Genomic DNA, 288,358 nt, shown 5'->3' on the forward strand with positions numbered 1-288,358 from the left:
ACGAGCAGGGGCTGTGCAGCTCCTCCCTGCCCCACCTGGCAGCCTCTCACACCTCCTCACCCTGAAATTTCAGATGTGCTTTGCAGCAGTGCAAGATTTGGGAATGTGGTGGGGCACGAAGGTGGTGTTGGGCCAGTGAAAGGCCTTTTCACACTGACTGAAACACACACTTTAGGACACATGCAAATACATAATCTGAGTAAGTATGGTGCATCTGACAACAAAACTTGATGCTCTTATATGCAGACAGGTAAGCTTATTACTATGTATTTTACCGTGTAGTTTTCATTCCACTTTTGCTTTCCTCTCCTTTCCCCACCTGGCAGTTTGCCTCTCCTTCTTTAGGTGTTATTTGGCTCAATTCTTGTTGCAGTTACAGAAGTCTGCTTTCATTTTTCCCTTTAAACACATGGGGTATTGAAAAAGCCACATAAAAATATACGAATACCTGATGGTAGGGAGCCAGGCTCTTTTCAATGGTGTGCAGTGACAGGACAAGCACACACTGAAATAGAGGAAATTCAGCTTAAACATAAGAAAACCTATTTTTTACTGTAGAGGCAATCTAATGCTGGAATAGGTTGCTGAAACAATCTGTGGTGTCTCCACCCATGGAAATACTAAAACCACAAATGCATGTGGTCCTGGGCAGCTGGCTCTAGCTGAGACTGCTTGAGCAGGGGAGCTGGATGGGATGGCATCTGCAGGTGCCTCCCATCCTCAGCTATCCTGAGAGCATGTGGATACATCTGGTTTCTGTAACACACACAAATATATATTAAAAATGAAGGCTGCATTATGTGAATTTATCTCTGTCAGTCCATGCTGCTGCTCAGAAGAGTTTGGCTAACCTGTGTTGGGGGGTGTTTCAGCTCTCCAGTGCTTCCTCTCTGGCACAGCCACAGTCACAGAAGGGACTGAAAACATCCTGAGACAAGAGGAAGGAGGAAAAGGATGTGTTTCAACTCCAAGTTGCTGGAATTGAAGACCTTCCAGGCCCTCTTGGCAGAGCTGCTGCTCAGGGATGGCAAGTACCCTCATGCTCTGTGCTGAGGGGCACACACAACAGGAAAGGAGAGCAGGAAAAGAAAGGCATTGCCATGCGCATCATGCCAGTCATGCTGTCGACTTCAGGGTCCCATTCTGCCAGAGCTCCCCTCCGCTCTGTAGCCAGGAGCACAGAACAGACCTGGGAAAGGGACAGCAGCTGAAAAAGCTGTAGGTGGTGGCCCTGGCACTAGCTTCCACCTAAAGTAAAAATAAACACATACAAACCCTCCACAAATAAATGAAGAGGAAGGCTAAGTGAAGAACATCAAGCTGCTTTGACAGTCTCAGTACAGCTGATGACTGATTAGAGATGTATCTTCACTGAGGCCCAATTACAACTGAGTGTTTAATTGCTTCTGGCCAGCATCAGCCCCCTGGGCAGGAGGCAGCTGGTTGCCTGCAGCCCTCATTCCCCAGAGGAGTAGGGGAAAAAACTTTTCTGGCTATGTGGATTGTTTGTCTTTGGCACAATTTGGAAGCAAATCAGTTATCATTTTTATTGCTGTAAAAATTACACTATTATTTTTCCTTTAAGTGAGGTAACCTTTAATTAGCTGCATGAGTGATAGCACGCAATCTCTCTTAAATTACTTAAATTTAGTCTCATAAGGTTTCTGGTTTTTTTTTTTTTTTTTTTTTTTTGTGTGGGAAGGTAGCAGATTTTTTAACACCATCTATTCCTACCCTCCTCATTTACGAGCCTGCTGCTGCAAGTCCTCCAACCCCTGATGTTGCTTCCTCCCATGACTGTGCCTTTCATACTTCATTTCTGAAGGACAGGTGAGGTCTCAGACTCCTGGACACCTTGCTGTGCCTCATCCCAGCAGCGGTGCTTCTTCTGGAGAAGGGAGGTCCCTCCTCACATCCACCACAGCCAGGATGCAGTGTACTGGGGTAGCTTTGCAAGCCCCCACTGCTGTGAACAAGATACAAGCTACTGTACCAAAACCTGAAAATTAGCAGTTAATTTGGCACATAATCCCAAGAGGAGTCTTCTTTTTAATAGGCATAAAATATATTTAATATAACTTTAATATATCTTATATATCATATGTGCAAACCAAATTTATATCTATATTTTCTAGATATAATATATGGCACAATTTTTGAGCCATATATTATATCTAGAAAACATAGATATAAATGTGGTTTGTATATATGATATGCAAAAATATAGATATAAATAATGTGGTTTGCACGTATGATATATTTTCTATATATCATATATGCAAACCACATTATTTATATCTATATTTTTCATATATATGAATTAGTATAGTTGGTGTTTTATGATCAATTTGCCACAGGAGGGTTTCTGAAAGCAGAAGTTCCTTGATGCTGGAGACATCCCATTTGCCTGCCTGTGCCTTGGCAGCAGGATATCCTGTGAGCATCCAGGCAGTGCCAAGGGGCAAGGCAGGGGCAAGTGGGGCTGGTGTAAAGTGGGTGGCACAGCTCATGCCCAGCCTGTAGCTGCAGGTGGAAACACACCTCACCAGAGACAGCATTGGGGAACTCTGTGAACCCCTCCCTGGTGACCCGTGGCCCTCGCTCCCTGGGGCAGCAGCCTGCTTTCCTTCCTCCTCTCACACCAGCAGCTCCTCTTCTTATTCTTCCATGCTCTGGGAAAGTTCAGCCTTGTTCCTGGCTCTTTTTATTGAAACAGGAACATCCGTGTGCCTGCCGTGTTTGTAAATTCTTCACAAAAGAGAATTCTTTTCCATTCAACCCCCTTTCCTTTGATTCTCTGTTTCTGCCACCACTCTCCAGGCTTATGGAGCTGTGCCTTTCCTCAAACCTGCCAGTTATGCTGGGCAATGCAGAGGAGAATGTATGAGATGGTGACCTGGAACCTTGTGACTGCCCTTGTCCCTGCTGCTGGTTTGCAGGTAGCCTGGGACAAAATGGCTTCAGTCCTCGCTTTGCCTGCTCTTAAAATGTGTTATCCAGCCTATTCTCCTGCATCAAAGCAGTCCCAGTAGGGCAGGCAGCATGATAAGAGGGAAAGGAGAGAGGATTTAAAGGATTTAAAAAGGAGCAGCCTGAATCACACCCTTGTTGAAATACATGAGGGTTCCCCTGTGCTCTCCAAATCAGGTTGAATGATCTGTGGGAGCAGGCAGATTTCTGGGCTGGAGGGGAGCAAAGACCACTTTTCTGCAACCACCACAGATGACTGGGAGCACCCTTTGCAGAGGCTGATGCTTGTAAGCTGTGCCCCTTCCTGCAACTCTCACAGCACCCGTGTTTTGCAGTGCCAGCCACAGAAATGGCAGTGACTCTGAGGTGTTCCCCTTCTCACGTGGTGAAAGTCCCACAGACATGCCAAATCCACGTAAAGAACTGCCTCGATGATCTGAACGCTCTTAATTTACATAAGTAAAGCAATAGGGAAAGATCACATGCATCTTTATATAGGTCAGGGGAGTTTGTCCTTTCTCTTATATAACATAGTCACAGAATCCACAGAGGGAAAATTAGTTTTTATTGCTTTTAGACCAGTTCTAATGTAATGTCCTTTCCAGCATTAGAGCTAGTAGTTCAAACTTCAGGTAAATTTTTTCATTCAAAAATTAAAACGAACGAAAGAACTAGTATTGAGTTGCATTTGTTATACTAAACGGCATATGCATTTAAAAGCAAATACTCTGGACACTATTTAGTTTTCTGTCAGTCAGCCTAATGCATTTCATATTCTGTGTATCAAGTGAGATCTTGTATCAGCTCTAATTGTGGATGAGACCAGACCATCTAAACAATCTCTATGTTGAGCTGGTTACACTGGGAGATTGAACCAAAGCTGCAGCCTGTGCTGCTCAAGAGTCCTGTACTTCAGAAAGTCCCTTCCTGAAAATCAGATTTCCCTCCACTGACTAATATTTGGTATTACTTATATCATTAAGTGTGTTTGTCTGCACAGGATTTTAAACTCTAAATGCGGGTGTACTACAGTTAGGAGATATTTAAACACATCAGTTAGGCTAAAGGAGAGCTATTTGAATGTAGATGTGAATTATTTAAATCTTTAATAACTGGGCACTCTGAGTAAAGTGTTTAGGACAGTAAGTGGGATGCATTTCTACTCAGAAAATGTTTATATAACTGTAGTGCATTGATGTGGGCTTAATTACCTGCTGATCTCAAACATGAAATCTCAGTTAAATGCCTTTTAATCCTATTAGTACAACAGAGCCAATACAGCAGAGGATGAACAAAACAGTGTTACAGGCTGCATCAGGCAAGCCCTTTTCCTTTGTCCTCTGTGTTTCCAACACATCCATGAGTACAGCTTCTAGGTGCCATGCAGAATAACCAATTATGTCCACACAATTAATGGGACAGGAAGGAGAGTGGAAGCAGGTCCTGAGTCTGCAATTTGCCCTCACAGGCACGGCATGGCCTTATGCCTGTTCAGCTCTGTCAGGTAACTCCTTTAGATTTACTGCCTTGAAGGGCAGTGGTTCTCATGGAGTATCAATGGCTGTCTGGCCTCGGTTAGTTTGGAAGAAGCTCAGTACCATTCTTAATGCGGTTGGCAATGTGGTCTCTTCAGGAGAGGCCCTGTGGCCCTGCCCAGAAAATCTGTCATTCTGTCCCAGTTTTAAAACAGGGAGTTCACTGGGGGAAATTGTGTTTCAGGTCAAGACTTTCTTTGGGTCAGTAACTGTGTTGCCAGCAGTAATGCATTCCAACTCTTCCAGAGTGCGCATCTGGATCCAAATGCTGCTCTCTGGACAACCTGACAAATTCAGTAGTTCACCAAAGTTCACATTTCTGCACCAACAGTAAATGTCAGTTCTTAGCTCACCTGCTGTTTGGATTATCCTGGGCTTATAAACATGAGCTAAACTCTCTGGATTCTGTTCCGAAAGTTTTCCTCCATATGTCAATTACCTGCAGAACAGAAATTCTCCAGGGACCTTTCTTGGGACCAGAGACAAATACATCACCATGTACACTGCATCTTGCCACTGTCCCAGACTCTGCTTGAGGAACAAAGGACCAAGGAACAAGATAGTAAAATTGAGTAACTGGAGTGGGGAGGCAGCAGTAAGGATCAGTGCACTGGCTGTGTGCTTTCCAAAGGGGAAGTCTGGTTAACTCGGGGAGGTTTGCTGGCTGAGGTTGGCAGGGACAACCAGTGCTGCTCCTGTCACCTATGAATAACACTTTGCTTAAATTCAGGGCAACTGTTTCTGAAATACTTGCTTGCACTTTCTCCAAACTAGGCAAAAGGAGTCCTAGGACATAAATCATATCCCCAGCCCTGTTCAGAAATTTTATTTAATCTGTTGCAAAACAACTGCTTGTAAAATGTCCTGCAAGAAATGGGGTGTTTTTGCTTTGAGCCATGCTGGAGCTTTGGCCCTGTGTGTCTGGCTCTGCTGCCTTGTATGCAGTGCTGTAGTGCTTCTGCACTCAGGCCAGTATGCTTTTGTAACTAGACATAGTTCTGGGCAGAAGAGCTTGGGTCTGAGTGCCCAGACTGCAGCTGGGAGGATGACAGACACAGTAGCAGCACTGCATGGGCTCATGTATTGTCTAGCTAAGGACTTGAGCATATCGAGGTCTTGAGAATAGCTATGGATGGGGCAAAGTCAACATCAACATTCCTGCGGTCTTTATCATGTACAGGAAGTGCATCTAATGCTACATCCCTGTTAGCATCTATGAGAGTAGGACAGCTAATGAAAGGGCTTGCAGCCAGGCCAGCTCAGTTACCTCCTGTTTGGATAAACAGCTGAGCTGTCCTGGTTAGGAACTTTGCACTTCTGGGGACACGCTCCTTGCATATAGGGAAGAGCAAAGTGCTTGTCTCAGATGGGTGGATTATTAGCCTTTAATTAAGGAAGATTGGACATATGTCCAGATCTCTGAATAGTTTTGGATAGCTTTGCAGGCAGTTGATACCTGCTTTAACCCTATAAGTTTATGTCGTGTACTGTAGGCTCCACAGAGATAAGAAAATACACTGGGTCAGCCATGAGGACTATCTGAAACTTGGCTCTGGGCATTTTCAGTCATTGTTTTTTTTTTTATTGTGAAACCACAGTGCTACAGATTAAAAGACTTGGTTTCTATCAACATTTTGCTTTTCTGTTTAGAGAAGAGATTTGACTATCAAAGAGGAAAATGTCCTTCAGATTGTGGGTTGCTGTGGTACAGGCCTATCCTATTCTTGTGCTACCATCAAAAGGTAAAATTGGCCAGCAATACTATACACCACACCAAGAAAAGGAAAAAAAAAAAAAAAGAGGGTCAGGAGAAACACACACTAGCACACACAAGTCCTTGAACTTCCACAAAGAGATATCATGTTACATTTTGCAGTGTTTCCTAGGAAACCATTACAGTGTAAAACGAACTCTTTGTCTCCTGCTCTTTGTAAAATTGTTTGAACCACCACATCTCGTAAAAGGTTGCTTCACAGACAATTTATGCAGCCTTTAATAAAAGCTTAATCTGCAGTTTGCTGCACCATCAGAAGCAATATTTCTATCACCAGTCTGAATATTTTAGATTCAGAAAATGGATAAGATTATGTAATAATTTCCAGAACTCAGAGAAACAAAATATTCTAGCTGGCTTTTTCTTTTTCTTTTTTTTTTTTTTCCTGACGTGGAATGACTTTCTCTAGCAGCAAGGCTGTATAGATATATAGAAAAAAATGCAAAGAAAATCCCCCAAAAGGCAGAAATTGCTTTACGAAGCCCTTATAAGCACCTTTTTACTGGCACGTTCCCTGAAGTGGTTTGGTTTCTTTTCCTGTGAACATGGAAGAGGTTTGAACAGGGTTTCCACGATCTCTTACTTGCTGTGGAGGCTGTGGCACGGCAGTGCCCAGCGCTGGTGTGGGCCCCCTGCCAGCCCAGATCCAGCGGGTGGAAAAAAGGCTCATCTGTCCTGAGCTCCCTGTGCCCGGGCCTGCCCCAGGCTGTGCAAGGCGCTCCCCAACACAGGGCAGTGCCCGGCGGGTGCTGGGGCCTTGCTCTGCGTGAGGGCGGCCTGCTTGCTCTGAGGGCGCGACCATCGCAGCCCCGCTCTGCAGAGACGGTGAGGGCCTTGAGTGCTAGGGCAGGGCATGCAGGCCAGAGGAAGGGAGGAGCTTCCACTGAGGGCTTTGCCAGTCATGTTCCATTATTTATCATCTTCCTTTAAATCCAGCACTCGACGTCTGCTATTTCATTTTAAGGAGGATAAATGTGAGGGCTCACAGGGCCTCCATGGCTGCCAGCAGGCTGACCTGTGCTTCCCAAGCACTTTGCTTAAAGAGCTGACCTAATGAGTTTTTTTCCCCCTCCTGTAGTCCCTGTCATTTACAGTTTCTATAATTTCCTGTCATAGCTACTTTCTTCCTCCCCCACCTCCTTGTGATATTGCAGGATTCATCTATAAGCCTGATGTGCTCTGACTGCAGCATGCTAGATTTGTCTTCGTCTTAATATATTATTTATGATGCTATTATTCCTTGCAGCGGACTGCCTGCCATGCTCTGCATACAGTTGCTGGTCTTCCAAATGCATCATGGCCAGCAAAGGAAAACACTGATCTAATTGAATTAACAGTGGTTCTGTTAGCCTTAATAGAGTTTGTCATGAAACACTAAGCAGACATGACAATGATCTTGGTTAGTCATATTTTTATCCCTACTTCTAGACATGGTTACTGTTAGCCAGATCAGTGGGGAGGGTAATTCTCCTTTGCTGATCAGTAATTGTGCTTACCCAGACATGTAGCAATCACTTTGGACTGATGGCTGAAATAAGCCAGGGACTTGAATAGCAGAAAGTTTTATATTCTGACAATAAACTTGGCTAATTAAAACAAGATGCAGATGGTACTGCCACCTAGCAATTTTCACCTCACTTACTCTGACTCCAATTATAGCTTTTCCCTACTGACTTGCACTGTTTAAATTACAGTCAGGGGATATATGACTGTTTACCTGTTTCTATTCATACGAATATGTCTAACACATCATTGTTCTGCACAAGGCATGTGAAGATGGACTTAGTACTTATTCTGAAAAGTATCTCCACTTTTTAAAAGAAAGGGAAAAGAGTAATAAAAAGACTACTTAGAGACTCATTAGCAGACACATGCATCAGCGGGAAGCATATGAATATTACACACACAATGTGTCTCTCTAACACTTGTTCATTGGAGCAGGTGCCATACTTCTGGGAAATTAACTTTAATTGGATAAATAGAAAACTGGCCTTAACTAAGGCAGTCCAATTCCCTTTCTTAGTTTATTATTTTCTTTAGACACTCTGAAATGCTTGATATTGATCCCTTGGGTGACTTTCACTGCTCAGAGTAAAATATGTTTACAAGGAAAGGGTAAGACAATCAGTCATCAAGAATGGGTTAGGTTTGCTTGATCCTGCCTCAGTGCAGTGGGGTGGATAACACTATCACTTGAGGTCCTCCACATTGCTTTAAACAAGCTATAAAAACAAGCTTTAGAGAGCAATAATCCATGCCTAATCCAGGGTGAGAACAGCCTGCTAATTCTGTGGCAGAAGAATTATCAGAACTGCATCCCTGAAATTTGTCTGGCCATCATGTGGATCATATGTTACTGTTAGTGCTGATGCATCACTGTTATGGCACTTTATTCTGGCAACCCTTTCCATGCAAACCAGCTGTGTGCATGGCCATCCTACTGGCAGCAAAGTGCCCTGAACTGCACATGCTTGATCCAATTGCCTCATCTTCTTTTCACATGGAGAACTTTCAGGTAAAAAGTATTCCCTGATGGGTTTCCCTGATTCCCTGTTACAATGGGGCAGGACTTGAAGTTGTCTTTGAAACTACACTCTGGTGCAGTTTGAAATGTATGTCTGTTGGAGGCAGAGGGGAAGGACTGGGCACTGGACCAGGATTTATTTGCAGAGACCTATTGTTTTGAGTAATTCAGCTGAGTTCCATTTTGTGTAAAAAATATGTATGCAAATTAATGCTGATTGGAAGGGAACTTCCACGCATCCTCGATGACACGCTAAATGAGGTCCACGTGAGTACCATTAATACGATGAATAAGATGACACTAACTTGAGTGAAGTGCTCAAAGCATCCTCGCTTTCTCTTGGCTTTCTTGTTTGTCCTGTTCAGCCCCAGGGAGCCTCTGCAGAGTGGCACCAGCAGCCCCTGTAGGGGACAGATCTCATGATTCAAATAGACAGTGAGTAGCTCAGTGGTCTCCTCCCCTGTCAGAAGTCACCACAGTGTCACTGCCTCTTCTGGGTGGCAAGCTGTGTGCTCTCAGTGGAGGAGCCATGCCTTGGCAGGGTGCTGCTGTGGGTGCCTGCCCTCTGCTTGGCTGGCCAAGACCCCACTGGGCCAGTGTATTTCCTTCAGGTCCTCTCCGATCCTTCCTGCCCAGGAGAAGGTAAGGCTGGTCTCTGTCAGAGGACCTGTATTTGCCATCTAGAAGTGCATCTCTGGGGGAGTGTTCCAAGAGAAGAGTGCTTTAAGGGGCTAAGTACAAACCTTCCCTTTGGCAGCAGGTTTTGGACGCATGAACAGAGCAGTTACAGACCCCAAACAGTTTGCTCATCAGGGCACTTTCTTGCCCTCCCTCCTCCATGCCTATGTTTTAAATGGACTTTCCTTTCACTGGCAAGAGATGGAGAAGCTGTGCAAAATGAGACATCCAGCACTGTTGGGCTTTTTTCTCCAGGCTTGTCACTGCTTATGGAGGAGCATTTATATTAATTTAAAAGAAAGAGATATATTAATCTTTGAATTGCTTCTGTAGGTGCTGCTTATACAAAGCATTTCAAACAGAAGAATAGACAAAGGAATTTCACAAAGGATTGTCTGTAGGACTGAAAGAAACACAGATCCCTAAGCACCTGGAGAGCTTTTGCTTTCCCATCTGCTGCAGCTCTGGCAGCATGCAGGTCAAATGCAGCAGAGTGTGGAGCACTGTGTTAACTGTGCACTGCCCTCAGTCCCCAGGCTGGAGAGTCCCTCAGCATTCCTTGGGGCATGTCCCACGCCTGGCAGACATTCTCCCTGTGTGCACACCACACATCTGCATGCCAGTGTGCCCAGCTTGAAGGGAGCCCACGCTGAGAGAAAACCAGGCTAGTATGTGGGCAAGGCATTGGAAAATGGTGCGTGCAATGCTCTGCATTTGCGTGTCACGTATGTGGCATGTATCACAAAGGCAATAGGTCCTGAACAGAATGTACTGGCAGGGCAGAAAAGCCCCAATATGATCTGAGCAAGGATAAATTACTGGATTAGATCCCTTTTATCTATGGGGTCACATTTCACAATGCCTACTCCTCTCACAAAACAAGTCCATTAAGCCTAGTAATGGACATAACCAATGTTTATTTGTACCGTAGTTAATGGCTTTGCATAAGTGATCCCATTTACACAAAATCAAGGCAAAGAACCCAGGTATGTTCCAGTGACTCTCAGGACTAGGGAGTCATTACTTTTACACTCCCTGTTATTATCTGTTCACTACTATTTTCTTGCAGAGTAAGTCTCAGACAACATCCTCTAAATTACGCCTGTGAAGCACAACAGATTTATGCCTGTTGGAAGAAAATAGTACAGGGTACTCTGCTATTAATACATAAAATCTGGAGATGAAGTCACATCTGTATGATGATCTCTTTTGGTGGACCACATGTTCCTAAATCCCAGCCTTGCTCTTTTAAACTATCAAGTCTGTCATAAATATTTGATGATGAACAAGCTTATAAAAGCTAAATGCAAAACATGAATAGAGGAAGAGCAAATGTGTGATTTAACTTTTAATTAATTACCAGCACCTTACAGTAAAGCCCATCTCCTGTAAGAGGCAAAAAAGTAATAAATTTCTTCCTCACTGTAACCTGATCTAAATTATCAGCATTGCATTTATTTGTATTTTTTAAAGGAAAAGGATAAATTCTCTAGAAACAAGAGAACCAGGAAACAAGAAACAAGGTAGAACAGTCTGGTTTTATTACCATATGTAATCAAAAGCTTTTATTTCCTATCTCTCCTCCTTTTTCTTTTCCTTTCCTGCCTTTTTTTTTCTTTTACAACCGACATTAAGTGTGAATCACATGTTAGGGGAATGTGGAAATGAAGGGAAACTGGTGACATCACAATACTTTACAACTTTACAACAAATGAGAATCTGAATTTGTTGCATCTACGAGTGTATAGCAAGGGTGGAAAGCAAAGGCACACATAGGTTCATGAATCCCTCAAAGCAGAGGGTGGAAGAGAACTGGGGTTGGGAAAGGATGAAAACAGAAGACCCACCGAATACAAAATGAACATTTCAAGGTCAACCCAGTAAACTGTGTGTACTTTGTGAAGGCAGATCGCTGCACAAGCTGTTGCCATGATTATCCATCTCTGTGTTTTGGGAGGATGTTTTGAGGGATAATATCAAGGGAACCCTGCTTCAGGGGTTGGAGCTTGGTGAAAAGGTGTTGAGTTGGCTATTTTTTTTAAAAAATTACCTTGCTACCTACTGTTTTCAAAGGGTTTTCAGTTTGTTTTTATTAAAACAACAACATTGCTTTGGATACAGATCTATCTACTCCAGTCTGCATAGTTCACTACGGGTGAACAAAACTGTTTCATAAAAGAAGCCATGATGAAATGAAAGAACATGCAAGCACCCTTGTTACACACTTTGGTGTAGACCATCCCGATCTTGTATATACCATCTATAAGCTAGTGGACTTAAAATCTGTCTTTTCAATCATTCTGAAACAAAACCAAAACCCTGAAAAACAAATGGAAGTATAAAATTTTAAAAAACAAATTGAAACAGAAACAACCACCTTACTCAAACATACTGTTCAGTAGAGATATATATATATATATATATATAAAAAGCTTAGAAGCGATCCCCATCATTTTTCTACAGTATGTTGACACAGTTATTGTAACAGATTAAAAACACAGCTACGTTTTGCATAAACTGAAAGACTGGAAAGGAACTTACACACCTGCGTGCGCACACACACGCACACACCTGTGCGCACGCACACTCCCACACTAGCTACATGCACAGTCACACAAAAGAAACAAAGGAAAAAAAAACAAACCCCCGTTTTTCCCCAAAGAAGTATATGCAGCATCCTTCTGGAGCAGCAGGTAGCTACAGCAGGAGCCTGCCTGCCTGTCCTAGCTCCATGTGCCCTGCATGCTGCAGGATGTGCGGCTGGGCTTTCTGCAGGGCTTGGCCCCTCTCACCCGCGCTGTCCCCAGCCAGGGGATGTACCAGCTCCGTGGACAAGGGTGTTAGTCATTTTCCTGCTGCCAGTGAGAACCATCTCCACGCTGACATGCTGTAAAGGGGGAGCGGGAGGTGGGGGAAGGCAGAACCCCCAGCATGGTGCCTTGTGAGCATCACCACCAGTGGGTGGTTTTGAGAGAGGACTTGGCACAGCTAGAAAGTCAAATTTGGAGGGTATGGTGCTAGCCTGATTTCTTTAGGGATGTGGGGTTATGAAAATAACCACCACATTCTTCTTTCAATGCCTTTACTCCAGTTTTTGAAGGGGCTTGGAGGAGGAAGGATCAATAAATATTTGCATTACTCAAAGGGGAAAAAGAAAAAGGTTTTACATACTACAGCTCACAAATATACACAACTGAGGGTGTAAGGCACAAATTTACATGTGGAAGAAAACAGGCTATTCACAGATATATTCCCACGAAAAACCCGTGTGATAAGACCATAATTTATGCATGGTAACAGCCGGCATATTAGCTAGTTCACACTGTTTGAGGATTTTGTTTGCCGTCTCACATGCAAGGTGAAATGAGATGGCACATCACAAGCTGGTGCCTTCACAGAAAGTATTAGCTACTGACAAAGCCATGTTGATAGCAATGGTGCACAGATGTGCAGCTTTTAAGTTTCTCTTGCAGCTGCTTTAGAAGTTATGAACTTGCGGTATTTGTTCCTGTCTTAGGTCAGAGGCCCAGCCAGCTAATTAGCTGAGAGACTTAAATAGATATCCCCTTTTTAGTTCAGCTAACCAGGCAGTCCAGGCACGAAGTTCAGAAATCCAGCTCCAACTTATCTAACTCAGTGAATTTCTTGGAAAAATAAAAGAGTTCTAGTTACTCCAGTTAATGGGTTTCACGTTAAATAGGTATAACTTTCAAGGTACTTCTCTGAAAAGCTGCTCACAGGATGATAATGTAGGTCAGTTCCTTAAGAAAAACAAAAGTTGAACAATAAATAAGAGGAGTTACTTGTGTTAACAGTCACATGTTATTTGTTAAAAGAGAAGGGTAGCAGAAATCTATGACATAGTTTGCCCAAGCTGGCATTTAACTGCTATGACCAAATGACTGTAACACTGAAGGGCATCATTTCACAGTACCTGCTAGTGGTAAACCTCTGCCATTGTTAAGTCAGAGTTAGCTTTATCAATTGATTTTTTTCTTCCTTTTTTAAAAGTTTTTTCTTTTTTTTTTCTTTTTTTTTCCTTTTTTTTTACATTTGTATGGTTTTTTACATTTGTTTTACTTTTCAGAGCGCTGTTTCCCAGTTCAGGAATGCACTGTGCAGTTAGGGGCAGGGGGTGAAATGTCACAGTCATTTTCACCTGTGTGCTTTTGGCTCAATGTTTTTGATGGAGGGTTAGTCTTTTGAGCAAAGAACTGGCAGGCTGTGGGGGTGAATCCTGCAGTTGCAAACCTTCAACCATGGGTCATATGGCTCGGGTTTAAAAAAATATTCCACTTTTCCCAGAGAGCAGAAATCCAACACATCTTCAGCTTGCAACAACCGTGATCTCAGAGGAGCGAGTGATAACAGTTGCAGAACACTGGCTTTCAAGGGCAACTTCTGCTTAATTGCCATCCTCCTCCCACTCCCCCTCCCCCTCTGATTATGTACACGCATCGTTGGGCTTCATGGACGTGGAGAGCGGAGCAAAGGAAGGTTTGGGAGGTACGTCTGGCTTTAGCGAGGGCGTGCGTTTCAAGCCTGACCTCGTCAGGGAGTTGTAGGCAGTGAGGCTCGGCTGCCGGGATACAGTCACAGCCTGTGCCTGCGCAGCGTGGACCTGTATGGAGTCCACTCGCTGCGGGGCCGGCGGCGGGTTGTCACCCCGGCCGAAGCTCTGATTGCGGGACAGGTGGGACGAGTTGGAGGAGTTAGTGTTGTTTCTTTTGAGGGTTGATGCCTGATGACTTCTCGTGAGTGAGTTTGTGGGGTAGCTTCTCTTGTAGTCCACGTTGTAAGCAGAGGAGTGCATCTCCAGCCGCTTGCTCAGCCCGCTCTGCGACAGCGAGGTGCCCGGGGGCCCCAGGGAAGCCTCCCGCTGGGGGACTTTTGGAGGCATGCTGTCGAGATTTTCCACTAGGTTAACTCCATGGCTGGGGCTTTTGCTACTGAGGTGGTCCTTGATAGTTTTGTACTCAAGGGTGGCATTCTGGTCCTCCACAGACATCTGAGCACCATCGCTCATTTTTGGCTGGTCAACATACTCATGCTGGTAGCCTTGCTGGGCTATGGGCAGGACCACAACACTGGGGATGTGGCTGGGAGAAGCCCTGAGTGGCAGGTCAGTTGGTATCACTGGTGAGGCCATCGAGGGGATATCTTTTGTGCAGGCATTGATGAGGTTCTGGTTTCTCTCCCATTCCCGACTGCCTCGGCTGGGCTTTCTCTTCTGCTGCAGGGTTGGGGTGGACTCCGGGGTTGGCAGGGCAGCCAGGTCCAGATGGTGCTGGTCAGCTTTGATCAGCATCTTGGCAGTGCTGCCTGGGGTAGCCAGCTTGCCATTGTGCATCAGAGGCGTGAGGATAGCTTCAGGCTTTGGCTCCTTGGACTGAGCATCCCCAAAGAGGCCACTGAGCTTGGAAACACTGCTCATGGAGCCGCGGCGGGAGTGGGTGAGCTCCTTCTCCTTCCTCTGCACGGCAGCCATGTCTCTGCGGCGGTGGTCGCAGATGCAGTACACTACGATTCCCGAAAACACGGCCCCCATGACAAAAGCAAGAATCACAGCAATGGCCAACAGGGTGACTGGCACCAGCTGATCATGACCTTTCAGGTAACTCTCCCGAATCACTCCTGCAATAGACAGCATACAGAGGTTAAACAAACTAAAGACAAAGGAGGAGCGGGGATGGGGGGAAGGCTACTTATCATTAACTACTTTATTCAAAGGTGTGCCCCTGCGAGGTTGCTTTGTGTTTTGCCAGGGGGATTTTGTTTATCAGCTTGTTCAAATTTGGAGACATACTCTACCTGCCAGCTACATCATCCATGTACAGCCTTCAGCTTTCAGGACAGCTTTCAGATCTGCAGCTGAAGACTACAAAGTTCAGGAGTAGAAAGGTAATTTACTTGTAGCACAAGTATAATTGTTTTGAAATCCTGGTCCTGGCCAATTCACACTGACTTCAGCAGATCTTTTAGCTCTCCTCTGACATACTACTCATTCCTCACCTTCCTCTTTCTGATCTCTCCTAGGCTAATACCATCTTATTTTTACTATGGTAAGTTATTGGTATTCAAAAGCCTTTAATGGAGGAGAGGAGATAAAGTCTTGGTGAATACCAAAGAAGTGCATCCCATATTGTTTAAGGCTTCTTTCTCTGTTCTTTATTCTGTTATCTTTGTCATGTGTTTTATAAGTCAGTGTCACATGCCTGGGTTTCAGAAAGAGGCTTGAGTAACTATGAAAGATAGAGCACAATGTTGAAATTTACTGAGCCTGTTGGGTGACTGTCCTTGCTATTTTAATTTTAAAAGCTCTCTCTTTTCTGAACACATGAATAGGTTGACCTCTGTGCTGAAGCCTATGCTTTCTGTTCTAAAAGACCTGACCTGATGCCTCATCCTGTGGTCAGAGGTCACTGTCAAATCCTACTTGGCCATCCAAGCACCCACTGTCTGAGGAGACATCTCCTCCACTTGAAGTCCCTAGTGCAGCATTAATGAATACCCTAAATTTCCAAAGTAAGCTTTTTTCCTGATAAGGGCACCAAGCCAGCAGCACTAATGAAACACAAGCAAAAAGCCTGTAATTTTTTTATTGTAGTTTCTTGTTTGACTTTTTTTTTTTTTTAATTTCTGGTTTTCTTCTCACTGTTTGCAAAGAGCAGCCACAGTTTGACAAGGAACTGAAGGAATATCTCTCCAACCTCTTCTTCCAGAAAAGGCCCAAGTGCCAAGGGATTAAAAGCTCCACATGCTCAAAGGAAATGTAATAGTTGTCCTTATTTTGGGAGAGATAGCAAGGCAGAAAATACAACTCCAAGGCTCTCCTGAGACTTTATGAAGATACAAAACTTTCATCTTGTTAAGCAACTCCTAAAATAAAGTTTTTTCATGTTTTTGGCACAGAAGGTAATTACAATCCAGAATCAGAACCAAACTATGTTAAAAGAATATTAAAAAGTTACCACTATTTCACAGAAGCCTTTGATAAGTATTCTGGCCAGATACAGTATTGTTCCCATTTTTCTGTCCCAAGTTGATTGCAACATTTAGGTGGACAAGAGATATTTGCATACAAGAGATGAACTTTATATTTAAAAGCAAAACAGCTCTTGAAATCATAAGCACCTGCACGTGACATCGCAGCTGGGTGCCGCAGAAATTATTGTGCTGTGACAATACAAAGGATTATGATTTCACAAGGAGAATAAACAGCAAGAGCAGATGATCACTTAAGAAAATATGATCCGGCATTCACATAAATGTCCTAATAGTAAACTGTAAGGGCAGGAAAGTAAAACTCAGAAAACAATATATAATTAGAAACAATCTTCAAATTTAGTGTTTCTAAGACAACTCTCTTTTAAAGCCCAGAAGCTTCTTCAGAGGCAGACTCTTCTATTCTTTGTGATCAGCTTCTTTGTCAGCAAGAAGCAGTAAAACCTTATTCTGTAATTTAAATGCACGTACAAAATTGCTGTATGTAGAAGAACAGTCTAGTGCTTACAGCACAGTCAGCAGGAACTATATTTCACTGCAAAGGTGTTGGTCTCCTGTGATCCTTCACCTGCTGATATTTGCATCCTAGACTCTGCAGCATTTTGTGGCCAAATTTATTTACGCTTGTAAAACTGTTTGCAGAGATTAACCAGAGAATCAGAGAGAGAGTCTTAAATGGATGGGAAGAATGAAGTTAGGAAAAGCTTCACCTTAAAAAGTCTATGTGCACAAACTTCTCAGGCATGGCCCTTTGAGAACTTATCCAATGTGTTTTGCATGGAAAAAACTCAAAATCTCTGCTCAGTGCCTACCTAAGGGTGTAAGTACCTACAGTCAAAGCCCAAAAGCATGGATTCATGACAGGAAAGTCATATCTTACTAACTTAATATTCTTCACTGAAAGGATGGTCAGTCATTGAAACAAGCTGTCTATGGAAGTGGTAGGATCATCATCCCTGAAAGTGTTCAAAAAGCATGTCAATGAGCTACCTGGGGACGTGGTTTAGAAGAGATCACGGTGGTGCTGGGTTAAAGGTCGAACTTGATGATCCCAGAGGTCTTTTCCAACATAAATTGTTCTGTGATACTATAATTCTAATATTTTTTTATATATAGATTGGGAGCAACAGGCTGGAGTGCAGCTGTGCGAAGGGAAATGGCGTTTTTGGTTGATGGTAAGCTCAATATGACTCAGCCATAATGGTGGGAAAAAGGGGCATGGGAAAAGGACCCTTTTCCATGGTGGGAAAATGGCTGACCATATAAAAATATTGGAATGAACATTCCAACACACAAAAATGATGGAAAGACTACAGGGCATCAGTGATGAAGTGTGGCTTAAAATAATTGGTTTGTTCAGCTTAGAGGAGACTTCATTGCTACCTAAAACTTCCTCATGACTGGGAGTTCAGGGGGAAAATGCTGTCACCTCTCTCAGGCATCTGGTGTCAGGATGCAAAAACTCATGTCCAAGCCTGAAATTTCTGCTGGCTGAGGGGAACTTCAAGCTCTGCACTCTCAGTCTTCTCCTTGAGGCTAAGTCCTACTCTATGAGTGCTAACCTTAAGCACAAACCTGCATCACTGCATGAAAAAGCAATGTAAAATCTTCAGCTTTAGGTTACCAGGAGATATCAAAACATTAGTAGTCACATGACAAAATTCCCGCACAGTCCAGACTGCATGACCCTTTGTGTTCATGAAAGGGGTAGCTGAAATGATGTTGTGCACACTGCTGGTGTTTTACATGCAGAAATTTATGAGTCTCTTAAAATATCCTAATTCCAGCTCTTTCCTCTTGAACTCAAACCTTCCTGATGTTTATTATGTTTCCTACACTAAAGGATATTTAACATTAGTGCCTTTTCTCTAGGCAGACACATTTTCTCTGGAAACAAAGTCAGTTTAATGATATAGTTTATTTCTTACCAGAGAATTCTTCCATGTGTCATTAGTCATACAAACAATCCCACTAACTTCAATGTAAATAAATAAAAAAAAAAAAGGGCAAGATTTGACCCTTCATCAGTGTCCCTGGAATAGATTAAAAAATAAGTAATAAAAAAGTAGGAGAAATGCTCAGCATCCTACTGTCATGACCACAGGATGGGTGGGGGCAGTCTGGAATTTAACATGATATATCAGCCTATAGGCTGATAATTGCAGTTGTTGTCCATCAACATGTAAAACCTTAACATCAGCAGTAACTGCCTGCACAGAGAGATGACTAAGGAAGTGTGTGATCCCCACCATGTCAAGTGTGAGGCAAACTGTTCATGTCACTTCACAGACTGTATTCTGTGTGCTTTTACCTAGGCCTGCAATTCTTAAAGAACATCACAGCCCACATGGCAAGTCCAGCATCCTTCATTTGCACTTGTTGTTCAAGGAATTTAAATGAAGAAGAAAATAATCAGAAAAATGTAGGGTTTACATTTTTGAAAGGCAAGTAAAATATTCTGACTCCCAGGCTTGAGGAAACACCTCTTACATTTATTTATTATGTGACATACTTTTAAGACATCATGTACTGGAAAACTGAATGGGCTGGCTGCATAGAGCCAGTAAAATATAAGTGTCCCCATATTAAAACATCTTATTTAATAATAAAATTATTATTCTATATTAAATACATTTAAAATATTATGTCTAGCACTTTCCTGTTTGTAATATATCATTTGCAAAAGTGAAAAGACACTACTTATTTAATTTTATGTGGTCTGAATCCACACCCCAGACTATTTTCTCTAGTGCATTGAGACCTATCATCTTGGATAACAACAAACTATTATTTTGAAAGGGATCATTTTGACAGAATTATCTGTATCAACATTGTACTCTGAAGTTGAGTGGTGGTAAAAAGAAAAGTAACCCTGAAAATGCTACAAAGAAATAGATGACATCAAATATTTGCATCTTCAGGGATGAAATCTTACATGTTGTGTCACTAATGCCCCAAACATTCTGACATTTACTGACCTCCCTGGACGCTTCTTTTTAAGCTCTCTCCTTTACAAATCACAGTGGGGCTTACAAGTTCAGGGTCCCCCTACATGTGATGTAATATTATTTCTGGCTACTAAAAGAGACAGTCTAGTCACCTGATATTCTCCCTTTTCCATGGCTATTTTGATTCTCATAGACAACCTGATCCTTCCTCCTCCATTAACTTTCTGTAATTTCATCCCATGTCCTTTTGTCTGCATCTCCTAACATTGCCATTCACTTTCTCGGTCAGTATACCCTGCACTGTAACAGTCTGGAACAGGCAAAATCACCTCTTCTCACTCATCTAATGAGAGAGAAGACCTGATCTGGTATTGTGTTGTACTGCTATGCATAATTGATTCCTTCTTCCAGCAGAGCCTCTAGCTAAGGTACACAGTTTGGGCTGGCTGGTTGGTTAAGAGGACACTTAGAAAAATGCTTCCAGACCTTCAAGTGATTCAACTCTGAAATGAGCTAGGATATGTACAAATCCCATGAGTACAGCATTGATCTAGCTAAAGGTAGTTGTTACTAATGAGCAAGGAGATATTACATTTTATGTCAATAATATATATACTATTATTAAAGTTACAGGAGATGGGAAAGGCAGACTTGTGATATGTCTCTGGGTAAGAATAATACAGAAAAGACCAGAGGTTATACAAAGATATAGATCTCCTGTATGCTAGACTATCATAAGCAGGAAAGTGAGGCTCCCTCTTTTCACCAATTAACAAAATCATTCAGTACCTATGCTAAAACAAAACAAGTTAAAAAGCAAGATGTGTATGAAAATACTGATGAAACTATTCCGGAGATGCTCTGCTCTTTCTAATTGTAATAGAAAAGAAATTCCAAGGGTAGCAATGTAATTAAAATTAAAAAATCACAAAGGGATTAAGTTCATTCTAAGGAATATATTGCATGAGCATAACTGAATAAGAATAATGAATATCAACACAAAAAACTTCATCAAAGGAGGACAGAGAAGGGATGACATGGAGACTGAACTAGTTACTCCTTTTCCCCCTGCTACTTAAAAAAACCAAATCCTCACTCTGATCTGTAATCAGAAATGTAACAAAGTTAGGGAGTAAGTGTGGACCATGATAGAAAAAAGAAGTAAACCTACTTAGATACCAGACATTTTAAAATTAAATTGTCTTAAGGAATTTTTCCCCCATGGCTCAAGGAGCTAGCCAGAGCAATTTTTAGACATTGTATGCTATCTTGGACAACACTGGGGGAAGTACAAGCATAAAGAGCTCTGGAAGAGGACAAGTGTATTACGTGCCTTTGAGATTAACCAAATGGAGGACAAAACACAGACCTACCAGTAAAATCTTTCAAATGGAGGTGGCTCTAGAACAAGTAATAAAGCAATCAATTTAATGAGCACCCAAAGAATAAAGTAATTAAAAAGAGGGGAAAAAAAAAAGGCAAAGCAAATTTTCCAAAAGTAAATTACGTTAAACAAGACAAGCTTCCTCTCTTGGCAGGATAAACAGCTCACTTTTTGTATGGAAGGAGTAAGTATGACAGCCCTTGACTTCTCTAAAGCCTTTGACTTATCTTCTCAGAAGTAAGTGAAAGCAAGCTAAAACCTGCTAAAAAGCTGCAGTTGAAAAGTGCTGATCAAAGGTCTCCCTGGAAAGAGATCTGAAGTAAGGTGTTTGTCTCAGGAGAACAGCAATTAAAACAGGCATCTGCAGAAAGGAGACCTGGACTCCAGAGGCCCAGAAAAAGCTCTGTATCCTTTTAGCATGTACAGCATAAAAAGAAACATCTCATGATGAAGCCTAAATTTCCTTGTCTCACCTGTGATCCCTGTGTGACATGAATGGCAGGACATCAAGAAAAGCCCCACAGCCACATTCCTTTCAGTCTAAGTTCTGGTGTATGCTTTGCAGTGAGTACAAGCTGAAATTGCAGCTTATAGCCCTCACAACTCATTAATAATAAAAACAAGCAGCAAATCATTCCCCAATTTGAATAAAGCTTGATGACTTTTAGTGATACAAGAGTTTGGATGCTGCCCTCTTCCACAAGGAGGCTGAAGCTGGTAAGGATAACTCTGGGGACAGTCAGCGATACCTGGCTTGCCACTGCAAGCTCCTGTGTATGAATAACAGCTGCCTGTCCTGAAAAGTAACACCTTTCAGTCTGAGCACTGCAGTTTGCTGCAGTGTGGAGACAAAGAAATGACTTATGGCTGGCACAGGTGTGTCCTGGGAAATGGGAAGACTGCATGCCACAAGCACCACAATCGCTCTGTGATCAGATCCACAGGGAGCTGTCATTGTCTGTCTTTCCAAAGGTAAAGTAATAACCCAAAATGGTGACACACATGGAACTTGAAACACCAAAGTGGGAAATGAAGAATGATATTTTGGAAAGGAAATGAGGGAATGACTATCAGGAAATAAGGTAATATTTATCTCCAGACCACACACTAAGAGCAGTTAAGGCATGAGTGTCATCGTGGTGTTAAGTGTCACCTCTCTAGCTAAATGCCCACGTCCATCTCCAATAGCTACAAAATCACTTGAGACTTTTCACTGAAACAGCCATTGTTCCAGAAAAGCACAATGATTTCTTTACCATTCTTATCTAAGGGGAAAACTCAGCAGTTAATTTCATTCTTCAGTGCAAGCTTCTCTGTAGGATGTACATTTCCCTCACCTTACGCTTGCAAGAAACATTGGTGAAAAACCTCATTATGAATGGAGGTTTTTATGGGCTTCAGAATATCTTTTTAAAATACCACTGAAAAGGTTTTCAACATGTGTCTCCAGGTGTTAGGAATGTATTTACAGGTAGTCTCATGCTGCTAAAAGACTATTTCAGACTGGAAAATCCCTGCAGGTATTAACAAGCTTTCTTCCTCTTTTTTAACTAGCAATCATAATTTTAAAAAACCAACAACCTCCAGAAAACAACCAAACAACAAAAATCTCCAGACAAATTTAGACTGAACTCTGGGCTTTCAGTGTCAGAAAAACAGAGGAATGATCAAAGTCTACCATGCACTTCTGAGATCTTATGTTTTCCTGAAGGAATAATTTGAAGATTTTATATAAACCAACCACTCTATTATCCCAATGACTTGGTGTTTGCCACTTTAATGGAATTGCTGTGTTGAAAACAGTGAGAACACCTTATCTTCATCTTTTTTCTGGCTGCCAGGACTCATTGTGCTGGCTCAGTGCAACACTAACCAGTACCCATTTTTCTGAACTCCTGGTGTCACCAGCTAGGAAAAAGCCCAGCCCAAACATTCGTACTTAAAGCTGCTGGAAAATGCTTTCCCCTGCCTTCCCTCTCAGTAAAGCTGTATAGTTGACTTGTAAAGGTCTAAAACTCTAAAGTTTTGCATGACTGTGTTGAGAAAAGCAATCCATCTTTCATACTCCACCCTAGGGCTCTCAAAGCCAGCTGCCTGAGCTAGTAGTCTGAGGTATCCAGCAAGGAAAAAGTGGGAGCATGAAGTTGGAAAGAGAATGAATTTGTAAAGAAAAAACCTGCAGTTACAAAAAGCCTGGGAGATATTGGAGATATGAGAAGAAATCATACTTCAGAACTATGAAAAAAAATCAATAAATAATGTGACTGAAGTAATCTGCAACAAAGCTTTGAAAACTACCTAAGCAATCTGATCAGCTCTAGTGGCCTCTGTTAGGGTTTTCTGTTCCCCTATCAGATCTATTTCAGAAACAATCCCTCCAGGACAAGTTTATCAACTGATCTTTAACAGTGGTTTAATTTCTTCTTTCAGCTGGTTCATCATTTTATCATTTCTCTCCACTCTCCATGAATCATTGCCAACATGACTCTCTATAGAAAAAAGATGGTCGTAATTTACAAAAGGAAGGGAGATCAACACATCTATATGATATAGCTTGTGACTCTTGAAGCAACATTTTAAGAATGGATTTAAATTATCTGGTTTTAGTTTGATTATGAGCCCACAATCCAATTTTTCTGCATGCTACAGTGGCCATACAAAATTCACACCATGGCCTTGTGAATTGACACTTGTGAATTTTGAAACAGGGGATTATTATAGATGGAAATCACAAAACCTGAACCAGAAAATTCATGCTCGGGCAATTTCCACCCTCAGCAGAGTGAAGGAGAGACAAGACTGAAAAAGACTGGAATAGGAAGGTCTTAAAGCTTTTTAATTGTGTTACTTCTGAGCAGTACTTCTGTAAATGACCCAGTTTGTTAAGTTTGCAGTTATGGGAGAAAGCTTGCCTGACACAAACTCCTGCATGTATGATATAATGAAAGCTCTTACAGTCCTGAAGCCAGCCCCATTTTGTTTGTCCCAGTGGCTAAGCTCAGGGCCAGCACTAGAAAGCATTTGACAACCTTTCTCCCACTGGCAGGTGGAGATAATTTTGAACTTTCCTGATTTCAGTACTTTCCTTCACCTCTCACCCTTTCCTGGTGAGTAATGATAATTTTAGATGCCTCTGTATGATGGAGAATAAGCAGACATATCAGGTTGCTTTAAAAAAACCCCAAAACCATAAAACAGAGGCATTCACAGTAGTTAAAAACAAGATTATAAAATCCAAATGTCAAGGAAAATTTATTCTTTTGTAGCTTGTCTCGGCAGACACAAACTTTATGCTGCTTTGCATCTTAAAACACAAATTTCCTTTAAAGTCTGCAGCATTTCCTCTAATGACATACAAGAAGCTCAATGCACATTCTGGGACCTTTCTAGTATGCCTGGGATAAGCTTAAACATATACAGCTGCTCTTTATTAGCTTACTTCAGGGGATCTTTCACAGCTGGGTTAAAATAGATTTACATATGTTTGGCTGAATATGCATAATTTCTGGGCTCCAGAGAAGTTGTTGTAGCTTGCAAAGTGAATCTCTCATCTTCACAGTTCCCATTTCACTGCAAGGAGCTCCTCTGATGGCACAGAACAAGTGTTGGGTGTTTCTTTTTTTTTTTCAGTTTTTTTTTTTTTCCTGATGCGGGCATTATGTATTCTGAGCAGCGCAGTGCCTTTCTGGAAGAAGTTTTATGAATAGTGTCAAGGAAAAAGAAGCTGTCACTGAGAAATTCTGTGGCTTTTCCTCTCCTTTTATACAGCCTGTTTTGAACTATGGCCTTTCTGTACAACAGGGAAAAGAGAAGTTTGCAGAATGTCAACATAAGCAGCTCTGCTTAGCAGGCTGAAGCTCAAAGCAGCCTTATGGTAGAATTTGGGTTAAATTTTGAACACTGCACATAATCTAAAAGTAAAAATTGTTTCCTCATCAACTCTGATCTTGCTTAAAGACACAAAAATGCAAATGCTAATTTTGAGCTAATAGGGCAACCAAATGCATCACAGCTGAACTAACAAAGGAGTCATCTATTAAACATTCAAAGACAAATAGTAAGACAGTACCCCATATCTCCTGCTCTCCAAGGCTCTTGGAAATTATAACTAAATTGTTGAACAACTATGTGACCAAGCCAACAGTGTTTATTCATGCACACAGACTGTATTTCTTAGAAACAGTCCTTTTCCCCACAGCTGGGCTGGGCTGGTGAATGCTTGGAACACGGCTGGACCCCTTGTTAGCTCTGCCTTTACACAGAGGAACGATGAAACCTCTTCTGTGATTAAAATGCCATCACTGTATATTGCATGACGGGAAACAAACACTGTAGATTAGCTCTTCATTTCTGCTACACTCACGAGTGCAGCAGGTGTAGTCAAAAGGCCTGGACTTAAGAATTAGAACATGCCCCTACCAGGGATACTGAGGAAGACTGCTTCTTCCAGAAAGATTTGCAGAGCTGCTAAAAAAACAGATTATGTATGTCTGATATTAGGTTACCATTTCCCTTTGTATTGCAGTACCATTGCCTCACCTGCCTTTGAATACTTTAAGTGGGATTGTGATGAGTTTGAAACACAGGTTGTAACAGTCAGCACGACTAATTTTACTGCTAGTTCTTCAATATCTCACAACTCTTCAAGTACAACTAAAAGAACCTTTCTTTCCTCTGTTACATTAATTCACATCCATAGTATGTCCAGTAAAGCAAACGTAGTTACTCCAGCCAGGTCCTGAGGTAAAAGACAGCATTTCCCTTATGGACTTGGTGCTCAGACATTGCTATGGTCTCAATTTTCTATCTCCAGTGGTACCTTCTTTCATCCATTTTTCTGTCTTATATATAGTTCTTTGCTTTTTTTACACCTAATTCTTTTTTTTTAGTACCTCCCTACCGTGCAGACGCTGGTATAATGTGTGCACATTTATAGTTTATTGCCATAACTTCGTTGAATGTTTGTTTCCTGTGTACATTTTGTAACATGCTTAGTAATTACTATGGCCAGTCTCTTCCCTGGATGAGGTGAACCTGTAGCTTCGTCTCAGAGGACAACATTAGCAAGGAGGTTCCTGCCCCAGCTCCAGTAAAGCTGCCCTGAGTCCAGCAGTAACCAGTAACACCCAGAGCAGTGTGGGCAAACCAGTGTCCTCTCCAACATACAACCAAATCCCATGCAGACACCCTCTCAATTGTCCAGCAGCAGGCTAGGCAGACATACCTGTCTGCTTTACCAAACATCTCACAAACAGCAGCGTTACTGCTGCAAATAACAACTCCCCCAGGCTTGCAATCAGTTCTGCTACTGGGTCAAATTTTACTTTTCTGGATTTACTGCAGTCATTTGTCCAGTTCCCGCTCATGCTCTTTAACCCAGTACTTTCCAGTGCTGCAGGAAAGCAGGGAGCTTATGCAGCTAGTTAGTCAACATGAAGGTAGCTCCTGCAACAAGGAACATGACTGGGTTTTTCACATTTGTAGATTAGCTCTCAAGACATATACTGATCTACAGATATACAAACTCCCATGTAAGAGGTTAAAGCCTAATCTATTTTCCTAGCATGGGAACCCTATGAATTTTTATCATGATATCTTTTCACTTGGGGACATATAACATGGTGTAGGTGAGATCAAACCTTTCAGAGAAGCACTGCTGATGGTATCAAGTTGTCTTGCAAGTAGAGATAAACTGTATTGTTTTTCCAGGTCTTGATGCTGGGTATATGAAAGTAGCTACTGATTTGATATTAGTTCAATGAGTGTGAACTGCACACTGAGATATAAAAAAACCCCTGTGTACACAAAATTAATTGATCTTACTGGATGACTGCCTCAGGACATTGGCTGTTGCTGGTCAGATTTAAACACAAAACATGTAAAGTCCAGCAAAACTGTAAGAATTCTTTAAGACACTGAATAGAGACTCCTGTTTTGTAGAGATAAAGCTGCATGGTGTCTGCGAGAAAAGAGCAGTGCTCTTTATGTTCTTTGTTATGAGCCATGATTGCACAAACCTCTGCAGAGGCTGTCGTGAGTGCAGGAGGTTCAGTGTGTACAGCAGGCAGAAGAAAGGACAGAGGGAACTCCTGCACTGTGCCCTCCTTTGAGAGGCTCTGACTGGGACTCATTCAGCAATGAATGCACGTGGAGAATTGCTGAGCTCCTTGATGGGAGCCATGAGGTGGTAGCAGAAATAAATTTCTCCAGTGCTGGCCATGGCCTCAAAGTCACATTGATGGCCTTTCCTGCACCACTTGGTAATACCACTTCTGTGAGGATCCTCAAAAACCAGTGGTACTCAGTGTCCACCCAGCACCATGGCTTCTGTTGCACTCAACCTGCTTGCTTGCAAACAGACACTTGGTATTTATTTAAGAATAAGAATTTACTGATTTAAAAAATAAGAAAACATCAAAAACATATGTGCTTCTCAAAAGACTTTTGGAATTATTTTAGTGAAGGCTTTGGTCAGGTGTTTCTGCACATGCTTAAATTCTCTGTATGTGTAGTACTGTTTGTGTTCAGCAACTGCAGATCTTTCAGGCTTTCCAAAAATACCCCTCTGTTTCTCTCTACAAGGACATGATAGCGGATAGCAGTAGCTTTGTAGGGCTTCAAAAATGTGCCTGCTTTCCCCCAACTGCCTTTTCTTTTTATATAACAGCTGCTCTTTTATTTTCTATCACAATTGTGGGTAAGATGGGATGGAACATGAACAAGATGGCATATTATTGACAGCATGCAGCTGGTGTTATTTTCCAATTAAAAAAATCCTTGATGGGCATATGAAAGAACTGTCTAGTTGATGCCCAGTTGTGACAATGCTATCAGGCTGCCCCCTCAGCTGAGATTTTATTTCACAGAGATAAGCAATCTTTGTTGATAGCAATCTTTGGTTGCTAGTAGAACAACAGTTTAATATCCTGGCCAACACAAAATTGGTGATGAATATGCTGTTAGCCATTTCCAAATGTTTGTGATATTATATACCTGTGCCAGAAGTTCTTCTTAATGCTTCCTGAGCAACTACTCTATAAACTGCTCTAAGCCCTTCTAATGCCAATGGAACTGTTAAAATCCACTTGAGCAGGGACCCTGACTTATCCTGCTCCGCTGGGGCAGGGAGAGTTATCAGACTATCAGCTGGTGGTTTAAAAACACCAATGCTCAGTGTACACAGAGTTGTTTGTGCATTTAGTTGCCTAAATGTGACAAGTCCCTTCTGAGGACATGAAGGACTGAGATTTAAAAAAAAAAACTTACACCTTTGCCAGCAAACCTCCTTTTCTTTTCCCTCACAGGGGTGTTAGGATGTGCATTTTTGATACACTATCTGCTTCAAAACTTCTCAATAAAGAGCCCTTAAGACACATTTTTGTAACAGGAGAATAAGGACATATCTTTTCCCTATCCTCTCTCTCAGCCACTGGCACAATCTTAGAGCACATGATTAAAGTCCAGCAAAAATTGCAATGATAACCAGACAGCAGAGAGTACACTGCCTCACTAAATGGCTATCAAAGAATTCAAAGGGATGCCTCCCTAAACACCTGACTAAATTAAAGACATTCAGAGGAACAACTGCTTCCCAAACACAATGAAATTTGTTATCTGTATTTAATGTTCAATAAAACTGAGATTGCAAAACCTCAATTATGCCCTCTCCAGGTTTTTAATTTTTTAATTAACTACATGCTGTTGATCAGTAAGCACCAGCCCATGCTGACACAAGGAATTAAATGTGCCTAATTTTACAGTCAAAGAAAACTAAGAAAAATGTAAAAGTTATTTGGGATCCTTCCTATATAATTAACGAGATATTGATAACTATTAACTAAAAGTTAATGAATATGAGAAAAATGTAGGTGGTGTTTTATACAGGGCAGGTAATTAGAGAGTTGACAGTTTACAGACCATATTAACAGTGCTCTGAACCAGAACTGTCAATGTTTAGGTCATTGCAAAATTACCACATCACATCTGAACTATTAATTAATACGGTAATTGAAACTTGGCCCATCCTATATGAGAAAAATGAATTATTCAAATATCTCAACAGCATATTGACATTTTAATCGTACACTGGCATTAAGAAAACTAAAAGGTGCTTTAAATATCTTTCAGCTATTAGATTTTCTGCTATTAAATCCCTTTGAATGTTAAACCAGTGTCAGAAATCTCTCATTTAAAGTGCCAGACTCTCCTCAATTCAGCATCTTTATTTAGCACGACATCTCCTTATAATCAACATAAACATCACAAGAAAAAAAACGTGGGTAACCTGTCCACCAGCTATGCCTTGCTATTTCTAGATAGAATAGTGTCTCTGTGGAGCAAGCACACCCTAGAGCGAATTCCCAGCTCTTGATAAATATGTCAGTGCTACAAAGGTCAAACAAGAGCACGAGGCAGTCTGTGCTCCTCCACTGAGCCATCCTCACCGGGTGACAGCGGATGAATGCAGCTGGGGATCTGCTCCACCACACAATAGCTCTGGTGCCCTGAACTCTGAGCAGCTGCCTTGACAAATTAGATGTGGCCTCTGTTATTGAAAAAGCACATCAGGGTCCTGGGGCAATGACAGTTTTTTCCCTCTTTTAGTAAGAGAAACCTCTACAGCTCATTGCAGCCTGGAAATGGATAGCCTGACTTGAAATCTATGCAGGTGGACAATTACGGGTCAAGTATACCTGCTGTTTCCAGAAGCCACATTTGATAACACCTGTTTTAAACTTTATCATTCTTTTATTTGTAGGATCTAATGTAGGAGCACAGAAGCTCTGTTTTCATAACCAGATCAATACAACCTCTCTTGTTACCAATGATGTATTTTTTTTTTCTCTAATAAACAGCAAATGGCTCTTGGTTCTAATCTTGCCACTCAATGCTTCCACTTCTGCTAGTTAAATCTCAAATTTGTACTGTTAGTGAAATGCAGAAATGTTTTGAATTCTGAAAATGTTAAGTGCTAAAGTATAGGCATTTCTTTAAGTGTGGCATAGGCAGTTGGTGTGTGCTGGAATACACCCCACCATTATCTTGATTTCCTCATCCTTGCCTGTCTTTTGCAGTTAAATCTGTTCCTTTTCTTACACTTTCAGATGGCCACTATAGAAAATCTGTGACTAAATGAGCTGGCGCTTTCTTTACATAAAGTCTGAAATGCAGGCTTAGTCACACAGAAGGCACAGTAAATCACTGCCCAATACTCTATTATAACCCTGTGTTTGACTAAAATTGGCTTAAAGATGTGGCGCTGCTCAGGGATTTAGCCCCTGACATCTTTTCTGAATGCTATGTCTCTGCTCTGTCTCCTCACTCTTGTTCTCAGAGAAACTTACTAAAATATCATTAAAAAAAGTCTGAAGAAAGTCTCTCAGAAAAATCCTTCCAGCATTCTTTTTTCATGAATTTTATATACAATTTCCATTTTATTAATTAGCATCTACTTTACTACTGTCACTGATTGAACTTGAGGATGTAATCTGAGATGATTAGCTGTCTCTAGCCGTGGGAGCAGACAGCTCATACATGCAAGACAGAACAGAAGAAGGATCAGTGTCATTTCTCTGGACAAGTCTGTTGTGTTCCCTTAATCCTGACTGCAGAGCCCTCCTGGTGCATGTCACAGGACACCAGCCATTCCAGTGTGGTGAGATCATAAATCTTCTGGCATGTTTGCGAGTTATTTGCCTTGCCTAGTGACTCAGGTATCTGGCCACTAAAAACTGTACTGGGAAATTTGGTCCTATGCAAATGCTAACAATGGCTTTCAGGTGTTTATCTGATATGGTGCTGGAACAGTGCTCCACAGCAGGTATGCTGGGATTAGTTTATGGGATATCCAGTTCCTGGACAAGTTGCTCATTAGAGGCATTTTAGGCAAATATAGGGTTGGTTGTTCGTTCTAAAAAAAATATTTTTTTAAAAAATTTCAACCAAGCAACCAATATACAAATAAGGCCTCCCTCTGGAAACAGGGATGTTTACAGTAAGCTGATGCTAATTTACTTAAGAATATTTCAGAACACAATCTACAGTTCTTTGTTTAGTACATTCAACCAACCTCTGTTTTCATCCTAATGTGAAGTCAGTACATTTTAATCTAGATGTAGCTATATATAAAAGTTTAAATGAACTAAATCCTATGTCTCACTGTCTAGGTAAAATCACTTTGTGAACCACTACAGCTCTGAGTAGCCATACTTCTCACCCCAAATCTCAGCCACATGCTACAGAATCACAGACAGAATCAGAGCAAATTCTCTACTCCCTTTCTCACAACTTACTAGACTCTGGGCAGAAAATGTAAAAGTATAAGGAAGGATAATGTGATAGTAAAGAAAGGATCTGGTCTGATTCAATTTTCATTGTTTCCTCAGCACTTGGAATGTACTGATCTGCAAAGTGCTCGTAACTGTTTCATATTCATGCACACAATGGTTTGAGACATAGGAAAGAATAGCAGTGTTTGCATTGTTTCCCCCAGATGCACATGGTTTGGGTGAATACATCTCTTCCCAGTCCCATCCAGGCAGAACTGCCTATGGTGCAACTCCTCCCACTGGACTCACACTCGTTTTAGGATCAGTCAGTTCCTTCTGACAGGGTCAGGATGATGGCACTGATGAAATACTGAGTATTTGCTCCACCTCCACACATTGAAACTCCAAGCCCTTCCCCTCAGACCTGCAAACACTGATTCAAAACCTAAGTTTTGACAATTTTTGTGCCACTTCAAGTCCTCATTTCCTCATCTGATTTATTACATAATGCCAACAACATAATAATATTCCTCTGTTTTCTCTGATATAGAAACTGCTTTGAATCTTTTAGATCCTTGTACATATTAGTGTATAACAATATTTTTGTGTAAAAACACACTCTGCAAATGTAATTCTTGGTGCAAAACTCAGCTCTCCTGTGATGAATATTAATTGTTTAATTTATGCAAAAAAAAAGTCTGAAGCTTTGTTTTGCCGCAGATGTTTTTCCCCACTCATTTCATGTCTACTTGTAAAGTATCTTGTTATATCAGCACTTTACATTCTTTATCATAACTGTACCTGAAGTTTCTTATAATTTTGTCTCACTGCAGCAGAATCTGCCTGAACATTTGCAGACTCTCCAGAGACAAGCATTGTCAGCACTTGGCAAGTCTTTCAAGTAGTGATAATCACAGTAAAATTTAGTAACACTGCCACTTGTGTACAATATGAAATATCTTCTGGAGGCAGGTTTTTAAAGGAGTGGCTCTTGGGCTCCCCAAGGGCACAGCCCTCTCCAAATAAAGGAGTTGACTATTAATGATGTACCAGAGGAAAAGCTGCAGTTATTGATAATAATAATATAGATTATACAATCTGTAAAATAATAGGTGCTACCAGATTCTGTATCTAAAGGAGCCCTCTTGATATCCAAATAAACCAGCAACTCTTAACTCTGTAAACTGTGTTAATCACATCTCACATCTAATCAGCTTTTTACCTTAGTTACAGGGATATCAACAAAGGGCTTGCTAAGGAAAGGTGATACCACTTACAATCTTCAGCTAAGGAGTGCTGAGCCAAGTAAGAATAGAAACATTAAAGACTGCTAACCACTACACTTTTGTTGTTCAGTGTCCGGCTCAGTCACTTCCACCTGACTGCTGTGAAGAAGAAGCTTTTTGTAGCAGAGCCACAAAATCATAACCCGAATTTTCAACCAATTTATCAAAACAGTGATTAACAGGCACAGATTTCAGGCAGATAGGGAATGTGTGAGAAAACAGAGCTGTTGGCTACATGTGCACTAAGGAAGCCAGTACTAGAAAAGCATGAGTTCAGCATTTCCGAATGGAGGCAGGAAGGACAGGAGGCAGCAGAGAAGGGCAGCAGGGCAGTGAGGGACAGGACCAGCTACTCTTGAAGAAAATCAGTTTGCCTTCTTCACGGAGGCCCTGTGGAAGAGCTGTACATCTCTATCCCCCCTCGTTAGTAGGGCCACTACAGGGGCACGCAGCACTAGTGGGTGTGGAGGGTAAAGCCTTGGAGCGCTCCCCAGGAGGAGCTGCATGACTCCCACTGCGGAGGAGGAACACCAGGTACAATGGCAGCAGGGGGAAGGTTAGGCAGCAAGGTTAGGGAAACTGTTTCAACAAAGGTGAGAAACACAATTCAAATTAACACTAAAACACAGCAAGAAAGAAAACAAAACATAAATATACTCTAGAACATGTGCTGCTCTTTTGTGGTTTTTTTCAGTTTTGTTTAATTTAGTTTTCTGGGGAGATGGGGGGAGAATAGAAACGAGGGTTGCTATTTAATTTGTCCAGTCACAGGGGCTTTTTTTTTTTTTTTTGTTTGTTTGTTTTTTGTTTGTTTGTTTTTTTTGTTTTTTGGTTTTTTTTTTTGTTTTGTTTTTTGTTTTTGTGGGGGTTTTTTTGGTTGGTTTTTTTGGGGTTTTTTTTTTGTTTGTTTGTTTGTTTTCCTGCAATATAAAGCGCATATTCCTTAATGGCCAAAATGAAAATGCCAATGCGATGGCAATGCACAATTCCCACTCTATGGGTTGGACTACACATTTTCATCTTGGCAAGAAATGTGATGTAGCTCAGAAACAACAGTTCCAGAGTATATTTAGCTACTAAAGCTGTGGCACACAAATGTCACATTCCCATGAGTCAACCCTTTTAAAGAACCCCGTCTTCACACCCCCACAGATATTCCCCAAGATGCCTGCACTGAATTAGGAGTGAAGCATATGGATGGATGTGACATCATCAAAGCAACCGTGTTACAGTAAAGAAAACAGCAAGTGGATTCTTATACAATTAGTACAATCAGTAAGGAGACATTTGTGAGCACAGAAAAAGAAAGAAAACACTGCTCAAAGGAATAGACACAACCAATGAAGAAAAACACAAAGCACCTTGCAAAACAAGGAAAAATTATTTTAAAAAAATTCTTTGTGAATGTGTGAAAGCAAAAGAAATCACAGCAAAAGTGGTAACAAAATCTTGATAAAAGGATTGTAAGTGTAACAATTACTGATTTAATTTTGTGTGAGAACTCTTTCCTTTGCCCTTTTGAAACAACAACTCGATAGAATTTTGGAGCCAAGTGGCTGTGGCTGGGCAAGGCAAGGAGTAAGAGCACACAGGTGGATGGTCATGGTGGAAAACCATGCGGGCACCGCTGCCGCCATTGTTCCGAGGGGTGTAGACTGCTTCCAGCCTTGCCAAAAGCCATGGTTAGGCATCAAAGAATGCATCATATTTAAATGACCCTGTCAAGTACTTATAAGGTTCTTTGGTAACCACCACTCCCTGCGGAAGGAAATATTGAATGTAAGCCACTTCATCAGTCAGTGAATTGAAGCAAAAATTATTAGAATTCATCAGTTATACATTTAGTAATATTTTCACTGCATGCTCTTCTGAAAGCTGCTAGTGGCATACAAGATGCTTTTAAGAGCTAGTTTTCCATCTATTAAGCATTGCTTTTCAGAAGACTTGTGAAGCAGGGACCCACACACAACAAACAGTGCTATGCTGCCTTGTCTGGCAGCAGCAGAGGCATTGTATTCAAGACTCCATCCCTCTACCTCTATGCTTTTCCTTTTTTCCTTTTTTCCTTTATTCCTTTTCCCCTTCCTTTTCCTTCCTTCCTTCCTTCCTTCCTTCCTTCCTTCCTTCCTTCCTTCCTTCCTTCCTTCCTTCCTTCCTTCCTTCCTTCCTTCCTTCCTTCCTTCCTTCCTTCCTTCCTTCCTTCCTTCCTTCCTTCCTTCCTTCCTTCCTTCCTTCCTTCCTTCCTTCCTTCCGACACTTCCTTCCTTCCTTCCTTCCGACACTTCCTTCCTTCCTTCCTTCCTTCCTTCCTTCCTTCCTTCCTTCCTTCCTTCCTTCCTTCCTTCCTTCCTTCCTTCCTTCCTTCCTTCCTTCCTTCCTTCCTTCCTTCCTTCCTTCCTTCCTTCCTTCCTTCCTTCCTTCCTTCCTTCCTTCCTTCCTTCCTTCCTTCCTTCCTTCCTTCCTTCCTTCCTTCCTTCCTTCCTTCCTTCCTTCCTTCCTTCCTTCCTTCCTTCCTTCCTTCCTTCCTTCCTTCCTTCCTTCCTTCTCTCCCTCCCTCCCTCCCTCTCAGGGTGGACAAGAGAATGATACTGCTTATTTTCAGAAGTGGAAACTGGATTTTCTAAGAAATGCCCTCTTGCCTGAGGTATTTTGTATAACAGATGTTACCAACAGATTGGACAAAGAAAGAAAAGATCCTCATTTTTTGGCTGTCAGCATTATTATCATTGATATTGCTGGGAGGAAAGTGGAATGCTAGGTAAATCACAAGCCATCTTAAGGAAGGCATGAAGGTTTATCTGCCTTCCCTCCACTGCGTAAGTGATAACCCTTCTTCTTAATTGCATTTCTACAATTGAAGACCAAGGGACAAGGAATTAAAAAAAGAAGATATCTCAAACTGAGCTTAAACTGGAATTAGAGTGAGAGGTTTCATCTTCAGTACTGTCACTCCCTTGCATCTGAAGTTAAGGTTTTGAGTTTGAGTATTGCAGCCACCTGAAATTATTCCTCTGCCAAAGCTCAGCAGGCCCCCAGCCTGCAGGGTGCAAAGAGGCTCTGTGCTTAACACACAGGGAACACTGATCAGGTTCTAGAAATTCACTTTTCTGGTATAGATTTTGCAGTTATTTTCCCAGAATGTCCCAGAATCTACAGGATGAAACTCTTTAAAGATATTGTTCAAACAGGGGTAATTTTTCCTTTTTTTTTCTATAGGAAGAGCTAATTAGCTGGGAGGTGGGGGACAAGTTTACATCCTCTGCCTGTGGGAGTTTAAGTCTTCGTCTTCAATTTCCTGCCAATAAGCCTAAAAGCCAAGGCTGCTAGATTAATATTTTCCATGTTATCTCCTGCCTAATTTGACCAACCTCCTCAACTGGCAAAGTGCTTCAGGCCTTGTCTCTGCTGGGCCAGCCAGGTGGTGCCCATTGCCTCTGTGGTAAGGGACTGTGAAGGCTCTTAGAGGTCAGTGCTGGGGAGTTCAGTGGGAAGCCCTGGATGTCCCTGGACCATGGGAGGCATCGTGTATCTGGGCTGTAAGGAATGACAGGCACTGAGGTCAGTCAGGGCCCAGACCACCAGCAGCTGCTCATGTAATTCTGCTGAAGACTGTTCTGTGATGTTAATGCGCTCATCACTCCTCGCTGAAAGCCTCCACAAGAAATGCAAAGAATTCAAGATTCAGTGGGTCAGATGGAGGGGGAAGAAGAGGGGAAACTAGTAACCTACTAGTTTGGGCAGACAATGCAAAGCATCAGGTCTGGCATGCAGTAGCTTCTCTAGAAACAGCTGATGCTTTTGTCTAATGAGTTTTTAATATAAAATGTATGAACAATGGAGACTGGAATCCACATTTCAATTAATATTTTAAGTGTTTTATATCAAGTATTCATAGCAGAAAGAACTGAACTTGTGTGTTCCTGCCCCTCGTGAGTGCCCCTAACCACTCAGCAAGTGAGTTTTGCTCATACTCATCTTCCTTCTGACACACTGAGTACTTAATTAGTCCACACAGAGAAAAACATCTTCAACAGAGATTGAAAGAAGAGATCTAAGAACACCCCAGAGAAGAATAACAAGAATTCAGATCTCTCTAGGCAATGGAGCTATTTGAACCTAACTCCCCTGTTTAAAAGGAACCATATTAAAATCTGAGATACAGATTAAAAGGAACTGAAAGAAGGATGAGGGTCAAGATGCAATGAGGGGCACCACCACCTCTACATAGGAGAAAAGGTTCTTCTCTATGTTCAAGCAGCAAATTTTGGCAATTCTTTGCCTAATTCTCTGTATGTATGGCAGAGGAAGAATGGAGGACAAAGGACCAGAATTCTACTAGACTCTGAGCTTCAGCAGTGGTCTGAACACTGGGAAATGACACCCAAATCCCAACATTTTAATATGTGTAAAACAAAACACAGAACCTCTCAATGAGTAGATATTTATGCACCATTTAATGTACACTAATGAACACACTAAAAGGAATTTTTTGCTCAGGTCTCACTGAAGACAGTGGGACTGAGGACCAGTGACTAGGACTACTCCCAGTTTGCTCAATGGTTAAATAGAGCAGGCTTTCCTTGTCTGCACGGGAACACTGGACCTGATTGGTGATGTCACAAGTGGCAGGAGCCTGGGCTGCAGTGATCATGCACTGGTGGAGTTCACAGTCCTCAGGCACATGGGTCAGGCAAAAAGTAAAGCCAGGACCCAGCATCTTAGAAGAGCAAACTTCAGCTCTTCAAGAAGGGCAGTAGGACGCCCTGGGAAACTGCCCTCAAGAACAAGGGAGCAGAACACAGCTGACAGATCTTTAAGGATATCTCCCTTGGGAGATCTCCTGAAGATTTCTGAATCTCCTGAAGATTTCTGAATCTCTGAAGATTTCACTGAAACCCAGGTGAAAGAAATTGGATGGGAAGACAAGAAACTGAATGGCTGTATTGGGACCTGCTAGCTGAACTAAAGGGCAAAAATGAAATGCACAGGTGGTGGAAGAAGGGACAGGTATCATGGAAAAAGTATAGGAACACAGTCTGGTTGTGTATGGATAGAGTCAGGAAGGTCAAGGTGTAGCTGGAGCTGAACTAGGCAAGGGATGCCAAGAATAACAAGAAGGACTTCTACAGGTATGTCAGCCAGAAAAGGAAGGTTGAAGAAGATGTACTCCACCTGGCAAGCAATGAGGAGAGGGCTGAGGCATTTAACAACAATTTTCCCTCAGTCTTCTCCTGCAACCTCTGTTCCCGTGCCTCTTGAGTGTTTGGTCCACAAGACAGGGCCTGGGGGAGCAAAGTCCCTCCCACTGTAAGAAAAAATCAGGCTTGGGACTACTTGCAGAACCCAAAGATACCAAAGTCTATACAACATTGTGATATCTATCCCAGAGTCCCAGGAATTGGCCTGATTTAATTACCAAGCCACTGTCTATGATATTAGAAAAGTGTGGCAGTCAGGTGACTGGAAAAAGGAAAATTTTGTACCCATCTTAAAAAAGGGTAGAAAGAAGGGCCCTGGGAACTATCAGCTTGTCAGTCCCATTATCTCTGTGACCGGATCACGGAACATATCTTCCTAGAAACTCTGTTAAGGCACATGGAGGGCAGGGAGGTGCTCAAGACAGCCAGCACAGCTTCACCAAGGGCAAATATTGCCTGACTAACTTGGTGAAGGGAGTCCATCAATGGACGAGGAAAGAGCTACATATGTCACTTATCTGGACTTTTGTAAGGCCTTTGACATGGTCCCCCACAACATCCTTCTCTCTAAATTGGAGAGAGATGGACTCGATGGGTGGACAATTTAATGGATAAGGAATTCACCGGACAGCCTTATTCAGAGAATAGTGGTCAATGGCTTGAGGTCTGAATGGAGATCAGTGACAAGTGGTGCCCTTCAGGGGTCAATTTTGGGACCAACATCTTCATCAATGACATAGTGAGTGACATCAATGACAGAGTGATCCTTCAGGAAGTTTGCAGATGACATCAAGCTGTGTGGTGTGACTGATGCATCTGAAGGACAGGATGCCATCCAGGGGGACTCAGAGAAAATTGAGAAGTAGACCCATGGGAACCCTGAGGTTTAACAAGGCCAAGTGCAAAGCACCTGAGCAGGGCAACTCACAGCCCAGAAAGCCAAATGTATATGGGGCTGCATCCAGAGCAGTGTGGCCAGCAGGGCGAGGAAGAGGATTTAGCCCCTCTGCTCTGCTCATGTGAGACCCCACCCGGAGTGCTGTGTCCAGAGCACAGGAAAGACATGGGCCACAAAGATGATCAGAGGGCTGAGAGAGCTGGGGTTGCTCAGACTGAGGAAGAGAAGGTTCTGGGAAGATGTTATAGCAGCCTTCCAGTACCTAGAGGGGAATATATAAGAGCTGAAGAGGGACTTTTTACAAGGGCATGCAGTGATAGGACAAGGCAAATGGCTTCAAACTGAATGGAGGCAGGTTTAAATTAGATATGAGAAAGAAATTCTATACTCTGAGTAATTCTTTACTCTGGGTGGTGAAGCATTGAAACAGGCTGCCCAGAGAAGTTGTTGATGGCCCATTCCCGAAACTGTTTAAGGCCAGGTTGAATGGGGTTCGGAACAACTTGGTCAAGTGGAAAGTCTGTCTGGTCATGGCAGGGGGGGTTTAGAATAAGATGATCTTTATGGTCCCATCCAAATCAAAGCACTTCATGATTCTATGATTCTATGGCTATTGAGAGATGGAAATAATGTGAAATTAGCTGAGAACTGTTGTGCTGCCTTGAGAATTCAGAGAAAGGCAATATAAAAATGCATCCTTTAGAACAATAGGAAGCCATGGATCTTGCTTTGTCAGACAACAGGAGAGATCAAATTTAGAGAGCTAAATCCTCTGCTTCCCCCCTTCCCATACACATGCACAAAACTCTCTATAAAGGCATACACTTCTGTTTGTTTTGTGTGGATTCCTCAGGCAGTGAATTATCTAGGACTGACTCTAAGATTGGCTGTTTAGTTTCAGACTTTACGATAAGCTTTTAATTATAGCATGGGAGTTTCATTACATGTTACTCTGAGCCAGCTGGAAGCAGTTACACTTTAGTCCTCCTCCCCCTCCCTCCTCACCACAGGATGTCATTTCCAAGGCCTTACCCTTCTTGTCTTGATGATTATGGGATGAAACTGCCACATATGGATCTGTATTTTCAGATGAACCAAGCGGATCCTTCCAATCCAGCATGCGTCCCCTAGCATCATAACCCTGTCGAGCGCGAGAGTCAGAAGTGGTGGTGCTTGGGACTAGGGAACTGGAGTGTCCTGTTCACATTATAAATACAGGTAGGGAAGACAAGTCTCATTAGTCACTTACCACCCCATGCTACCTCCCCATGCTCAGGGATGTACAGACTGCTTTGCTTCTGTGACAGGTGAACATCTTGTCTTAGGCTGAGTAATACTTCAAAAGTCCTTCAAAATGTGACTCCGAAGGAAGAGGGGATTTGAACCTCCCAGATCCGGGTGCTAAAAGGTGCTGCCACTGAGCTGGCAGTTCTGTGCTTCTCCACAGAGTTAAATGCATAAGAAAGAGGGTAAGCACACTTTATCTGAGTCAAGCATCCTTTGGCTGGATTCAGCACACATGCCTGACTGAAACTGAAGCGTCACCCCATGCTGTCTGATACTGGCTCAGTCAAAAAGCAGATAAAAAAAAATCAATGTAGAGCAGAACAAAGTCCAAAATGGCTGGAACTGATTGGGAATGCCAGAAGAACTACAAAAGGGTGACATCATGAGGCACTCCACCTCATGTCCCCAGGGAGTGAGGGACTGCCCAACACCAGTGTGCTCTCGCTAAGGCCCTCCTCTCCAGACGGGAAACACCCCGGGCCAGCTGCTCACACCCGCCTGCACCATCACTGTTGGTCCTGTCTGAGCCGGTGGCCCAAAACGGCTCTGAAATAAGCACAAGCCTGAGCACCATTTCTACTCAGAGCAACAGTGCAGACAGTGCCTCACCACGGGATCTGCCCAAGAACCCCTGACTCCAGCAGCAGCTGAGGCTGAGGTCTCACATGCCTTTTTTCCATTACAAATGCTCTAGACATTGTTACTGCTGCCCTGAACAAGACTGAGCTGCTTCTTGCATATCATACACACCCCAACAAAGAGCACACTCACAGAACTTGCCCCACTGGAAACACAGCACAATTTGAAATGTGCTTTGGATGGGACAACAGCATGTTTGCAAACTCATACACTCTTTGCAGCTGGACTTGAAAATCACATCAGCGCCTAAATGCTTGAGGTGCTTGGAGTCTACTGTCACTGGAAGACAGCTCCCACATGGACTTTCCAGTGGCTCAGCTGCTTTGGGGAGAGGGCACCAAAAGCCATCCACACCGCAACATTTTGACCTCAAAACCATTCTGAAATTTTTCTTTTGGTACATGTGAAAAAGTGAGTTATTTTCATCAGGATTCAAGGAGTTCTGCGCCTCCTTAATTTGTAGAGTAACTATATCCCCTTACCTACTTTTCTTAAGGAGCCCATTAAAAAAACGGGGTTTTTGACACATGCTCAAACTAACAGAATTGGATTATTCACAGACAGGATGGCATATAACATTTTTCGTCAGATAACTCTAGACAGACTGACAGCAGCCCTCCTTTCTCCTGTCTCCTTTTGAACAGCCCAGCAAATTAATTTTCCTTCCTCAGATGAATCTCACTTGGAGAGGAGTCCAATCACCAGGCTACAGGCTGCCCTAGCAGGGACCCTCTCTCTGCTCCTTTCCTTGATCTTGCTTCACTGCTCAGAAAAATAATTTGAGACTCACTGGGGCAGAGACAGATCAACACAAGGAGCTGAAATTTAAGCCTCACACAGAAGGCACAGAGCTGGGCAGGTAGAGCCTGTGCTTCTGTAGTTTATTTTAAACAGCTCCTGGATAACCACAAAGCTTTTGAAAACAGCATCTCAAAAATGCTGTTTTAAATGGCTTCTAAAGCCATACAGCCCCAGCTCTCAGAAGTCTAGAGAGAGATGATGAACCTAGATCCTCAATTCCACTCCAACTATCAAAAATCTAAATGTTGGCCACCAATGTCCCCAAGCTTTTAGATGCACCCACACGATTCTTTTTATCCAGCCCTTTCACCAGCTTCATGGTGTTGAGCTACTGATGAAGTCAGCAAATTCCTGCAATTATTATTAAGATGATATGATTTAAAGAAACCCTGTTGAATATGAATGACTTTAGAGTAAAAAAATGCCTGTGCTCCTCCATAAGTTTTTGAGGAGCCATTTTGATTTACTGAATTGAATTATATATGGGAGCATTTTGGACTATGTTTTGTACAGGACATGGTCACAATGAACTCCTTTAACTTGTATGCTTAGAAAGGAAAACTGGTTAAATTTACAGTGCTCTCACCATGAAGCCACCCTTCAACTCCAACTAATTGTTAACACAATTTAGCTCTGGATGTCATTCTGAAGGTTTTATACTGACAAGGGCAGTGGATTATATTTTACCCTCTCATGGTAGAAAGTGTGTTTTCTCCCACCCATCTTTCTTTAAAGCAGCAAATTAAATGCTGTGTTTTGTTAAGACAGAGTTTTAAATGCTGTGTTCTGTTAAGACAGAATGTCATCCAAATAGAAAAGAGAAGCCAAATGTGATCCTTTCTTAAAAGGTTTCCGTAAGTCCTGTCCTGGCTGGGGACATTGGTAGCACACAGATAGAGGACTCCATTTGAACTCTAATCCAAATGTTCTGCCTGCTTCACAGCAGTCCTGCAGCAGGACTGTTTGTGTCCAAAGGGACTGGTAGAGGTCCAGCGACTGAAAACACACCCCCTTCTTGAAGCAAGAATATGCTGGCTCCTGAAAGCATACACTCCAACACTATTTTACGCTTGTCAACTCCCGTGCTCATTCTCCAGGAACAAGACAAATAACAAGGCAGAGAACAGACTAGAAAATAGAAATTATGGAATTTTCATGTTTTCTTTTCCCTAAGGATTAAACCACAGTGCAAAAAGTCATGGGGTTCCAGTCGTCAAGATTATACCCCATTCAGCAACAACAATAATGTGTACAGTATTTGGTCAGCTTACACATAGTGGTGCACTCACCATAAGACTGCAATTAGTCATTGCTTGATAAGGAGGTAAAAGAGAAGAAAATCTTGCCAAGTAGCAATCATATTTTAGGCCTGTGTTTGACATGCATTTTTACACCTGTATCTCTTTCCAGACACTCGCACTTTTAAATATGCCTAAAGGAAGAGTTCTGGGGAAAAGCTATAAGCTTAGTTAAAGAAAAACATTTCATAATACAGAAATCTAGAAGAAGTATATGCTTAAGGGACACATTTTTCAGGGGGGAAGAAAACATTCTTGAACCATATGTTGCCAATACACAGAGAACTTCCTGGTAATGGAAAGCTAAGGCTTTGTGAAGCTATTAATGTGTACCAGATGGTCACTAGGTAGAGAGGGGTTCCACACAAATACAAGGAATCAGTATATTTATTCTCTCTGTTACTAATGTATTAGACTAGTACACACTAAGAAGCAAGCTTACACAGTTGATTGAGACAAACTTTCTTCCACTGGATTTTGAGGAAGCAGATTAAAGCTTAATAGCCCGTCCCAGTTGTGTTAGAGCTGTATTTGCAAACACTTACTATGAGGCAGTGATACTGCTCCTGTAAGCACTATCACAGTGTCCTGTAAGTGCCTGAATAGCCAGTCCCACTGGGTGAATTTCACCTCTGAGCAGAGCAGCACCACAAATGTATGACCTATTTAAGTTTCTCTCATAAACAGAGGAAAGACTGAAGTGGCAGGCAAGCCAGTCCTGGCCCTCTCACACACAACCATTATCAAGCCTTTACAATGCACTATATAGTTCTCAACATGTAGTGGGCCTTTTTTTCCCATTACACCATTTTTCACCACTCTAACTTGCAAATAAGATTTGTTGAAATGTATTGAGGCTTTGGCACATCTGAGATGTGGCCAGAACCTCTGTGTTAATAATGGTTAATACAAAAACATCTGAAAAACTAATTCTGCCTTTGTTTTAAAACAAAGCATCTGAATAACTGTACACATAGTGCTTTTCAAATGTCTTTGTTTAAAGAAAACATGTAAAAATCAAATAGACACACTCTAAAAAAATCTGGATTAGGTGCTTCCATTATTTGGAAAAACTTTTCATTTGGAGTGCTGTAATCAAGTAACAGAGGCAGAGTAAAAGCACTTAGTGAGCACAGATAATGATTCAGAAAGGTGCACTTCTGAAACTATAGCTTGTTCTGAAGTGCACTTGTAAAATGCAAAGAGGTTTTTTTTTCAGGTTTAAAACAAAGACAGAGATTCAATACTATCAGTATTTGATAGTTGGTCTAATATGCACAAGTCATTAGAATCTCAGAGGTTAAGATATCTGCACGCTATCCTATTAACAGCTAAAGGAATCTAATTAGACAATTAGAGGAAAAGTTAAATCAATACTGTAGAGGGAGAAAGGACTATGGCTAGGAGGTAATATAAGGGCCCAATTCACTAAGAATTGATGTTTCCAAAGGTAATTGAAGCTGCTTAGACTTTTGCAGAGTGATCTAGCTTAATCTCCTTGTTTAAATATGTGTCTCCTGCATAATTTCTCTCTGACTTTCTGCATCCAGACCTTCCGTCTGCTATCCTCTCCTTGGGTGTCAATGGAGTCACCTGCATGAACTTTGCACGTTGCTTGTTTAAAACTGATCATGTGAGGCTGCCTTAGGAAGAGAGCCCATGTGCCAAAATCAGGAGGAGGCTGGTGCCAGGAATGCAAAGATTAAGGGCTTGGTTCTCCTCTCATTCACACTGCTACAGATTGGCAGTAAGTCTGTTGAAGGAGGATGATTTGTAGTGGCATAAGTGAAGAGAATCAGGCCTTATGACTTCTTTTGGAGCTTCAGATGACTTTGGGTATATTTAGCCCACTGAGCATTCACTCAGTTGGCATTCTGGTACTGGTGTTCTGAGGCTTAATCTATTGTGACATACCATTTACCTTTGCATTAAACTGTACTCAGTACCATCAAAAGAGATAATTCATAAATTTTTTGGTTTTTTCAAGATGCAAAATTACTCAGACCAGTCTCTACAGCTGGCAAACAGGAACATGTTTACCAAGACTGGCTTACTACCTCATCCTAGTGGAAGATCAATAGAAGGTCACTAATGGAAGGTGAAAAGAAAGCCCAACTGCAAAAATATCAGACTAGGTAATACTAAACCAGTTTTACTAAACCAGTAAAAGGCGAGCTGACTTGCACAGAGAGCATGTTATCAGGATGTACCTGAGAGGAGTCAGTGAAATAAACCATAAAAGGCAGGACATGAACGGGAACCCACACTAATGCTGGGTCAGCGTTTCTCCATTGCACCTGTCTGTAAGATCCTACTTTAAAAGCTGGGTTCATTTATGGAGTCTCTTTTTGGCCTTGACATGCCTGTACAAATGTACTCTCTTTTGTTACCTGTACTCTCTTGGACTACAGCTTTTTTCCTTCTGTTGCTCACTTGAAGCACTTTTCTGCTTTCTTAGTCAGATTAAAATATAATTTTTACCAAAGTACCTACTAATACTCTAGCTGGCAGGATCCAGAACCACAGTTCCACAGTGATAACTCTGCAGACTATGGAATTCACATACAAGCAGGAAATCTAGAACATTTCTGGCACTTCAGCACTATACCCAAAGCCACTCTCTTTATCTTCATATTCAGAGTACAAATTTTTATTATTACTCTTCTTTAATTACTGCTTTGTGCATTAGAAATACAGCAATTTCAGAATGAAAGAAAGTATTAACTGGCTATGCGGATGAAACTGTGAGTCTTCCATATATCAGAAAGTCTCAGCTTGCCTTTGATTTTGCACATTCCCTTCACTGGTTTTCATTACCATACGTTCAAATAAGTTTCACCTGCACATTTTTCATTTCCTGGTAATAAACAGTAGGGTGAATTTGATTTTATTTTTACAAATGTTGAACAGCATTACTGTGCCTCCAGTTATTTATATTCTGCTGTACTGAGCTGTCATTGGTTCAGTTTCATACCTACATACTCTGCAGGCACAAGACGAAAGGATCAATTAAAAGTTCATCACAACTTCACATTAACCAAATGCATGGTGAATTTGATCTAGCCCTAATGAACTGCTAGTCTTACAGCCTGAAAGGAACTTCACAAGGAAGCTCCCACCTCTCGTGGAATTTTGCCATTGACTTCACTGGCAGCTCTTAGCTTGTGAGTACTTGTCTTTGTTCAGGATGTCTGTAAGAAAAGCTACTGCAATATATGTCTAGGTTTGAATTTAAAGTGATTATTTATTCTGCAGTGACTCCTCATGAAAACATTTATTCTTCACTCCAAGAAACAGCATAATCTAATTCAAAATATGCAGAACAAAGTGGTAGAAAGCACTGTGAGCACAGATTAACAGCTGCCTTATGGGAACCTGCTACTCTAGGCTTGCAGGAAAGATCCTCTTTAGTTCAGGTCATTTAATTTGCTATGTAAATTTGAATGGACAACATAAATGACTCACCCTAGAAACGACAAGAACCTTCAGGAATTGAGGCATAATCCAGTCTCAAACCACATGGGTAAAAGGTTAATTTTCCTTATGAGAGAGAGATCTTTCTGTAACCCAGGGATAGTTCTACTTTCCCCAAGGTATCTCTGACTGGCTGATGTAACAGTAACGACACCAGCCTGGACAGCTTGTAAGTGGGATGTGAGCTAATCTCTTGTTTGTCCTGGTGAACAGATAAGATGCATCACTGTACCCAAGTGTTTCTTTGAGTGTCAGATGAAGCATGCTCTTAATCATGTCCGCTGGCATGCCATTAAAATAGGCCTTATCTGACTGTAGTTCAATCGAGACAGTTTTGAGGAAAGACAAGAAAAGAGGGATTGAAAACCAAGAGATATGACTTCATCCTAGTTGTGATTAGTGAATCGGGCCCTCAAAACCAAGACAAAAGAAGTAAAATTAGATAACAACTATTTGAGTACAGATACTACTAGCTAACACAAGGATTTGGGGAGAATTTTTAAAAACACTCATAAACTGACCATACACTGTGTAGTAAGACATTTTTTGATCAGGTGGAGCAGTTGAAATGTCTATGAACAAAATAAATTGGGAAGAAACATTAAATATAACAAAAGCATGAAAATATTTTTAAGTTTAGTAAAAAGTGATTCCTCCGAAATGGATTTGCTGTCAATAAATATTGAAACTAAGAACTTCCTTACCATTCAGGGCTACGAAGGAATCTGAAAGACAAATAACAGGGGAAAAATCATTATTTGTATCTTGTTCTTTCTTTTAAGTAGTTTGCTGCTAATAAGCGTTAATGTTTCAGCTGATATTTACAAGCATGTGATTTGTACCCTAAGAACCCGGGCAAAACTAATGGTTAGACATACCCGAAAACAATGTCTGTCTTTGAAAGTGCTCACGACCAGCTCTGTGCAGGACCTACTGAAGGAGAGAGGGCCAGCATGCCCCCTGCTTTCCTTGTAAATCCTAGTCTAAGGCAAGGCACTGCAGGGGATGCAGCCAGCAATGTGAGTCAATGAGGACAAAACTCAGGTGACCCAAGATCACATGAAGTAATAAAATCTGCTGTGTTAGCAGGGAATGAAATCTACCCCTGTGCAGTGTCAAGGTTCAATGCACCATTCAGGGCTAAAGAGGGATTTAAGCAGGGCATGGGCTTTGTTGCTCTCTGCACAGAAGCAGATCTCTCTCCATGAGCACAATGTGCTCTTCCTGAATAATTTCCTACCCTCCTTTTTTATGTAACTGATATCAGGTACACTCCACTCCTGCCTAACCTATTTGCCCGAGGAGAGCAGAACTGGCTGAAAAGAGCAAAGATACACCAGCTGGGAGCTGGCCTGATTTTGGTGCTAACCCATTTTACAGGGGAACAGAGGGGAGCCTATCTGTACCCCTCCTTCAAAAATCTTTGCAATGGTCTGTATTACCCGATCTTAGGGCAGAGGCTGAAACCCTTGTACTCCTCCAAGCACAGTGATGACAGTAATTAATGCCTCTTGAATAAGGATGCACAAGGCATGAGAAGGCTCAGGCTTTCTACAGAACGTCTGGCCCACACCATGTCCCATGGCACAGTCTAGCCCTCTGCTATTTTCCTCTGTGTTGCAGAAGTAATGACTCTCTCACTGTACATTGATTCCTCAGCTTCATCAGTTTTATTGCATCAGTGCAAATTAAACTGAAAAGAATGAGAGTCTTGATTTCATGAGGTTTTAAAATAATATTTGGAGCTCAGAATCAAACCAGTCTTGGTGAGAACATTTGGAAGAGGAGCTGTCCTGAACACAGATGTTGGTATTCCTGAAGGCTCAGAAATCAGCAAGGTTTCCTTGCATGCAGTGCAAGCTATGCACTTTTAAGCATTTCAGTACAAAGCCGTAAATGTTTAAAGACTGTGTTTAATCTTCCAGCTCACGCTGTCAGTATTTAAGGTTTACCATTAAAATTTCTTAGGCAATGCAATAGTACCTGACCCTGAATACCATGAGGTTGTCCAGACTGTATGTAAAATTCCCTAAAATTCACAAACTAAGCAGCTGTCATTTCTTGATCCGGATCTAAAGCTGAAGATATATTTCTCTGTCTCACTGTGCTGCATGGGAATGTAGTCCAAGTCACAGACTACACCAAGAAACCAAGCCACTTCTGTACATTTACATAAACAACCCAACCACCAGGGCTAATAAAGACAATGACCCCAATTCATTATGCCATTGCTGTAATCAATATCCTCTAGAGCTGAGCTTTTCTTGTTATGCAACCACTCTGAAGTCCAGTGTTTGTATAAATCACATGAACTGGGCTATTTTCCTCAAATGCATTTAAACAACAGTTCTTCTTGTGAACCTGCACCATTAGCTACATTGCTGTCCCTGTCATGGCTTATGTTGCTACAAAAGAATGCCTGACAGGTAATGGTGATTTGAGGCATTCAGAAGGATACTGTGACACATGGTAAATAGAAGTAAAAGCTTTGCTTACTTTGGCAGTCACCCAGGCCATCTGTATTGCCACGTTCTATGTCCTGTTCAAATGACAGTCTAAATAAGAGAAGGAAACAAAACAGTATGAATAACAACAGTCATAGGCATAACCAGAAAGAAATTATCACATGTTCAATTGAAATAAATCCCTGCTGTGAAACCAGCTATTTCTTTGGAAATTCCACACAAAGGCTGAAAAACTGCAACATACACATTTGAGCTATTCATCATTGCTTAATGATTTCTTGGCTTCTGATGATACTTTTCCTTTATATTACTACATTTTAAAAATCCACAGCATGCCTCGTTACTGAGGGAAGAAAAGACTTGCACTTTTTAAACTGTTAAATACAGGATGTTACCAGAAGCACCTGTAACCCTACACACCTGATCTTCCTGTGCACAGAGTAGATCAGGCACACTGGCACTTTGGAGAGGGGAGGGAGCCAACCCACTGGGCAGGTACTGTGCTTGAGGAAGAAGCCTGAATTTCAGCAGTCACTTGGGTACGGCACCAGATGAGGCTCAAGGCATAGTGTCCATCCCACAAGAAGTATTCCTTTTAACTCAGGGGCTCTACTGACAAACACTCACGTGCTTTTCTAGCTGATGTGCTAAGCTCTCTCTGTGATTTTGGATAACTATGGAAGCTGTTCTTCCAACTTCCTGTGTGGTCAAAGGTGAATGACAAGAACCTTGGAAAACTTCCAAATACAAGCCCTTGCCTATATTAGGATCCTGCCCTTGAGGCATAATTACCCTTGCAGACAACTCATTCTAGCTCTGTGCTCTTAAAGCACCTGCTCTACTGTCATCTACTCCTGGAGGATGACTAACATCTCTGCCTCCTGTTGGCCAGCATAGAACTTCACCAGATACCTTCACAGCTGATCTGGACCCCCTTCCTAAGCACTGGACAGAACATGGGCTGCCTTGATCTCTTTTGGACTTCATCACTGCAGGCTGCATAGCCTCTTTCTCGATGGATCTATTGAGGAAAGTGGGAGCTGCTCTAAAAAGTGAGGTATGGAAGTCTCCTACAACTTGCCATGGAAGTTGAAGAAGCCTCGAGCACTTTTTGGAGTTATGAAAAACCTAATATGAACACAGGTACATTTTAACATTACCCTACCAAAAGTCAAATCAGAAACAGCCCACACTTTAGAAGTCAGACATATACAGACACATACTGCTACAGCACCCCCAGCAGATGGTGGAAATCAGCAAATTAAGAACAAGAGAGAAGCACAGTATGCTTGTCCATTATATAGTGAGGACTTGTAGAGAAGCAGGGTTAAGTGGTGTCAGATGTAGGGCTGTCAAGGCTCTGTGATGTCTGTGCTACACTTCCACTACTACCATGAGGGAGTACAGCTGATAGCTCAGAGTGGGCAGTCATGTGGTGCGGCAGAAGTGGCCATGAAATGTGAGCTCTGAAGTGGGTTTGCTCCCTGTAACCTTCCCAGACTTTCATTATCATAAAATAATTAAATTCTACTGTTAAGCAAGGGGAGATCCAGCACTTCTCTAAATCTGTTTAAAGCCCTTACTGTGCTCTGTTATTCCTCTTAGTAATGCACAGTAAATTAGAAGGACTGGTTTTGTTTTCAGTGGACAAATTACTTCAGTAATTTAATTTGGATTTTATTGCCTCTTTAATCAGCTGTGATGGCTCCAGTGTAGGCTGGTTCAGACATATCCATCCAATTCACTCCTTTCAATAATACACGGACCTTAATACAGCTCTTTCATTTTCTTCTTCCTCCTCTTTCAGCAGTTACCAATCAGCTGACGGTTCACATCAAAAAAAAATTTGCGAGACATTTCGGAGGTGAATGCAAATAAGATAGAAACAAACACTTCCCACATTTTTCCCTCTCTAGAAGCCGCGTGTTCCAAATAGCTTTGCCCAAGACTGCCTGGCACCACCGCCAGAGCTTCCGAGCCCTTCCAGCCAGAGCCCTTACTCACTTGGAGCCAAGGACCAGCTGCGCGCACACCCCGCTCTCCTTCACCCATCCGCAGTACGGGTCCCTGGACGCTATGCAGGCCCTTGGGAGAGAAGAGCACAAGGTGGCACTCAGGGGCGCGGCAGCCTGCCCGGTGCCCAGGCCCCTGACAGCCACCACCAAACACGTACTTTTTGCACTTGCCGTGGCGCTCGCAGCGCCCCAGGGGCACCTTGATGACGCAGGTGGAGAAGGCGACGTACAGGCCGCTGCTGGGCCTGTCGAGCTGCAGGCCCATGATCCGCCTGTCCTCCATGCCGTCGTAGCTGCACCTGATTTGGATAAAAGCGGGATGTGGGTGTAACCGGGCTCTGCTGGGGGAAACCCTAACTGTCCCCCAGGCTGAAAAAATAAGATCGCAAAAAGCTTCTGCCAAAAAGATCCATAAGGAAGGTAGAACTGAACGAGTCAAGGGGAAAAGAACACACAATAGCCACTAAAAATACTGACAGACATATAAGAAGTATTAAAAATGCATGGGATAGTTAAGAATTTGGGAGCAACAGCACACCAGAAAAGCTTCTGACGGCCCTTTGTTTTTGTGTTTATTCTTCTCCAGCACTCAAAGTAGCTGAAATTTCTGCATGATTATGGCTCACTTCAAAGCCCCCTTAGGCATATTTGAGGAAGACTGAAATGTGGAAAATTTCCCTTGGAGAGTAGCTTGCTGCTTGCTGAGTTATTTGGAGAGGAATCAGGGTTTTTTATAGGATTAGAAAATTAATCTTCCTTTCCAGAACTTCACTTTTAATTATCCATCAGCTGCTGCATAGGATGGGCTATTTTCTACACAGACTGAATAAAAAAATCTTATTGCAATGTAGAGACTGATAAGCAGACATCCCCTCCCTAAACAATTTAAAATTACCCAAAAAACTTGGCTTCTCTAACCACTTCCGTTTCCATGGGACAAGTTATTCTCTGGGAAATCAGAAGTTCAAAGTCACCCATACATGAGTACAAAGAATCAGATACACACTTTTCAGGGTTGTAAACATTGATCTCCTCCAGGAAAAGGCTGTCATTTAGGAAACCAGTGTTTCCTGTCCGTGCCAAGAACTTCAGGATGATTCCCTTCTCTGACCCCAAGAAAACCACGGTATAGTTCTGATATGGCCCAGCAGCAGAGTCAACAGCAATTTTGGTCAGGCGATATCTAAAACAATAGAGCATTTTCACAGATAAATCACAAGAGATAATCACAAAATTTTCATTTATTTGATCACTTTCTTCATGTCAGATAAGTGTATGGTAGATTTCTAGCAACCATAAAACACATTTAAGCACTTTTCCTACCTCTCTATAAATCAGCACAGACTATACCAATTTGGCTCCCCAGATGTTGGGGATTTTTCAAATGTTTGCATACCCACACATCCAGTAGCCACCAGAAGTGTACAGAATTTCAGAAGTGTCTAGACGTTCAGAAAGCTGAAGGGCAGCTAGGAGCCTGAGGCCATTTAGGAATTATCCTTCCAAAAACCTGGTGATTTCTTCAGACAGGGATAGAGAATCAGTACAGTGAATTGTTTTAAAAATTTCAAGCTCTGTCACATTAAAAGCAGCTGAGCTAGGTTCAACTTGTTTTGTCAGGAAAAGCTGTGCCACTTCAAGAGTAAGATGCTAAACACCACTTTACCTCACTAAAAATAATCACACGACCACCACTGAGCAAGATCAGCACTGAGGTGAAATCAAATCTTGGGGTGACACAATTTATTGAAAACAAGTATACTGGTGGTTTGGTACCAGCTGGATGGTACTGCCTATCAAAGGGAAGCACTCTGTGGAGCTTGTTACTCTCATCTTTGGTTGGAGGCACAGAACCTGACAGAAAACCTGACATAAGATACATTACTGTAACGAAGTCAGACCCTTCCACAGAACTAAGTGCCCAAAACAATATTCTACCTTTGCTCAGGGGAAGAGTGGAAAATACTGCAAAAGTTAGTCACATTATTCTGTTCACTGCTGCAGGGTAGATAAGTAGTATAATGACCACAGCAGGAGTGGGAATGTATTTTGATAGGAAGGGGATAGCGTATTTAACACTTGCTGATTTAGGAGTCTTTGTTTGATCCGTTATTATTTTTTTTCTTGTTGCCATAGAAAGGATGCAGATTAGGCAATTACTTCTGCCCTACACACTTGTGCAAACATTAAAGCTTACCAGCACATAACCTGACAGACATCTACATATCCTGTGAACATATCCTGGCAGACGTGTTTGCATCCTGTGTACATATTCCTGAGTTGTCTGCTGATCCTTGCCTCAAGTTTTTACTGAGCCATCTCAAACACTGACCCGTAAGCCAAAAGGTGATTAAGCCTTCCCCGCACAGCAGTTCCTACAACATCCGGCTTCAGCACAGCACGGTTGGAAAAGACTGAGGTCTTTCCTATCTTGAAAGCTCCTCAGGGAGTTCCGCAGCATCTGCTCAGCTCTGCCACCATTCCTAGCTGGATTCATGCCCAGGACACCAGGACATGTGCAGAGTTGGAGGGTATTGGAAGCAAGGCTGTTGGCACAACTTGGCAGCTACAGTGCAGACAGAGCTCACTCGGTGCACGTACCTGACCATTGTCCTCAGGAACCAGGGTCGGTTGACAATGGAGGGTACAGCCTCATCCATCAGTGGATGTGTTTTGATGAAGTTCAGCGTATCATCTGGGAACTCATTAGATGTTACATATTTTTCTAATGATGTAGAGCCAGCACAGCAACCAGGCCTACATAAAACAAGACAGTAAAGCCAGAAAACTTATTTGACAGAGGGCAAGCTTCGTTTTGTGATGAAGCTCAAACTGCAATATGATGTGCTTTGCAGGAGTTTAACTTGGCAGAGGATCGATAAGTGTGGTGGACTTGTTCAGCACCTCAGGGGAAGCCTAAAATCCCACTCTGTCCTCCATTCAAAAGGACTTCATGTGTCACTTATGACTACAAAGAAATTTTTTCAACAGGAGCACTACACACACAGTTTTGTAATTTATCCATTCATAGGGAATGTAATCACAGCATGTGTGCATTTGGCTTGATGCTTCCCAATTGCATAGGTGTTTTCTGATCTGTAACTCGCCTAATTGACTGCTCTCTCCTGGAATAAAAGAAGTCCCTATAATACAGTAGGAAGTTAATTTTTTTTAACAGGTATGAAAAAATGCTACTTTTAGTCACATCTGATAGAAAACAGACTATTGAAGAAGACAAACTGAAGGGCATCCATGCAAAAATCCATTGTTTTTACCCTTTGTTCAATTTGGATGAGATGATTTAAGAATTGAGGTAGCTCATTGAGAACTTTCATGGAAAATTTATCTGCCATTCTTTATCAACTTAAATGCAAATCTGCTCATGCTATTTCTAAAATCTACCTGCTCCTAAGATGTAGGGCAATCTTCTTGCCTGGACAGGCCATCTCTCAAAGAATTAGCAAAGTGTTTTGTTTGTTAATATTGTATAGGTCATTTTCTTTAATAAAAGGCTCATTTGATCCCATTTTCCAGAGCACTGTGATTCTTCAGACCTTTGGGCCAGTGTGAGATGGGAAGGTGAAAGATGGACCACTCACTCCGAAACACAATTTTCATCTACTCTGTTGTGGGTAAAGGCATTGACATCAAGAGTAATGTCAACTTGAACAAAATACAGGACTGATCCTATCATCTGTGTTGCTCAGATTTAGATAAATATTCAAATATTAGGTAAATAAATCTTGTGTGGGAAGGGAACATAGGACTCGAAGGAACTAGCTGTGTCAACAAGTCTGGTCCCTCAAGAGCTGAGCAAGGACATTACATGCAGACAGTGTGTACTCTTGCCTCCTCATACCCAAAATACTTTAGCTATCTTGCAATTGCATGTAGAACTAGCAACAGATGGAGAGAAGGACAAATCAAGGGCATGATTGTTTTCCTAGGTCCTTGCAAGGGCATTGACCCATGAGACAGCATTCCCAGAGAAGTCGAGGGAACAGCCTGGCACCTTCTGGCACCGTGGTGTCTATGGTTTCTGTGTACCTAATCTGGAGGCCTATTTACTCCTAAATCCTAATAGCATGATTGGATTAATCCTGTTTTAATCTCAAAACTGGTTTAGTCGAGTCAACATAAATCCCAGCAAACCTGCTGTCTGGCCAAACAGGGAAGTGACACCTCGGAAGGGCTCTGGTAGTTTTCTGAGTAATATATCATGAGGGGCAGTAATGTTTCTGCATCATCCTGAGAAAGCCAGATAAAAATGCCCTTATTTCAAAGGTGCCTGTAATATACTTCAGCATGAGCTAGAAGTAATGATTATTTCTATTAAGCAGATTGATTGCTAAATATTATATGAAACACTGTTCACTTCAGATTATGTCCTTCAGGCTTAGAAAGAGCAATATTATCTCATCTCCATCATAAAAATTAGCCTGCTATCGGCTCATCCCAAACTTGTAATGCAACTTTCTGTTCTTCTTTCCTACTTTCCTCTTCTTCTTTTCCCCTTCCCTGACAATATATCTCAGTAAGGTCCAAACAAATAACCTTGGAGTCACCATGCAGCCTTGCACCCCCAAGGCAGACTATTGTAGTCAGCAACTTGTTTGAAACACTGCAAAACGAAGAAGAAAAATCCTGCAACACTGCTAGAAGCTGCATTACTAAGGCTCAGACTGAAAACAGACACAGGATTTACCAATTTTCCAGTCACCTTCAAGCTCTTCTCTTGAATGACAACTTCAGAATACAGACAGCACAGTAATACTACACTTGGCAAATCCAAAACATGATGGACTTGGCAGAAGCTCAGTGTCCACTGTGGAGCTTCATAAACTCATAGAATATTGTGAGCTGGAACCAACCCAGAAAGATCACTGCAGTCCAGCTCCTGGCCCCACAGAGGACACACCAAGAATCACACCATGTGCCATGAGAGTGCCATGAGTGTATTTCCTGAGCTCTGTCAGACTGGTGCTGTGACCACTTCCCTGGAGCCCAAGTTCCAGTGCCCTGGGTGAAGAACCTTTTCCTAATGTCCAACCTAAACCTTCCCTGTGTGACACAACTTCAGGCCATTCCCATGTATCCTGTCAGTGGTAGCCACAGAGAAGATATCAGTGTCCACCCCTCCCCTTTCCCTCATGAGGAAGATGTAGATTGGATGAGGTCTTCCTCAGTCTCCTTTTTTTCAAGCAAGCCAAGCAGCCTCAGCCACTCCTCACATGGTTTTCCCTCTAAGCCCTTCAACATCTTTGTAGCCCTCCTTTGGATACTTCTAACAGCTTTATATTCTTCTTATATTGCGGTGTTCAACACTGCACGGAATACTTTGGATGCTTTTTTCTTTTAAAATTATTTAAGCTATCACAAGCAATGTGAAACATGCAATAGAGGGGCAAAGCTTAAGTGAGATAAATGAATTTGATTTATCTATATGCATCTCAATATCTCAGAACAAAATGCCATTGGTGTCAATGAGTTAACAAGTGCCTGTCAACAGCAACTTGTTTAAAATGGTACTTGTAAGAAATATGAAGAATGTAGTAGAGGAGATGGATGCAAACATGTGGAAGTGGGGAAAACAACTCATAGGAGGAATGAAGTAAAATGAATCTCTAGTTTGGTGGAATGCTCTTTTTTGCTCTCCATAAATCATCCACTGTGGCACTTAATCTGCATGTTAATCATAGAACAGCAAACTGCAGAACTGGTGCAGGCTTTGTAATGAGATATATCTGTTACCGAACCAATTTACAATAACTGTGTAAATCACACCATTCTTAAGTGATTATTCTGACCAAGTGGATCTGATGCTGGCCTGATATATGTTACACAAATGTCATTTAAGTGGAAAAATCTCTATTGCATAGTTTAGATCCAAATTCAACTCAACTTTTACTTTATTGTTTCAACATGTATAATTGTATCTGCACCTTACAAGGCTGTTCAAAACACCAAAAAGCCTCTGTAGCCTGTATGAAGGAACTGAACAATATCACTACACATGAAACATACCTGGGCTTGGGCACTCGTTCATCAGGAACTGGTGTCCATGTGGAGTCTGGAGACTTTTGTTCTTTGAATCTCCCAGTAAATACATTGGCAATGTCAAGCATGTCATAGGCACAGACTGCAGAGCCAGGGATGCTGAAAAGTGACATTTCCCAGAAGTTGTTACTCATTCTGCAGTTATACATAAAAACTTGAGCAAAAAATATGCTCTATAGAAGCCTTCCTTCACTCAATACTGAACCTTAAATCCGGTATTAACAGGAAAACCCAGCCCATGGAAAAGCCTGAATACCAGTCAGCAGGCAGCTACCGACAAGAGAATTTTATTCAAAGTTTCACAGAAAGAAGTAATTGCAATAATCTTGAAGAAGGGAAAGAATCAGTCAACCTTTGTCTATCACTGGCAACACATGAGGAGAAACCGCCAGTCTCATTCAGAACCCACTACTTGGACATTTAAGGTCTTCTAAGTCTTAACATCTCTCAGTACCATCTCTTGTATTCCCTGCCATGCCTCAAAAAGCACATTGCAGATAATTCAGAAATTGGTTCTAATCAAACTGGAAGCGTGCTGCAATGTGCCATTTACCTGGCTTTTACATGTAATTCATTCATGCTCCCACAGCCTGATATCCACAAAGTGTTCCCAATGAAAAGGAGTTGACTATGCTCAGGAGTTTGGTCTACTCAATGAAATGAAAGAGCTTATAGAAACAAATTTGATATTATTTTAAGATCATAACATTGCAAATTTCAGTTTTTTGGATACTTGAATGGAACCGCACAACAGCATTGTTCAGACATAGTTAATTTCTCACCTACATACTTTTTGAAAGGCATGTGGGTTTAGCATGATCAGTCACTTGGAAGCATGAAATATTAATTTCTTGCCTATTTTTTACTAATTTTGTACATGAGCTACTGTATTTGTGTCTGACTCCCACCACTTGATTTTATTGGGTAAATAGCATGAACCCAGCTGGCTCAGGCTTTCAATCCTGCTCTTAGCTAGTAGGTTATTATACATCAAAGAAAAAATGTAGGAACTATAATACTGTTACAGATGATTAAGCTAAATTCCTAAAGGTATATAAATTGATAGAAAAACAATCATTTGAATAGTAAACAATTTCAAAATGTTTTACTGAAGAAAAACAAGTTGAGAGACAGTACAGTAGTTCTATTTTTATCTTCACAGATTTATCTTTTTATAGAGAAGGAAACTTCAAAGCTCAATATTAATGTGATTCTGCACAGCAGGAGTTTTAAATTTTAAAATTTATATTTTTAAATATAAAGCCATATATATGTGGATGTAAGAGATGGTCAAGGGTACATTTGGCCACACAGAGGACCTCATCCTAAAAGACAGCTCAAAACCCACTCCAGCTAGAATATTTTGCACATTGGTAATTAAGTCCTTAAGACAAAAAACCAACCATAAGCTCTTGAGGTGTGTCACACACTACTACAAGTGCTCAACACACAACTACACACGGATGGAAGCATTGCTGTGCTCAAAGGACTGCAACATCTTTTACTCGTGAGGGTGACAGATTACAGGTCTGTAGTGTGATGCAGTGGGAAGGATGGAGCACTGTGAGTCACAGCCAAGGAGGTCCATCCCCCTGTGAACTACTGGATGACAACTCAACACTAGTTTCTACTTGAGTGACCTCTGATTAGACTGAGGAATCTCTTCCACTTCAGTCTAGAAGGAAACTTTGTTCTAGAGACCAAAGGTGTTTCAACATTTCTTTAGTGGAGGAGGAATAAGAGATGCATTTATGTCAGAAGTAGGTTTCATAGAACTACAGAATCACAGAATATCCTGAACTGGAAGTGACTCACAAGCATCACTGAAGTCCAATCCTCCTGCAGAGGACATCCCAAGAATCACACCATGTGCCTGAGAGCATTGTCCAGATGGTCCCTTATGTCTGCCCAGGCTTGGTAACTTCCCCAGGAAGCCTGCTCCAGCACCCAACCACCCTCAGGGTGAAGAACCTATTTTTTCTAATATCCAACCTAATCCTCTATGACTCAGCTTCCTTGAGTCCTCTTACAGGCCACCAGAGAGCAGAGACTGGTGCTTGCCCCTCCTCTTCACCTCATAAGGAAGCTCTGAACTGCTGTGAGGGCTAAACAAGCCAAGGGCCTTGTTCACTCCTCATATAGCTTCCCCTAAAGTCCTGCACCGCCTTCATTGCTCTCCTTTGGACGGTCTCTGATATCTTTAGATCCTTCTAATATTGTGGTACCCAAAACTGGCCCCAGCACTCGAGGTGAGGCTGCCCCAGAGCAGAGCAGAGTGGGACAATCCCCTCCCTTGCTTGGCTGGAGATGTTGCGCCTGATCCTCTCCAGAACATGCTTGGCCCTCCAGGTTGCCAGGTCTGCTAAAAAGCTCTGTCCAAGAATAAATATATGCTTTTCTGCCATCTTCCATGTCTGGCAAAACCTGCAGCCTATAAAACAGTATTTTGCCTTTTACACCAAGTACTTAGATTCTAAAATGCAATACTTAAGGAAAAGAATTATTCATGAAACACCACAGGAAATACTAGCAGAGTGGGAGTACAATCTCAATTTTGAGATAATTGCAAGATACAATCTATTTTCTGATGTTGAATCTCTATTTGTTCACCTGTTTTTATTAAGCCAGATTGCATGAAAAGAGATCAACTTAATTTAAGCTTGCATTCCCTATTGGTGGCATAATTACTCCATTGCAGTTTCCATTGTTTTGATGTCAAAAGTGGTGATTTTACATTACAGATCCAGACTCTCATTTGAAGCAAGTTCTGTGAATGACCTTACTGAGGTCAGGCTTTGACAAGGGGTGGCAAGGGTACAGCAAAACTAAATGAATTTCAACAATAAAATTCCTCTTTTAGCTCAAATGTTACTGTGTGAAACTGCGATATACTTTTTAATCAGAAAGCGACTATTTTTTTAACTTCTTCAGGAGTTCTCAATAATTAGACACAGTTACTCCTCTTATAACTTGCAGAGAAACACGCCAAAATGTGTAACAGTAATAAAATCTCCACAGATTAATCGATGCTTTTGGATAACCACACAAACAATGAAATAGGTGTTCTGGGGACCCTCTGTCCCAGCCAGCAAGACCTTGGCTCTCCCAGGAGAGTCAGGGGGCAGCAGGGTCAATGCACGGTCAAAGATCAATGCAAGAGTCACCAGGGATGCATAAAACAAAAAGAAGGAGATAATATGGTTCTTGGAGGTTTAGCTGCAGACAAGACAGACACAGTCCTTTCTTTGTGAGCAAAAAAATACTGTATTTTCTCTTTGGAATAATATTCTGCAAGTTACACACTGAAACACTTCTTGGTGGCTGGTGCAAACTATTCCCTTGTAAAGAAAAGTACATCTGAGGAATGTGTCCAGATAGTAAATGGCTGAAAGCCACCCTAAGTTACCAGGTAGAAAGTAAGAAATAGCAGAATGCCTTAAAATTGAACACAAGCTATTGCTAAGTGCAGGGTACAAAATAATTATGTTGTACGAGCGATCTCTTCTTGTGCTTGCATAAAGTAAAAAGAAAAAGCAAAACATAGAGGAAATAGAAGGTAAAATGTTATTGTGGCTATTACCTATTATATGGAGTGGAGAATGTTGCTAAAACAACATCCCGGCCATTGAAATGGATAACATCTGTGACCGACTGCAGTATGTTGAAGTAGAAGTGTGAGTCGCCAGGAACTGAGCAGTTCAGCCGAGCCTTGAGAAAGGAAGTCCACTGTTTTTCCAGCACTCTCTGAGATCCTCCCATGTCATTTTTGCAAACCTGGGCCACCCTTGGGAAAACTACCTGGAAGGAATAGAGCAAAAATAATGGAGAAAATTAAACGTTTGCTTGACCTAAAGTCTTCGTTGGAATACTGCTTTTAAAACATTTGGAATAACACAGCAAGGTGCTTAATTTAATACCACTTTTCTATAATCTGTGACAAATAAGAAACAGAGAAAAATTAAGCTTTGGAACAGTGTGCTATGAAAGATAAGACTGTGGCATTTACTACACAGCCATAAATCCTTCAGGAGATCTGTTCTCAACCCATATAAAATTCATTTCCATACAGACTGCTTAGTTTTCTATTTCCCCAAACAAAAGCACATTTCATATTCACAATCCTTGCAACCCACACTGCTGCTCCGATTCTTGTGTTTTCAGCGCTTAAAAACTATGCAAATCTTGCTGGGCTTTTATTCCTGCTCTCCACCTTTGTGACCTTGGTCAGCTTTTCTGACTGCTTAGTCAGAAAGCTATTGTGAAATTAGCAAAAATGCAGAAAGTGTTTAATTATTCTTTGCAGAATGGCAGAGCACAAAATTCCTACCCTTGTTTACTCAGCACCCTAATTCATATTTCTTACAGAAAAATTTCTTCCTGCTTTGGAATCTGTTTTTAACAATTATCTACTGTGTTGAACTAACCAGATTAGCCTTGTGCTTTCTATAATTTCAGAAAAGAAACTCTAGCATACACCATCACTGTAAGAAACTACACATTTTCCTTTCAAGACAGTGAGTGCAATGTTTTACTCCAACCAACCTTTTGGCTTGAGCAATAGGAATCTTCTCAAAATGCTGACCTTGTCATCATGATTTATGGTTCTCATTTCAAGGTCACTCGTAACAGCATTGGTCCAAGAATAGCATAAATTTTCCTCCTCCTCAATCTGACAAAGTCATTCAAGGCAGTGTTTTTGCCCTTACCTTTCCCATGCTGTTGTACTCCACTGCTATTTCCCGGAAGAAGAAGTATATGTAATTGCCATAGTCAACTGCCTGGACAAAGTACGGCTCTAGGAAAAAAAACAGCAACGCAAGACACCTGATTTAGGCACCACATACAGGATACAGACTGCAAAGAGAGGCCAAACACATTCACATCTAACATCCAGAGGTGAAATAGCTGTTCTTGACAAACTTGATCAGTTTTCAGAACAAACAAATCACTGCTGCAGAAGAATCGCTGTCTGGGGACAGGAGAGCTGGGAACAAGTCTGTACAACATCACTGCAGGGTAGTTAAGTCTTTGCCACTAATATGTCTGCCCTGCATGGAGTAAGAGGAAAGGTAAACAGGCATTTATAACTGTATGCCTGAGGGGTCCAAGCAGTGCTCTTTATGGCATGCAGTCTGTGAGCTGAGGAAATAACAAACCACGTAACTGTTTCTGCCCACACGTGTCTGTAGCAGCAAGCAAAGTGGGACAGCTAAAGTTGACACCTGGCAAAACATTTCTGCATGCAGAAAAAGACTTGAAACTATGGCTTTGCTCTCTGTTAAAATCACTCCAAATGCTAACAATTCTCAACACCTACATGAAGCTAAACAGCACAATCCTTAACAAAGAGGGCATTTAGAGCACAAAAATTGCCTAATTCAATGGCAGCAGTACAATCCTTAAGAACTGTAACAGAAAGGCTTTGTGCAATATTCACACAATTTTAGTTTCATTAATGAATCTTAGCATTACAGGACAAACCTTCTATACTTCATAAAGCCTTGATTGTTACCTAACAGTGCTGTGGCAGGAATATTTGCAAACACAGCACAAGCACACAGAGCCCTGCAAGCTCCAGCTTTTCCATCCAACAGATGTAAACTGGTGGATTTAATCTTGGAAAGCTCACTGGAATATATATTCTGATCTACCCAGCTTCTGTCAAATCCAGTATCTTTGGGTCAGGAGAGGAGTGAAAGAGATAAACAGATCAGAGTAAGCAAGCGATGTAATCTGCTTCCTTCTTTCTGCCAGAAAGCATTGGTGAAATGAAATGACAAAGAGGTCTGTCAGAAATCCAGGACTCTCATCAGAGATGCTGCTTTTTTTGTCTTGTTTGTTTATCTACCTTTCAACCACTTGGAGTCATGTTTAACTGTCCGCAGGGTTGGGCTGTCTCCCAGGCTCCGGTATATGACCGCGTCTATCGCGAGGAAGTCGGTCACTGTGGCGGAATACAGCTTTCCCTCTGGGGTGGAAGGAAAGAAGAAACCGGGGGGGGGAGGAGCATTAGAAATTGTAAAATTGCTTCTTCTTTCACCAGTCAGATGAGAAGGGGAAACAAAACCATCACATTCTCCTTAGGAACACTGAAGGAAGGAAAAAAATCCAGCCAGGTGAATGGAACTGAGTAACGAACAAGCAACTCACTCTTCTGCAGAATGGTAATTTCAGAGGGATGCTGCGGAAGAAAATAACCTTATGGAATAATTCTTCTTCAGTTTAGGTATGTCATACTGAACTACCCTTTCCAGTCACATGTCACTAGTTCAACACTCAGAAATTCTGCTTAGGTATGTCAGCAAAACAAACATAACAGAACTGCTAGTTTCAATGGGAGTGCAAACCAGACAGGGCTTGGAGACTGTCAGCTAATTGATGCTTATGAAAATTTCTCCCCTTGAGAGCACTTCTGCTCTGCCAAAGATCACTAAGAAAAAATTAACTAACATGTTGGGAGCCCTGCTGAAACAGCGAGGGAAAGAGATGGAGGAGGATTGCCCATCAATATTTCTTTTCTAGCATGCATTTTAGGCATTTCCCCTATGAATTATCCATTCCTCTCTCTTAAAGAATGGAGGACAAGTGATAAGAAAGGGCCTACAAAATGGCACTCCAAGGACAACCAAAATGTACAAAACTGTAAGGACATAAAAGCACAAGTTTCAGCAATATTTTAAAATTTTATTTGTTGTCTACTTTGTTTGCAGGTCATGGTAACTGTACAGGATTGTTTTCATGTGTGAAATAGAACTTAGAACATGCTGTCTGCTGGAAGCACAAGTGGTGCAGCATGAGCACACAAAATTATTTCTCTGTTGTGTCTGCATAAAAACCAGAATTGTCTACATCTTGTTTGACAGAGATTATGTTGGTGCCTTGAAGGCACCAGCACTGAGAACATTCCCAGGATAAAGCAGAGAGGTCTCTATTGGTCAAGTTCTCCTCATTATACTTTCAGACTTAGACTGAGAGGGAATTGATGCACACAGCTATCGCAAAGGCAGATGCCAAGAGGAGGTTGCTGGACTCTTTTCATTGGTGTCCTGCGACAGGATGAGGAGCAATGGCCATAAAGTAAAGCTCAAGAGCTTTCCTCAACATGAGAGGAATTTCTTTACATTGAGGGTGGCAGAGCACTGTAGCAGCCTTTCTCTGGAGGTTGTGGGGTCTCCCTCTCTGGAGGCATTCAAGCCCCACTTGGACACATTCCTGTGTCACTTGCTGTAGATGACCCTGCCTTGGCAGGGCGGGTTGGGCTGGATGATTTCCAGAGCTCCCTTCCAACCCTAGAAACTCTGTCAGTCTGTTAATTTCAGCTCCAGAATTAAAATTCAGACTGTTTTTTATTAGCAGTACTGTATGCTTTGCTCTGACTCATGCAATTCTTGTCCTTATTTGGCCACTTAAGAATGATCATTTTTTCTTAGCAAAACAGAAAAAAATAATTACTACATGTGTCCCCTTCCCTGATTTAAAATAGAATAAAAAGCTCAATTTTTTAGATATGGATGTCTGAACCCATGTTTATACAACTACACTCTTATTTTCTTTCCTGCCAACTTCCTGTGACCAACTACAATTCGCACATATCAGCTGCAATAGCTACAGGCTGCAAGAAGAGCCATACTCAAGTAAGCGCATCCAACAAACTCAGATAACTTGGATTAGTGCCCTAAACTGTTCTGTAACTGCTTTTCAATGCACTCTAAAAAGTTAGCATGGGTATCAACATGTAAGACACATATAGCAGTGATTTTTTGAAGCTAGCAGATTTACAAGGAATATCCTACAAATATTTATTTGAACGGTATCAAATTTATTCTGAATCACCATGAATATTTCTATAAATATTCTCTTTATTTTCAAATAATTCAAGGATTTCTTCAGTGACGAATTTGGAGTAATCTTTCAGAACTTCAGCTGCATTCAAAGTGAATGTTTACAATAGGCTGGTCATAAACTCTTTCTTGGGCAATACACTGAGAAAGACCCTTCTGAAAGGTCATTCAGGCTGCATGAAGGATAGGGAGTGTGAGACACATGGGAAAAATATTCCTTTGAAGGAGTTTCTCTATTGCCATATTTTATTAATTACTTGCTACCGTTAGAGAATTTCTACTGTGTATTCCTGCCTGTGACTGTAATCAAGAAATCACATTCTACCACTATCATCATCACTATTATTGGAACAAAAGGACCATTTATTTGCATTATTAAAAAAATAAAATTTGAAACAGGTTACAAAATCTCTCCTTTGTGAGGCAGATGATGATTCCTCAAACATGGTAGTGCTTAATAGAGCCCTTTGGCTATAGACTTGTTTGAGAATGGCTTAAATCTTAAATCTTCAGAGGAATAGCTTAGTTATTTCCATGTGAGCACCCAGATTGTTTTATAGTATCACACCTGTTGAAGAAGGCTCACATTATCATGGAGGATGTTTTTATTATTTGCACCACTTATCTATCAGCCAGATCTAAGAAAAGATCAGCAGGGTTCACACTAGGAGAAGTTCAATAAAGAGATAATTTAATCAGAAATTTCTGACAACATATAAAAAATTACTGTACAATCAACAGCCAAAATTAACTCAATTTATAAGATTTCACTTTTTCTAACTATCGTAGTAGAATTAACACTGTTATGCTGCATGCAGCATAAATCACCACCAGCCAATACACTTCTCTCCTTTTGTCTATGGCAGCTGATAAGATCATAGTAAGATGTTTTCAGCTTAAAAAAAAAAAATCACCTCCCCTTTTCCTTCTAGATCTAGAAAAGGGCATGCCACAGCATTTTCCGTAACTTCCTTTTATTATGAATGTTAGCTTAGGCTTAGAGTTGTTAATGAGCATATCCTGCTTAATCCTAATTAAAGCTTACATAAGCCTTGACTTCCTTTGACGTTCACAGAAGCTGAATGCAGCCAAAAATGGTGCCACACACAGGCCATATTATCAAAAATACAGGAAATACTGAAATATTGATCCATGAAACTGAGGCTTTATGCAATGTTGATGACAGTGAAGTTAATTCCAAAGAGGGGAAGGCTGTTTTTGCTAGGAATTTCCTTATGTCCCCTCTTTTCAGTCAGTGTTTACTCTGTTTGACACCATCTAGATTTAGGCATTCTGGGCTCAAGCAAGAGGCACAGTGTTACACCAAGCCTGGGCTGCAGGACAGAAAGCAAAAAGTTTATTGCTGTCATTTTACCTGCAAACAACGCAACGTTGGCATGCTTTGCATCATAGGGGCACCTGGCCATTCCACTGAATTCCTCTTCCAGATAGTCCAGGGTATCCATCTGAAAAATCAAACGGAGCTCCTCAGGTAAAGAAACAAAGAAACAAAATTTCTTACCGAGAATGATGCTTTATGACAGTGTTTCTTCTTTTCTGGGCCCAGGAGAAGGCCCTTACTCTAACTCTACTCCTGACTGTGAAGGAAAAACTTGACAAAAAAAATCATGGAATTAAATAAAAAAAGCCTGAAAAATTATGTCCAGTAAGTCAGGCATTCTTTTGGAGCTAATAATTCTCACCCTGACACATTTTACCGAAGTCTTCAGTCTATATTTTATCTGCACACAAGTTTTGTTTTGAACTGTAGCAGGCCATGTGGTCTGTGGTTCCGGCAAGGATCCAAAATTTATCCTCACCAGTGACCCAACAGAAGCACTCTTATACACAGTAAAGACTGCAAACCACAGCATTCAGAAGAAACAACACTAGGACAATTATCTCTGTGTGCATTTTTCTTCCCCAAGTCCAGAGGTCCTTCTGCTCTAGTCTCAATAGTGGTGCTCTCTTCCTTGATTTGCATATTCAGAAAGATGCTCTTCACGTTTTTCTATACCAGCTGACTCCATGTCACAGAGAATCCTCTTACCATCAAACAAGAATTAATCTGTGCAGGAATTGTAAATTCTGAGGCTTATGTGTAACTCCTGGGAAATAAATTCACCCGGGGCACTGATAATGACACAAATATACAGATTGACTTTACATGAAGTTCAAGAAGGTTTGGTGAGCTAAGAGAGACTTGTACACCTGTTACGCCTTTAAGATGCTTATACTACAGTATTTTGAGAATAAGAACCTATGTAGCATATTCAGGCAACTTGTCCATCTCATACTCTATAGATTACACACAGTAAAGATTCACAGAGCATGACAAATAACCCACACAGCACCATCCACTTAAATAAACTTTTAATTTGTGTGCTCTAGCTTCCAAGTCCTTCAGTGGATGATTTGTGATCATTTGTTTTCTGTCATGTATCCTTTCTGTCAAAGTCCACTCTGAGGGCAGTCAGTTGTGTTTACTCAAAGGCTGAAAAGCATTTCACATGATAGTAAGAGGAAACGAGTTAGAGTCCTGAGTAACTCTTCCTGCACAAGCTCCACAGGCTGGGCTCACCCTCACAACCACTGGCACACCTGAGGGACAGCCCTGCTTTCTGTTTGGCACACATTCAGTTCTCTCTCTGGATAATGAAGGAATACATGGAGGAAAAGCCAGGGCAGCTGTTGCAGAGGCCTTCTCTAGACTGCCAGGGGAATCACTATCCAGCCCTGCACCACAGGGGATGAAAACTCTGGAGTAAGGGGGAGGAGGCCATTTATACGCCTCACACCAAGATGTCAATGAAATCTAAAATTGTATCTAAAAGACAACTTCCACACAAGGAGACTGGCTGAGATTTGTTAGCCTTATTAATGGAATTCAGAGATTAAAAATTAAAAATTGCAAACTGTAGTAGAAGAATAAATACAGCCCAGTGATCAAGAAGCTTCATTGCATACTAGGAGCAGGCAAGGAAAGAAAGAATAAAAGAAACAGCTGTTAGAGTAGCTAACTGTACCTCAGAGTTACCATGACACAGGCTTGTATTCTTACTCAATTTGGTTATTCCTCCACAGACTGGAAGAAAAAACTACCCTGCACTTCTCTCCCATGTTTTCTAAACTGCAGCCATTATAGTGGCTAAATGAGGCAAAGCATCATTGCACAAAAATCAAGGAAGACCACCAGTCACAGTGAATACCATTAGGGAAGTAGTTTTCCTGGCTCTTAACATCTTTATTCCACTTTTTTTCCAATAACTCTGAACCTAAAACCTAAATGGCAGTTGCAATTTTGTCAGGAGCAGCATTACTAAAACTGAATTTTATTTTTCCAGAAAAAAAGATGAGAAATTACCTGTGGGACATAACAGAGCCTAGAAAAGCAGAGTCTGGATGTCAAATGCCTAAATAAATTAATTTCAAAGCTACTCTGGAGACATCCACTGTTGGGAGTTATATCAGAATATAATGGTAAAAACCTAAGGAAATGGGAAATATTTCAATAAGTGGGTCCTACTGGAATGAAGACTCCTGAGATACACTATGCCAAAGGAATAAATTGGCTCCAGGGCATTAATGTCAAGTATGCAGGGACCAGCAGGGTTTCTACACTGCTCCAGATAATGTTTTGGCTTTGCAGATCCCCAGCAAGTGAGGAATACTTCTCTGTCCTGCTGTACTGCTCCTTGCGGAGATTAGCTGTTCCATCACTCCCACAGCACACAATGCCATAGGATCTCCCCAGCATTCCTTTCTTGGGGGCTCACAAGAAACTCAGGTTTTGCTAGCTATGTCCCCAGGCTCCTTCAGAACTGGTTTTGTGGTTGAGAGCAGTAGAACAGAAATTTTAGAACATGCTAGTCAGCAGTAACCCCCAATATTAGTCAATGACTTGATGTGAGTGTCAGTGACAAGCTGAGGAACTTTCTGAGGTGGGACTACAGCCCCAAGCAGGGATCTGAAGGACTCTGTAGCTACGGGGGGCAGTGCAAAGTGGAAATTCTCTTGATGTGCAGGAGTTGCAAAGAGCTAGGTACTCAGTCTGGGATTTTCTCAGAAATCCAATCAACATTGAACTCGGTAGCGCTGAAACAAGTCAGGACAAATGTTTCAGAGTTGAATGGTGCATGGGTGAAGGATAATCTCACGCTGCTGCCAACATAGTCACAATAAATCCAACCAAAATACAAGGCATAAGTGAAATTCTGCAAACTACATACCTTGTAGTTCCTGCAAGAAGGGTTGAATGCATTTGTTCCGCAGATAAACAGTGTATCCTCGTTTCTTTTTAGGAGAACCTTAATAAAATTATGACATTCATCCTGAAGAAAAATAATAAAAACTATTTCAACTACTGCATTTTGAGTATCTGTTTTCATTTTTAAGCAGTGATATTTCACAGGTTGAAAATTAAATTGGCTGGTACCTACTGTGATACTCTGGCCTTATTTTGACTATGTTTAACTAACAATGAGCAATTTGTAATTAATTTATATTCTAGTGGCTTAAAAATTACAAAGAGCTGAAGATAAAGCATTCATATTGTAGCTCCTAGTTTGCTGTTGTTGACAAAGGTGAATTTTGTTTGAAAACTGTTGCTTTCCTGAAGAGTGAAAAATCTGATTTTGTCACCTGTGCCACTGTCAGACAGTGACATCACCACTACAATGTGCTGGCATAAAGCTTCTTTAACTAGAAGAGGAAGTAGATGAAAAGAATCAGAGTCTGTGTCTAATTATGATACTACTTATGCCAGCCATAGGTTCCAGGAGGGTGAAAGTGGTGTGAGAAACAGTCCTTCTACAGCCCCACACTCATCTTTTCTGATGCTTTACCTGAACTCCTCAGTAAATTCCCACAGGGGGATGGACAGCAGCACTTGGCTTTTGAAGCAACGGTAAGCAAAACTGCTACACTAAGCATTGTGACCTGCTCCATGCCTTAAATATTTCAGGATATTGCTGTGGCTTCTGTCCTAATATTTTATCACATTTGAAGTGAACTGTTTTTGCAAATTAAAGCCTTCAGTAAGTTGATGGAAAAAGCAATTACTGCTAAGAAGTGAATGGCAAGATCCATTCCACATTACAGACAGCAGCCTGAGATAATAGTGATGCAACTAAACTGAAGTGGCAGTTGCAGAAGAAATGAAAATTGCCTACCTTATGTTTTCCCTTCATTCTGCATGTGTCTACATCAGCTTGTCTAGATTTCCATGTCAATTTCTGCAAGAATAAAGAAAGAAATCAATTAGAACTCAGAGGTTTTTCACATTTGATTTCAGAAGTAGAAGTCCCGTAGGGGAGACTAGCTTTTGAACATACATTTATTGAAAGTTTTCTACACTCTTTATCCATGATTAATCCACCACAATGAAACAATGGAAATTCAGTGATGCGGATCGTTCATTTAACTTTGTTTTGCCTCCAATTCATGATACTAGAAATCCATCCCTCTTACTTTAAAGCCTAAATGAACAGAATTCAGCAATAGGTGAACTTTGAAAAATGTGTATTTTTCTTAAAAGTAGTAGATGTTCTCTTCTTTTAACTGATATTGCTCTACAAATCAGAACAATATCAGATTTTTTTTCAAATCAGAATTATAATTTATGGACTATGAACCTTCACTGGATCTAAATGAAATATATATTCCCAAAGACAACATTTTAGATCTGGAAAGAAATAAAATTCAGGTACTCCTTAGCACTTCAATTCAGCTAACAAGCTCCAAGAGTTTTTCTCCTGCCAAGACACTGCTGACTTTATCTGCTAACACTGTTTCTCCAGAAGATTTACAGCTAAATCCCAGCCAGTTTTTTTTTTTTGTTTTTTGAGATGAGTTTCAAAAACGGTCAAAAGTGGAAACCTTATTAATTATAACAAAGCTTTGTTAGTTCTGACAGTGTTCCTGATGAGTAAACTGAGACACTGTGCATTCATGGAGGGGTCCAAGCTGAAAGAGTAACCATGAATGTTCCTTTCCATTGTAAGGGTGTGCCCTCACTCGTTGATGAGTTAGAAAGCTCACTTTCACCATCATTCACAGTTATAATGAAGCCCTGTCCCCTCCTCCGGTGGAATTCATACAGTGCCCAAATTTTTATGATCTTCCGTCAGACCAAGGCTGTGCTCAACATATGTTACACAACATGAATGAAGTGCAAAGGAGCTGAAGGGAGATTATTTTCAGTATGTTTGTGTTAATATACAATGCAGTGATGCAGACAAAGCTTTTCTTTGTTTGAATGTAACTTCCCATAGAGACAATGTGAATACATCTACAAAGTGATGTTATAGTAAGATTTTATTTAGTCAGTTCTAGCACAAGTGAAAAAAATTTGTGCAAATGAAAATATGTAACTTGCTTCTTATGACAAGTTTCAGTAGACTTAATTGGGATAGTATAACTGTTATAGAAAACTGCTGCATATAAATGAATAGATGTTTGACAGATGTTCCATTGGGGACCTCACCATACTTCAGTAGATTGCTTATCAGCCCAGCTAAACCACTTATCAGAAATTCGCAGAGGACACGATTGCTATTCTAGCTCTCCACAAATACGATTAGCAATGCCATGTTACTTGCTTATTACAGTTTTACAGCAGTGTTGGCAAGTTTGTTAAAACAATGTTATCATCCTATTTATTTGAAGCTTGTTCTAGTGTCCTTGGTTTCTGGGTAATGATAAAGGTTACTTACTTTGCTAAAATAAATTTCTTCTGTATGTGATGTGTCCATATCAACAGTATAAATATGGTCCCTGTAAACAAAAGCAAAGAATACAACGTCAAATGGAATAGTCAGACAGTTAATTTTCTATCTATCACAAGATAATCCATAATCCATTTTAAAAAAATCTGAGGTCTTACCAGAAGACATTACTGGCAGCATCCCCTGCTTCTCCCACAAAAGCATTTTCACATATAAACTGTTTGTCTTCCCATTAAGAGGAAAAAAAGGAAAGTGCTACAAAACTTCAAAGTAAGATGCTTTCCCAAAAGCAATTATTTGAACAAATGAGATTGGGAAAGTAGATAAATCTCACGAGATTTCTGCTCTTTCAGTCCTACACCAGGATGCCACAATGTAGCATGCAGATGTGTTCCTGTATCCTGAAATCAGCCACAATAGCTTTTAGGCACCCTTTGCCAGATTCCTGGGCTAGATGTCACTGTGGCATATAGAGCCATTTAAGGTTAAAAAGAAGTCTCCCTTCCCTTCCCTTCCCTTCCCTTCCCTTCCCTTCCCTTCCCTTCCCTTCCCTTCCCTTCCCTTCCCTTCCCTTCCCTTCCCTTCCCTTCCCTTCCCTTCCCTTCCCTTCCCTTCCCTTCCCTTCCCTTCCCTTCCCTTCCCTTCCCTTCCCTTCCCTTCCCTTCCCTTCCCTTCCCTTCCCTTCCCTTCCCTTCCCTTCCCTTCCCTTCCCTTCCCTTCCCTTCCCTTCCCTTCCCTTCCCTTCCCTTCCCTTCCCTTCCCTTCCCTTCCCTTCCCTTCCCTTCCCTTCCCTTCCCTTCCCTTCCCTTCCCTTCCCTTCCCTTCCCTTCCCTTCCCTTCCCTTCCCTTCCCTTCCCTTCCCTTCCCTTCCCTTCCCTTCCCTTCCCTTCCCTTCCCTTCCCTTCCCTTCCCTTCCCTTCCCTTCCCTTCCCTTCCCTTCCCTTCCCTTCCCTTCCCTTCCCTTCCCTTCCCTTCCCTTCCCTGTTACAATTTGATTGACAATATGGTAGAAAAAAGGCACAAAACTATTCCCAGAAATTATTCTTTTCTTCACAAGCTGCGGGCCAAACTAAATTGTAAAATATTTCTCTGAAAAAAGTTCTCACTTCTTTCCTTACAATTACTTTCCTATTTTCCCAAGAACCTGTCCCTCTCTACAATTAGCTGCCAATCTGTTCTTAGAAAGAGGAAACAGACACAGCTAATCAGGTAAAGAGATGCTTTTAGACATTCTTTTCTGTGTAAACAGAGAAAAAGGATAGGTCTGTATAGAACCCAAATAGAAAACAAACACCAATCCACAAAGTTGTAGTAACCAGCACATTGAATTGGGACTGAGATCTCATTTTTCCTTGAAATAAAATTGAATATTTTCAAGATGGAGAAAGCTGTGCAGCTGAAGTTTGACCCACAGCATTGGAGGGTCTGCTGAATGCAGAACACAGGCTCTTTCCATTTTAGAAATCGCTGTTCTCAAGGTTAGCTTCATATTTATTGGGTTTTGGGAAACAGCACTAGTCTTGCCTTTGACTAAGGCAAACACGGAATACTGCTACATGAGAAATAAACACTTCTCTCAGGTGAAGAAAAGACGCAGTGTTGTGGTAGGGAACCAGCTTTGAAAATTTTTCTCCTATGGAGCTTGAGGCTGTTTTCTTTGTAAGATGCCAAACTGAGGAGCTGATGGGTTTTCTTCTCCTCCAGACTCTAAAACCAGAGCTGTCATTTACTTACAAGATTGGTTTAATACTTCGATTTATTATTTGCCTGACTTCAGTGACAGAGCAGTGGTCAGGGTTGGTTCTGGAATAAAATTACCTATTAGCACAATATCAGCTTCATAGATTACGTCATGGTTCCCTTTATATGTGCATTACTCTTTATTGCTGTCACTCCTGCTATATAAAAGTGGGGGAAAAAAATCTCTCGAATTGCAAATGAGGTGCGGGTGGACCTCTAAAACCCTTCTTCCAGCACAGCTCTTGATTTTATTCATTAGCCTCACTTTCCAGAGGTTACAATTTTTTTTCATTTTGAGCAAGACAATTAGAAAATACAGCAGTGGTACTCAGAAAGAGCTGAGTTGTTTAGTTCCACCTCAATAAAACTGTCCTTTAGAGGACTTACTATCTGATTCAAGGAACGGTTCAAACGAAACTCTGATGCTAAGTTATGAGATTGTTGGAAAGAAGGTTAGCGTCAGGAAAATTACATATCATTTTATCAAGCCACAAATGAAGCACAGTTGCTGACAGTGTCAGTAGACAGCAAAAGGGCTGTCAAATTTGGGGGAGGGCTCCCTAATCACAGAAAACGTGGGATTGTCCTCATTCTCCTTTTCCCACTGCTGCCCAACTCCTACTTTCTACTAGCCGTGGCATGTGTACAGTTTACTGCTAATTAAGTTATTCTAACACAAATTTACTTAATCCTAGAGCTTCCGTTTTTCCCACCTCCAGTCAGCAGAACTGAGTTCTGTTGCCATGGCATAATCTTGTCGAGGAAGGGAATTTAAATAACGCCACTGGCTGTGCATGACCCTTGGAACTCGGAGCATGGTTTGGAAACACGTAACTGCGAAGGAGGAGGGAGCCATCCCGTAGCCTGCTCCGTGCCTGCTTGGTTCACACACACACAGGAGGAGTGGCACATAACGGGAACAAAAGCTGCCACCGCACCAGACAATGGGAGGAGGAGACACAGCAAACTCAGAAAAGGATGTGTGTGCCTGGGTGTGGGCCAGCGAGAGAGAGATGAGGAGCGAGTACCCTTCCCACGAGAAAAAGGATGACAGAGCCAGTCCTTAGCAAGCCTGTTCAGCGAGTAAAGCTTCATGGCCTTTGACTGAGTTGTTCTAATTTATGTTGGCTGTGTATTTCTGTCTGATAACATGAAATAATGCCTTTGTGAAGTGAACACCAAACTTTATTTGGTAATAGCTAATACGGGAGCTGGGTATCCCATAAGACAAAAAAAGCAGTGTGACTGACAGAAATTTTGCTCTATGCCAGTTGATCATTAATAAAATGTAAGCAGTTCTCAGATCTGAGTTAGCCTTTCTGGTGGGCTGAAACTGTCTGCAAAAGTCAACATTGGATTTTTCCAAAACAAGCAAACAAAAAAACTCCCCAACCTAAACACAACAGTGCTAAAATAAAAATGCTCACTATTTAACCATTTGTTTTGATTGTTTTTCAGATAATTGGATAAAATATAAACTTGGGATTGCTGAATTTCAATGCATAAAAAAAGCATGAAAGCAATATCTCATATAATAGTCCAAAGATTTATTTAGCTACAGTTTTCAATGAATCTTGTTATAAAACTCTTTGGCAAACACATTTGCTTGTGTACAAATTTGCTTCCAATCTCTAGATTTACTACCGCCTTTGAAGGAAATGCAGTATTTGAATTACAAACTTTCATCCATAGGAGATACTGAAGGATGACTCATTTCTGAAGTTTGTTACTTAAAGATAAAAATTATCTCTGAATTTCAACTTGTATCACATAGGCTTGTCAGCCCAGGAAGGACTTCATTCGGTAACATGGAGGGGCGGGAAGAATATGTCAAAGAGCTTTTGAGTTACCAAAGGAAAAACAGCGTAAGAAGATTTTTTTCATGCCCGTGTAAGTACAAAACAGATCAGGTCTTTATTCTTTTTTGTAGGTCACAAGATCCTAGGACTATATAAGCACTCATTGTAGCAAGTTGTTTTATACAAATGAGGAAGAATGCCTATTCACATACTAGGACATGTTGTCCCCCAAATATTAGCATTCTTCATATAATTTGTGCACACATCCCAAAACTGTTCTCCGGGTTTTCCTGCTCTAAAGCCAGTTACTTGGGCACTGAGACAGTCTAACTGCGTCAATCTCAGTCTGGGAACCAACTATGAAAACAGCACAGCAAAATCTGCAAAGAGGATTTACCACCACCTCACTGCAAATAATTTCCTAATTTAAAGGAAAACAAATGAGGAAAGCAAAGGGAGCTCAGTCATGAAAAGGAGGAAATCCTGCCACCACCTTTCAAACCTATTCAAGCCTCAGTCCTGCCCCACTCTTTATCCCACTAAAAACGGCAAAAATACCAATCTCAGAACTCAGACAAAGCACAGAGCTGATGTCTCCCTGTGCCCTGTGACCAGCACCACGGCAGCTCCTGCGGAAGGATGCTTGCTCTCTGCCTGGACTCCACGCAAGGTGAGAGCCCTGAGCTCTGCCACCCCATGCAGCAAGGGGCATGCAGGGAGCCTGGGAAGCTGCAATTAGCCAGAGCAGCTGCTACAGCGGGGTAATGGAACAGGTGTGCTCTTCCAGCAGCCAGGGACATGGCTCTGAAAGTGTCACTCAGTGACCGTGCTGGTGTAATGCAATTACCAGTTTTGTGGCGCTGCACAGAGATGGACAGGCAGCTTTCCCCACAGGACACATCCGACCACCCAGGAGATGGGGAGTGGCTGCTTGAGAAGAAAGGCAGGCAGCTCCCAGAGGCTGCCAAGGGCTTTGCAGACGGTGCTGGTGGTGAGAGGCTGCCTGTTCAGCAGCTGTTCCCCTTCACTCTTGGCCATCCCACCCACCACTTCTCCCATCTGCAGCAACAGCCTGGTTTTATGTGACACATGCAGAAAGGTGTGTGTTTTTCCAATGGAGGACCAGAAAACAAGCAGAAAACAAGCTACTACTTGAGAGGCAGCTTGCAGGGAGGTCCCAAACAGCATGTGGGTCCAAGAGCTCCTAAACTGGACTGCCCACCCTTGCAAATCTGGACCACCCAGCCTGGCTAATCTGGACCCATCTTGCAGTCATTCTGCATCTCTCATGTAATTCCCACTCTAAGATCGTCAACCTTCTTTGCTAAAAACAGGTAAGGATGTGAAGTGTTAATATTGGATCTCTGCAAGTTTGGCAGCTGTCTAATGGGTGTAGGCCCACTGAGGTTGACAGTGCAAGCTGAGCTAGGCAAACTAAATGGGTGGCTCATGTGCAATTTTTATGAAACGACATGCTCATGTCTGCACAGTATAGCTCTCCAAAAAAAGTCAAGACACTAAATTCAATTAACCTTGAGGGAGCATGTTCAGTTCTTTTTCTTTGTCTTAAGATACCATAAAACATGCCAAGATCAGCAAAATTTCATTCTAATAACTCTTATCAAAAAACACATCTGTCACAGAAGAAATATTCTCTAAAATTTGTTATTATTGGTGGGCACTAGTGGAATAAAATGATGAGGATGGCATTGCTTCTCCATGGAACTAAATTATATTTCTGGCAACTTCCCTCTTGCATGTCTCAGAGGAGGGCAGAGGCATGTAGCCCTAAAACACAGGTGTAACACATTGCAAAACTTTAGTTGATCATCTAGCGTTGTTTCTAATATGTCTTACTAACAGGCTGCAAAGTTCTCTCTGTGTGCAAGACAATCCTAAAAATAATGTGTCCGTCAGAGAAGAGCTCAGAATATTCCTTGTGTTCTCCTTGCTCCTCTGAAAGCAGTCAGAGAGGAGTGCTGAAGCAGGAGGCTACTGACCTAGCAGCAACGTAGAGGGTCCTGTTCATGACCATGACAAGCTGGATGTCCAGCCGGTGCCTCTGCGTGGTGTTCCGCCCTGGTTTGTGACCCACAAACACCGGATACTGTCTTGTGTCTGTGGAAAGGAAAAAGATCAACAGGGTCAGAAGAGAATAACAAACTGAAATGGTGCTAATGTGAATCACCATGGGGCCCAGTTATAGCCAAAACCCGTGGTTTCTGTTCTGCCCTGGAAGCACAGACTGGGGCTGGAAGGCATGAGCACAGAGAGCTGGGGAGTTCTTCAAGGTTACAGTGTCTGCAACTGCAAAGGAGAAAGTCACCACCTTTATAGAAGACAAAAACTGTGAATTTTTTTAAGCATAAAGCTGTTCTGGAGCTCTTGGTGCACAGGTACATGGCACTTTCTTGCAGTTTTTCCTTCACTGTTTGCAGAGCTTAAATGCTTGCTCCTGGCTGCTAAAGCATGTCTATCAGGATGAAGCTGTTCCACAGCGGCCAATCAATCACTACAATGACTGGATTGGTAGTGGCTAAAGCAAAAGGCTTGGCTCTTGTTGGCTCAAACTGCCAGTTCCCTGGGTTTTCTACAGGACTCCACTGCTGTCACAGAACGGCTGCAGGGTTTTCTGAGAAATGGTGGGAAATCACCGCTTGAACTTTATGAAGTGAAAGTCACTGCACATTATTTTGGCAACCAGTCTGATATTCCAATCCTTCTGGCAAATGGGCAGCAACACTAATTGGAATCCCCATGCTGAGCTTCTGCTATCAACAAGTCAGCTTCCCCCCCTCCAGTTCTACGAGTCAGCAAGAGTATTTATTGCCTATTCCCTTTTGGGTTTTTTTGGGTGAGAACTCAGCACACACAGGGTATTCCACTGCTCCTCGGATGGGTGTACAACCTAACAACAGTGAACACTTCTGATCAAGGGCCACTTCACATTCAGTGATTAGCACTATCATGGCAGACCTGCTGCGAGTGAATGTTATACTGAGCTGACTAGCATCTAGCTATGGTTTTTCCCCATTACTATGCCTTCCCAGAAAACTGCAGCTCCTTGTGGGAGTCTATTTCTGCAGAAACTCATCTGCTGCTTTAGTATCTTCAGCTATTGTCTTGTAAAAGCATTGTACCTGTTAAGCTTGGTCAAAGTATTGGTTCACAGCATGGCTTCAGCAAAGGACCTCATAGTGTCACGTGACACAAAGTCTGGTGATAAAACTGGATAAAAAAAGGAACTTCTCACCAAACCAGGTGCTGAGAACTCTTTAAGAAATAAATTAAGACACCAGGCAGGATTTAATCCTTCTGATCATGTCCTACATGCAAAATGCCCAGTTTTATTGTCAGTCTCTCTTCTATGCAGTAGTGTTTCCTCTGTAGCTCATGTATCTAGAACAAACTAAGGACATTCATGTCCACTTCAGCATGCCATGCTGCAGAGGAAAAATCCTCCCGTGTTCTATTTCTCTAAAAACATCAAGTATGGCAAATTTTTCTAGGAATGATTAGCACTGCCTTTCTGGAGGGTGAAAATGTTGGTGGCTGAAGTGGCCACACTAGCTATGTTTCACCTGTGGTTGCTTCAGAGCAGTTCTTCCTGTTGTTGTACCCCAGAAATCTATTAGCATTTGCAGCACATCAGGTGTGCCCTGGAGCCTTGTCTTTCAGAATAATGTCACACAGGACAGACAAGTTTTTGGGTACCAGGACCTTGCAAAGCACAGTGAACATGGACAATTTAAAAACCAAATTCCTGAACAAAAAAAGAATTGAACACAAGCCTGCTCTTGCCTGACTTGCTACTCCCTGGCATACTTTTAGGGGCCCAGATGCTAAAGACTTCCTTATAAACATCTGAAACTTTGGGACTTTGAAGAATTTTCATTGCCATTATCACAATTGAGATGAGGCAAATGTGAAAGAATCATATAAGTCAAGCCTGATGTCCACTGTAAGATACACAGAAAGCTCTCCACCTGTTTAGCCAGCAGATCTCAGTATGCAGCTGCTGGTGTTACACTAGATTTTGGAGAGTTTGCCAATCTCTACTGGTAAGAAAGGAGAGACCTTCTGTCATACAAGATTCTTTGTCTTGATTTAGTTTTTAGCTTCTTCAATTCCATCTTAGGAAAAAAATGCCTAATGCTCAAACAGAATCCATCTGAGCTTAAAGAAGACCAGTTATTTGTATTAGATTAACAAATAATTGGACCATGTGAAAAAGTCATGCTCCTATGTCAGTACCTGACAATGTACATTGACTGACATGGGAGAAATCAAGAAAAAACAACTTTATCCGCTGCAACTGTATTTAAGTAGTGTTGATTTGAAGTCCCCTGATCAGCACTGCATGTGCTCCTCGGGCCCCTCATACTTACAGTTGCCATGCGAAATACTGATAGGCTCAGAATCTTCCGGGAAACCAGCCCCAGCAAAGTGTAGCAGTGTGAAATATAGCAGCAAGGCTTCTGACCTCATAGTAGTTCAGCTGTGAGGCTTCACTTCTTCACTTCACCCTGTGGAAGACAAACAAGAGTTTCAACACCTGCAGGTGGAGCAGAGCTTTAAAGAGTCTGGGAAAGTGGAGGAACCCTTTCTCCTCAGGCCTCTCACTCCACCTGAGGAGGCATGCTGTGTTTCTAAGCAGAAACTGCCCTGCAAAGCCAGTTATTCTTCAGCTTATGCCCTAGCAGGGCCACATCTTGCTTGAGGATAGAATTATGGACCTGTGTGATACAAAAATTTTTCTGCTTCTGATGCTTATGTGTAATAAAGATGCTTCATCTCCTGCACTGATTGATGGCTGACAAGAGCTTTCCAAGAAATATTTTATTTTCCCCTTCTTTGGTTTACATAGGTAGATGTTGACATGATGACACACACCATAAATAAAAAAAACCCCTCACACTCCATTATTCTGGTTGAGAAGAGATTAAGAGTTACACTACAGGACTGATTCATACCCTGTAGAGTTGTGAATCAAGTGAAGAAACTGAGAGAGCTTGATGGAGCATTCAGAACATGTCATTAGGCTTTACCATAAAAATATGTACCCATAAATTTAGGCATCGTAAAACCAATACTCCAACTTGTGATAAAATAGGGAAGAAAAGAACTGTCTAAATCCAGCAAATTTTTTTCCCTGTGTTCCACTGATGCATTCATTCATTCATTCATTCATTCAGATTTCATGTACAAAAATATCCCTAAATCTTTAAGATAAAAGGAACCACTGGGGCCTTTGGATACAGTGAAAAAAACCAGCACATAATACAGTAAATACTTCATAATTCCCAGGCAAATTTCACAGAGACATTGATCTGTAGGGGAAATCAGTGCAAAAGTGGGGTTTTCTTTTCATCCCTTCCAGAGTTTCAAACCTTTGATGCTGTCTGCCAAAGATTCCCTTTGAACAAAGCTATTTTACAGTGGTCTGTCAGTCATTCAAGATTTATGGGCAGAAAGTCAAACTTCATAACCTACATAGTCTTTGAAACTTAATTTGGCAAACAAAGTGCTAACTTGCCCTTCTGCAGCACTATTTAATATTAGATACCTGTGTCTCCTTTCTTGATGCCAAAAAAAGCATTAGCAAGTCTTAAATGTTGGATTCCTCATTTTTTAACCAATAGAAAAGTGTCATAATAATTAATTTGCCTCATCAGATATTTGCTTTCAAATAAAATTTCAGTTGCTATAAATGGTTTGGAGTGGGGGATCTGTTGCAGGGTGATACAGTCCATAAGGACTGCTGATTTATTACACTCTCTGTGTTAGTCTATTTTTATTTCAACACAAAAATTGGAATTTTGGCAGATTCTCTATTTCTATTAACAAAACAACTGAGAGACCAAGTTAGAGACCAAGAATAGGAAAAAAAAAAATTATGTAAGGCTGTGACTGACAACTGAACAAAGTTTCAGATAGATGGTGAAGGATAAAAATAGCAAGAATAAAGGCAATACAATGCAGACACTGTAGGTCTATTATAAATTATAAGAGAATACATACTCAAAGATGGTACATACAAGCCCCAATAGAAGTATTTCCATCTAGCACTGGTTAAACCAATAGCTCTGTATGGTTCCTGACACAGCTATATCTGCTTGCAGACACTTTTTTATGCATTTCCTCCATTTGTCTTTCTAGTCACCTCTTACACTTTCTCTTAACAGTTAGCTCTTTCGGGTAGAACCTGTTTCTTTCTATTTGTTGTCATTTGGGGCCCTTTGGAACGCAGAAAGAGGAAAAAGCAGCAGAAGTAAATAGCAGGCTTGGAAAAACAGTTTCCCTCTAAAGGTTATAATTAAAAGCAATACATACACATTAAAGGGGCTAATTCCTTTATCTCTATGCAATTTTTCAACATGTCACTTTGCTGAGTTAAGAAGTTTGCCCTTGTAAGTACACAGCAAAATAGCAAAATGAAATTCCTTACTGCACAAATTGAATGAAATTATTTTCTCTTTGAAATTGCTACAATCCAATGTACAAATCTTTTCTGAAATGTACATGGGGAAAAACAGTTTAATGGGAAGAACTTAGGAAGCAGCCCAATTCTTCCACTTACACTGTATTAATCTACAGTATCAGTCTGCAGGGTAACAATCCAAACCCACTTGGCTCACAGTGAGACTCTGGAGCAAAAGAATAGCTGCATTCTGTTACTCCCTACCATCACAAAATCCTCTATCCAACAACGCGTGTGCTGTGAGGGAAGCGCCCCAGCACTGCAGACACACAGCTCTGCCACTCCCCTTTGGGGCCCGAAGAACTTGTCCCATGGCAGATCCTGCCCCATCAGCCCCTAATTCTCATTCAGACGTGTGTACTGCTCCATGTACATCTGCGTGGGAGACAGCTTCCAGGAAAATGAACAAGGCCCAGCATGCGCACTTTGTGATTTCATGCACATGCTATTGGGCCAGATCTGCTTTCTTTTACCTGGGAAAAAAACCAAACTGACAAACGAACTGACATAGATTGGTAGGTTTATATGAAATTCTCCCTCCTTCTTAAGAGGATTTTCTGGAGAAGAAAAGAGGGAGGAAGAGAGGAAAAAAAGCTTAATTCTCTCTATGTTGCTCTGATGCCAACATAGTCGTTCAAATTCACAAAATGTGCACACAAAATATCTGCTTTGACATGTCAATAATTCAAGTGTACTACACATGTATCGGTGTCTGGGCCAATAAATTAGCACTGAGGAGGACTAAATTGCATCCAAAGGCAGTTTTTTTCCAGAGGTAATTATTCAAACATATTGTCACTTTAGCAGTTCTTACAATAGCAGAAAAGCCATAGTGTTTCAGTGGAATTTTAGAAAACTGCTGATTCAAGAAGGTCACACTTATTTTTAGGACAATTTTCACTGTAGTTGGGCCCCTGGGATTGATGCAAATGTTCTCACTTGCAACTGTGCTGAAACTAGTTTTGTTCAAAAGTGCTTGTGAACACAGTGTCTGATGAAGATGAGTAGCTAGACAGTGATGCCAAGTGAGTCCAGCACTGTTTCAAAATAAAAGTTTTGGAAACATCAATGAAGAGCTCTCCACCTTTCATGCAGAGATCTAAACTGCAATTCAGTCTGGCCTGCATTAAGCCATAGTGGTTGAGAGAGAACTGGGTCTGAGAACTCCAGTTCTAGTTCAAAACACTGCAACTCTTGTTGAAGGGAGCTACTGGTGACAAGAGTGAACCTTGGAGGCCTTTTCTTATCAAGCAGGCTGTTAAAATACAGCCCTACAAATATTTAAGGGAATGTTTTATAGCCTATGTCTAATCCAGTGACTTGCAGCCATTGAATTGGCAAGTAGATTAGATTTCTTTCAAGCTTCTAAAAAACCCACAAATAATTTGCTTTGTGCTTTCCTAAACCAAAGAATATATGAATGTTTTGGAAGATACATTGGTGCTCTGATTATTCTTTCTGAAGCTGATGTTTCAAATAAGACATCTTGCTGTGGCCACTTATGTGTTCCCTCCTTTTTATTGTAGTATAATTATGTATAAACAAACCACATGATCTTTTAATAGAAATAGAAATCAAAGTTTTGCCTTCTGAAGTGGAATAGGTTTTTCTGTTTGTACATTTCAGCCCAGAGATGAATCACTTCTAAGTAGGATGTTTGAATACTAGTACAAGATAGTTGCTATTACTATTACATTTACTTAGTCAAAGCCTATGCATACACATATATGTGCATACACACATGTACATATACGTGTACATATACATGTACATATACAAAATCACCCACATATACAAGCTTGACAGACAATCATTTACTTTTGTAAAATTCATGCTGTTGGCATGAAGGGTTTTCTGAAGCCAAGAAACTTTTTGCTGTCTGGTATTTTTAGCATTTACAACAGTTTGTGTGGAAATGCATACAGAATATCTGCTTGGCCAAGGAAAGAATTACGTGGCTCCTGCCACAATATCCTAGTAGGCAGGTTATTTTATCTACAGCTTGTTTGTTCCAGAAGGGTTACACAATCCAATGAAAAATCTGAACGGAAAAGAGAACTTCCTGGTAAGCTCCATAAAAGTGCGAGAGCAGATTTGACCCTGAGAACATATTCAACAGCAACAGCACTGACTGCAAAGGCACATCTCTAATGAAAGGGGTGCTCCTCCATGTTAGAAAACCTCCCATCTTGTTGCTTCAACCTCGCTATTCATTCAGCTAATCCCGGCGTAACTTCAAGAAAAAGCAAAGTATGCAACCATGTCAGAATTTTCCCATGGCACAGTAAGACTGCTCTATAATGAATAGACCTTGTTATATTCCTTTATTACAAAACTTCTTTCTACCATGATGGGTTGTGTTCATACACAACAGCTGCACTTCGATCCACAAATTATTAAGATTAATGTGAGAATCACCAGACAAAATTCAAGGTCTGTGTCATGCATGAAGCAAGGCCAGAAAACCTACTGGCCCTAAAAACCCGTGACTGTCTTCAACAAACTCTTTCATTTCTACAAATATGTAGAAATAATTTATTATTCAAAAAGATAGCAAGAAGAAACAGCATTTAACCAAACACTGAGGAAATTAAAAAGTAAAGCCAGATGAATTTGAATTACTGCATAAGGAAAAATGCACAACAGGGAAAGCAGCAGCCTACATGAACTGGTCCTGGAAGTACACAGCAAATAGCCCTTAGAATCATAACCAGCAAAAGCAAAAGTACCATTAAAAAGCAGGGAAGAAACTGATTTGAGTTTCATAGCAGAGGTTAAAAGAGTGGAGATTCTTCTGTGGTAAGAGCTGTAGAGGCACACAGGTGATTTAGGAGCCCTACTCCCGTGTCTCATTAGGAGAGACTCACAGAGCTAGCTCTGCCCTTCCATGTAGGGCATGTATCAATCCACACAGCCATGCCTTGCCATGCTGGAGGCAGAGCACAGAAACCAGCTGGCCAACCTGCCTGCTCTTCTCTGCTATGGTACAGGTTTGCCATGAGATATTGGCAAACATCCTTCAAGACCCTTGGCTAAATTTAAATTCGGCTAATTCTCCTTTGGAAATCTCTGAGTAGAAAACACTGCCACTGCTATTTACTCTTTTAAATTCACAGTTTCTAGAAAGTGAGAGACAAGAGTTCCGTGCAAGTCAGAGGAAGGAATTAGGAATAATGCAACAATAAAAACAAAAAAAAGACAGGAATACAACCTGAAGGCTGCAGCTCCCAGAGAATGAGGAAAGTTAGGCTGGCACCAGCAGAGCCGTTCAGGAGAGCATCTTTTGTCTATGCCTGCCTGTGTGGTGTGTTAGCTGCTGCTCAGACACCTCGCATGGCTGCACCAGGCAGCAGAAGGGCTCATGCAAAATGCCTGGTCTGAGTGGTGCCAAGGGGATCAGACAGATGTGAGTGAACAGAAGCTCAGCGGGTGCTTGGGAAGCCCAGGAGAGATGAGACACAAGTGGCTATCAGCAAGACACAGCATGGAGTCCCAGACACTGCAACTGACTTGGCAATGGCAGGGTAGTGCCTGGGATGGAGAGCCTTTGCAGCACGCTGTCCTTTCTCTACCAATTGCTGCTCAGTCACCTGAATGTGGTGCAGGTGGCTGCAGAGACTCAATGCCAGCTCCATGCCCATCATCACTACCAACTTCCAACATCTTTTTGTGACTGATGGTGCAGCCACCATTCATCTTTCCTCTCCTGTTCTGCTCCTGTTGTCTCTACAGCTGGCCACACATTTCACGTGGCCAAAAAAGCACTCTTGCACTCCAGGTAGCTGGCACTTATGCCAGAGAGACTGGAGCGTGAAGCCATTGGGGTAATCACCTGTACTCCTTCAGACCTCATGGTAACAAGGGGTTGCTCCTGAACACTGGTGAGGGGAGAGAGGCAGTGCCCAAGGGACGCCCACACCTGTCTGGTAACGCTGTGGAACAACCCTAAATTACATGTATGAAGCAGCACTCTCTCTCATTTGTGTGTATCAAAAAGTTCTCCCTGCCTATAAGAGGACTGCATGGGTGCCCTCTGTTATACACGCTTTACTAGCATTTTAATTGGATTCAGTACTGCTTACTCACTGCCCAGCTGCTGTTGGCTGCGTGCCAGGCATGATGATCAGGCCCAAGGGAAAGACACCAATAAGAGCAATTTTGCCTCATATAGTAAGCAACAGTACCCACCTTCATTAAAAAGAATAATACGAACTTCATTGCTAGTTTAATGAAACACAGATACATGAGCCATGATGATTTTATCACAAAGACTTGTAAAAATGCATCTAAAACAAAATTTCTGCCCAAATACTATGTATTTTCATGCAAGTTTCAGTGGTAATTGCTTTTTTTTGTTCAGGTTTATGCAAACCTGAGTCTATACCAACATTTCTCTGCCCTCATATGCACCTTTAAAAGGCCATACCTCACACAATAATGTCACCAATGTTACGTGGCATCACTACCTCCTGCCTCAGTAAGCGATAAACTGAAAAGATCTGGACAACCCCCGGGCAGCAGTGATGAGCCTCAGCCTGTCAAATGGGAGTAGCAGGTGTCAAGTCAGTAGGCAAAACTCAGCATGCTTACTGCTGGCAACCTGTCCTGTCCAGATCCACATTGCTGCTCGCCCCAGTGCAGCCCAAAGAGAAAACGCAAAGAACAAATGGAGGCCTCACCAGAAGAAACCCTCCTCTGCCCTGAGTGAGACATCTCTGATGACTGCAGTGTTAATAGGATGCTGCTGTTCCGAGGGGAAACACTCAGAAGGAAGATGAACTTCTCCCAGATGGAATTAGAAGCGTCTCAGGCCTATCGATTTTGGTTGTAACCTTTACTGTAAACAGTCCACAGGGGCCTCATCGGCCACCTGTTCAGTGATATTTGCATTGAAATATAGAGCCAATGCAAATGGGAAAATGGCCACAGCTCCTTGCTAAAGCATCTGCTCTAGCAAGATGCATCTATCTGTGCATCACAGGTACAGGTTTTAGAGGAAGGGGCAATGCAGTGGCATTAGCTCTCTCACACAGCTCTGAAATAACAAATGCTCCATTTGTCATGATGTTGATGGTGGTGGTAGTGGTATTATATCATGCAATATTTCACTTTCTAATAATTGCTCAGTTTTATACTGAAATCAGGCTTGCCAAAACTGGGAGGAAAGCCATCTGTGCCTGGAGGATGACTGCCAGAAATATTTGCAATTTTATTTTGGGGTTATAAACCTGCAGAATGGAACAAAGGCAATGCCTAAATAACTTCTTTCACTCAACACCCCTAATCATATAGAGCAATAGACCTAACTCTGGAACAGCTTGGTCAGTCATTACAAAGATGTCTTTCTTATTTTTAAAAGTCTCACTCATTTAAGAGATAAAAATAGTTCTATTGATTATTTGCAGGACTTCAGCAAAACTCTGTCAAGATTCCGAATTGATTTGAGAGCTAAATGTAGCAATCACTGCCTTTTGAAAGGAGAGAACACCATCTCTAATATATACTTTGCTGTTTCATCTCGGCATGCTTAATAGAAAACAGCTACACTACCAGCAACACCATTACTCTCTCCAACACTCATTTTGCCTGGGAAATATCAGTGCCAGTCAACTGACCTTCTATTCCCTCATCTGATAAATGGAATAAAAATTTTCTAGCTGCAGGTGACCCGAAGACATAATGGGAGAAAAATGTGTCCTTCCTTTGTTTTCTTCTCCTTTTGGACAGCAAAGGTAAAACACCAAGTTTGGTATGTTTTCACAACAACATTTACAAATGTCACTGATCAGAAGTTAGACATGGCCCAGCAGGCATTGTCCCAGCTGCCACATGAACATGGCAGGGGAACGCAGAGATAGGACAAGGGGAAATAGCTTCAGACTGGGAGGGTGCTGAGGCACTGGAATAAGTTGCCCAAAGAAATTGTGGAGGCTTCATTGCTGGAACTGCTCAGTGTCAGGCTGGAGGGTCCTTTGAGCAGCCCAGTGTAGCAGAAGGTGTCCTTGCAAGGGTGTTGAAAGTAGACAATCTTTAACGCTCCTCCCAACTTAAACTTTCATGATATCCCATGTTTAAAGCTCAGTGTAATCACAAATACTCTCCTTTGTTTTTTGTTAATGCAAGAAGCATCAAGCACTTAAATATGAGCCCCAGCCATATTCTTCAGGACATTTGTCCAATTCACTTGAAATTGAAGTGTCCATGTTTTAATGTGATGAAACAGTAGAAAATGCAGATCATCACATTTAAGTCAGCTGTTAACCAGAGCACATTGCTTAGCTGTTGTGCAACTTGGCCAGTTCTGCCCCTAAATCCATTTACACAAAAATCAACTCATTAACCTGCCTTGGAGAGAAATAGCAAATCTTGTCAGCTTGATTTTTCAAATGGCAACCAATCAGCTTTGTCATGAAGTGGTTTGACACCACACTAAACTACATACCTACCCTAAAACTTGAATGAAATCTATTGTAGCACTTCAAATACTTCAAAAACATTACCATTTATAATAACTCCAGCGGTGGACAACACACTGCCTGAAAGTGACAGCCACCACTGCAGGCTCCACACTGCAACAGTTCAGCCATGGCAGGAGAGGCCAGGCCAAACCTCAGCATCACATTCTGGGAAGGGATGTTCAGCCCAAGGGCACAGTGTGGACAAGGAATTTGAGTTATGGCAGGCAGAAAAAAGGGAAAGGTTTTTCCTCTGGAAACATGGTAAAGTCTTCAAGAAAAATTATTTTTGAGCCTTGTAGATTAAAAAAAAAAAAAATTCAGATAAGAAAAGAATTTTCTATATGTATTTATAATTTTAGCCCCTAATTTGTTTATGAATTAGTTATGTCAAGTTTCTCTATACCTTACAGAAAAGTATGAGAGAAAAAGCATGAAATGGACTAGCACAAAAATGCAAAATGTCCAAAAATTAAGGATGTCCACAAAACAAATGTAGTCCCTAAGGGAAAATATTAAAAGAGTTGTGTATAGACAGAGGTAGAAGGAAAAACCAGAAGACTGAGTACCAAGAAAACAAAAAAATTAACTGAGAACATTCCCTCTCAGCACCACCTCTGAAATGTCTCTCCTTCAGACAACCATCCACTTCTGTGTGTCCATACAGTGACAGATATTCACCCAATGTTCAAAAGTTCACATCACAGAAAAGGTTTTCCTGTTAAAACTTTAGACCTGTTTCATAGATCTCTATCTTTCATGATTACTTTTCATTGCCAATGTTTTTTCGCTGGTATTTTCAGAAGCTTTAAAAGAATAAAATAAATCTGAGACAGAAAATCTATGTAGTTTGCTTTTCCTCTGAGATGAGCACAATGTTTACAACAATCGTACACTGTAGCACCTGCAGCTTGCTAATAATTGCTAGTTGCAAGAGGAGGACTCTGAGCTTTGTTCTGTCTAGATTCATGCCCAGTAAATTCCCAAATTTTAAATCACATAAAATCCAAGCATCTTTATGGAAAAGTTAATACTAGAAAGTACCCTATCCTCAAAAATGCCCTTTGAGTAAAGAGATCACTTCAATATGCCAACATGATATGTTTTCCACTTTCCTCTTCATTCTACCACTTCACAGTTAAGATAGAAGGCATAGCAAGAAGTCAACAGATCCTAAGAAATATACTATTGCAAGGATAGTGCTGAGACAAATGGTACTGTATGTTAACCTGGGCATAAGGTTAATTACTGTAATTCAGTGTATTTTAAGGGAAAATTCTAAATGCAGATATAATCAATAAACCTCTGAATATAAAAATCACAATTCCTGTAACTAATAGAATAGTTCAAGATAATTTTAATTACTGAGGGTCTATTATTCAGAGGAAACATCAAATATCTGATGTGATTGCATGGGCAAACTTGAAATTGAGGTGGCGTGTGTCAGGAAAAGCAAGAAAAGGGATTATAGTTAGAGTAAGCTGAGTCCCTGCACCACAGAAATACACTACTGACACACATTCTCCCACATACTGAAGAATACAAGCATCCTTACACATTTGTTCACACCTGCTTCTTAGCGCAGTGTGAGGGAATTAGAGCAGCATAGAAAAGGAAGTCAAAGCAGCATTGACAAATGCCTGTAGTACAAGTCACAAAAGCAGTAGCACTGTTATTATTTGCTTTGCTTCTTTGGACAAGCTATGGAGAAAAAGGTTCAGTGTAGCAAGTGAGAACAAGCCCACTGAGTATGACTGCCTGAATAGGGCATGATGGATGAGCTTCCTTGCAGATAGGAAAAGCCTCTAATCCATTCTTCGGCTCACTGCTAGAGCGAGGCAAAGTCATTCTCTTCTTCTGCGGGAAATAACCTCTGCCTTTTGGGTACCACGTGCAGGGTTTGCAAAGGACAATCCAGACTGTCACACAGATGAGACTGCAGGCTGTTTCCAGGTCCCACACTAGGGCAGGCTCAGCTATGCAGCCCAAAGCCCCGAAGCAAGACAAAGATGTTTCTATATTGCATGCGCTTCCTATGGCTATTTTGGGAATGATTGCATGCATTCAGGTTCCAACAACGAATAGTGGGAGACACAGGAAGAGAAGTCATTTTCACCGCACCAGCGCTCAGCTAATGACTGAAACTGAAACACTTCTAATACTCCAGATAATTTTCTGGAGCTGAAAAAACCTACTGTGTGTGTAACAGACAGCTTTCTAGCATCACCCCAGCAATGAAATAACATCCATCAGCATCAGGATGGGAAGACCTTTGCTCTGGCATTGACTGATGAAAGTTGGACTCTAACCAAAATACCAAGGCTTTCTCAGACAGCCAAGGACCTGTTCCCAAATCTCCTCCTCCCCCACACCCTGCACCTTCAGCCTGTAATGGTGGGTGACACAGGAAAAGCAATGATTCATTAGCTGACTGCATCTAAGTGAATTTAGAAAAACTGCTTCATGAGTAGTAACACACAGTTAAGGGTTTTTAACAAGTCTGCCAGGTGGCTTTTTAACCCAAAGGAATCCTTCCTGGCTTGATCAACAGAACTGAAATTCCCGTGCAGAAACAAGGAGGATGACTGCATAGCTGAGGAACCATTGCTGTTATTTCTTACTCTGCAGTTCTGCTGCGTATGTGATTTATATCAAATGCTGCAGAGAGAGTTTCCACTAACTGTAGGTTGGCCTCCATACTGTGGACATTGAACTGATCAGCTGCCAGGAGCTGATCTACAGCCAAGACCCAAATTCCTGCCAGCATTTAGAAGGAAAAAATGCACAAAAAACATTACCCCAGAGAATCCAATTACCTTTGAACGAGACTTAAGGCTGTATGCTGTGCTGAAGTCACTAGAAAAGTCTGAGGAGATCCAGGTAGGCACTGAGGTGCAATGTTCTCAGCTGGACTCCCAGTTATCCTCTCCCCCATGCCCACAAGCGTGACCTGTGGCTTTCAGGCTGTGCTGCCCTGCACGGCCACAGAGCAGTGGCTCTCCAGCTCGCAGCACAGGCACACAGCACTCACAACCAAAGGGCATTGCCTTGCTTTCGTCTATGCCAGTGAAAGTGCTGACACTGACATCTGCTAGATTGTGGAGCCCTGACTCCCACTGGACTTCAGAAAGACCTGTAGCTGCTTCACAGCTTGCACCATCTGCATCAGCTCACGCACGAGGCTGCTTTACCTATTTATAAGCCTTCCAGTTATAGAGAATTACATATATTTAACACTTTTGCTTTCACATAAAGATACACATACTTGCATGAGACTCAGTTAAATTCTGCTAACTTTACATGGGTTTTGGGCAAAGTCTCCCATCTAATGTTAGGAAATAGAAATAACCACATCCAAATTCCCTGTGGAACTTGAGGTTATATTTAATCTTTTCAAAGAAGAAATTTTTATTTTGTTTTGCATTCTTGCTCTCTTAAAGAAAGCAAAGGAGATAGTGTTGGTCATATTCCACTGTATTTCTTTTTGTTAACATTTTCCTGTGAGTAATCCAAAATATAATTATTTTTCTGTGATGAGCATCACTACACCAGCTTGAAGTATAAGAGATTCTTTGCACAAGCGCAAAGAATCTATTCAACATACACATATGAAAATGTCAATTTTGCAGTGTCTATGATCATACATATTCATAACTTCTCGTATCCTGAACATCACCAATAATACCAAAAAGGTGTACTATGATGGCTCAATAATAATAGATTTTTGGGAAGTCTCTCTCAGCGACTTGCTGCAACAAAGAGATCTGAAGAATACATTTTCAGGCACTTCCCTTCTTCTGATGGAAAAATGTATCTTTGAAAAAAAGCACTTAACCTACAAAATCTTTTCTGGAAGCTCTGAAGGACCCTGTTACCTGACACCTCAGATTTGTAAGCACCAGCTTTTCCAAGGCATCAGCCATAGAGGTACCTTGATGTGTCAGACCAGAGCTTCTAAATGCTTTGACAAAACTTTGAGAAAGGAGAAAGACCTTTACGTAATTCACTTACCAGCAACTATACTTTCTGCATGTGAAGTCAGAAAAAGTCCAGCCACAGAACAAACTCTGAGAACATGCCAAAGAAAAGACATTTTAAAGACCCCAACACATGAATATTGAGTGTGTTCTCACATGTTTAAAGCACAGAGGAAAAAAGATGTGAATGTATTGATAATTTACCTCATTATATATGCAAATGCCTACCATAACATCATGCCCCCTGTACAGCAAGAAAACAAATTTTTTCTGTCAGAAAACTACCATGCCTTTTTTTCCCTGGGATCCTAAAAGCATTACTTACAGTCCCAGGCAGGCAGAAACAAGCTGCATAGATCTGCTTGGAGGAGCACATGGACAGAAGGGGCAACACAAACCTCTGACTGGCAACAAACTGCCAATGCTCCACAATAAAGCACTTTTACAATGACTGGGACTGGTTTGTGAGACCGAAAACTCTGATGCCTCCACGATAAAGTCTGTGAAGAATGCTTGTATGCTCCTTTCTGAATCTCAAGGAGCTCCCAACAATCCCCTCCCTTCCCAGCACTGACATGTGGGGTGTCTCTCTTTCCCGTAGAAGCACTTGGCTTTCCTCACGCAAGAGCAGATTTGGCTTTCCTAATACCGGAACAGATTACTCTCCTTCTTCACACACACCCTTACATTCCCCAAAAGCTGAGAACATTATTTCTGCTGCAGGCTCATGGGGACAGATTGTATCTTCCCTCCTTTTTTGGACAGCTTAAAGTAGATTGCTTGTGCTTCCCATAAATAAAAAGCTAGCACTTTATGTTCAAAGGATGACTAAATTTGGAATATACCTTTTAATATACATTTTAATTAAGCTGACTCGTGACTTAGTTTCTCCTAGCTGAATATTGGTAAGCACTGAAGGCAGGTATTATATATAAAAAAAAATACAAAACAGGATAGAGAGATGTGGTTGCTTTCTCACAGGTGCCAGACAATGAAGAAGATGGAGAGCAAACTCCTTTGTCCTGGAATCCGTCAGGCACATTCTTTCTTTTTCTTTCATGGAGGCAGATCAACTCCCATGCTCTTTCTCAGTCAGCAGAGCTGGGCACCCTCCTTTCCCTCCTGCCAAAGATAACTGTTCTACTCAACCTGGAACAAAGTGCCTTGCCCTGTTGTGTGTTCCCCAGGGGCAGGACACTGTCATCCAGAAGAATTCTGCCTGACTGGAAATGAAAATGAGGACAGAAATCTTTTCAGCACAACTTACACTTCAATCTCTTCTCTTGCTCTGCAGGCACAGAAATACACAGGGTCAAACATATTAGGACAAAAATTCTAAGCCATGCACCCTTGTAGGGTCCTCCTGCCCAGTTCTCAAGTAGGATTAATTAGACTGCGTGAACCCACACACACAAACTGAAAAAAACCTGTCATTTCCAATATGCTGCTTTCAAGGTATTTATAATGCAAACACAGACAAAAGGTATGCTGTCTTTTATGACAAGCCTGAAATAAAGCAGCTCTAATTAGCAAAACCAGATACGGCATCTGAGGTAGCACAGTTTGCAATGCAAGGATTAGAAAACTCTCCTTTGGGCTGTTTCAGCAGCAAGCCGACTTATGCCTTTCCTTCTTAGAATTTTTGTTTCTTTTTGACTCTGCAAATAGATCTATCTATACAATAGATGGATGAATTGATAATTTCCTACAATACCAATTTGATTATTGATTGCTACTTTGTCATTAACCCATCACACATCTACACCACGCAATGTCCTGCATCAGCTGAACAAAACTGTGCACTTGATAGCCCTGTCAATGTTGTCATTTCTATTGCTATAAACTATAGGACTTTAAATAGTCTTATAAACTATAGGACTTTAAATTACTTTCTATCTGACCTTGCTGAAAAACTAAAGTTTTGGCTTCAACTCATACAGCAAAATACTGCTTGGGACTAAAACAGTGCTACCAACAGAAAGAAAAAAGGAACACCATCAGCAGATATTACTGTACTGGAGCTCCTTTGTTACTCTTTCCTCAATTTGTGTTTTATTTAAAGAATGCTAGGTGCTGTGCAATTTTTGTTAAAAATGGCCTTGTCTTGAGAAGTTGTTCATATAGACAACACACATGTGTGTGGATAAAGGAGATTTAAAAAAATTGCAGGTATCAGAAAAGCTGTTCCCAACTGCAATTCTCCTGATTCAAATTTCTTTGGCCCCATTTTTTCTCTAAGCAAACAATTACTAAACTGTAAAAATACTGACAGCGTTTCTACAGCATTACAGCATCCATAACTAACTTCCAACACCCCAAACTTCTCATATCAACATTTTGGGCTCAAATGAACGCATTCAAGTGCTGACCTCCAGCCCAGTGCCAAGCCCTTATAAACCAAATCATGCACACATGCCCACAGACGGGATGCATTCCCCAAGACAGAGGAGCTGTTGCTTGCGGTTTTGGCGAGGACACAGCTCTGGAACACAGTAGTGCACTTGAAGGAGCACAAACATGGTGATTCATCTCACTGAAAATATTCAACTCAAAATCATGAATTTTTTTTTAGTTTTTCCGTCATTACCAACTCGTCTGTCGAAGAGACGTTTATTTCTAGTTATGTCTACAAAAGTCACACAAATAACAAAAGAGTTGTTGCTGAATCTTTTTCCTAATCAGCAGATTTTAGAAATACTGATTGGGAAACCTTGTGCAGGATCTGGTAACAGACTATGGAATTAATCCCTCAGTCCTGCTTCAATACCAAAAAGAATGATGCCCGACATATTTAAATTCTCTTATGAAAGACTTCCATCATTCTGTCTAATCAATCAAGTTAAATTATGTTTGATTTCTAGACTCAAACATCTGGGTTTAAACAGAATAATCTAATCATCACAACAAATTCACATTTAGGAGGAAACTTCAATCACAACCTCTTGGAGAAATGGAAGGCTTACTGTCCAGTTACCAGATTATACAACTAAAAGAATACAGTTTCACTCAACAGTAATTAAGTTTAAATTCCACTGTAATGAGAAGGATGATAGGAAACATTACTTCTCAAAAAGAAAGGGAGAAAGAGAGAGAAGAGACAGAGAGTGAGAAGAGAGAGAGAGTGAGAAAGAAGAAAGAGAAAGGGAGAAAGGGAGAAAGAAAGAGAGAAAGAGGAGAAAGAGAGAAAGAGAGAGAGAAAGAAAGAGAGAGAGAAAGAGAGAGAGAGAAAGAAAGAAAGAAAGAAAGAAAGAAAGAAAGAAAGAAAGAAAGAAAGAAAGAAAGAAAGAAAGAAAGAAAGAAAGAAAGAAAGAAAGAAAGAAAGAAAGAAAGAAAAAGAAAGAAAGAAAGAAAGAAAGAAAGAAAGAAAGAAAGAAAGAAAGAAAGAAAGAAAGAAAGAGAGAAAGAGAGAAAGAGAGAAAGAGAGAAAGAGAGAAAGAGAGAAAGAGAGAAAGAAAGAAAGAAAGAAAGAAAGAAAGAAAGAAAGAAAGAAAGAAAGAAAGAAAGAAAGAAAGAAAGAAAGAAAGAAAGAAAGAAAGAAAGAAAGAAAGAAAGAAAGAAAGAAAGAAAGAAAGAAAGAAAGAAAGAAAGAAAAGAAAGAAAGAAAGAAAGAAAGAAAGAAAGAAAGAAAGAAAAAATCAGTACTGAAGGAAGAGAGTGTAATGAGCACCAGGGACAAAGCAGAAGAACAAGAACAGCCATCTCAGCACATTACAGCTTTCTGCTAAAGCCACAGCCAGATCTGGCACAATATAAATGGCAGCAGCAAATCCCTTGGGACTGCAGTGTTGTGTGAAGCTTCATGCAAAACACTTCACTGATGTCTCTTGGGGACCAGAGAAGGCTAAAGGTCCTTTTTTAGCTAACTACTCTCATCACCTCCTCCCAAACCAACACTTACCTTACTTCTTCTTCAAAAACAGCGGCAGATAAAAGCCTAACTGTGCACTGCTTCAAGGATCTCGCACTTGGTAAAGCTCTGGAAGTTTCATTTCTAGGTAGGAGTTACTAAAATTAAACTTTATAAAGCCTACTAGTCTGTATTTTTGGTATCTGAAAGCAATGAAGGCTCCTGAGAGACTAGCAGGTATCTCTGAAAAAAGGAAGAAACACGACCACACCTCAGTCTTGCATTGCTTGTTGCTTACTCCTCTCCCTCCCCTTATTTTGCTGACAGCAAGATGGACAATACATGAAAATTTGATTCTCGGTAAGCCGAGTAATGCAAATTAGCTTAATGAAATAGATGACTTTGTGTATGTCCCTTTGATACTGATTAAGCTCAAGTATCCACTCAGCTAATGACTAAAGCAATACCATGAGAGCTCTTGTGGAGGTGTCATAGCTATGCTTCTTTTTTTTCAGTAGCTCTTTACTCAGCATTTATTTCCACCTCAGATCCCCCTGTCCAGACCAGCCCCCAAAGTGCAGGCAGAAGCAGTAACAGCTTAAGACATGAGTGATGCAACATAAAAATCTGCAGTTACTTTACACAGCTTGGGCCTCAACATAAAAAGGAGATATGCCTTTGTGACTCCAGTTTTCAAGGCAGATTACCAGTGTGCTGCAAGGGGCTGCTTTGACTCTGTAATTATAGGCATCTTAATAATGATCTGTTCAATGGCTGCCTACTGCTGGTGCCCAGACAGTTTAATCACTACGCATTCAGCTCTAGAGAACTAGCTATCCTTCCTGTCATTTGAAACATGGGACATGTTGTGTGAAGGCGGTGTAAATGAGCTCCCCCTGAACTAGCTGGCTAATATACTTTCACCATTTAAAGCCTAAATTATAAAATACACCAGTAAAAGGGAGCGTTTTGTAGCATTGCCTCTTGCTACAAAAAGATGCTTTACCTCTGCTGCACTAGATGAACAGTCACTCCTATCAAGCCCATACATATATTATTCATTGAGCACCAGCTGTGTGCTTGGCACTGTACAGACGCAGAGAGATGTGCTCCTTACTCCTGGGAAGCTTTTACAGTCTAAAGTAGTGGAGCTTGGCATTCATTCTGCCTGTAGAAATCCCATTGACTTCACTATGGGGAGCAGTTGCAGAAGCAGGTATTACCGCATTTGTAAGAGCCAGTGTAGTATCAACTGATAGGTACAGTGAGAGATAACATTCAAGCTGTGCTCCTACAGGAGCTGTGTTTTAGGCCCTGAGGAAACTGACTGTGAAGACTGACACAGAGGGCTTGGAATGTACTCGAACACATTATGTAAATGCAAAAAGATGATGCAGTGGCCCAAAACTCCTCGTGCTGATGCTGGCTGTGTCTCCTCACACCCCGCTGCTGTGTGGTTGCTGCCTTAGTATTTTCTCACATTATAATGCCTTCAAGGCAATCCTGATCCAGTAACATCCAAGGGTGGAAGAAACAATACCCTATATCTCCAGTGCCAGGGATTTGTAAGGACTCCTAGCCAAACATTAGAAGCAGGCCCAGTGTGAGTGAGAATGAGGCATGAATCACTACAACAACATCCAAAACATCTTTTACACTTGAGATGAAATCCTACTCTCAGTTTTGTACAAAGATTCCCCACACTGAAGAATGGAAGTGGCTGAAAGTACAGTTCTGTTTACACGTGGTGGATAGAAGAACACAAAAAAGGAAAGGAGAAGAGCAAGAGCAAAGTGGGGGGAAAAGGAAGCAGATCTGAGCACAGGCACTGAGAAGAAAAGAACAAAGACTGAGAGAATTAGAATCAGGAAGTTCAGGAAGGTGAAGCAGGTTAAGGAGGAAGAGCTGTTATGGCATCTGGGCATGGAGGGAGATAAATGATTAGCAAGTGGAAGAAAGCAAAAAAATATGAAGATGAGAAGCATCTTTCAAAATTAATACAGCTATAAAAAGATTGTGAGGTAAAAGGACCTCACGCATGTCCCTGTAAAGGGATCTCTAGAAATGAAGGCATGCAATTATTGGCAAAGGGAGAAAAAAAGGAGAAGATTCAAAGTATTCCTAAGCAAATGGAAATAAGAAAAGGATAACAGCTGGATGGAAAGAATAAAAGAAGTAAGAAAACACATTGTTAAGGCTGTTGCTGCATTTCACACTCCTTTTTCATTTGCAGTCTGTTCTTGGAAATTTGGTCTCTAAGGTGTGTAATGTTTTTGTTTCTTTATTAACACAACTTTTAAACTCATAAAAGTATTCAGAGAGAGACAAGGACAGAAGGAAGTCTCCTCTGTATGGACTGATGCTGTGTGGCACAGGAGGGAATGACACTGCCCTCCCAGCAGTTGGCTCACAGGAAGGACGCAGGTATGGATACGGTGGCTGCATCAAAACACAGGTTCATGGTTTGCAGTTTGTGTCTCACTACAGGAAAAAAGACAACTCCTCACTGCTTCTGTCGGCATCTCACTGAACACAAGCCATCTAAATACATTTAAACACATTAAAAACTTTCTTAAATGCGCTCTTGAGTCCAGCTTATCTGACATTCAGGGTCAGTAATCACTGTATTTGTCTCAGAGATGCAATTTAATTGCAAAGGAAAGGGAAAGTAGTATTTAGATCATGAGAAGACATCATTCACCAAACAACAATATCAGTCTTGTGAGATCTGCACTGGAAAACCTGGAGACTTACTGAGCCAAGGGAATTTTGCCTATGCATAAGAACTGTCCTTATGCTTCAGAGATGAAGGATTTGGTGTCTGGGCCCAGCTCCCTGCGCATATCCATGTGTGCCTTGATTTATATAGTAATCCTGTCTGTTGCCTGTAGCACTGGCACTTGCTATAAAAACACAGGAAAACATACTCCTCTAGAGCAATTTCATATTCCTCAGTCAGCAGCTTCCTTGGAGTGGACTGACAAATGGCCCACAAGGAGAAGAAAAGAATTCTCAAGGTACAATAAGCCTCAAGGTCCAATAGAAGAAAAACAAAATGTGAAGAGCAGAAGTGGGGGAGAAGGACAGGCAGAGTGAAGGGAACTCACAAGAAATAAGAGAGACTGGATTCATATAGAGAGCCCAACACAATATGTACCTAACCTGCCTCATGAGAATGGGATAGATGGATCTAACTGGAAGTTAGCTCTATTTTCATACAGCTGCAAAGAAGCATGCTTCCCATGAAACCATTATAAAACCCTCATCTTCAGGGTTGATTTAAAAATTGTAACTCAGCTGTTGCAATTTGTATCGGATTTGAATTTGGCAATCTCAGACATTAAATCAGTTCCAACTGAGAAGGGAACTTACAATGCTCCATTTTACAGCCTGAAATTGTACTTTCAAGGGTTTAAAATATTTTCTACACTGCTACAGACTGATAAAAATATGAAGTTAATTTTTAAAACGAGAGTTCAGTTTAGTTGTCAATAGAGTCCCTAGAAAGATTAAAAATATCCATCTGGAAATACAGAAAATTCAAAATTTTTATTCTCAAAAACAAAATAACTCCCTGACTCCCGCAAAAAACCCAAACCAACAAACAAAGGACAGATATTTAAGCAACAACATTTTTATCTTTTGATAGTGGTATGTCACTTAACAACCAGCCATGCTGTTATCAAACTCATTGCTTGCTTCCATGCAGTCATTCATTAATTTCCATGCATTTTTTAAAAATTGTGTCATATTCTAATGGACTTGCATCTCTAACACAAGGCACAAAAGTTAGTATCCCACATGGCAAAGATCAGGAGCTGTGCATCCTTACACCTTCAAACTGTTAAAAATACCTAAACTGTGGATCTGGATCCTGAAAACCATAGGCAGACAAAATTGCCATTTAATTTAATAGAGTCCAATGGGAGTGTAACGAGGAAGTCAAACCTTATGAAATGAATATTCTGCACTAGCTACGCTGTGAGTTTATTTTATAAAATGTGTTGGGCAGTGAGAAATGCAACATACCAAATTCAGCCTCACACAACCCTAGAGGGGGAACGTTCTGTTTATTTATATGGAAATGTTACTGCTAAACAAGCACTGGAAACACTGAAGTCTGGCTGTTAAGAATTTGAGTCCTGATCCTTATGTCTTTAAAAGGCCAGTTAGCCACACGCCCTTGGACTCACTGAAACCACTCCTTCACCTGCCTGCGTGATTTCAGGAGAGGCCTTGGAAAATTACTATCTTGCAGGCTGAGCTAAGTCAACCCAAAATTCACAAGTTACTGGGAGATGATAACCACCTATACACAGACAATGTGATCACACAAGCCTTGTTTCTCCAGGGTGTCAGGCTAAAAATACACCCTTTTGCATTAATTACTAAAAAGAGTTTTAGCTCTGAACTACAGTGGGAATTGTACCCTTAGCTGCACAGAGACAAATTTAGGGATGAAGGATGAATGAGGCTGAGCTTATCTCCGACCCCATCTCTTGTGGATTTCAGATAGTTCCTCGACCCTGTCTTGACACAGTTCCTTGTGCTTAATTTGAAACAGTTGAATTTCCTGTAACTCATAAGCAAACAGAGCATCCTCTCCACTAGCATGTGGATCCCAGCTTGGCTGCCTTCAAACAGATGAGGCTGACCAGATACGGGCCACCAGCTCAGCAAAGAAAGAGCCATTGTGTGAGAGAGCCCCACACCCTGCCAGTGAGCCAGAGAGTGCACTGCCCATCACTGCCTCACTGCCAGCTTTGGAGGACAAGAAACATGCACCTTCATCGTGTTGGGAAAAGAGTCATAATGCAAGAATCACAGAACAGATGCTGGTGAGTAGACAAAAATTTGTTATGTATTTACGTGTATTGTAATGGGAAAGGTACAGGCAGAGAAAATGCCTCAGCTCTCCACCCAGGGATCTGGCAGATCCCCAAGCCCAGCTCCTCCTGAAAAGCTCAATGTGTCAGTGTTTCCTGCAGGTACTACTTCAGTGTCGACAGCAAGATGTTCTCAGCAGCACAATAACAGCTGCACAATAGGAGCAGCAACTGAATGGTTGAACAGCTCTTTTTACAGGCATGGTGTGATAAAAACCTGGTGTTCTTTTGTGCTTCACAAAGCCCCTACTTTGCTGACTCCAAGTTCAAATCTCACGGGCTATTAGGAGAAGGAAGAAGGACAATGCATTAACATGCATGGTGGAAAAGAATGTGCTCTATTCTGGAAGCCAAGCCTGCAGTAGAAGCTGTGTTGTGTCCTAAATACCGAGGCAGAAGCTGCTTTCATGTCAATTAAAAGGTATGTATTTTGGCATGCAAGATCTAGTCGCAGTGTAACTCAAGCCTGATTTTCATAATGGGGTGCTAAGTGGTGTGTTTTCCCCTTACCAGTGCTCCCCAACAGGACAGGCAAAGCTGTCACCAACTGGTGGTCTTGCAGCTTATTTATTAAAAGCTGGGAAATGTGTGATTTATATCTGTTCCAAATTTTTTCTCCCCAAAGAATAAATCATAGCCAAATAACTGATAGGTGAAATTCCCTTAAAATTGCTGAACTGAACACTGTGTTAGCAGACAGACAAGCCACTGCTGACTAATTAGAACTGCCACTGAGGAACAAGAAGCAGAACAAAATAAAGTATCAGAAGAAAAAAGCAGAACAGGAACTGGAGAGGCTCTTCAAAGTGGAAAGTTAGCACGAAAAAGAGACACCAAATCTCCAAAGTTTCAAAAGTTTTTGTGGGGTTTATTTTGTTGCTTGTTTTTTGATTTTTTTTTTTTGTTGTTTTTGGTTGTTTGTTTTGGGGTTTTTTTGGGGTTTTTTTGGGTTTTTTTTTTTTTTGTTTTATTTGTTTTGTTCTGTTGTGTTTTGTGGGGTATTTTTTTGGCTGGTGGGAAGGAAGTGTTTTAACATTCTCCTCTTAACATTCAAAGCCAACTGAGATTCACTGGTAGCCACCAGCCCACCAGGACATTAGCTCATCTTTGGCTCTCCCTTCCCAATCTCACTTAATAACATTTAAAACTTCACTGAGAATTCCAGGATTGCACAAGACCTCTGTTTATATATTTGCAAATCAGCGTTGCAATGTAGTACCTGCTTCACAAGGAAGTTATGAGCTCCATTAATTCCAGTAATGTACTTCAAGATAATCAAATAAAGGATGGTAGGCAAGGGTATGATAATGTTATTGTGCCTTGGGAATCCTCCCTTTTCCTAGTTGGCACAATTCTACATTTTGCCTGCTTAATTTTAATCTCTCTTAGCCCTTGGGCTACAGTTTAGTACTTTCCTCTAAGTTGAGGCCAAAAACCACTTTACAAATATATTCCTACTAGCAAAGTTGAGTCAGTGTCAAAGTTTTGAGTGTAAACTACAGGAATTGAAATATGCCATACTGACAGTAACATAAAAAATCGGTTCCCTCATCTCTGCTGCAAAAACTCTTTACAGCACTCTCTAAAAGATGACAAAGTGCTTGAAGGTCAAGAATTGCTTTTGTGCCATATGGACTGAAGGCTGAACATCCCTGTGAACACTTGCAGAGATCTGGGGGTGGGGGCAGCTGCAGGTGGAGGCTGCAGTGAGAAAAATCCCAGCAGTAAAGGAAAGCTTGAATTACATGCCAGCCCTGGTGAAGCAAACTACTAATAACTGAAATTAGCTGAGTTTAACAATCAGGAACTTGTTGGAAGTGAAACCAAACAATGTAGTTATTTTGTCTATCAGTCTTACAAAAGGAGGTGTCCATTTTGAGAAGAAAAAGAACAATTGTAGAGAGATTTAATTTGAATGTTAAAATTATCTGCATAGTCATTTGTATGATCATATATAGTATGTTCACTTAAATCATGCAACACATATACTATACAAATATATATACTAAAAATATAGTTTAAGTAACTGCCAGAAAACAGATTGCCATGGACACAGGAAAGGGTTAATTATTATAGACTGAAAATGATAATCCACCCACATAACTTTAGTCTTCCAGCACTTAACAAATTATTGTTGTTACAAGTTCAAACTCTAGTAATTCTAGCACATTTGCTGCCATCTTACAGGTGCTGGATATCTAGGACAGGAAAAGCTCTAAATTCTGTAAGCCTAAAGAAGATTGAATTATTGACAGGGGAATTCTCCTGTGTAGCTGTGTCACACCCTTGTTTACATGGTGGTTTTTTTGTTTTGGGGGGATTTTGTTGGGTTTTTCTTGTTTGCTCGTTTGGCTGGCATTCTTTTTGGTTTTGTTTGGTTTTTTTTTTTCTTTTTGTGACCTCTATTACAAAATTAGTGCTCTCTTATTTCAGGAGTTATTTCACTTTTCCAGGTTTCATAAAATCCCTGCAGTCTCAAAGAGAGCATTTAAAAACATGTAACAAACCCTACTCTGGTAGAATGCAGAAAAATGCCACCTGCTTTTGGTGGCCCAGAGACTCAAAGGACAATCTCAGCCCTCACTGACATTTATTCACTGACACGGTGCTCCTTTCTGAAAAAAAGGACTTTAAGCTTCAGTTTACCAAAAACAGAGCAGCCTACAAGTCCCAGCGAAGGATACCATGCCAGCAATAGTGAAATAGTGAAAACTGTGTAGGAATTCTCTCTGTTTAATTTTGCTCCTCTGCAGCAAAATTCCGCATCAGCTTCTTCCCACTGAAGTAAAAGACTCTTTTCTGACTGCCACCAGGTTGATTCGTACTAAACAATGGTATTGGCTTCAGTGGTATAATTCCTGACTTCCTCTGCTGTGAGAATGAAACAAGTAACATGCCTTTTACTAGAATTCAATGGATAGCTCAGCTCCATGGTTCCCATTAGAAACCATATATTTTTAGCCTTTTCAGTGCTTAACAACATGGTGTTTTGCTAAGCCAGCTGTGGCCTTTACCCCTGAAATAATAAATAATATATTTAATGCATATTGTCTATTGCCTGCACATTCCAATTTATTTATGCTTTTTCTCTTTGCCTAATGAATTGAAATGCCTGATTTAAAAATGGCTAAGGAGAACATGTAAGCTCAAGTATGAAGAATTCTTTTTATTTTTTCAAGAGTCACATTCATGAAGGTTTTGACATTTCCCATATCAAAAAACTCAGAATACCTTAATTTCACTGGTTTTTTTTTTTGTTTGACAGGATTTGTGCTTCATTCTTTGCTTCTTAAAAAGCTCAGTTGTCCAGTTAAAAGCTCCCTTCTCAAGACTTTCTGCACTCACATTTGTTGACTCAACTTGTGATGAATAATCAACATGTTAAAACAAGCTGATAAATCTGAGTTTCCATAGATCCCAGCACCGTGACTAGAGACTTGTTCAAGCCAATGTGGCACTTCTATTTATTTAAAGATTATAAAAAGTTGTGCAGTTGAAATAAGGGGAAAAGCATATGCCTTCACCTTTTAGCAAAAAGTTCTTTTGAAGGCAACGAAGGTGATGACAGGTTTGAAAGAGTGCCAGCTGTGACTGGCACAACTTTAGAGTACGAGAGGGTCTGCTTGTTATTTTTTTCTGGCCAGACCTGAGCAACTGTATCTTGGAAACACTCCTTGTTAATGTACTGAAACAACCCCTGTCACTAGGGATTCCAGCTGGACTGTTTCTGGGATCCACTTGCAAGCTGAACCTGAGACATCAAAGGTCATCAGACTCTTCCAGTTTTTCTCGTCCTCCATTTCTCCTTCTCTTTTGAGAATTTTATTTCCATCAAAGGGTTACCTCCATCTCTGATTTCACCTTTGTCCATCATTAAAATCAACAGAAGAAACTGCAGGCTATATACATACCAGAGTTAATACAGAAATGTTTAAACTACTACAGGCTTTCCAAAGCAGGAAATAGTACATACTGCTCTTAGCTACACACAACTGATGTGAGCACTGGCACTTCTGAACTCCAGCTTTCAGAGCAGGGGAGAAGGCAGCCTTGATCCAGATGTGAGCAAGAAGGGATGGATCTGCATCAGAGGCAGCTCTGTCTGCTGCCAGTTGAGAGGTCTGAGAGCACAGACAGGGCACCCCTGCTGTTTCACCCCCAGATAAATCTACACAGAACAGAACAGTCTGCCAAGAACCTGGAACAAAATCACAGTTAGTGAGAGTTTTTCCACTGACCTCACAAGAACAAGTGTTGGTGTCTTGCTGTGAGGCTCACACTCACACTGACGCCAACAGGAAAGCACCCATTTTTCGTTAAGATGGAGAACAGTAAAGCACCCATTCTTTTGAGATGAGGATATGCTGGTGGATATTTCTGCCTATTTTGTACATTGAGTTCATAACCTAAACAAGATGCAAGTTTTGCAGCCAATCATGCAGTCAGATCTACAGATGACTTGTTCCTCTGACACTCATTTCCAAGCACACACCATAGCTAACATTTCTGTTGCTGCAAGAATAGGCGTTATTAAAAACCATTTAACTACCAAACCAGCTCTGCTAGTGATGATTATTTTCATATTAGCAGGTTAATTATAATATTATTTTCAATGATACAGAAAAATGAACACAAGTCGTTTCCTTCAATGTGACAGTAAATTCTTGGTTTAGTGGTAGTTGCTGGTGTCGGGAAAAATTAAGAACAAGCTGCAACTGGAACTCCAGCTGAAATCCAGAACCCCATCTACATACTATTCATATTTGCATAAATAATGCTTCATTTCTATGCTGAGCTTATTACTTTCAAAGAAAGTATTTTTATTAATGTAATGTAGGGATCAGCAAAAATATTCTCCTCTTCTCAGGTGTCTCCTAAACTCAGGGTCTCAGGTTTTCCTCAAAGACTCATTCTTCAGGCTCTCAAAGGGCCTTAAGATCAGACCTGCTAAGATATTATCACATACTAGAAGACAAGGGCAAATAATCAAGAGGTAAAGAGTCAGAAATTAAGTAAAAAAGAGAAGGAGGAGAAGAAGGCACCACTGCAATCAAGATGTAGAGAGAAAGGCAGTTGAAATTAGAGGGGGAAGGAGAAGGCTTGAAATATGAAACTTTTAGAGGAAGAAAGGATTTGGTTGAACAGCAGTAAATATTAGGACCTTGTACTGAGATACTGAGAAAAGTCAAGGCAATTGAAGCAGGATGTAAATTCAAAGGTAATTCTTAAAACATACTAATCTTCCAAAGCATGCACAGTTAAGCTGTGGTAAGACTCCTTCAGAATAAGATCATTCATGCAGGGGTCAAGACACTTTATTTAAAACCTAGTTGTACCTAATGAGTCTTACTTATCTATGTCCTGGAGAAAAAGCACATGACACACAGAAGTGGAGATATAAGAAAATAAGACACAGGGAAAATAAGAGACATGAAAAAGACTGTTTGGCAAAATAATGGTGAGACTCCATCCTAACCAATGAAATCCTCATCCCCTGACAACCTGTACTCAGTTTCTCCAAAACCTGCATGGTACACTGTAAAGGTTTGTTCTGCAGATTCAGGAAGAGGTTACATCCTAGAAGGTTCCTGTGGATGTGAAGATCACATAGCCTGCTGTGACTAATCAGCTGGATATCCTGCGCATTACTACAGGAAATAATGAAAGCAGCAAAGGCATTTCAAGTAAGAGCACAGGATATTTCACCTCCCCTGTTCCTGTTATTTTTAAATTTTAGCTGAGGAGGTAAGAGCACAGAACTCTGACACACAGTGAACTGTTCCTTCACACACAAACCCACTTCCCACCTCAATCCTGACAGCAGAAGTTTGCAAGTACCATTAATTCCATTCCAGCTACCCGTGTGACACCTGGACACACAAGTTGTTTGTTTCTCTTGCTCCTTTGAGACAAATTTTTTATTATTTTTCTACTGTATACTATAAGACCTCACTGAATAAATAAAACAAAAGTTCCTTCCCTCAAGTAACTTGTGGAATTCTCTGATAAGGATACAGCCAGAACAAACAACTGCCTGATGTGGGATAACTCTTTCCACTATTTCCAGCCAGTCATGTCTGGATCTCTATTTACCCTGATAGAAGACGGCTCCAGACCTACCAGCAGAGAATTCAGTCTTGTGGAGTGCAGGTGTTGTACTCCATAAGGCATACAAAAATGCTGAAGTCTACTGTAATTAGTTTCCAAATTCAGTCTGGCAGTTTAGTATGACTTATGTGCAATGAGGAACAAAAATAAAAAATGTGTTCTAAAATTAAAGAGAGTTGAAAAAGAGAACAAAGCTAAGAAATATTTCTTTATCCCTTCTTGTTTCACCATGAAGAACTATTTATGATTTTGAACTACAAATCATCAACAGCACTTTTTTGTCCAGCTCATAGAGGTTTTTTTGGCTCAGGCCCTTTCAGTGTTGTCATCTGAGGGTAAACTGGACTCAGATCTCTGCAGCTGTACTGCAAGGAGATTTTTTCAGAAAGACAACTGTCTGATGTCGGCACAGAGCTGCCAGGTTGTGTCCCTAACTATTGCTTCCCAAAACACCATGGAAATAATTTATGGGAAATAAAGAAGGGAGGGCGGCTGTGACAATGCCTCTTTGTGTCCCACCGGTTTCCAGGAACAGCTCGGCCGGCCCCAGGCTGTGACACTGTTTTCACTCACCCCTCCCCAGCACTCCCCCAGCCAGGCTTTCATCCCCAAGGGCTGCTCCAAGGGGTCCTCATGCCATGTGCCAGGCTTCTGCAGGTTTCTGCCCCTCTCGGGAATCCTACAATCCACTGTGGGCAAAGGGAACTCTCATCCGTAGAGGGCTGCAGTCAAGCTCTACAACCTCCCCTGCTCCTTTTAAACCTTGAAAATTATAGCATTGTTACTTCTCTAAGGAAGGAGCTTCAGAGCACTGAAAATTAGCTGTGTGAGACTAAGTTGAATAATACTTTCTAACCATGGTGAATTCCAGTAGGAAATGAATTCCCACTAACTGACTTTATTTCAAAAGAGTTCATACACTGCAATGTGTGCAAAAATGGTTTCTACATGAACTGAAAAGGTAAGCTTTTTTCAAGGACAAGTAATTACCAAATTTTTGGTCTTCTTGTAAGAAACATATTAAGCATCATATTAATGCTTACTACTAAAGGTATCTACTTTACCTGGAGACTATATCTTGTTGTTGAAAACATGAGCAAAATCTTAATGTCCATAAAATCCATAAATCTATCTGTTTCATTTCTGAACATTACCAGGAAATACCTATGTTTGGAGTTTTTGTACTCCTTTTTCAACTCCTCTACAGAAATACTCAAGTCAATGAGTTCATTTCCTGAAATATTCCATAGGACCAACAAGCATGGCTTTGTGTAAGCTTCATATTTAAGGTAAAACAACTGTGCCTACATCAAACAAAGGAGTGAGTGTATTACAAGACTCTGAAAAGCAGTTTTTGGACTCTGGCAGAGCCTTGTGCTGACAGAGCCATAAAGGTTCTGCACAAAATCACCAAGAAACTACTGGTAAAAACCCCTGCACCCTAGGCTGTGATGATGCTCCTCCTACACCCACATGTAGTGGGGCAAACAAACTGCTCCTGGTCAGCTTGCACTACAGGAGCACCTTGCTGCTGGGCATGGGGCTGCTGCAAATTCATGCACCAGACAAATTTACTATACCAATGTCCAGCTCTTTAGCAGTTTGTTTTAGTGTACAGCTGTGCTGGTGACTGTGGAAGACCCTCACTCTATCCCCTAGCTCTATTTTTTTCCTCAGTCAGTACCTTTGGGTACTACAGTTCAAACACAATGGGACTGATTATAAGATATAAGTCCTTAAAGCTACTTTTTTTAAAGTGTAACCTGCAGATTATACTTCTTTTCCAAGTGGCAGTCTGACTCTGATGACAAATTTCTTGTAAAAATTTCAAGAATCTAACTGCAATGTTGCTAGTCTCATATCCTATATGAGCGCCAAAAAACAATTTCATGAGAACTCAGTGTTCCCAGTTTCCCTCTAGAGCTGCCCTACCACTTCTGAATTTTTAAAGTTATTCTAAGAGTTTCTTCTCAAAAGTACAGATTCAACTACAAGACCCCCAGAACTTAAGATGCTTTTTTTCTTGTTTTATTTTTCATTTAAATATGGAAAGCAGATGCAGATATCTACTTGCATTTTTCAGCAGCCTGCTTTAATAACTAGCTACAGGATGGACTCTACACTGACCTTGTTTTCCCGTCTCTGAGTATATGGATAAAGCTGCTTGCAAAAACCCAGTCATGGAGTCTGAAGGCACACTATTATTTTCACACACTGTCTGCTCAGAGGGACTGTCTTCCTTTTTTACCCTGACATACCTGATGATGAGTGAACAATAACATCAAAGTTTATAAAGTCTTTGTTTCTTTATTCACCAAGGTAGCTTTTGTTGTAAGAGGCAGTTGACAAAGACATACAGTTTTTTGAAGATAATCTAAGAATCACTAGATTACTTGCCGGCTAATGCAATGTGTATTTTTATCTTTAAAGAAAAATTTTCCTGTGTGCCAGTGTTGCTAAACCCCGTAATTTTTTATTACAAGGCTATATAACATCAGGTATTTTCTTCGATGCTCTGGCTTCTGAAACCAAGATATTAAATGAATTTTTCAGGAATAAGAGAACTCTTTGGTCCCTCAGGAACATGTTGCAAGCTCATCTATTTCATCATCTGAATATCTGCTCAGGAAAGCTTGGTAGCACCATGTCTCTTCACATTTCCAGAAAAACAACACTCCTATGAATGTTAGGAAAGACTTTGTGACATATTTTATCACCACTCATCAGAGACCCAGGTCAAGGAATTCAAACCACTGATAGAAACAAGGCTTCCAAGCACCACTTCTTGCAGACAGAAGTGAGCTTGTTCTGGCCTGGGGCGCAGCCCAGCGCAACCCAGCAGAGCCCAGCGAGGGTGGAGCCGGTCGGGATGGGCTGAATCCACCTGGTGACAGCGCTTCGTGGGGACTCTGTATCCACACGGAAGCTGCAGAACCCGTTCAAAGAAAAGACTTTTGCTGCCTATTCTCGAGAGCAAAAAGTACAGGTCTGCCTGCGCCCTGCCCTGCCCTTCAGAAGTGTCCTACACCTTACAGTGCCATCAGGACTCCTTGAATATTCAGCAGTTCTGAGAGTCATGACACCTCCCTCAAGCCTCCACAAATGCAAATGAAGCTAAACCATAAGAGCAAAGCCCTGGAGAAAATAAAACTCTTTATTTGTAAGAGAGGAAAAATTATCAAACACATCCCAGGAAGACATTCCCTTCAGCATTAACCTTAACGATTAAGCAAAATAATAAAGCGTACAGCTCCCTAGTATTTCCATTAAGAATATAGAACAAGTTAATTAATTGTGTTCACATTCTATGTAGTAAAATATTTTTTTGTGTTTTGAAAAAACTGGACTGTATTTTTAGTGGTCAGAAACAAACCATGGTCACTGAATGGATCAGAACGAAAATAACTGTAGGCACAGTGCCTTCCCTGTGCTTCCAGTTTTCCCGTGTACAGGTTGAAAATAGGTCTCAGATAATTAACTCCTCTTCTGCATAGTTGTACAAAGAAAAATTATTTAGCCACATTTCCATTTTACTTTACAAAGTCTAGATCAGTCCTAATGCACACCGAATATTAATGAGTTACCAAGCAGAAAGCTCATCTTATGGAACATACACATACCCTTCAACACCTTTTACAAATTCTAACGTCTTCAGATTTTCATAATCTCAATGCAATTTATTCCTAATGCCAATTTCCGAATTTGAAACTTTCTCACAGGGAAGACACAAAGGTAAGCAGCACCTGCTTCCATTTGATCTCTGGAAATGCACCATCGAGCCGGATGATGCCACACACTCCGCAGCACTTACCAGGACTGACAAAGGGTTACAAATGGATCTACTCTCTCAGGTGATATTGGACACTGCTAATCAGCAGTCCTTTAATTCTAAGTCTTGAAATTAGCATCATGAAGTTAACTGTGGGAAGCCAGAGTCATAAGGCTGTATGGAATGTCCATGGAAATTACTGTCTTACCACATTGGCTGATGGCAACCTCAAATTTCCCTTTATTATTTTGTTGCTCCTTTCCGGCAGAGCCAGAGTAGTAACATTGTATTTTTTTCATTCAGTCTGCATACAGAACTCCACCAGCAAATCTTTAGCTGAACGGCAGACAAACGCACCCGTCCAACTCTCTGTATAACATCAGAACACTTGAATGGGGGCTCTGGCCATTATGACCAGTTCACCTCCCCTGCTATCCCATCTTTGGCAACAACCAAGAACAGGCCTCCAGAAAAGAGACAAGAACAGAAGCATTACTGAATACTTCTAGCATTTCACAAATTTAAAATGTCTTACGGCCTTGTGCCATTTTCTACATATTTGTGAACATACAAATTTACTGCTTTAGCTACCTTGCCTCTGTTTACAAAGGTAGGTAAAGAGGGAAAAAAAGGAAAAATCTTTAACTAATTAAAAATTCTAAGCCTCAAAATGACCCAGTCTGGGGGTTCTTTTAGGCACACTAATGCTACACCTCTGGTACTTCTGTAAGTCACATGGCTAGAAGGCAAACAGCACGTTTCTCCTTGGAGGAATGGAAATCTCTGTCGCTGCATACTGCAGAGCACCGATGCTTGGTAGGGAGCAGTGAGTGAGCAGATACAAATCACCGGGGGGTCCAGCCATCTGCCTCTCACCCTACCAGATCAGAGGATCTCAGCTTTAAACCTATTTCCTGCCTCAGCAAAAAAAAATGTGTTTTACCCTTGGCAAATGTACATCCGGATGGTACACTCTTCATTTGCTGAGTTTTCATTTGTAAAAAGTCAAACTTCCTATCCCACACTGGGCTGTTTGTTTGTTTGTTTGTTTGATGCTTTTTCTCCTTGCAAGAAAATGCCATCTGCCTAAAGCTGTTCAAAAAGGCTGAAATAGTCAAAAGTAATCTAGAAGAAGAATTAGCAAGTACGTGTAAGGTGGTCAAAAGTGTGTAATAAATACTATTTAACTTCTGACTGTCATTAATCACGGACATCGCTGAGCACATATGGCATACACAAAAACATTAAAAAAGGCCCTTCCCACATGACTTTTTAAAAAATTCTTCTGAATTCTAAGTGTGGTCTGGGTTAAGCTTTATTTTTACTTTTTTCCTCCCTTCTTAAATATGTTAAAAAGATATTGCATTATCTGGCTTAGAAGGAACAAAACAGTATTTCACAAACTTTATTTCAATGTTGATAAAACATAATACAAACTCAGCAATTGCTTACCACATCTTTTCCCTCAAGACCACCGTGAAATCCTAAACAAGTCAAAAGGGACATACTGAGAATAAATATCAAAGACACTGCCAAATACGCCTTTCTATTTAATTAGCAGACCAGCTCATTAGCAGAAGAGCTGTACAGGAGAGTTTGCCTGCAGCCCTTGCTGACATCAAGGACTGCAGAGAAGTAGGTTGCAGTCACACATGCAGAAAGCCAGCCAGCGCCGGCAGCAGCACACGGCAGCGCTGGGTACAGGGATGCCTGTCCTCTAATGCAGGTGTAACTCTGCAGCACACCGTGATGGGAAGGGAGATTTGGCATCTTTGGGGGGCACAGAGCACGGGTGGCAGAGCACATACATCCCTGCTCCGCCAGCTGGGAACATTTTCTGTGTGCAGGGGGAATGGGTGGGAAGGACAGCCCCTGTCTGCAGCGTGCGGACGCTGCCTTGTCCCACAGAGCCCCGCACGGCGCCTAAACCAGCACAGTCACGAGTGGTAAACAAACATTACCATCAGAAAACGTATGCAATACCCGTGTGTGTAGGAGGGGATGACTGTCTGCACCTAGTCTGCGTGGTGAAAGGGAAGAGCTCACAACGCAGGCTCAGCAGCCTGCTTCTGGGTCAAACAGCCTGTCACTGAGCAGCACCATTTATTACTTGGTTAGATTTTAGTACTTGCTCAGCACAAAGTAGCTAATACTCACAGACTGCTCCAGGAACTGAAAAGACTATTTGTCTGAACTAAAGGCAGTTAATTGTAGCCTCTCCAAGGAGCATGTTCACGTTATTATTGGTGGGTTGTTGCTGAAGATATCTTAGCTTAAAATACCAAGAAAATCTTAATTTACAATAATTTGAGGATTTCTTCAACCCTTTTCTATTGAGAAAATAAAATTTGGGGTACTTATGTAGTCACAGCTGTTACTAATCAAATTTATTTAAGAGAGTAATGTGAAACAGCATGTTTGTGCAAGTTCATAATCACAGCAGAATTAAATCATTTTTACAGAGCATTTATTTGAAACATTCTGTACACAAACTTTGAATATGGCAGAGAATATTTCCCTTGCATTTAGGTTTGATTTCATTCCTGGAAACCACTATAAAAACCCTGCTCACTTGCGGTAGGGTTCTTTATTTACGCTCAGTTTTAGTTTTAAGACCTGTGACAAACACCAGATTGCTCACGTTCGTCACGACACAGGCAGAGTCACTACACATCCTGCCCTGCCTCCTGGTACTACCCAGCCCGTGTAACACACTCCTGGCGCGCTCTGGAGTGGCCTGCTCAGCGGGTTTCCCCTCTGTAGGCATCCAGGTCTGGAGCTGGAAAAGGGGCTTTGAACTTCACATGGCTCCTGGCACATCTGCAGTTACAGCCACAGTGTCACAGTCACTTCTTAAAGGGATGGTCCTTGCATCCACGTTGCTCTTCCCGCACTGCAAAGATCAGCGCTGTGCTGGCTGTCTGTACAAAGACAAGCCCTGCTCATCTTGGCAAGAATTTTGGATCCAGCAGAGACCTGGAGGCTGCCTGCTTCCAGAGTCACCAGCTTCTCCCCTTCCCTTCCCCATCCACAAATCCTCTCTTTTAAAAAACAAATGCTGCTATTTTTTTAAAAAGGTACAACATACCAAAATCCAACTTTTAGGGCTTTTAATGCCTGTGTTCACCAGCCTTCTTCTCCAATAAGTCTACCAACTATTTTCCTGAAAAGTGCCAGGTGCAGAGATTTTTTTAAAGGCGGCTTTAGTAGTTCAGTGGAAACTGGCCAAAAGCCATGAACTTGTTCCAGGCAGCTGACCAGCCAGCTGCAACGGGTGATGCCAATGCCCTTTCCTCATGGCTGAAACATGTCAGCTCACCACAGGCCTGGCAAGAAGATCACACAGCCCATTAGCAACTTCCCTTGAAACACACAAATTCTGAAGCCTCCTTCCACCTCTTTGCCCAAGTCTTAGGACAACTAAATTGCTTACTGTCCTTGTTTTTAATGTCTACCTCTGCATTCCTCTGTGTCAACCTCTTTTCCCCACAGAAAACAACTCTTCTCCAAGCCAATCTCTCAAAATCGTTGGCAGTGATGGAAACCTTCTTTACCAATAGTTTGTGAGAGAAGTTGGGAGTCTCGTGAGATTTCTGAGAGCAAGGAGAAACAAGTGGGCATGGAGAAGAATCACATCCGGACATTTTTTCTCCCCCACCTACCAAATTCGATGTGAGAGGTAGAGAAATCAGGCAGAGAGACAAATGATTCCACTTCATCTCCCGTATGCCATCTGTTTTTTTCACTCCAAGCTTCCTATACACTTTAGATGATGACAGCTCATCAGAAAGGAGTCATCCCACAGCATACTGCTGTTTTGTAAGGCAGAGAGCATTTTCACCCTGCCCTCCTCTCCTCTGGCACTTCAGCTGTCCCTCTGCACCAGTCTAACCATATACCTACACCTATTCCCTTAGAATCTCCTTTGAGAAATCTTCCGCTTCTCACCTTTGACATTACAGCTACTTTCCTTGCCTCCTATAACCATTTTTTCCTTAAAAATTACTCAGACATCTGTGTTTGTCCCATCACTCATGGGGGAAGCTGGGAGCTAGCAAGAGTAGTATGGTAGCACAGCTGCGTCCATTCATAGTTTCAAGGTTTTTGGTTTTCTTGTTGACTTAGTCTTTATGTAATTTTTACAAAGCTAATGTTTTTGAGAGGTTACACGTAACAAAAGCACTGATATGACTCCATAAATTTAACTTCAATTTAATTCACTGGAAGCATCTGTCAGAAACAACTTTCTCATTATTAAAATGCTTTGACTGAATATTCAGTAAAAAAAAAAAAAGTGATCAAGTTAAAGTGACACCTCAACTGGGACCCTCTTAGTGGTTTTAATATGGCGAAAAAAAAAATCTGCAAATTATTCATTGCTTGCAATCTCTTGCAAGCTCACAGAGCAGGTGTTAACCTGACATATAAACTTTTACAAATATTATTAGCACTTCAAAGACACCACAAATATTGAAGTAGATAAATTCTCTATTACTTATTCTCCTCCGATATATCCTTAAGCAGGACAACACAGCTTGTCATCTTTTGCCTGCTGAGTTAAGGCTGAGAATATGCATTAGGCATAATGCATTCAGTTCTAGGAAAGGGCTTCATTTGAACTGATAAAAAGTGAGAATTTTTCCTGCAGTTAAGGGAGAAGTTTTGTCCTTAGTTTTCCATTTAGACCGGTAGGTTCCAGAAATAAATTTCATCTTTTTGTATCTCACAGTGTAAGATAAAGTTGAAATGGAGTTTTAAGCAGAATGATGTGAGTGACTCTAAGATGTCCTAGTGTTTTTTATGTCTACAACGTGCCCAAAGACATTGACTCTGTTTCACTCAGTTTCACCTGTTGATGTTGATTGGAAATACTCTGTATACGCTTGGGAGATCACAGTTTCCATCATGAGTGTATTATAAAATTTCCCTAACCATCCCACTTATTTCTTAAAAGACAATCAGTCTAACTATTTAGTATGAGCCACCTTGTCACTCAGTGGCACTTGTGTTTCATTCCAGCTGGTTTCACCACATTGCTGCGGGAAGCACTTTTCCTAATGTCGAAATGAGCGAGACCTGAGCTGGAGCTGGCAGCGTGCTGCCCACAGAGCCAGGGCTGCTGATGCACCACACTCAGAAGGGTGACTGGGGCTACAACACATTCCTCATCAGTTGTGTTTGCTGTCCCCAAAATCCAACACACTCTCCAACCTCCCTACTTTCCAGGCTATTCAGTGAATATTTAGATGGTCTTGGGGCAGATGGCTTGAGTTTGTGGTTTGTGGACTTGCCTTCTTCAGAGCTGAAGTTATGAGATGAGTAAACATCTAAATACACAAATGCAAAGTTTGGTTTATCATCAGGAAACAAGTGTGAGTAAAGATATCGGGAAATATCTAAGTTGCAGATAAATTTCCATGCATCACCAATGGATTTCCCACGCAACATCTTCATGATGTACTCAGGAAGGAAAAGCTAGAGTATTTTATGATTCATTTGGCAAATCTGTTTTGTTTGTGTATACATTTGAGCTGTATCTGTAAAATGTCTCCAGACATTTTAGTCATGACATATTGAAACATGAAAAACTAGCTATTTTTTTTTAAAGTGAGACCTGATCAGATGAGGCTGAAGAACTAAGAGCTTTCTTTGTGAACACATTGCCTTCCTTCTACACACAATGCCAGCTGCTTGACAGGAGCTGTCCTCTCCAACCAGCACCTGCAAATCTAGGACTTGAGGTGTGAGTTGAGCAGTGGACAAAGTTGTAAACTCAGGTCAGAAGCAAGCAGCTGTCCATAGAGCAATTGCAGGGAGCAAGTACAAACTCACCATGTTTCCAAAAGGTCTTCCCCAGATACAAATCCATGGTACCCTGGCAAAATGGATTTGGGGAGGGGCACAACACACAGAGGTTTAGAGCCAGAAGAGGCCTAAAATCAATGTATGTGACCATAGGCATCTTGATCAGCCGGCTGTGTCCTTCTGCTGATTTCTCAGCCAGTGGGGACCTGAAGAGATCAGCAGGCCTGGGGGCCCAATTAGTCCAAACACAAAACCTTTTCCATGTGTATTTTGCTTCGAAGTAAAAAACAACCAAACAAATAAACAAACAAAACCCCAGAACATGCTAGCCTCCTTTTTTGTTAAGACTTGAACACCTGGGCTTGAGTCCTTAATGCATAAGTAACTCTTGAAAGTCTACATAAAAAACCTTTCAAAATCCACATTTTTGTCCTCCCTGGATCCATAATGACTATTGTTAAGAAAATGAAGACTTAAAGATGTTATGTATGAAGGAAGACACAAATAAAATTACTTGAAATAACCCCTGAGTTCACATGAGACTGACATGAGGTAAAATTTCTACTATAAATGCACAATATTTCTCAAGAAAATAAAAATAATTAAAAAATTAATTGGACAATTGAAAGTTAAAGGTACCCTTGTTTTATGGATCAAGCCCATTTTTAGCTGTTTTTAGAACTGCTTTTAAAATAATTACTTGAATTATGGCTTCTTTATTTTTTTTTCTAAATACTGTAACAACATGCAGCTGCTGCAAGTCTATTTTTCTGCATCTTGCAAAGACTTCAGATAATTCTGGAAACTCTTTAAACAGGAGAGAGTATTTAAATACTCTTTCAAGCTACAGAAAATATACTTCATATGAACAAGAGGATGTGGTAGAATTACTGCCAGAAACTACTAAATGGCTTGCAGCAATATCTATGCTTCTGTTTCAAGAGGAGACAAAAATATATGTTTAAATGACATGAAATCTCTCTCCTCTCCTCTCCTCTCCTCTCCTCTCCTCTCCTCTCCTCTCCTCTCCTCTCCTCTCCTCTCCTCTCCTCTCCTCTCCTCTCCTCTCCTCTCCTCTCCTCTCCTCTCCTCTCCTCTCCTCTCCTCTCCTCTCCTCTCCTCTCCTCTCCTCTCCTCTCCTCTCCTCTCCTCTCCTCTCCTCTCCTCTCCTCTCCTCTCCTCTCCTCCTTGCCCCAAACTAATTTGCCTTAACTTAATCTGTGCTTTTAGCCTCCCTTCCCTATGAGTACTGAACAATAAAGCACTAAGAGAAAAGACACTCGAGATAAATGTTAATCTGGGGCACTGTTTTTCTTATAAGCACAGCCCTTGTTCTACTCAGTGCAAAGTGTATTATTTTGTGTTCAATTGGTTGCATTTATTTGAGCGTCTTATCTATCCTGTAGGGCTGAGCAAAACGGCACACCCACTGAAACAAACATGAATTTATTTTCTGTAAAAGCGGGGCTGAGACATGAAAGCTGTGAAAGAATCTTGTTAGCGATTCTCTGTGTAGGCAGCATGTTTCACTTTAATCATATGCATTACAGCCTCTCCCATCAGAGGCTTCAGATTCACTCCTAGAGCTTCTTTGCACATCAGTTTGGCTAACCCACTTTCTGGCGCTCCTGCCTCTGTATACAGAAGGAAAGCAGAAGGCGATTCTGCTTTTCACGCTGCAGAGGAAGCAGCAGCACCGCGCACGCACACACGCACAGAGGGGCAGAGCGAAGGGAGCGCCCTGCAGAGCGCGGCCCGCGTCCATCGCCGCTCCCCCGGCCCGTTCCGCCGCTCCCTCCCGGCTTTTCTCCGCCGCTCGCTCCCTCCCGGCGTCCCCCGGCCGCCCGCGGAGCCTGCACGGAGCTGTTCAGACACAAGAGGGCAGGCGGCGTGCGGAGGAAAGCGCCCGCAGACAGCGGGCTGGGGGAATCGGGCGAGCGCCTCTCGCACCCGGCGTCGCGATGTGTGCGACCGAGCGCTCCGCCGGCTCCTCCAGCCATCACACCATCAGTCGCAGCCGTACCCCTGCGTTAAAAAGCTGTGTCAAAAAGGGAATGCTCCTATTCCCTTGAAACCTGTAGCAATTTACAGGGCCGCTCTGTAACGGGAAGAAAAGTTACTGCGCCTTCTTTCCAAGGTTTGACGCGCAGTCTAATGAAAGTGCGGCAGATTCTCTCTCAGTGTATTCCACCCGCTGGAATATTTAAGGCTCTCCCCACCATAAATGTATTTCGGTAAATGTGTTGTGTTCGTTCTTACACAACCCTGCTATTTAAATGTGGGTAGTTGTTAGAGCAGGCTGTCATACGACGACTATCTAGAAGCAGGCGGTGCAGCAGCAAAGTAGCACACCAGCCCCCCTACTAACACATTCTCTGCTTTGCTGTTGAAAAATTTCCAGTACTTGAATCTTTGAAGCTAAAATGCTAATTCAATTTACAGATCCATTGCAGTCCCATGCCTTCTTGATTGTTTTGATAATTTTTTATTGTTATTTGTATTTTGAGCTTGTGACTTAAGTTCTTAAAAAAAAAAATCAGCAATTAATGACTCCTAATGAAGTCAGAAAGATTTATGCCACCAATACTAACAAGTCAGAGGTTAGCTCTTCTAGACAAACTCCATGCCTAATAAAATAAGCATGGAGATGCAATCTGCAGCAAAACTGTGCCCTCAATTTTCTGTTTGATGCCAACAGACCAAAAGTTAGATCCTGCTAACCTGTATTTTCTTGTCTCCACCCAGCTCTTCTTCATTTATACACACAAGCAATGCAATTGATTCTGATGACATGTCCATCTAAACTAGGGGCACTCGTTTGAGTAGATAGTTGGATATTTGGAGCCTGGCACAAAGGAGAAGGTGAGGAGTTGTCCTTCTAAAAATGAGGTAGTTAAGCATCTGTGTAGATGTTCTAGGTTTTGAAAAGTTCCTTAAGTTGTTTGGCTGTGACAACAATGAATTCTTTTATCTGCTTCCATCTAAAAAAGATTACTGACCATTTATAGAAAAAAAATTAAAAAGTATAATGGATTGATTTGCTATTGAAAGTAATTCAATGATAGTGTTCTTACAGACCACTTCAGACATCAGCAGGCATGATATAGTCTGCATTTTCCATCTCTTTGCAGAACATCAACTGCATTTAATCATATCAACATGTTATCTGGAAGGACCTGGCTGAATTGCCTCTCTCACATAAATAACACTTGAGTTGTGTGTTATTTCTTTAGGGTTTTTTTTTTTGTGGGGTTTTTTTTTGTTTTTCTTTTATTTTTTTGGCAAATGATGCTATCGTCAGGATTTCAGGTACACAAGAGAGATTATGACAAAGGTGAACACAAACAAAAACAAACAGTTACAATGGTAAAAGGCACATTGAAAAGAAAATAAAATTAATGTGTCAGACAACTTCCTCCAATGCACAAGTTGCCTTATATTTTCAACGTTTTTTTCTGATAGTCACTTTAACACATGTAAGTAGTACTCTTAATAATGTTTTGAGAAATCAAAACTGCATTTTTCTCACAATCATCCAGTCACCAGCCTTCATCCCACACCTTCAGGCCATTAGCTCAATGTTGGCTAAATTTGCCTTTTGGACTACATGTGTTGTTGAACGAGAACAGGATCTCTTTTTTTTTATCTTGGGAAAGGAAGTGTTCTGGCAGCATGTCTAGGTCTTACGCACAGAACAGGATAAAGCAAAAAAGAGGACACCACCCTGAAATATACGCATCTCGTGATATAATTAATCAGTTTCTGAACATGATGAACTTCCCTACAACAGAATTAAAAGGAAACACCTTGCAGATAATAATGAAAAACTGTAGTAGCTCATGCAAAAATCTTTCCTTTTCCCAGAGTAGATCTTTAAGGATTTAGTTCTTAATTTCTTTTTAAAGAAAAACAGATTCCTATTCCAAATAAAGAATAATTTCACTGGATGAAAAAAAAAAAGAAGGCATCCTAAAGCACCACTACTTTAAAGTTTGTCTTCTTACTTCTCCAAAAAACCTCATATAACTCTCCACTTGAATTTCTTCCCAAAAACAAACAAAAAAATCCAACCAAACCAAACCCCAAAACAAAAATTCTAAACAATCTATTTCTAGAAAACAAAGTTCTACTGCAGGGACACAGTTCTTACAAGATATGTTACGTAATCATCCTCATATAACAGGAAATTTTAAAAAATCAATTTAACTGCGATCATTTCTGATTTAATATGGTTTGGATCAGTAAGTTGTAATTGCAAAAGCCGTGCATTTGTAATTAATGAGTAAAAATTATTCAGAAGTGGAATGGGTTGAATGCCATTAGAAGTTTATACACATAGTACCAAGTTCTGTTCATACAGAAAATTAAATTCAAAAGTTGATTTTAATGCACGATGCCCCTCTTTCATTAGGGAGCTCTGATGAAAAGCCAGTAATATAAAGACTATGACCCAAAGTTCAAGATAGCAGTTGAACAGCCTCTAATCCTCTCTATACAATAAAAACGGCATTTTTGACTCAAATACGAGGCCGCATTTTGCCGTGTTCACGGTGTGAAGTGCCACTCAAGGAAGATAATCCTGTGGGACTCTTGCCCGCAGGCAGCGACACCAGGCTGTGCCCCACGTGTGGGAAAGGCGTGCCATCCTTCCCTTTCCTTGCTGTGGTGCATGGAGGCAGAACTCCCACACAAACCCAGAGCTCCAGCTGCCCTCCAAGCACTCCTCCCCACCCGCCCTCCCCAGCTCTGAGGCTGAACAGGGACAGTTCCCCTCTCCGCTGCTTGCTCAGGAGCACTCGGCCCAAGACAAGCACCAGCCTCCCAGGAACACTCAGGTGGCAAGACGCTGTTGAGCAAATGTGAGATTTGCAAAGCAAATGCCGTGACATGGCTTAAAAGACAAAACCACAACAATTACTTTCATAGGAATTATTGTTTTCTTTTCTTGATAAGATTAGTATATTTGATGCTAAACTTCATCTTTTTGGGGATGCAGAAGAATATTTATTATCAACCATAAGCAAACTGAGAGGAAAATACTCCCAGTGAAGTGTCTGAGTCACCAGCTCAGGTATTTAAAAGATACACAGAGGTGTATAAAAGATGTGTAGATGTAGGCTTTGGGTACATGGTTTAGTAGTGGACTCAGCAGTGCTAGATTAAGGGTTGGACTCCATGATCTTCAAAGACCTTTCCAACCTAAATAATTCTATAGTTTTGTACTGAAGTCTAAATGGTGTAAGGGCTTGTTGATAGGTGCTGAGTAGAAATGCATTTTTACCCTCCAACAGACAGGCTCTATATACTGAGTATTGACTTATCACTCACTTCTCTGTTTCTTGAAGGCAAAAAATAAACAGCAAGGAAGAAAGAAAAACCAACCACCCTCGTTAAAGAAGTTACAAATGTTCCTTACAGAACTGCTTAATTAAATCTCTGTGCAGGGGGATCCTATACCCAACCTCAAACTAAAGGGAATACAATAAAGTCTGAGGAAAAAAAGCACAACAGAATTTGTACATCTACAGTTTTGACCCAAGATATTTCCTCACTGTTACAATTGCTACCTCCCTTTCAAAGGGAAATAAAAGATGAGGGAGGCAGAATATTCTGTCAGTCTAATAGACACATGCGCATTCTGAGTTTATCAGGAAAAAGACCGGGATTAATTTTACACAAAATATGTGTATTCAACACAGAGCAGGAAGATTATAAACCAGAAGATTCCATTTTATGCGAAAGTATAAAATTCCAAACACAGACTTTGTGTTCATCTACCAGCAAATGAAATTTAAAATCAAATTTTTGGACTTCATTAGTTCAATTCATAGGGCTCCTGAGGATGTAACAGGCTCATGTTCTCAATCTGCTTGTTGATCTCACTTGAAAAACTGACAAGACTTGGTTGCAAAGTCCCAAGCTGAGGATGTAGAACTAATCTTTTAGTGCAAACTAACCATATGAAAGCAAAAAGGTTGCTGTTTTTCTGATTAATTCAAATTATATGGAGTTCTTTAATCTCAGCTACACATAGTTTTGATATTGTACTTTGCTTTGATTAGTCAAGACTGTATTTTTGTTGTTGTAAACAAAAGACAGTCAGTCTTTCAGCTACTTTCCCATTGGACATATTTCCTACTTCACCTTTTTTCTCACTCATCAAAAAAGCTATTTCTATCATCTCACAGCTCTATATTTCTGAAAGCATGTATGTTTTAATGCTAAGTTTATGAACAAATATTGAAACATCATTGAAAAAATACTACCAATGCCAACACAGCACTGAAAGAGCTTTAGTTCTGTCTGAAAAAAGTTAATTTCCTCTTTTCTACTTGGTAATGCAAGCTGCTCTGCAGCTAACAAAAAGGTTCTTATTGTCTTGTTAAATTTAAAGTAGCAATAAACATTAACTCAGTCTCAAACATGGTATGATACTGTATGTAGCTAGGTTAAAAGGAAACGTAAAAGAAATTACCTGGATTGCTTAGGGAATCCTAAATTTACCCAACTATTTATCAGAAAAACTAATGAAAAGCCTTTTTTGTTCTAGCTATTACTCTCTGAAGTGTGTGACTTTACCAGCAAGACAAAACAAAAAGCAAATCTTGGGAGCCATTATCAGTTGGACATTCACATAACAAGGTCCGGAGAGACATATCCAGAAGTTTCCGCCTTTAATCCAACTCTGACTAATGTTGGATGCTGCTCTCTTGATCCATCCGAGCTCTCCTACTGCCAAAATAACTGCAAGGCTTGCAGGTCCGAATGCATCGTAAGCCTTTCCCAAGGCACCCCAACACTATCTGAGGCACTGAAACTATGGCAACCGAATAAGAAAGCAGCCTCCATGATTAATAGATGAAGATCCCAGCGACAGTGCCTTGCTAGGCCATAATTCAGGAATGCAGTAGGAATTAGCATAGAATCCGTCTCAATCTACCAATAAAAAGTAGATTTTGAAAGGCATCAACAAAATCACGGGGTTTTTTTCTGCAGAAAAATGAGAAAAACCCACAAAAAAAAAAAAAAAAAACCAAACAAAAACCCCTATGGAACTATAAACTGTTCAAAATCTCATTAACATTTCAATGAATGGCTGCCTCAAGAGCAAGTAATGGATAAATGTTCATGAACAATGGTGAAGGAAGCAACATATGAAATTTTCTATTCAAGTATAAAAGCCATATGAAGAACACTCAATATATAGAACATCTAAGTGAAACTGAGCAGACATAGATAGGAAAGTAGAGATAATGTTTGCTGCGATAAAGAATATAGTTGGATGCGGTTTTTCCCATTGTGTTGGGAATTCCTACGGGAGAGTATTTTTTGTATCTGCTGAACTGGAACGCCTAACCATAGCTATTATATAGTCCACACATTTTCACTGTTAGAAGGTCGCTGGGTCTATCAGGGTCATTACAAAATCAATGACCATTAGGAATACCTTTTCTTTTTAAGCACATAATGAAACTTCTGCTATTATCACCAGTAAAAGTACTGGTAGAAAAGTCTTCATCCAACTAGATATTCTCAGACTGATATGAAAGGGCATAACAAAACTATTGGGGCTTTTTTACCACTTTTATAAGCTCTAAGTTTTCACTAAAGACAATGGGTTACAGAAATCACAAAAACATAGGGATGGGAGCTTTTTTTGCCTGCTTCATGGAAAGGGTGTAATTCTGCAGTCAAGGCATGGCTCTACCTGGGAAGGATGAGGGAGATGATGCCAAAGGCTTCCCACCCTGAAGACAGGGCCCATGCTGTCCTGTTAGAGTGGTGCAGCAACGCTGTGCACCTGCCCCTGGAAACTCTTTCACTTCAGAACTGCAGGCGTACTGCACAAGTGTACTGCTGTGGAAAGCTCCTCAGTAGCAATTTTGTCAGTAGCTAAAAAAAAACCCCAAAACAAACCAAAAACCTGCCACTAGCAAAAATGGCAGAGAGTAGTCCATGATACATGAATTTCAAGTATGTTATATAAATACTTTACATAGAAGTGCCTATTATTAACAATATTTTTAAAGGAAAGGTCATCACCGAATGTAGTGAATTTACCATATGTCTTCACTCTCGAGATACAGCAACTGGCAGTTCTGTTAATAGCTGGTTTATCTGCTTTATTTTACATCTCTATTTCAGCCACTAAAGAAACACTCTGGGGCTTGGGGAAAAATTTCTTTCATACAAAAATGACTTTGAATTCACATCAAGCATTATTACGGCTCTCCTTTGGGCTGATAAATAACAACAGTTCTATACTAGGAAAGACTTCATGAGATTTTTCAGCAAATTATGGGAGAATTCTTTCAGGGTTTTTCTTGTATTCTTCCTTTTCTGAAATCTGGTTTTTGTTGTTGTTGTTGTTGGGGTGGTTTTTTTGCTTTGTCTTTTTAAGTAAATTCTACTTTTTTAAAATTAAACTATAGCCAGAGTTAAACTTGAGATTTCAAAGGTCATAAACCTGGTAGCCTCATTTATGTTCATCCGGTGCATGAAAGCTGAGAACGTTATTCTTTTATGGGGGGGAAGCATAGATCTCTTACCCCCTTCCCTGTTTCCAGCAATAGCAGCCTTTATAAGAAGTGCCAAAAACTGCAAATGTTTCTATGTAAGCCTGTCCTTCAAAGGGCCCCTCCTAAGACTTCCAGAACACCCTAATTTTTTGCTTATTTTCTGTTTTTCCTCTCCCTCCATTCCCATGCTACATTTAATTTTGAATCCTTTCACATCTTCCAGAGGCCAGAATAAAATAGGCAAATGAGAAGCTTGGGAACGCCACAAGACACACAGGAGCTGCAATACCTAAAATTATAACACAGTAGGTGGCACTCTTCCCTTTAAAACCTAAAGCTATGCCTTGGGCATGTGCTGCCATATTGACATGCTGCAATCAAGATCCAAAACCCAAAGCAACCCTCACCACAGAAAATTAGAGATCTCTTAACGCTGCAGAAACATACACACTCAATTATTCCCATGGCCATGGGTAACACAGCACATAAAGAAAATAGAGGCATACAGACTCTGCTCTGCCAGGTTTGTGCTTGAACTGGAGTAGTCTACTTTTACCCCCACAGACCCTACGCACATTTAAGCTGTTCCTTACTCAGAGAACTGGTGCAACAGGCCAAAAATGAAAATATTCCTATAGAGATCTGTCAGGCTCAGGTCCAGGCTCTCCCTCAGCTGATTACTTCTGTGTTAGAATGCTGTTCATGGTTGCTGCATGCTGTTGATCAGCAGTTGGACTCTGAGCTACTGACTTTATCTTGCTGTCAAAATGTCTTGCCCACCTAAGAGTAATCCTGATACACAGAATTTATGAATATGAAATTCTTAAATGGTCTCCAGTAAAAAGCATTACTTATAACTCTTATTTTTCCGTTGCCCTGTCAAACAAAGCTTGCCACAATTTGTTGGATGTGACTTGCTCCATGACACACAGATCTAGGTCTGACTTATAACATTAAGGATCAGTCCAGACCAAATGTACTCAGAGGATAGCTTCAGGTTCTTAACAAGTATTGATTCCCAGAAGAGGACAGTATTTTCAGCTTGCGGCTCAAACACAAAAAAAAAGTCCACATTTAAGTAATATTTCAGCAACTGCATTTACTCTTAGAAAATTACTCCGGCAGGCAAGGTATTCCTGGGTCAGCAAAGCTTACTTGGGTGAATGAGATTGCAAAAGGTGAGGGCTAAAGATTTACTTCATCAATAAATGAATAGTAGCAGGTCAAGTACTGCAGCATCTATATTAAATACTGATAGTGAAAACTTCTTAGTACAGTTCAACTTCTCTAGCATATGCTGCATCTAATATAATTTCAATGTTGTTTTCCAGAATTTCAGGATTTACTGGCTTGTTTGTTTTCAGCATTCTGCTACAGCATATGGGAATCAGGTACTATACACAAAACATTTGTTTCAGTAGTATAACAATGTGTTCTTGCAAAGAAGCTGGATGTAAGACATGTATTAGCTCAGGTCAATTTAATCCTAAAACATTTTATGCCTCCCCTGCTGTAAACCATGTGAGCTCCTTTCATGTGTATTTATGTATGGCTCTTCAAAACAAGATGACAAATTTCCCCTTCCCTTCACAAAACATGCACAAGCAAGTTCACAATCACCTACTTCCTTTCTAATGCAAACAATTCTAGTCTGGATTTTTCACAGGTCATTAGTTTGATCTCTGTCTTTCCCTTTTTCTCTTTTTTTTTTTTTAGATTCCTTTCAAAAATTTAATGAAGGCAACTCTTCATTCTCAGCCCAATCCACCTCCTTCTTCAGTCTTAAACACCAGTAACTGCAATCTTCTATTTGCAAACATAAAGGGACTATGTCTGATAATCACTTTCATCTTCAAGCCGCTAGAAATGTTAACTAGCCATCTTCCTCATAGATGTCAGTGCCCAATTATTTTTTGGTTCAAGTAGTATGAGTTCAGTTGATAAGGCTGGTTTGCCATTAAGCAAGAATACACAGTTTTCAAGTAGACTAATTGAGAACACACAGAACATCTGTGACTGCCTTGTTTGTAGTCTCTGAAAGCATTCACCTGTGCTTCAAGCCTTTGGTGCCTAGTACATGACAAGCAAATGTTGCAAATACAATACATTAAAATATTACTTACTATTTAAAATTTTCTTTAGCATTTAGGCACAAATCTCATCTGGGCACGCTGCTCCTGAGCAAAGCTTCTATGAATGACAGAGATTTTCTCCAGTGAAGAGTGGTGGACAATGGAAATCAACTTTTTTATGCACGTGAAATTATTTGGCTTTAGAGAGAGTCAGTTCTCTCTGTCTTGTAACTTAAAAGAAGCTACCATATGAAAACCAGGCTCCTATTAGATAAAAGGATGCCCTAGACAGTGAGACACCTTGGCAACTCTACTTCTTTAATAGAGACAAACCTCCCTGATCCTACTGTAGCACTTGCTTGCAACCATGTTCAAAGCAATTCCATGAAGAAACAGATTTGCTGGAGCAGATCTGAATTTCCTCACAATACACTAGAACAGTCTCATTTTAAAAAAAAATTAAAGAAAAAAAAAAAAAAAAAAAGAGAAGCTAACAACCGCAAGATCACTTTGTGTTTCTAATCTGAAAAAAATGGTATGAGCATGATAACAGCTGCATAAATCTTACCATGAGAGAAAGCTACAAAATCTCAATGAATTTTGAGAATTGAATTTTAAATCAAAAGAGCCTGACTGCACTGGACTTTGTCATCCTGATGTCAAAGGATTTAATCACCAAGTAAAGATTACTTGGATGAGAATGGTTTACTGGATGACACTTAAATTTAATGAATGCTAACCAAAAGCATGAAATAATTGTTGCAAAGACAGTGAGGAAAATCACACCTTTAGCTACTATCTTTGAGGTCAACTTAGTAACGATATCGTTGCGGGATGATACAAAACCAGTTAGAAGAATCTATGTCAAATAATAATCAACTTCGTGCAGCCCTGTGACAGAAAATGGTTGTGCACCTTTAGCACTTCGTTATTTACAACACCTGCATGCTGTTGTGTGCGCCTTTAGAAAATGAAGCATTCACCTTGCTTGCAGCGCTAGGAATTAGTATGTTTTACAGTTTATCACAGACTTAACTAAAGCCTTTATCTTCTGCTGTTCCATCAGTGAAATAATTTTCTGCAGCAGCTAAACATCCGTGCTGCACAGACACTGGCACAAACGCGCATGTTTACAAACTTCAAAAGCAGCAATTATCTCGGGAGAGGAACAGGAGAACAAATTATCTCCTGAACAAGCGGCCAAGGCTAGAAAAAGACAGAGCCGTTTGCCTAAGGGAAACCCAGCAGTTACTGCCTTGAGACTCACCCCGGGATGAGCCAGGCAGGACAGGGGCGGTGGCGACAGGCAGAAGGGCATCTCCACTGCAACTGACCGGGCTGAGCCTCAGCCCCGCTTTCCCCGCCAGCCCTCTGCGCGCACGCCGTCCGGTCCAGCCCCGGGAACGCCTCCCTTGGACGGCCCGGCAGTCAGGCACGAAGGACGGGCCCTCGCAAGGAGCAGGTACTTTCCTCACGCGTGATGGAGACCCAAACTTTCCACCGCCCTCCGTGGCGGCGGGGCGAGGGGCGGCGCTGACCCTCGGCCGCCCCAGAGGCTGCCCGAGCCCCGCCGCCGCCGCCCCCCGTGCCTCGCCGCCGTGTCGCCAGCGCCCCGCAGGACGGAGGCACGGGAGCCTTCCCGGCCCGCGCGCAGAAGGGACAGGGTGTGTGCGTGCAGAGTGAAATCCCTTCCCGGCTCAGCATCCTTTCCGCTCAGCACCATCCTGCTCCATGCTCGGCATCCTCTCCTCACCTCAGCATCACGCTGTCCCCTCCTCGGCGTTCCTCCCAGCCTCAGCATCCGCAGCACGAAGGAGCCCCGCTCCCGGTCCCCGCCCGGCCCCAGCGGTGCGCCCGGCGTGCGGCGTTTGCGGGGCGCCGCGTCGCCAGCCTGAGCCCCTCCTGGAGGGCCAGCCCTGTTACTCCCCTGTTACTCGCCATTAAGAAAACTTTCTCTTTTCCGCCGTTTCTCCCATTTGGCCCGGAGCCCGAGGGCGGAGAGGGGCTGAAGGAGCGACAGGGCGAGTGCTGGGCGGAGGGAGAAGAGTTGCGCTGCCTCGCACGGCTTCCCGCCCGGCGGGCGGTCACGGAGGGGTCTGGCCTTGCCCAGCCCGTCTGCCGGCGCTCGCCGGCCAAGGAGCAGCGGCTCGGCAGTGCCGCCGGCCCACGGGGGAAGAGGCTGGAGGCGCCCGGCAGAAAGGGGCGGGGAGCATCCCTAGCCCAGAGGCACCCTTGGCGGGGCTGAGCGAGGGCGGCCGGCAGCCCACCTTCACCGGGGCCGGGGCGGAGGGGAGGGCGGCCACTGTCCGTGGGGAGCGGGCGGGGAGGTGAGCCCGCGGCCCCAGCCCACGATCGCGAACAAAGCCCGCGGCTGCGCCTAGGGCTGCTCCGCGGAAGAAGTTGCCTCGATTCCCGGCCACTTCCCCCAAAAAGCAGCGCCAGCCTCGGAAAAAACCAATAAAGAAACACATCGGCCGCGACCCAGCTACACCGCGGGAACGGCAGAGACGGCGGGGTTACGCCTCTGCACGGAGCGCACACATAGTTGTTGTAACAAAGACCCCGCACCCAGCCCCGCACGATGCCCGGCGGCCCCGGCGGCGGCGTCCCGCGGTGCCCAGCTCCCCGCGGTGCCCGGGCGGGCGCCACCCCCGCCAGAAAGGGCTCGGGGATGGGAGCCGAGGAGCCCCAGCCCAGCGCCCGCAAGCCGCGCTGGGGTTAGGGGAGGGAGGATAACATGTTTGGCAATTGGGGTCGGGGGCGGGGGGGGGGAAGGAAAGAAAAATATGGGGGTTAAAAAAAAAAGGGAAAAAAAGATGAAGGCACGAGATGCCGGTAAAGTGACAACACCAAGCGCAGCGTGTACACTTGCGGGAGGCTCTACTCCTCCCTAGGCGCTGCAAACGATGTCGAGACAGAAGGCAGAAGCAGCCCGCCTCAAACCACACACCACCACCCTCGGCTCCTTCCGAGCCGGAGCAATCCCAAAACATAAGGTAGGGGTACGGACGGGGGGTGTACTGTACCTTTTCGGTGCATGTATCTGGGCAGCTAGAGGACAACTAGCTGATGTAGTGTCCCATTTAGTAATCCATTTTAGGGGATCTCTCTGGGAAACTGGAGCCACTCTCTCTTTTGCAATCCTTTGTCATTACTACATGTGTGCTTCCCAGGGGATGGTATATTTAATATTTCTACTTTCTGAATTGCAAACGCAATTTGTTCATTTCCAATGATGGACGAAGAAGGGAGTGATCAGAGAGAAGAATAAAAAATAAAAAAAATAAGCAAAAAAAAAAAAAAAAAAAAAAAAAGCGTTAGCAACTCCTCTCCAGACCCAAATTCCACTACGGTTCCACTCCAGTAAGTCCCCTTCAGTCGAGCCTCGGGAGGTAAGTCATTTCGGGGTCTGCTGGTCCCTCTCTACCAGAAGTGCTCCCGGTGTGACGGCTGCTTCAGGAAAACTCCGAGGCTGGAGGTACACGCTGTGCCACGGCAGGAAAGCGTAGTCGCTGCTCGCCTCGAGCTGCCGGGCATCGGACTGTGCGCGGCGAGGACGTGGGAGCCGCTGTCTGTGTGTCTCTGCCTGTCCCCGTCTCCCGCCGCTGCCGCTCCGTCTCCCGCCGCCCTCCCGCTGTCCCCGGGACGCGGCTCCGCCGGCGGAGGCGGAGACAAAGCCCGGACTGGAGCGCGGCGGACGGGCGGGCGCGCCCCGCTCCCCGCCCCGCCCCGCCCACCGCCACGGGCGGGGCACGCTCGCGGTCGCCCCGCCCCGCAGGGGGCGGGGCCGGGGCCGGGCGAGGCGTGAGGGAGCCCGGGGAGCGCGGAGCGGGGCGGCCGCGCGTCGGTCTGGGGCTCGCTGTGGGCGGTGCTGCTGCCAGCGGCACCTTGGGGCTGGTGCCGAGCGTCACTGGGCTTACGTCGAGCAGGTGTCTACGGAAGGGACTCGCCGCCCCCTGCCATCGCCCGTTTTCTCGGAGCTGTCGCCGCCTCCAGCCATCACGGTCGTTCCGCGCCGGTAGGGCGCGGAGAGGCGGCGAGGAGCGGGGAGACGCCCGCGGCAGCGGCGAGAGCACGGGGCGGGACGGGGGCAGCCGGCTGCAGCCCTCCGAAGGACTCGCTGCTTCCCCGCGGGATCTGGGGCTGCTGCGGAGCCCGGGGCGGCAGCGAAGCCCCGCGCACGGGGCCGGGGCGGGCCGTTCCCCCTTGGGCGCATCCCCGCGTCCCCCGGGGAAAGCGGGGACGGGGACTGCAGCTGGCCGTCCTCTTGTCGCCTTTTCCCCCTTCCCACCGTCTCAGTCCCGCCTCGGTGGTCGCTGGCTGCGCTAATCCCTGTCTCGGAGCCGATCCAGCCGGGAGCAGGAGCAAGCCGCGCTAATACCCTAATCCCCCTCTCCCGTCGCTGCGCCGAGGCCCCCCGCCGCTGCCGCCGGCGGTAATCCTGCCGGCCCGGCCGCGGCACCGCTCCCCGCTCGCCGCCCAGCGCCCCGCGCCGCCCCCGCCGCTGCGCTCCCTGCGCGCCGCGCCCGCAGACCCCGCCGGGGCGCTCGGCCCCTGCCTGCGGAGCCGCTGGCCCCTGATTCCGGCCCTCCGCGCCCTCCTGCTTTCCGCTCTTCCCGGCCCCTTCCCCTCCCGCGCCCCGCTGACCTCTCAGAGCATCAGGGCTGGGGCGGACGGACCGCGGGAGCGGGCTACGCTGTAAATCCAGCAAAATAGCTCGAAGTCAGTGAGGTGAAAATCCGCGTGTTCCTTTCTTCGATGGCGGCATGTGATTCCTCATGAGTTTTAACAGTGATTTTCACCCTCTAGATCTCCCCGGAGTTAAGGCTGCGAGGAGAGCCTCTAGTTGTTTCAGCGTGAAGATACCTTGTTTCCAGGGAATTCATGAACATGTGCAATTACTTTAACATGATTTATACTTTTTTTTCCCCCGCTAACCAGATAAGTGAAAGGACAGAGTTCCACTAGGAGAGTTGCTGTCAGGTCACGAAGTATGGCATTAAAATTAAAATAATTACTTATTTATGACAGCTGTTTTTTTCTGCCTTTTATTTTCAGATAATGAAAGGACTGTAAGACATTGGTTTGGGATCTGTATTTGATTTGGGTCTAAAATTAACCACACACCCATTCAGTTTCTAGTTGTTAGATTACAAGGGAAAACATTCATCTGTATCAAGAAACAGTTTCTTCTTTCCTTTCTGACAGTTTAAACTGTCAGAATGTATACTTAGGGTAATTTTATGACCAAAGGAGCCAAGACCTAATTTATATTTTCTTTCTTTCTTTCTATCCCTGAAAATCTAAAACAGAAGTGAGTTCTGCACCAAACAGGGTTATTGCTGGAGACAGATAAATTTTACAAATGATTTCTGGGTACCAAGTGTGTGTCAGAGGGGTAAACCAGATGAATGTACCTTGATTTGCCAAGACCCCTAACCCTATTTCCACAAAGAGGTCCTTGATCATATCATGGTACTTCTTCCTCTGTCAGGAAGTGAGAACAGAGACTGAACACAGGACTCGTGGCGAATACCCATTTCACAATAGCTAAGGCTGACATTTGATCATTATATCATGTTCAATCACTGCACACATTTTGAGGTCTTCAAAACTGCCACCAACTTGGTTGTGGATTTGAACTGGAAGCAGATATAGGTTTGGTCTTTACTGTGTGCTTCAGCTATTTCACAAGTATTTCCACAATACTGAATGGTTTATTTTAACATTGCATTTCTTTACTAATCAAGAAAGGCTCTCTGACAGAGAATATTTCCCCCTCCTATATTTAGGCTTTTGAAAAATACAGACCAGATTTTTATACAATGAAATTTCTGGAAGAAGGAACACTAAAAAATCCTATTTTCCAGATAGTGGTACTAGCTAAGGCATCAGTTACTAGAAGTTTTATATTCTGGAGTTTTTTACAAAATTGTTTTTCAATCATCCATTTTTCCCCTGTCTTTACTTTCCAAGCCTTTGCTGCCTAACTTAAGTCATGCACTGTAGCCATTTTTCATTTAGCCCTCTGCCAAAATGACACCCAGCTTTTCTGTCCTTCATTACCTCTTGGTTTGCTCTACAAACTCTTTAAGTGTCTTCATGGCTTGAAAACTCACCCTCATTTTTACCTGACTCCCTGTTCCCTTTCTCACTCAGTACTGAATCCAATGAACTATTCTCCTTGTATTTTCTCTCTCACCAAGCTTTTTAGTCTATTTTTGTGGAACTTTAATGTCAATCTCAATTCTTCATGCTGTCAGATTTTCTGAAAACAGAGACACAACCTTACTTGTTTTGCCTAGACTAGTTAACAATTGTGGGCTACTCACATGGGCTTGGGGAAGGGAATTATTACTCTTATTGATGGGAAAAGACATATTTTTTTTTCACTGTCTGCTTTTTGGCAGCCGCAGCAGTAGAGTGCGGTGGGTTTTCCAGTCAGGAATTCTTGGTGAGGTCTCCATGGAGCTGTGCATTTTAAAATCCTGACCTGAACAATTCAGACAGGCTATAGAAAACTTCTCCAACTCCTTCCAACCCCTCTGCAAAGTAGGTCTTTAGCAAAAATTTTACCTTATTTTGTGTGAAAATGTTACCTCTACTCCTCCTTAACCACATGTGAAATATGTTTGTGAGACAGGTGGCCTGTATGAAAGAAGGGCATTTTTATCTCCTTCGCTGGCAGCACCTGCCTCTTTCAGCTGGGGAGTGCAGAGTTCAATGCTAATTTGTGTGCTAAGTCCCACATTATATAATACATATTTTCCACTGTACTGTCTTCCCAGATCCATGTGATTGTTAGATGCAGCTCTCAGGAGTTGGGACACTACAGGGGTGCCATGGCACCTTGTTGAGCTCATCCTCATTCATTGCCTTCCTACACCAGAACATTCAACACATGCAAAATACGCAATATTCCGTGATTCCAGTTGTTACTGTTAGATTCAGTTCAGCTTCTTCTTGCCACTATTTCGAAAGCTCAAGATGCAGCAGGGTTTTACGTTGTCAAGAAACAAAAGGAATGGCAGAGCTGCGGACTTTGGCAGCTGTCTGGGAGATACAAGGGGGTTTTGCCCCAAGGAGGGTATGAGATAGTTTTGATGTCCACGAGGGACTTAAATTAAGGCTGTAATCTTAGGAGGGCTTGTTACTCCTTTTTCCTCTTTCCTACTTGGGCATCAGCATCAGAGGAAATGCTTTTACCCATGGAAATACGTTTCACCACAAATAAAAACAAAATGTTGAATGCAGCACATCTTAATATAAAATAAGTGTTGACTTCTTTAATCTTATAGCAATACTGAAATCTCATCAAACTGCAAATATGATTTGTGTCAGGACAAGATTATTGAATGCCTGGCAAAGTAATTACTCCTACAGAGAGAAAAATAAGATCATTCTTTTAACCACTTCAGGGAAATTCATCAAACTCAGCTGTTCTCTGAAAATGTGGTTGAAAGTGGGGAGGTTTTTTATCAGCTTGTAGCTGTGTTTTGTGCGACTAAAGGAAACAAGACTTGTAAAAATCAGCAGAGACCCAATTCTCTTAGTGTAAAGTGGCAATAGGTCTTTTGCCCAATTAACTTGTGCAGAGTGAGGCTCATAGTTTAAAGGTATGAATGCTAGACATTTTACAGCTCTTTCTGAACATGTAAAATGAGATGAGATTAAGAATAACGGGTTTCCTCCGTGGACATGATTTTTAATGGTTGGTGAATCCTTGCAAAATTCTTTCTGTAAATAAGGATCTTACCAGAAGTGCCACATTTTTAGGTTGCTGGATGACATATATGGATTTCTCTTAAACACTTACTTCAGACATCTTCCGAGTGGATACTCAGATGACTACAAGTTGACATGGGATGTGCTCAACAAGAAGCACCCAGAGTATTCAAAGTTCAGTGAAGTAGTTTGTAATACTCACTGGAAACACCAGTGAAGGTTTTGCCTCTGCTGGGAACCCAGAGTGTCTCTGTGCCAATTCTGTGCAGGTTGGTCTCTACAACTGTGGAGGACTTTGGAAGGCAAACAAGGCTGCAGAGCAGATGTTTTATGCTGGAGGCTGCCCTGGTCAGCTCCCACTGTACTGTGCCAGAAAAATCAGCAGAAATTCATGTTGCACTGTGAGCAACATTCGCATGTCACTGTGTCATCTAGTTCCCAGAAGAGGAGAGTGTTACATGATGGTGAAATAAGCAGAGAAAACTGTGGATAGCGGCTGGACCATATGGTAAAGGGAGGAGCTCCCTGTTAAAAAACAGAGAAAACAACAGAGCATGTAAGATCAATATGGGAAAGTGATGTAGAATTTAACAGTTAAAACGAACAGAAATTTGCAGTGATTCATTATCAAATTACTCTAAACGTACATGGGCCAAATCTTCCTGTTTAACGTAATCTTATTAATGGTAGTGCATCCGTAACAATTTCACCTGCTAATGATTTGCGTTGTAAAATTTCACTAGGAAGGGATATTATGGTAATTTTTAACCAGCCTGAAGAGCTCCGCAGCAGGAATATAACTGATCTGTTCTATTCCATAGGCACTTAAGTTCAAGTCACTAGAAAAATTATTTGCTATTGAACTCTATTGGATTTTCCATAAAGGGAAACTTAATTTCTTCACACATTGGCTGTTGATGATCTCACATTAGTCTCTTGTAGTTAGAGTCTCTGAGAGGAAAATTAATGAGAAACTATAGAGAGAGCATCTGAAGAGAGATTTCAAGGTTTCTTTCTCCTCAGTTTTGCAATGGGAGAAGACAGCACACTCCTCTGTTATTTCATGGTGATTTTATTTCAAGTATTGTGCCCTATGTTTTTAGTTCACTCTTTCAGAAGATCCACATCCCCAGCTATTCCAACATTGTTTTTAGGTATTGCACCTTTTTTGAGTACAGTGAGGAACTGAACAGAATAAAATGTTTCTCTCATCTGCTGTTTCTCTCTGTATAATTAAGTTTTGATGCTAACTACTAAGTTGTCTGGGGAGTAAGTGAAGATGTCTCTCTGAAAGACTCTCTGAAAACTTGTAGAATGCATTTTGATTGCAAAGTTAAGTTAATAGTTTTCTTTAGGTGAATCCTCAGTTCTCATCAGGACTCATTAAAATAAGGCTTGATCAAGAACTTAAGGGAAACAGTGAAGAGAGAGATTTATTTTTTGGCTTTGCCTATGTTCTTGCAGTAGGTAAATGGATTCAAAGTGAAACATTGCAGTGGCTCCCCAAAACACCAATGAACATATCAAATCTGTGTGGGGTAACTAAGTGTAAAATCATAATTGAAAAGACAGCACTGAAACAAGTAAATACGATAATAAAAATGTTTTAAGTACAACTACAGCAACAAACTGAGAGCAAACTCAATTTCAAGTAAAAAGAAGTAGTTTGTTTAGTAAATCAGAATAATTACTTTCAGTGTCCCTTCAGTGGAACTGAGCCCTTAGGAACATTCCGTAAATGGAATTGCCAGGCAATACAATATTACCAAATAGAAACTGTTAATGGTTTCAGTATTGGAAATAAAGAGCCTTTATTCTATCCTCCTACCCAACACACATACACACACACACAATTTATAACATTAATGATTATCCAGCTGACTTTTTTGTTTTCTTTTTTTTAACTCTTGAATTGATGGCAGAAGAAGGGGGTTGTAACTGACAAACTAAAAACAGGAGAAGGACAGAGGGGAAAAGAGGAGCCAGGACAAAATGAAGGAGTCTGGATGATGGCTCCAGCTGAGAGGATTTGTAAGTGGGCAGTGGGCAAGGAGGGAAACCAGAGAGGAGTGATGGGGGAAGGAGATACATAGAAAGAGGACCAAAGAGAATGAGAAGCAAATAATCTCTATGTGCAGCAAAAGATTAGTGAGATGAGATAAAATAAAGCAATGAAAAAAGAATGGGATTGGTTAGACCTTGACCACTGAGCAGCTGATCAAAAATTTTCTCTTTAGTCAGGTTTTATTTTTCAATCTTGAAAGATTACTGACTTAAAACAACAAGAAATGTGAGACTGAGTAGCTCTAGGTTTACACTTGCTTTTAAACAATATGAATATTTTTACATACTAAAGGAGGAATTGATGTCAAGCACATTATGGCCTGCTAAGATACAGAAGAGTGACTGAAAATGTGTTGAAAGACAGAGACTTTGGAAAAAACTGTGTCCTGCTTTATGCAGAGCAGTTTTCATTAGTGTCAGTCACCTCCTAACACAGCCTGATGAGTTATTTGGACCCGATTCTGTGTGGAAAAAGTGACACAGGATAACCAGGAAATAACAGTGCTCCAGAACATGGGATCAATCTAGAAAGGCAGCAGCTTGACACCCATCATGTCTGGTGGGTGGGCTGGATGGAGTTTGGCTCCTCTTTATTAATTTATTAAATTCACCTTGCTCACAGCTGTGAGCAAGGTGAAATTAGCAGGTGAAAGGAAACAAGTCTCTCACATCATCCCTGTGCACCTTCCCTCACCAAGGCTGACTTAATGTCCCTGCTCTCTCACAGAGAAAAGCAGAAATTTATTTGTCTGAAATGGAAAACGTGGTGTTATAGATGAGTAATGTGATGGTCAGCTCTCACAATTAAGAGATGTATATTAGGTGTATGTATGGTGATATTATTGTAATATCTCCTCCCATAGCCCTCTTTCCTTCCCCCTTGTAATAGTCAGGGCATTTGGGGAGGGCCAGCTTATTACTAGGAGGGGTGGCAAAGCAACACCTGACCTCCAATCAAGATGTAAGAAAGTATTCTCCCCCAATAGATGGCAAAGAAGGAGGTGACTGATAAAACTTTAGAAGGGAGTTAAGGATATAAAAGGCAGAGCATCCACTTTGTAGCTGAGTATGTGGGTAGTGTTTTAAGGATGCTCAGCACTGTAATTTTTCCTTATTCATTCCTTTGTTGTATTTTTGTTAAGATTTAATAAACCTTTGAAATTTTCAAAGTGAGCTTCATTTCGCACAATGGGATGAGCCATAAGTTTGTAGCGTAGTGTGGTTTTTATGGGTTACAGTGGGGAGTTGATGGGGTCTGTTGAGTGATTTCTTGAATGCTGTCTAGCAAAGGTATTATCACTCAGGAAAAAGAGCAGAAATACATATTTTCCTTTGTTTGCTTAATCCCTTTTCCTAAGAGGTGTTTCTAGCTCTAGTTTCATCAGCTGGTGTAGAAGGGGCTCCCTTCTGAATATTATTATCTTCAGAATAATAAAGAATTCTGGAGACAACTATTTGGCAGTCTGGATTTTTCCAGATAATTATCCAAACTCTGCCAATGGTACTTGTGTTCAAAAGAGTCTGACTCAGTAAGAAGTTGAACTGAAGTTCATGCAGGTAGGTGAGGATTAGGTGTTACTGTGTGCAGATGTGATAGCCTCTGGCCCATCTGATGAGGATGATGAGAGGTACCACCCCTCCCTTCCTCCCTCCTTCTAGGCTCCTGGTAGTCTGGAGTTTCCTGGTGATTGTCATTTGCTAATGAAGCCTGCACTATTAACAGGGAACAAGGGAAGGAGAGCAGAGACTTCCTGTGTTTGCTCATTCCTGGCAATCATTACCTAGCTGCTGCTCCCAGCTGTGACTCTCTCAGGTAAATCACAGCCTAGACATTCCAGTCCTGCCTAACAGAGTTTCAGTCACTCTGCTGCCCTGATATTAGTGCAGCAAAATTGAGAGGAAGTGAGCGAAAGCCATTTGGAAGATTAGTCACTGTTTCAACATAAAGGACAAGAGACCACGCAGAACCTGACTGCTGGGAGAAATCTGATTAACTCACCGTGAAAAGAGTGTTTCCACTGTTTGAAGATGCATATTTGATTTCTGACTCAAACCGTTGTTCTTTCTGTAAGCCATCATACCAAACTTTTTACCTGTCTTTTGGAGTGTACTTACCAGTGCATGTGTGGAAGTTTAGTAGGTGAAGAGGAATGCCTCAGAGTTGGACAAGTGCAAGACTATGCAGAAAAAGAAGAAATGTGGAGGAAAATATCAACTTGCATGCAATAAGCCACAGGCATCCTCATTTATGTGCCATGAGTAATGAAATTCCACTAGTTGGAAAACAAATTAACATGTTATTGCCCAGGGTATCATTTATAGCAATATTCTTGGTGACTCTTTATTTGGTCTGTCCCGAAGACAACATTGTTCCTCACTTTTGGCAGGGACTTCCTGTGCATGTTTCTTGGATTGTACTTTCAGCCCTGTGTGGAATATGCATTACAGTTCACAGAAAATCAGCAGAAAACATATGTGCATTTTAATATCTACTTATACATTATGTCAAAGACAGAAATAAAGCTTGATGTTAGAGTATTAAATTTTTGTTTGGGCCTGTGTTCAACTGACATTAAATTTGGGTGTTCAGTTAAATAACAATCAAAGTTTCTTTATAAACTTGCTGTGTTTGATGTGAGTTAAAGTGTTTGGGGAAAAGAAGTGGACTTAGTGGAGTCTTTGGGAGTTTTGTCACTGACTTTCATGGAACCTGAACATCACTCAAAAGACAAAATGGGTAACATTAACCGGTTAATAACCATGCCTCCTAACTCTGTGAAAACAGAAAACTAGGAAAATCATAAATGTAAAATAGAATTTAAAAGACCCCTAGGCATTAAACTGTAAAGTCTGGTTCAAGTCTTGGTCTTGCTTGAATCAGGGGCCAAACTGTAGCTGACTTCAGCATAGTGAGACAGCAATTTTCAAGCTCAAATCTTGATTTTGGTGTTCTCTTTGTGTATGTCAGATAAGACATAAACCCCACCTTTCCCACAATCTACTTCATGCTAATTAAATGAATTTATCATTCATGCCTCTTAGGAACTGTTTTCACATTGACTTTGCCTGCACTAATTGCTGTCAGGCCAGTGTCTGACACCAACATGTAGTTATAGGTTTTGTTTGTTTGGGTTTGTTGTTTGGTTGGTTTGGTTTGGTTTGGTTTGGTGTTTATGTGGTTCTTTTTTTTGTTGGGCTTGTCCAGAATTTAAGAAGGCAAGACTACAGCAGAAAGTACTGCTTGGTTATCCTTAAATTTTCCATCGGAGTTATAAAACCTTCTAAGTAGAGAGCTTGTAACGAGAACTCTACAGTGACCTTAGTGATGGTGGCAGATTATAATATGCATGTTGCTAAGAGGTCTGGTTAATGAGTGCCAGTAGGATTAGAAAATGATGAGTGTACTTTTTAAGGCTGCCATGCTGTGATAGATTTTTATCACTAAGAACAATGAAAGGTGAACAGTAATCTATGGACACTGCCTCTTTCTTTCCTCCAGAAATCTGCACCGTCTCTTATTAATTAAATTGAATACAGAACAATATAAATCTCTCAGTGCTTATTCCGCTCATTTCATACATACTAATGAGGATGAGCTTCTGAAGCTGGTGGTTGGGATCATTTATTCAGTGGTGGGAAAAATAACATCAGGATTCAGACCCCCTGCTGATTTTGCACACTGTTGTGCTAGATTTATATTGGCCTACTAATAAGTAACTGAATACATTAAATGAGACACTCATCACTGCAAGAGTTACAAGGGACTCCTTGTTTTTCTTCCTTGTGTATTCTTTCGTGAGGAGATTAGGGGAGATGGGCCCATTATGTAAGTCCCTCCTCTTGGTATTTTATCCACCAGTTCAAAGCCCTCTTTTCCAAACAGAAACTATGCCAAAGCTCTCATCAATCATTAAAAGTCCCAGCAGTTACAAACTCACTGATTTTGATGTGAAGTGCAACAGTCCTGCTTTTTTTTTCACATAAGAAAGTGAATCACACTATGCTTAGCAGTTCAAACTCTACATTGCACAGTATGCATGATTAGTGAAGAGAGAAAATACAGGGCATTCAGCAGCCAAAGAAATGCCTCTTTAGAGCTCCTCTTTGGGAGGAACTATAATGAAACAAGCATGCTGGGTATTCCAGTGCGCATATGTAGCTGAAAAACAAAGAAAGAGAAAAGAAGAAAAAAATTCAAAATCTGGGTGAGTCCTGGATATCTGCATCTAGTTTTTAACTAATAGACCCAAATTCTCAGTCTTCTAAATGCAGGATGGGAAATCAGTACGTACTGTGCTGCCAAACAAGAGTTTCTGTTACAAACCTAAATTACAACAATATGACCACGCTCTATAGGAAATGCCCTGCGTTCATGTCATGAAGTTTGATAGGGAAGCATTGAGAAAAGTACTGTATGGAAGTATTTTGAGGATATGAGAACGTAAAAAAAATCTGTGACTGCTGTATTATGTCCATCCATTGTCAGAAGACAGGCAGATATTTAGATAAGTAGACTGATCCCTTCTTAGAAAACTCAATTAGCCTTATTAGCTTAGCTTGTGTAACTTCACAGGTAATTAAGTAAGGGTGACCACTTCTTTGAAAAGCCCCATCTGCACTTTGTGGCTGTATACAAAAATGAGAGGCACTTTTAATATGTTTTGCAAGGAACTTAACCGGAGGAAGACAACAATTTCTGAATAAGAGGTAATATATTGGATGCAGATTGGTGCAAGCAGGGCTTCTATGTAACCATTATCCCCAAACTGGCAAAACAATTCACTTTTTTTGCATGAGTGGAAGAGAGGGTTCCAGCACATAACTAGTGGCATTTAAGATATGTGACTGGAATACCATGACTGAATTAGTGTAGGGGTGAATGAGGGAATAAAAAAAAATATAGTGGAGACTAAATACAGTCTTTTTCTTGTTTGCATTTTGTGTGGCAATATATCGGTGAAACTCTGGAAAAAATTCTAATATATGTTCCAATTGACTTTGTTGTGTACATATTACCTTCTGAAAAAAAATATTTTCCATTTTGCCATACTTTTTCATTGCTATGTTTTCTTCCATCTGACAGGTCTTGTAGGTGACCTGTTTGGTGAATGGAGCTACCCTTGCCTTTGAAATTGTAATTTGTTTTGGAAGAATTACCTGGGAAGTGTACTTTTATTGTCAGATCTTGGATCAGGACCAGGGTGGGACTTGTTAGTCACCTCTGAATATGTGGCTAATGGTATCAAATAGTATAATCTATCCCAGGAACTCAAGTTTTATATTATAACTTTTTTTTTTGGTAGAGGGATGATGTTCTTTCACACACTTCACTGTTTATAGAACTGAACATTTCAACAACAGCCCTGAGTGTGATTTATTTAGAACATATAGCCTGTTTAATGCTAGTGTCTGTAAACAGGAACTATGAAGTAAACCAGCATTTGGAAGAATTTGATGAAATATAGACAGCAGTCAAAATAATTTTGCTATAGTAATAGGAGAAAATGTACAGATTTTATTCACAGTAGGCCTTAGCTCATTGAATTTACCTCCCTTATCTCATAGAATAAAAAAAAAAATCTTGATTTTTTTTCCCCATTTTATTACTATGTCTTGGAATCACAAGTTTTATGTGTGTTTAACTATATAGAGGAGGCACTTGGTAAGAAATGACTCGTCAAACTCAGGATCTCATTGTTTTGGCTTCAGTAACTGCAGGACAGTCTCTGTAACACATCAGTTATAGGCAGGCCCACAAGAAAAGAAATAAAAATTCAATAAAACTCTGTCACTTACAGTCTGATTACAAAATATGGACATAGAGCCCTAAGATCTTTTAGTTTACCAATTCTTTGCAGGCGTCAGGTGCCCTATGTATTTAGTGGAAATATCTGTGAGTGCATCCCCAGAGTTTGGGCAGAAGGAAGGAGTCAGCTTTATGGATGATGTAGAGATAGAAGTTGCTATGGTAAGTCTCTAAGAAGTTGTTGGAGCCTGACGATCTTCTCTGGATGATATCCAACACTAGGATGCAAATTTTCCTGGCTGCAGTTTACAGCATTCAGAGTCTAAAATTATGGCAGATACGTAGTGCTTTAAGCTACTTCCTACTCAAATGTCTGATTCCTGGACTTCTAGACCATATCTAAAATTACACCATTTCTTGCTGAAGATTATCATCCATTCTCTGTTAGAAGAGTGTTCATTAAAGCTACGTGTGTTATTATTAATCACTTATGCTTGCAAATCTTCTACATCTATGCACTGTTTACCTTTTTCATTGCAATACCTCAAAAGGTAATGAGGAAAAATAATGTGTGGGAATTTGTTCAGCAAGATATCATATGTGAATGACAGAGAGTACACAGAGGAAAGTTAGGTGGAGTCAGATCCTGAAAGGGGTGCTGGTATCTAGCATGTAATTAAGATATCATATCCACATTGTAGTCTCCATTTGTGACTCTTCTAAAGTAGGGGACTTAAGTAACCACAGTAATACTGACTATTGCCAGTGATATCTGTATTGTTTAAATGGGCATTTAAATAACAATGTTTTGTTGAACAAATAGATCACACTTGAGAGGGGTCACACATAAAGACAGAAACTTAAAAATTCAGGAATTCTGTCCTTTAGATCAGGAGCACTGTGAAAGAAGGACTGAAGAGCAAAGCTGGGCCCAGACCCAATGCAAGTTTCCATAAAAGAATAAATCTGTTCAAATAAACAGCTTTGATCAATTTCTGAAACTCAAATATGTTGTCGTCGTTATGAGGCCAATTTTTATATGGATTTGAATCCATTAAATACTTTGGCATTATTCCTTTTTTCCACTTCTAGTGATACACATTATATTATTAGAGTATCTCAGTGGAGAAATGCTCAGTTTTGTCCGCCTCTTTCTATTTTATGTATGTACAAATACTATATGATATCCAGGAGATGTGTTCTTTTTTGCATCTGATAGAAATTCTTAATGCATTACAGTGTGACTGAATTCACCTGTTTATTCAAGCAGTGCACAAATATGCCACTTGGTTGGTTTACATTGGCAGCTGATTTCTGCCCTCATGCACCTCCTAGAAGGATGAGAGGCAGCTCTTCCCAGGGCCCTCACTCGTTTGTCCTTTCCTCAGGGAGCAGTGGGAGCACACCTGTGTGAGTGGCCAATGGGCCTCACAGAGGGTGAGGCGTTTAACCTGCCTCAGGTGCGTTGTTTCAAGCAGCCCTAGGAGCCAGCATGCTGGGGCCGTTCCTAACTCTGGTCATTTGGCTATGACCACAGAGTAAGCACACTGGACCGATCTCCAGAAAATAATTTTTAGCTGCAGATAGTAGCAAAACGCTGTCAAAGTTTCAAAGGATTTAGCAATGTTTCTGAAGGAAACATTTAAAGGGCCTTGTTAAATCAAATGTTCCCATCTAGCTCTAGAGGCATTCCTGTCCCAGGTCTGCAATGTTTGGTTACACTTCTATTGTTTGATGTAGAGCCTTAGATCTTCAATTAATATGCAATTCAGTGTTCACTGAGACAATGGCAGGATCTACTCAGCATTCTGGCAGCCTGTGAAACAGATAAACTCTAACCTTTGCCAAATACAAAGGATGATAAAAGCAGAAGTCGCTTCTTTAAAGCTGAATTAAAATACACTGCCAATGTCTTTGTAGTCCTCATCTTTTTTCCTGCTTTATTGTGGTAACCTTCAGCTGGCATTGTATGGCACCTATAAAATACATACTGCAGGACTTAAATTAAATAGAGTTGCAGCAGCAAGCAGAAAAACGGAGACATTGAGTTTGCTCTTAAACAGTTTTCATCCATTAGATTCAAAGTGTAACATATGTTGATAGATTAATCTAGGCTGTCCCTGGAAATAGGTAAGGACTCCAATGCCATAGCAATGTACCTCAAAATACCATTAAGTTCAATGGGGCAGGATTTCACTGAGGTCGTTGAATGGAAGTAGTTTGAGATAGCATCATGGAGATCTTTTCATGTGCCTATATCAGGGCTGAGATGTTGAAAAATCAAGTACAAAAGCTATATGAAAATGTATATTCCTCTTAAATTATTTGAAAATTAAGAGATCGCTGTTTCCTGCAAAGAATAAAAAATGTAAGGTTATTCTTATATGAGGATCAGTAGACAGAGGCAGAAAAAAACCTCCACACCCAAAAGCAAAACCAAAGACCTAAAATACATTTGAGAGTTGTAGGTTTGCGTCTTATGAAAGCCTCTGTGTGTGATTTGACAGTTCATGACTATATCTCAGGTAAAACAGGGCAGCACATTTATGATTACTTTTCTCTCTTTTCACCCGACTTGGGGAAAAGAAAGAAGTTCTCATGACATGCTATTTTAGTCACTCACAAAGTCACTGCAGTTCTACATTTCTCCTGCTTTGTGCAAGTGTTTTGTCTCCGAAATATTTTCAGAAAGAATAGGTGTGAAAGATCCCCATGTGCCTGTTCAAACAGTGCTTATCTGCTTTAGAGAAACCAAGTTTTAGGGCTTTACAAGCCTGACGTGTCTATATTGGAATATATTGGAGTGAGAATCACAGAAACAGCTCCCCTGGAAGATCGAAGAGGGTGATAATCCCAGTGAGCTGCAGAAAGCTGACTTTGGAGGCCTGGGGTAGGCACTGGGTGATGGATGGAGTACTTAAAAAGTCAAGTGATTAACCACAGCTATTTGAGGCTGTGCATCCAAAGGATAACACAGTGTGTGATACAGCTGGGGTAAGGAGGTCTGGAGGCTCAGGAGTGAAGAGAGGAAAACTTCACATGCTCTGTTTCAAATTGAATGGAGTCTAGTTTTGTTGGGAAGGATTTTGGCGTTGATGTAATTGCAGTGGCAGCTCATTCATCCGGCAGTCTGGGGACTGGTCTGCTCGATGTCTGAGATGAGGTGTGGGCTCAACCCTCTCTTGTCTCTGAGAGGACTCCGAGCTTGGAGTGCCCAGGGGAGTGCTGCTGCCTCAGACACGTGGCCAGACCTGTGGGGCAGAGCTGCTCCCAGCCTTGTTTGGGACACTGCTCCCAACCCAACCGAGGCCACTGCGCCGGGACAGGCACGAGGCTGGCGAGAAATGAACTGGGAGGTGGATCACACTGGGATGAACTGGGAGGTGGATCACTTTGGAATGAACTGGGATGTGGATCACTTTGGAATGAACTGGGATGTGGATCACTTTGGAATGAACAGGGAGGTGGATCACACTGGGATGAACTGGGAGGCGGATCACACTGGAATGAACAGGGAGGAGGATCACACTGGCATGAACTGGGAGGTGGATCACTTTGGAATGAACAGGGAGGCGGATCACACTGGGATGAACAGGGAGGTGGATCACACTGGGATGAACTGGGAGGTGGATAACACTGGGATGGACTGGGAGGTGGATCACACTGGGATGAACTGGGAGGTGGATAACACTGGGATGAACTGGGAGGTGGATCACACTGGGATGAACTGGGAGGTGGATCACACTGGGATGGACTGGGAGGTGGATCACACTGGGATGAACTGAGAGGTGGATCACATGGGAATGAACAGAGAGGTGGATCACATTGGGATGAACTGGGAGGTGGATCACACTGGAATGAACTGGGAGGTGGATCACACTGGGATGGACTGGGAGGTGGATCACATTGGGATGGACTGGGAGGTGGATCACACTGGAATGAACAGGGAGGTGGATCATATTGGGATGAACTGGGAGGTGGATCAGTTTGGAATGAACAGGGAGGCGGATCACACTGGGATGAACAGGGAGGCGGATCACACTGGGATGAACTGGGAGGTGGATCACACTGGGATGAACTGGGATGTGGATCACACTGGGATGCTGTGACAGAAGCAGTGTGCTGTGAGAGATGCCATGTGACACGCTCATCAGGGGGACGGGAGAGGTGATCTCAGGTGGGCACCTGTATCACCAACCCATGAAATGAAAAAGGGCATAGGTACCACCAGTATTTCTTCCTTGGGTTTTTGAAGCCTGCTTTGAAGATTGCATGTTTAGCTTTAAGTTTGAGGATTTTTTAAAGTCAAAAATTATTTATCAAGTTTGTAATTAGTTTCAGGACTGTGAAACCAGGGCTATGGCTTAAATACATGGGCTCTTAACTACTTTCAAGCAAAAAGAATATATCTAGACACAGTTCTGTTATTGTCTACTTGCTGTTAGGTGATCACATCAGAAATAATGTTACATGGAAATTTCTTTAAAGATATAGCTTATATTCAGTTATTTCATTACAGTGATATGAAGTCATTTTAAAAAATGTTAAGATTATTTTTAGTCCTAATATGTGTATTTAAATGCTATTATATCTCTAGTGATCTTACAGAAGTACTGCCAGCAGTAAGGGGAGTGAAGTTCACATCAAGTATCCATGATCACAGATGCTATCACTTACATCACTGACCATTTAATTTTGTTCACCTTTCCTCTGCTGATTTGCTTCTCTAATTTCCTAAATTTGATTTCTCCAGTGATTTTAAAGTAGCTCCTCTATAACTTAAAAATAAGGGCTAGATTGTCAAGTTTTCAAGAGAGTTTTCTGACCAGAAGAATATCTTAAGAGGTTCACAGTAAATCCAGTGGCACAGTACATTTTGTTTAAGTGCTTGTCATTAAAGGTTGGAGTGCATAGTAGAACTTGAAAAGAGTTTGAAAGACTGATTCAAGCAGCAGCATTTTTTTACACATGAGTGCATCAAGAAAAAGCATAGAAGTGATAAGAAAAAATTGCAGACATGGAAAAACTATCAATTCACATTTTCATCTCTTTTTAATTAACTTGACTTCTTTTAGTCTCTGTCATTTACATGTAGTTGGTAAGTCATACCTTGGGTCCCATTGCTTTGATTAATAGCATGAGCAATTAATTTATAATGGCTGATTTTACTTATTATTTAATTATTTTACTTATAATTATATTGCTGAAGCTGGAAAAAAGCCCCCAAAACCTGGTTGACTGATATGAACATATTTGACATCCATGGAATATCTTTTCCCCTTCTCTTGGTTTGCAGTTTCTGAAATTAGTTACTGAGCACTATCTTTTTACCTTCTCCCTCAAGAAATGTTTATGATAAAACTGTGAAGTTTCCTGTATAAAGCTTTACTCACAGAACTAGCACAAATCCTCCAATCCAACATCACGCATTTTCACTGATGCTGACAATTTCTGGCACAAGCCTGTGTACTCAAGACACTCTAATCCCTGCACAGCGCACCACAGCACAGCACATTATTGCTTGGAGGAGCTTAAGCTGTTGTTCTGGTGATTTAAACGATGAATTGCTGGCGGGAAAGGCTCGGCGTATCCTCACAGGCAGAAATTTCCCTTCCCTCTTAGCTCGGTCCATTGGCTCTGTTGGCTGTTTTTTTTACACATACCCAGTGCTTCTGCAAAGCTTGCCTTCTCCTCCGGGCTTGTGGGAGGGATGTGAGCAGCACAAGCAGCCACAGCAGCAGGCACAGACAGAGCCACATCAAAACTGACACCCCAGCCAAGGGTTTTCACAGCAGTGCCTTGAAGCTGCACTTGCTGTTCCCCCGGTGGAGCGTCTCAGAGCTGTCTGCTGCTAATAAGTTGCTCTTTTCTCCCCTCAGCCACTGCTTCTCCTGCCCTTTGAATGACCATTGTGTTCTTTTTTTCCTCTGCTCTCTCACTCATTCTCTCTCGTTTGGTCCCTCTTTCTCCTGGTATATTTCCACATGTGTGAATACAAAATTTTCCATTACAGCACCCCTTACCCACCTTTCTCTGATGGTGTGTAAGTGCTGCTGCTCTGCTTTAGCCTGGCATCAACCATAGGGGTTAAATGAAAGACATTCTATTTAATAAGAAATGCATTAAATGTTTCCTCATTAGTCCAACACTTCTCCCAGAGGAGCCCTACACTTGATGGGAAACACCCAAGAAATTGATGACTGATGCCATATATTTATGTATGTGTTTTATATAGTGGCAATTATGGAATTAAAAGAGCTTTGCTGGGTATCTAGACACATATGCAGATTGATGCTTCAGAGTATGAACTTTTACTACATGAAAAAAATGTGAAGAGCTTAAAGACTGCAAAATGGGTGGAATTATACACCAGAAAGAAATAAAAATAAATTTCCCTCAACAGGTTCACTGTCCTTCTGTTTTTTTAATAAAGCGGTGCAGGATAATACACTTGTCTGTATTGCAGTTTATACCTGAATTATTGTTCATAATTTCTGTGTGACACAATTCCTCGCTTTGCAGCATTTGTTTCATCCAGTGAGTCAGTAAGTAACCAAATTACTCAGTTGGACAGACCCTCACCAAAAAAAGAGAGCTGCTTTTGCCATGATGTCCCATTCTTTCGTGCTATCCAATGTGGATATACGACATACTTTATGTGTCTGTCTAATGGATGCTTTGCACAACCTGAAACAATTTTCAAAAGGCTCTTTCTTTGTGTGTTGTAGAGGGGTGCTGTTACATCAGGGGTTATAGTGATAACTAGGAGTCCTTATCAGAGATTTTGTCGTCTTAGCCTTAAAAAGAGAGTTACACAGTTATGGGACACTAATAATGGCTAGGTGCTTGGGAAGTGTTTATGGAGGGTAAGCTAGAGCTGGGAAATCACTGAATAGATGCAGATTTTCAAAAGCCTCTATCAGTAACTGGTTTCATAGACAATAGTACACCTACTATAAATCTTTTGAAACAGGAGCCCCTATCCAGATAAGGCAAGTGTAGAAGGTGTTGAATAAGAGCTAAGAGTAAATCTTGCACAAATAGCTCCAATAATGAATAAGAATATCTCCTGAAGCTTAATCTTTGGCTTATGGAAATTAGCTCTGAAAATGAATTACAGAATCTCGTATTGTGATCTTATGTTCTTAGATCTAAAGTGTAATTTTGTTGTGTTTTAGTTATTGACGAAGGCAATTGCCTGAAAGAGACAAACAGAATGGAGATAGTCTGCAACAGAATGGATTATGAAGAGAGAAGGTGTGTTTCTACATTTGAAATTATACGTTTCTACATTTTGATTAAAAAAAGTTCATAATAATGAGAAAATCTAATAGGTCAAGATCCAAAAATTAGTCATCTATATTGTCTTCAAGGATATAAATATGTCTTAAGAAATATCTGAAGTTTTAGCTTCAGACATTATCTTAAAAAGTTATGTATTTATATATATGTACATATATAATATAAAAATATAACTTAAAAAGTTATATATTTAGAAATATATATTTCTATATTTATCTATGCTTTTTCATAGAAATGGATATTTGGATATTTTGAGAACTAGAAAAGCATACCATAAAATAACTTGCTTTTATCTCTGAGGTGTCCTGAATTTTAATAATCACTATCACAACTTCAGTTTGCTGAATATCAATCATATGCATTTCCCATTCTTTATTCAGTTTTACTTAAAACATCATCAATCAGAATTAAAATAATTGGGGTTTTTTAGCTCCTTGAGCTAAGACCACAAAAATGGCATAGCTGTCAACTGTGAAAGGAAAAAAAATGAGGGACAGGTGCTTGGGGGACAGGTGTGAAGACAGGAGTGAGATGAAACAGCTCACCCAGAACTCACAAAGTGTCCTGAAATGCTTAAACTTACGCTGTGGTTTTCACGGTACAAGCACCCACAAGTAGCTAAGCCATTTGGTTGTAGTTCTGACTCCTTTATTTCAATTCCCTCTGTTGAAAGTGCAGGAGATTCACAGATTTTTGTGTAGAAATGAGGGACAGCACTGCATTTGTGGTGGGAAACCACAAGAGTGGCAGTCAAGCAGCACGAAGAGGCTGCTGCTGCTGCTGCTGCGCTGCACGTCCCAGGGCGAGCTGGGCTGGCTCAAGTTTGGGTTGCACCGATGCAGCTGTGCCAGCACAACTCGGTAAGGCTGTCCTCCAGAACCTGCCCAGGCTCCACACAGATTGCTGGGCACCACTGGTGCTTTTAGGAGTCTGTGTTGGCTGATGGCTTGGGAGGACAACATAGACACAGTCTTTGAAACAGAGACCTTTGCAGAGCACAGCTTGTTGAAGTATCCTCCCTATTTCTGGGCACAGCTCTGTCAGCAGCCCTGGATGCATTCTCAGTGCACGCATGCCTGTACAATAAAAAACCCCATGTTGTAACAGTTGTTTTAGATGGTTAGGGGAGAAACTGGGCAGGAAGACAATTTAGAAGGAATATAGATCTTAGAAACCATTCTAAAGGATGGTCTTTAAGATGGTCTTGTATTTGCTGTTCTGCAGACCCCAGGTGTGGTATCAGCGAATTTAATAAGGCAGGCAGTTTTTACAGTTAGGGAATCTCCCAATAAAAAAGGTCAAAATTACAGGGTTCACAATCTTTGAGTTTTAAAATATTAGAGATCTAGTTCCCCTGACAGTTCCAGAAAGCATTCTCACTCTCTGCCTAACACCACAGATGGTCTTATCTCCATGTAAGCCTACCACTGATTCAGACAGAGAGCTGAACAATGCCATGGGATTAGGGGGATTGCTTCAACAATGAAGGAGAAAGGTATTCCCTCAAGAATTTTGGCAGGAGGCAGTTGCAAGAGGTCCAGGTATTTTGCAAGGAACTTTGTGCTTCACACAAAAGATCTGAAAATGTTGGTACTTCCATTTCTGTAAATCAGCTAGTCAGACATTTTGAAGTTATCCATCTCCATAATAGCCATTTTCTTTTTCTGGGAGAGTGCTGTGGTGGGGAAGAGGAGGGTCTAAAATAGTGTTTCCTTTTAAATTTGAGGAATGAGAAAGTTTGCATGATATTCTGTGAAACGTATGGGCAAAGTGATAGATATTCCTTCAGGAAAATAAATAGATTAGGTGCAACTGCCCAACACAATATATATTACCAATTAACAGCAGCGATAGACCATGCCAAATGAAATCATTAATCTCTCTTTAATTTGCAGCATTAGTTTTGTGCCCTTATTGTTTAGAGACTGTGAGGCCCATAAATTTCCGGACACACAGCATTTTGCTATCCAATCCAATGTACATAAAGTAAAATATAAATACAAGCCACTGAGATCAATAGGCAAAGAGATTTCACCAAGAGGAAGCAAAACAGTGGCAATTTTTTTTTTAGCAGAGTTTGTACAAAGCTAGCTGGCAAACCCAGTGTGGTTTGACATCTGCAGCAGTGGTGGAGCTGGTGACGGGAAATGACCAGGTGCTTGACAGTTTCTGTTGGCTGCATCAGGTTGTCTTCCTGTAGGATGCAGCTGTTCACGTATTCTTCAGTGAAAGCAGATGGAAAATTCATGTGGCTAATTGGTACTACTGACATGGGAGTCAAAGAAATGTTATTACTTTTTTTTTTTCACTTTGACTTCCTTTTCTTCATGCCGAGTATTAACATTCCAGATGGGGAACATTCAATTATGTAGCATTTCAAACAGAAAGTGTTTGTAAGTTGATGAAAAATGTCCATAAAATAAATAAAGGCTGCTGAAGCAAAGACACATGCTATCTATTTATTCAATTAGTAATAAAGCACTTGTGGTATTCTTAAACAACTGTGGGAGCTCTGACCAATACATTCATTATTTTTGAGGACACTGCTGTTGGATGAAGGGAAAATAAAATTCCCAAACTGAGTTGTGAAACAATGCTCCTTTGTAGATGCAGAGGTGCTGGTAGCAAGGCTTTGTGTAAATATGCATGATGAAGTATTTGTACAATTCTTTCTTGGTAGGACCCTAAGAGATTATTTTAATCTGCTGAGTTGAAAGTAAGACAGTTGCTCGATTATACTTTCTGAGAAAATATGAATTTATAAAAAATTAAACTTAGTAAGTACATTGTGTCTAGGACTAATTTATAATGCCTTCCTCAGCTTCAATATGCAGGATTATTTAGAATAGTTCTAGAACTTAAATGATTTTTAACTTTCCATATAATTTAATTATGAAAAACTGTTAATACTTTTTGTTTTCTCAAAATGTCTTGAGTTTTGATTTCCTATAAATTCCTACAAGTAGAAAGAGAAATTTATGGAAAGCTTGGGACCCAAGAAAGGCTGCTAATAACAATAAAAATAACAGATTTTAGTGTAAATGCTGCCTTACCTAAAAATGCTGGCATTTGACAGACCTATGAGACTTCCTTTCTTTAACAAACACTTTTAGAGATTACTTTTTAGTCACTATTCAGAAAAGCACTTGATTAAAATATTAACTTTACTTACATGCTCTATATTTCCCCTAATTACTGGGAATCATCATTGCTTTATCTTAGAAAACATAATTCATTTACAGTGGGGGGTTCTGCATTGTTCTTCCCCTGAGAAGCTGGCAGCGAAGCAACCTGAGTTTTTTTTGATGCTAGTGAAAGTGTATCTCAGTGACCTCTTCCTGCTTACCCCACCAAACGTGTTGGCTGTCTCTGCAAGGGAGGTGTGTCATAACAAAACAGGACAAGGCCACGAGTAGCAATTGCAGCATTTTTTCCTAGAGTTTTCTTGGACTGCAGCTGTTCCTCCAACACCTCTGCACAGCATACATTACTTACATTACTTTGATGTGTTCCTGGGAATAAAGGAGCGATTCCAACATTATACTTCCCAGGAATGAGGGAATGGGTGCAATAAATGACTGGAAGAGCTCTAGACAAATGTGTATCTTATTGGAGACCTCTGCAGATGTTACAGAGAGATTTAGTGACAATTTTCTGCAGGTGAGAAAACCATGGTGACATGTGGAAACCCTGGTGAGCCAGCAGACCCACAGGACAATTAGTTGGTGTAAAGTCAGAGTGAAGTCCTCTGACAGGTTAGGACAATACTGATATTATTGAAAGTGCTGGTGGCTTGGCACAGAGTTTAGCAGGTTTTCATGCTACATTTCAAAGATTATTCATACTTGCCTTCTCATCTTTGGATGTGAAACAGACTTGTAAATTTCTGGAAATTTAATTCCACTTAGGACTTTTATTTATGTTTTGCAATATGTTTTAGTTTACTTTGGATAAAATTAGAAAAAAGATCTCAAACAAAGCAGAACAGTTACAGAAAGGGAAAAAAAGAAAGGGAACTAAAGCAGGGAATGCTGTAACAAACACACTTTGGAGAAACAGAAAGAGTGATCTGATTTCAGCAAAACCAAACACACCCCACTCTCTCACAATGGATGGACTTCTAATCAGAGACAGGAATCATTGGTTGTCAAAAAAGGACTAGTTTTTGACTAAACATACATTAAACTGCATTAAAAACTGAAAGCTGTCAGGGAGGGCAGACAGCCCAAGAACACAATATCTACCTGTGCTACAAGAGCAAAAGTAAGTCTGCTGGCCTGTGCAGGACCACAGTAATTCTGTGATGATGTAACAGGTATCTAACTGAGACTTTCACAAACTGGTGATGAAAAGCAAAAAAAAAAAAAAAAAAAAAAAAAAAAAAAAAAAGCAGCCAGCCTGCCTTCCTTCCTTCCTGTTGTATTCATATTTCTGTACCATAATCCCATACTGTACCAAGCTGTTCTTCTCTGCAGCACAGTTCTTCCTGTGTCTTCTCAGGGGCTCCTCCTGGGCTCTCGACCCACGCCTATTTATTCTAGTTACCTTCACAAGCTACAGCTGCTGCCCAGCTAAGGATTTCACAGCTGCAGCTCGTTTGGAGTAACTGGGACCCACACATAGATCTTACAGGGACTCTCTCCATAAGGACCCACTTATCTAATACATAGGACCCTCACTACACCTTCCTTCCTTCCTTCCCTCCTTCCCTCCTTCCTTCCTTCCTTCCTTCCTTCCTTCCTTCCTTCCTTCCTTCCTTCCGACACTTCTGACACTTCCGCCACTTCCGCCACTTCCTCCCCTTCCTTCCTTCCGCCACTTCCTTCCTTCCATCTGCCACTTCCTTCCCTCCCTCCCTCCTCCCCTCACTCCTCCCCTCTCTTTCCTCTTCCCACCTTCTTTCCTTCTTTTTTCCCAGGAGCAGCACTTTGGAAGTGCAGTACCTTACCAACTGCCTCATTGACTGGCATGCTGGAAAGCAACATACGGCACCAGACATCCTGCAGTGCAGTTTTGGACTGATGTAACTGAATGAACAGTCTGAATATAGGTCACTGTAATCAAATTCCTTTAAGTTATTCATACCTTAGAAACCTGCAATTGGAATTTGGAGCAGACAGCCTGCCTTGTTCTTCCCACAAGGTGTATTTTACATTAAATAGTCATTTGATAAAATGTCTGATGTTCACAGGGAGTAGTTTCAGTATGACAGATGGACACATTCACACTCACTATCTGTCCCTACTTTGCTTTGATGTATCCAATAGCAAGTGGATCCACAACAGGAAAACCCAAGAATAAAGAAGTCCCTCTCTTACCAGGGCAGGGGACAGAAGAGGAGGGAGGGATCTGGGATCAGATATACAGTTTAGAACCTTCTCAAGTAGGGATGAAAACTGAAAGAGATTTTCCATAAGAAGCAGGAGCAGTGTGCATGCTCTCCATCATCTGGCACATCTGGGGACAGTGCAATGGCCATGCCTTTTGCTGCACCCCATCTGGAAGATGTGCTCTCAACTTGGATTGCATTAAGACCCTGGGTTAAGATCTGGGCACTTGAAATCAGTAGGGCTTGCACAAAAGACTGACAGTGCTGTGTTGTACTGCCAGGGCTTCCCAGTTGTTTTAGGAATGACCAAAGGTTAGCTGTAAGGCCAGGGCAATGCTGTAAATTTAAGTTCTTTCCAGATTTAAGCAAGAGCTGACTGACTTTTCTGAGGACTGCAATTTATGTTTACACAGCTAAAGATTATCTTAGATCTCTAAAGGCTATCCTGGATCCCAGCACATGGTCTGTGAGACAGGAAGCATTTTTCACAGTAGGAATTACACAGCAGAGCACCAATCTGACCACGACACTAGGAGGTACTTAGGCAAGTTGACATAATTTCCTCGGTGCATGCAGTCAACAGCATGACTTACAGACTATTCTTTTAATCTATTTTTTCAAAGATGAATAGATCATTTTGTATTGTTATTAGATCTGAAGGAGAAGTAAGACTACATCTGAAAAGCATTGCTTTGGAAAATCACATCTCTTTTCAGGGCTGTAATGGCTCAACTGTTTGAGATCTTCTGTGGACTAGTTATAAATGAAGCTCAGTCATAAAACTTAATATGCTCCATCTCAAAGGAAGGTATGCTTACATAGAACTCTGAAATTATTTTCATCCAGTTTGCTAGGGGAAGGTATTACAGAGTGGATTACTGCTGTAATAAGGTTTTCTTATGGAGATTTAGAAATGAATGTACTTTATTAAAATATTAGTTAATGGTTTTCTCACATAGAATGTTGTGTATCACATTAATAATTTTAATTTTTATGCTACACATATATTTTGAAATCTTAAATTTTAATTAACACTCAGTCTCAAAGGTCAGTTTAATCTAAACTAAACTTTCAGGACCAGCTTCTATGCCATTACTATTGAATAATATGAGATTAGTGTGAAAAAATGCACACCTTTCTTCATGTTCAAGTTTAATGTTTCCAGGACTCACCTCACAACAACCATTAACAATTTAGAAAGCACGAGCCCACTGTGTGAAAAGAAAACTTCCAAGCAGTTGAGGGATAAATAATTTCACCCAGACCTTGCACTGCGTCTGTGCTTCCTGAAATGAAGCAACTTCAAGGTTGTTTGAGGAGAGCCTTACAAGGGCATCAGTTTGAAGTAGGTGGGTGAACATGAAGTAATTTCTGTTTCATAGATCTTCATGGCATCTAATGCATGTACTCAGTAATTCAGCGAGAAAAGCCATAGCACAGTGCTGGTAATTCCAAAGGTGATGCAATCAATTGCCCCATAGCTATGACATTTTTAGCACATTCCTCTCACACTCTGTGTGGATACATTAATACCTCCACATTTGATGGATTACTAGGGCCTTTTCTTTGAAAAACACTGTTAACACCTCCCATCTCTTAATTAAGGAATTATCATCATGAAACATGACAGAATTTCCTGTCTTGTAGTTTTCTATAGCTAAGAATACTTCAGCATTTATTTTGGAGTTAGGGACAGATGCTGTCTTTGCTAAGATAACTATTCTTGAATCTTCCTAAACACGCGTTGCTGAGCAAATGGAGTTTATGGATTCTAGAGCAGCATATACTGGTAATAATGGTAATTTCACATGTTCCCACCCTATGGTCAACCACATTTTTCATCTGTTGTACTGAATGTTCTCTATTTTAAAGAGGAAAGAGTTTTTTTTTTTGGTGTGTGCTATGGAGTATTAGGTGAAGCAGAGATCTTGTAGATCTATGTGATTTAAAAATCTCTTGCACTCTTATCTATACTTGACAACCAAAATGGACCTTTCTAGGTTCTCAAATGTGATCCTCTTTGATACCCTAAGGAGGGGAATCCTAAGAGGTTCCTCCCTGCTCATATAATGAGGCCTGTATCTGCTCTTTGACATGCTTATCAGGTAATCATCATCTTGTGGGGCAAGGGAGAGCTGCATGAAAGCTTAAATCAAACTAGAACAGTCTGGATCCTTTTCTGTGCGGCAGCTTTCTTTCTTAACTTCAAACCTTTGTCTTCAAAGTTCAGTCTGAACTCCTGAACAGAATATTTCTCCTAAACTTCTGAAGATGTTCATGCTCCTTCCTCATTCCCATCTTTGGCCTAATTAATGAAGACCTTGTTTTTTCCTCATGTCACAGCAGGCCTAATCTATTTGGAAAGGTGAAACAAAAATATCACACACCATCACCTCTTTTCTTTTGTTTTTCATGTTTTCCCCATTTAATATTTGAATTTTACAAAGGAAAATACAAAAGAATACACCAAGTAACATGAACTAGCACTAAGACCTGAGACAATGCATTGCAGCTGTTTTCAGCCACACAACCAAACTTGCAAATGTTTGCCCTAGGAGAAATCTTCATTGTGAGGTCCTCATTTAATATTTTACTTCTTTGCTCATCTGCAGAGAGAGTGCCCAGAACTAACTGTAGACCTGTTGGTCTGCAGACCAGAAGACACTACAGAAGACACTGTGGCATCTTCTCGACAAGCCACAGACCTGCTTAAAAATTAAACCATTTCTGAGAGAAAATTATAGTCCATATCATTTTACTAACATTTTACTAGCAGGTTACTAACACAGAAACCCTCATGAAAAAAATCTGAACTCTCTATTCACTTTTAGAATTAAAGCCTATATTTAAAACTAGAAAGTGATTACTCAACAGAAACAGTATGCCAATACATAGTCTGATTTGCTTTTTTATAGTGTTTGACAGCTTTTCTTAAAAGTCTTTCAGATTAGTTATCCTTTTCATTCTGGAAATACACGGCTGCTTTCCCACCTTTGAACACACCAGTATTTGACACGCAGTAGGAATCTACATTTTTGAAGAGGCTTTTACAGTCCTTGTCTGAGGCAAAGGTAAATGTCAATTCCTCTGCAGAGCTGTTCCTTATGCTAGTCAGATTGTCCCTTTTTCCTCAAGAGTTGCAGTTGCCTGCTGTGCCTACCTTTACTTCAAGGCCTTCAAGACCAGCAAAGGAGAGGGCGTTTACAGGCCTGTCCTTGGGAAGGGCCAGCACTGCTGAGGTGTTAGTATATGCTGATGTGCCAGCTGTCTTCTTGGTCATCCCTAGCAGAGTGGTGCTTGACTGGCTACACACCAGCAATTTTCCTTCTGGTTCAGGCTTCACGAGCACTGGTTCTTTTAAAGACAACCTGTCTTCTGAAGACTGCCATCACATGCTTGCCACTGATGCCGGCCAAGCAAAGAATAAGACTCTAAAGTAAGTTCAGTTGTTTGTAGGGTCCAGTTACATCTCTATATCAAAAAAATAATAAGTTTTTTATATTTGGAAGTCAAAAGACATTAAAATTAGAGTCCATGAACAGGGAGAGATGGATGGTTGCACCTGGACATGTAGCATAACACCTTTTGCATCTCTGTTTTCCTTGGTTTAAACTGGCCAGTTTTACTTGACCATGCAACTGAACCCTAAAAATGCTGTTCGTTTGTTTTCAAGCAGTGGAGAAGGCACCTTCATAGAACTGGCACTCAGTACAGAGATGCTGTTCCTTTTTGGGATAATGCATTCCCTATTAATACTTATTGTTCTGCATTTATTCTATTGCCTGGTACTGTAATACACTGCTCTCAGTATGCTAATGGGATTTCATGGGGCTGCCATCACCAGCTTGATTTGTTACAGGAAGCCAGAACAATAAAGGCTTTGAGAAGAATAATGTGAGAAATGCATGCCTGTGCAGAGGGGCATCAATGCAAAATGAAAAACAGCACTGTCTTCCACTGCTTGTTACTGCCATCTCATTTTCACCAGTAAATAACTAGTGCATTTCTCTCCACAATGAACACCAACAAAAGGAAGACAGCCTTTATCAACAATGGGCATACTATAGGAGGGGACAGAGAGGACAGCGTTCCACTCAGGCATTCAGTACAGTCACCTGTAATTCCTCACTGCTCCCAAGACCACTGCGTTTAAAGAGGCTCCCTCAAATTTTACTTCACCAAAACCCCACAACTTTCCATCACAAAATTCCCAATGGGTTAACAAAGGTTCTGGCAGTTTAGAAATAGGTTCTGATTAATGAACTCATGAACAGTTTTTAGTGAAGATGTTTTGTCTGCTGACATAGTTCAAATGATAATCTGCATTTGGTAGCAGAGTGCACAACTGTGCTGTTAATTTCAGAGCACAGAGCCAGCAGCAAAGTAAGGTGGCCTTGGAAAATGGTTTCTTAATTTTCAGTGGGAATACATTACCATGATACAAGCTGGTCCAAAGTACTAGCTGTTTTCTAAGTTGCATGGTGTTTTTGCATTTATTTGGAAATTCAAAGAACTAAAAGAAGATAGGCGTTTTTACTAATTTCTGTCTCATCTATTTGCATTTCAATTATGTTGTTATTTCAGTGCTAAAAACTACAGCAGGGGATAGAGAGAAAAAACTGGGAGAATGATTAATATGAGGTAATTTCCTTTGTCAAAGCTGAGCTTAACCTTTCAGGAGCCTTTGGCAGGCCACACATCAAGTGCTACCTGAAATATGAAAACAGACCCAGCTGGTATGGCATGCATGCAGAGGCAGTGCTGAATGTATCATATAGCCCACAGGCTGCCAGGAAAGGGTTGCATTAATATGCAGAAACCAAGAGTATCCCAGAACAGTGGGGATTAAAATTACAGATGAAATTTAACAAGGTAAATACAGACTGATGTACAAAGGACATGGCCTTGCCCCCATGAGTTCATAGGGAAAATATAAAATAAATGGTCTGAGCTGACAGTAATGAGTCAGGACTTGGATTCCAGTTTATAACAGAAAGTTTTATGACAAAACTTACTTAGTGATCAAAAAACCACTAACTTTTGGAAAGTATTAGGAAAGGATACAGAGAAAAAAATTTTACTATAATGTAAATCTGTAGTGGATCTATTTTCTTTTGCTTTCAGAAAGTTTATCATAGGTTTAGAAAATACCCAGAAAAGGACAAGTCAGGACAGAGGAGGTGGATCTTGCATACACTATAGGTAATTACACTGTGTAAATTCTTCACCACAGGTTCCTGTGAAACCTAACATTTCCCATCTAACATTTCATTTCATTTTTTAATGAAAATTAAACTAGCTAATGGAAGGTGAATACCTGAAGCCTTCTAAATTGTGAAAAATCAATTCTGACTCAGGAACCCTACAAGCTGCAAATTTTGAGAACCTGGAAAAGATTTAGGGGAAGACTGACTGTATCCTTGCTTTGCCCTGAAGGCACCTTGCTAGGAGATAACTTTTGGCTCATCTTAGCGAAAACAGGCGAGAAATTCTGACTAACTCAGGCATTTTTTATAATCATATGATATAAAATATATAAATAAACTTTCTAAAGCACCTCCAGAGAAGGGGAACACAAAGTTGACAGAAAGGCTTATCTTTTTGCTTATCTGGTTGTAGTAAAGTTTTGAAAGCTTATAGAAACACACATAAGACCAAGATTCAAGCTGGACATAAACCACTGATAGTGTTTGAGGTTCTTTAAACAATAATTGCTCTAAGTGACAAAAGTTGATTGAATATTACAGTTCTAGATTGGAATTATGAATCTTGTGTGTAATCTAAGTGTTTCTCTTTGAAAAGTATGAAGTAGTTCCAAACTATTTAGCTGATAAAGATTTTTCAAATGCTTGTCTTTAAGTGGGAGGGGAAAAGTACACAATGAAGAAAGAATAAACATATTGAAAGAAGGACTTTTGTGTTGGATTTTCTTTTCTTTTTTTTTTTTTTTTTTTTTTTTTTTTAACTATTCACAGCTAAAATGAGCTCAAGGTTGTGGTAATTTTGTTGTCTCTTACTTGCACTTGCAGGGAGTTTTGGTTTTCTGCCAATTTGTTTCCAAGTGTTTTTTGGCGAAAAAGTATTAATAAACAGAGCTCTAGTAATTGCATGTCATTTCTTTTTTTACCCATGTATTCATGGGTAACTTATTTTTAATCTACTAATACTTAGTTATGTATCTTCTATTTTCCACTGTATAAAAATTTTAATACTGAGATCCTGAAAATAACAATAATTTGCATAAAACTAAAGGGACAGTTTAAGAATTCTGTCAATGAAGAACACTTTTTTCTCCCTTCTATTCCTTTTTTAAGGAACAGAGAATATTTCTATGTATAAGAGCCTATTTTGAGATAGACTCTTTCTTCAGTGAGTATCTGTTAATGGGCATCCTGCACTTTGGAAGTGGCTACATCTCCAACACATCAGAGATTAGTTTTGTCCCAGAGTTCCTGATATGTTTGAGTATGCATATAAAACATAAAATCCAATAAAAACATGTTATATTCTTTTTTAAAAATCTTACTTTTACAAGATCAAATATCAGAAAAAATCAGTGATTCTAAGTATTAATTCATCCTAACTGAAAGATCCAATTATCTGTGCCAATATGAAAGCATAAACTGTAGCAAATAAAGGCCTTTCGTAGCTAAAGTAGAACTAGAGAAGAGCTATGCCATGAAAACGTAAGACTGAGGTCCATAGATACTGTCTTTCAGTTTTATCTCTGGGCATGTACTTCTTTGACTGGAAAGTCTCAAAAGAACTCTGATTCCTTTTGCAGCTCTCCGTGCTGAGCTCTGAGTCTCTGACTGATATGATGCATGACTCCATCTATGTGCTATCCTCCAAATATTGTTGTCAGGATCAGATTCTCATCTAAATGCTGATGTGGGCAATTTGTTTGTCTCAAAAGAGAAAGGAGCAGCCACCACTCACTGGATAACAAAAGCATTCAGTCAACTTGTGGGATACTTGGGTTCAGTCCTTTTCACAGCCTGAGAAAGTTCGCATGTAATTTCCCACTCCTGTTTATCCAAAGTTAGAAAGAATGATGATTGTCCTCATTGTCCTCCAGACTTTTAGTTAAGAGAAAGGAGGCTGCAAGTTGCAACAGCAGCCTCCTTTCTGCTTGGAAAAAAGCACATGGTTTTTTCTGTGCTTGGTGAAAGCACAGGGTCCCTGTCTCTGCGCAGCACCACGTCACCTCTTTGATAGCCCAGGCATTCAGCGCTGGAACGACACTGTTGTGCTGTGGTCAGAAAGTTTCGGTGCTCTTACAAGGAGTAGGAAACAAGAAGTACAGGGAGGGACAGGACGTCTTCATCCCTCATTGCTTCCCAACAAAACACAAGTGCAGTTTCACCTGCTCACTAAAGCCAGGCTCAGAGCTGGAGCACGGGAAGGGCCCTGCCTGCAGCCCTGACATGGGGGGTCATGGTGACTCCCTGTCGATGCTGGACAGCCCCCAGCCAGGGAATAATGTGCTCTGACTCTATGATTCAGAAGGCTGAACAAATGCTTTATTAAGTATATTATACTATATTGTATTATATGTTATGTTATGTTATGTTATGTTATATTATATTACATTACATTAATATTATATTATATTACATTACATTTATATTATATTATATTATATTATATTATATTATATTATATTATATTATATTATATTATATTATATTATATTATATTATATTATATTATATTATATTATATTATATTATATTATATTATGCTACTAAAGAGAAACTCGTGACCCTTTCAGTCACCACACAGCTTTCACCTAATTGGTGAATCAATCCAAACAACCATTACCAATGGCCAATTAACAAATCACTTTTGTTAAGCAACGTCCATAACACATTCCACATGTGCCAAACAACAAGAACACCAAAATAGAGATAAGAATTGTTTTCTCTTCTTTCTCTGAGCTTTCTCACTGCCTTCCCCAGGAGAAATCCTGTTGTGCCTGCTGCTCTGTAGGAAGAGAGCTGTGGCCACAACTCCCTGATCACTTGCCCAATTTACAAGATATCCAGATTATATTTCCAATGGATTTTGATTCCCTTGGCAGCATGTATGGGGCAGAAAGCACCTAATGCAAAACTGTGGATCCCACCCCAAATGCCTGCATGTTTCATACCATTAGCCTCATACTTATTACTGGCCCATATGTTACTCTACATATTGTATAAACTTATGTTTTCTGAAAGCTCTCATAAGAAATGCAGTTTTATAGCTGAAGTGCCCTGCTCTGCTGTGTGGTCAGTTATCATTGTTGGATATGCATCACCAAGGCACAATTTTATTTTATTATTATCAAAACTGCTTTACATGGAAATTTTAATGAAAATTAACTAAAAATAGAAAGATATACCTACTGGGCTGTGTGCCATAATCAACCAAACAGTTAATTTACACCACAAGTGTTAGGTGAAATTGTATTTTTAAAGGATACAGGTTATTCAGATCTATGGAGTTGACTGTTCTTTTGCTATTGTTTGAAAGCATTGAACTCAATTGGCTTAAATAGATGTAAAACAGTAAAAGAAGAAGAAAAAAGTTGATGTATATCTGCATATGCCAATGAATATATTAGACCTAGCACCTGGGTAAGATACAAGACTGACTTAACCATGTCTATTTTGCATCACTGATAGGTGATTTTATGTATGGTTATTTAAAAGATGTTCTACCTCACTAAATCTGAAACTTATTGTGTTACTGCATTTTACTGCATGGTTGAGCCAGTGTATGAGTTTGTATGTGATCAGTTTTCCCCATATGAATTTTGCATGGTTCAGTGTGTTAAGTGAGGGTGGCGTGGGTTGCAGCTGTCTAGGAGGTGCTTCACACCAGTGCTAGGATGGTTTGCAGGGAAGCTGGGCACACTTTGCACAACCTTCAGAGCATGTTCTCTTCAGTGCCACTTGCATCATGCAAGAATGATGCCCAATATAGTTATCACCTACACCTCCTTCAGTGCAGCTGTCCTTACAGAGGAATATACTGAAGGCATATTAAAGGCTGGGAGAGGTAAGTACAAGGGATGACTGGATAGCCATTTTCTCTTCAAATCTTGAGTATCAAAAAGTGTCACAGGTTACAGACATAAGGAAACACCAGGCTACCTCTTTGTGCTATGTTGGAGTTGAAGGGCTATACTTGGTAAGTAGACAGTCTTTGATCCACCTAAAGTAAGCTGGAATTAAAGCTTTAAACTCTGCAGATATGTCATTGTCAATATGTCCCTCTTAATTTCAGGGACATGGGAAGTACCACTATAAGAGATAATGCCCAGTAATTTAGCACTCTTCCCAATATTTCTCTCTTTAAATAATAAAAGGCCTGAAGAAGAACTGCCTGTTCCACACTGGTGTAACAATCAGATATTGGTTTTGGCTGTAAATGCTTTCATCCTTATGAAATGCCCAGCAAATAACTATTTCTGGATGTAATATGTCTGGAAAATGTCCACTCCATTGATTCAGTGCATGTGTGGATCTGCACAATCAGCACAAAGCACTGGTGCATCACTGTTCTGGGAACAGTCTCCCACAGCGTGTCCTAATACTGCTGTGCTGTACTTCAGCTTTTTTTTTTTTTTTTTTGTATGAATCTGTATTCTTCTAATAATGCTAAATATATTGATACAGAAGATTAGAGAGAATCTTGTATTTGGATATATGATATATGACAAAACTATATATCTTTTAACAAAATGCAGTCACCATTTTGATGCTTGTGCTTTGAAAAAGTTGGCTCTGAAACGCTGGTGACTCTGGCAGAGGAAGGTTCTTCTTTACAGAGGTAACTGTGTAGGGTCTATTGCTAATGTCACACTTGAGTGGCATTTTACTATTTGAGATAGCTGTTAATGCAAGAGAAGGTGAAATCATGTGAAAATGTCCTTTGACACTGCTCTCTCTGTGCCGAGTTTACCTTGACTGGCTTGTCAGCTGTCCAGCAGTGTTCTACTCTGCTCTATCATTCTCTCTCCATCAAGAAGGGAGAATGGGGAAGAAAATATGGTGAAAGGCTCACGAGTCGAGCTCCTTCTCTTCTGACCTTGATGTCTGTAGGACTTCACTCATATCTTCTCACTCTTCTCTCTCAGATGCTGTTGTGCAGCTTTTTTCACCACTCCCTAAATATATTATTACAGAGGTGAGAACAACAGGTGGGCTTAGCTGCCCACCCTGGAGTCATCTGGAAATCCTTCTGTCCAACATGGGAATATCTTCTGGTGTCTTCTCACAGAATGTAACCTGTTACAACCCATCCCTGAAGGCAAGAGTACCTGGGGTTCTTGTTAATAGATCCCCTGGGTAGACAATGTTTTCATATGTGTGTATATACATATATATATACATATATATATATATATATGAAAATATTGTCCATGTACATTTGTATATATATATGGACAATATGATATGTATATATATATGTATGTATTTATATATACACATACATGTACACAAATACACACACATATATATATTTATACTGATGTTAGAACAATTTTGTTAGCAAAGGAAAGGAGGTATGTAGCCATTTTGGTTATTATCTATAGAAATCTAGCAATAGGAAAGTATGAAAGTAACACTTAAGAAAATAAATAAGGAAAAAAAACCAGTAAGAAAGGATTAGAGTTGAAAGATACACAGTCACTACCCATTAATCCAGTGACAAGACTTATTTTTTTAAGTTTTGATATCCATTGGGTGACGTGATGGTCTCAGTCCTAATCTGTCTGGAGTGGGGGAAGTGCCTGAAACACAGAATTCAATATGTTAATATTGGAATAAGGCACACCACAACATGTTAATTAATATGTTCAGGTGGGAATGCCCAGGTGCCTCTCTTAGGGGAGTTTCCTGCTGTTGCAACGTTGTCTATCTGTTGCAACACTGTGGATCACAGTCCTCTGATGTAAGGCCTGAGAAAAGAGACTGGGGGTGCTTGGGGGCTCTTTGATGGTTTAGGACACCTCCTAAGACACAGCCGCTGCCTCTCAGGCCAGTGTGGCTGAGCCAGTTGTGCCCCATGAGAAGCGATGAAGGCCCTCAGGGCTGTGTGTGAATGTTAACGTCCTGATAAATCTCCCAGGAGGTAGATTTACACCTGAGCCTGTTTGTGTAAGGGAGGACACTGGCTTGGTAAAAGGGCTATTCTGTCTCCACAGGGTGTATTTATTTTCCCTCATCTGGCTCACAACCCTTCTTGTTGCTAAGCAAAGTTTGGTTTGCCATGGTCATCCACTGGTGGTGGGTGCCCACCCTTGCACCTGGGCTGTCCTTGTGCACATCAGAGGCTTCTCTGCCCCCCAAAACCTCTCCTCCTGCCTTTTGGCTGGGGACTGGAAACGTGGCTCCAGCAAAGCACCCACTGTGTGAGTCACTGACCCTTAACATTCCAGTCCTCACAGCCCTGTGGTCCACCTGCTGCCAAAACCTCTCCAGGTAACCCCAATGGACTCTAATACATAAATACATCATGGAACTGAAAAGGAAGTACATCAGCATAAAGTCATGCATTGCCACTCAAGGATGGCCATTTTTTCTATAACAGTGGCTATCATTTTTTATTTGACTGTGATGATCCAACCTCAACAGAAACCTTTTTCTACACTGAAATTCAGATTTCACGTTTTCTTCAGAGGACAGAAGAGTATGCCCAACACATTTTACCACTTTGTGTCACACAGCTGATTATGCTACGGCATATATTTGCAATCAATATTCTAAATCATGCCAAAAGAAATGGTCTGTAATTTATTATCCATTCCTGGAGCAATGCTGTCCCTCCACCACAAAGAATTTCCTCATAGACCACATTCTATGCATATATTCAGCATATAATGTATATTTCATATTAGATTTTAGGTCTATCTACCAATGCATGTGCAAGGCTCATGGTTTCTCTTGCTCCTCTTTAAAACAGTAAATACATTATATATGGGTTCCAAGTCTCAAATCAAGCCCCTACAAGAACTACAGAAAAACCTGTTTGCCAACTATCATACTTTACTGTTATACTTTCCACTTTCCTAAAGTAATCTAATTGTCGTGAATTACCAAATGAGCACATAATGAAGAAATCCTAGCAATTGACTGTTTGCTCAATTAATCTGAATTTTTGATTCAGATTCCTTCCTGTTCTCCAGTTCCTGAATTTTTAATTCACATGAAAAATTCACCATTTTTTATGTGAACAGAAAGATTTAATGTCTCTTACACAGGACTCTTGGTGGCCTTTTACCATTTGTGTTTCCCTGCCACCCCACACACTTTTCCTGTGTGCAGTCTGGGTAATTTTTTCCCCTGCTGAATGGCACACACAACAGAAGTGGAGTGATTTGAAACATGTGTTCAGTTAAACTTCTAACAGCAGTGATGGTGCTCTATTACTTCAATCTTGGTTTCTGCACAGTATTTTCCCTGACTTAATTGCATCAAGTGGTGATACACTGGTGTTTTCTCCTACAGGTAATGTCATACTAAGATATAGATACTTTATATACCTTTAGCTTACTGCTATTCTCTTGCAGGGCCGAATTCCGTGGGTTTGCATACTTTTATATCAAACTGACTGCATGTGTGCTTGAGGGCTTTGTGGCACTCTAATGGTATGGTTAAACACAACAACTTTTGTTTGTAGACAAACCCTCAGGGCTCAGACAGATGCTAAGTTTACTGCAGCTCAACGAGTTAGTGCACATCAGCAGAGCCACAGTAACCAATCATATACATGCACTTTGTCTGTCCCAAATGTGAGGTAAAATATAAGTGCTTACAACTCTCTTGCTGAGTCTCTCTTTTTTTCTTCCATTAGCCAATACTTAACATGTGATAAACTTCTGTACCAGTGAAAAACCAAGTCAGACTTGAATCTAAAATATATAGGACATCACTTCAAAAAAATCTGAGGAGGACAGGAGTTCCATGGTACAGAGCTGATCCTTTTAAAAACCAATACTGGAGAAAAATAACTGAAAGTTTCCTTTAAAGTTAATTTACTGACTTTTTCCTCCTGTAAATGACTTAGAGCCCTGGGTGTGGGATGCACAACAGTTGAAGCATGAGAATGCTGTGACTCTGACCTATACTTTTGGTGAGGGTGAGGACGTCTCATTTGGTGCTTAGGCATAAATGGAGAGACAAATACTTTTCCCCCAGATGATCATGCCCCTCCCCCCCCCCCCAATGTGGGTCATCAAAGCAATTTTAAAATCAATGAAAACTCTGAAAATCAGCCAATACCCAGTCTGTCAAGATTATTGTGATGTTCTGAGGCTGCTCAGTCTGAGTTAAGACTGACAGCACAGTACTGTGCACACTGTAGAGTTTAGTCATCTTAATGCAGGAGCCATAAAGTAAAGCAATACAATTGTCTTGCGGATCTCTGCTAGTGTACAGCAGCCATCTGTGATGATAGATTTGGCTAAACCCGTCTGGGTGCAGGGGGTGACACACCAGACAGACAGGTCAGGTGTAACCTTGCCTACCCTTTGCAGACAGAAGAGGTAATCTGCCTTAATCTGCCCTCCTCACACAGCACATTGGGGATGGACCTCCTTTTGCAGCATGGAGCAGGATAAGTGAGCAGCAGCTGTAGCACTGATGGCCTCTGAAACTTAGAATGGTCCTAATGTACCTATGATTTGGATAAATAAACTCCCGTGCTTCTGGAAACCTGCCCTTAGGCTGGTGTCAGGCCAATTCTACCGTCGCAGAACCTGAACACGCCTTCTCTAGTTGGCCGAGTGTTGTATCAGCCTTTCTTAAAATTAACCAGAAATGTGCTAAGAACAAAAGACACCCCCACAAAAGTATTGTTTTTACATGGTTGCACTCTGTCTCATGTTCAGGTTTCTGCTTAAAGCCTTCTTCCCCAGCTCTCATTGTCCTGCCCTGTGACTGAGCTTAAAGAAAACAGTGAAGATAATTACTATCACTTGCAGCGAAGCCAGAACTGTGAGCTACAGGTTTTTCTTGGGTTTTTTGTGTCTCTACTCACCAAGCCTGTTCTACATATTCTAGGAGGATCCTTTGATAGGGCATATTAAGAGCTGCTGACAGTCTCAAACTGAGATTACATGGCTGAAAAGTAATGGCACATCTTCAACATCCTGGGCTCGCTGCTACTGTGCATTCCCAGTTTACAATGCAGAAATTTCTAGCTGGAGTTTTCAATCAGCTAAGTCTATTTTTAAAGCATTTTAATTTTTCTTCTGTGTTCTTCTTCATATTTATATATTCAGACATTCTGAGGCACTAAAGCTTTATGATACATATTCATACAACAACTCCAAACATTATGATGTCTTGTTTAGAAATTGAAAAATGCCATTTTGAGGCTGAATTATCAGTATTACTCAGAAAATTACTTGATGATGTTATCTGAGGCTGACACATCATAGTTGTTATTTTTGCAGAGATGTAAATTTGCTTAATACGACATTCAGTACTTGCTTTTTTTCTTAAGTATCAAGGAGCAGTTTCTTGCAATGTAACTGAGTGGAAATAAAGACAGTAGAGTAAATATGACAAAAATGTAAACATGAAAGAGATATCTATTGGTTATGTGCATGAGCCTGCACAGTTGGAACCAAATATCAAAATAATTTCTAGCCTATCAGACACACATTTCGTGATGGAGAACTTAGTCTCACATGAAATTAGGCCCTTACACAGACCACTTGATGTCTTGACAATTATTTTGTGTCAGCCTCAATGCTGAAGCTGAAATGCATTGGTATCAAAAGCATAGAAGATTCTACAGTTCGTACAAGAATAAAATCTGATCATTCTCATATGAGCCTAAATGACTTCAGGCAGGATTGTCACAGATATGGGAATAGGAATGAATTAATATTCAAAATTACACAGGGGCATGTGGGGATTATTTTGCAATAAAAATCATTTCAATTTATTAAAAAATTATAAGCATGAGAAACATTCCAGGCTAATGATGATCATTACCGGGAAAAAAATGTCACTGTTGATTTAGAATGAAATAATTTATGTGTAGTATATATTTACTCAGTCTTAATCAACATCACAGTAATATAAATCACTATTAAATATTTAGGTGAAAGCTTGAGGTCATGGAGGGTTCTGCTCTTATTCCCTTTCAAGAACTCAAGGGACGGACAGGGCGAATTATGGCAGACACAGTCACGCGCTGCTTCCCTTCTCTCCTGCCCTTCCCACACGCCAGTGTGTCCCCCGGGGACCCTTCCCGCAGAAGAACAGCGTGGCAGGAGCTCTCCGCACCGCTCCTGCCATGCTGCCGAGGCAGCGAGCGCCAGGCAGGCCTGCCGCATGGAGCAGGCCCTGCCCCGCCTCAGGGGCCCTGCGCTTCTGGGGCTGCTGGGGAGGGAAGGAAGAGCTCACCTGAGGCTGAAGGAAAGCAGAAACAAACGGTATTTGCCAGAGGAAAACTGGAAAGGTTTTCCCTGATATTAAAGGCAGGGAAAGTCTTTTTTTTTTTGCTAGTTTGGTCCTTCAGTGATAATAGAAAGCACAAGCCTGAGGGTGGTAGGAGGAAGAAAACATCCCGCTGTGGAATTACATAGGATAAAAATAAGGACTTGAATCTGAAACCGCGGCTCCTTTTGCCTCTTCCCATACCTCCCACAGAGAAATGGCCAAGTGCAGTAAGCAGAGTGAGTGTATCAGCTATTGCCACCAGAGAGCTGCCAGATGTCTGCTTTCACGATTGGAAAACAAGGGGAAAAGAAAACAACCCAGCCCAGAGACGGGGGTGGGGCGGTGGAATCCGATAGTTAGTATCAGAACCCAGGGAAAATTAGCTAATGTGTATGTCGGAACAAGAAATCCTCCCTTCCTTGCAATTACTCAAAATCTTGGCTTGCCATTGAGAATGCATTTTAGAGCCTGGCATAATTAAATGGAAAGCAGGAGCCAAAATGGAAAAAGCAAACCGTTGAAAATAGCTAAAAGACTAAAACCATTCCTCATTTACATACTTTGCTGTAATTTCAGCAATATTGGCCAAACTACATCAGACCAAATTGATACTGATATTAAGCAGCAGCAACTCTTGTTGGCTTAAGGAGTAATTCTGGATATGTCCTATAAAACTGAGCTCAGAATTTGGCCTGGTCTATGAGGAGTACTTTGATTATGCCTAAGTTTCCTGATATTACAGAAGTGGGATTTGCTGAATTGCTTGTGACTGACCACCTTTTGGACTGCTGTCCTGTAGGGAGGAGCTATTCAGCAGGCACAGCTGGACTCCACCCTGGTTCTCCTCTTGTCTGGTGGCTGTCAGACCGGCACCAGAAGCACAGAGACAACTCACTTCATGTCCGCATTGTGCTGACTTTTAATTTTATCTCGCTGACTCCCAAGTTAGTGCAGGAACTTGGAAGGCGGTGCAGTGCATCTGCATCCAATCCTGACACTGTGGCTGGGAGAGAGAGGAAGAAGGCTGGGCTCCCTCCTCTATCTGCCAGCCAGGAACTCCCCAGGGCTGCAAGAAGACTTCAGTCTGTTTTGAGTTCTGCATTTAGCAAAGGGAGCTTGGCAAAGAGGAAACTCAGAGAAACTGCAGGATTTCAGTGGGTCTGACCCCAGTTTTGGTTTCATAAATCTGATGCCAAGGCCAGCCAGAGAGCAGCACTTTTATCAGTGCTGGGCCATGAGATTTAGAGGTTCCTATGAAACTCCAACAAATATTAAAAAAAAAAAAAAAGAATAAAAAGCCTACCACCTCCTGCAAGATAGAAGCCTATCATTTCACATGGATATATTTAAAAGTCTCACTGGACTGAATTAAAGAGCTACTACTAAGAACAGCAGTCTTTAGATCCTAGTGCCAAAATAGTTACAAAAATCTTAACCAAGTTCTTTGCAAAGTGAAATATTTGCTCTTCACCCACTGATGGTTATAGCAGCTGAGAGTTAAAATTAAAGTTTACTACTGGCATATTTTCATTGCTGTTTTCAGTGCTAGAATGTGATTTCTTTCTGGTTTAGCAGCCTTTCATATTTGTTTAGAGAAATCAGAAGGAAAGTAACTTTTGAAATATTATAAATGGTTCACTTGTTGCATAACATATATTTTCCAGGCCCTCTGCTTGTTGTTGAGTGTTGAAGAGATATTACAACTGACAGAACTGTCTCTTCTTCCAGAACTGAAATGAATTAGTAAATGTGAAGTAAAAACGGTCCATTTTGTGGAAATTTTAGAAGGAGAGGGGAAGAGATAGACAAATGGTCTCACCAAGAACTGAGTATAAGCAGAAAGAATAAGATGTATTTTCACATCATACAATGAAAGCTCTTCAGTCCCACAGAGTATTTATTGTTTGTGTTACTACTGGTTAAATGGACTTCTATTTTTTTCTTCTTTTGGTCCGTATCCACTGAATTGTTATTTTTGTTCAGCTTCAGAGCATTTAGTGATTAAATCTCCCCTAAGGATTTGTTTTTGCATAGCATAGAAGTCTAAGTCATTTTTCTTTATATCTTTGGTATAATTTGGCTCTTGCTAGGCTAATGGGAGGGTTGCTTTCATATTATTATTGTGCTCATTAAAGAACAGGTATAGGGTCTCTAGTATGGACAATTAGTAGGTGAACTATTTTAGTCAAGATTCAGCTATTATAGGAACAAGCTCTGCAGACGATCATCTGTGTCTAAAGGAGCTGCAGTAAGGGAAAGCCAGGAAAATAGAGAGGTTGGAATCTGTTCCAACACACTTCAGAGAGCACCCATGTATGGAGGGCCTCCATCCAAACACACAAAAAGCATCATCAGGTCTTTGCCCTCGTGGCTGGAGGAGAGGGAGACCATGCCTCAAGTCTGAAGGCCCCAAAATTATTCCCTCACTGCAGGGCCCTCCAGCTAATTACAGAGAGACCTCGAGAGTAAATAGGCAAAGGCGAAGATGTGGTAAAGCATTGTCTGCATTGTCATTCGTGAAAGTAATTTATAAATATTCAGAGGGCACCACTGTTTGCTATTGTTGTGCATTCAAGGACCCCAGAGTCCCTCTGGCTTGCAGGACTGTCACAGCTGAGAAGTCTTGATAGTTTCTCCTTGTGCAGTCACAAATATCACCTGATGCTGGTCAAGGAGAAAAAAGAAGTTCAGGGAAGTAGATCCCTACACCTTCCTGTCCCATTATTGCACTCACCTCTGAGAAATGAAGAGAGCTCCAGCATCATTCAGATTCTTTCAGGGACCTTCTTTATTATTCCATTATACTGCATTGTGCAAACATGTAAGTCAAATAAGCTATTTCATTTTAATGTGTAAAATTTCTCAAGTAATAGTTGGGATGAAGCAGAATCACTTTTAGGGTAATAACTGAAAGCAGTATTAACTACAGGACTTTTCTTGGCTCCCTTAAGTGATGTCTGTAGTAGCCTGTACTGTTCGTGAGATGGGACACCTGGGTATAGAGAAGTATCCCTGTGCAGCCTTCTCTACCGTCCTATTTCTCAGGATGGTTGTGCAACATGCTTTTTACAATCAGATTTTCCACAGAGGTTGTAACTGCAGCATGTAGGAAGACCCTCTTCATTCAGATTACATGGAAATAAAGCATCACCAGACAGAACCAGGCCTTTATGAATCATTAAATAAATCTTTTTCAGGATCTCTTCCAAACTGTTGGATTCTCATTAGTTTAGGTAACTCAGAGAAGATAATCTTGGTTTTTATACCAAATTTTTAAACTGACTATGAGGTACTTCTCATCTTTGAGTTTCTTGATCCATTGAGCTCTCTATGGCTCCCATCTGAGCTTTAGAACTAGTTGCCTTTTCTGTAGAACCACAGCTAGAATTTTGGGGTCGAAGACAACATATACCCAAGATAATCTTATGTGTGTTGTAGTTTTTAAGTTCTACTGCAGCCCACATTTAGACCTAGACTTGCCTTCTCTCAAGCAAGAGGCAGATTCTTCCAAGGAGTGCTCTAAAAGTGCTCTGAACTGCCCTTCTGAACTGTCTCATTACAAACAAACTGAAGACTTTTTTGCTGAATGTGTAAAATCCTGTGCTGATTTCTACCTTCAGAGCTGCCAAATACGCAGACATGTAGAATCAGCTTAGTGAAATTGCAAGGAGAAGAGTAGCTCAGGTCCTCTGCCACACTCAGCAGACAACCATTCACACCTGCCAAAAGTTTTGGTATGCTTCTGAGAGGAATGTGGCTGAACAGGATGGTCAGAAACACTATGGGTGTGTGCTGGGCCAAGCTGGAAGCTGTTTTATTACCCTAGCAATTAGGGAAAGGCGTATCTGCATCAGAAGGAGACATCATTCCACACCAACTTCTTTCAATTGCTGCCCCAGCTCTCTGGTTAAGAGCAGCTGAGCCTGGCTCCAGTGAAGCAGTCTGACACTCAGCCTGGTGCTGGCCATGGGCAGACTGTGCACGTGGTGCAGATGGGACAGCCCCTGGGACACAGCTCTGGGGACACAGACTGCCGCTCTGAGCAGAGGCAATGGCTTTGGCACAAGGGCTGCTCCCTACAGCTGAACGTGCTTCCTTCTCCAGCAGCCATCCTTTTCCCCTTTCAGGGGAGCATTTAGCAGTGGCAGGACTGGAGGGAGACAAGCACCAGCCTGCCAAGCATTCAAAGACAGGGCCCCATGGAGGAGGAAAGAGGTAGTGATGACTTTCCCATCTGCCATTCCTGCTGAATCCTTCTCAAGTTCACAGCTCAGGGATAGGTAAAGTTGATCTACTCTGGTAGAGGACTTCTCTCAGTTCCCTCAGAGGAATAAGGGCTCCATTAAATCTGGACAAATTGAGGATCTGTCCAAGAAAGTTATTTGCTTTCCACCTTCATGTCAGCAAAATTTTCTAAGCCCACACTCTTGAGGAGACTTGACAAACTAACAATTCCATACCTCGTGGTGGGCTGGGAGAAGTTCAGGTTGTGGACCAAGCCCCCAGCCATTCCTGTTGAGTTCTGTAGCCATCTGGAGAGCTGAAGCACCACAGGTGACATCTCCTTGAACTTGTAGGTGGAGGTGCTTCTTCCCTTTACATATCTGCCTTCAGACCCATAGACACAAAGCTGGAAAATCAGGTAGGCATTACTGGGAAGCTGCAACCCAACACCTCTTTTGTACCCTGGATTTTGCTTCACTGGAGTTTGATATGAGCTCTCTGGCTGTGGTGGCTGCTGGTGTGACATCCCAATGCCTTTAAGTCTGGGGAAAGGGCTGGTGGAGCAGCAAGTCTGGGCAGAACAATGCCTCCTCAGAAGTGACAGTACTGAGATCACTTCAAGTGTGATGGGGAGCTATAATCAGAACCATTTGTGGTGATTAAAATCCTCTTGAAATACATGTGTACTCTATTTAGGGTATGCTTGTGGAATCATTGTGAGTTTTGCATTCAGCTAGGACTGGTCTCAAGGGCAGCAGGCACTAGTCAATGGAGGGTATACTCTAAACCCAGTTCCCTCCAGTGCTTTTAGATGAGGCTAAAAGAAATTTTCAACCTCTGTAGGCAAGAAGGCAAGAAAACCATATTGCATTAATTTCACAGAAATTTCTCAATATGGAGTTTGTCTACAGTAGGACAAAAGTCCTTCCTTTTGTGGAAAAATCTACAGGACCACCAATTCTATTTTACTACTCATGAAAAAATTTAGCACTGCTATGCCAACCACAGTACTACAGCTGCCCTAGGCAAACAAGCACATCCATGTTTACAACTGGACAACCTTCTACCACAAGCTTGTACACTGCTCTGGAAATTCTGAGAATCAACATCTATCTCCCATACAAGGAGGAAGAGTCGCTGTTCAGTTTATGTCTATATGCTGCATCTCTATGGATACCTCCAAAAGCTGCTGGGAGGTGAAAAAAAAATCAAGCATTTATAATAGAAGAAAGGGACAAAAATATTTAGTTTGCTATCAAAGAAGAAAAACAAAAAACCCACACATCCCTTGCAATGCTAAGCACACCATAAAATATAACACAAAGAGACTGATAAGACTGCAAGGTTATTGTTAATGGGTTAGATACCAGGAATTTGTACAATATCAAGGAAGAAGATGATGGAAGTTTTTACTGCATGAGGTACCTGTTTTCTAGGATGTTAACAGGATTAGAGAAGACCATGCACAGTCACTGTAACAAAAAAGTGCTTGCCCAAAGCCAGTGGCTTGTCCAAAGGAAATGGAGACTTGTTGGATCTCTAGGTGGGTAGAGACCACACAGACCATGGGCCCATGGGTGATGTCTGCATGCAGCTGCACTGAGGTGTAACTGAGATACTGAATGGGCAAACAGGCCTTCTAATATCGGTGAAGTTGTGGAACTGGGATCCAAATGGACAGAAAAGGTCAAGAGAACAAAAATAAAATGAACATCTGCCTGCATATTTTATTAGCCTGACTTCCTAAGGAAATAGGACTTGCATAACAGTATTACTTGCCCATTTGCTTTTTCTGTCCTGCCCTCCTATAACTTTTGATTCTGTTGGCTTATTTCAACTCAATTTATCAGAGAGGTATCAGCCTTAGATACATTCTGTTCCCCCAGGTTTCATGAAAACTGGCAGCTAGACAGGGAAAAGAGCTAAATAAGTACTCCAAATGAAGGGAGTGTTTCAGTATGATTTAAATAATTACCTGCTGTGTTTTGTCTGCCAGCTGGCCAGCAAACATGGTCAAATAACTTCAAGCCCATCAGCAAATCAGTGAATCATATTTTTTTTCACTTTGTGTAGAAAAGAACTGGAAAGGAGGCAAGAGGTAAGTGTGTGGTGCCTGAGGGGAGGTGTAGAAGAAAGAAATTTTAAGGAGGGAATGGGGCAGGGGATACCTGGAGGAAGAGGTGGAAGCGTGGGCTGAGGCAGCTCTAGGAACAGAGCAGGGGGAACTGAGGTTACAGAGGTGAGAGAAGGCCATGGTGGAAGGGCTGGGAGTTATTGCAAGGCAAGTGTGAACAGAGTCTTCCTGAAATGAGGCCTAATTAGCGCTGCTGCTCAGAGGCTGGCTTGTATATACGAAGTTTGTCACGAATACATTACCGGCCTACTTTCAGAAATGATGAGTGCCCCTGCCTCGTATGGATTTCAGAGAGAGACGTGGGTGCTCAAAATCAATAACTCTCAGGTGCTGTCCATATAATTTTAGTTGAATTTGCAATAGCTATACCAAACTGCCTTGCAGCATGAGAATTATTAGATCATTACACCTTCTTGCCTCCATCACAGTAAAAGCAAATCTGCAGAGGGTATTAATTTACATACACTGGTAAAAACAGAGAAAGAAATGGACCACATAAACTGTCATCCCGATTACCAGAGGTCTACAGACTGTATTGTTCTGCTAGATACTCAATTCTTATTTCCTTAATTGCTGTAAAACATATCTATAGTTCAAATCAATTAAAAAGAAATGTTTGGGCAAAATCAATAGTGCGTCAGCCACAGCAAGATTTACCAGCCACAACTGAGTTAAAAACATTGCAGAATCTTAAGAGCTGATTCACACTTTACTCAAGTTTTATGTTGGAATAACTTTAGTGAAGCATAAACTAGAGCAAGATAGAGCTCTGGTTTATATATAGTTTTATATAGTTTTTTAAAATAAAGCCAACAGAATGAATGAGCCTGGCAAGAAACCTCCAGAAAGGACTATATCCTCTGTGCTGTTGTTGAAATCTATTATTCCTTGAGGCAGCTGATCAGGCATCCACATCAAGGCTTACACACTTAGTTTTTGTATCTTCTTTAGGAGCTCTGCAATCCTGTAACTAACTTCAAAATTCTAAAATGTAATTCTGCTGGAAAAAAATTGCTCAGGACTTGGAGGCACTCACTGCAATTTTGCCATCAACTAAGTTTGGACTATCCCTGAGCTGTATATCTCCCTCGCTCAGAGTTCATCTTTCTTACATCTAGAAGATTCTTGACAGAGAGGATTTCTTCCAGGCACTTAGATTCTTGCTGTCATGTCACACACATTATCACTTATTTCACAGGTACAATATTTCTGTCTTAGAATATTGACACTCAAACCTGCCTTTACCTTATGTGTAGAATGCTAGGCAGTATAGTTTAGTATATTTTAAGGAACAATATGTCATCATTTTCAGAAAATCCTGCTAGGGCTACATTTTTCAAAGGGCTTTGAGGGATGAAAAATTGAGTTATGAACAGCTCTCTGTACACCTATTTCTCTAATTATTTTAATTGGCCCTTCAATTACACACACAGAGGAGCAATTTTTCTGATTTACTCTTGTATTTTAATCGTGGTTGAAAATTCCTCCCATGGCTGAATTTTGAAAATGAAATTAGATCTTTCCATATTGCTTGATATGCTTGTATTACTCTCACAAGTAAGAAGCTTCTGCCTTCAGAAATGTTAGTCATTTAACAAGCTGTGGTGTCTGCTTTTTAGCTGAGAAAAAGTGTTCTAGGTTTTTTTTTTTTTTCCATTGAGTAAATTTCTCAGTGATAGAGTTAAACACGCAATGTATACAGCCAGTTAGGTATGGGAGTGCATGGGAGCTTTCTTTGGAAGCATTCACCAACATATCATTGTTTCAAAGTTTCTTCTGCTAAGACACGTATGTTACCAGATACCAAATACAGTACAGTAATTTATGCTGTAGATTGTTTTGCAGATAACATAGGGATGCATAGTTTTGTCAACATTTTAAGCAGCCTAATTGAACCGCTCTGTGCCACAATGTTTAGCAGCAAGCGTGCCCCTCTGGTAAATTTTTTGACTATATAATCTAACATGCTGAGGCAACAGTGGTCATACTGGATTGTTTGTTGGTTCTCATGTGTCTCAGAGAGTGGTAAGTGATGCAGGACTTCTCAAGGGAGATAAATATTAATGCATACCCTTAATGTATGAGTAAGCTCTAAAAGGTGAAGTGTCATCCCTCAAATGGCAGACCTGCTGATGGACAAATACGGTAAGAGAAGCAGTGACTCAGCCCACACTATCTTGGGTGATCTGCCTTGGTGTGCTGACTCCATTAAGGGAAAGAAAAGCAGACCGCAGGAGTGCAGCTCACTAAAGCTGCACTATCATCGTTTCCAAAGTGACTAATGCCCTGGCAGAGCACAGGCCAATCTGGATGCCTATTCTCAGAAGAGATTATAATCTTTATCCATACCCAGTTTACACTTCTGAAATTCGGAGGCATTCTTAGCAGTTCCTGCCTGAGAGTAAGCAAAGTCAGAATCAGGTGTGGAGAGTGCAGCTGCACCAACCTCTTTGAGGCAATCAGAGGCTGAGCAAGAGGTGTATCTTGGTGTGGATGTGCCTTAAAAAATTTAAATCAATTGTGTCTACCCTGAAGCAGTGTTGTTCTCAGGCCTCCAAGCTGGCTACAGCTGGGCTAAGAGCTGGAACTAAGATACCTGGGACTAGCTTTAATTATTAATTTATTATTTTAATGGGAAGACTGTCACAGAGATACATGTGGATCTGCTTTCTGTGCAGCCCACCATCCATTTAAACATGCAGTGCATTCCTTATAGCACTTTGAGGAAGAGGTAAATACAAGCTGACTCAATTTACAGAGGGAATTTCAGCTCTCACAGAAGTTCTTGGGCTTGCAACAGCCAAGGAGCTGGATATAAAGACATGTTTGTGTGGGTACATGAGCCCCTTATTGCACACATAACTCTCAGCAAGTTCCTAATGGCATTTGTATTTAGAAATGTCTGATTTTACACTCAGACTGCATTCTGAGAATCTTCCCATTGCAGTTTAGTCATCTGAATCACCTATTCAGGTAAAAATAAATAGTATCACATAATTTATTTAAACAAATGATAAATCTTAATTTCTGAATATTTGCAGTGAATTGTTTCTGAATGAGCCATAGATTAAAAAATGATTCATGGAACACATCGGCAAATGTATTTGCTTGCTTTTGAGAACATAACTCCTGGTAGACAACATCTGAGCAGAAAATAAGGAATATTATTAAAATAACTAGAAGATTTTTAATCATTCATCCTTGTCTGCTGAATATATGCTTGCAGAAGACTTTAAAGAATGTACCCACCATAGGTCAAAAGTGCTTTAGAGCCACATTTTAAAATTGTTTTAAACTTCTAAGGAACCTGCAGATAAGAGGTTTCTTCCTGCTTTCAAAAAAATACCTACTTTCATGCTTTCTACAGAAGTTGAAGGCTTCTGAGTGTTGAAGATGTCCTGTGATTTTTATATGCTCTTTTTACCAGTCAGTGAACTGGTTACTGAGGCCCTTGTGTTCTACCAAATGCTCTTGCAGGCATTTTATTATGCTGGTAAATCATGATTTTTTTGTTCATGGGAACCCGTTTCTGTATTTGAGATCATGTTTTAATTTCTGAAAAAATGTCTTTGCCATTTCTGAAAACATTACGTCATGGCCAGGATTTTCAAAGTAGATCAACATTCACAAAATTATTTCTTCATCACATTAAATGCTGAAATCTTGTGAAAACACAGACAGAGGTATAATGCAGGAACTCTACTAAGCACTGAATACTCCTGAAAAATTCATCTTTCATTTTGATGTCTGGCTTTTCTGAGAACGTTTGCCTTACTAGGGAAGCTGAGTTCCTGCAAATTTAATCATGTAAAGGCTTGTGACTTAAAATTAGTGGGAGACATAATGACAGTCTTCCTTCTGGATAACAAAAATGTAATTTTTCTAATGTCATGAAGTCATAATGTTCATGATACAATGAACTGTGTGTGACTATACTAGTCTAAGAGTGGTGGATGTTGGTCTTACCACTTTCTTATTGTTTAATTATTTGTGTAATTGAACCAAAGAGCATCTTCAGTTTAATCTGAAGGCCTATTGTAGTGGAGCTACTCAGTAGTTTTTACACAGATCTCAATGGGATGACTCACATAGTAAGTTACTCCCAGCTGCTGTGGCATGAGACATAAGAAGAATTGTACCTAGAGGGATTATCTTGTTAATTGTGGTCTGTATCAGACATAAACCCCACCTTCTGCAAACTACAGATTGCATGGAGTTTACACAGAATTAAACTGATCCCAAGAAAATTCACAATTAATTTCAAAGGACTTGCATATATGACAGGTCCTGTTCGGTTAAAGAGTAAGGGCAACTGCACATGACACTGTACTGCATCTCACAGTTTCATTCAAGTTCACTGATATGCTGTTGGACTTGTTTTCCATGCTATCTTCTTCTCCTTTTTGAATCTTTTCAGAAAGTTTTACACTAAATTTTTACAGTCAGCAGATTTCCAGCACATGAGGGAAGGAAGAAGAAGGGCTCAGGTGTGGTGAGAGAGATTCCCACGCACATACCTAAACACTAATCTGAATTTTCAGCCAGTTTAGAATGAAATGAAAATAATTTCCCAATAAATTAAAATTCCAATTTATGTAGTTACCAAAGGAAATTAGGCAGAGTGCAAAAAGTCACATCCAATCAGGTCTCAAATAGATAATAGCTGCTGGACATATTTTGCGCTACTCTTTTCAGCCCCAGGGAGCTCATAATTGTGGGGTGTTTCAGACACCAAAAAGTGAATGGCTCGTAGGTGTGAAACCAGGGTGCCCAATCAGTGTCTCAATCTGGGCCTGCAGTGATGTCCCTGACTCTCCTGCAGCTGGGGGTGCCTGTGCAGCCTCTGCCCTGAGCCCCGGCTGCAGCGGGGACTCCGCAGTTCACAGTCCCTGAGCAGTGGAACGCGGCTCCCTTGCCAAGAAGGCTGTTTTTGTCTGCGGCTGCCAAAGGATACTACTGGCTGGAGAGTCAGTCTCTGAGCCAGAGGCAAATATTCACTGGAACAATGAAATAAACAAATGACTATAAAATGTATTATCTGCTATATTGGAATATGTTGTAACATTTCACAGTTAAACTTTCTTTTGCATACCAGTAATGTATGGGATATTAGCTCATACTCATGTAGTCATGAGGTACAGGACTACAGTGCTACAGAAGTGGAAACAAAAGAAAAAAAAGGCATGCTTTAAGCTCATGAAATTATGAAATGCCTGTGTTGTTTATGCCCTAAACAATGCTCTCTTTTTTTCCCCCATTACATTATATGTCCTAGTATATATAAGTACATTTCATGTCTTAGTACATAGTCTGTCTTTAATTTGTTTTTTTTTTTTTTCCAAATGGAAATAAGTATTGTTAATACTGGAATTCCATAAAATAAACTATAGCTTAAATAACACACAATTACCAGCTCTAGAACAAGCTGGTGACAGTAAAGCCAGTCAGCCCACTCCACAGCAAAATACTCTGCGGCTAGAGGATGCCTGAAGAAAGCCTCTGACATCTAAGTACTGTGCTTTTTGATTCAAGGTAAAAACATTATAGCAAAACACATTTTTACATTGTCAAACAGATGTCATGCTAACACTATCCACTGAATACTTTCAAAATCTAGTACTACAATTTTGGGCGAAATACTAAAATAAGAGAGGAATGCAGAAATAAAAACAGAGCAAGATGAAGAAATTTTTTCACCTAAGTTTTGAATTTAGGCCTCTTAAGAATGCAAGCATGTAAAGGGCATGTTGTCTCGTGCATGCCTGCTGCGGGTTCCAGTGAGAAACACACGGACCTCAAGCTGTATTAAATTACTCCTAAACTCCAGTAAAGGTGGTGCTCCTCATAAGCTCTACCTAAATTGTACAGTGCAGTTCCTCCTAACAAGAACTGGCTTTTTAGTAAGTATTTGTGCAGAGGGCAGCACACAATTTATGAGTGGGTCCTGAGGCTCAATAATTTTCAGGGCAACATCCGTAACAGTCAGAAGTTCTTTCTGGGCCAAAGGAGACACAGAAGAGAAATTTCTCTTTGACTGCTGGAAACTGCTGAACACATTGTAGATCAACAAAAAGAAAAGGCAATAACAAATACGTTTGAAATCAGGAAAGATGCATGAAAATTTGTGTAGGGTTAGCAGTGCTGGTTAACTAGCTTGAAAATTTCACTAGCAGAGATTCTGGTATTTTGGAGCTGAATGAGTAGAAACAGTAGAGGAACAAAAGGTAAAATATTTTCAACTAAGGTTTCATACTAGATGTAATATAGTAAAGTCTTAGTTTCTTGCCTCAATATCTTAAAGTGTAAATAATGGGACTTGCCCTCACCTCATGTGCGGTGCTTGGAAGTTGTTTTCGAGATGAAAAAATGGTAATATTATGTTAGAACTGAGGATGATGATTATGTACTCCTACTACTACTACTGCTACTAGGAGTTTCAGAAGGTATTATAATCTAGCTTAATAAACATTAAAAAGTGAGTCTTTCCATGAACTGTGACTTTAAAAAGCCTGAAATCTTTAAATTAATAAAGCAAAGTTAATGGAATCAGTTTGAATGCACAGTATTTAGATATGCAAAATTCTACCTGCATAAAAATGCTTGGTTCCGTAATTAAATCACTACACAAGAATAAGGCTTCAGATACTCATACTATGAGAAGCAGAGGTTAGCTGGAAAGCCAAATTCTCTTGCCTTCATGTGCTGAAACCTGCTTCCCACCTGAGCCACACTGCAGTTAAAACAAAAAAAATATGCTGGCTTTTACTTAGGTGCAGCTCTTTAGAAACTCTTACCCAGCTCTGCAACCTACGGTGTCCAGAGGCCTTTAAAGTTCTCCTGAATGCAGGGAAGCCTGGTTTGCTGTGTGCTGAGTGTTTTGCAACCCTGAAAGAGCTCTGATGCAAAATAATTCGACAAGAGCAACTGGAGCAAGTAGTTTCAACAGTTCAGGTGGGAATAGAATTTTTCCCCTCCCCCTGCCTCATCTCCTGAAGTTTTGCCACTGGGTCTTTTATTATGCTATGACATCTCACACAGAGATATGAAACTGATGTGAAAGCTTTTAGGTTTGAGCACAAAAGCTTAACCAGAAGTAGTAACAGAAGTTAAGTAACTAAGTACGTGAGAAAAACCTGCAGATTTGTTTGGTTTTCTGAGGTCAGGGCTCATTGTTTTTAGTTTGTTTCTGTTGCGTTTTGTTGGTTTTTCCTTTCCACAGTGAAGGAGAGAAAACCAGGATTGAATTTAATTATTCAGTGACCCCAGGTGGCCTACACTTCTCCATGCCTGTTAGCCACTGAATGCTATCAGAACTGCTTAGCTGAAAGCTGCCTTTTGCATGTTGATGGGCATTGCAAATCCTCCTGCAGAGTTGTCTTTCATGTCAAGACAATTTCAAGCACAGCAAAACATCACCATATGTCCTTCTCCCCACTTCTCCCTGTGTTTTGCAGGTTGTATTCTCTTTCTCTGCCACTCGACAAATTTGCTTCCCTGGTGATGGGTGTGTGTGTGTGTTTGTGTGCGCGTTCACAATGTCATATTCCGAGGGGCCGGGGGGTGGGCTAGAGGAGAAGCGCACTGCCTTTGCTCAAGATCCTCTCTTTTTAGCTAAAAAGAATAGCCACATCTGCTGCTTTGTCTACTCTAATTGTCAGTTCCAGTTTTGATTTATTAATATTCACATCCTTAGCCACAGAAATCCTTCTTTCAGAGCAGATGAGTGACTATTTCCCACCTTTTCCCCTCCTGATTAGCAAGTGTCATAGCATTCTTGTTTCTTGCCAGCAAGAATTAATCATGCCACAGAGCCTGATTCTTTGGGGAAGTAAGTTCTTAAAAAGCTCCAAGGAAAAAATGGAGAGAAACAACCTTGGATTGTTTTATAATCCTATTATTAACCTGATCTAATTTAGGACTTGAAAATTTCCTACAAATTCTAATTTAATATTACTACCAAAATTACAGATTAGAAGGAGGTGAAAAGCAACCCCACTAGGGAGCCTTTAAATGCTTCTATTGAAGTTGTGGTGAATTTTTTTATTTCTCTCTTTTTGACTGAAAATTTAAATAACTTTACCTTTTCTGATTTTGGTTGCCACATAAGATACATATTTTGTGCAGTTTATGGCCACAATGCATGCTGTCTTTAACAGAAAGGTAGTAAAAATGAAATTAGGGGAAAAAGATAAATGTCAAAAATCCTACGACGGCACATCTTGTAATTATCACATCTGCTGCAAAGCTCCTGGAAAATAGCTTTGGAAGCTTGCCATGCTGCAAACAACTCACACAATGAAGGGGAGCAGCACAGTAAAGGACAATTGATAATAAGATTTTTAAGTGGACTTTTAACGTTGTAGTAGGAGGTCTTACCATTTTATCTTTTGTTGTGACTCCTTTTTCATTTTTATCTAAAAGAATATTTTCCTCTTTCATGATGCACTCTTGGATGAGTGGACACTTCATAATATCCTGCTTGGAAATATGGCATGGCAACAAATTCATCAGTGACAAGAAGAATGGTAGAAAGGAGTGGGGGCTAAAGAGGGAATTTATTCTTGAAGTTGCTGCCTTGGGAAAGCATCAGCTTTTACTACTGATGGCCTTTGTCTTTTCATTCCTCTTCTTCCCAGGGTTTATAAACACATTTTCAAGGTTTATTAATGTAAGGCAGTGTGACTCTAGGAGCAATTTTGCCTTTTCTTGTATGCTGTTAACAGTGTGTCTTGCTGCTAGTAGCATTATTTTGTGCTTAGTAATATGCGGTGTAGCTATGTGCTGAAAAGCATAGTTGAAAACAAATTAAATGCAACCTTGAAGAAAATTTGTGATCACAGCCCTTGATCCTCAGATTAATTATCTGTGGGGAAGCATGTATATTTGCACATAATTGCATGTTCAGAGAATCACTGCAAAGCATCTTTGTTCACAAATGACTCATCAGTGCTTTGGCCTCATACTTATAATTTCTTTCAAAGGCAAAAGATTGACAAGATAGTAAAAATAATAATTCACTCCAATAAAAATAGTAATTCACTCCCCCAAAATAATCACTTGTTTTTAGTAAATTTTTCTACACAGGAACTTTACTTCGCCTTTTCTACTGCCACCATTTGGACACCATTAAGCAGAGAATCATAGAGTAGTTTGTTTTGGAGGAGACTCCAAAATCATCTAATGCCAGCTCCCAGCCTTCGATGGGGTTGCCTTCTGCAAGGCCAGATTACTCAAAGCCCATCCAACCTGGCCTTAACACTTCCAGGGATGGGGTATTCACAATTTATCAGGAAAATCTTTTCCACTACTTCACCACCCTCACAGTAAGGAATTTCTTGCTTATATCTATCTAAACCTACCCTCTTTCAGTCTGAAGCCATTACCGTTTTTTCTGTCACTACATGGCAGTCCCTCTCCAGCTTTCCTGTAGCCCCTTTGGATGCTGGAAGGCTGTTGTATGTTCTCCCTGGAGTCTTCTCTTCTCTTTGTGCTGAGCAACCATCCCTCTTAGCCGCTCTTCAGAGGAGAAGTGCTCCACAACCACGTCCTATGGCCTTCCTCCAGTATGCCCATGTCCTTCCTATGCTCTGCGCCCCAGAGCTGGACACAGTATTCCAGATGGGGTCTCACAAGAATGGAATAGAGGGGGAGAGTCACCTTCCTTGCCTGGCTGGTCCCTGTTTTGATGCAGCCCAGGATGCAGCTGGCTTTCTGTGCTGCAAGCACACAACTGTCAAGACATGTTGAGTTTCTCATCATCCAGGCTGTCATGCAGGACAGTGTGAAATGCTTTGCACAGGGCTGGGTAAATGATGTTGCTTGCTCTTCCCTTATCTACCAGTGCTTTAACCCTGTAGTAAAAGGATTACTGAAGTTGTCATTAGTGAAACCATGTTGGCTGTTACCAATAACCTGCTTATGCTTTCATCTGCCTTAGCATAATTTCTGCTCCATTATCTTGTTGGGCACTGAGGTTGGTTGGACTGATGGGCCTGAAGTTCCCCATGTCTTCTTAAAAATCATGGTTACATTTCCCCTTTTCCAGTCACAGGACTGCCAAACCATCTCAAATGACATTCATAGTGGCTTAACCTGAGGTTGTCTTATCAGATCCCACAGACCCGTGCACCTTGTTCAGGTTCTTTAGATGCTCTTGTATCTGACTGTCTCCTACAGTGGGCTTAGGGTGTTCATTCTTCCAGTCCCTGCCTTTACCTTCTGCAATTTAAGTGGTGTGACTGGAGAACTTACTCGTGAATCTTGAGGTGAAAAATCACTGAGTACCTCAGGCATGGTCTGGCTAACCAGATCTCCTCTTTCCTTCTGGAGAAGGCCCACATTTTCCCTAGTCTTCCTTTATCACCAGTGTACCTATGAAATGTTTTCCTGCTGGCCTTGATGCCCCTGGTCAGGTTTAATTTTATCAGTGATTTAGTTTTCCTAATCTAATCCCTGGGTATTCAATTTCTCCATATTCCTCCCAGGCTACTTGTCCTTGCTCCAAGCTTCTGTAGGTTTCCTTTTTTGTGCTTGAATGTGTCCAGCAGCTCCATATTCATCTCTGCACACCTCCTAAGGTTTGCACTTGGCTTCCTGTTCATTGGGAGTCTCCTGAGCCTGAAGGAGGTGATCCTTGAACATTACCCTGCTTTCCTGGGGTCTTCTTCCCTCCAGGGCTTTATCCCATGGCACTCTACCAAGCAGATCTCTCTAGGCCGAGGCAGCTGCTCTGAAGTCCAGGGCTTGCTTTGCCCCTCCTCACTGCCCTAAGGATCTCAAACATCACCATTTCATGGTCACAGCAGCCCAGGCTGTCCTTGAGCTTCCATCCCGCACCAGCCCCCTCCTTCTTGCTGAGAACAAGGTCCAGCACAGCACCTCTCCTTGTTGGCTTCTCTATCACTTGGAGAAGGAAGTTACCATCGAGGCATTTCAGGAAACTCCATGCTTAATGCCCTGCTCTATTGTCCTCCCAACAGATAATTGGGTGGTTGAAGTCCCCCAGGAGCACCAGGGCTTGTGAACACGAGGTAGTTCCTATATGGCCTGTAGATGACTCATGTCCCCTGTCCCTGCCATCCCTTTAATCCTGGTCCATCATCCATCCCCAGCCAGAGCTCCATGCACTCCAGCCAGTCATGAACATAAAGGGTGACACCCTCTCCTCATGACCCCTGCTTGTTCTTTCCAGAGAGCCTGTACCTTTCCATCCCGCACTCCAGGCACAGGAGGCACTGTGCCACATCTCTGTGGATACATGAGGAGCTAAATTACTTCTTTTTCACCAAGACTAGAAAAATAAGGCTGCTGCGAGTGTAAGGGCTGGGAAGGAGAAAGGCTGTGGAACATATCAGCAGAAGGGCAGCCAAAGTTTATTAATGATATTTTCAATCTCCCATTGCGAACATTTGTCTTCAGACACTTTTTGTCACATATTTTTAATTAATTCTCCGTGAACTGGGAAGAGAATGTCTCTCGCAACTCAGAAAAAAAACTAGTAAACCTTCTGGGACAATTCCTTTTTACTCCTGGAGGAGGATAAGAAATGGACCATGCATGTTTCCCTTTTACTCCTATTGCTTCCAGTAAAAAGTTGGGAGCATCACCTCCTTCTCTTCTATTAGTGATTACATTCTGAAAGAAAGGAGTGAACCCTGCTCCTTTACCCACGGCAAGAAGAATGGGCCACAAGCCCTGGAAGGTGTAGAGTCTCTCTATAGTGAAAATATCACATCCCCTTATTCACTGGGGCATTCTATTCCTCACAGAGAAGCAGGACTTCCTTTTTCTGCCGTTGGTTCAGCTTAGATATCTCTTGTTCGTGGGGTGGATGCTGCATGTTTCTGTGCTTGTCCTTGTGGATTGCCTCTTGCAATGCCTGCCTCAACACATGCTATTCAGGAGACCTGGCCAACTAGCTCAGCACTTGGCAGGGCAGGCACACAGTTGTTTGAGATCAAAACACAAAATCCGTTTCTCTTTGCTTCTAGTGTGAAATTTTGATTTGTGCCTCAGAAAAGTCCAGGAAGAAGTAAACAACCCTAAGAACAGAGCAAGGCTTTTATACTGAAAGCACCCAATAGGGCCTGGGGCAAGGCATGAAGGAAAGGGAAGATAATGGAAAAGCAGCAGTAAAGGAAAGACAATGTGGAAAAGCTGGTACAGCTGAGTATTAGTCTATCTACAAGCAATACAGGAACCAAATGGAAAGTTCTGTATGAGTATACACCAAACAGATTTATTATAATGACCACACAGGTGGGAGACTGGTCCTTCTGAATTTTGGGCCCTTGACTGTCCAACATAGAGTTCTCCCTCAGCCTGGTCTTGGTTGACATTGCATGCACAGCAGTTGCATACATCATCACCCCTCTGCCTTTGAAAATGGAACGGGAAAAGGTAGCACTCAGTGAAACAGAGAAAACCCAGTTCCAGTGTACAACATGGGCAACAATTCTTCATGTGCTTCTCTTGGCCATCCCAAGACACCATTCAGCCCAGGAATATCACTGCAAGAACGGTTCCTGTGATTGGCACTGGCTTTTTTTTCAGAAACCTCTGTACAGACTTGTTACATTTCTGACCCAAATCTTTTAATATAGATTTGTTCTGTGGATTTCATCTGAGGCATCTGAAGCTATTACTATTTCATATGTTGCAGTAATCTGCAGTCGGTCTGTAGTAGATTTCTGTGAGGGAGATTTGGAAAACAACTTGCTTCTGTATTGCATCAGTCTCTTTCTATTAATATCTTGGATCATTTTGACAATATTTCTAAATATGAATAAAATATTAATCTGTAGATTAAATACTAAGACCTACTTTGAGCTCAGTTATGCTACAGTAAATCAGGTAGACCAAAGAACTGCTCATATCTATGCCATATAATTTAGATGAGAATCTGTCCAGTCCTTATACTCTTCTGTTGGAATTAAAGTTACTCTATTTTCTCTGACAGGGTAACAGTGCTGTTCATGATAAGCTGTCATACACAATTTCGAAGACTTTTTTTTCAACCTTTGCTCTTCCTGCAAATAAAATAAAAATAGACTTCACTGCTTTTACAAAGTACATACCTGAGGAATTCCTGCTTCTCAACACAATGAGCAGAATTTGAAGTCAACATGGAAACAAACCCAGAAATATAGGAGACCCCAAACACCTTCAAATGCAAGGCTTGTGTTCTTTTCCTGTCCATCATAGAGAGGTAGTAAGGGGGCTCACGGAATCCTCTCTTCTTTCAGGCTTGTATGAAAGTGCATGTCGGGGTACCATGGCTTCAAATCTGCGAGTGCGGAAGAAATTTAACTATGAATTAACTGGGTTGATGCTGAGTTAAAGCAGACACACCAAAGCTTCTGTAGTTTCCCCTTATTTAATTATTAGTTACTATTTAGCTATTAGATGGAGCACAGATGTGACAACATAAGGAGAAAACCTCAAGAGAAGGGAGAAAAGGTTTATTTGATCAAACTCTGAACTGTTAGACTTTTGAGGTCAGATAAGGGGCTGTCTTAATACTCCAGACTTATGCAGAGTTTAGCAAAAGAACTTTAGTCACTGACTGGGGCCTCCAGGCAAAACAGCAACATGAATAATAAATGGCAACAGCAGTCAAGAAATGTAGGGGTTAATTCATAGCTCCATCTAATAGAGCCAGAGTTGCAAAGTAAAATCAGAAAGTTCCATAGCTGTTGGTGCAGGAGGATTATTTTCTGCTGTATTTGTTGCGGCGATCCTTATTTTTCTTCTTCTTCAGCTTTTTAATGGAAAATCCTAAAAGCTAATTTTTGAAGCTAGAGACTTAGCAGAAAGACAGTAGAAAATGTTGTCCCATTCCTATCAAGTGGTATCTTAGGACACTGCTGTAGGCATGCTTTGAGTTCAATAAATGACTGAACTTACAACATTAGATTGGAGAGCAAAAATCCTGGAATAAAGCAGAGACAACTCTCTTGTTGCTTGTCTGCTGGAAACACTGAAATCCTACATGCTAATCATGATGAATTGATGCTGCCAGACTACAGAGGAGAGGTGAAAACAAGGTCAGATCATCGATGGGATAGGAGATCCATCCTTCTGCTTATCAAACAGATACCTTGTCTTAATTCTGAGGATGAAACTGTAGAAAATTTTCAGAAAATGCTCTTTTTTCTTCTTTTTTTTTTTTCCCCACAAGAGAGTGTTGTAATCACATGGTGACATAACTCTTCCTAGGTGAACAGTCAATGGTGGAGTACTAAAAATATACTTGAAGTTATTTGCTAATAGGAGTGCTCAGGTGACTAAATCTCATCTCTTGTTCATTAATTACTGAAATGTTCTTTTTAATGGGCCCAATAATGAGGAAGAGATGAGGAATACAAGGCTGAGGCTGTGTTTGCTTTAGGAAAACAATCACCATCCTCATCATCATCATCATCAAGAAAAACTGTTCAATCTAGTCAAGTAAACCAAAACTTCAAATTAAGTCAGAAATGTTCCTAAACCCAAGGAACAGAGAAGCTGAAAAGTTCTGTAGAGCTCATGTTTTACACTGAAGTTATCTTTCCAGTGTGGTTAGCCCCTTTTGCACACTGAGGATGCAAATCACAGATGCTGGCACCTAAGTATTTCTGAAAATGGTGTAATAATCTGCTAGAGATGTGTCAGTAAAAACTCCGCCTGTGACTGCATCGGGGACATGGCTGGGCACTTTGTAATTCCTTCCAAGTATGCTCCAAACAATTCAGTTCTGCTGACCACCCTCTTCTCTCTGCCTTTCCCTTGGTCTCTAAGAGCAGGAAACAGCACAGGCCGTGCTGTACAGGAGCTGTGCCAGTCCAATCTCACCTTCCCCTCTGTTACCAAACCTACACTTCCTGCTGAGTATTTCTAGAAAGTTAGGGGCAGCTAACAGCAACTTAGTCAGTTAAGACAAGTTACCCTGGGCATATGTTACTGAGCATGAATGGGCTTGCTGCTCTTGCCATCCACTGCAAGGAAAAAGGGCCAGAGATAACACTCCGTCTCTCCGTGCTGCAGCTCCTGATGGAAGTTGTTGCTCGGTGATTAGAGTACCTCTCTGTATTTTTGCACACCAGCCAGGGCTGGCATTTCCCCAGCCTCCTGCCCATCCGTGGCAGGTGGGGAGGCCTGGCTGGGCAGGGAGCAGATGGGCAGAGCACCGTGTCTGCCAGGAGAGCCCCCAGGGCAGCATCAGCACAGATCAGTCAACAGCAACCGAGTGCTCCTGCTCCCTAACCTTTATGGAAATGTGGCTGGCAGGCTGCATGAAATATCCTAAAGACCAACAGTGGTCTCTGCTCATTGCACCTTTGGGAAGTTCATGGGCATTTCAGGACACAATTAGCCTAAGTTCATGCTGTGTTGCCTAATGCGATGGTCTAAACTTTACTAACAGGATAAAGAATTCATGCATTTTTCAGGAATTTAGGGGGTTGGATCTCTTCTGGGACCCAAAGGACAGGTTAACCACTAAAGACATAAGGAAACGAACCCTTTTTCTGTTTTCTCAACCATAAAGCCATTAGATTTTAATGAAACAGTTTTTAGAAAAATTGCATTACTTTCTTACTCAGGGGAAAGCAAGAAAACTAAATTTTATTGTCCAGCTAGCAGACAGGGTTTTTTTTTCTTGTAATGATTTTCATCAAGCACAGTAAATGTGTATTTATCTGTGTTTTCTGTGCACCCACCCACAATCTCACAGCTCTGTTTTAAAGGTGTTCTAGATCACTGTCCAAGCTGAAATGTTGTCTCAGTACCAGACCTTTTGGCCTCTTCCTAGGGGCAAAGCTGGCATTAAACTTCTCTGTACTTTAGACCAGGGCATTAGCCTTGCCAGATGAGGAACCTGAATGACTGATCTGAACTTCCTGTGACCTACCATCTTACCTCATCAATCACATCTATATGCATGTGGTCATGAAATTCTGCTTGTTTAGTCTGAGTTTTAGAGGATTTTATGAGAGAATTCAGTAGTTTAATTTTAAATCTTTTAAGGGTTATCAAAATATTTGCCTGACTTCAGCAAAACACCTAAGAGGTGGCAGGAAAATAAATCTAACAGTTATTTACATATTAAAAAATCCTCACTGTTCCATAGCACTTTCTCCTCACCTAGGATTATTAAACTACCTTGCCTGTTACTATCAGTTACGGAAATTCTGATCAACACCAATATTTAAGTGTCAAATGCTATTGAAAGATAGGTAGGAGATAGAAGCCAAATCTTATTTTCTGTGCCTCTGAATATAAAAAAAAAACCCAAATATTTTCTCCAGTCTCATATCTTTGCTAAAGAGTTTGTTACAAGTCTCTAAATATTTATTTTTACAGCTTTTACTGAAACCTTCTGGTCATGTGATGGCAGAGCAGAGGAACCATTGATCTATGACGCGAAAGTATTGCAATTTTAACACCCAAGAGTCTCTACACAGAAGCTAAAATTCAAAGCTGTTTTTCACTGAGGGTCCCCTCCCAGCACAGACATGAGTCACGTTGGCAGAAGGTCATGCAAAGTTTCCCTGAGTGGTTCCTGACTCAGTTTGTACAAATGACCTTCGCAGCTTTAAACCACAGCTGAAGTTACATGACCAGGAAGGGTTATAAAACTTGTGATATGAATGTGGTGTCATGAGTGGTTACTTTTGTTGGAGAAAAGTCAAACCCCAAAATCTTGGCTGCTTTGAGACACAGGCTGGAAATGAGACCTCTTTGCAAATAGGAGTGTTGTGCTGTACAGTTAGGAGAGATAGTCACCAAAAGCCCTGCTGCCCTTGGGCTGTTTATTCCCTTCTAAACTTCTACAGCTGCCTTAGTAGGTGAGGGCATGAGAATCCTCACAGAGCACCTGACTTTGGGAGCAGCCAGGACACTGCACCTTCACACTGCACCGAGCACCTTGAGGGCTGCGTGGCTGCAGGGGACACCACACGGACACCTGTGCAGCGCTGAGAGGGTTCATGGAACCAGCCAAGGCAGCCAAAGCCACAGCCAAACCTTCCACTGCTCAGCACAGTGCCATTCCGCCTCAGAAAATACAGGTAAAGGGGAGAGACAGAGAGGAATGAAATAAATCAGCAAGTGAATAACTCCTTCTATTCTGAGGACAATAAAGACCTTCCCCTTCACCTGACCTAACAGGATTGGTTTGGGCCAAATCTTTTTTATGAATCCGAATAAATTTTTCATGATCATTTTATTACATCTCAGCAAAACAGAAATGTTTCCTTGCCCATTTTTATTTATAGAATGTCTTCTCCAAATTATTTATGTCAAAAGATGCATTTCATCTCTACACAACCAGAAATGTCTCATGCCTTTGAAGGTACATATTTTGATATAAAAATTGTTTACATAGCAGGCTAAGCCTGTGATGTGAAATTGCTTGAGCCTGCAGATCCTAATTTTAAGAGTAATTCATTAAAAATCCCTTATTTTACACAGCACCCCATTTTCTGAAAAAAAACTTCCCTAGTATTGTCCCTCAGTTTAGGGCTGTCAAGCTCGGTTTATTTTTAGACATTGAATAGCTCTTCATTAAAGCAAATTATTCACTAATATAAGGCAGCAAAAAAACAGATTAAATGGATGTATGAATAATCTAAAGTAGATGTGGAGAAAGGCTTGAAAAATTACCCTATTCCTTATGCCAGCTTGGTCTGTGTGTGGTCTCTGTGATCTATTTCTTTCCTCCTGTTGGTGAGAGGCTCTGACAACCCTTTTAGTGATAAACACCCACATAAACCAGTGTGCCACCATCATGCATAGGCTCCAAACCCTTTCCCATATTGCTGCACTATGCACCCTGCATAGCAATATAATTTTGTGATTCTGTGCTGTATCTGACACATAATCCCTTTCTGAGAAAGTTTATCAGCATTTGCAGGCTGATTCCAGGGCTTTTAGCAAGTTTTGGCCCTATGCTACCTCTGACGACATGGTGACACTGTACAAAGCACTTTTCTGGTATCTTCTGACCAACCATAGCTAATTAACTACAAGCTGGAAAAGCATTACAGTACTGAAACGTATAATCCAAGTGGCACAAAAAGAAAACAAAGGAAAACTCTTTCTCACACGGTCTATCCCTGCCACATTTCTTCAAGCGACTTGTTCAACGATTTGTATTTTATATGTATTTGTTCTCTTTATTTTACGCTAAATATAGAAATTTTTGCTTGGATTTTTCAACTGACCATGTTCATTCCCAAGTATATTTCTATATATACACAAGAAAAGATCAGTAGATGTTCTGCTGGTTATACTCTCATTTTCATGTAAATGTAGCTCCTAACTGCCTAAATACATTAATTAAGCTGGAAGCAAACTCAAAAGCCAAAAGCTAGTTAATGAACGTCAGCTTCATTCAATACATGAGAATATCAGAAAAGCACTTATAGACATCACAGACTGTCAAAGCAGTGACAAAATAAAGCTTGGAATCTAGATAAAAAGTCTTTTTCATTAGCAAAAGATCTATTAGTGGATTCTATCCCCTCAATTTACACCATGAGGAAAAGGCTCTTTTTGAAGCATTTCCTGGTGTCAAATTAATACTCTTTCTTTCTCAAACCTCACATAATTGTCTCAGGCAGTATTTTCTGCAGGCTTTCATCTTGCCATGTCTAGCAGCTATGGAAGCTAAAAAGTCTTAACTTTTCTGACTCTGCTCCTATGCCTCCTTCTGCAAAGCTTTGGATAAAAGAAAGCTTGAGCCCTCTCCTTACAGGGAATTGATTGACCACAGCTTTAATGAACAGCAGCATGCAGATGGCTCTAGAGAGGAAGTGGTGGAACAGGCTAGCACATTGAACAAGGAAAGCTCAATAATGAGCTGCATACATACCTGAAAATCATGCCTCTAGGGTGATCCACTGTGACCATTCAGCATCTCTTCCCACAGTCAAAACCATTTTAATAACAGTGAGAAAATATTAAAAAAAACAGTTGCATTTTCTTGCAAGTTTACACAGTGGGTAGGTGTTTTGTAACAGTCCTCAGCAGTCATTTTCTTTCTCCACTTCTGTTTGGTACTGACATACAAAGAGTCTTTCCTGAAAAACAGAAAAAGGTGCAGATTGCTAGACTAATTCAGTGATGATAAATTACATATTTAAGAATTTGCAGAGTCATGTAGCAAGGAATCAATCTCAGACTGCTTGTGGGTTTGTAGATTCTTGTGCTATTATAAAATGTTTGGTCCATGGGCTCACTGTACAGCTACCTTAAGCCCTAGAAGACCAATGAATTTCCTCTTAAAACAAGATTGAATTTCAATGAAAGAATGATCTGTGCTTTTGTAACCATCTATAACAGTGAAAGGATCAAGAATGGGCCTGGAAGCTAGGAATTCCTCTATTCTATACTTGCCACCAGTTTTACAGACAAGCCACAAAAGAGCATATTTTTAAAAACAGACCATCACTGGTTGCATATTTTGGAAACCAGCCTGTGTAGCTCTTGATTTGTGGAAACAAGATACACGATGAAGTTGATGATAATTATGGGTTCTCAACAACTTTGATGATGAGGTATTTGTTTAGGTACCATAAATCTGATTACGGAAATCTAAATATAGGTCTTCAGGTCCAGAAACTCTGGACTTTGTTTTCTTCTAAAGAATTGCTTTATAAAAGTAAAAGAGAAATGTGGGGAAAAAACCAAAGCTACACAAAAAATCCAGCAGAAATAAAGAAGAGAGGATAAAAAAGATTGTTGAATAGGAGTTAGAGATCACAGTTAAACACACCCTGTACATGAGATTTGTCAGGTAATGATTATACACATAATTGGAAGAATATTAAGATCAGCCCAATTCAAAATTCCCTGGCCCAGCAATTTAGTGTCAGACACATTCCAGACATCTCTCAGTGCTGATCACAGCTCTGCATATTTGCATATGCAATTACTGAATTTACATTTATATATCACTAAGTACATATGTAATTATATGCAAAACGATGTTTTATACTTGAATGTGTATTTTAAAGCGGCTGTTGTTTGTGTAACTCTTAGCATGGAAATAAAATGCTGGATTTCAAATATTCAGACAGTTTTGGCCTTTGCAGTCCCTAAGATAACAACAAAAAAGAGATAAAGACATTGTCACACACGACTTGAAGGAGATGGTGAATCCCTGACCAAAGTCCCCGCCCAACCACAGGGTTCATTTTAGCAGCTGCATTCATCTGGTGACAGTAACTGGTCCACACTCTGCCCTACAGTGTAAATTAATTACATACATGGCATTGCACAGACATACTGTCCCCATAAGTGCTTTCTGACTGATGATGATGTACCTTCACATCCCCATGGATTAGCCAGACAGTAAATCGGGTGCACACTCCATGATCCTGTCTGTTTTGCTGTTAGAGCTGCTCAAGTACTGAGGAACAAACCTATTGCTCTTCCTGAATGCACTGGTGATGGCACCACAGTGCTGGCCAGGGCCTGTTTTCTCAATAAGGGCAGTTTTTGCAGCCTGTGTGCGGTGGAGCTGCAATGGCACTGTGCACAGTGAGCACACACAGTTCCCTGGCTCTGCTGCATGGCACACGCATGGCACGAGGCATTTGCACACCCAGGCCTGGCCTCCTGTCCATGCCACGCACCCACACAATGCCATGTGTGCTGGAGGTGTGTCTGGCTCGTGTGTCTGCTCTTTGATGCCAAACAAAGCAACAACAGACTCGGGTCTCTCATTGCTGCCTAATGCAATGATGTGAAAAGCACTGCAGTACATAATATCAAGCCTCTCGTAGCTCTTTTAGCCCTTCTACCATACCACTAAATGTACTTGATGGCTTAAACAAAAGCAAACACTTAGCAGACAAAAAAATGCAGATGGGACTTGGTTGATACTAATGGATTAAAGGTTTTACATATCCATATAACAGCCTGACTAAATAATTAAACAGAAACTGATACATATTTACCAGGAAACCTTTAAAGTTGGCTTGTGAAGATTTTCCTAATCTAGTCCATAGTCAGCTCAACAATATTTCATGAGATTGTGAACATCCTGATAAGGCTGAAACTTGTCCACTTCCCATTTTTCTTGAGAAACCTGATTCTCCTGGAGAGCACAAAAAGATTATCAAGCCTGTCTCTGAGCAAAGTCCATATAGCTTCTCATGATGCCTATGCAAAATCAGGATAGCAATCCTTAGCAAACGCACATCCCATGATAAACTTGCTTCTCAGGCCAGTCACGTAGAGGGGAGTTTTAAAAGAGACCGCAAAATAATTAAAAGTGGTCATCATACAACAAAGTGGTTGTAGATTAACAACTCAAGTTTTTGCAACCCTGATGGGAGCTTGTGCAGATCAGGCTTAGTCTCTCTCCTGGCTGAATTGAACTCAGTATCCTTGTGGAGACACAAACTGTGCTCAAACTCAAAGGTTTGGGCTGAATCAAGAGAAAAAAAAAAATTGGGATCACAGATCACAGAACATTCTGAGTTGGAAAGGACTCACAAGAATCACCAAGTGCAACTCTTAGGTGACTGACCCACACTGGGATCAAACTCACAACCTGGTTGTTATTAGCTCAATGCTCTGATCCACTGAGAAAATCTCAGGGTTATTAAAAATAACAATAAAACAGCATTATCAGTTTTGAGACCAATTTGACTGGAGGTATTGTGGTGTTGAGACTGGATGCCTGAGCTGAAAAAGGAGCTACAGGCTTGTTGAAAAATGGAGGGACAGTTTATGTTGTGAACACAGTGATGTCAGGAGAAGCCTCACTATGTAATAATTTTGCTTCACATCAGCTTGAATTTGATTAATCTCTCAATTTCAATTGAAGTTAAGTAAATCAGAAAGGAATTGGAACCTCTTTAAATATCAGAGAATGAGGCTAACCAGGTTTCCAGGGCTCCAGTTGTGATTCTTAGAGTTTTCTTGTAAGTTTTTTGTGAACTCTTCACAAATGTCTCATGAAAAAAATCCATTATGATCTATAGTTCCCTAAATACATCCAGAATTATATTCTGCTGTTCACAAAATTGTGCCAAATATTCCTCTCCTTTTTCGTCCTAAATATAACCAAAAAGAGGTTATAAACAGGCAGGAAGAATGGCAAACAGCAGGCCCTTGAGCTAAAGATGCTGGTAAATACCCACCCTACCCTTTTCCTTCCCTGTGCTAAATTATGCTCTCTGGCTTCTGAGGTTCAGTGCCAGAGAACACATCAGCAGCATATTTGTTCCTCTATACCCTTCTTGGACATATAAGCTGGACCAACCACAGAGAAAATGCTTGGATGTTTGAATTTTTGGAGCAACCCTGGCAGGCATCCTGCTTAAAAGGTGATTTGTATTTCAGTAATTAATTCATCAGTAGTAAATGTGATTTAATGACAGAATTTTTGGATGAGGTTCAGAGTCTCATTAGCTTAATCATATTAAGCTAATATAGTTATTTATATCAGGCAGAACAAAGTGCAACACTTCACCACGGGATGTTCTTCTTTAAAGATAATACCAGTGTCAGAATTAAACGAACTTGTAATACTTCTTGCTGGTTGAGCCATATGGAATGATAATGTCAGACTAAGACAAATTCACCATTTCCATTCCTTAAGGTTTCCCTGAAGAAAATTAAGCATGCTGGTTAAATGATTTGTCCTTCCAATTTCTTAAAGTCAGGGAACATGGACATTGCATACTTAGCAACTTGTACTAAACCTTACACGTGATTGAAGACACCGAGCAGACAATGCATTTCATAATGTGACATTTCTTTGAGCTTGGATCACCTGATCTCCCAGATGTTTAAGTGATACTGTGATTTTGATTTCCTAGATACAAAAAGAAGGCTGGGGGGCAGATAAAATGACTAAGAGGAATGTAATTCCAGATGATAGAGAAGCAAAACTGAGAAACTAGGTTAAGGCTTAAGTTTTGTAAAAGGTCATCTATAACTAGTAAATTGCAATTTACTCATTGATACATATCACAAACATAAACATATAATTTGTTCTGTATCTATACTTTGTCCAGGAGTTGTTTCTCAGTTAACCAAGGCCTATTTAATTGTTAACCCTTAATTATCAGAGATAGAGTACAAACAAAGCACTCATGTTGAGAATCTCAGTTACAAATCCATCATTAACCTTCTAAATAAACACCTTGATTATGAAAAGAAAAATAGAAATCAATAAGCTTACCATTATAATGAAATTTAACATACTATGAGTGTCTAGCTTTAAACACTTAGGATAAATCTTTTAATACTAGTAGACCTTGAAGTAACCAAACGAGGTATTCAAATTCTTCCTGCCACTTTGAAAATCTCATCTCTATGTAAGCCCCAGACTAACAGTTATGAGACACCCAGGTGCCCAGAGGACAAACATTGTTTGAAATCTTTGGAGTTCTAAAAATTAACTAACCAATTAGGAGTAGCACAAAGGTGAACCTTCATGTCATACAGGCTTCCTGGTTCCTCTTTCCTTGTTACACATGAATAAATTTTTCATTTTTCCAGCTGGAAAAAACCCCAAGTCTCTTAATTTTTTCTCGACCATAATCTGTAATGTTCTGTCTATTTTGGAAGAAGGAAGAAGAGGCTGATTTTTCATGAGGAACACTAACTCTCTAGTACAGAAAGTGTTTGATATACTTTTGAATGTGTTGAGTGACATTTTATGGAAGGTTTCCCTGTTGAATTTCCAGCAATGCCTAATGATTCGCCATTTAATATTTTACATTTGTTAAACTTTTTTACATGTGTTCTGCATTTCATTTTAGCAGGTCAAGAAACAGAAAGATAAGTGAACAAGGTGGAACTGACGCAAAGCTTCAGGCAACATGATAAAACAGCAGAGCAAAATAATGGGCTAGTCAAACTGCATTCAAGTTTGATACAACAGGTCTGTTCTTTGACCCACCACAAGAGTCAGATGTCTCATTATCATCAGAGTCTTTGCTCTTGAGCTAGATCTTCAAACAAATTTGCAGGGAGAATGCTTCTGAGCCTTGAACAAGAGAAGATTTTGAATATGTTAGTTCATCACTGACTCTTTAAGTAATTTTCCACTCATCTTGTCCAAAGCTGCACTTATTCTAATGATGAAATGCCATGGGAACAAAGTAATGGTGCCAACTGTGCCAGTTTCTAAGCTGAAACAACAAAAGGTGTATTCATGAGGTATTCTAGAGACTGTGGTCTCTTTCTGGTTCTGTCTTCACCTTCAGTGTTCCCCTCACTCTTAAGCACCATGTTCAGCCTCTCCACATCTCAGTTTTTCCACATTTGGAAGGCTGGGGTGAAATGGGAGCAAATACAACTGCCATATGTCAGGGTGGAAAGAGGAGAAGGGAGATTCCTACCCTGTGGTCAGACTTTGTAAATGGCCCAGAGCTGCAGGCAGTGTCCTCACTAAAGGCTGGGAGAGAGCCGAAAGCTGAAAGTTCAGTGGCAAGGCTTCAGCGGCCCGGGCACACCGAGTAACAGCTTGTTCTCCTGCTCCCAGTTCCTGCAGTATTGGAATATGAATCCCAATATTACCAGTTAGATTGTGCCTGGGCCAGTCTGACCCTCGCTGCTGGGCCAAAGGTGGTAACTGTGGTGTATCAACCCAGAGACACCTTTAGCTTGCTGGATGCTGCAGCTGGGCACTGAACAAGTCCAGGCTTGTTAGGAACCCCGTTTACCTCAGGTGAGAAGGCTTCAGGCTAATGGTGAGGAGGAAGGAGATGGATTCTGCCTGAGGGTTAATATTAGAGCTTTATTCCACGGTCACAGGGGTCTGAATCTTGGTAACAGCTCCAACAGAATCCCGACCGCATGCTCTGATTGACCTTTTAAGCTCCAGGGGGAGGGGAAGGGACAGGTGAGCCACCAACCAGGTGGGAGGGCAGGGACTCAAGGGACGAGGGACACCTAGACAGGCCAGTGACCCCCAGGCCTGAAGGGCATCCTTTGAAAGTGATGAACCACATGACGCCTTGCTAGAATGTTAAGCCTGATTGACAGAATTCACTCAACAAGGGGGCGAGGGGGAAGGGAGAGAGGTAGTGCCACGCCTGGGGAAAAGACCCGGAAGTTTAAAACAGGATATTACAGCACACCGCAACATTGCAGGGGTCCTCAGCACGTATAAATCACCTGTTTGCTCCCTGTTCCACTCCTGCAGTCCTTGCTGAGTTACAGTGCCTCCTGCCCAACCCCTCCTGCTTAGGGAGGGTGGCTGATTGCAGTGCCATCTCTGTCCTGCAGTGCTGCGTGTGCTGCAGCTTGCTGCGGCCTGCACACAGCCTGGCCAGGCAGCCCTGGGCGTGCAGCCCTGGCCTTGCAGACAGACCTGTTCAGTGGCTCAAGCAGCAGGCCCCAAAAGTGGGTTCATTTTTTTAGAAGTAATAATGCACAGGAAAAGTGTAAGTTGCACCTGGACATTAATCTACAGAATAATAGCCTCAGAGAGTTACCTTTTGTACCCAGCCCTTTATTCCCTTGAGTACAAGACTGGATTTCTGTTTTGTATATTTGTTGTGCAAGAATTAGAAACTAAACAAATGCACTGTTGACCTTCACTGAGGTTTAGAAAAACAGCAGGAGGCTTAGAGACAATGGCAAGCAGCAGCTAAACCAAATTGCTCCAAGAGCCAAGCTGTTCTGCAACAGCATTCAGAGCAATATCTGTCCAAGTGCTCAGAAAGGATAGTTAGGAGAAGGTAAAGTTATTCCACAGAAATATCTGTTCAAAGTGCTGATGCTTACCTCTCACAAACTTTTTCTTGACTATTATTTTTAATTGTTTTGGTCATAAAATGAGGGAAAAGCTGTTGTTCAATTTTATGTAACAATTTCTTAAAATTCTGGCTTATGGGACAGCATGGCAAGGAATATACAAGACAGCTCAGATATGGGCATTCAAGCGTGATTTACTTCCTTTCTATATGAAACTGTGATGTAGCTTGCTATGCTGTGAATGTGGTTTCAATCATCAGGCTGCTGGTAGAGTGAAGTGTAATGGGAATTGGTCCAATGAGGGAAGTTGTGTTGCTGCTGGCTCGGTGAGCTTGTATCCACCTGGTGAGTTCCAGCGTCTCCAAGCTAAAAGGCAGACAGCTGTGACAAGCCCGAGTCCCAGATGATCTGAGCGTGTTTCATCATCCTTTGAATCCAGGCTTTGGTGGACAGCCATCAGCCAGATGATGACAAGGTTTCTAAAAGCACTCCTGCTTTATTCCCTCTCCCTCTGAGCTGGGTGGGTTGGTGACAGGGACATCAGGTGTAGCAGCCCCGTGTGCATCACTCCACAGTGCCCAAGTGCACAAAGCATTCTGAGCCAGCTCTGCGCCTTCTGCTCCAGGCAAACCAGAACTGCCTGAAATGGATCTGGCAACAGGGACTTCCAAAGGGCAGTGATGCCAGGTTTTAGCTGCCTGTGAATTCCCCAGGGCAGCTCCTGCAGGAACTCTGTTGTCCATCAGAGTAGCTGCTATGTCCTTCTTGTAGAGACATCTGTGCAATTTGGCATCAGTCAAGCAGAGTTTGCAGCCATTCTTTGTTCTTTTAGTTAAGTTTCTTTTTAATTTTACAAACAACCACTCACCTGTGTTTTATCTCTGCACCTTTCTGTTTTACCATTTCACCTTTCCCAACAGAAGGTGGTCAAGGTGCCTCTGATCAAGAAATCCAGGGACATTTCTGCCCTTTACTCCTACTCATTTAGAAGGGAAAACCAAGAGCATGTCCTTTCTCAACCACAAAACCCTGACAATGGCAGACCTTTCAAAAACAAAGCAACTTGACAGTGACTGCTATATACAGAGATTGTGTTAGATAAGGATCTATGGTTAAAATACCCAGAAGGATTATGAAGCCTGACCTTATCCTCTCCAGTAGTAAAAGCTGAAATTCCCTGCTGGCTTGCTAACAGAGTTATATGGTGCTGGCTGTCAGTCCCTGTCCTCTGGAATGTGCCCTACTGCTATCTAATTGCAAGTTGTAACCTTTGTGAATCATTGCCACCAATCTCACCGAGGCTAGTGGCTTAGTAGGATTCAGAGAGTAATTAAACATTTATGTAGATAATTAGGCAATCCACAGCTACATTAGATAGGTCAAGATTGTAATTAGGGATAACTCTTCATGCTTCAAGGTCTTCTAGCCTCAATCCATCTGATGGCATGTGTTTATGCAAGCAAACAGTAGGATGTTTGAGTCCCTAGTTTGAAAAACAGTCCCCAGTGATTGTTTCACTCAGGCGCTCTCAGCTTGGTTTTCATGATGCATTTCACAACTTCTGGCTCCAAGATTGCTATCAATAGCCCAGATGCTGCCTTGAAGCTTAGAGGGAACAGTAATGAGTCTTTCAGACAGATCATCCACAACAGACCAGGTTCAGATCTCAGGCTCACTGAAGCAAGTTGAAACAACTCATCAGGCTTTAAAATTCAGAATTATTTGGCTTTGAAGCGAGGTGGCTGAGACCTGACTCTGGCTGAATGGATGCAGTCCTTGGGAGCGCTGAGAATGCAGAGGCTGAGGGGATCCTGTGCTGCCATGGGACAGCTGAATCTCTCTCCCACAGATGCCAGAAAAAGTTTTTTTTAGACCCACACTCCTTTGCCATCCTAATGGGCACATTCAGGCTGAATGATAAAGAGTTTTTCTTCATGGGAAAACAGCATTCAGTTTGTGAACTTAGAGAGAATTGTTTGCTACACTTACTGTGGAGGTGAACAGTTCACTGGAGCTTTCATGCTCACCCAAATTCACCCACATGGTATTACACGGATTACTAACAGCAATTCTTATTTTTTTAATTGTGTATGCACAAACCAGACATTAGAAGTTCTGCTATAAATCCAAGATTGAGAAGAGAGGAGACATTTTTTAAATTCATGGTGGGAAAGGTCAGAAAAAGTTTAGCATTTTACACAGAGAGCATTCAGACAGACTGTAAAGCAGAAAAGAAATAAAACTGTTTCCTTTTTCCCTCCCTCATCTCTGTGTGCTATAAAGCTAAGAAAATAGTATGATGGTTTTGGTTTTTTTTAATGGCTCTACAGTTCAAGATGTAAGAATACATTTGACTCTCAAATATGGGGGAAAAATAATTTCTAAACTTGTCATCATTGTTTCCTGTCTTTATTTTTTTGTTGGCAACTAAGGTACACTGCCAGTTTTGTGCCCACGGTTTTTGGCACTTTATCAAGAAAGACAATATGCCAGATTTCTAGCATAGATTTCTGTAAAAAGGAAGCATGACTTTTGCTCACACCTGTGTAAATCCAGTTATAATTTTGGAGAGATCAACAGGGGAACTCCAGCTTTTCACCTCTGTAAATGACACCAGAAACTATGTTGTGTGAACCTGCTTGGGAGAGGTGATTTATATAGAAGATCTTTTGATATCACCTTTCTTTTCCTCCTGCAACTTACATGTGTGCCTGTGGATTTATAAAGCCCTGATGGGAGGAGCAGAAACTGCATGACAGCTTGTGAGGAGACACCCTCTGCAGAGCTGCATCCGACTCGGCCAGTGGAATCTGCCTGTGTGGCACCTGTTAGACACGCACAGCAGGACTGTCCATCATCCCTTGTAGCAGCTCTGCATTTCCATAGCACACTGCAGTGCAGGCAGAGGAAAAATTACTCTCTAACTATGAGACGGTGAATGAGAAATTTCTGTCCTTGTTTGTGCTGTCAGGCCACCACTCGGGATGCTGTACATCAGCCCGAGAGGGGGAAGGGAAGTCCATTTCACAGTCAGCTGACGAAGCTCTCAAGCATTTATCTTTGCTTTCTGCCTTGTAAAATCCTGTAAAAATATTGCTACTGAATGTGAAATGTTGAAAGAGAAATGTGGAGTACCTCATGCCATTTAAAAGGGAAAATCTCCACATGGTGTAAAGAGAGCTTGTGGTAAAACAAAGAGCATACAGTGTCTATCCATTTTGTGATCTGGTACCCAGACCACAAATGGATAGACAGCAATTGCCACTGCTGAACTGTAGCAAAATGTCCTTGGGAATGCTTGCATTGACTGCACTTATGCGAGGAACAGAAGGAAAAAAAGTACATTGAACACATGGAAATATGACTGAAAAAAGCTGTCAGGTTGCCGTGGCATAGGGAATTATTCCTTAGCACCATAATTATCAAAAGGAAATTTGGAAGTAAGAGACTACATTTTTGTGTCTTTTTGCTTTTATTGAGTTTTTCAGAAAGAGATGGCAGAACTCCTCCCAAAAACTTTCATCATGCCTCACCCTCAAGACCATCCGAACAACCCCAAAATTTTGCCCATCCCGCTGAACGATTCTCTCTTCTGTCTTAGATGGATCATCACAGACCCCTATGGCTCAGCTCCTCTGTACCATCTCACACCTTCCCCTGATCATAACAGACTGTCACATCAGCTCCTGGGATGACCAGAAACTCACTGTGCTGCTGTGTCATCTCAGTATGAAGAATGGATGACTTCTTTTTTGGTTTTCTGTGGCAAGGGAATCAGGGTTCCAGAGTCATTTACTCCCCTCCAACTGAGTGATGACTCCATACAAAATCTGAACCACAAATCCAGCACTCATTACTGGCAATATATACTGCTATTCACGTGAATAGTGCACTGTAAAGCTGGATCTCGTCATGAAGGAAGAAACAGAGGTACAAGGGGCAGCTGTGGCACTGTTTAGGGTGGAAGGGTGAGTCTGTCGCACATTCAGGACAAAGCACCTGTCATTTGAGGCACTGCCTTGTTATGTCTCTTTCATTTGCTCTCATGACTTTGTGAGGTAGCTGTGCATTGCTATTCTAGTAAACACTAAACTTCTCAGGGAAGTGCAATATTCCGATTTGCCACTGCGAACTGAAGGTCAGAAAAAATTATGAAGCTAAGCAACATATATGCCCTTCTCTAATCTTTATTTTTGACCCAAAATGAGAGTCTGAAGGGGGTCTAGAATAGAAATCATGGAAGCTGTGGAGAATATTAGTGAGAAGGAAAATGTAACTTCAAAGCAGTCTTTCTATGTTTAGCTCTTAGCTAACCCATATGTCATGAGTCAATGCAAACACACTTTGCTCTGTTATTTGAAGGAAACTACATCTGTGTCACTAGGAATATTATCTGCCTTGAAATCTCTGATTTTCTGACAGATAATCAAATAAACAAAATTACTGAAAAGAAAGGAATTACAAAAGTGATCTTGCTATTGCTAACTGGTGATTGTTAATTGAAGTGTAGCAATTCTATTAATATCGCACATAAAATATAGCAAAAAGTAATACAAGTTTTGAAATACAAAAAGCTCTTTTGGCAAAATTAAATGCTATGATCTTCTAAGCTATTTATTCTGTGACTGCTGAATAAGATGATGTGAAGCTTTCAAGTATGAAAGGAAGCATGCAGCAGGAGTGAAAATGCTATAAATATCCACTCAGTGTGATCCTGATAGGAACTATCAAGTTTTAACCAAAATGTTCAGAAAAGCTACTCAAATTTGCAATTACCTTACATGTTCAAAGCATTGCTGGGGGAGTTTCAGCAACAAGACACCAAAAATGAAGGAGGCATGTGATATTACTTGCACAATGTTTATCCAAATGCAAATGTTTGTATCAGCTAATTTTGTTTTTTTCTTCATATATTCTCATATAAATAGACTACACCTAGAATGCATCATTAGAATATCTGTGTGTCTTTTTGTATTTAGCTGTAAAGTTGAATCAAAACTATACCAGCTTTGTTCTTGCGGCTTATATTGTCACTAAAATCCCTTGATCAAAATCCAAATTCCCATAATGCTGTTGTGCATGGGTTTTTTTGAGTAAGTCAACAACTAAACAAGTGACACTCTCATGAAAGTGCTAGTATGCTGTGGGTTAAAAAGTCTGATTTGTCCATTGAAAAGGAATTACTATTCTGATAGAACTTGTCCAAAGCTCTTAGTTTGATGCTAAATACAGGCTTGGAGGACAGGTTAGAAAACAAAACAATAAACTTGCTTGAATGATAGGAAAAAGTATATGCAAAATTAATGTGAAAAAATACTCTGAGTAGTTTAAAAGCTTTTAGTTCTGCAAATAGTCCTTGGACCTTTATTTTTTGATTACTGATCCTTTTCGTATACCAGGTATATATAAATACCAGTGTATACCAGGTACAGAACAAAGACATGAATTCTCTCTCAATGGAATGCAATCTAAAGAGGGTGGAGGGCGGGTATCGGGCATTTGGGCTGAAGTTGCAGAATTGGGACTAATTTGGACCCTGCCAGATGCAACAGAGGGTAAAAGAAAAGACCAAAAATCCTTTCCTCTTCCCTTGTCTCTTCCATACAGGCATAGCAGGAAGAAGCCTAGGAGCAGCAGAGCATGAATGGAAACAAAAATCGAGATTACTTGGTCACTAAGGAGAGGCTAGTGACACGCAACAAAAAGAGTGCTGGCAAAAAGGCAGCTTATAAACATTGCAACAAACAAGCAGCAATATAGAAGATATTTTGAACACAGAAAAAGAATCAGTGAGAGAATATTTAGTCAAATAGATAGGTAACATTTTTCATTTGCACTGGACCATGAATGAGGAATCATAATCCACTTACCAGGGAAATTTTTAAAAGCAATTATTCTTTTAAAATTGTTTAGACATTTTGCAGGATTTTCACACGATGAAAACATTTGCTTAGTGAAAATGATCTGTCCTGCTTGTGCTTAATGTGCACGAGGGACATATTTTTCTTTACAGTATATTTTCAATAATGAAATTAATGCCTAATTGCATATGATTGATTTTATCCTCCCAAGTTACAGAAGGCACTAAGGACAGGCATGGGAGGCTGATCTCTATCAGCCTTCTCTGTGACTATGGGCAGTCCTGTAATGACGCATGGATAACCAGCTGTAGTCAGTTACAGCTCAATTAGATGTCACCATTAATTTAAACTCAGAAAACAGGTTATCAGCTGTAGCAATTTTTAATGGCAAGAGTTAGCATAAAATCCTTTAATTATATTTTGTTCTGTCATATATACCAATTAGCAGCCACATACAGGTATACAAGCACTTAGCATACAAAAATACGAAACACCAAGATGTTTCACAGTATGTCATTCATGCATATGAAAATACTAGGTTTCTGTCTTTGGTTCAAGTGTCACTGTGACTTCTTCTGGAAACAGTAAAATATACCCTCACCAAATGATATAAATAACAAATGCCCCATACCCCCTCCTTTCTCTTAGCTTTTGTATCTGAGCAGATGTGATGTGGTGTGGAATAGTGCTTTGATGAATTTGGGTCAGCTTTCCTGGTTGTGCCTCCCTCCAAGGTTTTGCCTGCTCCCAGCCTCCACCTGGCAGGCCAGCATGTTGAAGGGACAGGCTGGTGCTGCAGCACTGCTCAGCAGCAGCCAAAGCACTGCTGTGTTATCAGGCACACCTTCCTGGACACATGGTTTTACGCAGCAAAACGCCATGGGGGCTGCTTGTGGGGAAAGCTACCTCCATCCCAGACCCAATTTTTATCTTGGATATCAAATCTGCCTTCTTCAAGATGGGCATTTTCGTACCCCTTTTGCCTCAGCTCTTCTGTTTGCCCCAAATGCTGTTTCTCAGAGCTGACAGCAGCAATGCACCAGAGCAATGCCTGTATCCACACTCCTTGCAGCTACTGTGATACAGACCCAGAGAGCAAATATTTAACATCTGAACATCACCTAATAACACCTATATTTTTGATCAGATGCTGACTTGGTGGTGTGGGGGCCCCTCTCTGTGTTAATTTTCACACATCATTGCTCTGTAGAACCCACCAGATTCTCCAATTGCCCTCATAGATGCATTACTGAATTTTTAAAATTCTGTTCACACCAGCCACTTAGAGTGTGTTTCCGTGGTACTGCCAAGGAGAGCAGTCTGGAGAAAACTCTGTGTCACTGAGGTTTGAGAGAGTTTGGCCAGAATTACCGGGAAACAATAAGGCTCTGTTAAAAAAGAGTTGGAGATGTGAATTTCACTCAGTCACACTTGTATACTTCATCTGAAAATAAGATGAAAAGTTTCTTCCTGAGCCTAATTAAATAAGCATAACATTAAAGAACTCACCACATGCCTACAGTGAATGTAAATGCACACAAGTGTATGTGTATATATAAATATATGTTATACATATAAAAGTGTATATATATATATGTTCCATCATGACATTGTTACAAAATATTTCTGTAACAGTGAAAAAAGATATCAAAACCAACTCATTTGTTCTGACAAGTATTTACTACTAAATTCAAAAGACAGATGAATTAGTGAAATTTCCTGTTCTATGTCCCAATTGAGGTCAAATTATATGATATAGAAGTCCCATTTAGTTTTAAAATATATGACTTGAGCTCAATAAGATTAGAATGATTTAGATCATGTGAGGATTTGTCCCTCTGCCTTTGCTAGAACTAATTCACCACAAGGTATTTTTTTAAAATTTCTTCTCCCTCCTCCCTTCCTTCCATGCTTGTTACCACACAGAAGACAGCTTGTTATGTGTTCTGATTTATTCTGCACTCAGAAATATTCATCCTGTGAGTAACTCCTGGGCTGGCCCAGCCTCGCTGCGTGACAAGCGTTTACTATTCAGAAGCGGGCTGGAGTGGCTGGTCCCTTAAATCACATGGTGAACGTGTGCTAGAAGCCCCTGGGACACAAGGCATGCTCCAGAGAGGCTTGTTAGGGCCGAGCAGCCTTTCCTGAGAGCAGGAGCTCTGTGCTGTGCGTGCCACAGCCCGTGGCCGCAGCCTGGCACGGCTGCATTCCCTGCACCCTTCCTGAGCTGTCCCTGAGGAGCCACGGTGGTGGCAGGGTCTGTGTTTCGGAGTTGGAGAAAAACTCGCCGTCCCTGCAAGTGCCCAGACATGCGTTGCTGCATCAAGGACATGAATGCCACACCAGCTGGCAGGGCATCGGGCAGTCTGGAGAAGGCCTTCTTGGCACAGAGATTGGAATTAGCTGGAGTGTGGATTGGTTAGGGGCTGTAAGGTAGCAGAGCACTGAAATTAGAGAGTGCCTAACGCTGGACAAACAACACCAGTCAGATGTGGCAGAAGAAAGGCTCTGGCAGGAGGGAGAAAAGCTACAACTGTCTGGACAGAGGGAGGGACTGGCTGGTTAGGGGCTGGGAGCGTGAAAGGAGGACAGGCAATGGTCTGAGGTGGGAGATGGTCTCAAAGTGATCACTTAAAGCAACTCAGATGACTGTATGCAGCTCTGGGAAAGATGATTGTCCATGACTGCTGTTGCAGAATGACCAGAAACTAAAGGAAAAGCATCAGCACAGGGAGCAAAGTGAAGAAAGTTGTTTGTTAGACTTGTACTCGACACAGGCAGGTATAAATGACCATCTAACAGCTCCCAACAGCAAGGAATTTACGCAGGAACATCATAAATAGATTAGAAGAACATGTCATTTCCTGTTTCAGTAAATTATGTCAATGTACTTTTCTTACTAGTGTCAGTTAAAACAAGTGCATTTTTTAATATAGTGATATTCTGCCCAAACACTTTTTTTCCCCCTGCTTTCTTGCCCTGACATTAATTCAGTACTTGTATTGCTCTTGCTATTTCAGCTGGAGGTCTGCAGCAGCCTTGACAGAAGAGGTTTGCTCTCTGTGCACAGCCTTACAGGCACCCACAGAGATTGCCACTGCACACACGCCCTGGGACACAATGGTTTTACGCACAGGATGCTCTGCCTGAGCAGGGCAGGTCACACAGCCCCGGCCTTGGCAGCAGCAGCTTCAGGGAACGTTTCAAGGAATAGGTTAGCTGCTATCAGTCCAAGTCAAGTATCCTGGAAAAGGAAATCATAGTTCCTACTTTTGCATCAGGAAGGAATCTCCCATCCTGAGCAAGAAAGATTAGCTTAGCTCTGTGTGCAATTGCTCAGGAACAACTTCCCAAATTACAATGCATGAAAAGATCCTAATTTAGTACATTATGGAGTAAAAGGACAGGGCTGCATGCAGATTAAAGCTCACATTCATTATTGTTATTAAGTAGTCTAATTTTAGAAAAAAAAATCCCCTCTTTTACATTAATCAAAAGCACAACAATGTTAAAATACATTAAGCAGAAATTTGAATAATAAAGGTCATATCTGCGTATGCCTCAGAAATAATAGTAATATCATGTAATGACAATACCTGAGTAAATATGAAAGTGTCTTGTGTTGTTAGAGCCTGAAACTGATTTTATTTTCTTATATCTTATAATTGGATAAACACACACATGCAAGATAACAAGCTATGTACACCAGACACCAGTTTAGAGAAAAATTTGTTGACTTGTAATTCTTGTAGTAATGGGTGATGCTGGTGGGTAAGAATCAGGTACCCTAACTTTCCTTAATAAGTTGAAAAATCTTGAGAAAATTAACATGGAAAATTTTTGAAAGGACACAGAAGCAGTGGGTAGCATAAAAGAAAGTTCGCTACGTAAGGAAATTGCTCCTCAACAAAAATAGGAACACTGTAGAGTGAAAGAGGACACAAAACTTATTTTTATTTTAGTCCCTTGAGTCTTATCTTTGTGAGAACAATAATAAGGCTGTACTTCCCCTTCACCAAATCTCTCTCCATTCAAAGATGATTATTTAGTTCATTGAACTAAAAATGAACAAACTGAAGAAAGACTAAAGGCATGAAATGTCTTTTTCACATTGAACCTGTGCAGCAGGACTTCCATATACTTGTGCTCCCTTCCCATTGTGGATAATTCTTCAGAGAACAGCTGAAAGAGATCAAGCTGATGTGAATGGGCACACACCACCAGTCAAAGGGTGAGACTATTTCCTCACCTCCTCAACAGCTCTCTCTGTCTTTTTTCTTTTTTTAAATCAAGCTCTCTTTTCAGCTAAGATCCTATCTGAACTGCAAGAGTCCAGAGCAGCCATTCTGGTTCAGAGAGCCTGGCAAAGTCTGGCATAATCAGGCACATCCATGAATAGATGGGACCATGGCCCTGCCTGTAGATATGGCCAGGCCTGAGGGTGGCTTCTGTCGGGAAAGGTGTCACTAGTCAGTATTAAAAATTTTGCTTTGCCTTTATCTACCAGAAAAGCAAGGAGCAGCATAAAAAATGGGTTATAACTCTGCCCACAGTGTGCATTTTCTGAAGAACCAACATCCTTGTTTCCAGGCTGAAAGTTCTGGTTCCTGGCCTTATCCTTCAGAGGACTAGACACCGGTCAAAGAGGCAGAGAACCAAACCAGCCCAGGACTTGCCTGATGTCTTGCTCTGTTCCCAGTGTGCATTTATTATGCTCCAGAATATCAGCACAGTCCTGCTTGGGCTCCAGTCTGCAAAACATGAGCAATACTTATAAAGTGCCCTTCTTCCTACGCTGTCCTCTTGCTACCAGTTCTGGAGTAATCTCTGCCAAGCAGTTTCACATATCTTTAGAGAAACTAGCACAAGGAGTCCCTGACCTGAGGGAGGGCCAGAGGTGTTTTAACATAAGTCCCTGATCTGGCCCGAGGTCTGAGCTGTTTTAACACAAGTAAAAATATTAGGTTTGTAGAGGTGCTCCCTCCTATCTTTTCAGATGATAAACACTATGGAAGCAACTTCCAAGGCATTCAAGGCCAGGAATACACTCTCCTTTTGCTGGATAAATGATTTTTTTTTCAATGTGAGTTCAAAATCTCCCATACAGTCTCCCTTTAATTTCAGAAATTGTATTTTCTTTCTTCTTAATTAGCAAATGTTAGGACAAGAACTTTAAGATGGAATGTGTATACCTAATGCTTGTAACAGAGCCAATGGCTATTAGGGTTGTCTGATTAAAGAAGCCATAGTTCTTGATGATAAATTGCTACAAGTCTGAGACAAGGCAAAGGCACCTCCAAAGAAATTTTTCATGTCATGGAAGAAGAAGCAAATCTGAGAGTAGGCATTAAAGATTGTTATTGGATGCTCTTTTTAACCAATGGTAAAGGAAATTCATCAATTGTTTTTCATCTATATGCAGTAAGTTAAATCAGCTGGATCTGATAGGAAATAGATGCATGAGGATTTGGCTCAAAACTTCTAAAATTAAAGAAAAACAAACAGTTATACAGGCATTATTTTTACTACAGATGATGCCACAGTATGCTACCTGCAAAGCCTGTGTGAAAATTAAAAAAATAATATAGTGGCCAAACACTGCACTATTATTTCATGAAATGTCACTGGAAAGATGCTTTCTGTTACATAGCATTTGGAAAAAAGATGAATTTTGCATTTAAAAAAATAAATCAAAACTGGATTAAAACTAGCCTGTAATTTCATATGGAAAGAGGGAACAGTCTGATGATGCTGCCGCACGTTTTAAGAAATTAAAAGCCCAGTTCCTTTCATAAAACCTTAAAATTTTGAATTTGTGCTGAACTGGATCAGAAATCCCTTAGAGAGATGGAGGGGTAGAAAAGGGCATTTCTCAGAGACTATTTCTTGTGATTTCATGCATCATTCATTTTCCCAAGAGACATAGTTAGGAAATACAGTCTCTTCTGTGAATAACTACATAGGGAGTTAGCTTCTTCTCTACATTGAATAACTATTTTTGTCTTGATAAAGTTTGTCCAGGTTTGTGCACAAGACAAAAAAAATCAAGATCTCTGCTCTTGCTAATGGGAAAATTTTATATATGCTTTGGAAAAACCCAAACAAAGCAAGGCAGAGCATAACCAGGTTCTTGAAAACTCTAAGTGGTGAAAAGACACGTAGACATTTAATTTCAACTGTGGAGAATGAAATGTTGCAGAAATGTCATTTCTCCTGCTGGTCCACTTGTGGTACCTTCTACCATCTGCTGCGAGTGTTTGGGAGGGAGTGTTTCTCATGCTTATAATTTTTTAATAAATTAAAATTATTTTTAATGTATGGTAATCTTTGAATGGATGAGAAGGGACTTTTGGAGGTCTTACTGTCCTCTAATATCAGAGTCAATTATGGCTGTTCAAAGCCTTGTCTAGCGTTCTGAATCTCTTGATATGGTGCATTGGGTAAAACAAAGGAAAAAATCAAGCAATATTTACAGGTAAAAAAGAAAACAGAATTAGAAAAAAATTTTTTTTGGTTCATAGTCAGATAGTGTATCTGTGTTAGTATGTACTTTGACCATTTCCATTGATAATGTTTTTATTTTCATATGCAGTCTGCTATTTTGTATTCACTAATTGTCTAAACTGATATGTTATTTACCTCTGTATGTCTACATCTTCTATAACAAACTAATTTTCTCTTTTTTGCTGTGTTTGTGACTGTTTTTTAGCTAAGAATTTCAAGAAGAGGGGGGAAAAAAAAGGAATTCCTCTCTGGAGTATCTCCTTCAAGTAGGTCATTTTTATAAGAAACAGAGGGGCACAAGCCCTGGTCAAGACTTCCACTAGAAAAATAGGGTACACTGTGAAGAATTTCAGTCTTTTCTCCACATAAATCTGCCAAGTGAAATGCACACAGTGTGTCCCAAACAAAGGAAAGATGATTTTTTTTCAGCAAAATTCAGATGATATATGAATAAATCAGTGAATTTTTAAGATTTTTGAAGATAAGTAATTCAGTAAATCAGAACAAAAGATGTTTCAGATGGAAACTTTTTGGTTCAGATATAGCTTTGCTTTAGATGAGATTAAGAAGCCTGAATTTTAGTCTTTATTCATCAAAACCAATGTTCATTGTATTAGAACAATGTCTAAGCTGTAATATACAAAAACAGCACAATGCTTCTTAGGAGACCCTATAATAAAATACATTATTGATCTCCTTCAGCATTCCATATGTGCTAATATAATGCAGCTTAAAAAAATCATTTTCTAGGTAGTTCAAGCTGATTCTGTTTTGAGAAAACAATCTCCTTTTCTGGGTAGCTGTGTAATGATTGTTTCTAGGTGCACCTAGCACACCCTGGTAAGGCACATTGCTCATACAGCCCTACCCTGTTTGTGACAATTAGAAATAGAACAAAGTAGCAGCAGGAATCCCAGCATCATCAAACGCTATGAAAACTGATTTCTCTATCTGCAATTTGTTCTTACTTCTAGTGACAAGTGAGGGATCTCCTGTGTGTTCAACCTGTTACCAAGTGTCGCTCAACCAGAATGAAATGCTTGCCTGAGCAGAGAGCACCAGCAATAAAAATCCATCCCTCTTGAGCTGCACTTAACCCTCAACTAAAATTATGTGGGATTTAGGTGGCACATGGGCCTTGTGGCCAGTGATGGACTGCAATGCTAACGGAGCTGAAAAGGCCAGAGTTTTCTGAGGAAAAATCTCCATGACAACTTTTTTGTTGTAGCTGTTGTTGTTGTAGTTTTTATTTTAATGCTATTTTGTTCCCTGCTGCTTTCACCAGGGAAACAGGACCTATGTGACCACATTGCCTTTTTACTCTGCTGGCATTCTCTCACTACTTACTGGCAGCCCTGAACCCATTAGCCAATTTCTATCAAGCAGCCAGGCATTTGAGTTACAGCATGTAAATTACCACAAGTTTCCAGAAAGTCAGAGACAGAGTTTTCTCAGTTTGTTCTTGGTAGCTCATTCTTCTTTCTTCCTCTTTCTCATTTTCTTGCACTTTCAATTAGTAAAACAGCCAGACAACATGTTTAATACACAAGTCAGCAAATGCAGACACCTGTAAATTAAGTGTGAGCCTTCCTGTCGATTTGGCAAGCAAGCAGGCAGGAGAGCTGTAGCTGGGTGTAATGTGATTTACATCAGGAAAGGGCACAGTAGGGACACTCTGCAGTGAAGAGCAGCTTCACTGGTTCAGAAAGAACAAGCAAAGATTGAATGAGGAAATTTTCACATTAAAGTGCTGCATCTCCTAAAGGAATTGATTGCACCATAATATGTATTCAGAAAAGAGGTTCTTGTTATTGTGTGGGGATTTGGAGCACTTGTACAGAATCTGCTGTAATAACAGACATGATCTGTGACAGCAGAGTTATGGTATTGGCCTCAGGATGGGTGCTAGTTTTTGTTGCTCTCTGAGCATGATGACCTATGGGTGGCTCCCAAGTTGCAAATGGGGCAAAGATTCCCAGTGCCAGCCACTGTGCCATATACTTAAAAGTCATGAGACAGCGAGAAGCTGAGAATGAGTCACAGCATTGCCATTAGTAAAGAGATGAAGGGCACTGTGGTGAAAGTGCAGTTTTTTCTCTACATTCTCCACTGTAAAGAATAGGTAATGAATTCTCCACAACGCTTGCTTGTGGGGTTTTTCACTCCTCAAAGTCCTTGTTCTGAAGATGGTCTCCCTTTGAACACATTTTTCTCCATCCTCAGTGGAGGGGTTGTTCTCATTTTTCAATAAGAAGAGAAGTAGACTCCAAGCAGAGCCTCCTGCTGCAGGTACGGATTTGTCGGTGCAGGTGTACTCTTCATGAATCAAATACTTGGTATCCCTAAGTGTTCCAAAACACAGGCCGAGCATAATTAAGCTACACTAAGCTCTCTTTTCCTCATGGGTCTGGTGAACTAGCACATGACTTTGCAGAAAAAAATTACATATATGATTAACCTGTGTTTTTGTAATAAGGGTAACCAATTTTCTTTGTATCAGCTATTGATCTCTTTTAGTTGAATGTTCTATTTATGACAAACAAACCTGTACTGATGATAAACAGCAACTATATAAACTCTACAGAAATGAATATACTGCATAATTTTCCTTGTGGTTTGATTAAAAGGGCTAAAAATAATTCAATACCTCACCCACACGAAAAATTTATCAGAATTACTACTTTTTTTTCCTTTCCATCTAGACATTTCTACTGGCCTTTGCACTTTCCATTCAGTTCCCCACAAATTCAAAACGTAATGTTATATAAATCTTTTTCAGCAGGTGGTGTTCATAACTGCACTAAAGGCTTAAGCATATAGGGCCTTATATCCCTGGAAATATCCACCTGAAGGAGCTGAAAGTTGGCAGGTTAGCTACTTGCACAGAGAATGGGGCAATATTTGTGCCCTGTATACCAGTGTGCCCCCATGTATTTATGTCATTGTGTGAGAACTGCATAAAGAGCAGGATGGACAGTGTCTAGAGAGACAAAGGAATCTAGTCCACAAGCACAGGAAAGATGCTGCATGTTCCAAAGACAGGTGGAAATTCTGATCCTACAGTATTCAGTAACTCTAAAAATATCCCCCACTCAGTACAACAGCAGAGCTTCCTTTCTCTCAGATTAAAGAAAAGGTTTTAAGTTGCTCAGGTAAAAAGAATTATAGTGATGCTTTCCTAATCAGAGATAAATATCAGCTACTTGTGATCTCCTACATTGTCAGCTAAGTAATGACTCATTTTCTGCATTGTCCTCAGTATGTGAAGGACAAGAGGAGAGCAAACCTTATCCACAGGTTCTGGTTACACTTAGGCATTTCCTGCTGTCAGAGGCAGGCATTATGAAACACAGTTAGTGCATTCACAAATTAAAAGCAGAAACACGGTCAGCAATTACTAAGGCTGTTGATACACTTGATTGTCCCATAGTATTTCAAGGCTGGATTGCCTTGATTTGCTAAGACAGGAAATAGATGTTATAAGAGGTTTGCAGGTTGGTTTAGCGCCTGAAAACTAGCTTTTCTGTTAAGATGCTCTTCTTTTTCCTTTATTTATAGACATGATTTGGAGCTTTCCCCACGACAGGCAGGATGGGTTTTTCAGCAACCTTTTGTTGTCTCACCTGCTCTGACTGGACTGTCAGCAGTTTCCCAGTGTGCTCATGGCACGCATGCAACCCAGCTCATCCTAGGTCAACTCAGATAAAGAAACAACTCAGGGTCTTGGAACAGACAAAGAGAGAGAACTGGAGGGCCTGCATTCATTTTAGTGCTTGGAAAAGTAAAGAAAATAGATTTATTGGGCACCTGCAAAAAGAATACTTACTCAGGGAGCTGTACTACCCATAAAATGCCTTTATGCCGCACTTCTAGCACCTGAATACGAAATTAGGTTTAGGGCTAAAACCCAAGGAAAACCTCTCCATTACATATGGATGTAGCAGTAGATATTCTTTATGGTTATTCTTAGAAAGCTGTCATTAACTTGTTCTCCCCTATCCTATGAGTGCTCCTTCTAAATGGCACAAGTTAAACCTAGGAGGACTATCTAACAATGCTTTGACATGTGTTAAAGGTTCTGGTTCCACTCCTTCTCACCCAGCTCGCTGCCTGGCAAGCTGTGTCCTCAACTGATATTCTTCCTACATGGGAGGAGAACAGCCCCTACAGACCTACCTGACTGATCCTTTCACCTTTTGCTCTTGAAATTAGCATGGATATCATGTTGCCTCCTCAATTACACTATTTGATTTCAGTTTTCCCACTGTTTTGCTTCATTTAAACTCTGCACTGAGAACTACACATGACGTGGATTTTAGTAATCCGGTATGTGCACTGTCATTCTCTTGTCCTATTGCATTTCACTCATTGGTTTTAATGCATACCCTGTATAAGATGACTTGTGCCGTGGTGTGATTAATTTCAGAAATGCACAGCAATCTAAGCATACTGCTGGATGTAAAAGCATGGATGGCTTAACATTGTGACTGAAAGTTCTTGCATCTGTTGTTAGAAGCTGTTTTATACTGGAAAAATTACCATTTTTAAAAGACACAATAATTTATGAGCCACTGAGCAAGTGGTGCTTTATATACCACCAATTGGAATACATATTGCTTACAACAAAATGGGTTATAATTATTTGTATGCAAACATCTATTTATTTTCATTTGGAGTAGTAAACAAGTATTCAGATAACCAATAGTGAGAGCAAGTAAATTTCCACCAAAATAGCTTTTGTTTTCACTTGAGAAGAAAAAGAAAGGAATTTTGATAATGGATACTTCAGTGTTTACTGAAGTAGCGTCCCTGTTCCTGTTTCTTTAAATGAGGACTTGCAATTAAATAACTTCAGAGGAAAGTATTAGGGAAAAAAAAAGTAACAAACATAGTCGAACACTCATTTACTTTGGATATGCCCAGAATGGTCAAATAAGAAGTAATGGCTTTATCCTGAAAGCCTCTGACTGGTCTTTTTAAGACCTTTGCTACTTCAGGACTGAGCACTGAGAAGATACTTGAGGATGACCTTTTCTGACAGAAGCAATAGTGCATAGGTCTAGTTAATCTGTTTTTCTTCCTCTGGAAGGGTCAGGTTTTGCTACTCATGATCCTGGAAGCTGGCCATACAATTTGGTAGTATGACCAGGACAGACTGTGAATCCTAAGCTGCTGCATATTATTCATAAAGGCAAAAATCGATTTTACCCATTCTTGTTATGAAATTTAAACATGTCTTTTCTTTCTGTGAGGACAACTCACTTCATGGAGGCCTAGTACAGGCCTTATGCAGTATGGAAGGACATTGCTTGAGCTTAACTTGTGCTGGGAGATGAAATTTCATGCAATGTTACTCTCTTGCTGTGCAGGGCTGCAGGGTTGATCGCTGCCATCCTTATAATGTGTCAGCTTACATTCAAGAAAAGCTGTAAACAACTGTATTCAAAAGAAGGAACAGAAGCAGCAGCAAAATAAAATGCCACTTGCTTTTTGAAATTTGGTATTTTCTTAATATACATTAAAAGAAACATATCAATATCAATTCAGTATCAGATAGAAAATGAAGGATCATATCACGGCAAACCAATGAAATAACAAGTTAGTAAAATATTTCCTTAAAATACATCTCTTTTTCAATGCTTTTCTTATTAAGGAAACAGTTTCCTTGGGAAAAAGGCCAATAATAATAAAAAAGGTGTTTGTTAAACTTCTGGAAAAAGAAATATATCTAAACCTGACTTTGATGGCATATATAATTAAAAACAGCAAAGGCTGGGTATTGACAGGAGACTCATTAGAAAAGAAATATGATTAAACCCAAGATTCATTGAAAATGATTTAAAACTTCAGGAAGCTATCTTTAGTGTGTGCAAATTAAGGTCTGCTGTTCTGGTGAATTGACAGGACTGTACCATGCAGCAGAAACACAGAGGCAGAACTCAAAATAGTATCTACCACTGCTCATTCTTACTCTCATTATAACATGGCCTGAAGCCTAGAGAACAACTTCTATATTTCTTGTATTTTATTTCTTCTCAGACCATAACGAGCTTTGTAGATTTGTGCTGTAATGAAAGTGTTTGAAATTGATTTGACTGCTACTGTTACCAAAGTCCCAGATCAAAGAATTCAGCATCCACCCAAAATGGGCTTAAAATGCTTTTTAAAAATGGCTGTAAGAAATAAAACCCCCATCAGGCCCATTGATCCCATCATGTTTATTGTGGCTAACTGTAAATCATTCACAAACTACCAGATGGTGCTGGATGAGTTCGAGAATCATTATTTTGAGGAGTATTCTGAGTTCTGATTTAATTTCAATCTCATTCCACAATATTTTTACATTTCTCCTATCACAGTCATGGGCACCCTCCCATGCTAATTTGCAAAATGAATTTTACTGAATACCATCTAATCTTATTGCCATAGTTACAACCAAGAAATCAAAGATTGCTACTCTGAGCTGAAAATAACTGACTTGATACAAAGAAAGGGACTGATTCTTATGCAAACCACTGTACTCAAATACAATTTCTTATTCAAAGCACAATGGAAAGTTTGATCTCTGGAAGCACTGACTTCTATCGTATTTTCATTTTAGCAGTGATCTGCAAGAAACATAGAATGAAATGCATAAAGGTGATGGGACAAATAGAGCACGGGGTCCAAATTTTTGTCATATGTGTTATTTGCTGATAGGAAAAAGAAAATCAGTAGCAGAAGTACTTATTTTGTTAAAGCCCACAGTTGTTAACAACAAAGCTCCTGCTGGCTGGAGCAACAGTCACAAAACCTTTCCCTCGAGTCCGCTCCAGAACATCCTTTAGAGAAGCAGCAGGGAGGGTCTGTTTGAAGCCAGGGCTTTTGGCATTTGAGCTCTTGCTGCTTTCTGTGATATCTCTTTGTACTTTCAGATGGCACAGACATTTTTTTTTTTTGTTATGAATAGATGATGCAAAACTTCTATCACTCATTACTCCAAATACCCTTGACTCAAATGGGGGAGTTGTTAGAGATATATGGACAACATGGTCTGTATCTCTGGCATTTCTCCTCTGTGCAAAGACTTTCTGAAGAGACTTTCTGTAGTTATCCCAGGGTACAGAGGAAGAATCTTGTACTTGGGGGAGTAGCTTATATGAGAGTAGCATCACCATGGACCCTCCCACCCCAAATCTGTAAGACACAGCAGCCATAAATGAGCCTTATTACTTTCCTCTATGCTAATAAAGTAAACATGTGGTGGGGGAAGAATATATAAGGAAAGAAAACAGAGGGGAAAAGAGAGGACTTTAAAAAAGAAAAAGGCATAGAAGAAAATCAAATCTATCTCAATGAAAAAAAGAGGGAAGAAAGGGGAGCCATCCTAAAGAGATACTAAAGTGATACAGAAAACCAAATAGTAACAAGCAGCTGAAGGCAATAAGCGTTTCCAGAAAAAGAGGGGGAGTGTGTAATAAACATACAGACAGAGTAATAATGAAAAAGAAACCTCAACTCACCCAACAGTTGGAAGAAGGAAAATAGACTTCAAATTGTCCCTACAGAGTTAGAATTGAAAATCTTTCAGCATTTCCATATGTAGGAGGCTATGTTTTTGCTATGTTTTGGTGTTTTTTTGTTTTTTTGTTTTTTTGTTTTTTTTTTTTTTTTTTTTTTCTGGGTGAAAGGAATCTCATTTTGTTAAGTGAAATAATCTGAAAAATATATAAAGTGTTATGACTTCTTATATGCTGCTTTACTCATGAAAGAAAATTTTACACTTCATCATGAAAACAGAGAAAGCTGGAGGAATGCAAGCCTTCCAAAAGCTTATTACCTCACAAAGTCAAGTTCTACCTGCTGCAACTTCTTTGGTCTTCCACAGTACTTCTGGTCTCTCCAATACTCTTTTGTTTCACTCCTTCCTATTTTTTTCCTAGAGCAACACTAATTCTGCCAGTGTCTCAGGCATGGCAGCTGAAAAAGAAGAAATATTTAAGTTGTGTTTTTTAACGTAGCTTAATGCCATCTATTTTAGCTGGGTATGCACAGCTTATGCATTAATTTAAATCACATCTTTGAACAAAAAAAGAGTTCATACAGCATCTCTCCCATGCAGAACTATCTAATAAGCTTTTTGCTTCAGTTTCCTGAAACATGAGATGTTGAACAACTTGCTGTCCTCAGAGAATGAGCAGTAATCATGACTACAGTCATTCAGCATTTAGGTAGATGCACATATTCCCAGTGCAGAAGGATACAATTCAACCAACTGTTGACCTCAACTACCCAGACCCATCCCCACAAGAGGCAGTTAAGTCAAAATTTTCTGTTTTTTAAAAAACTTATTTTTGTGCATGGGTAACCATCCTGCCTGTTTAGAAGTAAAGGGGGAGTAATGTGTCTGTCTCAAACTCCAGCAGCCAGACAGCTGTGGAGCTGCACAAGGATTATTGTTAATAACACTTCATGAGAAGGAGCAGGATGTGGCTGGAGAAGGGGCTGTGTGGAGGTAGAGCAGCGTTTTTCTGGGACAAATGTCCTTATTCTGGATCCTGGACAAAAGCAGAACACAGTATAGTGCAAGTGCAGGAATGAAGTCAAAAAGTGAGAATGAACTGCTGACCACAGTGTCTGACACACTTAGTGGGAATCAAGACCACTAAAGACTCCCAAAGCCCTCTGAACTATTTCCATAGAGATCTAGAAGGATGGACTGCTTATGGTCACTGATTTGCATGCAGAGCAAGAAACTTATCTCCAGGATGGGGAAAACTTGTCTATAATAAAGTACCCACATGAAGCCCGGGCATGTGTATAGCTTAGGACTCTGGACACCCCCTCAACTGGATTGATATTTCTTTCTTTCTTTCTCTTCCTCATCTTTAATTCATTTCCCTCCCATTTTGCCCTACCCCTTTATCCAAAACCCATTGTCATGTGCTTGTATAGGAGGCCAGGGTCTAAATTATACCAATTTCTATGATAAATGTGTTACTAATAAAACTTTGTAAGTTTTTGAAGATCCACTGACTTTTGTTGTTCCTTTTAACAACAAACATCTCTGAATCTTGGGCACTCCCTTCCCTTTCAGGTGCAATGGAACTCAGAGACAATGATCAGAGTGTTTTGAGCAAATATTAAGAACTGTGAGAGCAAATATCTCCTCAAACATTTTTCTGGAGCTACTGCTCTCTGGAAAAACTTAAACCTGTGTAGAGAATACCTGTATTAGCACAGAGAAGAAGTACTAGTACCTTCTCAGTAGTGTTGGTAGAAGTTATACTTGTGTGTCCTGGAAGAAATACAAGATAGGTCTGCTGTTCTGATACTTGTGTTTGCTTAAAGGAAAACCACTTCAGTGAGTGTTAGTTTTGTGGCTTCCTGTGTAAACCAACTGGACATTTTTGACTAGGAAACCATTAACTAAGAGGACCACATTGTGAACTATGAGTAATAGCCAATATTTTCAATATTAGAGATGTTTAAGACCCTCTTGTAATTTTGTGTACATGAGTTTATGTGTAGGACTTTTCAGCACACTGACAATAAAAACTGTTAAAAAGTACTATGTGCCAAAAAGCTCAAGACAACATTATATGTAATTGCAATTTTGCTCAAGGAGTTTCACTCAGCAGAAACAGGTTTGTGGTACAAAATGAGCAAATGATGACCATTTCACTGTTTCAGTAGCAATACTTGTGCTCCATTTATCTTATCTGAAGTTTCATCTCCATTTTTGCTAAGGCCCAATACAAACATGCATTTGTGTAAGGATACAAGAAGCTTCAGGGTGATTCTGGCAGCAAACACTGTGTCATACTACTTTTCTTTCTGTTTTTTAGGTGATCTGGACAAGAGACTCTGGGTTAATTTCAAACATCAATGCATTCTCCCTGGCTAATCTGCTGGGGTGCTAACTTAGTTGATGTACTGGTGAGATAGCTGTCGTTTTATGTAAATAGATTTTGCATCCAGTCATTCTTACTCATTTCAGGGAAGCACTATAGAAAGTGACACTGGGTTGTAACAATGTTCTTTTATTTTACTTTTTATATAATCAAATGTCAACCTGTTTTCAGTTCAAAAATTGTCAAAATTTCTACATGTGTCAGAGTTATTTTCTCTTACCTAACAAAGAAGTTCCTGGTAAATGCCTGAATTTTGAAGTAGGTATGTTCTTTCCTTACCTTCTGAAATTGAGGTTATTAAATGAGAAGAAAATCTCAGAGGCTAGTGAGCTGACAAACTTAACATCAATTTCTGGTTGAATTTCAGGATGACATCACAGTCTAAGATGAGAAGGAAGATAAGAGTCATAGGATCTACAAGAACGGGCAATTATTTTGCATATTGAAATACTGACAAATCAGCAAGAACTTTTGGGAGAGAGTTGTGGCTCCATAAATACCTGATGTTTGTTGGGTTTCTTTGAAAATTCTTTAGTATTTCAGAAGGAAGGATAAAAGTAAGATTCAGGGGACTTTTTATCTCATTGTGGGACACCTTAACTGAGGATACTTGCCTTTCTGTCTAGCTCTCCTGAATCCCTTCAAAGTACTCAGACGATCATGTGTTTGTTAATCATGTAATGAAAATAGTGAGCTTTGAGAAGTTTTTCAACTTTGAGAAGTTCTTCAACTAATCTTATTTTTCACCTATTTCTCCCTCATGTGCTTGCTGGATTTTTAATTGCCACTAGTCAAACATAGTAATCTTTTCCATCTTCTGTCAATCAAAACGTTCCAAATACTTTTCTTGTTGTGACTGAATTGTAGACATAAATCTATTTCGAAGATTCAGGTTCTTTGAATCTGCAGTAATCCTGCCAATACACCTGTTGGAATGTCTGCAGATGGTGAATGCTAAAGTACCTCACATCAGGTTGACGTGCCTTTTAGTTTTTTTTCTTTAAATGAATATGAATATTTGCTGTCTGAAACAGTGTGAGTAATCAGAAGTCTGCTGAACACTGAAATGGTGTGAGTAATCAGAAGTTTGCTGAACCCATTCTGTTCGAGTCATGTCAAGTACACCATGGCAGTCCTGTGGATATCAATGATGTAGCACTATAGAAAATGTTTCTAAGTATTTTCAATTCTCCGTCATACAGTAATTAACAATTTTGAGAAAATATGAACAGTAGTGTTGGGCACTTACCCAGATGCTTATTGATAACCAAAGAAGAAAAATTGCTTTTGATTTATATAGGTATTTGATTAGACCTTTAATGAATGCCAATGGGAAACAAATACCAGCTAAGTCTATTAAGATTTGCTTTGCCTTCTTTATATGATCAAAAGGGGGTTTTCCTCTGCCAGCAACAGAAATCCAGGCTTATGCATAGAGTTAGGCACAGGCAGCTCAGACAGTGCTATGCTGCCACATGTAGGGACTTCAACAGATGAATATAGTGTTGCCAAAAACATACATCTGCCCAAACTGAGAAAGCATGCAAAACAGAATGTATCCACAGCAGTGAAATGCTGGTTAGAAGGAATCTGTGTTGAAACAGCATTTCACAGGACAGTGGAAAGTGAGAAGTAATTTCATGAAGCCACTTGCAGTAACGTATCCCAGCTCTGCTGCTGTATTACCTACTTTCTGTAAATATGTGTTTACTGCAGTCCTTCCACAGTGAAAGAGAAAGGTCACACAAAGCCCTGAACACCTTTTATCCTATTAGTTCTTCTGGGGAGATGCAGCAAAGAAAACCAGATCAAAAGTGTGTAAGTACAAGCGTTTGAAAGGAGCAAGGTGAACTCGGGAGCGAGCAGGTGTTGGCTGCACCAAGCACCTTAGAACCTTGTGTTTGGGCAATTGGCATCGCCCCGTAGTATGAAATACATGGACATTTTCCAGGATTTTGTATTACTTTACTCAGAAGAGACTGTGAATTTTCTGAACTGTAGAGGGACTTCAAAGCGGTGACAAAACTTTGAAAGAGATCGCAATCCTCAAGATTTTAGACAGTCTCTATTAAGAGAGAGATCAAGGGACAGTTCATTCGACTTTGTCCAAAACTTTCTCTGGTGCATCTAACATTTATCATCACCAACAGGAGATACACACTGTTAGATGGACCTTGGGGCTGATTTGATATGACAAATGGTGTCCTTTTGCATATCTGTACCGAATAGGAAGTTAGGTGAAAAAAAAGGAAGATAGCATATCTGTAAGAGAGCTAAATGAAAACCAAAATCAAAAAATCATTCTTTAAAGACTCCTTTTCACTTCCAAAGGAATTTGACTCAACCATGTTTATAATTTTGTGTATCTCACACGCATACTGAAACATTTGTGAGAAATACGAGTACATTTATTTAAAACAAAGTTAAGTATCATCTCTGCTCTGCTTTAAAATGTACTTATGCACTGGATTGAGACAATAAAATCCCACTTTTTATACAGCAAACAAACTAATTTCTGACAGAGAAATGAAGATAAGAAGGCATTCACTGGGGTAAAAAATGCAATCCATATAGAGATTTACTCATATGATTAAATACACTTAAAGTGATAAAAGCTGCCATTACTTTCAGCAAAAGTTCTTTTCAACAATTCTTCTGGATGTTGAAGAACTTTTTGCTTGAAAGCATACATTTCAGATGGCTGTAGTGTTCAAAAAAAGATGCAAGACACTCGAGGTGTTCATGTGCATGTTCCCTATTTAGATAAAAGGAAGAGTGTTGATATTGACGTGTGCTATCAGTCTGCTGGAAATAGGAGGGTGTAAACTCAGTACTGTTAGCTGTACAGAATCAGCACCCTTTGCCTTGTGGTGACTCTTTATAGGTTGTGAGCACTGTGAAAGCAAGGCAGGCAAGTAGTGAAATGCACTGGAAGAGAATGTCACAAAGAGACTGTCACTGATAGATGAGGGTGGGCAAGGTCTTGTACAATGCTGGAACAGTAGTTAAAGCAATCATTTGTTGTTTCTCTGATGACTTGGTGGTTATGTTGAAGAAATGAAAGAAGTCATGTGCCACTTGGATAAGTGTTCTGGCAGGTAATTCACCCAAGGAGAAAAGCACTTTGTTGTCAGATGAGGGAAATATTTCACTGACCAGTGGAGGTGCAAGCAGGCTATTGATGATAGCACAGAGGTACTCCTGGGAAAGTTTGAGAGGCAAATAGTGGGGGTTTTTTTCTGTTACCATATGATTTGGGAGCTTGTCTCATTAGGAGGAAACTGGTTTAAGCTTCCCAACAATTGCCTTTTAGAAATCCTGCTGACTGATCCAAGTGTCAGAGGACAAGAGGTATCTTGTCTCTCTTAAGTATTACAATACCTTTGTAGCATAGAGATTAGGAGATCAAGTCCTTGCTACAGCTCTAGCATGGGTATTTAGTTCTGTATTTCTTAATACCAGGGTTTTTTTCACTGTGCTTTTTACAGTAAAAAATTTGATGCTCCATGATGTGAGGAATGACTCTTTTGTCTCTCCCCATTTTGTTCTTGGGCTGAGCTACTCAAATATGCTTTTGTATGTTGACGAGCTCATGGATGTGATGACTTAAAGAAGGAAAAAAAGGAATGGGCTGATGAACATTCAGCCATGTAAAGTCAAGAGATACAATTTAATTTAAAGTTTCCATCACTACAGATTCTTGGGAAATACAGCTGTTCATAATGAATTTGCTTAGTATTCGTGAGATGTGACATACATTTCCATAGATTATGCCCTGTGAGATATAGCCTCACTTAAATGTTGGCTATTCCTACTGAGTGAATTTAAGTAAACAGTTTAATCAAATGGTGAATTCCATATATTGCCAAGTGTTCAGAGTACAATTGTTATGCTTGACTAACCAGATATTTATCTCTTCTCTGCTACAGTAGTGACTGACCTCCTGCATAAACATGTGTAATTTATCTTGGGATTACAGCTAATCAGGAGGCTTCTGCATTCTTCTTCTCCTTTATTTTCATTCTTCCCCAAAAGTTTTTCTTAGATATTTTCTGTGTATTAAAAATTTTGAGGAAACATCAGACAAATGTTTATGGAGCCTTTGTGAGTATCATTAAATAGTGTATTTAGGAAGGTGTTTTCTCTCTGATTTCCACCCAATGCCACCAGGATTCTGCAGTGCATTGCTGATTCATCGGAGAAACATTGCTTGAAAAGCTCTTACAGCATCTTAGACCAAGTCATGCTAGTCACACTAAGGTAATTCTGAGTGTTGCTTGAGAGATCTTGTGCCTTTCCTCTTCCTCTTATTCCTCTTCCTTTTCCCCTTCTCCCTTTCCTTTTCTCCCTTAAAAGTTATATGTTTATAGGTGGCTCATACACTAAGGTTTAGCACACTCTTTCAGGAGTCAAAAGTCATATCATTTTTTCTCCCTTGATAAGTTTTTCTTTTCTGGAAAGCTGTTAGTTCCCACAATTTCATGAAGAACATTTCAGTGAGACAGAGGTACACAAGAAGACTACTAGGAGAAAATGGATAAAGTAACTGTATGTGGTCTAACTGTGCACAAACCTGCTTTTGCTGTCCAAGGACTGGGGAATATTTGCTTCCAAAAGCAACCCAATGCTTTTATTTGCAGTGTACTTATAGACAGGAAGTTTAAATATATAACTTCATGTCCTCATTCTCTGAGTGTTGCCATTCAGGAATTATTAAAAAATAGCTCTTCTTCCGTGATTTAAGTCCCCTATTTGAACAATAATGGTGACAATATTGTGTGTCAAGAACATATTTACTTGTCTATATAGTTAAAATATGCAAAGAATCTATGTCTGGGCTCTTTCACCCACTGCTGCTGAGTTGCAGAGAGGGTGTGCATTATGTTGGCTGTCCTAGTGCTGTCAGCAAGAATGTTACTATTGCCAAAACATAAGCTAAAATAAGACCCGTTCCAGCTGCAGTTGGTGAATTGTCAACCTGCCTGAATTGCCAGTGTCCCAACAAGTTACCTAGGTTTCAAATGATAAAGGGGAGAAGAGTCAGGTGCATAAACCCCCCACCTTAGCAAAGGGTAGTGAGAATAGCCCAGGCCTCACAATGGAGCTGTAGCTAAGGCATAGGCTACCGAGGCCCTGAAACCACAGTAATACCCTTATGTTCCCTTCCCTGTCCATCATGCCAGAGTTTCTTCAGGTTTATGTAAATGAGAAACATTTGCAGCTATCCCTTATACACTGTAAAGCACAACAGCTATTTTGGCTTTTTTTTTTTTTTTTTTTTTTTTTTTTTGGCAATTTCACTGAATTCCCTTTCCTTTTTCTACATATGATTGGAGAGGACCATCATGCACACAAAGCATTTCATTAAGTTGGCTCAGTCTGCCAGCAAACATTAGGATTACTAGCACAGATGTTCTCCAGAAGCATGATGTAAAAAAATTTCACAGCAGTGGTAGCATCCTCTCACTCTCTCCTCCGAGGAGTTATCAGAGTGAGACATGAAGTGTGTTTCACTCAGTGGCCTCCAGCTGGACAAAATGAACTCTTCTACCTTTCTCACATTCCTGCTGTAGAGGACCCTCTGAAAGCCAAATTTCAGACAGGCTGGTTGAAACCAGGACTCATCAGCCCGCACTAAACTTTAACATATATCTTTCTCATCATGCTTGATTGATCTCAGCTGAGTAGGGAGTTTCCTGAATATAGTACAGGCAAGAAGACATTTGAGAGAGTATCTCCTGTTTTTTGCATATGAAAAATAGTTTTGTAGTCAAAACCAACATTGCTGCAGCCATCCACAGCACTTGAATACTTCCCAGGCAGACTTCATTTCATAAGGAATGGGGTTTTATGGTGTGTGTGTGTGTGTGTGTGTGTGTGTGTGAGATTGAGAGGGATATCACAGAAAGCCATTAAAAGCTGGATATTAAGGAAGCTCATGGCAATTTTTTAATACTGTTAGTTCACTTTGAACCCGTGCATGACTTCAGTTACTTGTGCCAGGAATCTCACGCACACAGGGCAGAATATTTGAGGGAACTAATTCAGATTCCCAAATTCCCATGCTGACAATGTACACACTAGAGGGATGTGGAGAAACAACTGAGAATAGAAACATATAAAGACACAGTTTGTTAGGAGCAGAAATACTTATCTCTTCAAAAGAAACCTTAGAAGAATGAAATAGCACATTATCTACACAGGAATTAAAAAAAAAAATCCCAAAACTGTGAAAAATAACCCCACTCACAGAGAAAAGGCATATTAATCTACAGAACTCACATAAACAAGCTAGGATATACATGGGTGTATATTTTCATCTAGTCTTAAATATTGTCTGACAACCCAGAAATAATTCAAATTCAAATATGAGCTTTAATACCAAACCCTTAAATATTAGTCCCTTGATGAGCTTGCACAGACAGACACAATCACTCCCATATCCTGAAGTCACTTTATTGGTGCCATTTGTCTGCATGTATTTATGGATTAAGAATTAAATAACTATATAATTCATTTTCAGAGATAAATTTTCCAATAAAAAACCAGTAGATTACCTTTCCTTTTTGTTATGTTTTGTTTACGTATGGAGTTATGAAGTAAGGACTCAATGTTGTCAACATTTACAACTGACTTTTAATTAACTTCCCTCCATAATGTTAATATAGTTCTTTTGCTGAACAATTTCTAATCCACAATAGCTGAAGGTACAGCCAGTACAGCATAGAGGGAAAAAAATGGCCCTTCATTATCAAACCATTATATTTGCAACAACTCACTGCCAAGAGACTTTTCAAAGCAGTCAAACACGAAATTCATTAGAATTCCAAAATAGGCCATGAGGGGCCAAACCTTGATCCCACTGAAATCGGTAGCTCATGTACTGAATAGTGCTAATGTTTGGCTCTTAAGAGTACTCAAATATCTTTGGTTCAAGCAAAATAACAGACTATTACTGCAAATCAAACCTTCATTAAATTTTCTATGCACTTAAATCTTTGTATGAATTGGGGAATAAGTATTGTTTGAACTGAGTACGGCTTATATTTGGTTTTGAAAATGATTTTTAATGTTGTACCCTCTCCAGGTTCCTATTATTCTCTGGGAACATGCGTGCAGCAAGTAAACTATATACACACATACATACATGCATATATATATGTATATATATAAATCCACATGTGTGTATATATATATATATACACACACACACACACAAACACACACAGTCATGGAGACCAGGTATCCAAGTGGATAACAGCCTCACCACTTATTTCAAAGGTTGCAGGTTCAACATGACTGAGCTCAGTTTTAATTAAATTTTCTATTTGCTTTTCCACAGGATATGTCATATAAAAGTCAATCATGGTTTAAAAAAATGTCTATTTGCACTTACAGTTGTGTGGAGAATATTCCTCTGAGCATATCACAGAATGGAAGATCAGGAGAAGTTAACACAAATATGTCTTTATCTAAGTGCAAAACCACATATTGTTTAGTAAAACTTGGGTAAGTTTCTGGCTCCTAATCTCTATATTTCTCAAAGAATCTGAGGCTGTGCTCTGCATTTCTGCTTCCCTGTACTGCTAAAAAGGATCTATGGGCCAGGAATGCAGAAAGGAACAATTCGTTCATATCTGCCTTCAGGCCCTGTATTGCTAAACACTGAAATTTCTAAGAACACCATCACTAAGAGGCAGAGTATTTGGGAATTTCTAGTGTTACACATCTTTGAGAGCAGTTTCAATTGACTTGTATTTCATGGGACATTGGAAAAATCATGCTTGTTCACTGGTGAGTAGTGAAACTTTGTGCATCTTTAGAGTCTTTGGGAAACAGCTGAGTTCTGTGGCAGATTGCAGTAGACAAACTGCTATTTGATCCTGTGTTTAACGTGCCCAGTAGGGATAATACTGACAATGGTACTGAGGGTGCCAAAAATGGTTTGACCTTCTGATACATATCTTGTCAGGGATGCTCAAAACTCATGTTAACTTTCATGCTTGCTGATACCTGAAGGAACGATTTATAGGAAAAAAGTAGTGCAGCTGAACATTTCCTGTGTGTTATTTGAGGAATGCAAGGGAAGGAATTACTTGTGAAAAGAAAAACTGTTGTTGCTCATATATTAATTTCTGTAGTCTGAGAGAATAGACATCATGTTACAAATAAGGCTTTAGAGAAGAAAATGCTCTGTGTCGACATGGACCAGAAATTATAAGGCACCCACATATCTTGTTGCAGAGTATTCCTCAGTAGACAGATGTTTTCTGTGGTTTGAGACAGGCTCTCTGTGGAGAAAGCAGCCTGTCAAAAATGATAAAGACTCAATGTATTTGCAACTGCACAGGAAATTTATGTGTCTCTATGCAGACTGGAGGTGAGGCAAATGAATATTACTCACCTGATAGAGAGAATGAGGTCTGATCCAGGGTAGAATTAACCTAAGTTAACATTCAGACAGAGTCTCTCTAATATACCTACCACTTCTCTGATTGAAAGAAAACAATCTGACACAGAATTTATGTGCAAATAAGATTGAAATGATCAATTAAGCTGTCTTTCTAATAAGCTGTCTCTAAAAGGGGCACTGGTTAAATGGAGAAATCAAATATGCTAAGTTAAAATAAGAAACTTAAGCAATTGATTGATCTAAGGCCCACAGAGTGCAACTGTAGTTTTGAGAAGCCCTGAATAAGGCTTCCATAGCCAATTCCTCATGTTTCTAAAGGTCAAAGCCATTTCATTCATTTTTAAAGGGAGTTTTCTGAGGCTAAAAATTAATTAAACCAGTACCTTTGAATATGTTGCATTATGATTGCCTTTGTTGTAATCTATATACCACATAAACCTGAATGTTTTTAAATTACTTGACTTCTCTTTAAGTCAAGAACTTCTGTTTTGAAAGCAGTGGTGTTTTCAAAATATATCTCATTTAAGAAGCAGCCAAGTATTACAATTCATATTTACCCTATTGGCTTGAATATTTTATTTTACTTTAGTGATGTATAAATCTTCCAACTATACAAAAGAATTTTTTTGTCCTGTTAGATGCCTAATGCTTTTCATAAAATCATTTTGAGACAAGCTGATTACATGGCTTGGTCCATAAGTTGGGAGCAGAATGAGACCTAATCTCATGAAAAGGTGTAGGGAAAAGGACTAGAAAATGCCCTTGTGTGTGGAGGGGGCACTGTGTGCATCCTGACCGCTCTGTGTTTCAGTAAATTGAAAACCAGGTACAAGTGGAAGGCTAGAGCATCAGAGTTTTGCCAGCATGCCATAAAGTGATCCGCATGAAAAGCTCTTCTCTTGTAACCCCGCACAACAGAGTAATTTGTATATCATATGAAGCTAGAAATTTTTATTAGTTTGTTATCTCTATTTCTTGGATCATAAAATTTTACTCTTACAAGAAGTTTAGTTTTGGCTGTCTGTCTGATGCCTATTAAATTCAAGAGAAGAACATCCCATCTGTTTAAATGTTTGCTGGTTTTTAGAGTAGTTTTGGCTGTTAGAGAATACATCCTGAACTCCTACCCATTCTTTACTTAATTTTTTTTCCAGAATAAATTAGAAACAGAAATATGTTGAACTGTTTTGAATCATGAAGACTCCAGCTGCTTCCAAACACTTCTCAAATCAACCCATTCCAGTCAGCCCTGAAAAGAAGGGCTTTCAAACTGCAGCAAGAAACAACTTCTACCCCAGATATTGGACTCTGCAAGCTTTTTATCTTTGTTACACCTGTTAAGGTGTTGATGTTGTTTGTTGATAAGAAATTGAGTGTCCCCTTGTTTCCCGAGTCCCACTCTCATATTAATAGTGGACCAAAATATCTTGGGTGCAGCTCACACATGCTGGAAAAGATACCTGCCAGGTCTGGAGTCAGTTCAGAGTAATCTGTCCACTTGTTCCAGACAACCAGAAGTCCACAGATAATGTGTTAGACAGAGTCTTTGTATGACCCATGAGAACAAAAATTTCCAGGTCTGGTGCTGCCAATCACAGTAGTTTGGATTTTATTGTTTAAAAAAACAGGTTACTTTGAAGGGACTTTTAAATTTTTTTCCCCTATAGATGGGTCCTCATGTCAATCTGAAATATGCACAGCAATGTATTTGTAGTGACTTTTGGCTTCAGCCCACTGGACCAAAACCTGAGGATTTATTGTTTGTTTCTTTGTTTAAACAAAAATCACCTACCTCTTTTTCTAGCATACGACCCCCAAACAGCAAGTTTGTTTCTGAACAGTGAGTATATGTGTGCACTCAAGGAATGACAGGAAAAATAATTGCATTTGCTTGATAGCAAATAACAGTGTCCACTTTTTCTCCCATGTTAGTTGACTCACAGAGTGAGCAATTCTATGTCTAGCTTTGAACATATTTCCCTAAGATATTAGCTTGCTCATATTTTAGAAACATTAGGGTTCTCCCTGCTCAGCTAAACAATAACCATATATGAATGAGGTGCTTATATACATGTGCGAAAGACAAAAATAAGAAGTTTTGCCTAATGTTCAGGTCTGATCCAGACTGTCTGGGTTTCACAAAGGTTACACAGTGTTTGCCAGGTTACTGGGTTAGAAAGCAACTCATCAAACGTCTGCTGCTGGAGAGACTGCAGCATCTGCAGGATGATTCACGCCGGGGGCCGAGGGCAGCTGGGCTCGCACAGCCTAAACCTCCCTGGAGATTTCCATTGCAGCCAAAGGATGTTTCTCCTGACACTTCCTTGCTACAGACAGCAGGAGCTGGGTGTCTAACCAGAGGTCTGGAGAGTGCAGAGATACGATGATATGATTTGGGACCAGACAAATCTTTAAACTTTGAGATGAAATCCTGTTTGCTTTTCTGCTTCAGGACCAAATGTGTGTGATGAGCAGGAAGCACTAAAGCACCTCCCTCAAATATCCCTGCTGTCTTTTAACTTAATAAACCAATGTGCCTGACACAATGATAAAAGGTTTTAAAGTTCCTTTGCAGAATGGACTTCGGCCCTTTAATGGGTCTTAGGCTGGAAATTAGGTTTCCTTGCTAAGGACAGCCAGTGCTCAGTTGCTTTTTCTGACTCTACTACAAGCACTTGGGAGACAAATGATGTGCTTTACACAAGTATAGCCACGGATTATTTTGTTCATTTCCTGAATAGAAGGGAAATTTAAACCATATTTGGCTTAGAAGCACAAAACTATTGGTACATCTGGAAACAAAAATGAAAACCACCTCAAAGAGCTCCAAAAAGAGTGTGAAGGAAATGAACTTTATCCTATGATGATCAGAAAGGATATCACAGGACACACTGAAGAATTAATGAAACACACTTCAAGAAGCAAGGCTGTGGGGCAGGAGGCTGGTTATAACCAGCTTTGCTCAGTAAAATATTAAAGGCCATTTCTCCCTACCCATTTACTTTGACTTACTACAGAGCACTTTAGAAAGGGTAGGAGACTAATAGGTACTGAAGAGACTTTGACTGCAGAGTGCAATAGAAGGTAATAGCATGAAAGTTCTGCAGAGAAAATCCACTCAGAGAGTGTAAATCAAACAGGGTTGCCCCAGAAACAGGCGTTTCAGTAAAGTTGGCATCTTTCAAACAGCATTTCATACATCAGTATTTGTTTTAGAAACAGAATTGCCTTAAAAATATCAAAATGGCATATTGCAGTATTTTATTTATTTTTACTTTCAAAGGGCTTTCAATAACACTAAAATATTGCAATGTTTATTCAAATATTTTGTGGGTTGGAATGTGACCACAGCTTTTTTTTACCAAAAGATCTTTCCCTCACAAATGGACCTCATGGATCATTTCTGAATGTCAACTTTTTCTTTCCTCTCTGCATTAAGAATGACAAAGGGGGGAAAAAAGAAGAGGTTAAGTAGAAATTCATTCTCTAACAATTTCTTCTGTGTGATTCAGTTGCTGGTCTTAAACTTGTACTCAGCTGTACTTTACAAATATATCCCACTTGTACCCTACGTATTGCTACTTATTTGTCCTTGTCATCTACCCAGACAGAAACAGAGAAAGCACCCAGAGCAGCAGCAGGGCTTAGTCATGCTCCTCCAGGTCTTGGGTGACCTTAAAGTGGGGCTGAGTCACCAAAACGCTCAGCTGAGCACACTGGAGCAAACAGCCATGGCACTGCTGCTTCCTTCGAGTAGAGCTGGGCATGGGCAGTGTCCTCACTGCTCAGAAGATCAGAGAATTCTGCTTCTCCTTCAGGCTTGGTCTTTCCTAAGGCTAACCTGAGATGAGTCAGGTGATCACCATCCCTGCCAGAGGGCTGTGCATTGCCCGTGAAGGCAGAACACTCAAAAATTAACTAGTCTTGCCTGAGCAACTTGTCTCAAAGCTGTCGTTATTAACCCCACAGTTAATGATCAGTATATATAATATTGAAATAGGTCGCAGCCTTAAGTGAGGTAAAATCTCATGGAAATGTAAAATAGGTTTCTAAAAAAGCAATAAAGAGCACCTGGGTTGTTCACTTTTATAGCTCAGAAACAAGAATATTTTTATAATAATTTTTTTTTAACAGACTAGATTAAGTCTGGGAAAGAGGTAGGTGTTCAAACACAGGGTTGTGGTATGATTTTTAGAAAGTACTTATTGTTTTGAGAACCATCAAATTAGAGAATAACACACAAATCATTGAATTTCTCTGTCATTCAGGCGGACACTTATTTTCCATTCCAGTTAGCAGATTTCCAGATTTTTCTAAGTCCTAAGTTGTACTTAAACATTGATAATATTTAATGAAACATTGGATAATATTTTTGGTAATTGTGCTCTATCAAAGCTTGTAGACCTATCTGAGGGTTGATTAAGTTATCTTTTAATGGGTGATGGGTGAACTGTGACAGATTTAAAGAGATGAGTGACTCAAAAGAGATCTGCAATGGTAATATGCCTTCAGAGGAACTTTGTTGACTGCAAGATATGCATCAGAGCACTCAATAGGGTGAATTCAATGAGGTGACATTGTTCACAAAAAGCAACCCTGTGAAAGACCCATAAATGTATAATCCTACATATTACTGCTTAATTCTGTTAAATATTACCACGGTAAGGCTACTTTGCATTAAATTTCTGTAAATGTTTGAGATTTTAGTCCTTAGTTGGTAAACCAGTGTTTTAGAGAACTGTAGAAGAGAGAAAAAGACATAGAAGAAAATTATAGAAATAGAATTTTGACTTGAATAAAAACTTGAATAAAATGCTAACAATAAAAGTGATGTACTTTAATACAGACGATTTCATGCTTGACCTGAACTAGAAACTAATCTTCCTAAACTGAGCCTCAGCTCCCCAATAGAATAATTAAATGGATGTTTCTAGCAAGAATGCTGTACATTTTACCACAATATTTTAATAGTTCAGGATGTCTAGGAACAACTCTGTTCCTAATTTGTCTTGAAGGAGGAAATTGGTGTGGTGGCCGTGTGTGTGGGTTTGTTTTTTTTTTTTTTTTTTTTTTTTTTTTTTTTTTTTTTTTGTTTTGTTTTGTTGGTTGTTTTTTTTTTTTTTTTAAGTATTCGCACAGCAGGAATGTTGGGAGCCACCCAGGAGGTGCAGGATTTTAGCAGCAGCCCTGCCATCAGCCCAAGGGGGTGCAGGCTCAGATGCTGTGGAGCAGGCCGGTCAGGGTGCGCACGGAGCGCTCGGTGCTGCCGCGCTGGGCTGGGCTCAGCAGAGGCACCGCAGCACTGGGCTGGCCTAAAAACCTTTAGAGGACTTTGCCTTCTTCATTTCCTGCTCCCACTCTCAGGTCCCAGCTTTTCCAAAATCAACTAGAAATTATTTCTTCCCCGAGTCTGCAAGTTTCTCCTACACTGCTGCCATAGTCTTTGCCATAGTCTTGCATTTCTATGATTGTGCAATGCTCCGCAGTTCTGAGCACACAGACCACTTCTTGTACAGGATGTGAAGTCCACCACAAAGGGTCTTAGAAAGGAATTGTTTTCATTTAAGTGAAGACTTTCATAAGTGGGTTAAGAGTCTAATGAATAAAAAGAGGTACTGGTCCTAGAGATGCTTTTTAAGATCTTTGAGGAGTCTGTTTATCAGAGCTTGAAATAAATCTTGTGGTGGCCTTACAGTAAATAAAACAATCCCTTTCCCTGTCCTCTCATCTGTGATTTTAATCAGTTACAATGAGCTTGTTTTCAGAGGCAGAAACCGGTGTTTGGGGTTGTGGTGAATAAAAGTCAAAGCTCTTTTATGAATGCAACTTCAGACAAAATATGGTAAAAGGACTGTGACTGACCTGCACTTGAAAATATGATATAAAACCAGAAGGTGCAATCCAAGCTGCTTGTAACCAGCTTGGTCTGATATTGAATAGTCTTCATTTGCAAAAATTCAAAAATAGAAATTGCAAATGGTGGCCCACAATATTGACCATGTTGCAGCAGTTTCATGTGGATGAACATATTGATGTGGAAACCATAAATCATCTGCAAAATCAAACCCTCAGGTGACGCTGGCCTTACACACTGCCTCATAGAACAACTTTCAGCTACTGGAAGGCCAAGGAAAGAAAAATCTGGATTGCTTAAGTGTCCTTAGGAGACCTCTGGACACTGACACAAAGCAAAGACACTGTGCATCTTCTGTGCTCCGCTCCTGGCTGTGAGCAAGCAGCCAGGAGCAGATTCTGCCAAGAGACAGCGAGCACAGCCTGGACTCTGACCAGAATCAATTCCACAAAGTGATTTTTTCTTCGTACAAGGTATTTGCAATCACTCAGTACTATCAACTCAGGAATGTGAGAGTACAAACAACCAGCTGTGTCCCAGCTCTATGGGAGAATTACTTTAAAGGAACCAGTAGCAATGATAATGCTCTGTGTCTTTTCTGACCCAGAAAAACTAGCACACTTCTTTCAGTGGTTTTCTATATGAGTTGCTGGTTCAGTAGATTTTTGCTGCAGTGTTCACTCTCATCACTGATAGCCTTAAAAATGAATCTTAATTATGAGATCTTCCCAAAACCATACTATGGACAAGTACTTGTATTCCAACCTAAGTACTAAGTTACATGCCTTTAGCAAAGACATTGGAAAATTCAAGCAATATGCTTTTCAGTGGTCTCAGGCTTGAGTTAAGTTTCGAGCTGCATAACAAAGGTTGACACAAATGATACAGCAAAAATAGTGTAGGATATGAAAAAAAGCATTTATAATGCATGAAACCTTCTAAGTTCAATGCAGTGTTTATTTGTAAAAATAGTTCATCCTCAGGAACAAACAGCATGAAACATGAAATAGCATATCATCCATTGAACAGCATTTTCACATGTGCATGCCATTATAAGAAAAGACTGCACAAAAGATTCAGAGGAATATTTTCCTTCCCCAACACACATTAAGTAGCTGATAAAGGAATGTAAACTTGAAGTCTGGTTTTGCCTTGGTCTAGAGAAGCATGCAAGGGCACAAACCCTCAGGTCTGAGCGTGCAGGACAAGCACATGATAATGTATCTGCAGACTACCTCCTAGAGCAAGCAGATGGCTGCCACAGACAGGGAACAAATGTAAACTCAGTTCAGTTGACCTCCATGAGCAACTGTGGCAAATTGCTTTAATGCTGGTGCTGGTGCTACTGCACATTATTTTTCCCAAGCCACCAGCAGGACTCTCATGTTGACTGGTGTGTTAGGGCCAGATGTCTCCCTTCAAATACCCCTTGCCAAAGCCTCAGTCTGCCCCTGAAAACTGGTGTAAAGAGGGAATGCCTGACTGGGAGAAGTGCTGAATCTGCACCAGCGGGGCTGCTTGGTGTGGGCTGGATCCTGGGAGCTGCATGAGCCAAGTGGCACACTGCTATGCAGAGCACAAAGCTCATTACATCTCTGGCCCGTGTAGCAGATGTCATAAAGCCTACACTGTTTTGAAACATTTAAAACTGAAGTTTTTCAAAGCTTTGGTTAGTATTTTGCACTATTTGAAATAAAGTGTTCAGCAGAGCTGAAATTTATTAATTTTGAAAACTTAGCCATCTGGAGCATTAGCTGCTTAATTACAGCATGAAGAGTCACGAATGAGCACTTTCTATTTTCTAGTGCAGGACTCAGAGTGTGTTTGAACCTTTTATTCCTTGATTAAAAAAAAAAAGGAGACATGGAAGCAGTCATGTTATGCTATTCCTTCAGATTTTTCTTCCCTTCACAAAGTAAAAAAACCCCAAAAAATAAGAAACAAACCCTTGAACCCAAACCAACATAACACAAAACCTAACTAGTGATAGAATTCATTCTCTTTCTTCACAAAGCAGAGATGACAACAATGACCACATATAGATGAATATGGAAGAAAAATAAAGAAAGATGTTTTGCTTCTTGGTCTATTATTGCATTTAATGTAATTTTTCCCCACAGGGTTGTAAATCACTTGGGTTTTTGTGCTTTTGGTAATTCTAAGAATTTTTGATTCCAGGGTAAACCCCAACTTGAAACAATGTGGGCTTGATGAGTTTACTCTGCTTTAAACAAGGAGGCCTTTGTCCTGTGACTTAAAACACAATACCCCTATCCTGCTTTGCCATGAGACCTTCAGTCAACATTCCCCTTGGTTTATGACAACTGAACCAACAATTAGGCCTGAGGCACTCAAACATGACTTTTGAAATAGAGGGTGCATTGACATGTATGTACCCTGTAGTGTGTTACTCTTGTCTCCTGCAATGTAAAGGTGCAAAATTAAATTTAGAAGTTGCTGCTACAACCCATGGTTTTTCACAGCTGTGTTTTCAGTCCCCCTCTTTTGTGGAAGGATGTGAGATTTAGAAGATGCACTATTTAGCTCGAGTTTTTTCGGCACTTTTGAGAGGAGAGTTTTACCAAGCATTTCTACAGAAGTCTCCCTCCTCATTCAATGGCACGTCGCTGCTTAAAACACTCTTCTACAGCATCCCAGGATATGTCTCAGCCCTGAAGCTATTCCCAGTTGCATGCTGATAAAGAACAAATCCAGCCAAACAGGTTTGTCCCGAAGAGAATCTGTCAGATACTGCAGATTCCCACAGCCTGCAGTGCCTGCTCCACGGAAATTCAGGAGCTCCAGGTGCTGGTGTGACCAGTCAGGGGTGCTTACGGTCTGCATCCATGCCAACCCTAAATTCATATCTGTGCTGGGCGAGGGAAGGCTGAATCCAGGCAGAACCAGCTGGTTAAAGAGGAGCTACAAAGCAGGATAAACCACTGTTTCTGCACATCAGGATCTCTGCCGAACCTGCCAGGTCACCCACAGACCCTGCGGGAAGGAGGTGGTGCTGCTGCTGCCAGCTTCCCCCTGGTCATTTCTGCCATGGAGTGGTGAGGGCTGGCAGTGTGTCCAGGTTTAGAGCAAATTTGGGGAAGAATCCCCCACAGGAGCTCCGGTGGGAAAAGCAGATCCAATCGGCCCCTCCCCCCAACTGGTCCGGGAGGAAAAATTACCTCCTTGGAGAAAGGTGGAAAATACCTGTTTATTAAACAATAAAACCGAAACAATATCAAACAATGAGACCCCTTGCCACTCTAAAAGAGATGACAAACTGAGAAAACCCCGGGTTGCAGCTAGTTCACTCAGTCTCTGATCAGTCCCTCAGTGCTGGAATTGTCGCAGGCCAGGCCCGGCCCGGTGGGCCGCAGCTGCAGCTGCCGGTGCTCCCCTGGGTGTTCAGTCCAGAGCAGTTTCAAGAGGTCCAAAGAAAAGGAAAAAAACACAGTCCAGGGAACTTCTTTGCCTCAGCTAGCTAAACTAACTAAAAAGCAAAAGAAGAGCTCTGTCCCACTGTCTGTCCGCAGAAAACAGTCAGGAGCAGGAATGTGGAGGAGGAGTGCAGTGTCTGAAAACAAACTGTGCGCTTCTTCTCTCCCCCTTTCACTCTCTGTAACACTCTTAAAGGCGCAAAACTTATTATTCAACATAAACAGAATGAGATGATTGGGGATAAAAGCATCATATAGTCAACCCAGGACGCAGTGGGCAAAATAAGTCTGTGCTGGAAAGGCCACGCCTGGATAAGCACCTTCATGTAGGTTATCAGCAATATCATTTGAGTGGTTATTTCCAGAAACAATAGTTTTCGGTATGCCAAAAAGCATTTGTGATATTCCAAGACCAGATGGACCACAAATAATCAGTACTAACACAGGATGCGGGGAAAAAGCCAACTGCAGCCTGCAGTTTTTATCAACTGACTGACTGACAAGAGGTCAACTTTTTAGGGGAAACTGAGGTAAAAAAACCCCCAAACAATAAAAGTTATTTCAGTGCAGATAGATGATCAGTGATAGAGGAGAACTAAATTCTTCAATCCTTATGTTCAAACTGTTAGGTCACAGTGCTTTGCATCATCAGGTAATAAATACTTTGGAGATCTCTGCTTTCTGCCCATTTCGGTAATAGGCCCTGAGTAGTTTTGAAATCCAAATAATGTGACGTGTTACATAGCATTCTTCAAATGCTCAACCTTACCTCATTCCAGCAGAATGGCTGAAAGTCACTTAATTTTGATAGCTCAAATAGGCTAACTTTCTGTATTTTTCATATTGCTATAAGCCTAAAGATTGAGATACAAATTGTGTGCTATAAAGTTAGTGCAAAATTACATTTGCTCTTGCCCCTCTGATTCAAGGGGAGTGAGAAATATACTTGTCGCACCATTTTCACATGTTATAGTGGCTTGCTCAGTGTGACTTCCTGGAACTGAACCAAGCGGCTGATAATAGTGACTAGCACTCAAGACTCCTACCACAGCAGCCAGTAACAAAAAAACCCAACAAAACAACCAAAAGCCCCCCAGCCAACCTTCTCCCTAGAAACACAGGAAAAAAAAAATACACAAAGAAAACCAGATTATGTAGAAGACAAGCATTTCTTTACTTTTCATTAGCTCCTCTTTAACATGTCTCCAGAAGAAAGCAATAGCTGAATCATGGGGAGCTGTACTGCAGAAACATCTGACAGATAAATGCTTCAGCAAAGAGATATCCCAATATGATTTGGGGTTTGTCATATTTTTTCCATGGGGTATTCCATGAGATACTAGCAAAATGAGTGACTGCTGCACAAATCAATATCACAAAGTTTCACTCTTATTATGGTTCAGTTTAGTGTTTCATTTACTAAAGCAAATGAAATGATCTCACTAAAATGATGGGTCATTTTATCCTCTGTATATGGGGTAACTGAGAACACAATGTCTTGCTAAAATGCACCTCACGTGGCAAAGCATACAGACATATGCTTATTTTTGAGAAGGTGAATTATTCCAGTAAAGTAATCTGTGCTGAAACTGTCTGAATTCAAGCTCAGACTTTTTCACTTGGAAGGACCAAATTGCCACTATGTATTTTTCCCTTTTTTTATCCCATATGAGTCCCTTGCTTAACCCACGTGCTCTGTTTGTACACCAATATTGAATATGCAGCTGCTGCAGTCACTGACAGTACCTCAGCTCTTCAGGGTACTGAAAAAAGTTTTGGTCTTCTGGAATCATTGCTACTTCAGGAGATGACAAAGAAAAGCAAAACAATCCCTTGTGACGCTCAAAACTCTACTCTCTTTGGCTTCTTAGGCTGGCAAACAACTGCTTTAAGCCTTTTTCTCAGCATGTATCATCTTGCTGGATGTGCCCCAAGTGTGAGTGGAAATAGCAAGAACAGCAATTTATCTACAACAGGATTGCCAGATTTCTTACGATAGCTCTTGGAGGTGGTTCACTGCATTGTGCTCTGCTCTAAGGAACCTGCTCAAGAGGAGGAGGTCCCCCATCCAACTTCAGATTTTTCCTACTGTGTTGCACCGGCTGCTGTCTCTGTTTTCTAATCTACTCTGCCCTCACCTGCCTCTTTTGGCACTGGTGTGGGAGCTGCTCAATATTCTGGACTGCTGTGTCAAAACGCTTCACCCTTCCTCCTTCTCACCCAGAAGTCTATGGCCCCAGAGTTACAGTTCTATTCCTGCAACACCTCAAAACAATTTCTTATGACCTCCTGATTTTCCTCCTCCCCATCTTCTTAACACATGAATTCAAGGGATTTTTATGCATGAGAAAATGTTCTGTCTTTCTCCATGGTGAGGCATTGTGAGGGAAAAGTATGGCAAAGCAAAATAATTATTTTAGTAAGAAAGTAGGATTGTGAAGTGTTTTCACAGGAGAGAGCACATAATGTCCTTATAACCTTATACTCTCATCTCAGCTTTTCCATAGCTCCCCTGAGACCACCACTACATAAACTGGGCTCCCTTAATTCTGGTTTTCCAGCACATGGTCCTCCCTTCTCACAGCTCTCCTGCCTGCTTGGCATGTCAGCTGAGCGAGAAGCAGCACTGGTGGTGCTTCACCCTAAGCTGCTTTGGGGCTGACAAGTGCATATGGCTGGTTTTCCCTCTTTTGTCCCCAAAACTGGTCCCATACTAGGGTTGCAATTCTTTGCTTAGCTGTCAAAGGCATTAAATGTATGGGAACTTCATTTCCTTAAGATCCCTTCTGTCTGTCAAATTCAGTGAAAGCTAACTTTTCAAAAAGAAATGTTATTGTGAATAGTGGGGATGATGAGGAGCAATGCAATCATGTGTGTCTTCTTTTCCATGTCAAACAGGCAAACAAACAAACAAGCCAACCCACAGGGACATAAACACACACTTCTCTGAACTCCAAAATAATTTGACCTCAATGGTCTTTTTGGACTTGGTAACCCCTTCTTCTGTAAATCAGAATTACAGTCCATGCTGTCTGAGTATCAGAGATGACATTTTATGTGTAAACATAATTTAACTGTTTGACATCTAGATGAAAAAAAAATGACATGCAATATACTAATATAAATAAAATAACTGATGTGCAAGTCATGGCAGTGAGCTTTGACTCAACTAATAGTGTAATTTTATCTACTAGACAGCAGCATTTTGGCATTTTAAATTTAAAATTAAGCATTGGAAGGAAAAGGAGGTCAACTGTACTTTAATTTCCCAGCAAAACAAAACACTACAGAATAATATGAATTTAGGTAAAGTACAGCAGGAGGTCTGAACCCTGCCTTGTATTTAGCTTTACTGACCTTTCACTTAGAACTGTGCATTCCCACTCCACTCACTATATCTATTTGTGCAGATTTTTTAGTTTTTTTCTACAGTTACTGCTTTTACAAATAATCTCTGGACCAAGGATGTTTGCCTCAAGAGTTTACTTGCTTACACTGCTAATGCAGAAAAGCAATACGTTCTGAGGAAGATGAAAAATTAATTAACATCTTCCTTATCACTGCATTTTTCACATTTTAATCCTATTGTCAAGGATGTTCCCATTCAAGAATACCTTGGGCAAGTGAGTTTTCCTTGCTCAAAACCACAACTTTTATTGTCTGGAACTTGTGAGTTATTCTGACTTTGTAAGAAGCTTCACTTTAATATGATGTTGTGTGCCTTAATAGTTACTTTGATGTTTCTCTTAAAATACAGCAGTCACCTAGACAGTTTTAGTGTTTCTACTGCCATTGTATAGGTCAGTAAGGTAAGTCTAGGGGAAATTCACTGCCTATATGTTACTTTTTGCTGTAGAGATTTGCATTATTGATATTACTCTCTCTCCCTAAGTCAAAAATCACTTATTTCATTCAAATTTGCAAATGGGTTGCTCAGACTAATCAGTCCCAAATCACAGTTCTGTCACTGATACTGAGATAAACTCATTGCCCTCACATGCTGAGCCAAAAAGTTCCCCAGCTTGCTCAAGATAGAGGTATCCTAAAGCATCTATAAAGTTGAAAATGTAACATTTTCATTTCTTATATTATAAAGTAACATAGTATCAAACATACTTCCTAACTCTTTAATTATTGTGCATTTAATTTTAATGAGAGTATCCTAGAAAAACACCTAGACTCAGATGGACACTGCCTTCCTCATACTGTGAAAATTCTGTACAACAGGCTCCAGCCAAATAAAATGTTAGTCAGGCTGCTGAATGATGAACAGGAATGCAGATCTTTTTCTTCCCAGCATCTTCCTGCCCCCTTTCTCTATGTCTGAAAAATAAAGTTGAACTCAATGTCTGTGCTGGGCAGGGCATGTGCTCTCAGTGCTCCAGTCATTTATGGGAGGGAAGAGTTTAATCACACTCTGTTCTGTGCTACTGTGTCTCCCTGAAGGAGGGGTTTCATGTTCACACGGAGGCAGACAAAATCCCTTTGCAAAAGGGGTGGTAAAGGCACCCATTGTAGTCAGGTATGAATGCATTCTATGCAAATATTATGCAAATAAATCAATTCCATCTGCCTGTGCTACTGATGAAGATTGTGATCTCTGGAGGAGCAATCTAGAGAAAACTCATGAAATAAACCCTTTTGGCATATGCCATCATCAATGTTTTGATCTTCCATATGGAAATGAGTATTTCTGAAAGTAGGTGCCAAATAGATAAAACATTTTGATTACTTATGCTAAGTCATGGCAGAAAAGTGACAGCCAAAGACCTCAGGTGAAGAAATCCATATATGGAGTGCTAAGTGAGAAGTGATGGATTTCACTAGTTCATACTTTAAATTTGCCTAGAATCTCTCATGACAAGCTCTTAATTTTCTTATTTAGCATTTCTTGTATCTCAATGCCCGTGGATAATATTTGATGACACTGGCACATGAAAATACAACAGCTTTAATGAAGCCTTTAGAGGGAAGGAGATTGGCAGGATTGTTCTAAAGTGTTTATAGTAAACCATTTTGATTTTTATTGATTCATTAGGACTGACTGTGTTAGAATTGACCAGTTAAAATCCATTACTCTGTTCAAGGAACTTTTAATATTTCCATGCCTAGCATTTAAAGAATAAGTAAAACTAAAAGCATGAATGATATCTGCTTTTATAGAGGAAAGAATGTGATCTGGTTATATATACTTTTCAAAAAAAAAAAAAAAAAACCAAAACCAACCTGATTCACTTCCATTTGGTAAGATTTAACTATAAATATTATTTCATATTTTACCCACCTTGGGGTCTATGTTCTCCTATATGTGTTTGTGACACCCTCAGCATCATTACTTGAACATATATGATTAATCATATGACCTTTTGGCTTATGTCTTAATCAAAATGGTGCTTGATAGAATGTCAGCTGAACTGGTCCCCTCCCCTCCCCATTTGTACATGTGTTTATCAAAGGAATTGCACTTTAAAGCACTCCTTCAAAGGACAAATATCGCCCTGAGACAAACATGAGCCCTTAGAGCCTTTGAAATAACAGATTCAGAAAACTGAAAGGCTTATGGCATAATGACTTGGTGAGGCAAATGGCAGTGTTGGTAGCATGATCCTTGAAAAATGAATTACTTTTGACTTCCTGCAATCATTGCTTCTCTTCTGCCTCTCTACTTCCTTCCTGGGGAAAGTGGCATGTTAATATCTCCTCCTGTATGGAGGTACAACAGTCTGGAATGCTAGCAAAGAATTGGGGGGAAACTGCTTTGTGTGTATGCTCCTGTGAAAGACCATGGTGGGAAGTGCAGCAGGGAACAGAAAAACCCTTTGTGAATGTTCCTGTGGAAGATGATAACCGGGAAATGTTACTCTAACACAAGTTTTGTACCCTAAGCATGAAGCACACCCTCCTCCTCTGCCCTGGGCTCCATAAATCTATGCTCTCTCCAATACCATGCTGGGCTGGGTTTCTATGTCAAGGTTTTGGTAGCAGGAGGGGCACATGCTGGGGCAGTTTGCGGAACATGTGGGCAGGACTCAGGCTGGAGAAGCTCATGGAGCACTGTTTCCTCTGGCCCCATCCTGGAGCAGGAGAGGAGCGAGAGGAGTTCTCCCCTTGAGACAATGTGTGATGAACTGACCACAGCCTGCGTTCCCTGTGCTGCAGCCAAGGAGCAGAATTTGTGAGGAAAATAAATCCTGAGAAGAAATGTGTGTAGGATGTTGTTCTAAGATTTGGTTTTTATTTTTTTGTTATTCTCCTCTGATTTGATTGGTAATGAATTTAGTTAATTTATTTCCCTGGACTATGTTTTATCTGTGACAGTAGTTGGTAAATAATCTCTCCCTGGTTTTACCTCAATCCGTGAGTTTTCAGTTGTAATTTTCTATCTCTTGCTTGGTTGAGGAGGTGAGTGACGTGGTGACTTTCATGGGTACCTGGCATCCAGCCAGTGTCAACTCATCACATGTACTATTTACAGTATGCATGAAACACACCTCATTCAGCAGTACCATTTTTGGAATATTTTACACGTACTTAAAACTTTTGCTTGATCCTTCACTCTGACTAAAACTTGCAGCATGACATTTATACTGAAGTTTTAATTAACTCTATTTTATTTTTGGGACTTATTAAGGGAATCTTTTTACATCGCAGTGATATGAGGCCACTGCAGCTTCTCCTCAGCATGCAATAAAATATATATTACTAAAATCTGTAAATTACTTTTCCTACCTAATGTAAAAAAATTGTGGCTTGAAGATTTTCACTGCTGACACTCAGAAAGGCAACTCTCTTGACTTCTGCTGTTAGGAGGAAGAGCAGATGCAGGCAGTACACTCTGCCTTGTTCGCCTTCTCTTACTGTTTCAAAATCCTTTTTCTTGTAAGTTACATACAAGCAAAATATGTGTTTTCATTTCTAAATTATTGCGACGCAGTGTACACGGCCACGAGGGCGACGTCCGGCTAGCAGAGGGTCTGTGGCCGACACCCAGCTGCATAAACTGCCAGCCCCCCTTGGCGCCCATAGGCCTCAGGCTGGGCTGGCTTGCGGACTGATCTCGCTGCTGAAGGGACGAGAATAAGGAGTAGCACATTTGCTGGGGGTGAAGGTCGGTTTATTGATGGCACTGGAGCACCAACCAGAGGATGGCACCAACCAGCGAATGGCCCCAAGGAACTAGAGAAGCAGGGTTTTAAAGAAAGGGGGTGTACAAGGAAGGGATCCACAGTGAGCCAATGGGGAAAGGTGAAGGGAGGAACTTAACAGAACAGACATACAGAGGAACCCAATAAATACAAAGTAAAGGAGGGGCCCCGGGACCACAGCCAACCACAGCCCCCAGAGAGAAGAAGGTTCTCGAAAGCCAGGAGGAGTGGGGGGTGATTGACTGGGCCCAGGGAGGAGGAAAAGTTTACTTAGAAGGAGAAAAGGGTGAGGAGGAATTATATAACTTAAGTAACTGACACAACTGAGGGCAGGGGTAACCATGGTAACATAACTGACAGTAAGGCTATGGCGGGAAAACTGGGGAGGGCAGAACCATTTACATGGAACAGGGAGAAACAACACATAAAATGGGGGAGTACTACAAGAAACTTAACAATACACTACAACATCTCCCCGTTTTTTACCAAATAAAATTAGAATGAATGAAAAGGTCCATATAAAACTTAAAATGCAGGGATCCACAGCCAGTCTTTGCCAAGTGCCTTCTCTAGATAGAGTCCATCGGCCCATGGGTAGCTAGATGCTGGAGCGGTGGCCCCCCTTCATCCGCGGCTCTTTCTGCCTCCGAAGAGAGGTCGAAGAAGAGGGGTCGCTCATCTCTGTGGGTTCGATGTGATATGTGCTTGTACTTGGCGCTGTCAGTTTCTCAGGACCAGCTCATGGATCAGGGGAGTGAAATTCAAAAGTGAGTTGGGGAGATGTACTAAAAGACAAAAGGATAACAGTTAAAGCACAAAAAACTTAAACAGATGGTTATGCCCCAAATAACCAACTAAGATTCGAAATAAGGGGGGAGGAAGCTGGAGCAGAGAATTGGGATTCATAAATAAATGGAAAATCAAAGGGTGGAGGGGAAGAAGGAGGAGATGGCTCTTCTGTGAGGAGGAGAGATCTGGAGAGAAGGATGGTCTTCTATGAAAGGGCTTCCTCCGCCGCCACCAACACGCTTCCCAGACCTGTGGCACCGCCTCCTTCTGCGTCCTCTGCTTCAGGATGAAGGGCCTGACCCATTTGGATGGTATCCATCGGGGGCCTGAGGGAGTGGACACGCAAGCATATCCTCTCCCCCAGGTCACCAGGTCAAAGGGCCCCTCTGTCTGCCAGGTCTTCGGATCCTTGACAAGAACCAGAGGCCTGGCTTTAGGCTGCAGCTGCTGGTGACTGCCGAAATTCCAGACCACTGGAGGATTCTGGTTGTCAAAAGAGCAGTTTAGAAAGTGGAGAGTATAAAGCGCTCTTGACAACCGGACGTGGGGTGTCTCCACCTTCACTGCCGCTTGTTGATGTGATAGTATCTTCTTTAGGCTCTGGTGGGCCCTCTCTACCATGGCTTGGCCTGTCGGGGAATAGGGGATGCCAGTCTTATGGACTATTCCCCATTGCTGCAGGAAGCTCCGCAGCTCCTTGGAGGTATACGCAGGGCCATTGTCTGTTTTTAAGGCCCTAGGGATGCCCAAGACAGCGAATGCCTGAAGCAGATGCTTCTGGACATCCGCGGCCTTTTCCCCTGTGTGGGCAGAAGCGTAGATAGCCCCGGAGAAGGTGTCCACTGAGACATGGACGTAACACAATCGACCAAAAGAAGGAATGTGTGTTACATCCATTTGCCACACCTCACAGCTCGCCAAACCTCGGGGATTAGCCCCTGAGGCAATGGTGGGCATCTGGTCTTTCTGGCATTGGGGACATGTGGCCATGATCGCCTTGGCCTGATCTTGGGTCAGGCTGAATTGCTGGACCAGGCCAGGTGCGTTCTGATGGAAGAGTTGGTGGCTGATCTTAGCTTGGCCGAACACATCTGGGAGTGGGTCCTCCGTGACAGCAGCCGCGGCCGGGGAATCGGCATGATGGTTGCCCTCAGCTATGAACCCAGGCAGGTCAGTGTGCGATCTCATATGCATTACATAAAATGGATGCTCGCTGAGGGAGACTAAGTCGACGAGCCTACTAAGTAGTTCAAATAACTTTTGGTTTGAGACCTCCTGAAGAACTGCAGATTGAGCTCTGGACACCACACCGGCAACATACGCAGAATCTGTTACCAAATTGAAAGGTCCTGGGAACATCTGGAATGCCCTGACGACTGCGTCCAACTCAGCGATTTGTGGAGAACCCTCTACAACAGCAACATCTGTCTCCCACTGCTGAGTCTGAGGATCCTTCCAAGTCATCACTGACTTGTGGGATGCTCCAGATGCGTCTGTGAAAACTGTCACTGCATCCAGGGGCTCCTTGCTCTGGACCCTTTTTAGAGATAATTTAAACCCCGAATTAAATAATTTGTGGACCAGCCGATCTACTGCGATGCGCCCAGTGTAACTGTCCAACGCAAACTGAAGGTTTTCATTTGTTTGCAGCAGTTCATTGAAGGTCTTCAATTTTAGTTGGCCCGATTCTAATTCAATTGGTATGTAAATGCATGCGAAATCGCATCCTGCCAACTCCCTGATCCTCGATCTTGCATTGAGGATCAGTTTCGCTACCAACTCCTGTGGCCTTGTCATTCTTTTGGACTGGTGGTGACTCAGAAAGACCCACTCTGTGATTAAGAGTTTGTCTCCTGAGCCTTGGTCCTTTAAGATCTCGTCCCACTGGTGGATTATGCCATGGAGGTGTGGCAACTTTCCCAGAATGATGAATTTGAAAGGCAGGCCCGGATGGTAGTGATGGGCCTGCCTGGCCGAAATAGCCTTTTGGATCTTCTCCAAAGCTACCTGAGCCTCTGGGGTGAGAGCCCTAGGGGAACTAAGCCCCTCTCCCCCCTTTCAATAAATCGAAAAGGGGGGCCAGGTCCTTGGTAGAAATGCCCAGCCAGGGTCTCACCCAATTTAAAGACCCACACAGTTGATGGACATCCGCTAGGGTCTGGACTTTTGTCCGGATAGCAAATTTTTTCAGAACAATGATCCGCTTAGTGATGTCAAGGCCCAGGTACCTCCAAGGTGGCATCCTCTGAATCTTTTCTGCCTGGAGCTCGAACCCTGCAGTAACCAATGCATTGGTTGTCAGGTCAAGCGCATGGGCAAGTAGACTGTCGTCGGGCGCACACACGAGGATGTCGTCCATATAATGATGGATCACGACGGCATCCCCGAGGGCTGTACGTAGGGGGGACAGCAGAGAAGCAACGTACCATTGACAGATCACAGAGCTGTTCTTCGTGCCCTGGGGAAGGACCCGCCAATGGTAGCGCTTGTCTGGGGACTCACGGTTGATAGAAGGAACTGTGAACGCAAAACGCGGGGCATTGTCAGGGTGTAGAGGAATTTGGAAAAAGCAATCTTTAATATCCACAACCGCCAAATTCCAGTTTCGGGGGAGCATTGCTGGGGAGGGCATCCCTGGCTGGAGATACCCCATGTCGACAATTTGATCGTTAATTTGCCGGAGGTCAGTCAGGCGCCTCCACTTATCTTTATTGGGCTTTTTGATGAAAAATACTGGAGAATTCCAGGGAGACATAGTCTCCACGATGTTGCCCTTAATTAGCTGCTCCTGAACGAGCTCGTTGAGCGCCTTCAATTTTTGTTTGTTAAGTGGCCACTGCAAGACCTGTACTGGTTTATCTGTCAGCCAATCCAGCTTCCAGGTCCGGCGCTCCTCAGTGGCCACTGCCCGAAAAACCTGGGGAGCCTTTGGCAGGTCAATTTTGGCCCCCCACTGGGCTAGTAGGTCTCTCCCCCAGAGAGGCTCGGTGTAATCTAATACGAACGGGCGTACTGAAGCCAATTGCCTTTCTGGCCCCATAATTTGCACAATACTCCTTGATTGTTTGGCCAATTGAAGCCCTCCTACACCTAGAAGCGCGCTGGTGCCGTTTTGCAAATCCCAATGTGACGGCCACTCCCGAGAGGGAATGATCATCACATCTGCCCCTGTGTCCAGGAGACCCCTGACAATTTTACAGTCCCCGCCCAACGAGAGCTGACAAGTTAGGCGGGGCTTCTCCCTCCCAACTACCTGCGCCCAGGCCACCGTTGGAGGTGATGATTTCTTCGATGTCTCCTTCCAGTGGTCTTTATCTGGAAACCGGATGGCCTGGGCAATGACTTGACCCTTGGGGAGGAAGAGTGGGGGTCGGACACAGTACAGCCCTACCGCGAAACGGTCCCGGCCGGTAGTGACCAAACCCGGGACGATGTAAATGTCTCGCGGCATGTGCTTTGTGTCTCCGACGACAGTCCACCCGCAACGTCCTAAACTCCTCCAGCGACCCAGATGTTGGAGGTCGACAGACACCAGCTGTAAGTCACTGTTGGGAAGGTGTAGATCCCTAGTGAGCTGCAGCCTGTATGGGGAAGCAGAGGACAACAAGGTGGTGAATGCAGGTAAAGACAGAATACCACAGGTGTAGTTTGTCAAGTCCGGTGTAAGCAAAGACAAATCCGGTAAGGCATGCGGCGGCTCTCTCTTCTCTCCTCCCTCCCCGCCAGATGTTTCGGTGCCCGCCACACTTATGTCCTCGTGCAGGGAGGGGCTGCGCTCAGATCTTAGTTTTTTGGTTCTTTTTCTTTTTCCTCCTTCCTCCTCCTATATTCTAAATAGTCTTGTTTCATGGGGCACTGGGGCATCCAGTGACCCACTTTGCCACACAAGTGGCAGGGTGAGTAGCCGCAGTTCTTCGGCCGGACCCAGGTGTTAACGGTCCGGCGGCGGGGGCAGCTTTGGCATCGATGAACTCTGGCTCTGGGAACTCGGCGAAGGCCATGGATGATCTTCTTGGGCGTGCTGCCAATGGAACCCTACTGGCCACCGCTTCTATCATGGCCTCTACAGTGGGCCGGGGACTCCGAGGGAGAGCTCTGATGGCACGTCTGCACTCCGTGTTGGTGTTATAGTATGCCATTTGCCGGAGCATCTCTTCCCTTTCCCTCTCTCCCGGCACCTGCGCTGCCACGAACCTGTAGAGGCGCTCTATGAAGGCCATATAGGGCTCCGGCGCGCCCTGCGCGCCTGATTTCCTCCACCCCCCATTGGGAGGTGGTGGTTGCGAGCTTATAAAAAGCTCGCTCCGCAGCCTTCCCAGTCTCCACAAACTGCTCTGTAAACAGAGCCTTTGCCTGTGCTGCCCCGCTTGTCCATTGCCCTGCGCCCACCAGATGGTCTTCCGACAGCACCAGGCCATCCGCGTCATGAGACGTGGAAGGACTCCCCCAAAGTGTTGGGAGAATCTCCATGATCTCCCTCCTCCACTCAGCCACCCAGACCCTGAATTCCATGGGCCCAGTAAGGCTAGAGAAGAGGGCCCTCAGGTCCACAGGCACCAGATCTCCCTGCGCAAGGGCCGAACGAAGGAGCCCCCGGAAGTACTCGGACTCCCGGGTAAACTCCCTCTGGGCCTTGCACAGTTCCTTGATCCGTGCCTGTGCCAAAGGTGTCCATAGGCCCTGGGAACCCCCTTCCCCGCTAAGGTGGTACGTAACCGGGGTGGCTTCCAATAAAGGCACCTGCCCTGGCTTCCGGTCATCCACTTCCCCCCCCCCACCCCTGGAACACAAAGTGTGGGAACCGGAATGGGAGGTTAGGCGGGGCCTGGCACTGAGGTGGGGCGAAGGCATGGGCGCGGCAAACTACCCCTCTCCGCCTCTCCTTGGAGGTGGAGTGAAACACGGAGGAGGAGTTGGGGAGGAGTCAACTGTGGGCGGAACTGTGGACGGAGTATGGGGAGGAGCCAAGGGAGGAACCGAGGGTGAAGTAACAGAAAGAGGGGTTGGGTCAGGGGGAAGGAAGGGGTTGGCTTTGGGAAGAAAGGGATTAGGAGGAAAAGAAGGAGCCTTGGTGGGAACGACCGCGTGTTCCCCGCCATTTTGGGCTCCATGGGAGCCATTTTGTGTTTCATCAACAAACCAAACAAACTTTGGGGCATTAACCGGGGACTTGGGGACAGGGATAGAGGGATTGGGAAGAGAACTCCGAAGAGCTTGGCCAGGGCTCTTTGGAGGGGGAGGCCAAGCAGGTCGAGGGGGAGCAGGGACAGGATGGACCCCCTGCTTCTTGTCAGCCTTCAGGATCCCCCTCAAGGGCTCCTGCCTAGGGGTAGAGGGTAAGAACTGAGGGGCAGGAACAACAGAACTAGGAAAACCGGGGACCAAACTAGAACTTGAGGGACTTTTCCTCAATTCCCCTGACGGACGGAGTGTAGCATACACTCTGCCCGCCCAGTATGCCACGGCTGACAGATTAGTTTCCCCAGAGTTAACGGCATTGTCTAATTTTGCCACAATGGCTGCCCAAAACCGTGGCTCCCCAACAAGTTCTGGGGAAACTTCAGGGAATTGGAAAAAGACCCATTTTGTTAACAACTTCAACTCTTTCTTGGGGGCTTGGTAACCACCCCCAAGCAACAAACCTTTAACAATGTAATAAACTCCTTTTTGGGTTTTTCCCAAGCTAGCACCCATAGCACACTTCTAAGCCAGCAAACACTGTCTTAAAAGGGGAAAAACCACTGGTGTTACGCCACCCGCCCAGAAAATAAGAAGAAACTAAAACACCAAAATGCACGCTGCCGGCCCCTGCTCCCCTCACTGTCCCCAAGTCTGGGGGTTCAATGGAAGGAAAAAATGAATTTGGGTGGTGGGTCCGGGCCCCAAGTCTGGGGAAGCCGGCCCCACAGGAAATGGAAAACAAAAAACGCGGGAGTGAGGACTGTCCCCAAGTCTGGGGTTTCAGCCCTCAAGGGTAAAGGGTAGGGAGTCGGTCCCCAGCGGAGGGCATAAACTCCCAAGGAGGGTTAAAAAGACAGGGGGGAAGCCGCTGAGAGTCCCCAGGTCAGGGCCAGGGCTTACCTGTCCAGTGGAGGCAGAAACAAAATCCGGGCGGAGGTTCTCGTCCTCAAGGTCCTCCTCGATGGGTGCAGGGAGTTGCGACCTTGATCCTCCGGGAGCGCTGCCCCTAAAACAGAGCCTGCTACAACCTGAGGTAGCTTGGCAGCCAAGAGGAAATTTGTACTTCCAGGCCGCCTGGTCTGGTGGTCAGCTGTCCACTTGGAGACCCCACGCTGGGCATCAAACTGTGGCGGAGTGTACGCGGCCACTAGGGCGACATCCGGCTAGCAGAGGGTCTGTGGCCGACACCCAGCTGCATAAACTGCCAGCCCCCCTTGGCGTCTATAGGCCTCAGGCTGGGCTGGCTTGTGGACTGATCTCGCTGCTGAAGAGGACGAGAATAAGGAGTAGCACATTTGCTGGGGGTGAAGGTCGGTTTATTGATGGCACTGGAGCACCAACCAGAGGATGGCACCAACCAGCGAATGGCCCCAAGGAACTAGAGAAGCAGGGTTTTAAAGAAAGGGGGGTGTACAAGGGAGGGATCCACAGTGAGCCAATGGGGAAGGGTGAAGGGAGGAACTTAACAGAACAGACATACAGAGGAACCCAATAAATACAAAGTAAAGGAGGGGCCCCGGGACCACAGCCAACCACAGCCCCCAGAGAGAAGAAGGTTCTCGAAAGCCAGGAGGAGTGGGGGGTGATTGACTGGGCCCAGGGAGGAAGAAAAGTTTACTTATAAGGAGATAAAGGGGGAGGAGGAATTATATAACTTAAGTAACTGACACAACTGAGGGCAGGGGTAACCATGGTAACATAACTGACAGTAAGGCTATGGCGGGAAAACTGGGGAGGGCAGAACCATTTACATGGAACGGGGAAACAACTACAAGAAACTTAACAACACACTACAACAAATTATTGCTGAAATTTAAGGATGAATCTTAATAAGCATAAAGGGCTATGTTTTTTCCTTCTCCAGTCTTTACACCTCATCTTCCCCTTGATTTTATTGTTTTTATTAAGTGGAGCATAAAGTGGTTGAATCAATCCCAAATGCTCCCAAAATTTCCCAAATAACTTCGGAATTAATTTGAATTTGCAGTGAGCCTATTTACATGCATACCCTGCCCAGATATCTCCATCAAAAGACAAACGTTTGAAATGTCACTGTGGACTGAAGGCTTCTGCTCAATATTCCACGTACAGTGAAAGAGCAGTGCATGGACCCTCTGTTGGCACCACTTTGATAATCTCATTTGGGATCCCCATCTTGACCCTCTGGTTTGAAGCCAGACCTTCTTAAAATAAGAAGGAACTCTTTGCTGCTGACCACAATAGGGTTCAAGAGGATAAAATGTCAATTACTCTGCCTTTACATAGTTTTTGGCAACATAATCCTACAGTCTTCCCCTCTGTAACCTTCTATATTCTTCAGTTCACAGATGTACTGCAACCTCTGAATTCATAGTCACCACCCTTGCTTTTTATTATATGTCAGTCAAGCCTTGTGCTCAATGCAGAATCATTATTTTCCTCATAGATTTTCCTATAATTCTTCTCACTACATTATCCAAGAGCTTTGTAAGGACTGCCTTTATCCTTATAATCTCCATCAAATGAAGTGTTGTTATTTTCCTAGTCTTAGGTAGGAAGAGATAGGTCATGGTGAAATCAAAGTGTTCAGAAGAGTGCATTAATTGTAGGTGTCCATTTTAAATGAGGGAGGAGCTGACTTTCTCAAAAGGATTAGCTTTACTAGAGCATGTTACAAGGTGCACAACACAGATTTCATTGATTTCCTTAGCAGCAGAAAGCGCTCAGCATTTCCTTATTTCCTGGTGGCAAACATATCTGCAAGTACTCACCATCTCTGCAAATTATTCTGTACTTGATGACAGATGGTCACTGGGGTATCTGTGGCTGAATATCTCTAGAGAGTCTTTGGACAAGGTGAGATTTAGTCATTTCATGGCAAATATGTCTACAAGGAGATAAATGAGGGATGGATTCCTGCTGATGACATTCATGTAGGAAATGTTAACGGAAATTTCAGTACAGAATTTCTAAAAGTGTATTTGAAAAATTCCTCATCTAGTGCCACAGAAAGAAGCCCAAAAAGCAGCAAAATTCTGTAAATAAAAGGCATTTGTAGTATTTGTTACCAGAGGTACATACATAATTAAGAAAGCACCCAGTTCCAGAAAATTCTGCAGGGAATTTCTTGTCTCCAGGAGAGTAAGAATGAATCTCATTAAAACCTTCATTTGAGGTTTTCTTCCTGTGCAGTATAATAGATATTCTGATATTGTCTTTGAAGGGACAATAGGTTTCTGAGGCTAATGCATTCCTGATGGAGCATAAAGCATAAACAGGGAAATGTCTTTAAACTCAGCTTTCCCATGTGTTACAGATGACATTGCTCTGAATGCTCCCCTCCTTTTTTCTTCTCCCAGATTTTTGGCTGAGCATGGCACCATATGCTCTGGAATATCCCTTTGGGCATTTGGGGTTCCTGTTTTGTCCACTCCCAATTCCTTGTGCACCTCCAGCCCAATCACTGCTTGGGTGAGGAGCAGAAAACATGCTGTGCAAGTCCAGCTCAGCAAAACTGGAAACAACCCTGAATTATCAACACCATTTTCAGCACAAATCCAAAGCAAAATCCCAAACTGTGAAGAAAATTAACTCCGCTCCAGCCAAGCCCATCACATCATGTCACAAGCAGTGAAATCACTAAGTTTTATTTTCTACAGCAAAGTAAGAGTATGCAGAAAATGCTGCTATAGTCTGTGCTTGCTAAGGACTGCTGCCTGCCTTCATCACGATGAGGCCCAGGAGGTTTTTTAAACTGTCAAATGCTCAAACACTCCACTCATCCCACAGGAAGAATATGGGGGAGCCCTTCCTAAAAAATCCACCTAGACAAACAAGCCCAGAATCCTCCATAAGTTGCACTACAGCGCTGAAGTGCTGAGGTACTTCTAGAAACCAGTACTAACATCCTAAGGTTTTGCACTGGATTAGCATTTGTATTTGTTTTAGCTTGTAGTACTATTTGTCTAGTGGCTATAGCAATACATTTAATGGTAAAAAAGCAGCCCCAAGTAGTTCTCACGATGAATTGCAAACGATGAATGGAAAATCTGAGAAAGATGGACAATAAAACTGAACTACTAAGTCCCAGAAAGAGACAAATATTTGCATAAATTTGTGACTCTAAAGAAAGTCTGTGGAACCTGAATTTGCATAATCTAAATGATGAGAAAAGTCAAGGAAACTAAAGAGTGTTTAGACATGTTGGTGCCAGGGCTACTCTTAACTTGAACAAATCACTTTGTGAGAAGAAATCCCATGTGCCCTGATCCTGGAGCCAGAAAAAGCACTAAGACAGATTTCCCAAAAGAAAGGGACAAAAGGCTGTATTCTGCTGGGAAATAACAGGAGAAAAAAGATAGACTTTGGAGGTCTGTGTAACAGTACAGTGGAGTCACTGGACACTTTCATCTCAAGAATTTGAAATACAAACTTTGGTAGCTTCAATCCTTACTGACTGTTTAGGGGTCAATAGGTGAAGACGAATCTGTTATAATCAGCCTTCATCACTTTGTTGCTGCTGAAACTCCCAGGACCCCTGAATCCTCAAGCTGGCAGCCAAACTTGGGCAGAGAGATGGAGTTGCACATCTGCCAGAAGCAGGAAGGAAGACAAGATCTGCAGCCATGGCAATGTGGACTTAGACACTCTGACACCTCTCCAGTGGCTCTCTGTCCAGTGCCTTCTGCTGCATGCCAAAAACTAGACTGCAGTTTCTCTAAGTGTATGGAAACAATAGCTGTGGGACAGACGGATGGAGAGGCAGATGAGGAAGGAAGTGGCGGAAGGAAGGAAGTGGCGGAAGGGAAGGAAGGGAAGGAAGGGAAGGAAGGGAAGGGAGGAAGGGAGGGAGGAAGGGAAGGAAGGGAGGGAGGGAGGGAGGAAGGGAGGAAGGGAGGAAGCAAGGAAGTGTTGGAAGGAAGTGTCGGAAGGAAGTGTCGGAAGGAAGGAAGTGTCGGAAGCAAGTGTCGGAAGGAAGTGTCGGAAGCAAGTGTCGGAAGGAAGTGTCGGAAGGAAGGAAGGAAGTGTCGGAAGGAAGTGTCGGAAGGAAGGAAGGAAGTGTCGGAAGGAAGGAAGTGTCGGAAGGAAGGAAGTGTCGGAAGGAAGTGTCGGAAGGAAGTGTCGGAAGGAAGGAAGTGTCGGAAGGAAGGAAGGAAGTGTCAGAAGGAAGTGTCGGAAGGAAGGAAGGAAGGAAGGAAGGAAGGAAGGAAGGAAGGAAGGAAGGAAGGAAGGAAGGAAGGAAGGAAGGAAGGAAGGAAGGAAGGAAGGAAGGAAGGAAGGAAGGAAGTGTCGGAAGGAAGGAAGTGTCGGAAGGAAGTGTCGGAAGGAAGGAAGGAAGTGTCGGAAGGAAGTGTCGGAAGGAAGGAAGTGTCGGAAGGAAGTGTCGGAAGGAAGTGTCGGAAGGAAGGAAGGAAGGAAGGAAGGAAGGAAGGAAGGAAGGAAGGAAGGAAGGAAGGAAGGAAGGAAGGAAGGAAGGAAGGAAGGAAGGAAGTGTCGCAAGGAAGTGTCGCAAGGAAGGAAGGAAGGAAGGAAGGAAGGAAGGAAGGAAGGAAGGAAGGAAGGAAGGAAGGAAGGAAGGAAGGAAGGAAGGAAGGAAGGAAGGAAGGAAGGAAGGAAGGAAGGAAGGAAGGAAGGAAGGAAGGAAGGAAGGAAGGAAGGAAGGAAGTGTCGCAAGGAAGTGTCGGAAGGAAGGAAGGAAAGAAGGAAGTGTCGGAAGGAAGGAAGGAAGTGTCGGAAGGAAGTGTCGGAAGGAAGTGTCGGAAGGAAGTGTCGGAAGGAAGGAAGGAAGTGTCGGAAGGAAGGAAGGAAGTGTCGGAAGGAAGGAAGTGTCGGAAGGAAGGAAGGAAGTGTCGGAAGGAAGGAAGTGTCGGAAGGAAGGAAGGAAGTGTTGGAAGGAAGGAAGGAAGTGTCGGAAGGAAGGAAGTGTCGGAAGGAAGGAAGGAAGTGTCGGAAGGAAGGAAGTGTCGGAAGGAAGTGTCGGAAGGAAGTGTCGGAAGGAAGGAAGGAAGTGTCGGAAGGAAGGAAGGAAGGAAGGAAGGAAGGAAGGAAGGAAGGAAGGAAGGAAGGAAGGAAGGAAGGAAGGAAGTGTCGGAAGGAAGTGTCGGAAGTGTCGGAAGGAAGTGTCGGAAGGAAGTGTCGGAAGGAAGGAAGTGTTGGAAGGAAGTGTCGGAAGGAAGTGTCGGAAGGAAGTGTCGGAAGGAAGGAAGTGTCGGAAGGAAGGAAGTGTCGGAAGGAAGGAAGGAAGGAAGGAAGGAAGGAAGGAAGGAAGGAAGGAAGGAAGGAAGGAAGGAAGGAAGGAAGGAAGGAAGGAAGGAAGTGTCGGAAGGAAGTGTCGGAAGGAAGGAAGTGTCGGAAGGAAGTGTCGGAAGGAAGTGTCGGAAGGAAGGAAGGAAGGAAGGAAGGAAGGAAGTGTCGGAAGGAAGGAAGGAAGTGTCGGAAGGAAGGAAGGAAGGAAGGAAGGAAGGAAGGAAGGAAGGAAGGAAGGAAGGAAGGAAGGAAGGAAGGAAGGAAGGAAGGAAGGAAGGAAGGAAGGAAGGAAGGAAGGAAGGAAGGAAGGAAGGAAGGAAGGAAGGAAGGAAGGAAGGAAGGAAGAGAGAAACAGACAGTGTTTTGGAACTGCAGACCCTATTGCCTTCCTCTTGTTCCTCACTCTAGGATACCCTGATATAAGTATGGAAAAAAAGCGCACAAGTGGCACTGGTTATCAGAGTGCATCAGAGGCTTAAGAATCCAGAGGATTCTGGGTCCTCTGGTTCTCCAATCCCTTCAAAAATAATTTAATACTATTACAATTCAAATATATGAAGGAATATATTTTGTCAGGTGTACTCTTTCTGTGAAACATGTAAATGCCTAAAACACCTTACAAATAAACAGTTTGTCTTTTCAAGGCTTGCACTGTGTTGAAACATATGAACAGAGAGCATAATTTAGTAAACAACATGTTGAATTTCTGTTTAAGATGTAGATCCCACATAAGAAATCCTTATACTATCTTCAAACAGAATCTGCATTCTTGTCAATATTTCATGTTATGGAGCAATCATACAAAATACATAGCAAGGCTCTTTGCTGAGGCTGGTAAGTATAAGGAATCTGCTTAACAAAAGCCTTCTGCATAAATCTAGTATGCTGTTTGTTTCCTATGGTTTGCAGTTAGTTGCATGACATAAGTAGTTATGACAGGAGAGAGCTCCTCTTTGTGAAATAAAACCAACCATCCCAAGCTGTCTATTTAGTGAGCAATTTACAGAGACTGTGGCACGGGGTACTGTTCCAAGTTGAGTGCACCTTCCTTCTTGTACTCATTCACACTTTGAGCTCTGGTCGTCTGACTGTCCCTGTGTTCACTGCCCCTGGCAAAGCCCACAGATCCCCTGTAATCCTATCTTATGGCTGCTGATTTTATGACATTTGATGATTTGCTTGATCCCTGCTCAGTAGCGAGTCCCTGGAAGAAGTAGTGCTCCAGGCATATCTACAGTCTTAATGCAAGTAGGGATATGTCCCCCATGTGAAAAGTGGCATTAATTAATGTCATTAACCAATGACATCGTGTTTCTAAGGGAAAGTCTTCCCTGTGTAAAGGAAAGAAAATTATTTTGCAAACAGGAACTGCTATCCCTACTTCTATAGCTAATCTTACCCAGAAAATAGGAGTTCCTTCTCGCTACACAGAAGAGAAGCTTTCTTTAAAAAGCTTTCTATGAAAAAGAGTTTTTAATCAAGTGTAACAGGGTTAGCAGAAAGTCTTTTACTTGGTGTTGATTAGTTTTTCATCACACCAAAGAAGTTTGTATTATTTACAGCAAATTTGAAAGCTGGGAGACACATCTGTTGACATTTGGCCAAAGGAATAAGAGCAGCCCATGCTTTCAGGGGGATATTGAGAATGAAAATAGTGGTTACACTTCATTCCCACAGTTTTTAAAGTTTTATTGAATTTATTTTTTCAGTAGAAAATTAATCTTTTATTTTTTTTCAAACAAACCTGTTGATTACAAAATATACTTAATGGTAAGTCAATGATCTTTCAGGGCAAGGGACAGATTTATGAAAACATGGAATTAAATACTTCAAATCAGACTTTTAATAAGGAAAAGATAATGTACCACTTACTAATACAATAAAACTCAGTATCATCATAATCAAGTCTTTTTCACAAAAAATAATAGAATGAGAGAATAAATTTTCAGTCAAATAAATATAATTTTCAGCTATAAATATATTAAGAAAATAGGGTAAAAAGACTTTAGAGGGATAAAAGGCTACAAAGTCATATCACCTGCAAAAAAAGCAAAGAGAAAAATCAGGGGGAAACTAAACTAAATACAGAGTGCTCTGTCTGCTTTACACCCTTAAATTCAGTTAATTGGCCAGTGTTAGTAACACATCATTTATTCTGTGCAAGCCAAACCCACAGGTACATATTAGCTGTAGGCACAATAAACAATTTGTACTTCCACAGTATCTTCAATCAGAGCATTTCCAAGTACCTTACAAGCAGCTAATGTCTTTATTTCCCAGTGTCACTACTGTGAACAAAGCTTTTCTTCATTTGAAAGGTTGAGAAATGAGATGACTTGTGTAAAGCTCACTTTTTTGCATGGGCTACCACCCTCCACTTGCACCTTTTGTCTGGGCTCTCTGGGCAGCAGCCAGCTGCACCCTCCTGCCCCGAGGGTTTTTGATGTCGTGCTGATATAACCCACTCCAAGGCTTTCATCGCCATCATGCTTTTTGACCAGGTGGAAAACTTGAGATTCCAGAGACCTGTTGAACGTGGAGTGACTGGTGGATACACAGAACACAGGGTATAGCATAGTACAGTATAGAAAAGCCAGCCTTACCAGGTAGTGAGGTAAATGACATGGTTTCCAAGAGTCACCTAGGTGACCATAATTATGTGATTTAGTTTAGCTCTTGGCTTGAGGAATGTTGCAGAATATAGCATATGGGCCAGTGAACAATCATACACCAGTACATATGAATGCTAAGCAGCTTCAAATTTGCTCTTTGGGAAATGAAACCTCTGAGAAAATATTTACTTTGCAAATAAAGTTCATTTACAGTGTCAGACAGGGTGACTCTTTAACATCACAGCAAACACTAGAAATTCCAGTATAATCACAGCACCTCATTAAACATGGAAAATAACCTTCATGCACTGGCATGTTCTGAGGTTGTCAGCAGTAGCAGAGGAAATGCTACAGTATGTGATGGCCTCAGTGAGTAGCCCTGAGGATGAAGAGATATATAATGACAAAGAGCATCAGGCCTTGAGAAGGCTGATGTAGAAGGCCATGAATCTGGGAAAGGTAACAGGATGCAGAAGGGAGAAATAATTTACTGAGAAGCTCTAATCCAGGGAATGCCACTCTTGAATGGAAAAAGCTGAAGTCCTTGTTAGTGGAGCACTACTTTGTTTTGATGTCTTTACACTGACATTGTCAGCGTGGAAATGACTTCCATGTAATGAACAATTTCATGTTATTGATATTTACTTGGCAAAATATTAGTGTATGTATAAGTACACAATATAAAAAATAAGTATGTTTTCAGATTTCACAATATCCATAAAGTAGCACAGAAAAAATTAAGACATCATAAGTAACTTCAATTTGAACAATATAAAGATCATAATTTTCCCATTTCAGAAATTTAAAAAGTGCTGTTTAGGTGGCATTAATGACACAATGTCATACCAGGATCAAGATAAATCCCTCAACATCATCTTAACCAGAAACATTCTAGCATGACTGTCCACTTCTCAGATATTCACTAATCTTCCATAGCAATCTGGTCCCCAAACAAACAAGATATCAAACCTAAATATTCAGAAACACTGCAGCTTATGTCAGGATGAACAAGGAAAGAAGACAATTTTGACCAAAAATGGATAGAGAAAATCTTTCAAAATGTATATATAGGTTGCACCCATGAGTTAGTATTCAGAGCCTGTCTGAGCCTGCAAAACATGCCCATCCTCCCCCACAAAAATGTATACCTATTCTTGTCCACAAAGCAAAGATCCAGCCTACAGGTTTGGAGAAATAACCAGGAAGATTTCATTGAGTTAACTGCAAATGTAACTGGTTTCTGACTGAGGGGCTTCTGTGCATTCCTTTGTACATATTTGTGCATAAGTCATTTCTTGGCCTGTTCCCCTGCTCTCCAGCCATCTGTAAGAAAAATGCAGTAACAGAAACAGCCTACTGCATATTGGTTTACATTTTCAAGCCCTGTTTTGACAGGACAGTCAGCTAGAAAAGTGGAGATTCTCACTTATTTTTCTAGAACTCTGACATGCAGAGAAAAACAAAGGGTTTTCTTCTCTGCAGCACTAGTTTCCAAGTGCACAAGATAAATCTGCCATCCTTAAAGGGTCCATGTAGCATTAAATATTAATAGATAAAAACTATTTCCTGGTAAAAAGGAAACAAAGTTAGTGCTGCTATATATAGCTTGTAACTATGGCTGTTTTCTTACATGAAAGCTTCCTGATTAATGTATGTTGTATTTATAGTTAGGCATACTTCAAGCCATGCAACATCATGTGACGCTTTCCTCATCGTTCTTGAGTAGTCTGTCTCTTTCATACTGATTGAACTTTGTTGGTGAGGAAGGTATTTAGACACCAGAGCTGTCTAGGCTCCATACATTGATCTCTGTTGTCTGCAGAGCCATAATAATCACTTTAATCAGATTATCATTTAGCTACATAATTGCTTTTCAGTCTCTAATAAAAAGGTTGCATTTGGAGAGAATAAATTAGAAGTATCTTTCCCCCTAAAAATGTTAAAATTACATCCTAGATTACTGTTTTGCATTTCATATTTCTTCTCACATTTGTTTTTTTTTTAAATTTATTACTAAATTCTTTTTTTTGTTTGTTTGTTTGTTCTGAAAGTTCATTAAAGATGCTGAATAACTTTTAATCTCATAAAAACAAGATTTCTAGTTTAGATGATAAAGAATGAACTGGAGAGTTTCCCAGGCAGTAAAATCTTAAAAACTTGCAAATTTTTTTTTGTGGAACCTCAAATTAGCACAGACCTACCAAGAAGAAAGGGATTAGGAAATCTGGCAAATCATCAAATCATCTTGTCCTTCACAGTTGTTTGGGATCCTTAATAGCAATATTGCTCTGTAGGGTCAAATCTAATAAGCATAAGTCCTTTTAACACCTTTATAACCTCTGAACAGCCTAACAGCAAAAGAAATAAAGAATACAAAGAAGAAATCATAAGGATGAAGTTTCTTATATGATTTATTTCAGCTGAGAAAATGAGGGCAAGTTAAGGGAAAATGTATGGGAGCATGATAAGCTTTCTCTTCTAGAGTAAGCAGGTGTAACATGTTATGCCTGGAGGAATCTCCTACAGAAATCACCTCCTAGGCATTCAAGTCAACAGAAGTTTATTTGAGCAGAAATGTTCAGAAAAATTACTATACGGTGTTTACTGTACATATTAAGAAAATACAGTGTTCTAGAATAATCAGAATGAACATCTCTGTACTCACCAGTGGTTGCTTGATATGCTTTGGAGTCACCTGCGACTTGAATGGAATGTGCTGATAGGCTGTACATTTTCTGGTTTAAAACCTCATTAGATCAATATTGCTTACTTTCATTAAAACTTGAAATTGCAGCAAACTGCCTAGGATATCAAGTGAGGTGCTGAATGCTTGCCTTTTCCATACAGTCGGTGGCAGAATGACACAGAATATTTCCTAGGAAGAGGTCAGTGCCTGCCCTGTCTTATGGACTTGCTGGGAACTGATGGGCTGCAAACCTGGTTTGGAGATGTGCAGCACCTTGTTAATTCATCTGTACATGCCAAAAAAAATAATAAAAGAAAAAAAAAGAACTCCCTTCATCAAAGTTTTCTGATTTACTTCCTCTTTGAAGTGAATAGTAAGTAAGCAATAATGGACTACATTTCTACCTTTCAGTGAGAACCTGAGAATGTACTAAGAATTTGGGTCTGGATTTAAACATACTGTATGTAAGTGACATCTATTCTACAGAAAAACAGCATTGTTCACATCCTGCTCACCTTATTCATGTTGAAGAGTAACAGCATGAAATGAAGCAAGAAGTTATTGCCTCAGTGGGTTTACAGGCAAAGTTAAGAAAGTAGTAAATCAAATTAAAACTAAGGATTAGGAGTTCTGTCACTGTAGATTGCTCTCTCCCCTCCAGATCTGAGTTAGGGACTTTGTTAAAACAACTTGTCTCCCTCAGAGAGTTTAAGGCTCTTTTCCTCTTCTTGATTTACAACAGAAAATATTTTCTAGCACTCATAATAATGCTTAAAGAGAGCCTGTTTCTGCAGTATTATCACATCTCTGATTTTGACAATGCTGTTCTCAGTGGAGCACCTAAGGAAAGAGATAATGAAGGTCTAGCTTCTTGCTCACAGGGAGCTTTTTGTTTCAGGTTCAGTCAACTGGGATTGAACTTCCTCATTGCCTCCAAACTTCACAGACTAAAACACATAAAACTCTTGCTGCCTTTCTAGTCAAGGTTTTAGTGACCAGAGTTTGTACTCCAACAGGTGCTATTTGATGTGCGTGCCTGTGAAATGGTACTGCCTGCTGCCTGATGATTTGACATGGGGAGTTTCTGCGCGTATGAATACATTGCCCTGTCACGCATCAGCTTTGTAAGAGTCTAAGGGGGAAAAGAGGAGGAGGAGAAACACTTGCTAAAATATTTGTAATATATCCCCTGATCAGATGGCAACAGCTGCTTGCAATCAAAATGTGTCACTCTTTATTGAGTATTCATGTTGTGAATATAGAAATGGATTCTGCTCATAATTAAACAAGATGTTTTCTTCTGAAAGTAAGAGTCCTGGAGAAACTGACCCCTTTGCACCATGAGTGACACGGAGATGGTCACCACTCCTGTTTGCATTGGAAATAGTGAATTTCCCTCTTCTAGGATCACAAACCTGTTATTACAGGGTGCACTTATAGTCTCTGAGTACAAAAAAGCCTTGTTCCTTCACACCAGCCCTTATATTTCTTGATTTCCCCTCCTCCTCCTCGGCAGAGAATATTGCTGAATTAACTATGGTGTTTTCCATGCAATTCCCATGTCTACCTCTGGCAATAACACACAAAAGTAAACTGTTTCAGAAGAAATGCTGATCTTGGATGGGGCTCAAAGGCTGGGGTTTGTTCTTACTTTTCACATGTGCGCCTTGGAGTTTTATGAAAGTGCACAGCTTCCCCTTGCACCACAAATGCAAAAGGCAGCAGCTACCTGTGGATGACACTGTTTGCAGAGGGGCGCGAGCTCCTCTGCACACAAAAGCTACTTGTTAAAGAAGCAGACTTATAGCAGACTGGTCTTAATACTTTTAGGATTGATGAGTGAAAAATAAATGTACTGCAAAGACAAAACAGTTAGTCTCTGGTTCATAGCCAGCTTCATCATGGTAGAACTGCTTCTCTGGCAGTCTAAAGTTTGGAATGTGAGTCCTAAAGAAAGGTCTTAAGTAGCAGTCAACAGCAAGACAAGAAAAAAGACAAAAAAGAGGGGTAAAGAAGACACAGGCACATGCATATTTTAGGTAAGAATTGGAATCTGTTTTAGAAGTGTTCATATTATTAACACAATCCAAAACAGAACTTTCTCTATTTTGGCGTTTACAACATTGCAAAATCGTGTTCTATTTAAATACACAATTATTACGCTGTGTTTCTGTCTTCCAAAGATATATCAACCATGAAGAATAAGGCCCAATGAGAAGGACAACTTCTGAGCCTGCTGTTAGAGAAAACCAGACTGATAAATTTTGCCAAGAAGCAAGAGAAAAAAGCAAATGAATAAAGTTAAATGGCAAACTTTGTGTTGGCACTGACTATTCATAAGTACATATGGTTCCCTAAGTACTGAGGAAAATCAGTTTTTATCTAATTATATAAGAAATTTCTTGAGTCAAATAAGTGCTTGGGGAGCAAAGACTAATTTTCAACTGAGCTTAACCTATTCATCAACACTAAGCTTCCATAATTAGTGAGCTCAGTCATGCAGAAAGTTTAAAGAAACACATCTCGTTGTTATTATTTCAATTTCCAGGTCCAAAGTAGAAATACAAGACATGTTACCTTTGATGTTTCTGAAATATAACTGAAAATTGCTATAGTCACACAGCATGTACTTTGCAGTTTCACTGCACCAGTTAAAAACAGCCTGGGGAAACAGATTTCTGATCAAGGTCTAATATTCACCCCACTTTTATTTTTATGTTTTTTTAACTCCACTGATAGATGGAGGCAGGCTATTGTACAGTAAAAGACATCATCCATTTGCTACTACTTTTGAGGATCTCCTTTTCATCAAAAAGGAAGGCAAAAATCACATAGTTATGTCTCATACCTTATATGACCCATAGTACCCAAAAGCCCCTTTCTATATTAGAGTTCTGACATGGAAGGCCAGAATTACACTTATCATAGCTGGTGCTCCAAACACCTCAGTGTGAAGTAGGAACTTTTACAAATTGGCCTCAATGTTTTGCATCTGCAGGAGGAAAGCATGGCATTTGTAGTTTTATGTGCTCTACCATTTTCTGCTTAATTTCCTTAGGATTTCTAGACATGACTTGTATTTGAAACACCAGTAGAATAATTAGTGAAATCTCTGAAAGAGAAAAATTATCATTTTACTGAAAATATATGGAAAAGTCTTACTGGTAATGCTCCTATTTCTGTTATACAGCAAAGCTGCTCTAAACCTACAAAACTACTAATGTAGCTACCAAATATTTATTAATTAAAATCCTCATTGTATACACTTCAAAGAAGTGTCCGGATAACTATATGGATATGTGGGACATAAATGTATGTGTTTAAGAAAACCTTATGACCTATTTATTTTGAATGTCATATTGAGAAATCTAAAGTAATTTCTGGAAGATAAAAGTGTATTGTATCTCTTCTGTAGTAAAGATGGATTTACACTCTCATGTAGAAATTGCATTTCAATTTCCTTTTCAAAGGGAAAGATGCTGATTAGAATTTGGGATTCTAAGAATGGAATGAGTAAAAATAAGTTAGAAAGCAGTACCTCAGTATTCTTCACCTCAGTGAAGAATAGGCGTCCAGGAAAGAGAAAAGAGGAAAGGAAAAGGTCTGTTGAATATAAACCTTTTGATAGAGTTTCTTTGTACTCCTGTGCTTCCTGCTGTTCACAGATAGCAGCCACTTTCTGGGAACTAGGACTATCAGTTTATTGGATAGAAGGACAGTGCACACCGTGGAGAGTTCCTCAGTCTCCAGATGGAGCACTAAGGTGCAGAAATAGCTGCATGGAAAGAACAGCTGTAATAGCAACTTTATTATCAGAACTACCACCTCTATCACCTCAGAAGAGTATCTGAATTAAAATCGAATACTGAACACATAAGACAATGTTCTTTCAAAATAAAACCATGGCACAGAAACCACCTCTGTAGATGGTCTTTTAGGCCTCCCCAGATGATAAGAATTTTTATTTCCTCTCCAACTATTATGTTGATGGATTTTGCTTTAATGCCCAATGTATCAAAATAACAATTGTGCAGTATTTGGCAGGTGCAAACCAATTTGTTCAGCTCGGAATGCTTGACTTTTTATGATGGTTGTGACACTACATTTGTTTGACTAGTGCAATGAACATACAGTAAGAAAGATGCCAAAAGGCAAATTCATGATGAAAGAACCAACCTGAAAACAAAATCATTGAAGAGAGTTGTTTTTATTGGCATTCTTCACGGATTGAGCAGTTTTAAAGATTGTGTAACAACTACAAGCAGAGAAGTTATCCAGCCTCTTAAAGACTTGAATAGATGATTTGTAATGTACTGCATAAGTCTGTTCCTCTCTCCAAGATTTTTACCAAAGTGTAACAAAAAAAAAAAATCTTAATTATTTTAAAAATACTTTATGTGTGTCTATGTATATATATGTATATATATACTGAAGCCAGTTGTTTCTCTGACATGATTTTACAATTTTATAAGATGAACTTCATGCCTTTATAGGAAATCATCCAGTTGTTTACAATATTTCCAGAGAACTTCCTTATTTCTCAATTCACATACTGCTTAAAAACAGAATTAGTGAGAATAGTATATATGTCAAGAAACACTACAATACTGTACAGAAAACTTTGAGGATCCTTATCCATCAAGAGTAAACATGAACAAACTTAAATCAGCCACACTTGCCAATTTATACATATGAGCCTTTTTGTTTGCAGCTGAAGGTTTGTAATTCTATTTCTTGGAGTCACTTTTCATAAATTTTCCTAATACTCTTATGAGCTTCTGGAGGCATTCACTAGCACATTATTTTAGTATTGTAGTACTATTTTTCCCAGTCTGATTTTGATATCCTAGCATCTTTGATTTAGATTGAAATCCACTTCTGATATTCCACATTGAGAAATGTTTGTCTCACAGACTCCGATGGATTTCTGTTTCCTGTGCACACAAAGAGACAAAAAGTTCTTGCAATGATTGCTTAAATGCATTCACTGGCATAGCAGCAGGTCCTGACAACAGATGTGGCAGCAGCTGGAGAAATCTTTTTTAATTTGAAATTGATGCTTGAGTCTATATTAAGCCAAGTATATCTCTGGCATTGCAAACATGTAAATTCTTGAGGATGCCTTTGACTGTGCTGAAGATTTACTTCTGTTTCCCTATGATGACGATCTTCACTAAATATTGATAAACAACAAAGCCTATCCAAAATTAAGTCACATGTTTACATGTCCACATGATGAAATGTCTTCACTTAAGGGTCACACCCTAACAGTGAATTGGCTAAATAAGACTTCCCCTACTGAAAGTGCAAATATCTATCTTTCCAATGACGTGGAACAGTTCTCAGGAAAGCTGGGATCACAGAAATGCTCACAAATCTCAGAAAATGCAAGGGCCTTGCTCTTGTTTGCCTTGTTGCAGGGTGGCCAGGATGTGGAATTATCTCAGGATTTCTCTGAAGCTTGCCTAAATTTTATCAAGGTTGAAATACCTTCAGGGTATGTATCAAAGTGAGGGTCTGGGATCTAGGAAATGGACAGTAAGTATGCATGACACAGTTTTGATTTCTCCTCCTTTATTTGATAAAAGAGGACCCTCTCATAAATTTTCACTGCCTGGAAGTTTATTCAAAGTTCAAACTAAGTGAAAATTATTTGTAAAAGCCTCACTTAAGACTGTGTAAAATTTATACTTAGCTATTTCTGTTGATGCCATCCCTGTTGCAGCCTTCTTCCAATCATTCTCTCAAACTTCTGTTTAAGTTTAGCAGATGAAATTTTAGTTTCAGCTTCTTCTTGCACACTATTTGAGTAAAGCTGTAGTCTGTAAAGATCAACATTCTGATGAAATGTGTCCCCGTGTTATGGTTTTTGATGTCCAGCCTATATCAGGGCAGAGATAGGAATGTGAGCTGCTGGAATGCTACAAGGAGTCAACAAACAATTTGTCTGTTTCTTAAAATTATCTGTTGCTTCACTTCTGCAATACATATTAAAGGAGGACCCCCACAAGCACAGGATGAGGTCTATGCCCAGGGAAGTTTAGGTTGGACATTAGGAGGAATTTCTTGCAGAAATAATGATTAAATATTGGAATGTGCTCCCCAAGGTGGTGGTGTGGTCACAATCCCTGGAGAGGTTTAAGGAAAGACTGGATGTGGCACCGAGGGCCATGGTCTGGTTGACAGGGTGGTGCTGGGCTATGGCTTAGATTCAATAAACTCAGAGGTCTTTTCTGACCTAACTGATTCCACTATTCTGTGATTCTGTGAAGAGCAGTCTGGTGTTCTTGTTACTATCTAAACAGGAAATATTTATCAGCCTCTGCTTTCCTGCAAAAACTCCCCTGATTTGCAAACTTTTATGATCAAGCCTAGGTCCTTCTAAGTGCTGTCTAGGTACTATTTTGCGTCAGGCAGATACTGCATATGGGATCTAGAAACAACTGTAGAAGAAAATGACAGTCCTTTTTGACTACATAGTCCTAAAAATCAGTGAGCTTTTGGTACCATACAGCTTAACCACAGTCAGCAGGGCTTTGGTGGCTAAAGATCTGCCTATAAGAAACTCATGCTGTTTCCCCTCCACCTCCCACTCTCTTTAGTTTACCTGCCCTCCAGTGATTCAGGGGCCTGGAATCAATTAGGTGACCCCATATTCAGAAAGACTCTCCCAATAACTATTAAACACAAATGGGTAATTTCAGGGAGCAGCTGCAGATGTTCTGGTTAAGGAAAACATGAATTTTCCTGTTTGCCTTCTATTTGCCAAGGTGGAGAAATTCTTTGAGATGAATGTAAACATGAAGTCTTGTATGGAAGAAAATGGATGACTCTACGTATGTAATTTCACACAGAAGAGCTGACAGCATGTTTTGTGCTTTTTTTTTCCCAATGGATTTTAACATCTAAGTGTGAAGAAAGACATGAATGACCTGAAGTTTATCCATAAGCCTGCTTGGGTCAATGGGAATTTGGAATAGGCAGAATTTCTCTCCAGTGTTTCATTGCAATATGTAACTATCATTATAAATTAGGCAATGTTAGTGAAACACGTATGTGAACTCATAATCCAATCAAAAGAGTTATGAAACTGATGATTTCTGAGATGAAACAGCTACTTTGGTTTTATTTCCTGAGACCCAAGGGCGTATGACATATGCTGAAACAGCACAACAGACAACCTGGAATTTGAAAGACAGCTTTCCACTTTCTTATGAATATTTCTTGTGTTTGTGACAAACTTAAAGCAGATAAAGTGCTGAGATTTTCACCTTTTTTTTCACTCTCAGCTACTCTTCTGCCTTATGAATTCTGAAGGATTTCATAAGGCAGAAAAGTAGCTGAGGAAGAACGTGTCCAATTTTTGGGAAATCTTGAAATAATTTCTAATGAACTTGAAACTCATTTCAGTATACTATAGATACACAATTGTTGTTGTTTATTTTTTTTCCTCTCACAACTTTGAATCCATGCTGGACAAAATACAGGTCAGACTGATTTTTGGATTGCTGCTTTGATATTCTGTAAATGTAGGCCCTTCAATGCTCTCATGAGGCATAGAACAATTCTCAGTTTTGACTTTTTTGTTGCAGATCAAGAAATTGAGGCACAAACATGCCACAGCTCATTCACAGAAATGCAGCGGCTAAAAGCTAAATTTAACATTTTAACTATTGATCATACTTCTTTTAATTTGACTTCTCCTCTGAAATTCATTGTTCAAATGTAGCAAGGTCCACACAAGGTGTGTGACAACAGAGACTTCATAAAAGGCTTGTATTTCTCAAATAAATAAAGTTTGTTTTCAGGAGTAAGAACCACCTGTTACATAACTCACTATTATCTGAAATAATAATAAGGGATAAATGTCCTTTGACCAAAAAGTATTTAAAAGACCAAAAGAATTTAAATCCTGGGAGTTATAGGAAACTGCCACTAAAATTCTGTTATATTTAACATGCCAAAGAGCATATAATTAGACTGAGAGTTGCAATAACTGTAATAGCCATTGCATGACACTACGGTGAGTGGGCAGTAGTGGAAATCAATACACTCAATAGAATACTGCAACGTGGAGATTAATTATCATCCTGTCCAGATAGCAGATTTTTTTCCCCTCAAATTAATGTTTTCAATTCCACTAAGTAAATTCAGGAAAGGGAAGTATAAAAGTCTATGAAAGAAAATGTGTAAGATATGATAGATAAAAAATCTCAGCTAACCCTGCCTGTGAAGTTCAGCAAGACCCCCATTTCACCTCCCTAAACTTATTTGTTACATAACAACGTGTATTTGCATTCTTAGAGCGTGATTCTCATATATTCTCACATTATACTTCAGTGACTAAGCTGAAAAATATTTTGTATATTAAAAAAAATCTCCACAGCACAAGCACTACATCAATTCTCCATGTAGAGAGATAATAACTCTGCAACATTTTTCTCATAGCTGTTACTATAATAATTTAAAATACTAGAACTGCCATAAGGACAAGTAAATAAAAGAATCATCCTCAGGCATGTTTGTGGTATGATCTTAACCACTTATGCAGCAAGCAAAACAAGTTCACACACATAATGCAAGTACCCTGGTTCCCATCTCGCTGATGTAATTTTTTGGCTTCTCTGGAAGTATGATTATCTGGGATGAGACAAAGCACACATCCGGGATAGTCTGTTCACCAAATGCAAGGACACACTCAAAGGAAAAAGAAGGATTGGCAGCTCAGTTAGTGCTGTGACCTCTTGGTTCAGGGTCTGCTATGAAACCAGCAGGAGAGAGGGAAGAACAGCGGCTGAGCTGATGCGCAACAGCAGCAGCCAGCCCTGCTGGGGCTGTGCAGCACCCTGGATTGCCAGGAACAGATTTTTTTACAGCAATTGCGTAGGACACAGGAGCCGGAAGGTCCTGCTTTGGTGATTTGGGGTTCCCTGGTGAACTCCTCCCACCCGCGGTGAACTCCTCCCAGCAGCTGCAGCTTTGAGACAGAGGGCATGTACAGCTCCATCGTTGTAGACAAGAACTGGGACCAAACCTCTCAACCTTTTCTTTCTTGGAAGGAATTTCTCCTAGAAAGCCAACTCTCACTGTTGATAAAATTAAGTCAGAGTTGCTTTGTAAGACTTAAAGAGCCGTGTCCAGAGTTATTTGAGATCTGGGGAACACATACTTTTGGCGATTTCTCATTTTAATAAAATCCAATTGTTTGGGCTTTTAAAATGTGTATAAATAGTAATTTCATCTTTTAAAATTCCTTAACTCTTAAAAATGTTTTACCATTTCTAAATGGATGGTAAATGATCTATGTGGTCATTAGTGGAGGTGATGTGTTGATAACTTGTAGTAAAAGATGGTCTATATCTTAAAAGTTTGGAAAGTCCAAATATCAAATAGAGACCTGTACTTAATAAAATGGAACAGTCATGAGAAGGAGCAGCTATGGAGGTAGGCCTGTGCTACAGTGTTTTTGACAATTTCTGGTATTAAAGGTGCTCATAGGATTCTTTAATGAGTTTGATGAAGACAGACATATTGCAGGAGATGTGCTCAACAGAGGCTGTATGAAATCAGTCAGTGCATACACACAGTTAATCACAGGCATAGCTCTGCTAAGTCCAGCTAATACACAAACACTTAAACTTCACAAGCACCAAATCCCTCGGTGTCATTACACAAAGCATGGCAGTTGAAGAGCAAACAATTACAGCTTTTGTACGTATATGATATTTCAATGACATATACACAATATTAAATATTAATACTCACCGACACCAGTACAGTGGGGCCTTTTGGAGCCACGCAATTTCCAAAGGTACCTGCTTAAACCAGCCCTTCAGCCTGGAGTGTTGGAGACAACCAGGGGTACTGCTCTTGCATTCACAGGTAAGTACTGAGCGATGTGTGAATTTTCAGTTTAAAAAGCACAGCAAAGAGAAATGGAGAGGGAAGCAGAGGAAGTGAGTGGGGAGAGGGAAAGAATTGGGTGGGATGAGTACAAAGTCAAGGAGATGAGAAAGTGATGAAATTGGAACCTTTTAAAAATGAAAACAGAATGTCTCAGACCTTTTGTTTTGATACCTTTTCTCTTTTTGCCACGATTTCCTTTCATTGCAAGTTCACACATATCTGTACTGAGTATTTAATTCCACTCATGCAGATGAGCTGACGTGACACTTTTTGGTCTTCTCTTTTGTCCCCATCAGCTCCATTTTAAGCAACATTTCCTCTCATAATAATTGGCAGGACAATCCATTTCTAGGAGAATACAAATACTTTGAAATTTGTATTTCTAAAGTATTAAAAGAGTTCTACAAAAGGTGATCTTCATTTATACACTGAATAAAAGTTTCAAAAAGGTAGTTCATTTAGGTGGCACGTGGCCACATGGCCTTGGGATTTCTACTGTGAACAAACCATGGGCATAGAAGAAGAAAAGGCAGTTTCAGTCAATCCCACAGTTTTTTCTGGATTTGGGGTGCAGTGACTTTTATCACTTGGCCACAGTTCCCAAAGGGCCGTGTGGAGGTGTGTGACCCTCAGCTCCTGGCACGCCTCCCTTGGGAAGAGGCCAGCCCTGTCCCCTGTGCTTGGGACCAGATTCTGACACCTCAGAATGCCAAAGATGCTCTCAGGTCACTGCTCCGCAAGCAGCTGAGTGAAACAGCATTTACAATCAGATCAGGCATGGAAGAAGGGCAAGGAGAAACCCAGGATCAAGCTAAAACTGCTACTAGCTACTCTCTGAACCTCTAAGACTTCATTTTCCCCTCTGATGTTGAGGAGGTGCATAAAATACTGATGGTAATAGCAATTAATGGATGGGTCATGCAAAAGATGAAATTGCTTTGCATTTTCTTCAACAATTCAACTTATATTTTAAATACAACTTTAATTACAAATGAGCCAAAAGCAATAAAAATCTTTCTTTAAAATAAAAATTCTCTTTGCATGCCCTTACATTACCAAAACTTATCAAGTGGCAGGTAGTTGTTGTTACCTCATCAGCACACCATACTTGTCAAATCATGATTAATTTTTTTTAACCTTTTTATGAGTTTTTCAAGAAAACAGGTTCTTTGACAGGGTTCTTTGACATTGTCTCAGTAACTGCTCTAAAATACTTTAAGTGACTGGAAGGGTAATTAAAAATATGGTGCCAATAACTTTAGAACTCATGAAAAAAAATGTATAGGCCATTGTTACTTCTGTAATGCCATTCACAAAGTGATAAAAGAAATTGCTGTTAATTATCAGGCTATTACCATACTTAATTCTGATAATGGTAGGCTATCCAAACAATCCTGTGAAATAGAAATCACATTATTTTATTCCTCCAGCAAGGTGGCAGTACTGTTCCTATACCATTTGTTCTGGGGTTGCTCTATTTTTGTTAATGAATTAGATTTACTGCCTTATAGCTGATACAGAGACGTTAAAAATTTTACTTTAAAGCATCAGCTGTTCTCTTTCAGCGTGATTTACATGCATGCATATGCACATGGTCTCTTGAAAACATTCTAGTGCTGTGGCATAGTTTTCTTTTCCTCCTTTAGGACGAAACTGGCAAAGTAGGAGGCTGTGCAAAGCAGAAATAGGATTTACTGAAACAAAACCATATAGCTCAAAAACTCCAGGCTCCAAATCTCACCCAGACTACAGCTGGAAGGAAAATACAAGAACTGTGACTCCAGGGAAATACTGGGAAGTAGACCAAAATTAATTCATTTTCATTATGACTAATTTCAGAAAATGTCTCCTGGAAAGTGTTTAAACACATGCCCCTTTGATTTCAATTGGAGTTTAGGGAACCTTACAAGAACTGAGTTGGCAAATGTTCATCTCATGAGCGTATTTTAATGTTTTGAAAGTATACAAGCTGGAAATGTCTAGAAAACACAAAGTTAGATCCTGTTTCTGTTTATGCATGTAATGGTTTCGCACGGTTTTTTAATCATTTTATAGGAACTGAGAAAAAATAAGGTTCTTAAAATATCATGTATCTGCTCTGCAAAATATAGAGGATGATTATGAACTCTACTGCAATGAAAGCATACTTACTGAAATCCTCAGTTGTTATAGAACCATGGAACATTTCCCTGGAAAAGAATTGGTTTTATTCCTCCAAAAGTCACTGGAATTTTCCTAGAATAAATGTGAACAAGATGTGATCCTCCGCATTTCTTTTCTGTAAAATCAGTAACAAATGCCATTTACGTTTCACAATGCTAAAGCAGGCATTTCAGCTATTGTCTTCTACACTTTTTAGCATCTTTCCTTAACTTTGAATAGAATGTTTTTTTCTTCTCATCATCTTTGCTGTTGTCTTGGTAAGTTTCTTCACCAAAAGCCGCTGAAAGTTAGAACTCCCTCTGCTCAGCTGAATTTTCCTATGTTCCAGCGCACAGCAGGGGCTCTACAGGAGCAATGTTTCCCTCTGTGCTGTTCCTCTCCTCCTGGTCTTTCTGTGTGTTTGGGCTGAGCAAATCCTGGCGCAAGCACGGCAAGGAGCAGGCAGGAGGTGACTGCCAGGATCTGCTGGTTTGCAGTGCCAAGTGACACAAATGCAGAGGCGCGACTGACTTCCCAGCATCCTGATGCTCTCATTCCTCACTCTGTACACGGCTCCCTCACTTGCGTTCATGAGCAGCTGAAAAAAGGTGGGGTACAATCAGGATCAGTGTAGATCCCATACGTGCTTTTGCTAACCCAAGCCAAAGCGTTTTTTCTTGCAGTGGATTTAAAATTGGGTCCTAAATGATTCTGTGACCTCAGGTGGCCAAAATCTTCTTTAGCCAGCTGTCAGTGCATTGTGAAGGGAGCTACAGCACTAAGATTGTTTTTGTATGACACCATATTGTATGCGGCATAGTAAAAAGAAAATAAGCAATCCCTCTAGTCACTCACCGTTACTGTTAACCACTGTTTTGTTCTACAGGACCTCAGGTTTTGCACTATACATCTCAGTAAATATTAAAATGAGATACATTGAATCCTGTATATCTGTCTTAGAGCTAGAATGTAAAGACCTTATGATATCTGTGATTACAGGTCTTAAAAAAATATCTGAAACCTAAAATCATGATACTACAAACATGTTGAATTTTCCCTCCCATATTAATCTTGCAATTACAGTTAAGTTGAACTTTTCCCTGCATTCCATTTTAGAAAATATTGAAAAAAATCAAAATGTTTGAAAAACAGAATTAAAATGTACAAGTCTCAAAACCAACATCATCAGACACAACAACCTGGAGAAATACTTGATCCCTGAGAAATTTTTTGGCGGTGTGTTTGGGAACAGCAGAAGAATTAAAATCTTAGCTAACATGCAGTGTAAATTTAGAAGATCAGAAATTTCATTATTACAGATGAGAGTTCTGTATAGTTCTTGCATTTTATCTAAAGATCACGTCAGATATCTGAGCTATATCCCTTACGCAAAATATTGTATCTTCTCTTTTCTAGTGATTTTAAAATAGATGTTTAAAATACTTTATTATTATTTGAAAAGAAAAAAAAATAGCAAGCTTCCTTGCTTATGTCCCCTCTCTCAGCTAATACCACTGCAGATTAACACAAATTACACTTAAACAAATGGTCCTCACTCTAAGCTGCCACTTTCTGAATATGTGAATTGGTGCATGTGTCTGCATGCAATTAATTCATAATCAGGCTAGAAATACCCTCACAGAGCTCTGTGGAGCTGTAAGTGGAAAGCAGCATAAAACACCTTCGCAAGAGAGTGTGTTCCAGCCATGAATAACTGCACTTAGTCCAGTTCCTCTTGAACACAGCAGCTTCATGTCCATCACTCAGTGTGCCAGGCTCCAGAGCAAAGGTGTGACTTTAACACTTCTTCAGCACAATGATGGTCTGACTTTCTTGGATTGGGAGTTAGTTTCTCTAAATGTTGGTGCTCCAGCAAACCACGCAGGTACTTGCGATCAAGTTGACAGTTTAAATAAGTTGGCATTTTAAATTAACTAAATAATCACTCAGCTGCTAATTTAACTTTAAATTCAATTCAAAGGTTTACTTCAAAAGATGGCAAGGCTGACATAAAATAAAAGTACTGTTGAAGTTGGATGCAAACACTCCTCATCTTCAACATGATCAGGAGTGAATGCTATGTCTTGATTAAAAAACCCTTTTTCCCTTGAACTCTATGATCTCTCTGGGCCTGACCCAGGAAGGCTGTGCTAATTATTCTGCATCTTACCCAAATAGCATCAGTTGTTCTGTCTAAATCATTGCCATAACTTGCATGGGGAAGAAAACCCCAATTCAGCTTTCTTCTTTTTTTTTTTTTTTTCTTTTAGATGTTGCTCTTTTGCCAACTGACTCAAAGGGAAATTATTAAAAATAAAAAATTTGAAAATCTGGTTAAAAAAACAGAAATGGTTTTATATTTCCTTTTCTGGAAATGTCTAGAAAAATAGACAGTGTTTTATGATTTCATTATCTGGCTAATAGTCCATTTTATTGCACAGCAAATGACTAGGGATTACCTTCATATATTCACAGGCTCTATTTTACAACTTATATCTGATTTATAATCACTCCCACAAGCTTCAACGAAGTTAGATTATTTCTCTAGATTTGATAAATTCTCTAAACTCTACACTCATGTATAAGCAGTTTTGCATTTCAATGGGGATTGGTTTTAGTTGTGGTCTTTGTTTTGTTTTTGAGGAGTGCAGAGTCTGAGATTAATAGGATTAATAGCCTGTCAATGAGCACGTATAATTATATCCTTCTTCATAGCAGAAATGTTTGCAGAACTGCTGCAGGATTTTTTGAAAGATGTGCCTTTTGCTCATGAAAACGGTTAAAGTTTATCTGGGCATGGGAGCCATGATTCCTGTGAGAGGAAGCAGGGCCAGTTCTGAATGGCATTACTCATTCAGAAACCAAATAGCCTTTGGGAACTATTTGCATGAGAAAGGGCTGCTCCTTACATGGGGAAGGATTGTAGAAAGAAGGCTACACAGACTCAATTCCTGACACGTCTGACGTGTTGATTAAGGCCTTTTATGAATAGAGAACTTGGTTTCAGCCTGCTATTAACACGTTAGGCATTATTAGTTGCTCTGCGGTTCTACAAGCAATGTGTTGGGAAAAGAAGGATATATGTCCTTTGCCCAGTATCTTTCCTTTCGCAGAAAAAGTGTGAGGAATATGCAAAAAAAGTCAGCAAACTCAACTTCTAATAAAGAGAGTCCTTCACTTAAGGCAGAATGTAAAGGTACTGCAACCCCCCTGTTTTAAGTTTGTGTCCCTTTGAAATGGCATCAGAACATCTTTGCCTTGTCCACCATGTGGTGCTGGAGGCTGGGCAGTGCTGTGCCAGGTATAGCCAGACATGCTCTCCCTTCAGTGGTGTGAAATAATGCTCTATCAGCCGGGACATGAACATGAGAAACATAAAAGCAAGGCAGGAATTCTCAAGTCCAAGCAAGGATTTCTGAGTCCCAACTAAAGTGGGTTTGATATTTTGTTAGAGAGGAGTCTCATGATATTATATGTGTGGCCTTAGAGATGCAGGCACAAACACAACAGGGCTCATTGAAGACAAGGGCAATTTCAACATATGGTTTGACTTGCTCTGTCCTAGCCACCTCTAACATGAAAAGGGGTTTAACTGGCAGGTTATTGAGGCTGTTCCCTCAGAGCATTTCATTTGTGCAACAATCCATGTGGCAGCACAGAAAAAGAGACTGGAAAAGTTACTGGTGTCCATTCTTGTTCATCCTCTTTCCTCAGGTTAGGGGCTGTATGTTGTGCAGATGATAGCTTCATCCTCCTGAGCAGGCACATGGTAAAATGTAGGCTGTAAATTATGGGGGATAATGTTAAATAAACGTATCATGCAGCTACAAAATACACCTTGGCTCTTTCCCCAGAATGTTTCATCCTAATGAGAAACGGGAGCCCTAAGTATTCAGGAAGGCACTTATGAAGAAGAAACAAGAAAACAAAGGCTGTATGCTAAAATTCTTTTGCCTTGAGAAATCCAAGGTAAAGTGGGATACTGTAGCCCTCAAAAGATCTGATACAACTAATCTGGTGCTTTGGGCAGGGGCCAGAGTGCATGTCCTCATTGTCAGATCATAATAGGCAGAAAAGTCCCTGACTTAAGGTAAGCCCTGCTCAGCAACAACCTAAACATCAATGTGTTATCAACCTTATTCTCATACTGAATCCAAAACAGAGCACTGTACCAGCTACTAGGAAGAGGATGATTCTACCCCAGTTAAACCCAGGAAGGTAACAAATGAGGGGATAACCTAAGGGATGATCCAGATCACAGCAAGATGCCAGCAGAGTAACCAGAGTCGTGCCCTATCATTAGCATCCTTACCTACGTTTCTTTCAAAACTTTCCTATGTTTACAGAACAATATCTCTGGTACACATAGCATCAAATAAAGTTTTAAAAATTATTCCCATATAATAGGATGAAACGCAATGTGCAAGGAAGCAAGCTCTAGTGAGCCAAAGGGATTAAGTAGTGATGATGCAGTGTCTCACTGTAAGTATACGCTATCTTTATTCCAACAATAAAATTAAGCAGCCTTCTAGCTGGAAAAATAAGGAGGTTTGCAGCCCTACAAAATTACATAAAAATATGACAAGATAACAAGGTTTTACCAAGAATATAAAAGTACCATTTTGGAGCCAGGGAAGACACTGTGAGATGTCATCATAGGTTCTGCTAAACTGGAGCTAGAACTCTGCTTTCACTGAAGTGGGAATGTGAGCCCACCCTCTTTGACCAGTGACCTTCATCTGGCTGTGACCACCCAAATGCACATGTTGACTTGGACTGAGCAGAATTTAAGAGGAATGTTCACTCAGAAATACTTGAATGTTTTCCATTAGGAGGAGAGCATTGTCAAGATGCTTCATATGCTGGAATGTTCTCGTTCCAAAAAAAAAAAAAAAAAAAAAAAACAAAAAAAACCAGGCTTGTTCCTGGAAACCTTCCAGATGGAGCAAGAGTGCTGTATTCAGACAGCTCTGCAATGTGCGTGCACATCCTTTGGTCTGAGAATTCCCTCTCTATTCCTTCTTTTACTCACTAAACCCTCTACATTTCTCGTGCTGTTTCCCTGCCCTATATGAACAGGTGAAGCAGGAGAGCACTGACCATGCTGCTGAGTTGAGCATCAGCCCACTGTCCTCTAAAGCAGCGTGTGGTGTGAATGGTTCATGAATCTATGCTCAAGACTGTGCCAGAGTTTTTTCTTTAAATGAAGAATCCTCAGGGCCCAAGTCATTCTCAGCAAACAGAAGTGTTGGTCAGACTTATTGATTTTGTGACCTGCTAGAATATATGCAATGACTGTGATGTGCCTTGTCACTCTGAGCCTTTATGTATCTGTGAGAGGTAGAAAAAACCCATAATACTTCAGCCCAAGCTCTGAAATTATTCATGGGTTTGATAATTGTGATACCTGTAGTCAAGTGGATGAATCAAACTCTGAGGATGTGATTTTGATCTGCTGCTCACCACGACAAATTCAGATAAGTTATGGAGCTACCTAGGAGTATAACAATCCAAAGGGAAGTATAGTGTAGATATTTGCATGGCTACAAATAATTGTAGATGATGGCTTGTTTTTCAGATTCCAAAGTTACAGCTGACTTTTTAGATAACTTTTGTCATACCTTCCTATTTTTTTCCCTCATTTACTGATCAATGAATATGTCCCCCCAAAGTGTGATACTGACAATTAACTTCTCTTTGCTGAACTCTTATGGTCATCGTTAACTGACACGAGGCATTTAATCAATTACAAATATGGCAATAGTGACAACTTAACAGGTACAACTCTTTTTTACATTTGAGCAAGACACTATTTATGCAGATATACATAGATGCACGTTGCAATTTCACTTTACCTCTGAGCCTTGAAATTATTTTTTAAAGTGAATATAAATTTCTAAAGCAATTAGCAGTAGTCTGTGGTTCATGTGAAGTCAGGGGAACAAAGAACAAGGGATTACAGCAAAACTAACAGCCAACACCAATACTTTTGAAAGACTCAACCCCCTGGCATTTCTGATGGAGATTTAATTTTGACATTCCATTGACATGTTTTTCTTTTAGGTGCTCTATAGCTAAGTACAACTCATATGAACATCTGTTCACCACTATAAAAGCTTATAGTGACCTGTGAATTTGAAATTTAAATCAGGTAACATTTCAGGTTATAACTTCTAGATTAAAAAGAGACAGCTCAGCATTGTAAATGAACTAATGTTGGCAGAACAGCTAGAGCATAACCACCTTATTTTTTTTTACCTTAAAACAAAAAGCATATGGGATTGATGTCAGCCAATGCCATTTTCTCAGGGTACAATTATATACATCTGCTATTGCAATAAACTGTTCTTAGCAAGATGCATCTGCTGGCAGAATTTTTTCCAAAAGTAATATTAGCTTATAAACCTGCTTTTTTATTGATACTAATTTTTTCTATTCCAAATGTCCCTCATATTTTTCAGCTGCCTCCTGCTATTTTGCTCCATTCTGCTTATGGCTTCTCTGATGGAGAGCCATACGGAACCAAATCCTGTTCACTTACAAAACTAGCCCCATCTGTCTTACTATGTAGACTTAGGCTATGTTTTCACTGTCAATTTTTTTTTTTTTTTTTATAGTGAGATAACTGGATGCATTAGAGAGATTTCTATCAAATCCTAGTGGCAATGAAAATTTTTTCCATGATGTAGGTAGGTGAGCCTAGGTTTTAATGTTAACCTCATCTAATAACACAGTAGTAGCAAAAAAAAATTACTCATACCTCATGTCTGTTATGATCTTAAACTGATGTACATTAGTTATTTCCTGCTTAAAAAAAAAATAAAAGAAAATACTAAAATCATTATTTGCTAAAAATCATTGCAAATTCATTAGTGCCATACAGTTTGTAGTTTTGTACCACCCAAGTCATGACTTTTAATAAATTGAAAGTGCTTTCCAGCTACTGATTCCAACTGTTATTTAAACTGTGTTCCAACTTCACATTGTCATGGAAGTAATGCACAAAAAAAGAAGTCCAGTTAAAAGTTGGTCATTGATGCAGACTATAATGTGAGGCATACCAATGGAGAAAATTATGTCATGATTTTGCATATATCTTTTTCTGTATCCTGTTTTTATCCTCTTTCTTATGCATTTAAGTCTCAGGAAGTTGAGCTGCAAGAAGTTTCTGTCACATGAAAATTACAGTAATATTTCCCCTGTTTTGATTACTTTGCAGACATATACATGAAAATGTTTATTCTGCTTTAACATGGACTGTTGACTGAACCATGGGAATATTTTCTCACAAAACTAAATCATATGAATAGAGAAAACTTATTATATCATAATTTTTTAGTGCTAGTCCTAAAAAATTTCTTGCTGTTACTCACCCACTGCTCCAGCTCAAGACTGGCCAAGTTTTCCAAAGACAAGTTTTTAATCTTCAGATGCATTGTTGTTAAACTATATATTATGTGAAGAAGCAATGAAACAATATATAAAATCATTTTCAACATTATTAGCATGATTAGCGTGAGATTTTATAACCAACTCACTAACTTATGGAAACTACCACAAATCTTACAGTGATAGAGTTGAAAATTTTGTGCCACTCCTTTATGGTATTTTGAAAATATGTGACAAAATATGAAGAAAATAGTGTGTTGTTTTTTTTTTCAGGAAAGTCATACAACAGAGATAGTACTTATGCTGTGAGCCAATTACTCTTTCTGATCACTGTGTTCTCTGGGAAGGGATGTGACATAGCTCCCGAATTGTGCATATTTCTCCCTCTTCCTCACTCTGTACTTCTCAACCATAACTTGTCCAAATCAAGCTTCCAGCTTTACTTCCAAATTTTCTCTACCCCTTTTTCAAGCTCTTTCTTATACCTGTCCTTCATTTCCATACTTGCTTAAGATAACTCTGTCACATACTCAAAAGGGAGGAACAAAAAAATGCATGCTTCTTCTGGCTTTCAAACCTTTCCCAAACACAGCAGCCAGAGTTCAGATGAGGAAGAGCAAATTATTGCTCTAGCAGAGAGGTCTAATGAACATAACAGCAAAAACAAACAGGAGGTCTACTGCTCCTGTGAATGGAGGTAAAGAGGTATTCTTCTTCCATACCCACATGTCCCACACACACACTCTGAGAACACAGTATAAAGGACAACAGGGCTAAAAGGAAAATATTAATCTGCCATAAATTTTGCAGATGAGTAATCTAAAATGATTAGTAATATTGATGGAGTATAAGATAACTGAATACAATACGTGTATTTCTGCATGGCAGAGGAAGTTGTATTCAGACTTATCACATACAGCACACTTTGTGTTAACCTGAATGACCCAGAGTTATTGATGTAGCTGGAATAATACAGAAGCAACTGTCATGATAAAGTGTACAATAATAATATCAATGTTGCACAACTGAAAACCAGAGTGAATTCCAAAATTGGATGGTATTTCATCATCATGAACTACATAAAGCTTGGCTTCACGTGATCCGTTGCCATATTCTTTAGAGATGACATTTGAACATTTCCACAGCACCAGTACTTTCAAGACTGGTGCTGTGGAAAAAAGGTGTGCTTGATTAAGAGAACATTCTATGAAAAACTGGTGCCACTTGCAAAAGTTGACAAATGTTCTTAGTTCTTTAAATGCTAAAAAGAGAAAAAAAAACAAAGGAATCCTGGAAAGCCAGGGCAGGCTGCCTCTGGACTCCAGAAAGGATGGAGACACAAGTCCAGAATGACAGCTAGGTAGACATCCAAGGACTGGGACTATTGACCAGGGCTGTGTTAACCATACACCATATATTACCTTTTACTATGACATGCTACTTATTAGGGCTAAATGGCTGTGGAGACCTTAATTCCTTTGAATCTGCATGCAGAAGCGTATTAAGTTTGTACAAGATGTACTTGTGGAACAGGGTGCCACTTTACCTGCCCTCATCACCACTGTTCAAGCATTGTGAAATTAGTCTTGAATGACTGAAACTGCCTTTCAAGAATTCTAAATTCACATACAATACACCACAAGAACTAATAATTAGTTTTCCTAGAATTCATTCTGCTAACTATATTTTCTTCTCCCTGAACAGAGATGAAACTTTTATCCCTGCAGAGAAAATTGCACCACAGTTCCCCATACGTTACAAAAATGTAAACAAGAACATTCAGCCCTTTTTCTATTTACTAATTCTCTTACATCTGATGAGGTCTGTGGACCGTGTATTCCTAAAAGGATATTTCTTAACTCTATGTAACTTGAAGAAAATTAGAGTAAATTTTAAGATGGACTACTAAGTGATACAACTTTTTGACAACTAAAGAATTTGATATTAGTTGGGACTGGGTCAGAGCACTTAAGAAAGATTGACATTTTCAAATATGGGAGATATAAAAGGTTTCAGTTTTTATCTTCCTCCTAACATCCTTCTATCCCTTATCACAAGAAAAAAATCATACCACTTGCATCTGGGAAGAGAGGGGAAGAGGAAAAGCAGGGAGGTTGTGTAT

At 41.0% G+C, this 288,358-nt stretch overlaps 1 protein-coding gene across 5 annotated transcripts; it reads right to left on the reverse strand.

Moving 5' to 3' along the window:
- Positions 1-11,000: 11,000 nt before the first annotated feature.
- Positions 11,001-130,191, reverse strand: SEMA6A (semaphorin 6A). 5 transcript variants are annotated; one of them, XM_058043358.1, is made up of 20 exons: positions 129,555-130,191; positions 78,998-79,135; positions 76,610-76,727; positions 71,059-71,119; positions 69,517-69,579; positions 68,575-68,676; positions 65,721-65,811; positions 62,353-62,472; positions 61,211-61,299; positions 60,085-60,302; positions 56,472-56,603; positions 53,049-53,204; positions 51,454-51,630; positions 50,606-50,746; positions 50,437-50,517; positions 48,464-48,522; positions 46,672-46,692; positions 46,489-46,539; positions 39,501-39,665; positions 11,001-15,115 (listed from the first exon to the last, which is right to left on the reverse strand). In XM_058043358.1, exons 2-20 carry the CDS (start codon positions 79,095-79,097, stop codon positions 13,926-13,928), a joined length of 3,135 nt encoding a protein of 1,044 aa, XP_057899341.1. In that variant the 5' UTR covers positions 79,098-79,135; positions 129,555-130,191; the 3' UTR covers positions 11,001-13,925. The 5 variants fall into 5 exon arrangements, with proteins under 5 accessions (XP_057899341.1, XP_057899342.1, XP_057899343.1 ...); XM_058043359.1 differs by lacking the exon at positions 129,555-130,191 and adding an exon at positions 128,282-128,363; XM_058043360.1 differs by lacking the exon at positions 46,489-46,539.
- Between the last annotated feature and the right edge of the window lie 158,167 nt (positions 130,192-288,358).

This window comes from Melospiza georgiana, chromosome Z (genome assembly GCF_028018845.1).
Source record: "Melospiza georgiana isolate bMelGeo1 chromosome Z, bMelGeo1.pri, whole genome shotgun sequence".
In the NCBI taxonomy this organism is placed as follows: Eukaryota; Metazoa; Chordata; class Aves; order Passeriformes; family Passerellidae; genus Melospiza; species Melospiza georgiana.

Bases quoted from the DNA above. Each gene is read 5' to 3' on its own strand.
- SEMA6A (XM_058043358.1), bottom strand. From the start codon at position 79,097: ATGAGGTCAGAAGCCTTGCTGCTATATTTCACACTGCTACACTTTGCT. The intron at 62,473-65,720 runs GTAAAATGACAG...CTTCCACCCCAG, and splicing joins CAACGTTGCGTTGTTTGCAG to AGGGAAAGCTGTATTCCGCC. The intron at 39,666-46,488 runs GTCAGTTTATGA...TAATGTGAACAG, and splicing joins GTCTTACTACACAGTGTATG to GACACTCCAGTTCCCTAGTC.